This window comes from Bombina bombina, chromosome 1, assembly GCF_027579735.1.
Source record: "Bombina bombina isolate aBomBom1 chromosome 1, aBomBom1.pri, whole genome shotgun sequence".
Classification (NCBI taxonomy): domain Eukaryota; kingdom Metazoa; phylum Chordata; class Amphibia; order Anura; family Bombinatoridae; genus Bombina; species Bombina bombina.
In genome coordinates, this window is record NC_069499.1 from 1,022,652,105 (window position 1) to 1,022,940,462 (window position 288,358).

General features: G+C 39.6%; 1 protein-coding gene across 3 annotated transcripts; it reads left to right on the plus strand.

Moving 5' to 3' along the window:
- Nucleotides 1-82,703: 82,703 nt before the first annotated feature.
- SRC (SRC proto-oncogene, non-receptor tyrosine kinase) lies at nucleotides 82,704-221,601 on the plus strand. 3 transcript variants are annotated; one of them, XM_053717439.1, is made up of 13 exons: nucleotides 82,704-83,073; nucleotides 168,864-169,098; nucleotides 169,258-169,357; nucleotides 170,643-170,657; nucleotides 170,757-170,855; nucleotides 172,118-172,221; nucleotides 192,444-192,593; nucleotides 193,135-193,290; nucleotides 193,424-193,603; nucleotides 193,687-193,763; nucleotides 193,844-193,997; nucleotides 200,557-200,688; nucleotides 219,279-221,601. In XM_053717439.1, exons 2-13 carry the CDS (start codon nucleotides 168,864-168,866, stop codon nucleotides 219,485-219,487), a joined length of 1,611 nt encoding a protein of 536 aa, XP_053573414.1. In that variant the 5' UTR covers nucleotides 82,704-83,073; the 3' UTR covers nucleotides 219,488-221,601. The 3 variants fall into 3 exon arrangements, with proteins under 3 accessions (XP_053573414.1, XP_053573562.1, XP_053573484.1); XM_053717509.1 differs by lacking the exon at nucleotides 82,704-83,073 and adding an exon at nucleotides 167,791-168,101; XM_053717587.1 differs by lacking the exon at nucleotides 170,643-170,657 and having other exon boundaries at nucleotides 82,706-83,073.
- Nucleotides 221,602-288,358: the final 66,757 nt, after the last annotated feature.

The following is a 288,358-nucleotide window of genomic DNA, read 5'->3' on the forward strand; positions in this document are numbered from 1 at the left end:
CTTGGGCATATTGAAATGGACCATAAAAAGGTTCAAGCTATTACTGATTGGCCAGTTCCTACTAATGTGAAATCTGTGCAAAGATTTATTGGGTTTGCTCATTTTTATTGTGGGGATTTTCAGCCATTTGTGCCCCTATAACTAAATTAACTAGATCTAATTCAAAATGTATTTCGTCAGTTGAAGTCCAGGAACTTTTTGATAAGTTAAGGCAACTTTTTGCTTCGGCCGCTATTTAGCCAAGCCAGATTTGTCTAAACCATTATTTTTGGAGGTGGATGCTTCTAAGGTGACTACTGAAGAAGTGTTGTCTCAGAGGACAGGTGAGAAAGAGGTGCTTTATCCAGGACCTTTTTATCTAGAAAACTGTCTCCTGCTGAACAAAACTATAATGTAGGGGACAGGGAGCTGTTGGCAATAAAAGATGCTCTAGAGGGGGGGGGGGGGTTTATTCGGGTAAAGATGGCGCTCAGTCACATGTTTAGAAGCTCCAGATCAAATTCTACTAATCGGACGTTTATCTTCAGACTCTGAACACTCATCTCAGAACAACTACATGAAGTACACATAAGATCTTGAGCTCTGCACCGTACCATCTAGGCCTTAGGCAGTATTCCTCTTGAGGGACCTTGGCACCCACCCCCCCGATAACTAGGGTTTTCTGTCTCTTAAGGACTGTTATATTCACCCATCATTATAATTATTGTGGAGTTCCACACTATTTTAAGAGCCCAATTGGAGATCTTTGAGCATCATATGGACTGCAAATTTGCTGACCTGATAGATCTATGTGCGTCATTGAATAAACTGATGGACCCATCACGTGTGCAAATAAGAACACACAGGCTGCGATTGATACCTCATGGACACTGCAGTCTACAGATCAGAGTTCTACAAAGATTTTACCTGCTACACTGCATAGATCCTACAGAATGCCAAAGTGTAAAACAGTTTGGAGCATAGAGCGGCCTATTTTGGTCTTATCAGAGGTATGTGGAGTGGTTTCGCCCTCTGCTTCCTTGTGGTGGGATGCAGCCGATCCCCCTGGAGGTGTTGAGGGTTCTGTGGCCATGCACGGAGCGTGGCCCACAGAGATTGCAAGATGCATAGACACTGCACTAGCTTTGACCCATAGCATATGACAGCACACCATCACCGTGGAGCGGTCATTCTTACCATTCAACCTTCTATTCATCAATTATATGGGAATACAATCATCCCCAAACATGTTGGACTTATGGTGGCAGACATGGTTCCACTTAGGGGTAGGATAAGTCTAAGAACTTAATCATCGCAAGAACTGTGACCACACAAACATGAAGGAACTTTCCCTGTCACAGTCAGTAAAGAGTTAAAGGATTGTAGTTGCTGCACTTTTCTATGGTTGTGAACTTTTCTGCTTTCACATAGGATTATATGTTACATCTCTGAGTGGTTTTTCTGTGTTGTAGATAGTCCTATAATTACTTGAACTACCTTAGAAGTTCTATCTATGTAATATGTCTTAGTGCTTGCTTCACACATCTCTCTAGAATTGCTAACTATACAAGTTGCTCAGTTTTTTCACAAGAGTATACAGCCTTCTAAACTTATAGTAGAATATATTTTACATATGTTTTTAGTAGTATTGCCTATACACGGTTTACTGTTCAATTATTACATAGAAGTGTTAAATCTTTCCTAAAGGGACAGTATACACCAATTTTCATATAACTGCATGTAATAGACACTAATATAAATAATAATCACCTAGATTCCGAGTTGTGCGTTCGTGTTTTAACTCTGAAAAAAATGGTAATTTCAGCATTAAAACAGCACCGCAGCCATTAGTTTTGTCGGTATAGCTGTACTGCAAGCCTTTTAGCCTGTAACGCAACGTCAGTCCCGCACTCGTAAAAATGAAGTTTTTTTCATGGGACTTCCATAGCACAAACAGCAGTGAGCTACGGCACAAGCAGTGAAAGTTCATTTACCACTGTTAGCCTCCTTAGAAGCAAAAATCTCAGCTCAGCGTTTAAATCACAGGTAAGGAAAACCTCCATACATCACAATGGGATCTTAAACACAACCTGGAGACAATTACCTTCTTTTCAGGTAACCTGCACACTTGCGCTTCCCAGTTCGTTGTGATCTCTCCTCCGTGTGAACATTCACCTGAATGCTATTGCTGACGTCGGGGCCAATCTATGTGTGGGGTGAGGAACTCGACTGGTGTGTTATGAGAGCCCAGTTTAACAGTCCATAACATGAAGAGCAAAAAAGATGAATTCAGAGCGGCTCACTCAAAAAACACACTTTATTTAGTAAAAAATATACCAGCGTCTATTCTGAACTCACCTCCAACAGACCACCTTCCTTCTTACACACAAAAATGGCAAAAAGACCTTGCGGGGCAAGTATCAGTAGAGGAATGGAATAAAATTTTCCACAACATAGCCAAATCTTCTCACTCGGCCTCCCTGCTGGAAGTCAATTATAAACTCTTAATGAGACGGTATTTGACCCCGCAACGCCTACAATACATCTTTCCCCTGACATCTAACAGATGCTGGAGGAAGTGCAACCAAGAGGGTTCCATGTACCATATTTGGTGGTCATGTCCTAGAATTCAGCCGTTTTGGTGCTCCATATCTAAGAAAATTAGCAAACTCCTAGGACGCGACATTCCTCTAGATCCAGTAGTTTTACTCTTCCATGATATTCCCAAAATGCAATCTAAGGCCCACACTAGGCTTCTACACATTGCATTGAATAGTGCTAAGCAAGTCATTCCTCGGAAATGGAAACAGGAGATTACTCCTACGACTGACGAGTGGCTTGCTCAGCTTTCGCTAAATATACGACTAGAAAGGTTTCATTACTTCTCCATTAACCAATTGGATTTATATTGCGAGATTCTCTTCCTATGGGAATCCAGACCCGCAGCTAATTACCAGGAGGACACAAGATAACTTAACACCCTTAATAGGGGTAAGCCCATACTGTAATTTTAATATCCCTCAGCAAACTTTATTTCACTTCACTCAGGAACACGTGTATTTGACCTCTTCTCTTCTTTTTCTTTCCTCTTCCTTTCCTTCGTTTGTCTATGCTTCTTTTTCTTTATGTCCTGCTAAACACGCAAAATTCATATTGACAATTCTCTATGTAACCAATATTGATAATTGTTGTTTGATGGCCTTTCTAGTCCATTTCTTATTGTATTATTTTGTTTAACCCACAACAAATGTAAGAACTGAAACACAGGGATTTCGATGATTGCCAACAGACTTATGTTGTGAGTGTTTTATTCTCTGCTTGTAAATGTTTGAAGTTATTTCAATAAAGCTTTTTCAAAACTCAAAAAAAAAATAAAAAAATATATATACCAGCGTGGCTATTCAATGTACAATGCTGTAAGGTTAAAATCACAATGCAAAACGAGCAGCACACATCCCGGCTGGGACGCGTTTCGGGTTTCCCCGTACTCACAGTTACCTGGGTCTGTGCTGATTGGTTGTATTTCAGTGCACTAGTAAATAGAAAGCACCTGTATTGGAGACTCAGTTACAAAGCGTTAGCTATTGTTAACTCTATTTCGGTCTCTCTTAGGAACTGGATTTACCGAGAAAATACAGTGCTATAAATTCTAAAGCATTGTTTTAGCAATAAATAATTAAACAATTAAATTTGGTTACAAGCTTAGCATTACATTAGAGTTAAACACTCGAATTAATAATAAGATAATATAATAATTATTATTGTATTCTAGGCTATGGATACTGTCAGCAAACAATATAAAGAAGTAAATAAATAAATAAATAAATATAAGACCTATAGAATAGAAGACAGCATGTATATGCGTAAAGCAACAAGTTAAGTCAAAAACAATCATAACATGGTTTAAACAGATATAGGAGAAACAGTATATATACACAAATCTGTAACCTTAATCATGGACATATAGGATAAGATGAATTTGTTCTATATCAAATATAGTATTCTATATAGTAGTTATTAAGATAACAACTGATGGTTATTTTCAGAAAATATAAATCTAAGCTAAATCTGTTGAAGTATATACATATATATATATATTTATTTATGTGCTGTATATGTCAGAAGTGATAACTAGACTGCAACAATGTGTACAGCTTCAAATCACACCTAGCTAACAGATATAGACTCAGATATACAAAGTGATACCTATTTTAGAATGAACCATATAGAAATCCCCTTCACCTACAACTTATTGTGATGAAAGTATGAGTAACAGATATTATACGCTATGTAATAGTTATATAAATAATAATTATTGATGATGATTATCAACTATTAAATAGTGACAAAATGTATTAAGATGTATACATATATGTTTCTGTGTTGCTTATGTCAAATACATGGTGTAGATAACCACATAACATGCTGCCTCTGATCATACCCTGCTCACAAATCTAAACTTCAATGTACAAAATAATACCTATCTTAAACTAACCTATATAGAGGTGACTAACATAGATAGAGTTAACACTAGCTAACGCTTTGTAACTGAGTTTCCAATACAGGTGCTTTCTATTTACTAGTGCACTGAAATACAACCAATCAGCACAGTCCCAGGTAACTGTGAGTATGGGGAAACCCGAAAAGCGTCCCAGCCGGGATGTGTGCTGCTTGTTTTGCATTGTGATTTTAACCTTACAGCATTGTACGTTGAATAGCTCACGCTGGTATATTTTTTACTAAATAAAGTGTGTTTTTTGAATGAGCCGCTCTGGATTAATCTTTTTTGCACTTCCATAGTGCAGCCATTATGATTTTTGCGGTGAGGCTAAAAAGCTTGCGCTCCAGCCTATAACGACAAGATTCGTACCGCCATCTGAGAGCAGTAATTATGAGTTTTACGCTACAAAACTGTTACATAAAACTCATAACTAAAGTGTTAAATAGTACACTAAACACCCATAAACTACCTATTAACCTCTAAACCGAGGCCCTCCCGCATCGCAAACACTATATTAAATTTATTAACCGCTAAGCTGCCGCTCCCGACATCGCCGCCACTAATAAAATGTATTAACCCCTATTCAGTCGCTCCCCGACATCGTCACCACTATAATAAAGTTATTAACCCCTAAACCACCGCCTTCCCGCATTGCAAACACTACTTAAATATTATTAACCCCTAATCTGCCATCCCCCACATCGCCCACACTATACTAAAGTTATTAAGCCCTACACCGCCGCCACTATAATAAACCTATTAACCCCTAAACCACAAGCCCCCCACAATGAAATATAATAAATTAAACTATTAACCCCTAAACTGAAAGCCCCCCACATCGCAATATACTAATTTAAACTAGTAACCCCTAAACCTAACTCCCCCCTTTATATTAAAATTACAATTTCCCTATCTTAAAATTAAAACTTACCTGTCAAATTAAAAAAACTAAGTTTAAACTAACAATTAAACTAATATAACTATAAAACTAAAATTAAACTAATCAAATAAACTATATTACACATTAAAAAAAACTAACACTACTATAAAAAATTATCTAATTACAAAAAATAAAAAAGACTAAATTACAAAAAATAACAAACACTAAATTACGAAAAATAACAAACGAAATTATCAAAAATAAAAAAGAATTACACTTAATCTAAAAGCCCTATAAAAATAAAAAAAAAACCCTAGCCTACAATAAACTACCAATAGCCCTTAAAAGGGCATTTTGTAGGGCATTGCCCTAAGTTAAACATCTCTTTTACCTGGAAAAAAACACAAAGACCCCCCCAACAGTAAAACCCACCACCCAACCAACCCCCCAAAATAAAAAAACCTAACTCTAACAAAAACCTAAGCTACCCATTGCCCTGAAAAACATTTAGCTCTTTTACGAAAAAATCCAAACACTAAACTAAAAAAAACACACCCAAAAAAGTTTAAAAATCCTATCACTAACCCCCAAAGATCCATTTACAGTTGTTGAAGTCCCGCTTGAAGGATCTTCATCCCGGCGGCTCCATCTTCATCCAGGCTGGTCCATCTTCATCCAGGCGGCTCCATCTTCATCCATCGCGAGACCGGCATCTTTTCATCCCTGCAGAGGCTGAGCGGTTGATGCGCGGAGGTGGAGGTCCAGGCGAAGGACAAGGCGGAGGTCCAGTCAGAGGTCCAAAGTGGAGGTCAAGGCGTAGATCCATCGATCCGACGTGGAGGTCCTCTTCATGCGATCGTCCGCCGCACACTGAGGATTGAAATGCAAGGTACCTCTTTTATACTGGGTATTCAAATCAGCCAATAGAATTTCAGTAGCTCTCATCCTATTGGCTGATTTGAACAGCCAATAGGATTTTAGCAGCCCTAATTCCTATTGGCTGATTCAAATTTTTCAGCCAATAGGAATGCAATGGTACCCCCAGTATAAAAGGGGTACCTTGCATTTCAATCCTCAGTGTGCGGCGGATGATTGCATGAAGAGAACCTCCACGTCGGATAGATGGACCTCTGCCTTGTTCCTCCACCAGGACCACCGCCTTGGACCTTCGCCTGGATCTCCGCCTCCGCGCATCGACCGCTCCGCCTCCACAGGGATGAAGAAGATGCCGGTCCCGCAATGGATGAAGATGGAGCCGCCTGGATGAAGATGCTGCCTGGATGAAGATGGAGCCGCCGGGATGAATATCGTTCAAGCAAGTCTTCAACAACTGTTAGTGGATCTTCGGGGGTTAGTACTAGGATTTGTTAAAACATTTTTGGGTGTTTTTTTTTTTTTTTAATTTAGGTTTTGGTCTTTTCGTAAAAGAGCTAAATTCCCTTTTAAGGGCAAGGCAAAAGAGCTAAATGCCCTTTTAAGGGCAATGCTCATAAAAATGCCCTTTTCAGGGCAATAGGTAGCTTTTTAGATATTTTTTTTATTTTGTGAGTTTGTGGGGGTGGGGGTTTGTAATGTTAGTGGGTCTTTGTAATTGTTTTTTCAGGTAAAAGAGCTGTTTAACTTAGGGCAATGCCCTACAAAAGGCCCTTTTAAGGGCTATTGGTAGTTTATTCTAGATTAGGTTTTTTTATTTTAGGGTGTTTTTTTAAAATGGGTATTAGAATAGGAATAATTGTTATTATTTTTGATAATTTGATTAGGGCTTGGCATTTCATAAAAGAGCTGAATGCCCTTTTAAGGGCAGGAAAAAGAACTAAATGTCCGTTTAAGGGCAATGCCCATACAAATGCCCTTTTCAGGGCAAGGGGTAGATTAGGTTTTACTTTTATTTTTATTTTGTAAGTTTGGGGGGCTGGGGGGGTTGGGGTTTGTATACTGTTTGGGGGGTTTTTGTTTTGTTTTGTAGCAAAAACAGAATTTATGCTTACCTTATAAATTACTTTCTCTTGCGGTGTATCCAGTCCACGGATTCATCCTTACTTGTGGGATATTCTCCTTTCCTACAGGAAGTGGCAAAGAGAGCACACAGCAGAGCTGTCCATATAGCTCCCCCCCTAGCTCCACCCCCCAGTCATTCGACCAAAGGTTAAGAAGCCAAAGGAGAAACCATAGGGTGCAGTGGTGACTGTAGTTTAAACAACATTTTTTTTATTTTTTTATTTACCTGACTTAATTGCCAGGGCGGGCCGTGGACTGGATACACCGCAAGAGAAAGTAATTTATCAGGTAAGCATAAATTCTGTTTTCTCTTGCAAGGTGTATCCAGTCAACGGATTAATCCTTACTTGTGGGATACCAATACCAAAGCTTTAGGACACGGATGAAGGGAGGGAACAAGACAGGTACCTTAAACGGAAGGCACCACTGCTTGCAAAACCTTTCTCCCAAAAATAGCCTCCGAAGAAGCAAAAGTATTGAATTTATAAAATTTGGCAAAAGAATGCAGTGAAGACCAAGTCGCTGCCTTACAAATCTGTTCAAAAGAAGCCTCATTTTTGAAAACCCATGTGGAAGCCACTGCTCTGGTAGAATGAGCAGTAATTCCTTCAGGAAGCTGCTGGCCAGCAGTCTCATAGGCCAAACGGATGATGCTTTTCAGCCAAAAGGAAAGAGAGGTAGCAGTCGCTTTCTGACCTCTCCTCTTACCAGAATAGATAACAAACAAAGAAGATGTTTGTCTGAAATCCTTAGTTGCTTGTAAATAGAACTTTAAAGCACGAACTACATCAAGATTATGCAAAAGACGGTCCTTCTTTGAAGATGGGTTAGGACACAGAGAAGGAACAACTATTTCCTAGTTAATATTCTTGTTAGAAACAACTTTAGGAAGAAAACCAGGTTTGGTACGCAAAACTACCTTATCTGCGTGGAACACCAGATAAGGTGAATCACACTGTAAGGCAGATAATTCTGAGACTCTTCGAGCAGAAGAGATATCTACCAAAAACAAAACTTTCCAAGATAACAACTTAATATCTGTGGAATGTAAAGGTTCAAACGGAACCCCTTGAAGAACTGAAAGAACTAGATTTAGACTCCATGGCGGAGCCACAGGTTTATAGACAGGCTTGATTCTGACTAAAGCCTGTGCAAACGCTTGAACGTCCGGTACCTCTGCCAGACGCTTGTGCAAAAGGATAGACAGAGCAGATATCTGTCCCTTTAAAGAACTAGCCGACAATCCTTTCTCCAAACCGTCTTGGAGAAAAGACAATATCCTTGGAATCCTAATCTTACTCCATGAGTGACCCTTGGATTCACACCAACAAAGATATTTCCACCATATCTTATGGTAGACTTTCCTGGTGACATGCTTTCTAGCCTGGATCAGAGTATCTATAACTGACTCAGAAAAACCATGCTTTGAAAGAATTAAGCGTTCAATCTCCAAGCAGTCAGACGTAGAGAAACTAGATTTGGATGCTTGAACGGACCCTGTATTAGAAGGTCCTGCCTCATTGGCAGTGTCCATGGTGGGACAGATGACATGTCTACTAGGTCTGCATACCAAGTCCTGCGTGGCCACGCAGGCGCTATCAAAATCACAGACGCCTTCTCCTGCTTGATTCTGGTGATCAGACGAGGGAGAAGAGGAAACGGTGGGAAAACATAAGCCAGATTGAAGGACCAAGGCGCTACTAGAGCATCTATGAATGCCGCCTTGGGGTCCCGGGACCTGGATCTGTAGAGAGGAAGCTTGGTGTTCTGACGGGACGCCATCAGGTCCAACTCTGGAATGCCCCATAGCTGAGACAGCTGGGCAAATACCTCCGGGTGGAGTTCCCACTCCATCGGGTGAAAAGTCTGACGACTTAGAAAATCCGTCTCCCAGTTGTCTACACCTGGGATGTGAATTGCTGAGAGATGATTATTTTGGTTACTTCCCTCATCGCTAGAGAACTCTTTGTTCCCCCCTGATGATTGATGTAAGCTACAGTCGTAATGTTGTCCGACTGAAATCTTATGAATTTGGCCGCAGCTAGGTGAGGCCATGCCTGAAGCGCGTTGAATATCGCCCTCAGTTTGAGCTACAGATGGCCGAGGAATGGAATGAAGAACTCAGCAAGTAGTTAAAAGTTTCAATTTTCTGACCTCCGTCAGAAATATTTTCATTTCTACCGAATCCATTGGTGTTCTTAGGAAGGGAACCCTAGTGAGTGGGGACAGGGAACTCTTTTTGATGTTCACCTTCCACCCGTGAGACCTTAGAAAGGCCAATACAATATCTGTGTGAGCCTTGGCTCTGTGAAAAGACGGCGCCTGAATTAAGATGTCGTCCAAATAAGGCGCCACTGCTATGCCCCATGGTCTTAAAACCGCCAGAAGGGACCCTAGCACCTTTGTGAAAATTCTGGGAGCAGTGGCTAAACCGAATGGAAGAGCCACGAACTGATAATGCTTGTCTAGAAAAGCGAACCGGAGGAACTGATGATGATCTTTGTGGATTGGGATATGCAGGTACGCATCCTTTAGATCCACGGTAGTCATATATTGACCTTCCTGGATCATAGGTAAGATTGTCCGAATGGTCTCCATCTTGAATGATGAGACTCTGAGGAATTAGTTTAGAAATTTGAGATCCAGGATTGGTCTGAAAGTTCCTTCTTTTTTGGGAACCACAAACAGATTTGAGTAAAACCCCAGCCCTTGTTCCGCAATTGGAACTGGGTGGAACACTCCCATTGTATGTAGGTCTTCTACACAGCGTAAGAACGCCTCTTTCTTTGTCGTGTCTGTAGACAGACGAGAAATATGGAACCTTCCCCTTGGAGGGGAGTCCTTGAATTCTAGAAGATATCCCTGGGTAACAATCACTAAAGCCCAGGGATCGAGAACATCTCTTGCCCAGGCCTGAGCGAAGAGAGAAAGTCTGCCCCCTACTAGATCCGGTTCCGGATCGGGGGATACCCCGTCATGCTGTCTTGGTAGTAGCTGCAGGCTTTTTGGCCTGTTTACCCTTGTTCCAGCCCTGATAAGGCTTCCAGGTTGCCTTGGGCTGTGAAGCGTTACCCTCTTGCTTTGCAGCTGTAGAGGCTGAAGCAGGACCGCTCCTGAAATTACGAAAGGGACGAAAATTAGCTTTGTTTTTAGCCTAAAAAGGCTTGTCCTGGGGGAGAGCATGGCCCTTTCCCCGGTGATTTCTGAAATAATCTCTTTCAATTCTGGCCCGAAAAGGGTCTTTCCCTTGAAAGGGATATTTAACAATTTGGATTTTGACGACACATCGGCCGACCATGACTTGAGCCAAAGCGCTCTGCGTGCCATAATGGCGAAGCCTGAATTTTTTGCCACCAACTTAGCTAAGTGCAAAGCGACATCTGTGATAAATGAATTAGCCAGCTTTAGAGCCTTAAATCTATCCATAATTTCGTCATATGAGGACTCCGTCTGGAGCGACTCCTCCAGCGCCTCAAACCAGAAAGCTGCTGCAGTAGTTACAGGAACAATGCAGGCAATAGGTTGGAGAAGAAAGCCTTGTTGAACAAAGATTTTCTTAAGTAAACCTTCTAACTTTTTATCCATAGGATCTTTAAAAACACAACTGTCTTCAATTGGTATGGTTGTGCGCTTAGCAAGTGTCGAAACAGCCCCCTCTACCTTAGGGACCGTCTGCCACGAGTCCCGCCTAGGGTCAGTTATGGGGAACATTTTCTTAAAAATAGGTGGGGGGACAAAAGGGACACCTGGTCTATCCCACTCCCTAGTAACAATATCCGCAACCCTCTCAGGGATCGGAAATGCATCAGTGTATACAGGAACCTCTAGGTACTTGTCCATTTTACACAACTTCTCTGGGACCACCATAGGGTCACAATCATCCAGAGTAGCTAATACCTCCCTGAGCAAAACGCGGAGGTGTTCCAATTTAAATTTAAATACTAATGAATCTGACTCTGCCCGATGACAAACCTTTCCTGAATCGGAAATTTCTCCCTCAGACATCAAATCCCTCACCTCCATTTCAGAGAGTTGTGAGGGTACATCAGATAAGGCTACCAAAGCTTCAGACGGCTCATAATCTGTTCTTAAAACAGAGCTATCACGCTTTGTAGGAAAAACTGGCAGTTTGGATAGAAAGGCTGCAATGGAATTATCCATAACTGTCGCTAGTTGTTGCAATGCAATAGGGGCAGACGCACTAGAGGCACTAAGCGTCGCTTGCGCGGGCATAACTGGTTGTGACACATGGGGAGAGGTAGACGGACTATCCTCATTACCTTCAGTCTGAGAATCATCTTGGGCCACATTTTTAAGTGCAACAATATGATCTTTAAAGTGTATAGACATATTAGTGCAATTGGGACACATTCTGAGAGAGGGTTCCACCATGGCTTCTAAACACATTGAACAAGGATTTTCCTTAGTGTCAGACATGTTTAACAGACTAGTAGCATACACCAGCAAGCTTGGAAAACACTTTAATCAAATAAAAAACACAATTTGAAAAAAAAGTTTCTGTGCCTTTAAGAAATAAAAAGGGCACACAATTTTACAAAACAGTGAAAAATGCACCAATCCTTTTGAAATTTTCACAGTATGTACCTAAGGCTAATAAGATTGCACAGCAAGTTTCAGAACGATTAACCCCTTAATGCCCAAACCTGAGCAGCCTAAAGCCAACAAGAGCACACAATTTTACAAAACAGTGAAAAATGCACCAATCCTTTTGAAATTTTCACAGTATGTACCTAAGGCCTTAATATGATTGCACAGCAAGTTTCAGAATGATTAACCCCTTAATGCCCAAACCGGAGCAGCCTAAAGCCAACAACAGGTTAACAAACTACAGCACCTTGCCACAGCTTACTACTGTGGCCCTACCTGCCCTTAGGGATCAGTTTTGGGGAAATAAAGCTTCTTCTAGGCCCTCAATCAGGAGCTGGACCCTCCATGTGAAGCAGCATGAAACAGTCTCTCAATTCTAAGTGCGCATCTGAGGCGCGAAATTAGGCCTCTCCCACTCCACTCCGGAGTTGTGAGGCCTACAAAAATCACTTCTAAGTGACTACATTTATGCCATGTGGATAATAACCCCAGAAAACACTCCAAAGTGCCTAAAAAGGTGTCTCCAATGAGTATTTTTTAATAAATAATCGATTACCCTGCATTAGTGTCAACCAGCCTATTTAGCCCTGTCATGTAAGCATTCAATTCTATACTAAGTCTCAGACCATAGCTTACCCTCCCCACATGAGGATCTTGTCAGTCTTCTAGCATTATCTCAGTCTTGTCTAGAAATAAATGACTGAACATACCTCATTGCAGTCAAGCCTGCAAACTGTTCCCCCCAACTGAAGTTTTCTGGTACTCCTCAGTCCTGTGTGGGAACAGCAGTGGATTTTAGTTACAACATGCTAAAATCATTTTCCTCTCAGCAGAATTCTTCATCACTTTTCTGCTAGAGAGTAAATAGTACAAACCAGTACCATTTAAAAATAACAAACTCTTGATTGAAGATATAAAACTACAATTCTAACACCACATTCACTTTACCCTCCCTGAGAGAGAACCAAGTGCGTTAACGCGGCAAAGAGAATGACTGGGGGGTTGAGCTAGGGGGGGAGCTATATGGACAGCTCTGCTGTGTGCTCTCTTTGACACTTCCTGTAGGGAAGGAGAATATCCCACAAGTAATGATGAATCCGTGGACTGGATACACCTTGCAAGAGAAATAGCTGTTAACTTTAGGGCAATGCCCTACAAAAGGCCCTTCTAAGGGCCCACAAAAGGCCCTTTTAAGGGCCCTTGGTAGTGTATTCTAGATTAGGCTTTTTTATTTTGGGGTGGTATTATTTGTAATGGTAGGTTATTTTTTGCAATGGTAGGTTTTTTGTTTTTTTTTGTAATGTTAGGTTTTAGTGTAAGGCAGCTTAGGTTTTATTTCACAGGTAAGTTTATATTTATTTTAACTAGGTAGTAAATAGTTAATAACTATTTACTAACTATTCTACCTAGTTAAAATAAATACAAACTTACCTGTGAAATAAAAATAAAACCTAAGCTAGCTACAATATAACCCTTAGTTATATTGTAACTAGCTTAGGTTTTATTTCACAGGTAAGTATGTATTTAGTTTTAAATAGGAATTATTTAGTTAATAATTGTAAGTTTAATTTAGCTCTATTTTAATTATGTTAAAGTTAGGGGGTGTTAGGGTTGTTGCGATGTGGGGGGCTGGCGGTTTAGGGGTTCATAGGGTTATTTAGTGGTAGTGATGTGGGAGGCCAGAGGTTTAGGGGTTAATTTTATTTAGCTGCTGGGATGTCGGGGAGCGGCGGAATAGGGGTTAATAGATTTATTATAGTGTGGGCGATGTTGGGGTGCAGGGGAATAGGGGTTAATAACTTTAGTATAGTGGCGGCGATATTGGGAGCGGCAGATTGGGGTTAATAGATTTATTTCAGTGGCAGCGATATCGGGAGTGGCAGATTAGAGGTTAATAACATTATGTAGGTGTCGGCAAAGATTAGGGGTGTTTAGACGTGGGGTTTATGTTAGGGTGTTTAAACGTTATTTTTTTTCCCCCATAGACATCAATGGGGCTGCATTACAGAGTTTTTCTTTCGCACTTCAGGTGTTAGGCATTTTTCTGACCCGCTCTCCCCATTGATGTCTATGGGGAAAGCGTGCACGAGCACGTCAAAACAGCGCTTGGATTGTGTGCGGTATGGAGCTTAACGCAGCCATATCGCACGCACAAGCCAGCTGTTTCAAAACTTGTAATGGCAGCGCTATGGAGAGTTAAATAACGCAACTTTTGTTGCGTTCGTTAATGTCCCTATAGCGTGCATAACTCGTAATCTAGGTGAATATGCACAGATACTGATATAAAAATCCAGTATAAAACCTTTTAAAAACTTACTTAGAATAAGCTTCCAGTTTAGCTCTGTTTAAAACGTTACTGGAACACTCACCGCAAGTGGGAAATAGCAGACACCCCCCCTGCCCCTTCCTTTGCATATGAAAAAACTCTTTACACAAACAGGAGCAAGCTGGAGTAGGTATATAGGTATATATGTCGGTATTCTCTTAAAATTTTGGGGCTTGGTTAGGAGTCTGAAAATCAGAGCAATGTTATTTAAAAATAAGCAAAACTATTCATTTAAATAAAAAAAATAAAAACTGTATGGGCTATGTAAATGGATCATCTACAAAACATTTATGCAAAGAAAAATCTAGTGTATAATGTCCCTTTAAACTTATTGTCTGACTTAACTAGAATGGGAGATATTGTCTACCAAAAAAATATAGATATTCTTAAATTACTTAATTCCTATGCTATGAATAATCTCAGTCACTTGAGCTGCTTCAGTGGTCAGACTTGTGAAAGGAGCAGATATCTCCTCTTACACCACTAGCTGGATATTAGTAGACTAGTATTGAAGGCTCCCACCTAAGAGAATGTTAGAACTTGCCTCATTCCTACGCCATCCAAGATGATTTATTCCCACATTTGAGACCTGTTATTTTTTTCTGGTTTATTCACAGTTGCAGATTTGTGTAATTTAATCCTGTATTCATACTAGAGCTGAACCTCTTGAGCACCCATTACCTTATTACTCTATGCAATATTTGGGAACCACAAGTAGCATAATACTTGTCGTCACGTATGTAATTCAGAGTATAAATCATATTTATGAGAGTCCTTTGAATAGTAATTCTCTCCCCATAGCCACAACGACTCCTTGTATATCTCTATTATACGATTTATCTATCATAGATGTACTTATTTTATTAGGAGGAGTCACTAATGCTCTCCATTATTGATCATCTTTGCTATGTTCTACCATAGACTACTCCGATTATACTCAAAACTTGCGGTCACGTTATAGTTATGTGTACACTTTCCATATCTCCTCCTCCTAATTAATGCTGTTCATATTACAAGTATGTACTAAGGTCCATAAACATCTTAGTTGATGCTAATTACATATTATGGATATCGCCACATGGTGAACTGTTAGCCTAAGGCAGGAATATGCTATTTAGCATGAGACTGGTAGAGTCGTTACTCTGCATATGTGCTTTTGAAATTACAGGGAGTGCAGAATTATTAGGCAAATGAGTATTTTGACCACATCATCCTCTTTATGCATGTTGTCTTACTCCAAGCTGTATAGGCTCGAAAGCCTACTACCAATTAAGCATATTAGGTGATGTGCATCTCCGTAATGAGAAGGGGTGTGGTCTAATGACATCAACACCCTATATCAGGTGTGCATAATTATTAGGCAACTTCCTTTCCTTTGGCAAAATGGGTCAAAAGAAGGACTTGACAGGCTCAGAAAAGTGAAAAATAGTGAGATATCTTGCAGAGGGATGCAGCACTCTTAAAATTGCAAAGCTTCTGAAGCGTGATCATCGAACAGTCAAGCGTTTCATTCAAAATAGTCAACAGGGTCGCAAGAAGCATGTGGAAAAACCAAGGTGCAAAATAACTGCCCATGAACTGAGAAAAGTCAAGCGTGCAGCTGCCAAGATGCCACTTGCCACCAGTTTGGCCATATTTCAGAGCTGCAACATCACTGGAGTGCCCAAAAGCACAAGGTGTGCAATACTCAGAGACATGGCCAAGGTAAGAAAGGCTGAAAGACGACCACCACTGAACAAGACACACAAGCTGAAACGTCAAGACTGGGCCAAGAAATATCTCAAGACTGATTTTTCTAAGGTTTTATGGACTGATGAAATGAGAGTGAGTCTTGATGGGCCAGATGGATGGGCCCGTGGCTGGATTGATAAAGGGCAGAGAGCTCCAGTCCGACTCAGACGCCAGCAAGGTGGAGGTGGAGTACTGGTTTGGGCTGGTATCATCAAAGATGAGCTTGTGGGGCCTTTTCGGGTTGAGGATGGAGTCAAGCTCAACTCCCAGTCCTACTGCCAGTTTCTGGAAGACACCACCTTCAGTGGTACAGGAAGAAGTCTGCATCCTTCAAGAAAAACATGATTTTCATGCAGGACAATGCTCCATCACACGCGTCCAAGTACTCCACAGCGTGGCTGGCAAGAAAGGGTATAAAAGAAGAAAATCTAATGACATGGCCTCCTTGTTCACCTGATCTGAACCCCATTGAGAACCTGTGGTCCATCATCAAATGTGAGATTTACAAGGAGGGAAAACAGTACACCTCTCTGAACAGTGTCTGGGAGGCTGTGGTTGCTGCTGCACGCAATGTTGATGGTGAACAGATCAAAACACTGACAGAATCCATGGATGGCAGGCTTTTGAGTGTCCTTGCAAAGAAAGGTGGCTATATTGGTCACTGATTTGTTTTTGTTTTGTTTTTGAATGTCAGAAATGTATATTTGTGAATGTTGAGATGTTATATTGGTTTCACTGGTAAAAATAAATAATTGAAATGGGTATATATTTGTTTTTTGTTAAGTTGCCTAATAATTATGCACAGTAATAGTCACCTGCACACACAGAAATCCCCCTAAAATAGCTATAACTAAAAACAAACTAAAAACTACTTCCAAAACTATTCAGCTTTGATATTAATGAGTTTTTTGGGTTCATTGAGAACATGGTTGTTGTTCAATAATAAAATTAATCCTCAAAAATACAACTTGCCTAATAACTCTGCACTCCCTGTATAGCCACATATCCTTTGAACTTCCTTCGATACAGGCACTGCCTGTTGTCTGCTTTTCTGTGTGCTATTAAAGGGACATTCCAGCCAAACATGGAATCTCCATGGATGCATTTCAGTTTTGAACAAAAGCATTTTTGTAATATACATGTATTAGCAAAAATGCTTCTAATAAAAACTATACGCCTAGATTTAGAGTTCTGCGTTAGCCTTAAAAAGCAGCGTTAAGGGGTCCTAACGCTGGTTTTTAACGCCCGCTGGTATTTAGAGTCAGGCAGGAAAGGGTCTACTGCTCACTTTCCCGCGACTCGAGGCTACCGCAAATCCCCTTACTTCAATTGCGTATCATATCTTTTCTATGGGATTTGCCTAACGTCGGTATTACGAGTCTTGGAAGAAGTGAATGGTACAGCCTCTACCGCCAAGACTCCAACCGCAAGAAAAGTCAGTAGTTAAGAGTTTTATGGGCTAACGCCGGAACATAGAGCTCTTAACTACAGTGCTATAAAGTACACTAACACCCATAAACTACCTATGAACCCCTAAACCGAGGCCCCCCCACATCGCAAACCCTATAATAAAAATCTGCCGACCGGACATCACTGCCACTATAATAAATGTATTAACCCCTAAACCGCCGCACTCCCGCCTCTCAAACACTATAATAAATTGTATTAACCCCTAATCTGCCCTCCCAAACATCGCCGCCACCTACCTACAATTATTAACCCCTAATCTCTCGCCCCCAACGTCGCCGCTGCTATAATAAAGTTATTAACCCCTAAACCAAGTCTAACCCTAACACCCCCCTAAGTTAAATATAATTTAAATAAAACGAACTAAAATTACTATCATTAAAGGGACAGTCAAGTCCAAAAAAAACTTTCATTTTTAAAATAGGGCATGTAATTTTAAACAACTTTCCAATTTACTTTTAACAACAATTTTGCTTTGTTCTCTTGGTATTCTAGTTGAAAGCAAACCTAGGAAGGCACATATGATAATTGAAGCCCTTGAAGGCCGCCTCTATTTTATTTACTTTTCACAGCAGGGGAGAGCAAGCTCATGTAGGCCATATAGATAGCATTGTGATCACGCCCGTGGCTAGTGGCAGACACTGCACTAATTGGCTAAAATGCAACTATATGCAAAATAACTAAAAGTCATGTGATTTGGGGCGGTCAGAAGATGCTTAGATACAAGTTAGTCACAGAAATAAAAAGTATATTAATATAACAGTGTTGGTTTTGCAAAACTGGGGAATGGGTAATAAAGGGATTATCTATCTTTTTAAACAACAAAAATTCTGGTGATGACTGTCCCTTTAAATAAATTAAACCTATTTAAAACTAAATACTTACCTATAAAAGAAACCCTAATATAGCTACAATATAACTAATAGTTACATTGTAGCTATTTTAGGATTTATATTTATTTTACAGGCAACTTTGTATTTAGTTAATAACTAAATACAAAGTTTAGTTAATAACTATTTAATAGCTACCTAGTTAAAATAATTACAAAATTACCTGTAAAATAAATCCTAACCTAAGTTACAAATACACCTAACACTACACTATCAATAAATTAATTAAATAAATTACCTACAATTATCTAAACTAAAATACAATTCAATAAACTAAACTATAATACAAAAAAAACAAAAAACTAAATTACAAAAAATAAAAAAATCTTACAAGAATTTTAATCTAATTACACCTAATCTAAACCCCCTAATAAAATAAAAAAGCCCCCCAAAATAATAAAATGCCCTACCCTATACTAAATTACAAAGTAATCAGCTCTTTTACCAGCCCTTAAAAGGGCTTTTTGCAGGGCCTTGCCCCAAAGTAATCAGCTCTTTTACCTTTAAAAAATATACAATCCCCCCAACATTACAACCCACCACCCACACACCCCTACTCTAAAACCCACCCGATCCCCCCTTAAAAAAACCTAACTCTACCCCCCTGAAGATCACCCTACCTTGAGTTGTCTTCATCCAGCCGGCCACCGATGGGACAGAAGAGGACATCCGGAGCGGCAGAAGTCTTGATCCGATCGGGGCAGAAGAGGTCCCCCAAGCGGCAGATGTCTTCATCCAAGCAGCATCTTCTATCTTCAATCAACCGGAGCGGAGCCATCTTGAATCCATCTGGCGCGGAGCCATCCTCTTCTTCCGATGTCCTAAGGCCGAATGAAGGTTCCTTTAAATGACGTCATCCAAGATGGCGTCCCTCGAATTCCGATTCTATCAGCCAATCGGAATTAAGGTAGGAAAAATCCGATTGGTTGATTTAATCATCCAATCGGATTGAAGTTCAATCCGATTGGCTGATTGGATGAGCCAATAGAATTGACCTCACATTCTATTGGCTCATCCAATCAGCCAATCGGATTGAACAACTCGTAATACCAGCGTTGTCTTAAGGTTGCGCTGGAAAAAAAGGCTCGTTAGCACCGCAGGTCTTTACCGACAAAACTCTAAATCTAGCGGATAGTTTTTTCAAATATTTATTTAAGTATGCAACATGCACGAAAGCCTAAGGTGCTTGTACCATCTGTTAATGACTCAATTTGTTAATTGCTGACATGATACAAGCCCCACTGGTGCTCTGAACAGCTACAATATTCAAAATCCCTGTGCACTGAGACTATGTAGCTATGTTTCACATGCACGTGCAGAGCAAAATGCTAACACTAAAACAGTGATAACTCTTACTAGAAACATTTTTGCCAAAACATGTGTATTGCAAATATGTTTCTGTTCAAAGATGTAATTCATCTATGTGCAATTAAATTTTGACTGAAATGTTTCTTTACATTTAAAGCAGCTTTGTTACGCTACACTGTATCTACAATTTGAGAGTCAATTAACCTTATGCCAATCAGATGTATGTATCCAGTCTTGGAGATTACAAGTTTGTGGACTCTTTTGTTTCAACTTTTGGCATTTGTTGTTACTTATGGTGTATGCTGTTTTCATTGCCAGCCAGCATAATGTTCTATGATTTTATGTGATATGCAAGTATGTGTATGTAAGTTTCACACATGATGCATCTTTTTTGAATAAATTTGATTTATAAAAGAGTGCTGTATCCCCTCGCTTTGTATAGGACTTTCCTAAGTTCTATCAGCTTTCTTTATTTTGGGCTGATTGATACCCCCTGCTAGCGCGAATCTGCAGGGGCGGTATAATGCACCACTAGTTCACAAGCGTATGCTGTCGGCATTTATCGATGTGCGGCGGACATGATCCGCTATATCGGATCATGTCCATCCGCACCTTAATAAATGGACCCCCTAGTCTTGTTCATCTCTCTCCAACTTTTCATTAACATATTTTCTTTCATGTAAGTGGCAAGAGTCCATGAGCTAGTGACGTATGGGATATACATTCCAACCTGGAGGGGGCAAAGTTTCCCAAACCTCAAAATGCCTATAAATACACCTCCCACCTCACTCATATTTCAGTTTTACAAACTTTGCCTTTGTTGGAGGATGGTGAAGTAAGTCGTGCTTGATTTCTTCTGTGAAAGCCGCTTCTAAGCATTTTGAAGCCCAGTTCCTCTCAAAGTACAGTGTTTGTCTGAGGGATGTGAAGGGAGTATTTGCCTAATGATGCCATGTTTTCACCTATGGGAAATTTATTCTAAGGCTCTCTGTAAATTCAGTCGTGGGGAGTCATCTGCCACCTCCCTTTACAGATCGACATTATACTTCTCTACCATTACTACTGCTGATATGTTTCAGTACTGGTTTGGCTGTCTGCTATATGTGGATGGGTGTCTTCAGGTAAGTATATATCTTGTTTTTAAGACAATCTCAGCTATGTTTGGCACTTTATATTTTTAAAGTTTTAAATATATATTGCATATATTTGCCATGAGTCAGGTCTATGTTTATTTCCCTTTGCAATATAACAGTTTCAGCATGGAAAATTATGTTTGGGAGAAATTTAGTATATTTTTTACTTACCTGAGGTTTCAGCTAGTTGTAACTTTGGTCTTGTTTTTTCAAATTTTTGCGGGCAAATTAGGCTCATGATGGCACAAAATACTTCTATTTATTGCGTCATTTTTGGTGCAAATTTATTTGGCGTGAAGGTTGCATTTGTTGTGACGCAAATTGTGTAATTTCCTGTTAACGTTGGCACCAAAAGTTTTTTTCTTAGCATTTGCGTCATCTTTGTTAGCGTCATTTTTGGCGCCAAAAATGTTGATATATTAAGTCTCTCCCTCTTTTGCTCTCTGCTTTCATTTGTTACAGAGGGCTATGATATTTGCTTTTGTTTTTCATATAAGCATTTTTCCCATTCCTGAAACTGCTATTTTGTGGAAATTTGATATTTTGTTTAAATGTTATTTTTTCTTTTTTGTTACATTTTTCAAGCTGTCTCAAACTGATCCTGCCTCTGATGTTACTGTAGGAACCAAGTTGTCTGAAAACAAATCTACCAAAGCTAAGTGTATATGTTGTAAATTGGCTGATCTTCCTTCTTCAGCTCAAGTATGTGACACTTGTTATGAGAAATTGTTTTATGCTGATAAAGTTTCTATAAGTACAAATACATCTACTGTTGAAACTTCACAGTCTAATGTACATAATATTCCTGTAGATATAAAAGATTACATTGCTGCAGCCATAGAGAAGGCTATGACTGCTATTCCGCCTTCAAATAAACGTAAAAGGTCTCTTCCTACTTCTCATAATTCTGATGAAGTTTGTATTGACCAACAGCATACTGAAGTATTCTCTGCTGATGAGGACTTCTCTGGCTCAGAGGATCCTACTTCAGACTCTGAAATTGATAAATCTTCCTTTCTTTTTAAGATGTTGCTGCTATTCGGCTTTTTCCCAGCTTTATTGGTATACTGTCACTAAACACCGCCACTATACTATACTGTTTTACCCCTAAACTGCCGCTCACAGAGCCCACCACAACTCGAATAAAGTTATTAACCCCTAAACCACCACTCCCGGAGCCCATCACAACTCGAATAAAGTTATTAACCCCTAAACCGCTGCTCCCGGACCCCGCCGCAACAAAATAAACTTATTAACCCCTAAACCGCCACTCCCGGAGCCCACCGCCACCTACATTATGTTATTAACCCCTAATCTGCCGCCCCCTACACCGCCGCCACCTACATTACATTTATTAACCCCTAATCTGCCGCCCCCAACTTCGCCGCCACTATTCTAAATGTATTAACCCCTAAACCTAAGTCTAACCCTAACATCTAACCCTAACCCTAACCCTTAAACCTAAGTCTAACGCTAACCCTAACACCCCCTAACTTAAATAAATCTAAATAAAATTCCTATCATTAACTAAATTATTCCTATTTAAAACTAAATACTTACCTATAAAATAAACCCTAAGCTAGCTACAATATAACTAATAGTTACATTGTATCTAGCTTAGGGTTTATTTTTATTTTACAGGCAAGTTTGTATTTATTTTAACTAGGTAGAATAGTTACTAAATAGTTATTAACTATTTACTAACTACCTAGCTAAAATAAATACAAAAGTACCTGTAAACTAAAACCTAACCTAAGTTACAATAACACCTAACTCTACACTATAATTAAATAAATTAACTAAATTAACAACAATTAAAAAGTACAAAAACAAACACTAAATTACAGAAAATAAAAAACAAATTACAGATATTTTAACTAATTACACCTAATCTAATAGCCCTATCAAAATAACTACTAATAGCCCTTAAAAGAGCCTTTTGCGCGGTATTGCCCCAAAGTAATCAGCTCTTTTACCTGGAAAAAAAATACAAACAACCCCCTCAACAGTAAAACCCACCCCCCACACAACCAACCCCCCAAATAAATTACTAACTAAAAAAACCTAAGCTCCCCATTGCCCTGAAAAGGGCATTTGGATGGGCATTGCCCTTAAAAGGGCAGTTAGCTCTTTTGCAGGCCCAAAGCCCTAACCTAAAAAATAAACCCACCCAATACACCCTTAAAAAATCCTAACACTAACCCCATGAAGATTCACTTACAGGGAGACGTATTCATCCAAGCGGCAAGATGTCCTCAACGAATCCGGCAGAAGTGGTCCTCCAGACGGGCAGAAGTGGTCCTCCAGACGGGCAGAAGGATTTTTTTAAGGGTGTATTGGTGTGGGTTTATTTTTTAGGTTAGGGCTTTGGGCCTGCAAAAGAGCTATCTGCCCTTTTAAGGGCAATGCCCACCCGAATGCCCTTTTCAGGGCAATGGGGAGCTTGTTTTTTTTTTTGTACTTTAGCTAATTTAATTTAATTTATTTAATTGTTGTTAAGTTAGTTAATTTATTTAATTATAGTGCAGTGTTAGATGTTATTGTAACTTAAGTTAGGTTTTATTTTACTGGTACTTTTGTATTTATTTTAGCTAGGTAGTTAGTAAATAGTTAAAGGGACACTCAATCAAAATTAAACTTTCATTATTCAGATACAGCATGCAATTTTAAACAATTTTCCAATTTACTTCCATTTACAAAATGTGCACAGTCTTTTTATATTTAAACTTTTTATGTCACCAGCTCCTACTGAGCATGTGCAAGAATAAGTGTGTATGCATTTGTGAATGGCTGATGGCTGTCACATGATACGTGTATGCATTTGTGATTGGCTGATGGCTGTCACATGGCACAGGGGGAGTGGAAAAAAACATAACTTTTAAAATTGTCAGAAAAAAAATCTACTACTCATTTGAAGTTGTAACATATCTCAGCCTAATGTCACTATCCCTTTAAGACTTCCTTCTCTGACTGCTGCATTTGGGCAGTATTCACATTCAGCTTGCTTGCCTGCCTGATTAATCATTCATGCACCTGATTACCTCAGCCTCTTTTTAAGCCTGCTTTGCATTAACTTTGAAGTGTGATCCTGAACAACAGAGGCTTGTGTCAGTTTCCTGCTTGAACTTACCAACTATTCCAAGATACAGCATTTTCTATTACCTATGCTAAATATCATCAAACCGCAAGTATCAAAAATATCTCCATTCTGTTTCCTCGACACAGCTACTTAATAATCTCTGAACTTTATTATAAATCAACTATGCTTTTGCTTACCATCACTCTATAATTACAATAACAACATCTTACTCAGAACTTTATAACTATTTCTGTGCTTCTAGTTGTCATTGCTGAAATAACCTGCAATAAACCTAGTTTGATCAAACAGTAATTAATGCCTGAGACTTGTAACTTGTCTATCACTTGTGCTCCTCTGATTATACTGATATACAGCTTTACATAATATAATGAACTGTGAACCTGCAACAAACCTTGGTTTGCATATATATGCACAAAACAGTAATTAATGCCTAAGACTTACAACTTGTCTCATTTGTGTTACTCTGCTTATACTGATATACAGCTCTACATAATATTATGAACTGTGAACCTGCAACAAACCTTGCGGCTAGATTTGGAGTTTGGCGGTAGATGGACTGCTAACGCTACGCGTGGTTTATGTCTAACGCACGGCATTGTTTGACTCCGGTATTTAGAGTTCTAACAAAACTTTCTAAAGATACTCCTAACGCGTTTATTTCACACGCGGAATCCTGCCCGCGTTAGACAGTCTCCCATAGAGATCAATGGAAAAACAAACAAACACGCTTTTTTCACCTAACACTCGATCTCGCGAGAAATACGCACAGCTCGGTCATATGACGCATAACACATCATGCACAACAATAACACGCCGCAAATGTCACAACAACAACCACTCAACAAAGCACAGAAGCATTACACATTAACAAGCGGGGGGATTTTTAATAAAATTTAATACAGGGAATACGCATATACTTTAAGATGCGGAAATACGCAAAATAACAACAAGGAAATAAAAATATATACATACACTAGCAAAATAATCGCATTCAATATCACTATATATTAGGACAAACATACATATACAACACTTCACTAATACCACACCATCGCAAATTCACATTTAAACATAATACTATTGGACAATGTTATAGAAAACGACCACTATGACATCATCGCATTCTACACATTCCACAAATAATAACTCCAAATGAGCATGCGCAAATTCACACAACTAATACACATTGCACTAATATTAATTGCTAATAAAGCACACATGAACACAATTTACAACGGAAATTGGTACATGATTAAACATTTACACAGGGTATATAAGCACCACACAAGCATGGCTTCTTTGACTGTGTTGCTGGTGGGTCTTTGGAGATTGGAGGTTTAAGATTAGAGAGTTTGTGCATTATTGTCAGTGAGTTAGTGTTAGTGTGAGAGAGTCAGTTGTTAGTGTTATCGTGAGTGAGTTAGTGGGAGTGGGAGTTAGTGGTAGTGGGAGAGAGTCAGTTAGTGGGAGCGTGAGTGAGTTAGTGGTAGTGGGAGTTGTTAGTGAGAGTTAGTGGTAGTGTGAGTCAGTTAGTGGGAGCGTGAGTTAGTGGTAGTGTGAGTTATTGAGTTAGTGGGAGTTATTGAGAGTTAGTGGGAGTGTGAGTTATTGAGAATTAGTAGTAGTGTGAGTTAGTGAGAATTAGTAGTAGTGTGAGTTAGCGAGCGAGTGATTTTTCTGTACACTTAACACATTTACACGCAAACACATTCAATACATACATACACTTATCAATAACACTACATACACTCCATACCCCATACCCCCTCATACTACACTCCATACCCCATTCCCTGTAGTCCCATTCCCTTTCATCCCATTTACTCTTATCCCATACCCCATCCCCATCCCATACCCATCCCCTAGTTACATTTAGTTTACATATCCTCCTTTTAGTCTTCTTCTTCTTTTGGTTTATTTAAAAACTCCTTACCCTCTTTGTTTTTTTAGATCCCTCTCACACTTTCAGCACTTATTTTGTCTTTTTAGTTCTTTATTTTGACCCCCTTTCATTTCATCACACTCACTTTTTGTTTGATTATTTGGAGTTTAGTTTAGGGAACAGTTGGAGGGCAGGCAGGGGAGAGGTAGAGGGGGGAGGAGAGGGAGGGGGAGAGGAACAGGGCAGGAAGGGGGGCAGGAAGGGGGGCAGGAAGCGGGGGTGGAAGCGGTGGGTGGACCCAGCCACTTTGTTCAAGATGAACAAGTGGCTGGGCCCAGTGGAGGACAGAGTAGGGCTTCACAGTCCGGGAAACAGAGGGCATCGTCACAGGGGAAGGCCAAGGCGACTATGGAGGCGAGGTTTTTGATGGAGGAGAAGGAGGCCCTCGTAGAGGCCTATATGGCCAGGTATAGGAGGCTGCAGAACCAGAAGACCACCCCTACTGAGAAGAGGAAGCTCTGGCATGAGATAAGGAATGCAGTCAATGCAGTGGGTGGACGGAATAGAGACATGGACTCTATAAAACATAGATACCGGGACTGCAAGATGGATCTCAAGAAAAAGTTAAGCCTGGAGGCCCGACATGCCGCAGGAACTGGTGGCGGCCCTGCACTGGAAATCGAGTACTGCCGATGGGAGGAAATGTTGCGTCCCAGCATCTCCGAGGTGGATGTAGTCGGTATCGGAGGAATTGATACCGGGAACCTGCCACTCTCATCTGACGGTAAGCTCATTTAAGAATAAATTCACATACGAATGTATTTCAAGGGACACTATACGCAAACCTTTACTTTCATGATTGAGGTAGAGAATACAATTTGACAAAACATTCAAATGTACTTATATTACCTAATTTGATTCATTCTTTAGATATACTTTAATGAAGAAATAGCCATGCACACGGTGAACCAATCACAGGAGGCAGCTATATTCAGCTAACAATCAGCATCTTCTAAGCATATTTAGATATGCTTTTCAGCAAAGAATATCCAGAGAATGAAGCTAATTAGATAAGAAAAGTACATTAGAAAGTTGATTATAATTGTATGCTTCTAAATCATGAAAGATAAAACATTGGGTTTCATGTCCCTTTAAGGATCAGATTAATGCTATTACGCTGTTTACACGCATTCACAATTACTTTGCGGTTACATCAGTATCTAGGCTATAGGTTAGGTGTGCATTTAAACAGACTGCAAACAAACGCTAAAACATTCAGATTGAACAGACATATCACAAACACGGTTTAGAAAATGCGGAAATCGTATTGATTGTTAGATTTCAAAGTGGATTAATGATTCTGCATTTGTAATTGTATCGTAAGCTAAGTCATTTAAAGCTTGATTTGGAAATATGCTAATATATACATATTTTTATTTTTCAAATATACAGAGTCTGGGGAGGAGGCAGCACAACAAATACAGCCTCCTCCTTCTCCCCGGGATGAGAGTGGTGGGGAGGAATTTCCACCTCGGAGGGAAGAGGCCCACCGTGACGAAGAGGGCACGGAAGCAGATGAAGAGGCCCCGGAAGCAGAGGAGGAGGCCGCGGAACCAGAGGCCCCTCAAGGACCCCCACCCCGCCGTGCACGGGTACCCCGCCAAGCACAACAAGAGGAAATAGCGGAGGTGCGGGTTCTACTAGACTACATAGACCAGATGCGTAACTCCCGGATACAAAATATAGAAGGCCGAACTAGAATTCTTGAAGGACAAAACAAAATAATTGAAGGCCAAAACCAAATAATAAACATACTTACTAGAATAGAAGAAGGGCAAAACAGAACCTTTAATCTACACCAAGAGATGTTTAATTTTTTCCGGGAGGCGCATGCTGGTCTGCCTCCTGGTCCGCCTCCTGCTGCTGGGCCTCCTGCTGCTGGGCCTCCTGCTGCTGGGCCATCTTCTCCTGCCGGGCCATCTTCTCCTGCCGGGCCATCTTCTCCTGCCGGGCCATCTTCTCCTGCCGGGCCATCTCCTCCTGCCGGGCCATCTCCTCCTGCCGAGCCATCTCCTCCTCCTCACCTTGGTCGTCCCAGTACTTTTCCTTCCACTCTTCCCACAACATCTCCAAGGAGAACTCGTCGGAGTCAGCAGTTGCCCCTCCCAGAGCCTCAGCCCCGTGGGAAGAGGGGAAGGAAGAGGAAGTAAGTATTTGTTTTCATGTTTAATGTTTTTTTTATTTAATGTGTAATGGATAGGTATGTGATGATGTGGTTTTCATATATGTATATAATCTACTTCTACAGGACCGGGTCCATGGAGGCAGATTGTTTGCAGAGTGTGGGTTATAGGTGTGTGAAAACCACATCATCACATACCTATCCTTGTTCATGATATTGATTGGTTTCTGTGATGTGATGTCCAAACTGTTTCCCGAATCGCAAACAAAATTACCATTACAATTATCCATGATGGCATATTACTGTTTGAATGCCAATAATACAGCTTAAAGGGACAGTCAGAAAATTATTGATTACAAAGAAAACACTGTATTACGCATTATCAAGTTGGAAACAACAAAACATGGAGAAATACGTGTGACTTATGTGCTTACCCTTGTATCTATGACTATGAAAAATGACAACTTATTTGTTGTTCTGACATAACAACATTTTAGATATCAATGATCAATACATGGTAAATAATATGCTGTATGAGCACAAGGTTTTACATATACAAATGCTATCCAAATGCCCTCTAGTGGTCAAATTGCATAATGATTACAGGCACTCTTCAAGCTCTAAGAAATGAGCACACGAACCTCATGGGTTTAGCTAGCAAATTAAAATAAACACAGACAAATGATTAATTGGTGAGAAACCTTTGATATCATTGATATTACAAAATTTACTTTTATAATAATGCAAAACATGATTTGTTTTCTAAACTGTCCCTTTAACAAAAATACATATGCTAACATATATTTGCAGATTGTTGGTATATCTACATGTACTTGTTCAAACAATAAATATTGAAAACAGATTTATATTGACGTGTTAAATAAAGTCTATTTTCTTAAAGAGACATTATTGTGTTAATTTATTTTTAGAAAGACATTTGTTTTAACAATGAATATGGTTTAAAGTCCTTTTAGGAGTGGGGGGTGAAAATATGCTAACAATAATATATATGGAGATTAACCAATGTGGAACTCATACATGATACAAAAATAAACATTTGCATTAAAGGGACAGTATACTATATTTTTAACAGAACTGTATGTAATAGACACTACTAGAAACAACAAGATTAACATATACTGATATCAATATTACAAAGCTTTAAACACTTTGAAAGAAAATCGGGTTATCTCTATTGAAAATATAGATGAACCCCCATTACAACCGTAAAACAAGACAATACCCCATCATTAACATATGAAAAGACCCTTTACACAAACAGGAGAAAGCTGGAGATGGTACTCACATGAAACTTAGAGGCTTGGCGAGGAGTCTGAAAATTACTTACATTTTATTTGAACAGAAGCAAAATGAAACGTGTATTTGGTAAACAATGGACTATCTAACTAGAGACCAAATAAAATATTTTGATTTATAATGTGAGTGTCTAATGAACCTTTAATAAAATATACAACGAAATTACATTTAGAAGAAGTCGGCATCATATATTTAGCATATGATAAAGATAAATGCATATTGATTACTTTATTCTAACACAATAGCGCATATTTATGAATTAGATATCTTTAACATTAAACACAACAGTCATTTTTAAGAAAAAGGAACATATTGTTGACAAACATATTAAACAACATGGACTATAGAGATTTGCACTTGCCTCGAAATATCATATGCATGAAAACATTTTGCTTTCGTTCGTTTATTCAACCAGACATCCATCAAAAGAGAATGTGGTGGTCTTTATCAGCTATGGATCAACAATGTAACATGATGCAAACAATCCATATTCGCAATGTTTTTAAACTTGGCTTCATTCACAAACGTGTTTAACGTGCACAAACAAATATTGCGGGACTACGTAATACAATCAGACGTTTTTTTACCTTTGCATGTGACGTCTTAATTAACATGGCGCTTCCTTGATCACGTAAGAACGCAATCCAATAAAAGGCACATTCTTGATCACGTAAGAACGCAAACAAAAAAAAGGCGCATCCTTGATCGCGTAAAAACGCCATCCAATAAAAGGTGCATCCTTGATCGCGTAAAAACGTCAGTCAATACAAGGAATCATTGGACAGCCTGGCAGGTGACGTCTTAAGCAACATGGCGCATCCGCAATCGCAGAAAAACCGCAGCCAATACATGGACTCAGTTGACAGCTTGGCATATCACTAAGAAACATATTTATATTTTTGTAACTAGTATGTGTCTAGATTGCTATCTAGGAATGTCACGAAATCATGAATCATCTTTTCGGACTTGACTGTCCCTTTAATTATAGCTATGGTGTATATCTTTAACATTTAAAAGATACACATGAGAAATACATATGCCATTGATGTTTTAAGATATGTTTAGATTGTTTTGGAATAACAATAATGACACATGTATTGATCAAACGTGTCATTTATTCAATTTGAAATATGGTCAGACTACCTATAGCCATATATGGGATGAAAAGTATTTTTAACAATATTTAGAAAAACATATTCCTCATCTAAAATATGCGCATTACACACAGAGATTGATTTGGTTACACTTTTACAATAAGATAGAATAGAAAATGAAATACATGTGCTGTCAACATTACAATAAGATTGTTTATTATTAAGATTATATGTCCTTGTTCATGTAAAAAGGACAAAAACGCTTTAGAAATGGAAATACATTCATTAACAATTGTGCTCACCATCACTTAAAGGGACATGATTTTTATTTATAAAAAGAGGATACACAGAGACAATACTATTTCAATTAAATGAACACTTTACAGGGATTATATCATTGTATCAATCCTCAGATCATTTGTTAAAGGTGCATCAATTCATGCAGAGTTTATAAATACACACATGGATGTGAAATTTGAAATATACATATATAACAATCTATATATACATATATAAAACAATTACTATGCTAATCATAATCATGCAATGATAAAGCTTTTAGAAAAAAATATAAAGACAAAAATAAAAATTACATTGGAGATGTTAATCTTAAAGTCATTTACAATTGTATTACATATATGATTCAGGAAACAACATTATTTTGGGTAGGTCCCTTTAAGGATCAACCAGATAAAATAGAGATTTCAATCAATGACATGAATAAGGAGGACAAAGAATCGTGCAATGACATGTCTTTTCTTAGTATGTCAGAAAACAACAACGTTTATAAATAATATGGTAAAGATCATGAAAATTGGAGCCATATGACAAGGTAACAGAGTGCATCACAGTCCATGAAGAGAGTTGCCAAGGGCCAGCATAGCCCCATTGTAGATATATGACAAGGTAACAGAGTGCATCACAGTCCATGAAGAGAGTTGCCAAGGGCCACCATAGCCACATTGGAGCCATATGACAAGGTAACAGAGTGCATCACAGTCCATGAAGAGAGTTGCCAAGGGCCACCATAGCCCCATTGTAGATATATGACAAGGTAACAGAGTGCATCACAGTCCATGAAGAGAGTTGCCAAGGGCCAGCATAGCCCCATTGTAGATATATGACAAGGTAACAGAGTGCATCACAGTCCATGAAGAGAGTTGCCAAGGGCCACCATAGCCGCATTGTAGATATATGACAAGGTAACAGAGTGCATCACAGTCCATGAAGAGAGTTGCCAAGGGCCAGCATAGCCCCATTGTAGATATATGACAAGGTAACAGAGTGCATCACAGTCCATGAAGAGAGTTGCCAAGGGCCACCATAGCCCCATTGTAGATATATGACAAGGTAACAGGGTGCATCACAGTCTATGAAGAGAGTTGCCAAGGGCCACCATAGCCCCATTGTAGATATATGACAAGGTAACAGAGTGCATCACAGTCCATGAAGAGAGTTGCCAAGGGCCACCATAGCCCCATTGGAGCCATATGACAAGGTAAAAGAGTGCAACAGGCACAACAATAAAATGAAAAAAAGGCCAAATGGCAACAATAACAAAAACATCAACATGTGGACGGAGGATTCTTATCTGCGCCCTTGGAGCATCTCCAGATCCTCCACTTACTGGTCATCCTCTTCATCGTGCTGTGCATGTCCAGCTCCAGATTCAGGCCTTGAATTTAATAGCATGATTTGACGCAGAGTCAAATCCTGAACCCGGAGCTGGGCCTGCATGGTGTCGTTCATCCCTCTCAGGACAGCTGCGTTCCTCAACACGGCCTGCTCTACTCGTGCTATACCTTCTAGCATGAGCCATGCTGAGTCACAGCCTAAAATAAAGAATAAATCAAATATTAAGGATAATTACACAACAGAAGAAAAAATAAGCAAAGATACATTGTCATCATAAAGACAAATCATTCTTTACATCAATTTGTTGAAATTGATTCTTTACACATTAAATATGTTATTCAGACAGACCGAAATCATTAAAGGGACAGTTTCCTCAAACATGTTGTCCCCTTTAATTGGTTTTCGATGATCCACTTATACAGCTTGAGTGTATAAAATCTTGTTAAAGGATTTACGTTGTACTTACATTAGCTATTTAAATATTTTTATTATACTGTTGTAGGCACACCTATCCTTAAACATTTTGGCGTTGAGGACAAGCAGTGTAAACATAGCAACCTGAAGAAATTACATTCCCACTGGGTTAGACAAGAGATAATGTATCAACATTTGTACATAAATTGTTGGATCCAAGTAGTGGTGATTGGTATATGTAGTGATATCAAATTAAAGGGACACTGAACCTAAATATTTAATTGACTGATTCAGATAGAGCATGACATTACAAATATTAAAAAATTACACATATTCTTTAAATGTTAGAATTCTCTAGCTAGATTTTCAATGCAAGAATGTAGGTTTATAGGGCAGGCCATATTTGTTTATCAACTTTGGTTGTCCCTGTTGGTTGATGGATACATTCATCCAACAATAAAGAAATGATGTCCACAATTATTTTCTATTTAAAATTAATTCTAGGCATTTCTTTGTTTCAATAAAGATAGCAAGAGAATGAAGAATAATTCATAAGAGTAGTAAATTATAAATGTGATTAACATTGCATGCTCTATTTGAATCACAATAGAAAAAAATTGCCTTCAGTGTACCTTTAAGTATCTTATAATGTGGATTTTGAATGATACTTACAGCTGTGCCTGGGAAGGACAATCCGACACCCAGGACAATGAAAGTTGAGACAGGGGGGAGGGATGGGATTGGGTTGGGGAGGGATGAGCTGCTGCTCCGGGGTAGGCCGTACAGCTGGGGAGTGGTGAGTTGGGGTCTGGGCAGCTGGGGTAGCAGTTCGGCCCATAATACGGGGAGAGCGGCGAAGGGGGACGAAGGGCCATTTTTTGGGAGGGACAGGAAAGGAAAAATGGGAAGGGCCGGCAGGGGTCTGGGCCTGGGCAGGGGTCTGGGCCTGGGCAGGAGTCTGGGCCTGGGCAGGAGTCTGGGCCTGGGCAGGGTTCTGGGCCTGGGCAGGGGTCTGGGCCTGGGCAGGGGTCTGGGCCTGGGCAGGGGTCTGTGACTGGCCAGGGGACTGGGCAGGGGCGGAAAACAGATGACCAGAGGTGGAGGATCCATCTGAAAAAAATAATACAAATATATTAACATCTCATACATCATGAAATCAAATCAACGCATTTAAAATTGATTATGTTTTCAATATACTTAGAAGTGTGTTTGAATTTCTAAACAATTATGAAATGAGGATATGGTATGCATATAGGCACTCAGATGAATATCAATGACTGTCTGTACAATTATAACATTATTATTGTGGTTTGGCCTGGAATATGCATGTGACATAATGATGGCATGAATTATAAATAAAATAAAATAAAAAAACATCCAAGCATATTTTCATGCTGCCTGATATAGAAAGGGGGCAGTAGTGTATTTGAACAGACAAATAATATTCCTTTTTTTTTTTTTAAATAATTTTTATTGAGGTATTCAGAACATACAAAAACAAAATTGGACAGTAATCATGGCAACACACCTATAGAAATACAACCAGACTCATACATATAATACATAGGCATGTCTTAGGAACCTTGAACAACAGTAGATTCTCTTCAGGAGAATATGCATAAGGCCATGTATGATACCTCTTTTTATGTATAGACATGTTAGCTTGGACCAGTCAAAAATAACTTAATAAATATGGATTCTGAGACCTGGTTTTTGTAAAAAGGTGTTGAACCAGAGCATGTAGGTCCTTGAGAGTCCACAATTTTGACTAAAGTTACTATAGGCTTGTGTAAAGCCTCAAATTGCGAGAGAGAAAAAAAAATAGTTAAGTAAATTACTAAAACCTGCTAGCAAGTGCAAAGAAATATAACATCACTGGTTTCAGCAAACATATTCCGGCAGTTATACAAAAAATATAGCATCATTGGTCTCAGCAAGCTAATACATCTGTCACAGTACAGCAATAAACTGCGCAGCTGGATTAGTTGGGGAACAACCCTATACATATATGCAGAAACAATGGCACATCAATATATATAGACACCATTGGTGTCAGAAAACATGCTAATCTGTCAAGGAACAGTAGTAAAAATAAAAAAAATAAAAAACACCCCTCAAATCAATTATATAGAAAATGAGAGAATATTAACATATGATCTGTACAGCACCCCAGAGAACTTATAGTGAAATATACTCACAACTTGTTATCAGTGGCTATATTGTGGGCTGATGATTCACCCAACCAAATGTGGACTAGTGCATAAACATACATCAACTGAGAAGAACATAACATCAATAGTAAAGCATGGTACCTTTTTATAACCTTATTGAGTGCTTGGTATCCCACATATCTAACCCTTCCCATGCCGGTATGATAAATGAAAATACAGAATACACCTCAAACCTATCATGTACATAATGAGAGAATATTAGCATATAAGTTGTACAGTTATGAGCTAATGTATTACCCTTCTATCTATTGTACTATCTCAGCAATATACATATAAATAGTTACATAAAAGGCATTGAAAGAAGCTGGATATATAGGTTAGCAGCGTATAGCTGCTGAGAAAAAGCAGGCTATAAGCATTTATAAATGGTGAAGCAACAGTTCAATATGCGATACAGTATTTATTACACGTATATGCCACTCCTGAACCCCTGTAGGTAGTCTCAGTGTAAACACATATACAAATAGCATCTCAGCATCAGACATAACTGCTCGCTGAGCAGTGTATATATACCCAGTCCAAGAGAGAAAAAGTTCTGAGGTAGAGTTAAATCGGCCCCAGCAGTCCAAAGTGGCCTTTACTTTACCCTATCCCGGCTTTTATGTTGTCACTCAGGTCTTGAAGGCCTCCGGGTATCCTCTGCAGCACTTCAGAAACCAGGTCAGACAGAAACTTCAGCTCGCGCCATAGCTCCGGGACACAGCCCACACTGAGAGCTAGAGCAGGGCAGTTATGATGAGCCACCAGCGTACAGCCTTTCGCAGGGGAGCCGGCCGGTCTCCCCCATATGTCCAGGTAAGCGGCAGTGAGCTGGATATTTCTAGTGGGATAGGCCTCTCGAGCCACTACCTTATCTCGTGCGGTGCTGACAGACGCTGCCGTTCCATCCCTTTCCCTTTCAGGCGGTTCTTTTATTGTAGGCACTCCTAGAGTATTGACAGCTCCCCACCTCTTATCTCCAGGACTAGAATCTCGCTGTCCCTTCTCCATGACGGTGGATTCGGTGAGTGTGTGTTCTTTCTGCGGCTGTGTATCGCCGCTCTCGATGCGTGAAGCCACCTCTCTTTCCACAGCAGGCCTGCCAGATTGCGCCACAGGGGTTTCAAGTAGTTTCATGAGGCGGTCAAATTTGTAGAGCATCAGCCGCTCAGATTCATCAAATAGGGCTTGTACCTTAGCGCAAAAATCCTCCTCTATGGTGTGAGTGCTATGTAGAGAATCTCTGTATTCTCTGATTACCCGGTTTCCCGGGGGGGGAGGCTGAGATCCCTCTCCTTAAGAGCCACCAGGGACCTTCAGCAGTCCAGATTGGGAAGTCCTGCGTTATTTGAAAAAATTCTTATATCAGTCTATTCAGCCAAATGTCCCCTACAGCTTGAGATATAAATTTTAGCTGGATGGCTATGTAGTTAGCAGCTTACAGGCGGGATGTAAAACTGTAGCCCAGAGCTCCCATTTTAGCGGCCATCATGGCCCATAGCCTGGACACGCCCCCATAATATTCCTTTTTAAAGTGCAAAAGCTGTAGACTTTGAATGTCTTCAATAAAATGATTTCCAATAAAGCAACATGTTGTAAACATGATAGATATATTTCACATACCATCAGACTTCAAGGCAGCCTCTTCCTCCTCCGTCACACATGTTAAATCAATCTCTGTAAAACATAACATGTTGTGTACACGTTAAGATCAGATATTATAACATATGTTACTGTTGCTCAAAGACACACATCAATGTTGCATTAAAGATATACACACCCAAAGTTATGATTTACATCATTTTGATGGAGCATACAAATGACATTAGATTTGTTATTCTCAATGATTCAGATTTTCAATGTATTGTTTGTATTAATTTTAAAATCATAAAAGCATAGTACATAGAACATTTAAGATTTCTCATGTGTGTATCACTTGATGACTGTTGTCAAAAATTAACATGGAAACAAACATATGCTATACATCTTCTGAATAACAAAGGTGTAGACTAAGAAAGTTTTAATTATTAATCTTTCAATATTCCAAGAAAATTAATATATAATCAGAGGAGTAAATTATATGTTTGTTTCAAATGTTATGCTTCATGGGAATCATGCTCATAATATTGATTACCAATACACCTTCAATGACATATAAATGAGTCAATGGACTTACCAGAAGACCGCAAATGCGGCTCTGTGTCAGTGCTGGATTCCTCGGGGCTCCCCACACCAACTCTCTCTATGAATGATATAGATATATATTAGTGAACACATTTGGGATAGCACTAAATCACATCTGTAGCAATTTTTAAGAATAATCAACTTGAAAATGTGAAGAATAGAGCAGTCATTATCCTAAAAAATGCTTGATTGAATCAAGGGGATTCTGTTAAAAATGATGTATTGAACATATGTTTAATTTCTGACTATATTAGACATCAAACTCATCTCATACGATGCTATTGCATATCTAAATATACCCATTGATCAATGTTCTTAAAAGAATACACACAAACCACATTTTGAATAACAGCTGTTGACAAATATAAACAAAGACATGTGGCACATCGAGCCATTTGTGCAATGTACAGTAATCTTGTTTAGGACACAACACATATTTATCACAATACAAAACCAAATTGATTAGTACAAATATGTAATCATGGTGCTGTTAGAGTATGCTGATATCTATAAAGTAACTCCAACAGTGAATATGTGAATTATATATCAATATTGTCTAATCCAAAGAATGTAAAGATGAATGAATCTATTGTTTATTAAAGGGACACTGACATGATTTATTTCAATCATTGATTTCACTGTTCAAACTGTTCCAAATGATTTTACATTGACTCCTATTATAATTGGAATGTTGCTACATTTTAATCTTAAAGGCAGATAAGCAATATTGGATTCAATAAATATTGTTTGTTGAAGGTATCCACCAATCATCAATCAAAACCCAGGTTGGTCAACCAAAATTGAGCTGCAGATAAACGTACATTCTTGATTTTAAAATACATTTAGCAATAGAATATTTCACATATGATTATAGTATTATATTTAAATGTTGATTAATATTGCATGCTCTATCTGAATGACAACATTAATAATTTTAGCTCAGTGTCCCTTTAATATAAAAATATATTGATTTGACAATGTTGGTGTTAATGAATTCTCTACTCCATATGTTGATGTAATGAATGGGATTGAGCATGCAATTCCAATCTAATATGTTATTTAAGGATATCCTAAGAATTATTTAATTTTCATCTATTAAAGGGACATGAAGCTCTAAATGTGTAATTGTATACTTTTTGAAACTATGTACTACTGTTATCTCAACACATGATTTTAACTTTTGTAAAAATGCCAATTTATGCATAAAAAAACAGCCGGATAATACCAGTAATGCATTGTTTAACCTAAACCAAAATCCATCTTTTTTTTTAAGAACTAAAACAATAGAATGAACCAATGTAGCTCATAAAATGTTTAAACAAAACAATAAAATCACGTTTAAAAATCATTCTATGTAAAATTTAGTTGGCATGTCCCTTAAATGACGTGATCAATTTCAAAAATGGAATATATATTTTTAAAATCTAAACATATGCAAAAGTGTGTGTATTTTTTAAAAATGTATACAAATAAGATTAAGCAATACACAAGGGAAGAATATAAATTGGACATTCAAACAATCTTACATTAAAATTAAGACATCCAGAATAGATGGGATATCTTAAATTCCAAACAAAATCAGAGTAGTCTTACAATGTAATCCTATTTTTTGGTTTTATTTATTCTTATTTGCAAAAAGTTTTAAAATCCATTTTGCAGATACATATAAATATTGAACAATGTGGATTTAGTATGTAATGTTCTGTCCATGTTTCTAAGACAAATGTCAATTAAAATGAGACATACCATACTGTGACAAGCCCTGCCTTGAGGATCCAGCACCAACATCCAGATCTGTAATATATTAAATGAGGATTGGATATCATTAATACAAATCATGCCATGTTTAAAATCTTTACATTATTAGCAAATCAATTAAAAACTATTAATCCTTTGGTAGTCCCATGAGTTAATTGTTTCCTCAATTAAATTCATGATAAATATATCCTGTACTCTTATTTTCAATCAGTTGTGTTATTTACTGTAGCTTAAATTATTTTTTTGTGTTATTTCATTCTCATCAATTGATGGGCATATGTTATAATTTTTTTGGATTCTGCTTTTTTCTTTTTTTATTATGTATAATATTGAAAATAAGAATACTGTATTCTTCACATATATAATAATTCACATTTCATTTTGACCAACATGTGTAAAGCAATGCCACTTACAGCAAACCCATGTTAACGTGTATGCGCAATTCCATTTTCGCGATCATTGCGCAATGATTCCAAGCGGAATTACGCATCCGTCATTTGACCAACATGTATAAAGCAATGCCACTTACAGCAAACCCATGTTAACGTGTATGCGCAATTCCATTTTCGCTCTGTGACGCATATTCTGAAGAGCGCAAGAAACATCATTCCTATTTCATGTGTCACTAATCTAAAATCAGATATCTAAACATCATATGTAGTGTATGTTGTGAGATCTGTATAGGTTTAGTATCTGACTATATACACATTTTTTTTAAAAAAATTCAAATATTAAGATATTATATGAAGTTGGATAGTTACCTGGTTCAGATTCTCCATCATCTCCTCCCAGGCCACCGGACGGAGAAGCAGCTGCCCTGGCCCCCGCGTCAGGACTTTCAGATCCCGCAGCTGGGAGGGAAGAAGAGGAGGCCGAGGATGGCGAGGATCTAAATCTTTTGGGGACCCGGAGATTGAGGAGCTCGCATAAAGTCACCTCATAAGGGAGTAGGTATAGTTTCCACGGGGCCTTTCTTTGGCCCCCTCTTTTACGGGCTTGTACCCAGTCCCTTATGAGGTTGACTTTTTTTGTTAAGCGCAACCTCATATCTCCGAATCTCCTCATGATTTGATCCTGGCTCCTCTGGACGTCACACACCAATTTAACCACATTGGTGATAGACTCCCAGAGGGTCTTCTTAACAGGCGCATCTGTCGACCTCCTCTTGTTCCCAAACAGCTGGGGATAAAAGTCCTTGACAGCGTGGACCAGTGCAGCGCTCTCCTGCTTGGTGAACCTGGGAGGTTTCATGCCTGCTGGGTTGTATAATAATAATTATAATAATAATAATAATATATATTGCCTGCAGGCATTAGAGAACTGACAAAGATGGCAACGTGTAATGGACTTTTATATGGTGAAGTAAACATGAGATGCACCATGGGACAAGTTATCTGTACATCTGATTGGATAAAAGTTTGAAATATTGTTAAAATGTCTGTGAGACCATCCTGACTCAAGTTGTGTTTGTGTGATGAACTCTGATTTGCCGTTCCTTAATGTTTCATATCTTAGTAACTTCCTTACACATACCTCCTGGTGGTGCTGTTACTTCATTTTTCATGTAGACTTATTTGTAACTCATGGGCCTGTCATGCGGATATGTGTGACGCAGATTTAATATCCGTGATCCGTTAAATATTAATGATAAAATTCTATTTAAAATCTAATACTGTCACATTATTAAATGTTGTATACATTTTTCGGTTTAATAACGGTCTGTTTCTTTAATACAAATACACATTTAATATTGTATGTCTTTATTGTTCATAAAATCCATTAATTTACTTATTGTGAAGTATTGATATTGCTCTATTAAATGTATTTCATAATGCACATTGATTGTGTGCTATTGCGTGACATTAGACTCTAATGTTTAAAGATGCTAATCTGGTGTTTCAAGATCCGTTTCTCACGCAATCTTTCTGAATGATCAAATTCAGGTTATAATGTCCGTAACTTGTATAATCTGTTTATAAATGTTAAACTACAGGTTTGTTTGTTATTAGTAAATAAACCTTGAGCTTGTATTTGTCTGAAGTGCTCATATATGTTATTGTGCAATGGCGTCTTTATTTTTAAATAGACATTACAAACAAACAATTGTATCAAATGATCTGTAGAGATAGAAAATTGTTTAGACTTTAAAATGTAAATCAATTTATCTTTGTATTTAGATATCCTCAACAGAAGAAATTTAAATGCACATGGTTGAGCCAATCACATAAGGCATCTCTGTGCATCCACCAATCTTCATCTACTGAGTCTATCTCGATATGCTTTTCAAGCAAAGTATGTCAAGATAAGAAGAGAAGTAAATACACTCTTTAAATCTCTTAAAGGGACACTGTCCAAACAAATTTAGCGTTCGTGATTCAGATTGAGCATGAAATGTTAAGCAACTTTATAATTTAATCCGATTCTCAAATGTTAAGAATTATCTTGTTATCTTTCTTTGCAAATCAATAATGATATTTTAGATTACGGACAATTGCTGCAAAAAACCTGGGTTGTCCTTGATGATTGTTGGATAAATTAATCCACCCAAAAAAACCAAGTTCTGTCCAGAGTACCTTATTTTTAAAGTAATGATAGCAACATCACAAGGAACATTCATAATATGAGACAATTTTTAAAGTTGCTTAAAATAGAATACTCATTCAGAATGTATAAAACATTAATTTTTTAACTGTCTCCCTTTAAGTATATTTTGAGTTCATGTCCCTTTTAAGAGACATTTCACAATAATGCTTGAAATATCAGAAACCTAGGCACCTTCCTTTTGCTAAATTAGTATAACATATGAGTAAAGCATATTTAGATTAACTTCTGGATTGTTTTACACACTGACTGAAATATATATTGTAAAGGATGTATTTCGGAGTCTTCAGCTTAGAGGGACATTAAGCTATATGTTATTTATGCATTTTGGATAAGATTCTAATATTTGAACAACTTAATATGTTTTGGTATTCAATCATTAGATTGTAATTATATATATTCTTGGATTAAATACATATCTACATAGGCTATTTTGATGCTGATTGTTGGTTGCACATAGATGCCTTATGTAATTGACTAAGATATGTGCATTGATGTATCTTTTTCGAAGTATATTTAAAGACTGAATGTAATTCTATAGTACTTTCTAAATATGTTTAAATTCTTTTATGAATTTTTAAAAAATCAATACACAATATACTTTGTGAATGTCCCTTTAAGGACCAAAACATTTGGAATGTTGATTTAACATTGTCAAAATAAACTAAAGGGGAATGAAAATTATATATAGATATGTGATGTCTAACCCAAGAGGTAAGATTTTAAAAACTACATAATATTAATAACTATAGTTAAATGACTCCACTAGAAAATTAGATCTATTTACCTGGCATCCAATAACTAGCTTGTGAAAAATATCAAGTTAAATGACCTAACATTTATAAATGTAAAAATTTAAAAAGTTTAGAAAATAATGTTTTGAGATACCTAAGGAAGATACAAGATCTTATAAAATTAATTTTACATTCAACAACACTGTCACTTTAATGTAATTGAACCCCTTCCCCTTCTTAAAAGTGAAACAAAATAATTTATGTCAAATTTTGACTACATATCCGAAATTATTTTAACATCTAAGAATTTCAAAAGAAAAGCATCGATGGATCTCACTCCCCAATTAATTTAAAAAAGATAGTTTAATTTAATATTCTCTGAATCAGTGGATTTTCTAAAATTAATGCATTATTTGATCTTATGCATGTGCTTGTCAAATAGCCAACTACCAGTCATGGGAGTCAAATTGTTTTTTATTGACAGATTATATGGATATTTATTATAATCTGTTCAAAAGAGTGTATTTAATAATAAAATGATTATTATTACCATTTAAAAATCTGTTGATCTTCAATAGGTGTCTGATTCATCAGTTCATAAAATAGAGGACTGAAATACCATCTAAAAAAGTAAAATCATCTAAGTGTCTGATTGTGATCCCTAAATATCCAATTATGAACTAAATATGACTAATGTATGTAAGCTACTAATATTCAACATTCTTCCTGTGATTCTTAACTAGCATGCATTGGTACACCAACCTGGATAATGCATGGTCTTTGAAAGTCAATTCAGGGGTAAACAGTTGATCTTCAATAGGTGTCTGATTCATCAGTTCATAAAATAGAGGACTGAAATACCATCTAAAAAAGTAAAATCATCTAAGTGTCTGATTGTGATCCCTAAATATCTAATTATGAACTAAATATGACTAATGTATGTAAGCTACTAATATTCAACATTCTTCCTGTGATTCTTAACTAGCATGCATTGGTACACCAACCTGGATAATGCATGGTCTTTGAAAGTCAATTCAGGGGTAAACAGTTGATCTTCAATAGGTGTCTGATTCATCATTTCAAAAATAGAGGACTGTGAAATACCATCTAAAAATTAGAAAATAATCTAAGTGTCTCCAATAGGATGCCTGCACAGCCTTATTCTATCAAATAGTTGGCACTTACCATGTGAACATGTCTTTGTATGGTTTTCAAGGTCAGCAGATTGGAAAGATAATGCCAGACATGATCCCATTGGTATACTTCAATTTCAATCTTGGCTTTTTCCACTGTCAGTCTGGGCAATCTTCACTGTCAGGCTTCTAATTCTTCCCTTTCAGTCTTTAGATTAAGTCAGCTCCCTAATGGCAGAAAAAGTTTAATAAAAATTACTACAAGTGTGTGAATCAGTTCTGTACCCCTCTACCACCCCCCATTTCAGAATAAATTTCTGTCACTAGCTTACTAAGCGTGTGTAGCATCTTGTGTTATGTTCTATCAAGTGTGAAGATGAGTCATATTGAGCAGAACGAACCTCTAATGTGTGACATTGAACCATAGTCATGTTAGAGGATAGTAATGCTAGAGGATCCCTTTCTGAGTATGTACATTTTAAGTAATGTGTAAACTAAATACTAGTTTTGAAAATGTATGCCATATGATGTATTTGTGTACAATTCATGCCAGCAACAGTCCATACATTTATACTTACCAGCTGCTGTCCTCTTTAAAAACCAGGTGGCAAAGACTCGCTACAGGACCCAATGCCCAGAGCATCACCTATATTAATAAATGAAACAAATTTTTAGCATTTGATGAACAATCCTAACCTGTTTGCACAATTCTCTACTTGTCATTTCCCTAGAGTTCACATCTATTGACAATACTCCAGTCTAACTTCTATTATTTACCGTCTAAAGTGGCGGTTGATGATGTCTGCTCTGACATTGAGCCCCTCGTCCCGGAATGGCCCCTCTAGAACAGGATCATCCTCCTCATCTCTGAGGAGGTTTCGTTGCGCCTGGACGCCCTGCAGCATCCCAGCCCGCTGTGCAATATTATGCAGGACACTACAGGCTACAACGATCTTAGCCACCTTCTTTGGGTTGTACTGGAGGGCTCCTCCCGACCGGTCAAGGCACCTGAACCACATCTTCAGGAGCCTGAACATTCGTTCAACCACCACCCTGGTTCTCTTATGAGCCCTATTGTAGCGCTCCTCAGACACATCAGTCGGGCTACGCAAGGGGGTAATAAGCCAAGGCCGGCTCATGTACCCAGAATCACCTATAAATTATGAACAGAACATAATTCAAACTGAATCCTCAAAATATTATTTTGATTCCAATAAAAGTTTTTGTACACGATAATCCACTAACAAATGTTTATTTTTGAAAAGAATAATCTAGTTCAATCTTATTCTCTATCTTCCCATTTCAGCTAAGACATGCTACATATGCGTATTTCTCCTAAACCAGACCTTGTGTAAAATGCTAACTAAATGGTTACATTGCATTCTCTATCTGAGCATTTAAGGTAAGACATGCTACATATCTGCATTGAACTAAAAGTAGACATTAGCGGAAAGAGACAATGACATGGTTAAATTGCATTAGCTAATATCTTGCCATTTCAGCTAAGACATGCTACATATGCGTATTTCTCCTAAAACAAACCTTGTGTAAAATGCAAACTAAATGGTTACATTGCATTCTCTATCTGAGCATTTAAGGTAAGACATGCTACATATCTGCATTGAACTAAAAGTAGACATTAGCGGAAAGAGACAATGACATGGTTAAATTGCATTAGCTAATATCTTGCCATTTCAGCTAAGACATGCTACATATGCGTATTTCTCCTAAAACAAACCTTGTGTAAAATGCAAACTAAATGGTTACATTGCATTCTCTATCTGAGCATTTAAGGTAAGACATGCTACATATCTGCATTGAACTAAAAGTAGACATTAGCGGGAAAATAAAATTAATGGTTACATTGCATCCTATAGCTGAACATTACGCTAACATTTTAAAAATACAGTGGCAATTGTCAAACTAATTAACCATGTTGTGCACAAATACTCACCAACGAGATAACCAGGGGGCATTTGTCTTTCCTCAAACGGTCTCCACAGGGACGACAGAGAGAGGATGCGGGCATCATGACTAGCCCCTCCAAAATTCGCACACACATGCATAATCCTCATCTGTGCGTCACAAACATACTGCATGTTGAGGCTATGAAAATGTTTGCGATTTCTGAAGGGCAAGTCATCAATTGGAGCATGCAGCGCAATGTGGGTACAATCTATGGCTCCCAAGACATTGGGCAATTGAGCAATATCAAAGAATTCCCACTTCAGGTGCCTCCAATCACCATCATTCTGTGGGAATCCTATGTATTGCTTACTGATACGTACCATGGCGTCCAGAAAGTTATCAAACACCACAGAGAATGTACCTTGAGCCAGGCCATGCATGTACAGTTCTCCGGATTGAAAACTCCCGGAGGCCAGGACGTATAGACAGCTTAGCATCTTACTCATGGCGGGAACAGCAGTCCTTATTCTTATACGTGGCTCCAAATGAGGTTTAAGAAGATTGTAAAGGCCAATGAGCTGTTCGCGATTGAGCCGATACTTATCATAAAACTCAAAGTCGCTTATGTTTTCCAAGGTGGGTCTCACCCTGTAGACAGGAGGACCTCGAACCAGATGACCCCTTCATCTCAGTCTGAGCCGCCGAGGCTGCCTGATTCGATCAACAGCTAGTTCGTCAATAGCAGCACCAGCAGTGTCTACCATGTCATCGTCATCCATCTTTCAAAACAGCGTAACAAGGTATGCACTTGATCTGATGTGGATCACAAGTGATGCTTTGGCCATGTTGTTTGGTGGATTTATAGTACAATTAGTCCAATGGTATTGAGTTTGTAATGATTGCTGATTGTATTCACTTGTTTGTATGTGAGCGGCGCGAATGCTTTCACAGTGGGCGTTTTTTTGTTGTTTGCTGAAATGTTGTTTTCCCCCAATGAATCTCAATGTGAAAGTGTCAAATATCACACATACAGTGCATGTTTGTAATGTTTGATCATATGCGTAATCAATATTTCTTAAACGCGATATTATAGTAACAAGCACACGTCCAGGCTAACATGAATGAAAGTGCATAGTTGTGTATAATGTGCATCGAATGTGATCGATCAATGTTGCTGCAACATTGTTTGTAAACGATAAAGTAACATCTGCCATCTGTAGTATTGTATATATAAGTGATTGCCGAGCTGTCAATATTGTATGCGTCCCTTTCAAATCGCAATAATAATTCCGAACTTCCCGTCTGCCATCTGTAGTATTGTATATATAAGTGATTGCCGAGCTGTCAATATTGTATGTGTCCCTTTCAAATCGCAATAATAATTCCGAACTTCCCGTCTGCCATCTGTAGTATTGTATATATAAGTGATTGCCGAGATGTCAATATTGTATGCGTCCCATTAAAATCGCACTAATACTGAAGAACTTCCGGCTGTCATCTGTAGTATTATATATATAAGTGATTGCCGAGCTGTCAATATTGTACTTGTCCATTTAAAATGGCACTAATACTGAATAACTTCCGGCTGTCATCTGTAGTATTGTATATATAAGTGATTGCCGAGCTGTCAATATTGTATGCGTCCCTTTCAAATAGCAATAATAATTCCGAACTTCCCGTCTGCCATCTGTAGTATTGTATATATAAGTGATTGACGAGCTGTCAATATTGTATGCGTCCATTTCAAATCGCACTAATGCTGAATAACTTCCGGCTGTCATCTGTAGTATTATATATATAAGTGATTGCCGAGCTGTCAATATTGTATGCGTCCCATTCAAATGGCACTAATACTGAATAACTTCCGGCTGTCATCTGTAGTATTATATATATAAGTGATTGCCGAGCTGTCAATATTGTATGCGTCCCATTCAAATGGCACTAATACTGAAGAACTTCCGGCTGTCATCTGTAGTATTGTATATATAAGTGATTTGCGATCTGACAATATTTATTAATTGTCCCATTCAAATCTCCCTAATAATGCTGTTCCAAACTGTTATTTACGTATATGTTGTATTGTAGTATTGAGTGTTAAAGTTCCGAAAGGGGCGGTACAGTTGTGAATCTGTGATGTGTATGGTTGAATCTTCTAATGACGTCATGATATTATTAACCTGCCTATGTAGTTCAGAAATCCTCATTGTGTTGTTGTATTGTGCTACATTGTTATTGTGTGCTGAATAAAATCTAAATGTGTGCTTTGTGGTTGCGTGATGGGTGATGCGTGTTATGTACATGTACGTATATATTGTGATTGTGTCCCACATATGCTGACTTCTATATAGCGGTCTGGCATTGTTGTTCCTTCCCATAAAGTGACATCTGTAATCTTGTGTAATGATGTTCTTGTTGTACGTAATTCCTAATGGTTTATTGTGATGGAATCATGATGTTAAAAGTACATTAAAATCCATAAGTTCGGTTTTGTGATTCCTATAGAGAATGTAATGTGTTTTTCCCCCATCATTTGAATGCACATGTATGAGTGAATGGTAAAAGTAATGTATGTGCATCCATGACTGATCATGTGTTAAGCCTATGTAGATATGCTGTTGCTGCAAGCATATGAGTTGAATAAATGAAATGCAATAATAAAGGTAAATGAGAAGTGTTTCCCATTGTGTACTGTTTGTGAATCCTGAAAAGTTTAATTTATTTTTGTGTCCGTTTAAATGTAATATTTTGAACAAAAATGTTTGTTACTAGTGATGTTGATTTGTAGTTGATGTAATATAAAAGTCTGAAACAATTTAATGGTGTTGTGAATATTCAATAAGTACAATCCATAAGTCCACCATAGGGAAATAGTCATTTCTTGATCTATTTATCATAGCTGGGTCTAACGCATAAAAGCATGTATTTTCTAGCGCTGGTATTTGGAGTTTTTCGGTCTACGCTATTTGCGTGCGTTAGGGAAATGTGTGTTTCGCGTGCACGAGCACGTCTTCCCCATAGAAGTCAATGGAGGCTTTAAAATTTGGTAAATTTTTTTTTCAATGACTGGTTTTCCTCGTAAAGTGAGTGACGTCATGAGCTTGTGTGAAAAAGTAACTAAATCATGTTGTTTTTGTAATAAATAACTTTTTTTTGTATGTCATGTGGTGTATATTGTTTGTATGCATCGATGAGTGTATATTTGTGATAAGCTTATTAGTTAGATGTAGGTATATGAGGGTCTTTTCCCGTGTGTTAATGTAAGTCAATGGGAAAATGGATTTGTGTTGTTTTTTTTCAAACACCCGAGATCTCGAAACTTTGATCCTTTGTATTTTGCTGAAAAATTATTAAATCTGAAAAATAAATATAGTGTAGTGTTTGTATGAGTGTAAGTGTACTTTGTGTAATATTTGTTTTGTGATTCGTGAATGTTTATTTTGTCGGTATATGTTAACTACTGGGTCTGAGCTGTTGGTAGAAATTTGAGCGTTGGGTGATTTTTGAGTGTCGGTAAATGAACTCTAAATACCGGAGTCCGTAAGAAACCAGCGTTAGGGGCCTCTAACGCTGGTTTTCATGGCTAACGCCAAACTCCAAATCTAGGCCTTGGTTTGCATATACAGGGAGTGCAGAATTATTAGGCAAGTTGTATTTTTGAGGATTAATTTTATTATTGAACAACAACCATGTTCTCAATGAACCCAAAAAACTAATTAATATCAAAGCTGAATAGTTTTGGAAGTAGTTTTTAGTTTGTTTTTAGTTATAGCTATTTTAGGGGGATATCTGTGTGTGCAGGTGACTATTACTGTGCATAATTATTAGGCAACTTAACAAAAAACAAATATATACCCATTTCAATTATTTATTTTTACCAGTGAAACCAATATGACATCTCAACATTCACAAATATACATTTCTGACATTCAAAAACAAAACAAAAACAAATCAGTGACCAATATAGCCACCTTTCTTTGCAAGGACACTCAAAAGCCTGCCATCCATGGATTCTATCAGTGTTTTGATCTGTTCACCATCAACATTGCGTGCAGCAGCAACCACAGCCTCCCAGACACTGTTCAGAGAGGTGTACTGTTTTCCCTCCTTGTAAATCTCACATTTGATGATGGACCACAGGTTCTCAATGGGGTTCAGATCAGGTGAACAAGGAGGCCATGTCATTAGATTTTCTTCTTTTATACCCTTTCTTGCCAGCCACGCTGTGGAGTACTTGGACGCGTGTGATGGAGCATTGTCCTGCATGAAAATCATGTTTTTCCAAGAAGGATGCAGACTTCTTCCTGTACCACTGCTTGAAGAAGGTGTCTTCCAGAAACTGGCAGTAGGACTGGGAGTTGAGCTTGACTCCATCCTCAACCCGAAAAGGCCCCACAAGCTCATCTTTGACGATACCAGCCCAAACCAGTACTCCACCTCCACCTTGCTGGCGTCTGAGTCGGACTGGAGCTCTCTGCCCTTTACCAATCCAGCCACGGGCCCATCCATCTGGCCCATCAAGACTCACTCTCATTTCATCAGTCCATAAAACCTTAGAAAAATCAGTCTTGAGATATTTCTTGGCCCAGTCTTGACGTTTCAGCTTGTGTGTCTTGTTCAGTGGTGGTCGTCTTTCAGCCTTTCTTACCTTGGCCATGTCTCTGAGTATTGCACACCTTGTGCTTTTGGGCACTCCAGTGATGTTGCAGCTTTGAAATATGGCCAAACTGGTGGCAAGTGGCATCTTGGCAGCTGCACGCTTGACTTTTCTCAGTTCATGGGCAGTTATTTTGCGCCTTGGTTTTTCCACACGCTTCTTGCGACCCTGTTGACTATTTTGAATGAAACGCTTGATTGTTCGATGATCACGCTTCAGAAGCTTTGCAATTTTAAGAGTGCTGCATCCCTCTGCAAGATATCTCACTATTTTTGACTTTTCTGAGCCTGTCAAGTCCTTCTTTTGACCCATTTTGCCAATGGAAAGGAAGTTGCCTAATAATTATGCACACCTGATATAGGGTGTTGATGTCATTAGACCACACCCCTTCTCATTACAGAGATGCACATCACCTAATATGCTTAATTGGTAGTAGGCTTTCGAGCCTATACAGCTTGGAGTAAGACAACATGCATAAAGAGGATGATGTGGTCAAAATACTCATTTGCCTAATAATTCTGCACTCCCTGTATATGCACAAAACAGTAATTAATGCCTAAGACTTGCAACCTGTTTATCACTTGTGCTGCTGTGTTTAACCCTGACATACAACCTTATAAAACATTATGTACTCTGAACCTACAACAAACCTTAGTTTGCATCTAAGTATCAAACTTCTACCTGTTTACTCTGGAGCCTGAACATTGCTATATATTTCTCTCATTGAATCCTGCAGCTACTCCTGTTAACAAATTATAACTCACAGTGAAGCCAGAATATATTGTAAACAAATATTGCACCCTCCATTAATTCTTCAATAACTTCTAGCAACTATGAATCACAGAATATCATCTATCCACGTCCAGGATACTCTTCCCCGGGTCAGGGGTCGGTGTCTTCAAATCCCTACCACTGCCCCGAGGGTCTGTTTCCTGAGCGCATGTACACCGGATCATGACAGAATGTTAATGCCTAAAAAAGGGATTTGCAGTGGATGCACCGACCCTCAAAGGAAAATAAAAAATTACAACATAACTCAGACCCAAGCAATCCCTAAAGGAAAAACAGAAGATTTTCAAGACACAGTACTCCCATTCTAGACAATCCTCTACTCATGTTCGTGGTTACCATTTTGGTGAAACTGATCCTGAATCTGACTATGAAAATGAAGAGGATTTAACCATAGCTTCAGCAGAAAAAAATCAGATTTTCAAAGATTTAAAGAGACAGAACCACTATTCTAGAATTTCATCTGTTCCTCAGGTTCGTGATTTCCATTTTGGTGAAACTGATTCTGAGTCTGACTATGTAACTGAAGAGGATGCATTCATAGATTCAGCAGAAAAAAATCAGACCTTTAAAGATTTAAAGAGACAGGACTACTGTTCCAGAAAACCATCTACTCCTCCTGTTTGTGATTCCTATCCTGGTGATACTGATTCTGAGTCTAAATATGTCAACAAGGAGGATGACTTCACAGATCCAGCTGAACTGGCATTAGACTGGTATGAGCGCAACTTTAATTCACCACAAACTCAGACACAACCTCAACCTATTGGCTATAATCACATCCTTGGTTGTTATATTTACAATATGGATGATACAGACAGCTCCCATCATGAAACCTCTCATGGAAATACTGATCTTCCTATTTCTGATATTACCATGGATTCGTCAGATTGAACAGATTCAGAGCTGGAAGAAAAGACATCTGGTTTACAGACTGCTGTTTGGAGAAAAGGTCCCCTCAAATACTATACTGATTTATCACATCAGAATTATGCATCCAGTGATGAAGAGGATTTCTGTTCTCAACCTTACTACAAGCCACAATGGCAGCAACCTAAGAAGCCTCATACTGGGAAGAAATATCAGTTATCTAAGCTCTCTAAGAAAAAGAAGAAGAAGAAGAAGAAAGTCTTTCTGCCCACAGAAAATCAGAAGTGCAAAGAGGAAACTCAGCCTGATTCCCCTGTTTTAGTTTCTGTTGTACCAGACCCTCTCTTGCCTCATGACACTGTCAACACCGAGCTGGATGATGTCTATAGTCACTATCAGTCTGTTCTTAAAGCATCTAATGGTATCTCTTCTCAGACTCTACAAAAAATACAAACACTGTTTCCAACTATTGATTTCTCATACCCCTCTCATGATGCCTCATTGCCTGTAAACCCTGTGCTAGAAGCAAAAGATAATTTTGTTCAAGATATACAACCTTTCAGTTTACCAGAGATAATCTCTGGAGAATTTAGCTCTGATATTCAAACTCAAATAAGCATGCCTGCTGAACTCCAGATAACTTCTCAGTCAGAATCTTGTGTCACAATTCCTCCGCATCTACCTGAGTGTGGCATATTTCAGTATACTTCACCTCCTCAAAATTCTTCTGTTACTGCATCTAAGAAATTGTTTCCCTTGGGAGATACTTTGCATCAACCTACATTTTCTACTACATCAGTTTCCTGTACAGGAATTCCTGATACTGAATCCTGTGAGGACAACTTTGAACCAAGTTCGCAAGTGGACATTCTTGACCCTGAAACTTGTACAAAAGTTCTTCAAGAAGATTCCCCAGTGCCCATTCCTGTTCCTGTTTTCCATGATTATACTACTAAACCTGACATCAAGGTGGACTCTCCTGTTTTTGACCCTGGTATGGGTATTCCTTTGTTTAACCCAGAAATGGGTGTAATAATACTTGATCCTGAAGATAGCCATGCCCTCTACTCAGAAGCGAGTATGGTTCTTGGCTCTAAAGTGGGTCTTGTTAATTCTTCGTTTATGAACCCTGAAGAAAGCCTTGCCCTCTGCTCAGAAGAGAGTATGGTTCCTGGCTCTAAAGTGGGTTCTTTTTCTTTCTCTATAGTTGAACCTTGCCCTGGCATGGGCATTCCTTCACCCGATCCTACTGAGGATATTCCTGAACCTTGCCGTGGTGAGGGCATTCCTATACTTGATCCTATTGAGGATATTCCTGAACCTTGCCCAGATGTGGGTACTTCTGAACCTTGCCCTTGCATGGGCATTCCTTCACCTGATCCTACTGAGGATATTACTGAACCTTGCCCAGATGTGGGTATTCCTGAACCTTGCCCTGGTGTGGGCATTCATATACCTGTTCTTAGTGAGGACACTTTTGATTCTGAATCCAGTAAGGAGACATTTCATATTGAATTAGAAGATGGCAAGAACTGGACAAATCTAGCCCTCTGCACTCCTATCTCCTACTTTGAAGAAAGCCCTGCTATTGCGTTAGAAGTGGCTATAGCTTTTTCTTTTGGAGTATATCTAATCCTCAGCCAAGAGGTTAATTCTGAGGATACTCAAATCTCTGACCCAAAGGTGGTTAATCTGGTTATCAATTCAGAATGCTGCATCTCTATTTCTGAAGCTGAGGAAAGCCTATTCATATCTCTAGGACTGGCTGCCTTTTCATTGGCTATGTACATGGTCATCTATCATGAAGAACATCCGCCTATCTACCCTCAGGATGATTCTGTGGTAGGAAGCTCATTGTATGTTAGGTTCATGCATTCTCACAATAACTACAAAAAAGTTGACTTCAAGTTTTGTTCTCATCATTGTCAAGATCTTTTGATACCTGAATTACATGGCCTTTACTTCGTCATTCAACTTTTTCAAGAGATCTCCAACCCTCCTTTCTTGATTTCCGATTGGACTCACTACCTCCATACACCTAATACCGGTTCTCCATATCATTTTTGTTCTCTCTCCTTTTGGATTCTGTTGGGCGCCCGGAGGTCGCCTTTGAGGAGGGCGATCTGTAACATATCTCAGCCTAATGTCACTATCCCTTTAAGACTTCCTTCTCTGACTGCTGCATTTGGGCAGTATTCACATTCAGCTTGCTTGCCTGCCTGATTAATCATTCATGCACCTGATTACCTCAGCCTCTTTTTAAGCCTTCTCAGGTCTAATGTGCTTTGCATTAACATTGAAGTGTGATCCTGAACAACAGAGGCTTGTGTCAGTTTCCTGCTTGAACTTACCAACTATTCCAAGATACAGCATTTTCTATTACCTATGCTAAATATCATCAAACCGCAAGTATAAAAAATATCTCCATTCTGTTTCCTCGACACAGCTACTTAACAATCTCTGAACTTTATTATAAATCAACTATGCTTTTGCTTACCATCACTCTCTAATTACAATAACAACATCTTACTCAGAACTTTATAACTATTTTTGTGCTTCTAGTTGTCATTGCTGAAATAACCTGCAACAAACCTAGTTTGATCAAACAGTAATTAATGCCTGAGACTTGTAACTTGTCTATCACTTGTGCTCCTCTGATTATACTGATATACAGCTTTACATAATATAATGAACTGTGAACCTGCAACAAACCTTGGTTTGCATATATATGCACAAAACAGTAATTAATGCCTAAGACTTACAACTTGTCTCATTTGTGTTACTCTGCTTATACTGATATACAGCTCTACATAATATTATGAATTGTGAACCTGCAACAAACCTTGGTTTGCATATATATGCACAAAACAGTAATTAATGCCTAAGACTTGCAACCTGTTTATCACTTGTGCTGCTGTGTTTAACCCTGACATACAACCTTATAAAACATTATGTACTCTGAACCTACAACAAACCTTAGTTTGCATCTAAGTATCAAACTTCTACCTGTTTACTCTGGAGCCTGAACATTGCTATATATTTCTCTCATTGAATCCTGCAGCTACTCCTGTTAACTAATTATAACTCACAGTGAAGCCAGAATATATTGTAAACAAATATTGCACCCTCCATTAATTCTTCAATAACTTCTAGCAACTATGAATCACAGAATATCATCTATCCACGTCCAGGATACTCTTCCCCGGGTCAGGGGTCGATGTCTTCAAATCCCTACCACTGCCCCGAGGGTCTGTTTCCTGAGCGCATGTACACTGGATCATGACAGAAGTTCAGACTAAGTGCTATTGTACTGTCTTGTTATCTTGCATTTGTTGATTATGCAAATCTACTGTGTTGACTTGTCCTTTAATAACTATTTAGTAACTATTCTACCTAGTTAAAATAAATACAAACTTGCCTGTAAAATAAAAATAAACCCTAAGCTAGATACAATGTAACTATTAGTTATATTGTAGCTAGCTTAGGGTTTATTTTATAGGTAAGTATTTAGTTTTAAATAGGAATAATTTAGTTAATGATAGGAATTTTATTTAGATTTATTTAAATAATATTTAAATTAGGGGGTGTTAGGTTTAGGGTTAGACTTAGGTTTAGGAGTTAATAACTTTAATATAGTGGCGGCGATGTTGGGGGCGACAGATTAGGGGTTAATAAATGTAGGTAGGTGACGGCGATTTTAGGGGCGGCAGATTAGGGGTTAATAAGTATAAAGTAGGTGGCGGCAGTGTTGGGGTGGCAGATTAGGGGTTAATAAGTATAATGTAGGTGGGGGCGATGTCGGGGAGGCAAATTAGGGGTTAATAACATTATGTAGGTGGCAGTGGTGTAGGGGGTGGTAGATTAGGGGTGTTTAGACTCAGGGGTTATGTTAGGGTGTTAAGTGTAAACATAACTTTTATTCTCCCATATCAATCAATGGGATATCGGGCAGCAGCGAACATAAGCTTTGCTGCTTTCAGACTCCCATTGATTCCTATGGCATCCGCCGCCCTGATTGAAAACCAGGTACGCTGGGCCGGAATACTGCCGAGCGTACCTTGTAGAAATTTGATAATTTGCAAAAGTAGTCAGATAGTGCCAAACTTGCATTCGGAACATCTGTAGTGACGTAAGCATCGATCTGTGTCGGACTGAGACCGGCGGATCGTATGTTACGTCACAAAATTCAAATTTTGCCGGTCTGTAGCCTTTGATAAATACGCCGAATCAAGCTCTCCACAATTACGCAGCGGAATTCCAGCGTATTTGCGGTTGACAGCTTGATAAATAGGCCCCATTGTTTCTCAGTGGTATCGAATAGGTTTCAGAATAAGACCTCCCATGGGAAGATTCTTTCTTTCCCATGTTCCAACAAACCCTTTGAAGGCTCAGGCTTTTTTGAAGTGTGTTTCAGACCTAGAGCTTTCAGGGCTGATTGTTCCAGTTCCTCTACAGGAACAGGATTTGGGTTTTTATTGAAATCTATTCATTGTCCCAAAGAAGGAGGATTCATTCAGACCAATTCTGGATCTGAAAACTTTTGTTTAGCAAGGTCATTTCGTGTCCACAATAGACTTAAAGGACGTTTATCTTCATATTCCAATTCACCCAGACCACTATCGGTTTCTGAGATTCTCTTTTCTAGACAAGCATTACCAATTTGTCGCTCTTCCGTTTGGTCTCGGTGACCTTCTATCTGTAATCAGAGAGCAGGGTATTGCGGTGTTACCTTATTTGGACAATATCTTGGTACTAGCTCAATCTTTTCATTTAGCAGAATCTCGCACGGAACAACTTGTGTCGTATCTTCAAAGACATGGTTGGAGGATCAATTTACAAAAGAGTGTCTTGATTCCTCAGACAAAGGTCACCTTTTTAGGTTTCCGGATAGATTCAGTGTCCATGACTCTTTCTTTGACAGAAAAGAAATGAATGAAGTTAGAGTTACCTTGTCTAAACCTTCAGTCTCTATCATTCCCTTCAGTGACTATGTGCATGGAAGTTTTGGGTCTCATGATTGCAACATCAGACCTGATCCCCTTTGCTCGTTTTCATATGAGACCTCTTCAGCTTTGCATGTTGCACCAATGGTGCAGGGATTATACTTAGATATCACAGTTGATATACTTAAGTCCCAACATTCGACAATCTCTGTCTTGGTGGTTAAACCATCACCTTATTATTCAATGGGCCTCCTTTGTTTGTCCTTCCTGGACTGTGATCACAACAGATGCAAGTCTTACAGGTTGAGGAGCTGTCTGGGTGTCTCTGACAGCACAAGGGGTTTGGGAACCTCAGGAGGTGAGGTTACCAATCAATATTTTAGAACTCTGCTCTATTTACAGATATCTTCAGGCTTGGCCTCTTTTGAAGAGAGAACTTTATATTCAGTTACAGATAGACAATATTACCAAAGTGGCATATGTCAATCATCAAGGGGGGACTTGCAGTCCTTCAGCAATGAACAAAGTATCTCTGATACTTTCTTTAGCGGAATCCAACTCTTGTCAAATTTCTGCGATTCATATCCCAGGAGTAGACAATTGGGAAGCGGATTATCTCAGTCGTCAGACTTTACATCCAGGAGAGAGGTCTCTCCATCCAGATGTGTTTTTTCAATTGGTACAGATGTGGGGTCCCCCAGCAATAGATCTGATGGCCTCGCGTCTGAACAAGAAGCTTCCAAGATATCTTTTCAGGTCCAAGGATCCTCAGGCGGAGATGGTAGATGCTCTAACCGTTCCTTAGTTTTACCAACCTGCTTACATTTTTCTGCCTCTGGTTCTTCTTCCAAAGGTGATCTCCAAGATCATAATGGAACAATCTTATGTGTTTATGATATCTCCAGATTGGCCTATCAGGTTTTGGTATGCGGACCTTGTCAAGATGTCCAGTTGCCAATATTGGCCAGTTCCTTTAAGGCCAGACCTTCTGTCTCAAGGGCCGTTTTTCTATCAGGATCTCAAATCTCTAAATTTGATGGCATGGAAATTGAACACTTAGTCATAGAGGTTTTTCTGACTCAGTGATTAGCATTATGATACAGTCTCGTATGTCTGTTTCCAGGAAAATGTATCATCGGGTTTGGAAAACCTATATTTCTTGGTGTTCCACTCATAATTATTCTTGGCATTTGTCACGGATACTGGGCTGCAAGGGTTAAATCCCCACCCCCCTACAACCTCACCCCTGTTGTTTCTCAGTGGTTTTGGGCTCCTCAGAGCAAACACCATCTCTGGAAGCTGTTTGTTTCCTTTGTTTTGGCTTCCTTTTGTGTTCAGAGAAGAGTTGGTTTATGACCAGGAAAACCCTCCTAGGCTAGCCGGGCTCCTGGAACTCCCGGTCGGCCACCTCACAACGGACACCCGCCCAACCCCTCTCAGGCTGGCCAGGCTCCTGGAACTCCCGGCCGGCCCCAGGACAGCAGAACACCCGCTAACTTTAACCCAGGTCGCTCCAGCAACCATGTGCCCCAGAGCTCCGCTCTTTTTGGGATTAGTAGCCCCTGGGGAGTACAAGAGGTGGTGGAATTGCCGGAGGGGAGCTCCTTTGGGAACTGGGGGTTTTGGACACCCCTAGCCCCATACCTTCAACGGACTGTAACTCCGGTCCCCAGTTACAAATCAAGCTGATTTGGACTGTGAAATCTGGGGACTGAGAGCTTTAAAATGACCCCCTGGAAGTGCCGCCTCTCCACCGGGATCACCCCAAAACCGCCACCCATATGTATTGGGATTATGTGGGACTGTGACTCCTATGGAGGTGCCAGGCTGTCTGGAGGAGCGGGAATGGCGGGAAAATAGTGGGATTGTCCAGGGTCTTATCAAGATGAGCTGTCTGTATAAAAGGAGTGCATGTTTTCAATAAAATCAGTTCCTGTCTAACCTGAATTCTAGTGTGTCTAGTTATTTGGGTTGGTTCCAGCTAAAATCACTTTCCTGGGCTACATAGCAGCCTGTCACAGTCCAAGTGGTACAGCACAAAGATAAGTAGGTGGTGCAGGCTGTAGGGGTACCACACAAAACCCCTAAACTTGTAATATAGTCCAAAGAAGACAGCAGCACTCACCAATTTATGCAAAAGATTCCATCTTTATTGGGATGTTCAAAGAATAGAAGACAATGTTTCGGAACTCTAGTCCTTAGTCATGTCAATTGACATGACTAAGGACTAGAGGTCCGAAACGTTGTCTTGTATTCTTTGAACATCCCAATAAAGATGGAATCTTTTGCATAAATTGGTGAGTGCTGCTGTCTTCTTTGGACTATACTACATAGCAGCCTGTTCCAGGCAGAGAAAGGATCCTCAGGCAGAGCTATCCAGCCTGGGTAGCTGGAGTCTGCCACAGGGTGGGACCCTAAGTACTGGTGCTGTCAGGCATCAGGGGTGGCTATAGTCTGCGGTCACTTGCCAGCTACATAGCTGCAGTCAGCAGGAAGGAAGCAGGACCTGTTTGGCGGAGCTACCCAGTCAGGGTAGCCGTGGGTATCCGTCACATTGGCTGGCAGCGGTGGGATGCTTCCAACTTCCTGGGACATTCAAACCACCAGCTAGAAGTAATATTGAATGGAGACTCGAGGAAAGACTGCGGGTACCAGGAACAGAACTACCCCCACCAGAGAAATGCTGGGAGAGGACCAGGTGGCCAGCGGTTCGGATGACGACCGGGGCAATGAGCTATCCGTTACAACGCCAAGTTGAGCCGCAAGTACAGTATCTACTCCGGGGACATCCAAGTCTGATGTACAGCGTGAAGTGCAGTGGCGGCTGGCGTTATATGACACCCGGCCACCAGAGGAGGTCATCACCAAGATTGTTTCGGATGTTACCCAGCTCAAGTTAGCAGAAATCCACCAGTCCATAGAAGGGGCTCCATTAGCCCATGGAGTGCCGGCTCTTCGACTGCACAAGCTACCCCATGGGGCCTTTCGAGCCTACAAGGAAGAGGAATAAACTTCTGTCAAATACTAAACAAGTTGTGGACAGCATGCCACGTGAGTCTTTATTACAATACAAAAAGGGAAGAAATAGGTCCCTTAGTAAGCAAAGCACGTTGGATAAAGTTGTCTTTAGTACCCCTTACAGTCTGGAGTATAAAAAGATTTGTGACATTGTGCGAGAAAGCCTTCCAATCTTGCAGACTGACCCTATTTTAGAAAAAGTCATTACTTGTGGGGTTAAATTTGTATCTAGAAAGGCAAAAAGCATTCAAAATTATGTATCTCCCTCTTTCTTGCCTGAAGTAAGAAAAGATACTTGGTTACCATCTAGAGTTGGCTGTTTTAAGTGTAGAGGTACCCGCTGTATAACCTGTGATCATATTACAGAAGGAAATACTTTCCAATCACATAGTACAGGAAAAACAGTATACAATCAGATATAATTTGAACTGTAATTCAACACATATAGTGTACCTCATGACATGTAAAAGCTGCCACATTCAATATTTAGGTAAAACAAAAAGAAGGTTGAGAGATAGGGTATTAGAGCATATTAGTGTAATAGTTTGTATTTGTAGCAATTTGAACAAGCATTTAATTTTGTTTTATAAATAAGAACCAACAATTTCCTCAAAAGTAGGTTTGTAACATAAAAGAAGCTTGATGAATTCGTTGTCAGTGCTTCATATAATGTATTACTATTTGCCCAATAAGTGACAGTTTATTAACTTCATAAACTGTATTACTTTCAGGGCATTTGATAATGCAAACAGTTCAAATTAAGCAGTAACGTAAAATATAGTATTCCTTAATTAGGCAGGTAAAGTTCATCAAATTAAGTAAGGATAACGATTAATAATAAAATAATTAGGTCTGACCTGAGAACACAGGAATTGTTACTTGTCCGTTTGTTATGAACAGCAGCGTGGTATTCAGAGGGAGAGCGGTTGCGGCTGCAGCTGATGACGTCACCGCTACTTGCTGTGCTGTGTATGAAGCTGCTTGAATCCTGTTACCTTGTAAATGCTTCAGGGTTTGATGTCGAGTTTGTTTGATTTCCTTATAGTATGAAATATCTTCCAGTGTTGAATTGAGTAGAAGAGCTGCTAGATGTAGGAATGAAAAATAAGAGATGTTATCAGTAACTCTTCAAATAAGAATTTATGAGGCTGTTGGAGAGTGAGGAAAACTCTCAGTGTAACGCTTGTGCTGTGAATCCTTTCTCATTAACCAGCAATGAATGCTGGGGGGAAGTGCTTGATATAGGAGGCTCTTAAAGGGACAGATCATTAGCAAGCAGTAACCCTGACAGAGCCCCCCACAAAAAGAACCACAGCGAGGTTCAAGGCCTAGGACGATCAGGGTTACGTCTATGGAAGAGGGAAATCAGACGTGGAGCAGATATGTTCGAGGCAGGCTCCCAGGAATCATCCTCATGGCCAAAACCTTTCCAATGAACCAAATAGAAAAGATTCCCACGACGTAGTCTAGAATCCAGAATGCTATGAACCTCATACTGGCAATCAAGATTAGCAGAAGGTATTGGGTCTTCTGATGTAATATTTGTTATGGGTAGGTTGCAAGGTTTGATAAGAGACACATGGAAAGTTGGATGTATCTTAAAAGTTGATGGTAGTTGGAGTGTAACTGTTGTTGGACCATTTACCCTGATGATAGGGTAAGGACCCAAAAAGAGTTTTCCTAGTTTCCTACAAGGATAAGGTATCTTGAGGTTCTTAGTGGAGAGCCATACTTGTTGTCCTACGGAATATTGAGGACTAGGTCTGTGGCGAAGATCGTAGTACCTGCGTTGTGATGCCTGTGCCTGAAGAATATGTTCACGAATTGAAGAAAAGTTAGCAGAAATGTCATTAACCAGATCATTCACCTGAGGACATGGGGTGTCAATCTTCGGAAGTAGTGTGAAATTTGGATGTAAACCATAATTTATAAAAAATGGTGATGTGCCAGTTGTAGAACTCTTATTATTATTATAGGCAAATTCTGCTAGGGGCAAGTAGGTGGCCCAAGAATCTTGTTGGTGAGAGCAGAAACAACGTAGGTATTGCTCTAGCCACTGGTTCACCCTCTCCGTCTGCCCATTCGTCTGAGGATGGTAAGCAGTGGTGAGTTTTTGTTCTATATGCAGAGCAGCACACAAATTCCTCCAGAATTTAGATGTGAATTGGGTTCCACGGTCACTAAGGATGGTTTTAGGTATTCCATGTAGTCTTACAATGTTTTGAATGAACAATTCACTGGTGAACTTGGAAGTGGGTAGGGAGGTAACCGGTATGAAATGTGCCATCTTTGAGAATAGATCGGTGACAACCATTATAGTGGTATATTTGTTAGAGACAGGTAAGTCCACGATAAAGTCCAGGGATACCGCCTCCCAGGGTACTTGAGGTACAGGTAAAGGCTGTAAAAGACCCACAGGGAGTTGTTTAGAAGGTTTGGAGGTTGCACATATAACACATTTAGAAATATATTCTTTGAGATCGAGGTTAAGAGTAGGCCACCAAAAAGATCTCTTAAGTAAATCCAAAGTTTTATCCCTTCCCATGTGTCCAGCAAGGGGGGACTCATGAACTGTTTTCAAGATTGAAGATCTAAGATTTGGAGGTATGTATAGCTTCCCGTCCTTATAGAGTAAGCCATCAGAATTGTAAGTAAGATCTGTATGAGGTACTGATGGATCAATAGCAGTAGCATCTTTTATCACTGTAGTTAGACTTGTTATAACTCCAATGATAGAGTCCTTAGGAACAATAGTAGTAGGAATGCATGGTATTATAGGTTTAGGACCTTGTCTAGAGAGGGCGTCAGCCTTGCCATTTTTTGTACCAGGCCTGTAGGTAATGATGTAATGGAAACGAGAGAAGTAAAGACTCCAGCGTAATTGTCTGGAGGATAGAGTTCGATTAGACTGAAGATATTGCAGATTTTTGTGGTCAGTATATATGACAGTTGGTTGTGTTGCACCCTCAAGCAAGTGCCTCCAGTGATCGAAGGAACACTTTATTGCAAGTAATTCTTTCTCGCCAACTGGATAATTTAACTCTGCTGGTTGCATCAATCTAGAGAAGAATGCGACCGGATGTAAGGGTTCTTTGAATGATTTCCTTTGAGAGAGGATTGCCCCTATTGCGAACTCAGAAGCGTCAACTTCCAGGATGAATTGCTTTTCTAAATCCGGGTATTGGAGAATGGGTGCTGTAGTGAATTTATTTTTTAAAAGGTCAAATACCTGTTGAGTATGGCTTGTCCACCTGAAAGGATGATTCAATTTGGTGAGTTCAGTAAGAGGTTTGGTAATAGCAGCAAATCCAGGAATGAATTTCCTATAATAATTTGAGAAGCCAAGGAAACGTTGAACATCTTTCTTACATTGAGGAGTCGGCCAATTATGAATGGCCTGAACCTTGTCATCTTGCATCTTGATTCCTTCAGGAGAGATGTTATACCCCAGAAAAGAGATATTATTTGATTCAAATATACATTTTTCTAGTTTAGCGTATAGGTTATTTTTTCGTAACCTAGTGAGAACCTCTCTAACATGCATTCTATGTTGATCTAAATTTTGTGAGTAAACTAGAATATCGTCCAAATAGACAACAACATATACATCCAAAATATCTCTGAAAAGATCATTGATTAAGCATTGGAATGTTGCTGGGGCATTGCACAGACCGAATGGCATCACTGTATATTCGAATAGCCCATATCTAGTCCGAAAAGCAGTGAGCCATTCGTCACCAGCTCTCATTCGTATAAGATTATAGGCACCTCGAAGATCCAATTTAGTGAAAATTGAGGCCCCCCTTAATCTTTCAATTAATTCAGGGATTAAAGGTAGAGGGTACCTGTTTTTTCTGGTACGCCTGTTCAATTCCCTGTAATCAATGATTGGTCTTAACGTGCCATCTTTATTGGTAACAAAAAATATGCCTGCACCTGCAGGAGAGGTACTAGGTCTTATAAAACCTTTTCGGAGGTTCTCATCGATATAATTTTTAAGGTGTTCTAGTTCTGGTTTAGAAAGGGGGTAGATATGTCCATAGGGAATTGAAACTCCTGGGAGTAAATCAATAGGACAATCGTAATCCCTATGAGGGGGCAAACATTCAGCTTCTTTTTTATTAAAAACATCTGAGAAGTCTGCATATTGTTTGGGTAAAATATTATCCTCAACCTGTAGCATAATTAAATCTGATGATGTCTCACTATTTTGAGTGAGATGAGGAAAAGATAAACTGAGGTCATTCCAGTTTATAGTTGGTTTGTGTTTACAAAACCAATTTATACCAAGGATTACATTAAACATTGGTGAAGATATGACATCGAAAGTGAGTGTTTCTGTGATGTGTGTGCAAGATATTACCTGTAATGGTGTAGTTTGGTGTGTGACAGGACCTGATTTTAAAAAAGAGCCATCAATGACCTTCACAGAGACTGGAGTTTTCTTAGAGACCAGAGGTATTTTATTCTGTTTCACAAAAGAAAAATCAACAAAATTTCTACATGAGCCGGTGTCCAGGATAGCTTCAGTTGTTATCCTGATTTGATCCCACTGTAAAATAATAGGGATAGTTAAATATGATGGTTTAATGGTTTTCATCAACAGGGATTCAGAGATGTTAGGCAACCTACCCTTCTTATTCCTAGCCAGAACTGGGCAGTCCTTTACTTCATGTGTAGGGCAGGCACAATACATGCACAAACTATGCAACTTCCTCCTAGTCTTTTCCTGAGAGGAGAGGGGACCCTTTATGAAGCCTATGTCCATAGGTTGTGGTGATTCCTTAGTTTGATAAACAGGTGTGGAGAGAAAGCTTTTTGTACCGCTAGCCTTTTCAGAGCGGCGTTCCCTAAGCCGTCTATCTATGTTAATAGTGAGAGAAAAGAAATCTTCCAATGAATCTGGAATACCTGTGCGTGAAAGTTCATCCTTTATATCCTCAGACAATCCTAAACGATATTGAGTTTTAAGGGAGACCTCATTCCATCCCGAATCACGGGCAGAAATTTTAAATTGTGTGATGTAAGACTCCACAGGGTTCTTTCTTTGTTTTAAAGATCTAAGTAAGTTTTCAGCTGTGACCTGTTTGAAAGGGTCATCATATAATGCTGACATTTGATCAAAGAATTCATCTAGAGATCCCAGTATTGCATCATCATTTTCAAAAAAAGAGTCAGCCCAAGCCCTAGGTTCCCCCCTCAAATATGATATCACAGTGAGCACTCTTGATCTTTCTGTGGGATAAGTACGTGGCTTTAATTGAAAAAGCAACAAGCAGGAGTTTTTAAACTCTCTGAATCTTGAACGGTCACCAGAGAATTTTTCTGGGGGGGAGACCATAGGTTCAAGGATAGAATCTGCACTTGCAGGTTTAGGTGCCAGAGTCTCTCTTAAGCAGGCCTTCAAAGCCTGATTTTCCACTTGTAATTCATGGAAAGAACCTGATAGAGCTTCTAATCTGTCTGACAGGACTTGAACTTTATCACTTAAAAGATCTTGTTCCATAATTGCTGTTGAAAGTATATGTTTAGTATAGGATAATTCTGTGTACACAAACACTAAATCCTTGCTTCCTTATGGCTGGTTAATTCTGTAATAGTAGCAATTTGAACAAGCATTTAATTTTGTTTTATAAATAAGAACCAACAATTTCCTCAAAAGTAGGTTTGTAACATAAAAGAAGCTTGATGAATTCGTTGTCAGTGCTTCATATAATGTATTACTATTTGCCCAATAAGTGACAGTTTATTAACTTCATAAACTGTATTACTTTCAGGGCATTTGATAATGCAAACAGTTCAAATTAAGCAGTAACGTAAAATATAGTATTCCTTAATTAGGCAGGTAAAGTTCATCAAATTAAGTAAGGATAACGATTAATAATAAAATAATTAGGTCTGACCTGAGAACACAGGAATTGTTACTTGTCCGTTTGTTATGAACAGCAGCGTGGTACTCAGAGGGAGAGCGGTTGCGGCTGCAGCTGATGACGTCACCGCTACTTGCTGTGCTGTGTATGAAGCTGCTTGAATCCTGTTACCTTGTAAATGCTTCAGGGTTTGATGTCGAGTTTGTTTGATTTCCTTATAGTATGAAATATCTTCCAGTGTTGAATTGAGTAGAAGAGCTGCTAGATGTAGGAATGAAAAATAAGAGATGTTATCAGTAACTCTTCAAATAAGAATTTATGAGGCTGTTGGAGAGTGAGGAAAACTCTCAGTGTAACGCTTGTGCTGTGAATCCTTTCTCATTAACCAGCAATGAATGCTGGGGGGAAGTGCTTGATATAGGAGGCTCTTAAAGGGACAGATCATTAGCAAGCAGTAACCCTGACAATTAGGGACATAAATGACCCTGATATATTTACTTCAGTGGCCTCACACTTTAAATTTGAGCATCAGGGAGATTCCTCCCTAGCTTTTTTTCAAGCTGTTGACCATGTCCCTTTTTCTAAAAGAGGGGGTGACCGGGAATATCAGCTGAGTAAAAAGGAGGTCAGATGGATTTTTAATATGAATTCCAGGACCCCATTTGGTTTAAATATTGAGGCAGACGTTAACTTGTTGTATAATACATTTCATTCTGTTACTTTAAATAATGAGACTGTGTATTATACATTATTTCATCATTATAGAGATTTAAGTATATGTGTATAAATTAGAGGTATTTTCCTTTTTTATATACAATATTTTTGATGGTAAAGAATATTTTTATGATATTTATACTATAGACTGTTTAAATGTATTTACATTGTAATATACTTTAAATATATTATATTCCTGTATTATCTCTGTTATTAGCAGCCTTTACTTGAGGGGTTAAAATTTGTTAATTATTTAATGATGCACAGGTGCTCAATGTATAACGATTCCCCTCTTTATAGACTTACAGGCTAGTAGTTAGTTTGAGCAGTGAACAAGTGAGGAAGTCCCTCACGAAACGCGTATGTTTGTTACTGTACTGTAACCACTCGGACTTGCTCCGTTTGGTGCTTTTTCTCTGTATGCCCACTTGATTTTTAGCACTGAGTGTACCTTTTGAAATAAATCCCTTTTGCATTTATACTTATCTTCCAAGTTGGATTTATTACCGGATGGTTAGCTGGATTCTCTTCAGTCCATTGTAGGGGCTCCATTAGCCCATGGAGTGCCGGCTCTTCGACTGCACAAGCTACCCCATGGGGCCTTTCGAGCCTACAAGGAAGAGGAGGAGGATATTGACTGTTACCTTCAGGTCTTTGAGACCCAATGCGAACTGCAGGGGGTAGCCTATGCCGATAGACTGTCTGTCCTGATCGGTAAATTGTCAGGGCGGGCTTTGGCAGCTTTCCACGCTACCCCTTCTGAGGATCAAAAGGATTATAACAAGGTGAAAGACCGTATCCTTGCCCGATATGGGCTCACACTGGAGGCCCACCGGCAGAAGTTCCGGGCTCTAAGGAAGAAGGATGAACAGCCTTTCACAGAATGGACCCACCAATTCACCAGGTCGATGACGTCCTGGCTAGCCGGATGTAAGGCCACTACTGGGGCAGAAGTAGCACAGCTTTTTCTACTGGAACATTTTTATAATCATATTCCAGTCAAGATTAAAGAATGGGTCCAGGACCGGCGGCCCACCACAGCAGACCAGACGGCTGTCCTAGAAGATCAGGCGAGAATGCCCAAGTCGGGTCCGACAACAGCCAGCCACTCAGCCAAGACACCTCCAGCCCACAGCTTGGGTGAGAGCTCCAGCCCCAACCTACCCAGCCGCTGCCCACTATGCTTATGCACCGGCTGACTATCCTGAATGGGCTGAAGAGGAGGTTGGCACCCTACAAGAAGCCTACCTGGCATCCACAGACAACCATCAGCACCACTGCCAGACCGTTTGGGTCAATGGAAAGGCGGCTCAGGGGTTACGGGACACTGGATCCACCATTACCCTGATCCAGCCTCATCTGGCCTCTGCTTCTACCGCTACTGGGAGAACTCTTGCTGTTTGAGTGGCCGGAGGTGCCACGATACGAGTCCCTATGGCCTGTGTCCATCTGGCTTAGGGCGCCGGAGCCCGCACTGTGGACGTGGCCATTATGCCAGATCTTCCCGCAGATGTTGTACTAGGAAACGAACTTGGTCTACTTGTTTCCTCCTTTTTGGGGGATACTCCCCTGGACACCTGCCCAGTAACCACCCGCAGGCAAGCTCAGTGGCAAGCCAACACACCACAGCTGGGGACACAGGCAAGACCCCCCACCCCGACTCCTCTCTTTCCCCGACGGCCTACCCTCACGCCACAATGCCCAACCCCGCTCCCTGCCCTCCTGACCAACTATCCTGGGCCTCCTCTTCTGAATTTGCCCAAGAGACTCTGAGCGACCTGACCCTTACCCCCTTCCGAGACCGAATAGGGACTGATCCCCAGGGCCCCGGGGAAGAATGGTTCCAATGGGAAAACGGCCTGTTGTATCGGGTCTCCCAGCAGAAGAAAGGGCCAGTGCCCAAACGTCAGCTGGTGGTATCAAAAAAATATCGGTCCAATCTGCTACGAATAGGGCATGATATCCCCTTGGCCGGGCATTTAGGCAACTCCCGAACACACCATCGACTTACTCATATCTTTTTCTGGCCCAGAATCACGCGAGAAATTAAGGAATATTGTAGGACCTGCATAGTGTGTCAAAAGGTAGGGAAGACCGGGGACCATACGAAAGTCCCCCTTAACCCTCTCCCCGTTATTGATGAACCCTTTAGCAGAATCGCTGTGGATATAGTAGGGATCCTACCTAGACCTAGTCCCTCTGGGAAAAAATACATACTCACAGTAGTAGACTATGCCACTAGGTATCCAGAGGCCATACCTCTGGCGAATATCCAGGCGGAGACAGTGGCCAGTGCGTTGCTCCGGGAATTCACCCGGGTAGGCTTCCCCCGAGAAATGGTCTCTGACCAGGGGACCCAGTTTACAGCGGAGGTCACCCAAAAGTTATGGGAACTATGTGGGATAAAACCCCTGTACAGTGCCCCTATCACCCCCAGACCGATGGGCTTTGTGAACGGTTTAACGGGACACTGAAACAATTGCTTCAGAAGTTCTCAGCTACTCACAAAGACTGGGAAAAATTCCTGCCGCACCTCCTATTTGCCTACAGAGAGGTGCCCCAGGAATCCACCGGGTTTTCACCCTTTGAACTGCTGTATGGCCGGAAAATAAGGGGGCCCCTAGACTTGTTGCGAGCCCACTGGGAGGGATCAGCAGGGGAGGAAGGAGCCACCATTGTGGAGTACGTCCTGAAGTTCAGGGATCGGCTGAAGGACCTCACTGCCATGGTGCGGGAGAACCTGCAGAGCGCCCAAAGGAGACAGAAATGGTGGTACGACCGTAATGCTCGTAGCCGAATTCTCACTAGGGCAGAGGGTTCTTGCCTTGAAACCTGTCAAAACGAACAAGTTACAGGCTTCCTGGCAAGGGCCCTACCGGGTGGTGGAACAATTGAATAACACCACCTACCTTGTAGCAAAATGCTCCGATGATCGGGTCCAACGGACCTTTCATGTGAACATGCTCAAGGAGTATATAGAAAGACCCCAAGATGTAGCCACTATCTGTGCCCGGCTATGGAAGACTCAGAGAGCCTTCCCATGCCAGAGCTCCCTGGGCCAGATGAGACCCCTCAAGGAGTAGCCAACATAATCTTGGATAAGAGGTTAACAGCTGGACAGAGACAGCAGATCCGGCATTTACTAGAGGACTGCCAGGAGATGTTCTCCAATGTCCCTGGATACACCACAGTGGCTGTACACCAAGTGGAAACCCCGGGACAAGCTCCCCTGAGAAAGGCAGCTTACAGAGTACCTGAAGCTGTCAGAGACAGTATGCACCGGGAGCTCCGAGGAATGTTGGACCTCGGTGTTGTTGAACCATCCAACAGTCCCTGGGCCTCCCCGGTGGTGCTGGTCCCCAAGAAAGATGGTACTACCCGGTTCTGCATTAACTACCGTAAGCTCAATGACAGAACCACAACCAACGCCTATCCCATGCACCGCGTCGATGACCTCTTAGATAGAATTGCCAGGGGTCACTTCCTAACTACCCTTGACCTCTGCAAGGGGTATTGGCAGATCCCACTAGACCCTGACTCCGTTCCCAAATCCGCCTTCATCACCCCTTTCGGCCTCTACCAGTTTAAGGTCATGCCGTTTGGGATGAAGAACGCTCCAGCCACCTTTCAGAGGATGGTGGATGCCTGTGCCTATTTGGGTGACATCGCCATCTTTAGCAACACCTGGGAGGATCATTTGATCCACCTGGGCATCGTTCTAGATCGCCTCAGAACCGCCGGGCTGACCCTGAAACCCGACAAATGCACCATAGGCCGCTCGGAAGTCCAGTACCTGGGCCACTGAGAAGGCTGTGGGCAGCAGCAGCCGGAGCCCGCTAAGGTTGAGGCAGTGGCAAACTGGCCCACTCCTCGAACTAAGACCCAGGTCTTAGCCTTCCTAGGAACCGCCGGCTATTACCGAAGGTTCGTCCCCAATTATAGCACCCTAGCCAAACACCCGACTGACCTGACTCGTAAAAGACTGCCCCGACAGGTACTGTGGTCCTCAGAATGTGAAAACGCCTTTCAAAGCCTCAAGTCTGCCTTGATCTCTGCCCCAGTCCTGGCCATGCCTAACCCCACCAAACGTTTTTATGTCCACACAGATGCCTCCATGTTTGGATTGGGAGCAGTACTAAGCCAGCTAGATGAAGAAGGACAAGACCACCCCATAGCCTACATCAGTAGGAAACTGCTGCCCAGGGAGGTAGGCTATGCGGCGATGGAGAAGGAATGCCTGGCACTGGTATGGGCCCTCAAGAAATTACAACCGTACCTCTATGGAAGACCCTTCACTGTCCTCACCGATCACAACCCCCTGGTGTGGCTTAATCGAGTGTCGGGAGATAATGGACGTCTACTAAGATGGAGTTTAGCCCTGCAGCCCTTTAACTTTAACGCTCAGTATAGGCCGGGAAAGAGCAATGGGAATGCCGATGGACTTTCCCGGCAGACTGAAATAGAATGCTCCTCGGACATCCCCCAGTAGACCCGTGGGGATCTAGCTGGGTCTGCCGAACTGGAAGGGGGGGTTGTCACGGATACTGGGCTGCAAGGATTAAATCCCCACCCCCCTACAACCTCACCCCTGTTGTTTCTCAGTGGTTTTGGGCTCCTCAGAGCAACCACCATCTCTGGAAGCTGTTTGTTTGCTTTGTTTTGGCTTCCTTTTGTGTTCAGAGAAGAGTTGGTTTATGACCAGGAAAACCCTCCTAGGCTGGCCAGGCTCCTGGAACTCCCGGTCGGCCACCTCACAACGGACACCCGCCCAACCCCTCTCAGGCTGGCCAGGCTCCTGGAACTCCCGGTCAGCCCCAGGACAGCAGAACACCTGCTAACTTTAACCCAGGTCACTCCAGCAACCATGTGCCCCAGAGCTCCGCTCTTTTTGGGATTAGTAGCCCCTAGGGAATACAAGGGGTGGTGGAATTGCCGGAGGGGACTCCCTTTGGGAACCTGGGGTTTTGGACACCCCTAACTCCATAACTTCAACGGACTGTAACTCCGGTCCCCAGTAACAAATCATGCTGATTTTTGGACTGTGAAATCTGGGGACCAAGAGCTTTAAAATGACCCTCTGGAAGTGCAACCACCCAACCGGGATCACCCCGAAACCGCCACCCATATGTATTGGGATTATGTGGGACTATGGCTCCTATGGAGGTGCCAGGCTGTCTGGAGGGGCGGGAATGGAGGGAAAATAGTGGGATTGTCCAGGGTCTTATCAAGATGAGCTGTCTGTATAAAAGGAGTGCATGTTTTCAATAAAATCAGTTCCTGACTAACCTGAATGCTAGTGTGTCTAGTTATTTGGGTTGGTTCCAGCTAAAATCACTTTCCTGGGCTACATAGCAGCCTGTTCCAGGCAGAGAAAGGATCCTCAGGCAGAGCTATCCAGCCTGGGTAGCTGGAGTCTGCCACAGGGTGGGACCCTGAGTAATGGTGCTGTCGGGCATCAGGGGTGGCTACAGGCTGTGGTCACTTGCCAGCTACATAGCTGCAGTCGGCAGGAAGGAAGCAGGACCCGTTTGGCGGAGCTACCCAGTTGGGGTAGCCGGGGGTATCCGTCACAGCACTCTTTCAGAATCCCTAGGATTTTATAGTTTCTTCAGGATGGTTTGGATAAGGGTTTGTCTGCAAATACTTTGAAAGGACACATTTCTGCTCTTTCTGTCTTATTTCATAGAAAGATTGCTAAACTTCTTGATATTCTCTGTTTTGTTCAGAGCTAGCTTTACGTGGTGCTCAGGAGCAGAAGCATTATGCAGACAAGTTGAGATCTGCTGCTCCAGGTTATTCAGTTGGTGATAAGGTTTGGTGGGCTACAACTAACAAAATTGTAGTTTCCTTCTAAAAAATGAGGTCCCCAATATTGGGTCCTTTTACAATTGTGAGTTTGTGAGCCCAGTGGCAGTTAGTCTTGAGCTTCCACCTTCTTTCAAAATTCACCCAGTATTTCATGTGTCCCTTTTGAATCTTTTCAGGGAATCCTCACTTGGTCAGCGCAGAACTTCCCCACCTCCTGCTCCGGTGTTATTTAATGGTCTGGATGAATATGAGGTTCAAAAGATTTTGGATTCTCATATTTGCAGGGGTCATTTGGAATATCTAGTCCAGTGGAAGGGCTATGGTCTGGAAGAGGATTCATGGGAGCCTGAAAATAACATGCATGCTCCAAACTTGGTGCCATCTTTTCATAGAGCTCATCCATCCAGGCTGTGTAGGCACATCCTGAGGTTGCATTTGAGGGGGAAGGCTCTGTCATAACAAGCACTTGACTAAAAGATTGATTTTGGTTCCTGCTGCAGTTAAAGGGACAGTCTACCATAGAATTGTTATTGTTTTAAAAGATAGATAATCCCTTTATTACCCATTCCCCAGTTTTGCATAACCAACACAGTTATATTTATATACTTTTTACCTCTGTGATTACCTTGTATCTAAGAACCTTCTTCCAGCCCCCTGATCACATGACTGTGACTGTTTATTATCTATTGTCTTAAATTTAGCATTGTATTGTGCTAGATCTTAAATAATCCGCCGTACCTGAACACAGTGTTATCTATATGGCCCACGTGTACTTTCTGTCTCTTTGTGTTGAAAAGAGATTTAAAAAGCATGTGATAAGAGGCAGCCCTCAAAGGCTTAGAAATTAGCATATGAGCCTACCTATGTTTAGTTTAAACTAAGAATACCAAGAGAAAAAAGCAAATTTGATGATAAAAGTAAATTGGAAAGTTGATTAAAATGAAAAGTCCTATCTGAATAGTGAAAGTTTAATTTATACTAGGCTGTCCCTTTAAGCATATTGTACCTTCAAGGAGGCCTAGAAGATCAATCAGGCCTTAATTACAGTAGTCTATATTAGCTCTGTGTTTGTAGCATTTGGTTGCTTAGGTATTGAGTTTACCTCTGCTCTGGCAATTACAACTTGGGTATTCTGTTTTCCCACGCTTCTGTATTAACCCTTTCTTTGAACTGACTTGGTATATGACTTTAGCTTGTTTGTGGACTCTTCATTTGTTTAATGATTTTTACTTATGTTCCCTGTGAGGCCTTGACCTAGACTGTCTGACTTAGATCACCTTTACCCTGTATAGTTCTATTAGAAGATCTGCATTAAATAAATTATGTAAGTTTTGATACATCTGGATAGCGAGACTAAACTTAGACAAAGGTATGTCTTTCTTTGATATTCAAATTCATAAACTTACAGTTACTTTCTAGTAGACATGTGCAATGCTAAAAAATTAGTTTTTTTTTCTTTTTCATTAGTTGAATAAATAAATTTGTTTCGGCAAATTAGTTATGTTAAGTTAAATCGTTTTTCGGATCCATTCGTTATTTCAGATCCATTCTTTTCTCATATTCATTATTCTATTCTAAAGTTTACAATAGAATAATGAATATGAATAAAGAATGGATCGTAAATAATGAATTAACTTAACACATAACTAATTTGCTGAAACAAAATTATCTAAACTGCTGTTCCTCAACTCTAAATAAAGCTATTAACCCCTAAACCGCCGCCCCCACATTGTCAACACTGACTAAACCTATTAACCTCTAAACCGCCCTTCCCCGACATCGCCGACACTAAATAAAGCTATTAACCCCTAAACCGCCACCCTCCTACATCGCCAACACTAACTAAACCTATTAACCCCAAACCGCTGACCCCCACATCGCCAACACTAACTAAACCTATTAACCTCTAAACTGCCGTTCCCGTCACTAAATAAAGCTATTAACCCCTAAACTGCCACCCCTACATCGCCAACACTAACGAAATCTATAAACCTCTAAACCGCCGTTCCCCAACATCACCAACACTAACTAAACCTATTAACCCCTAAACCACCGTCCCCCGACATCGCCAACACTAACTAAACCTATAAACCCCTAAACCACCGCCCGACATCGCCGACACTAATTAAACATATTAACCACTAAACCGCCACCCCCACATTGCCAAAACTAAATAAACCTATTAACCCCTAAACCGCTGTCCCCCACATCAAAACTAGCTAAAGTAAACTATTAACCCCTAAACCTAACACCCCCTAACTTTAACATAATTAAAATACACCTAAAGTAAAGTTACAATTGTTAACTACCCATTTAAAAATAAATACAAACTTACCTGTGAAATAAAAATAAAACCTAGGCTAGTTACTATATTACTATTTACTAACTACCTAGTTAAAATAAATACAAACTTACCTGTGAAATAAAAATAAACCCTAAGCTTAAACTAAAAAAAAAAACTAACATTACTTGTTTGATAAAAATCTAATAATACCTAACATTACTAAAAATAATAAATCCAAGCATTTCTAAAAATAATAAACACTAAAATTACAAAAAATAAAAAAAAACTACCATTACAAAAAATAATAAACAAAATTATCCAAAATAATAAAAATTATTCCTATTCTAATACACCCATTTAAAAACACTCCAAAAATAAAAAAACTACCATTACAAAAAATAAAAGAAATGATCCAAAATAATAAAAATGAAAACTACAATTACAAAAAATAATAAACAATAAAATTACAAAAATAAAAAACTACCATTACAAAACCTTTTGTAGGGCATTGCACCTAAGGTTAACAGCTCTTTGCCAAAAAATTAAAACAAATACCCCCTAACATTACAAACCTCTCACCCCCCAAATCACCAAAACAAAAAAAAATAACTAAAAAAAAAAATAATCTACCCATTGCCCTGAAACGGGCATTTGTATGGGCATTGCCCTTAAAAGGGCATTCAGCTCTTTTAAAGCCCATTAAAAATAAAAAAAGCCCTAATCTAAAAAAAAAACGCATCCCGAAAACACCCCCAAAAAGTAACACTAACCCCAAAATCGGTACTCACTGTTCCTGAAGTCTGGCGAAAGATCTTCATCGCGGGACCGGCATCTTCTATTTTCATCTCAGCAGAGGCGGAAGGGTCGGTGGATGCGCGGGAGGTCTGACGTGGAGGTCCTCTTCATGCGATCGTCAGCGGCACACTGAGGATTCAATGCAAGGTACCCCTTTTATATTGGGGTACCGTTGCATTCCTATTGGCTGAAAAATTTAAAGCAGCCAATAGGAATGAGAGCTGCTTAAATCCTATTGGCTGTTCAAATCCAAGTACCGATTTTGGGGTTAATGTTTTATTTAGGTGGGTTTATTTTTAGATTAGGGCTTTTTCTATTTTTAATAGGCTGTAAAAGAGCTGAATGCCCTTTTAAGGTAGATTAGGTTTTTATTAGTTAGGTTTTATTTACTTTGGGGGTTTGGAGGGTGGGGGTTTGTAATGTTAGGGGTCATTTTTTGGGGCAAAAGAGCTTTTAACTTTAGGGCAATGCCCTACAAAAGGCCCTTTTAAGGGTATTGGTAGTTTATAATAAATTAGGTTTGTTTTTTTATTTTATTTTTGTTTTAATACTTTTATTGAGGAAATACACATAACAGAAGCTGAATTCCCATCAAGACATACATTCATCAAAGAAAACATATTTTGAAGTAGCAATAGGAGTGTACATCTTGTCTAAATGTCCTCATTTTAGTCCCTTTTTCTGAAGCTAAGGAACACTCTTGGATCCTTACAATTATTGTGTATAAGAGATAAAGGGTATTTTATTAAAATAAAACAAAGAAACAACCAACTAAAGCCCAAACTAAACCATCTGTTAGCGATCTAAGAGGGGAAAAAAATGCTTAAACTCTGCTTTTAAAACTATACATAGTAATTATATATCTCATACAGTAATAATAATACAAAATAAAGAGAACATATTTCAATGGTGCTGACAAAAAGAGTGGAATTTTTCAATGCAGTTATTATTGTGTTTGGCATAAATTATTCCTGAGCAATATATACTAAGGTCTATGTCCCTATATTGATACATGGTATATCCTCTTCATGTCTCTCCCCTGACGTCGGCTGCAGGCCACATGGGAATACAAAGTGTTACGCTAGCTTACAAGCTAGAATGATGGTGGAATATCCCTTAAGGTTCTAGCTTTATCTATAGTGTCCCTTCAGGGGCCCCCCTTACCCCCAACGTGAACACCCATGTAAAAGGGACAGCATTAGTACGATGGCTATAGCTATGTCAACTATAAGATAATATTGCTTACTGCATATTCTATATATAATCATACTATAAAGCTTGCGTCATGAAACTTGCAATTGCGACACGGCTTCTAAAAGTTATAATAAATCCTTATACTTATTGACATTCTCAAACTAGCTAACAATGTTTTGTTAAAAAGAAAAAACATTAACAGAATAGAATACCATCAGATGACTCATAAACGCTCCTTTCAAAGATCTCTCAGCGTCTTTGATTAGGAGATAGAAAAAGCCTGTATAAAAACCTTATTGTCATCACATAGACGATATTTGTCCTGCTTTATTATCTGGGTATGTCTAGTATTGTCATTTTTTGGCTTTCTACCAGGTATGTCCCAATATTTTGTAATGTCCTGCTTTTGATGTGAGCCTTTAGTACCAACTGTGTCACCTACTTCAGTCAAAATGTTGATCCTAGATGGTGTCTGTGTATGTTGATGAGACGGGCTATTGGCTCTACCGATGTCTCTCTTGGTTATTTTGAGTGTGGTGTTATGCTTATCGGTATCTCTGCAGTGACCCTTTGGGAGCCCCCCACTAACTCCCTCGTGGCCTCCGTCTGTGACTTTAATTCTTCCATTCGTGTAAGCTTGCTTGTAACCTTCCGAGGTGCATTAGATAGTGACACTGTGCCTAGCAGTGTCAAGTCCCCTGTTGTAATTGGTAAGGGTTCTTCCGGAGCTGTGAAAACTTGTACGGTATTCAGGGAGCCATGTGGTGGGTTAGAGACTGCTTTTACATGTTGCGGGCCTGCCGGCAAGGATCTCACTGCGCAGCGCTTATTTTCCAACGTGTCCGCTACTTTTGTGGGTAATCTTCGGCTGGCATTTATTTTGCTCATCAGAAAGTCCCACGGAGCATTATCAATGAGCTTCTGGCAAATTGCCTCAAATCTGTGCCATCGGGTATCAGCAACCTGAAGCATATTATTTTCTGTGTCAGCCATCTTAGATATGGTATTTTGATTTCTATTCATGATGCTCGCTCTTGTTAGCTTTTCCCCCATACAATCGGGTGTGTTGGAGACGTCTTTGCAGGTTCACTAAGATGGCTAGTTGCGGCTGAGAACCTCGAATTAACGAGAGGGAAGCGCTGCCTTCACTGGGCCGCTGCCCTAGGCCTCTATTGTCTGCGTCGGAGCTCCAGCATCAGAAATACAGCTAAATGCAAGATTAATTTTGAGCCCCAGTGTAGTGGGTAGCTTTAATGAGTTGTTTCGCTGTAGCATTACTCCTTAAAATGGAGGTTTAGAAGGGATTCAGCAGGAGCTCAGAGATATCCGACCGGTTAAGACCGCTATGCAGACACGCCCCCCACAGGTTTTATTTTTTTTATACGGGGTATTAGAATAGGAATACTTTTTATTATTTTGGATAATTTCGTTTGATATTTTTTGTAATGGTAGTTTTTTTATTTTTGTGTAATTTTAGTGTTTATTATTTTTTGTAATTGTAGCTTTAATTTTTTGTAATGTTAGTTTTTTTTTTTTAGTTTAAGCTTAGGTTTTATTTTTATTTCACAGGTAAGTTTGTATTTATTTTTAAATAGGTAGTTAATAATTGTAACTTTACTTTAGATGTATTTTAATTATGTTAAAGTTAGGGGGTGTTAGGTTTAGGGGTTAATAGGTTTATTTTGTTTTGGCGATATGGGGGGCGGTGGTTTAGAGGTTAATAGGATTATTTCATTTTGGCGATGTGGGGGGACGGCGGTTTAGGCATTTATAGGTTTATTTAGTTTTGTCAATGTGGGGGGTGGCATTTTAGAGGTCAATAGGTTTAGTTCATGTTGGAGATGTGGGGGGGGGGCTGCATTTTAGAGGTTAATAGGTTTAGTTAGTGTTGGCGATGTGGGGGGGGCAGCGGTTTAGGGGTTAATATGTTTAGTTAGTGACGGCGATGTCGGGGAACGACTGTTTTGAGGTTAATAGGTTTAGTTAGTGTTGGCTTGTGGGGGGCGGCGGTTTAGGTGTTAATAGGTTTAGCTAGTGTCGGCAATGTCGCGGAACGGCGGTTTAGAGGTTAATAGGTTTAGTTAGTATCAGCGATGTTGGGGAACAGTGGTTTAGAGATTAATAGGTTTAGTTAGTGTTGGCAATGTCGGGGAACGGCGGTTTAGAGGTTAATAGGTTTAGTTAGTGTCGGCGATGTTAGGGAACAGCGGTTTAGGGTTAATAGCTTTATTTAGTGTTTTAGTTTGTGTTGGCGATGTTGGGTAACAGTGGTTTAGAGGTTAATAGGTTTAGTTAGTGTTGGCGATGTGGGGGGGAGGCGGTTTAAGGGTTAATAGCTTTACTTAATGTTTTAGTTAGTGTTGGCGATGTTTGGGAACTGCGGTTTAGATTAGAACAATGAAAATTCTGAATTTGTATAAAGAATGGATCCGAAAATTCGGAAACTGATTTATTGTTTTTCGTAATTTTCGTAATGGTGCCGATTCGTAAATTCAGATTCATCCAAATTTTTTAATCGGACTAAATTCGGCCAAAAATAAAATACATGTTCAAAAATAATTGAACATGTCTATTTTCTAGTACTTAACGTGAAGGTTAATTTCTTAATTTCAATGAATTATTGCCCGGCACTTTAATTCATCAAGATTGACATTTCGCTCCTTTTCTTCAAAAACTTACCTTTTAATCCTGACAGCTGCTGCAGCGCTTCCTCCTCCCGTCACAAGCCCTCTTCGCGGGTCCAAAATGACGAATCCGGCTTTCTCCAATCATGGCGTTGCGTCAGGCCATGATCCCCCCGGGGGGGGAAAGCCGTGATTGGAGGAAGCCGGATTTGTCATTTCTGATGAAAGAAGAGGCTTCCAACGGCCGGGGGAATCGCTGGAGAGGCTTTCAGGATTAAAAGGTAAGTTTTTGAAGAAAAGGAGTGAAATGTCAATTTTGATTAATTAAAGTGCCCTTGTTATTAATAGGTTTATTAAAAAACGGGCACTAATTCATTGAAATTGACCTTCACTTTAACTGTTGTTTGCTTTGTAGGAGCTGATTAAAGTACTAGACAGAGTTCATCTACCCCTGGCCTCTGTTAAACTCTGTGTAAACGTTCAGTGCATAATTAAAGGGACAGTTCGCCAAAAAAATTTCTCCCCTTTAAATTATTCCCAATGATCCTTTTAACCTGCTAGAGTGTATTAAATTGGTTACAAGTAGCTCCTTTACTCCTATTTCAGCATTTGAAATAGCTGATTTAGCCTGTGGTATCGCCACCTATACTGAACAAATTAATACTGGAGTATAGGCTATTGAATAGCCTAAGTATACACAGCCAGCAGAAGAGATTACACTCTCAGTGGGATGCAGGATAGTTAAGTAATAAAATGATAATTTTCCATTGTTCTCTTGATGTATTGAGCTTTGGTGTTCCAGCCAAATAAAAGATAAGGAAGCAAATCTGTTTACACAAACTTAGAACATAATGAGATCTGATATCACCTTTAAGTTCAACCCATTGTAATAGGCTGTGGTTTCAAAGCACAAAATCAGCTACTTCATATACACAAATCAGCATGAAAATGGAATTTCTCAAATATTTTATACTCTGCAGTTGGTATAACAAGTCATTTAAAATACATTAATGGAAAAACAATTTTACAGTGTACTGTCCCTTTAAAGACTCAAGGTGAGCTGAGCCTCTCAGCCATTGATTCCAGCTTTAGATTTAGAAACAACAGCACTCCAGCTGACACTGAGAAGACATGTGCTCGAACAGGAAAACCGTTTGCCTCTATCTGTCTGCCTGTCTGTCTAGCTAGTAACATGTTTCCTGTTTGTAGAACCATACAGGTATTGGTATATATTAGTTTACACTTTTTAAATATATGTTTTACTATTAGCTATCATTATGGTTATGATGCTCTAAACCTTGCCAGATCAGGTGCGTTTTTTCATGTTAACCCTTGCACGGACTGCCCTAATGGAATTATCGTAAAAAAGGGGCAGTCCTTGTGAGTGGTTAGATGTCACCTATTGAAAGTAATGGTGCGCGCTAGAAAGTGACACTTTGCTCTCTTTCTGTGTATAGCATCTTACAATTGCCTATATTTTCATATGCATCTATTAGGGTTATAAGTATTTTGAGTGTTTTGAGAAAAGCTTGTCACGTTTTAGTTTGCTAGAAAAACTTTACAGTATTACGCTGGGATTAGAGAGACAATTTCATAGACGCCCCCATGGAACACCCATGTTGAGCCTATTTTACGAAAAAACATCAATAATGCCTTGTATTTTGTTCTTATAAGTATGAATTTCTGTGGGGTTTTATTGTGCATCCAGTGTACTTAACGTATGATTTATGCTGTGCATATATAATACGATTTATTCCTGTATAATTTACATACAAATTTTACGTTTTTGATAAAATAGGATTTTTGGTGAAGAATTTTGTTACGATTTTTGATGCACCTTAAAGGGACACTAGACCCTAATTTTCAAAAGCAAGAATGTAAAGCTTAAAGGGCCATGATACCCAAATGTTGAAACACTTGAAAGTGATGCAGCATAGCAGTAAAAAGCTGACTAGAAAATATCACCTGAACATCTCTATGTAAAAAAGAAAGATATTTTACCTCAAAAGTTCCTCAGTAGCCACATCCCATTGTAAAGGACTTCTAAGCAGTAAAGCAGTATGTCTGTCCCGGGACAGCTAAGGGAGTGAGCTTACGTGCACACTCATCTTATTTCCCTATTCAGTTTAAGGAAGTTTACTATGAAATATCATGAGAGTTAGGTGAAATCTCATGAGATCACAGTAAAAGAGTTCATGACCTCAGCACTGCTGATGCTGATTGGCTGCTGTTCATTTCTTCATTTTTTTTTTACCTGTAGCTGGGTGCAGCTGAGTATAACTTTTTACACAGAACTTACTCTGCTGAGCTGAGGACATTGTGAGGTAAAATATCTTTTTTTTCTTCATAGAGATGCTCAGGTGATATTTTCCTGTCAGCTTTTTACAGTTATACTGCATCAGTTTCAAGTGATTTAGCATATGAGTATTATGTCCCTTTAAGAGCCGGCCCATTTCTGGTTCAGAACCTGGGTTATGCTTGCTTATTGGCTTGCTAAATGTAGCCATCAATAAGAAAACACTATCCATGGGGCTGAACCTAAAATGGGCTGGCTCCTAAGCTTTAATTTCCTGCTTTTTAAATAAAGATAGCAAGAGAACTTAGAAAAATGTATAGTAGGAGTAAATTAGAAAGTTGTTTAAAATTGCATGCTCTATCTGAATCATGAAAGAAAAAATGTGGGTTTAGTATCCCTTTAACAATACATTTTTTTCCCTGCGTATTTGTGTGTGAATGGTTCAATTATTTGTTCTGTAAGATATTTAAAATACAAATTTTATTATGCACTTTTGTAATGTATGCACTTTCTCCCCATATGAAAATGCAGTATACGCCTTTAGTGGCTATAGATTATTCCACCAGGGAAATAGAAGTACTGTTATTAAAGGGATATTGTACACTAGATTTTTCTTTGCATAAATGTTTTGTAGATTGTTCATTTATATAGTCCATCTGGTAGTGTTTTTTGTAAATATGTATAGTTTTGCTTATATTTTAATAACATTGTGCTGATTTTAAGACTGCTAACCAAGCTCCACAGTGTCAGATGTATACATGTGTTTAGACTCCTGTTTATCTTATCTGTCTTTTCATATGCAGAGATGGGGGGGGGGGTCTGCTATTCTTTTTTACCTGCTCCTTTCACTGGGTGTCCCATCTTAACCTCATCAGCAGTGCACTGTGCTAAACTGGGAGCTTCTAAGTTTTTAAAAGGTTTTATACTGGATTTTTAGATCAGCATATGTACATAGTCTTCTTTATAGTATTGTCTATTACATGCAGTTATATGAAAATTGCAATACACTTTTGAAACACACTAAATGGTAATACAGCATTTGTTAACTGTGACAAAAGAACAGATACCAGTGGCAAGAATATTACTTTCAATAATGTGTAAATCACAATATAACTGTGATGTACATGAACTACAAACGAAAAATATATTAATTTGACAAATTACTACCATAGAAGTAGTGATATTATATTCAAGTGCTGAATATTTTGTTCTTTGCTAATTTCAAACTGATTTAAACTACTTTGAACTGAATTTTGCTAATTTTAGGACTGGTAATATCAGTCATAAACTCTTTTCAGCAAGAATCATAACAGTTATATAGATTTTGGCTGATTCACTACCAAAGGAAGATGAGGTCAGATGCATCAATGGGCCCAAAGAACATCAGAAAATTGTACACAATTATACTATTAGCTCTTTTCTCCCCGGATTACCCTAAATAGTATAGGTTTGTAATATATCATGTAATGCACCCTGGTAGATGTATCCTGAAAATTATATGAATAATCACATTCCCACACATTGTATGCATGCCAGCTCTTATTAGCTTTTGCATACATTACTAAACATATTTTTCAAGCTTTCTCTAATTTACCTAATACACCTTTTTATCAGTCATTTTTGTTGTGAGTCAGCTTAGAAATGTGTATCAGTATGTACATAGGCGTTATGTGTCACTCCTATTCACCAGAAAAGAATGAAGGAAACAGAAAAAAAGGAAGACAGACCCAGTTAGGGAATAATGGGAGGAGGAGAGGGAGTGTAGGAATACAGGGAGGGGAGAGAGGTGCAAAGGAGGGGCAGAGAGAAGAACCAGAGGAGGGGGAGTTGCACTGGGGCAGGCTGGGTGACACAAGGGGAGGGGGCACTTAAATGGCAAGGGGCAGATTTATTGATTCAGGACAAGGGACAGTGTAAGAGAAAAGGGATCACGTAGAGTTGGTTATCCATGTAGAGCAGCAGGCTGGGGAGGCGAGGCAGACAGAGTGGCACACAGTAGGGTGGTACAGACATACGTCCGCCTCCCAGGAGGAGGTTCTCTTACTGTCGGGGGGAGGAGGGAGCTGCAGCCGGCCGGGCGTGAACCTCAATCCTAGGAAAGGCACAAACTTCCCGGTCTGGGAGATTATTTCGTGGAAGGGGGATTTATTGAACAAGAAAATAAGACCCACACCCCCCTCTGATTGAGGGGGGTTCCCAGACATCAGGAGATCCCGAAAATCCCCCACTGAGGAGAACAAGGTGAGCGCCTGGGCATTAGGAGGGGGCAGGGCACGTTACCGTACTAGGGGCAAATGAGGGTGGGTTATAAAAAGAGGAGTCTGGTGTTACTGCTCCACGCGTATCTAGGGTGAGAAGGGGGCTTGCGTTCTGTTTACAGGGCCTCGCTTCCCATATTTAGGTTTTAGACTGGGAATCACATTGGCTCAGGGCATTTTTCCACTGTTTCCAACTTAAGATTGAACGGTTTTCAGCTTTGGTGCATCTTCCTACCGAAACTTTAGCTCGAAGGCATACTCCTCCCAAATATCCTCTTATATTGCTATAGTACCCACCTCTTATATTGCTATAGTACCCGTATCACCTAATTCGTTATCACTTTATTTTAGTCACATATTACTGATCCCCATGTCTCACTTGTCATTACTTCAGGCTATAATTCTACCTCATCAGTAGCAAATATGCCTGCCTAAGTGAACCTTACAGTGCCATCATTTCAATATAAGGGATTCCCATCACCTTCGCCCATGGGCAGATGCACATTTCTTTGTTGCATTACTGCCTGATAATAGCAGACAATGGAGTAGATTGCTACTTTGTTTTGCTTCACTGTCTTTTTAAGAAGCAGCCTTTCAGATAATCTTTTTGGGTGTTAAAGGGCAAATTTTCACCCCTGGTTGTATCCTTCACACGTTTGAGGTAGGTTTGTGCTTACACTTGGCCATCTATATTTTCTAGACTATTACTATTTCTTTAGTAAAGTATTTTGTCACTTAGCCCAGGTGCCTTATTGCTTTCTACACTACAGTAATTTGAGTTGTGTGGGAGGAGGTTATGCAACTAAATCTTATAGTGCATTGACAGATATGTATTTCACTGTAAGATTATTGATGTAATATAGTAAGTATACCCAGTGTTTATTATGAGTGACACAACTAGGTGATACTGTTCATTTGAAGCAGCATTTAGTTGGGTTTGTGTAATTTTGAGTGACATTTATGCATGGTGACTTTTTAAATAAAGTGTATAGGTAAATATTCTCACAGAACAACTCACTAAAATATGTAGATTTTAAAATTTTAGCTACTTTTCTCCCTTTCTAGGCATAAACTGTGTGGGCAGAATACATTTAGTGATCTATATAGATAGGAGCTATTAATTTATATGTTCAAATATAAGAAAAGTGTAAGCTTAAAGGGACATTCCGGTCAAAAATGAAATGCACATAGATTAATTACATCTTTGTATAGAAACATATTTGCAATATACATGTATTGTGAAAAATGCTTCAAATAAAAGTTAATCACTGTTTTAGTGTTAACATTTTTTTTTCTTCACGTGCATGTGAAGCATAGCTAGATATTCTCAGTGCACCATAATTTTAAATACTGCAGCTGCTCAGAGCACCAGTGGGGATTGCATAATCCCAGAAATTAACAAATTGAATCATTACCAGATTGTACAAGCACCTTAGACTCTCTGAGCAAGTCCTGTGTTTAATGTGCTGGTGTACAGTGCATACTTAAAGGGACATTTAAGTCAAAATTACACTTTAATGATTCAGCTAGAGCAGCAATTCCATTTTACTTCTATAAACAAAATGTGCACTGTCTTTTTTATATTTACATTTTTAGTCACCGGCTCCTACTGAGCATGTGCAAGAATATACAGAATATGTGGATATGCATTTGTGATTGGCTGATGGCTGTAACATGATACAGGAGGAGTTGAGAAAGACTCTACTCACTTGGAGTTCAAACAAAGAGGGCGATTTATCAAGCTAAGACGGACAGGGGCACACATACGTGCCCTTGTCTGCCGCCGCTCGCCTTTGTCGGGCTGAATTCCCCAGGCGGAAGTCAGCTTTGTACACAAGCGCTATTTTGCACTCCCGTGCAATACCGCCCCCTGCGCGGGCAGGAGCTATCAATCTCCCTGGTCGGACTAGACCGCAGAGATTGAATTTTGCCACTTTAGAGGTGGCGAAAGATTAGGGAAGCAGCTGTCGGATGACCGCTGCTTGTTAAATACGGCGTGCAGGTTCTCTTGTAAGAACCTGCAGCCGTAGTGTGTCGAAAGGCTTGCAAAGCCTTTGATAAATCGATACCTAAGTCCTATTGCATTGTATTTTTATTGTGCATTTGTTGTTTATGCAAATCTGCTGTATTTACTGGTCATTTGAAACAGCTATAGCTTTTATTAGAAGCATTTTTACTAATGCAATTACAAACATGCTTCTATTCAAAACTGAAATGCATCCATGCTGATTCCATGGTAAATCAGGTTGTAATATATAAAGGAGATGTGTAGTAAATGTAAAATATCAAATGAAATTAGCAGGAAGTGCAGCTGATACTGTGCTATAAAGTACTTTCTGGTTAATAGTTCCCACAATTGTATTTGGGTGATAAAGACAAGGCCACAGAAAAAAGTTCTGAGTGCATGAGCATATAATACATTTTAAAATACTCCCTTTTTAGATGGGGTTAAAATAAATGAGAGTAATGGCCATTGAAATACTCTGTGCACAAGAGCGAGATTGGATTAAAAGTAATAGGGTAGCAGCCAATAATGGTCATTTATTTTTGAGGATGTGAGCAGAGCTTGATATATTTTAGCGATACACATTCTATATTATTCTCTACATATGCTATTTAATTCTCAGTATTTTTTTATTTAATTGTATTACATGAAACAGAACAGGACCCAACTCCTGTATTCATTTAGTTTTGTCTGTTTATGGATCTGTATTTTTACAACCAGTGTCACTTTGTACCCCTAGAGCTACGGAAGTGTGTGGTGCTTTACAAATTCATGACGAGTATCGCTGCTAAGTAAAGTTAAAGGGACATGAAACCCATTTTTTAATTTATAACTTTCCAATTTACTTCTGGTATCAGTTTTGCTTTATTCTCATGGTATGCGTTATTGAAACTGGGAGCTAGCTGAATACGTGTAAGTCAATGTGCAGCCACCAATCAGCAGCTAGCTCTCAGCTCCTGAGCCTTACCTAGGTATTATCTTAAACAAAGGATACCAAGAGAGCAAAATAAACTAGATTACAGAAGTAAATTGGAAAATTGTTTAAAATTATATGCTCTATCTGAATCATGAAAGAAAAGCTTTTCATGTCACTTGTTAATAATTGTCACAACTCCCAACATTTTATTCCTGGCCCATAACATTTTGGATCAGTGGCTCTTCAAAATTGTGTCTGGTTGCTAAGATTCATATGTTTGTTACCCCTAATAAGATTTTTTTTAAAGTTTATGTACAGAAATACATATGCACACATACATTTATTCATTCCTTTGTGCATGCAGGAGTTGACAAATGTTATCATTTTCAAATGTGCTTTTTTGTGCACAAGAATCAAGAAAATATGTTTCGGGGATCTCACACTTTGTCTGATGAAGGGGTGAGATCCCCAAAACGTCACATTTTCTTGATGTTTGTGCACATTAAAGTACATTTATAATAATAATTTGCGATTTATATAGCGATTTTCTCCCTGTGAGACTCAAAGCACTTTACAAATATACCAACATAAGACATAAAAGTTAGGAGTTTCTGAAGGTCAGATAAGCGGACTGAATTCCTGATGGAAGAGGTGGGTCTTTAGCTTTTTTTTTTTTTTTAAAGTATGTAAGGACGGTGCCTCTCTGATTGCGCACGGTAAAGAGTTCAAAAATTCAAATATATTTGGACGTGTATGTATCTTACAGCAGACCGTTTATATTTTTAGGAGCCTGGCAAGAAATGGGTTATATATAATTTTTATTTTATATAAATATTTAAACTCTACAGAGAAGTGCAATTTTATTTACACTGTTGGAGAACTAGACAGTCTTGTCAGTATAACACCTTTAAATTACTGCTGTTTGATGTAATGAGTTCTGAGCTCCATTTGTTAACTAATGACTTCCTTTATTGCTCTAGTAGGGAAATGGTATAAACTCCCTGAATTGTCAGCCCCTATGTAACTCTTGTTATTCATATATCTGATAGTGTTTATGGCTGAAATGTGTATTTACAAGCTCTCCACCTCATCCCCCATATCACTTTTGCTTTGTTAGTACATCTCTGGCGTGTTGTAACCTGCTTACCTTATCATCTATCCCTTCCTCCTGTCCCAGCTGATTTAAATACAGCTTCCAGACCATTTTTTATTTTAAAAAGACATTAAACTGCAAAAAGAAAATGCTATGCAAACAGTTTAAACATGTGTCTGCTCCAAAGCAACAATGCATTACTGGGAGCTAGCTGAACACATCTAATTACAAGATACAAATGTGTGTAGTTACCAATCACCAGTTAGCTCTCAGAAGTGCATTGCTGCTTCTGAGAAAATGTACATATGCTTTTCAATAAAGGATACCAAGAGAACAAAATACATTTGGTACCAGGAGGGGATTTAAATGTGCTTTAAAATGATATGCTCAGTCTTTATCATGGACGTCTAAATTTGACTTTGAATACCCCTTTAAGTTAATTTCTTAACTCTTGCACCTATGGGTGTTCCCCCAACAATAACAAAAAAAAAAGCATTTACCGTGCCACAATCATTTTCTTATGTTTAAATTATTATTTGACTGTGTGTGAATAGTTAATGAGAAAAGGAACAGAAATATAGACTCTGATAATGAAACGGGAACTTCCAGATTGATCACTTTATAGACACACGTACATATTCCTAAAAACATTTTCTTTTCTATAGGTTTTGGCTTGCATGTGTGTGTGTGGTGGTTTTTTTTTTTTTTTGTTTTTTTTTAATTTTAGGATATTGAAGAAAAGTTTACATTTGTCATTTTATTTTTTGCATTCTATTACTAAAAGATTGGCAGACAGTGATGACTATTGTCTTGCCTGGTTTTGAGTGAGGAGCCACATATGTAGAGGGTATCCACCCTATCTCCTAGCCAGATGCGTTTGACAAAGACCTAGAGAGGTAACTCCAGGGATTTCTGCAATATGTGACTGGACTGAATAAGTGGGGTGTGCAATATTACAGGTAATATCCATTTATGTTTTATGTAAGTGGAATTTAGAAAGAGAGAGAGAATGTAATTTTAAACAACTTTCCAATTTGCTTTGTTCTCTTGGTATTCTTTGCTGAAAGCTAAACCTAGGTAGGCTCAAACTAATTTCTAAACTTTTAAAAATCACCTTATCTCAGTGCGTTTTGAGTTAGACAGTGATAGTTTGTGTACCATATAGATAACAATGTGCTCACTCCCGTGGAGTTATTTAAAAGTCAGCACTGATTGGCTAAAAGGCATGTCTGTAAAAAGCACTGAGATAAGGGGGTTGCCTACAATAGCATTTACTCTGAATTTCAAATGAGTAGTAGATTCTTTTCTAACACATTTTAAAGTTATGTATATTTCCACTCCCCCTGTACCGTGTGATAGCAATCAGCCAATCACAAATGCATATACGTATAGTCTGAGTTCTTGCACATGCTCAGTAGGAGCTGGTGACTCAAAAAAGTGTAAATATAAAAGACTGTGCACATTTTTTTTTAATGGAAGTTAATTGGAAAGTTGTTTAAAATTACATGCTGTATCTGAATCGTGAAAATGTAATAAAGCCTGAGTGTCCCTTTTAATAGAACATGTTGTTGGTTATGCAAAACTGGGGAATTGGTAATAAAGGGATTATCTATCTTTTTAAACAATAGAAATTCTTGAGTAGACTGTCCCTTTAAGCCGAATGCATGCTGCTTCATTGCTTTGCTTCTTCAACTTTCTGCTCGTGGTATTAGTACGTTCTCTAGATTGTATGCTGTTATGAAAGCTGTAGTATACAAGATGGCTTGACAACATTTGGGAGCACTGTTCCCTTTTTAAGGTGTGAACGCACACACAGCTGACACAATTTTTAATTTTAAGTAACATTGTTTTTTATTATATGTTTTCCTCTCCAGTACCCACAATAAATACAGAGATGAATAGCATTGAGTTATGTGCAGGGCAGAGAGTGGTCTAATGTTTTTTTTATTTAAATATTTAAAGTTGAGTCATTTCTGCGCGCAGGCTGTCGAGTTCCCTTTACTGTACGCCGGCTTTTGTAGAGAGGAGCTGATGTGGAAGGAGTAGCTTTGCAGGTTAAAGGGACATTATACACTCATTTTTTCTTTGCATAAATGTTTTGTAGATGATCTATTTATATAGCCCATAAAGTTTTTTTTTTTAAAAATGTATAGTTTTGCTTATTTTTGAATAACATTGCTCTGATTTTCAGACTCCTAACCAAGCCCCAAAGTTTTATGTGAATACCGTCAGCTACCTTCTCCAGCTTGCTCCTGTTTGTGTAAAGGGTCTTTTCATATGCAAAAGAAGGGGGGGGGGTAGTGTCTTATTTCCCAATTGCAGTGGGCTTTCCAGCTACCTTTGCTGCTGTCCTGCAGAAATAATGCAAAATGAAACAGAAGACCCCCCCCCCCCCCAACTGGTAGAATGATTGTATCTGTCTTTCAAATGAGACACTTTGTCAGTTTTAAATATCATGGAAAGTCTTATTAAAAAGTAAAATAATTGGGGTCATGTTGCTTTACTCATCTCTGAATAAACATTTTTGTGTGACTTTCAAAGTATTAAACTGTGTATTTTTGTGAGTGCGTGTGAGAATGTAAGAGAGGGTGTGTTTGTAAGAGACTGTTAGCGTGTGAAAGTGTATGTGTGTGAATATCGATGGCGAGGTTTTGTGTGTTTCTTACCTATACATTTTCATGTTTGATGGCACTCGAGAATTAAGTACGTGCACATTTTAGTCATTTGGCCAAACATTGCTCAAAAAAATTAGAGGGAATATTGTTTGGGAAACTGTGTCCCTAAACGTTAAGCCTTTAAATTAAACTTTTATAATCTATATCAGCAGTTGAAAACACTGAGTTTGCAAAATATCTTAGTACAGTTGATGTGTTTTAAAATAATTTAACACTCATTTTACAAGGTTCTGCAAAAGCAGTTCATGGATACACCCTTAAAAAGTATGTGGGAATTAAACTAACTTTGTACACAACAATTTTCTGTCATGCATATGAAAGAGAAACAGTTATGCATATTAAATCTATATTTTGGCATGAAAACTGTTAAATTACATTGTACCCAGGCAAGGATTATATTCAATTATTTACAAACATTTATCATTTGAAATAGTTGCTTTTTGCCTGTTGAAACCACAACTTACACAGAAAAATATGAATACTGCAGTGTTGGCTATAGAAAAGCTATGAAAATAAGAAACAGCATCAGAAATTAACCTTCAAGTGTGGGGTGGGAGAAAGAGCCCAGCCCATTTCAAAGGGTGTTACTGTAGATGCTTGTAATACAATGCACTTGTATCAATTAATTCATGAGTACATTGTCTCTTTAATCCCTTTCATGCTAAAATATAATTTTAATATGCATAATTGTTGCTCTTTCATGTGCACAGCATGATTTTTCAAGTGTGTATCCATTAACTGCTTCTGGTTTGTAACCCTGTTAAACCAATACCTATAATGACAATATCAATACTTCAGACTTGGATATTAAAAAGCACTGCAAACAAGAGGCAACAGCAGCAACCAACCTCTCAGTAGGAGAGAGAGAGAAACCAACCCAATTGAAATGGTGTTCCTGCCGCTGTCTCTAATACAAATAAATCTTATCAGCCGGCCTTATTGCTTTCCTGAGTACATAGACATTAAACACCTTGTAATTATGAGGCATGTGTTGTCTTGCTATTAAATAATATATCAGCCAATTGGTTTTCAATAGCTAAACTACATCCTACCACTTGCCGTTGTCATTATGTTAATAGAAACTGTATTCTTTTACAGTTGTTATCTGGTGAAGCCAATTAGGGAAAGGTATGTAATATTATTAGCCTTGAAGTCTGCAGTGTGCATTTCCAGTACTGAGAATTAAAAAATCCACAATTTTCAGAGCTATATCACATAAAATGGGAATAAAATAAATAATGAAAGTACATTGTAAGCGTTATTTTACTATATAATAATCTCAAGGTGTTTACTGTCCCTTTTTAATTGCAGGTGTTAAATTAGTTTTTAGAGATATTTTAGTAAAGCAAGCTAAATAAAGAATAAATGTAGATTGCAATGCTATTTTCCCTCCCCCTTGTTAAGCATTTCATGTGGATTAAACTTTCATTTATTTTGCCTTTTTTTTTTTTTTTGTGTTTGTACATTTTAAAGGGGCATGAAACCTATTTTTTTTTTTCCTTTGATTCAGAGCATGCAATTTAAAAAAATATAATAATCTTTCCAATTTATTTCTATTGGTTTTGTTCTTTGTATGCTTTGTTGAAATGTTTATCTAGGAAGCTGTTGATTGACGGCTGCACATATGTCTATTGTCATTGGCTTTCAGCTAGCTCCCAAATTTGAAAGCTGTTTAAAATTGTATGTTCTATCTAGGGATGCACCGAAATTTTGGCCGCAGAAAGTTTCGGCCGAAAATAGCATTTTTTGTTATTTCGGTTTTTGTTTTTTTTGCCTTTTATTTTCGGCACAATTATTGTGTAGCATATTTTAAATTTGATGCCAGCCTAGAGCTGCTGTTTGAGTTCATTACTTGACTTACTGTTTTGCATATAATAATAGTTTTCTAGGACTATACTTTATTTTGATAATTGGTAACAAAACAAAAACTATTAAATCTGATTCTGTTACACAGAACTAAATAAAGAATAATACTAGCGATGCACCAAAATTTGGGCCGCCGAAAATGTGCAATTCCAATTTCGGCCCAAAGAGAACCAAAATGGCTAAAAATGTACAGCCCTCCCCTGTTCTATTGAGTTAAATGTCTATCCTTAGCATAAGGTGAGCAGCACAGCACTGGCATGGTACACAGAGCACACACATAAGTACCATGACATGATGATATTTGAAATCAGCAGAGAAGGAAGCCTAAGTTCTGAATAGTGAATACAAATATCAAAGGAGGATAAGTAACATGTTTATAAACACTTGATATTATCAGACACAGCCCTAAGCACACACAGTGAATATCTTTAAGCCTTATATACAGTGCTCATACATCAGCCTCTTGTGCGTAGACATTCTATTCGCCTGAGGCAAATATGCGTGCACACTTTATAAGCATAAGCCCCAAGCTCGCACACAGTTGGTACAAATTAGCACCCACCAGACAGTGTATACAAAAAAGCACAGTAACTTTCTATAACCACCTTGCACGTAAGGTTGTAGCCAAGTCCAGTGGTCCTGGTGATAGGTGACAGGCAGACTCCATTTGGGGCTCCGGACATATAATCTGACGGGTCAGTGTGAGACCCGAACCAGGAACTAGGCGGAGATAGGATGAGAAACGATCAGGTGCAGCCACGCTCATCGCACGGATAACTACACCCAAAAACAAAACACATGTCTACCTCGTATTGTTGTCTGGCTATAACCATGCTCTCCCTTATAGAGCTCCAGTTTCACTGCAGATCACGCCCTACTGTACAAGTGACCATGTCCATTTGTTGGAGCTTTCCCGCCTACAAGCTCTCTCAGCTACACACACACTGTAGTTAAAAAAAGAAAAAAACTATTTCGGTTTCGTTTCGGTTTTCGGCCAGGATCATCCTGAATTGTCGGTATTGGTTTCGGTCCAGAATTTTCATTTCGGTGCATCCCTAGTTCTATCCGAATCATGAATGCAATTATTGGGGTTTCCTGTCCCTTTCAGAGGAAGAAATGTAATATTTTTGCAAATAATTTATAGAACAATCAACAATATTTGTTGTAGCCAGAAGTAAAATGTCATCAGTTGTGCACACTTTGTCCTGCACTTTCATTATTTATTTTGTCTGTTTTTCCTGTAACCAAATGCTGAAACAATTTTTTTCCTGCTGTTGCCAGAGAGTCTGAAGTTCACCCAGCAGGATTCAAAACACTGACCCTGCAAAATAATGCAACAGCTAACGCAAAATTGTGTTTTAACAAGTCCTGTGCATTGTGTGATGCAATGCTCGTTATATCATGGAGAGAACCAGGTGTGACTTTACGCATACTTCAGACAGATGCACATGCACTACTAAGCTTACTTCCCTATCAGGAAAACATTGTATGTGCTGCTGTCCGGGTACTGAAAATGTGCTCGATTTTTTTAATTTTGTTACACTAGCATTTTTTTTTTTTTTGTTTGCATTCAAAACATTGACAACTAAAGCATTTGTAAAATGTGTGTATGTAATAGTTTTCCAGAAGACTGCACTCACTGGATTTGATAAAACTTTGTTTATTTCACATAGTTAAAATTAAAGTTCCATGACGTTTCGGTTCAGACTTGTACCTTTTATCAAATGGATACAAAATTATATGGATTATTCCATCATGTTCCCAGTTGAACTGGGAAATGTAATTATAACTATGTGAAATAAACGCTATGTTTTATAAAAAATCCAGTGAGTGCAGCCTTCTGGAAAACTATGTTGCTGTGACTTGTGCACACTGGTATTTGACTGATAAGGAAGGAGTTGTGCATATCTGTTCTGCTGAACTAATAAAAAAAATGAGATATATATATATATATATATATATATATATAATGCTCAACTACCAGAGTATTGCAGTATGCAGTGATACCTTTTTTTATTGGACTAACATAATATTTCAAAGACAAGCTTTTGAGAGTTTTCCTCCCTTCCTTAGGTCTGAAGCAATACTAAAGAAATTGCTTCAGACCTGAGGGAGGGAGGAAAGCTCTCGAAAGCTTGTGTTTGAAATATTATGTTAGTCCAATAAAAAAAGGTATCACTGCAATACTCTGGTATTTGAGCATTGTATCTACTAGATTAATATGGCTAATCTCTCTATCTCTCTATATCTCTCTCTATCTCTCTATATCTCTCTATATCTCTCTATATCTCTATCTATCTCTATCTATCTCTATCTATCTCTATCTATCTCTATCTATATCTATCTCTATCTATCTCTATCTATCTCTATATATCTCTATATATCTCTATCTCTATATATCTCTATCTCTATATATCTCTATCTCTATATATCTCTATCTCTATATATCTCTATCTCTATATATCTCTATATATCTCTATATATCTCTATCTCTATATATCTCTATATATCTCTATATATCTCTATCTCTATATATCTCTATATATCTCTATCTCTATATATCTCTATATATCTCTATATATCTCTATATATCTCTATATATCTCTATATATCTCTATATATCTCTATATATCTCTATATATCTCTATATATCTCTATATATCTCTCTATCTCTCTCTATCTCTATATATCTCTATATATCTCTATATATCTCTCTATCTCTATATATCTCTATATATCTCTATATATCTCTATATATCTCTATATATCTCTATATATCTCTATATATCTCTATATATCTCTATATATCTCTATATATCTCTATATATCTCTATCTCTATATATCTCTATCTCTATCTCTATCTCTATATATCTCTATCTCTATCTCTATATATCTCTATATATCTCTATATATCTCTATATATCTCTATATATCTCTATATATCTCTATATATCTCTATATATCTCTATATATCTCTATATATCTCTATCTCTATATATCTCTATATATCTCTATATATCTCTATCTCTATATATCTCTATATATCTCTATATATCTCTATCTCTATCTATCTCTATCTATCTCTATCTATCTCTATCTCTATCTATCTCTATCTATCTCTATCTCTATCTATCTCTATCTATCTCTATCTATCTCTATCTATCTCTATCTATCTCTATCTATCTCTATCTATCTCTATCTATCTCTATCTATCTCTATCTATCTCTATCTATCTCTATCTATCTCTATCTATCTCTATATATCTCTATATATCTCTATATATCTCTATCTATCTCTATCTCTATCTATCTCTATCTATCTCTATCTATCTCTATCTCTATCTATCTCTATCTATCTCTATCTCTATCTATCTCTATCTATCTCTATCTATCTCTATCTATCTCTATCTATCTCTATCTATCTCTATCTATCTCTATCTATCTCTATCTATCTCTATATATCTCTATATATCTCTATATATCTCTATCTATCTCTATATATCTCTATATATCTCTATCTATCTCTATCTCTATCTATCTCTATCTCTATCTATCTCTATCTCTATATATCTCTATCTCTATATATCTCTATCTCTATATATCTCTATATATCTCTATCTCTATATATCTCTATCTCTATATATCTCTATATATCTCTATATATCTCTATCTCTATCTATCTCTATATATCTCTATATATCTCTATATATCTCTATCTCTATATATCTCTATATATCTCTATATATCTCTATCTCTATATATCTCTATCTCTATATATCTCTATATATCTCTATATATCTCTATCTCTATATATCTCTATATATCTCTATATATCTCTATATATCTCTATATATCTCTATATATCTCTATATATCTCTATATATCTCTATATATCTCTATATATCTCTATATATCTCTATATATCTCTATCTCTATATATCTCTATATATCTCTATCTCTATATATCTCTATATATCTCTATCTCTATCTATCTCTATCTATCTCTATCTATCTCTATCTATCTCTATCTATCTCTATCTCTATCTATCTCTATCTATCTCTATCTATCTCTATCTATCTCTATCTATCTCTATCTATCTCTATCTATCTCTATCTATATCTATCTCTATCTATCTCTATCTATCTCTATATATCTCTATATATCTCTATCTCTATATATCTCTATCTCTATATATCTCTATCTCTATATATCTCTATCTCTATATATCTCTATCTCTATATATCTCTATATATCTCTATATATCTCTATATATCTCTATATATCTCTATCTCTATATATCTCTATATATCTCTATATATCTCTATCTCTATATATCTCTATATATCTCTATCTCTATATATCTCTATATATCTCTATATATCTCTATCTCTATATATCTCTATATATCTCTATATATCTCTATATATCTCTATATATCTCTATATATCTCTATATATCTCTCTATCTCTCTCTATCTCTATATATCTCTATATATCTCTATATATCTCTCTATCTCTATATATCTCTATATATCTCTATATATCTCTATATATCTCTATATATCTCTATATATCTCTATATATCTCTATATATCTCTATATATCTCTATATATCTCTATATATCTCTATATATCTCTATATATCTCTATCTCTATATATCTCTATCTCTATCTCTATCTCTATATATCTCTATCTCTATCTCTATATATCTCTATATATCTCTATATATCTCTATATATCTCTATATATCTCTATATATCTCTATATATCTCTATATATCTCTATATATCTCTATATATCTCTATCTCTATATATCTCTATATATCTCTATATATCTCTATCTCTATATATCTCTATATATCTCTATCTCTATCTATCTCTATCTATCTCTATCTATCTCTATCTATCTCTATCTATCTCTATCTATCTCTATCTCTATCTATCTCTATCTATCTCTATCTATCTCTATCTATCTCTATCTATCTCTATCTATCTCTATCTATCTCTATCTATCTCTATATATCTCTATATATCTCTATCTATCTCTATATATCTCTATATATCTCTATCTATCTCTATCTCTATCTCTATATATCTCTATCTATCTCTATCTCTATCTATCTCTATCTCTATATATCTCTATCTCTATATATCTCTATCTCTATATATCTCTATATATCTCTATCTCTATATATCTCTATCTCTATATATCTCTATATATCTCTATATATCTCTATCTCTATCTATCTCTATATATCTCTATATATCTCTATATATCTCTATCTCTATATATCTCTATATATCTCTATATATCTCTATCTCTATATATCTCTATATATCTCTATATATCTCTATCTCTATATATCTCTATCTCTATATATCTCTATATATCTCTATATATCTCTATATATCTCTATATATCTCTATATATCTCTATATATCTCTATATATCTCTATATATCTCTATATATCTCTATCTCTATATATCTCTATATATCTCTATCTCTATATATCTCTATATATCTCTATCTCTATCTATCTCTATCTATCTCTATCTATCTCTATCTATCTCTATCTATCTCTATCTATCTCTATCTATCTCTATCTATCTCTATCTATCTCTATCTATCTCTATCTATCTCTATCTCTATCTATCTCTATCTATCTCTATCTATCTCTATATATCTCTATATATCTCTATCTCTATATATCTCTATATATCTCTATATATCTCTATCTCTATATATCTCTATATATCTCTATATATCTCTATCTCTATATATCTCTATATATCTCTATATATCTCTATCTCTATATATCTCTATATATCTCTATATATCTCTATCTCTATATATCTCTATATATCTCTATATATCTCTATATATCTCTATATATCTCTATATATCTCTATATATCTCTATATATCTCTATATATCTCTATATATCTCTATATATCTCTATCTCTATATATCTCTATATATCTCTATATATCTCTATCTCTATATATCTCTATCTCTATCTCTATATATCTCTATCTCTATATATCTCTATCTCTATATATCTCTATCTATCTCTATATATCTCTATATATCTCTATATATCTCTATCTCTATATATCTCTATATATCTCTATATATCTCTATCTCTATATATCTCTATATATCTCTATATATCTCTATCTCTATATATCTCTATATATCTCTATATATCTCTATCTCTATATATCTCTATATATCTCTATATATCTCTATATATCTCTATATATCTCTATATATCTCTATATATCTCTATATATCTCTATATATCTCTATCTCTATATATCTCTATATATCTCTATATATCTCTATCTCTATATATCTCTATATATCTCTATATATCTCTATCTCTATATATCTCTATCTCTATATATCTCTATATATCTCTATATATCTCTATCTCTATCTATCTCTATATATCTCTATATATCTCTATCTCTATCTATCTCTATATATCTCTATATATCTCTATATATCTCTATCTCTATATATCTCTATATATCTCTATATATCTCTATCTCTATATATCTCTATATATCTCTATATATCTCTATCTCTATATATCTCTATATATCTCTATATATCTCTATATATCTCTATATATCTCTATATATCTCTATATATCTCTATATATCTCTATATATCTCTATCTCTATATATCTCTATCTATCTCTATCTCTATCTCTATCTCTATATATCTCTATCTCTATATATCTCTATATATCTCTATATATCTCTATCTCTATATATCTCTATCTCTATATATCTCTATATATCTCTATCTCTATCTATCTCTATATATCTCTATATATCTCTATCTCTATCTATCTCTATATATCTCTATATATCTCTATATATCTCTATCTCTATATATCTCTATATATCTCTATATATCTCTATCTCTATATATCTCTATATATCTCTATCTCTATATATCTCTATATATCTCTATATATCTCTATATATCTCTATATATCTCTATATATCTCTATATATCTCTATATATCTCTATATATCTCTATATATCTCTATATATCTCTATATATCTCTATATATCTCTATATATCTCTATATATCTCTATATATCTCTATATATCTCTATATATCTCTATATATCTCTATATATCTCTATATATCTCTATATATCTCTATATATCTCTATATATCTCTATATATCTCTATATATCTCTATATATCTCTATATATCTCTATATATCTCTATATATCTCTATATATCTCTATCTCTATCTCTATATATCTCTATATATCTCTATATATCTCTATATATCTCTATATATCTCTATATATCTCTATATATCTCTATCTATCTCTATATATCTCTATATATCTCTATATATCTCTATATATCTCTATATATCTCTATATATCTCTATATATCTCTATATATCTCTATATATCTCTATCTATCTCTATATATCTCTATCTATCTCTATCTATCTCTATCTATCTCTATCTATCTCTATCTCTATATATCTCTATCTATCTCTATCTCTATCTATCTCTATCTCTATATATCTCTATCTCTATATATCTCTATCTCTATATATATCTATCTCTATCTCTATCTCTATATATCTCTATCTATCTCTATCTCTATCTCTATATATCTCTATCTATCTCTATCTCTATCTCTATCTATCTCTATCTATCTCTATCTCTATCTCTATCTATCTCTATCTCTATATATCTCTATCTCTATATATCTCTATCTCTATCTATCTCTATATATCTCTATCTATCTCTATATATCTCTATCTATCTCTATCTCTATCTCTATATATCTCTATATATCTCTATCTATCTCTATCTCTATCTCTATCTATCTCTATCTATCTCTATCTCTATCTCTATCTATCTCTATCTCTATCTATCTCTATCTCTATATATCTCTATCTCTATATATCTCTATCTCTATCTATCTCTATATATCTCTATCTATCTCTATATATCTCTATCTATCTCTATCTCTATCTCTATATATCTCTATCTATCTCTATCTCTATCTCTATATATCTCTATCTATCTCTATCTCTATCTATCTCTATCTCTATATATCTCTATCTCTATATATCTCTATCTATCTCTATCTCTATATATCTCTATCTCTATATATCTCTATCTATCTCTATCTCTATCTCTATATATCTCTATCTATCTCTATCTCTATCTCTATATATCTCTATCTATCTCTATCTCTATCTCTATCTATCTCTATCTCTATATATCTCTATCTCTATATATCTCTATCTCTATATATCTCTATATATCTCTCTATATCTCTCTATATCTCTCTATATCTCTCTATATCTCTCTATATCTCTCTATATCTCTCTATATCTCTCTATATCTCTCTATATCTCTCTATATCTCTCTATATCTCTCTATATCTCTCTATATCTCTCACACACCCCTGTTAAAATGCCAGGTTTCTGTGATGTAATAAAATGAGACATCATTTCAGAACTTTTTTCCACCTTTTAATGTGACCAATAAACTGTACAACTCAATTGAAAAACAAACTGAAATCTTTTAGGTAAAGGGAAATAAAAAAACAAAAATAATATGGTTGCATAAGTGTGCACTGGGGATGTAGCTGTGTTCAGAATTAAGCAATCACATTCAAAATCATGTTAAATAGGAGTTGGTACACACCTGTCATCATTTTAAAGTGCCTCTGATTAACCCCAAATAAAGTTCAGCTGTTCTAGTAGGTCTGTCCTGACATTTTGTTAGTCGCATCCTACAGCAAAATCCATGGTCCGCAGAGAGCTTCTAAAGCATCAGAGGGATCTCATTGTTAAAAGGTACCCGTCAGGAGAAGGGTACAAAATAATTTTCAAGGCATTAGATATACCATGGAACACATTGAAGAGAGCAATCATCAAGTGAAGAAAATATGGTGCAACAGTGACATTACCAAAAACTGGATGTCCCTCCAAAATTGATGAAAAGACGAGAAGAAAACTGGTCTGGGAGGCTGACGAGGCCTACAGCAACATTAAAGGAGCTGCAGGAATATCTGGCAAGTACTGGCTGTGTGGTACATGTGACAACAATCGCCCGTATTGTTCATAGGTCTGGGCTATCGGGTAGAATGGCAAGACGGAAGCCTTTTCTTACAAAAAAAACACCCAAGCCAAGCTAAATTTTGCAAAAACACATCTGAAGTTTGCCAAAAGCATGTTGCAAAAGGTGTTCTGGTCTGATGAAACCAAAGTTGAACTTTTTGGCCATAATTCCAAAAGATATGTTTGGCGCCAAAAGAACACCATACCCACAGTGAAACATGGTGGTGTCGGCATCATGCTTTGGGGCTGATTTTCTTCAGCTGGAACTGGGGCCTTAGTCAAGGTAGAGGGAATAATGAACAGTTCCAAATACCAGACAATATTGGCACAAAACCTTCAGACTTCTGCTAGAAAGCTGAACATGAAGAGGAACTTCATCTTTCAGCATGACAACGACCCAAAGCATACATCCAAATCAACAAAGGTATGGCTTCACCAGAAGAAGATTAAAGTTTTGGGATGGCCTGAATCCGATTGAAAATCTGTGGGGTGATCTGAAGAGGGCTGTGCACAGGAGATGCCCTCGCATTCTGACAGATTTAGAGTGTTTTTGCAAAGAAGAGTGGGCAAATCTTGCCAAGTCAAGATGTGCCATGCTGGTAGACTCATACCCAAAAAGACTGAGTGCTGTAATAAAATCAAAGGGTGCTTCAATAAAGTATTAGTTAAAGGGTGTTATGCAACTTATGCAACCATATTATTTTATTTTTATTTCCCTTTACCTAAAAGATTTCAGTTTGTTTTTCAATTAAGTTGTACAGTTTATAGGTCACATTAAAGGTGGAAAAAGTTCTGAAATTATTTACCTTTGTCTCTTTTTACATCACAGAAACCTGACGTGTGTGTGTGTGTGTGTGTATGTGTGTATATATATATATATGTGTGTATATATATATATATATATATATATATATATATATATATATATATATATATATATATATATATATGTATATATATGTATGTTGCACCGATACCATTTTTTTTAAGACTGAGTACAAGTACCGATACTTTTTTTTTATGTCATGACAGTTAACCTAGCACATTACAGAGTAATGATTTAAGATCACTTCTTTATAATATGAACTGTATCTCAAAAGACATTTTGAAATAATAAAACAGTTTTATGTGCTTGTTGTCACAAAGTTTACAGAACATGTTTATAAATAAAAATATTACAATAACATATTAATAATAACAACAATAAATAACAGCTGCAGCAGCTAGGGCTGGAAAGCTACAATTTAAAGGGGGGATTACTGGATGCAATTGGGTTTTAGGGTGCCTATATCACTCATCAATCTGACATTTGTACTTAATACAAAGTAATATAATTTAATTCTGAAAATAATATTGAGGAAGGCGTATCCCAGTAATCCCCTTTGAGAAAAATGGGGCATTTGCATTCTACTGACTCAACAGAAAATAGGGCTGGTCTTCATATTTTTCCAGGGCTGCTTTTTATTCCCAGTCCAGCCCTGGCTAAGGTTGTTCCTCAGAGTACAGTATGTTTTGAGCATAATTGTGCAAGAGGAGAACTAGTAGTATAACAGGCAATCTAGCAATTAGAATATTTTTTCAAAAGTTAGTGGAAAGTTCTTATTAAGGAACAGAAGCATCTCTGCATGTTCAGCTATAAGTCTGTTTCTGCTAACAGCAAGGACATTTGACGTTAAGCTGAACAGTCTTTCACTTTTCACACTACTGCATGGGTTAGAAAGATATATTTTTGGGCCATTAAATCTCAGTTTATTAACTGCCCAGTACTTCAGGGTTTTCTCTGAATGACTGCTCTGATGTACAATAATGCAAATAACAGCAATTTGTATTGGCAGAACAATTTTTAGTTAAGTCTCCACTCCAGCTTAAAATGAAATGGGAACATGCAGTTTGAAAAATGCCACAAGATGGTGTATGGGTAGGAATTGGAGGTATACTAGTATCGGTGCAACCCTAATATATATGTGTATATGTGTATGTGTATATGTATGTGTGTGTATATATGTGTATATATATAATCTATCTCAAGGGGACAGAGCACACACTGACTTGTTAGCTCCCAGCAACAACCTGACTGGTCATGGTGGAGAATTGATGTAAGGGTATTTCCCAAACTATCACTTAGGCTGCCCAGAACAAAGCAGACATTTTTGCCATTTCCTCTGCCCCATGCCAGTCACACGTTCCTGATTCCCTATAACACTCCCTGTACTGTTTTGTTCCACATGCTGTGTGTGCACTGCGCAGTAATATAACTGGCCACATAAAGGTGTATGATAACGCAAATGGTGTACACGGTTGTGTGCATGTGAATGCAGTGGGTGATCTACATGCTGTTTCATAGATTGTGCCATCATTTTGGGGGAAAATGTAAACTATGAGCATTCTACCGGACATAAGCAATTATTGAACTTCACTGGGTGATTTATACACGCAGTTTACAAGACAAGATGTAAAGGGACATAGAATATGGTGTCTTATACATAGGTATGGAAACCGAAGCAAATCTGTAAGTTTGAGGGGCAATTTGTAAGATGTGAGGATGATATTAATATAGATTGACAGATCTCTGTTACCATGGGAAGCAACAGAGTGTGATGTTTAGCAGTGGGAGAGATTCAGAGGATGTGAACTTGCATTATGTCATTGATTACATTTTCTTTAGTGGTCTGTAAAACCACGGGCCCAGCTGCTAGTAAAGAGTGGAGATTTAGAACTTAAGAAATCTTAGGAGCTGCTGGCCCCAAATTTGCATTCAACTCTTACTTAAAGGGATACTGAATCCAAAATGTTTTCTTTTATGATTCAGATACATCATGTAATTTTATGCAACTTTCTAACTTACTCCTATTATCAATTTTTCTTCTATTGGTATCTTTATTTGAAAAAGCAGGTATGTAAGCATAGGAGCTGACCCATTTTTGGTTCAGTACCCTGGATAGCGCTTACTGGATGGTGGCTACATTTAGCCACCAATCAGCAAGCGCTACCCAGGTGCGGAACCGATCATGGGCCGGCTCCTAATCTTACATTCCTGCTTTTTCAAATTAAGGTACCAAGAGAACGAAGAAAATTTGATAATAGGAGTAAATTAGAAAGTTGCTTAAAATTGCATGCTGTATTTGAATCGTGAGAGAAAAAAATTGGTTTCAGTGTCCCTTTAAAAGCTTGTTTAAGCCAAGAGTGAAGAGTAAGAATTAAGGCATTGGCTACAAGGAAAATTGAGTCCAGAAGGCAAATTATTATGGTTTCTCGAATGAGAGAGATACTGGAATTATATACATGTAAATCACTTTGTTGTGTAATGTTAGTGTGAAGCATATAGCCATGTTATCACAGTACTCTTCTACCGCTACTATTTCGCAATACACATAGGGCCAGATTACAAGTGGAGCGCTAACGTTTTTGCGTTAGTGATAAGGGTTTATCGCTGGTATTAAGAGATTAAAGTAAACACGATCGCTTGAGCTAATCGCGATTTACACAAGAATGATTACCGTGTCCTCAGAGCACAAAACACATAAAAATTACATTACAAGTACAGTTACACTGATAACGCAATCTAATAAAAATTATGTGTGTGGGTGTGCACGCGTGCCTTGGAGCCCTTTGCAGTTAAGTAGATGAAAACATGTAAAAACATATTTATGCAATATTCATATTTAATAAAGTGTTATACTGTGTATTTACTGTAAATATTTCACATTCCTATGTTCTGCACATAGCAATATGTTCTATACATTTCTAAATAGATAGATAGATATATATTATCTATCTATCATATAATGCAGGTTGAGGGCACTCACAGTTAGACAAGGAGATACAAAGTTTGATTTAAGAAAGCCACATAATATCAAATTAAAGGGACACTGAACCCAAAAAAATTCTTTCGTGATTCATATAGAGCATTCAATTTTAAGCAACTTTCTAATTTACTCCTATTAATTTTTTTTGTTCTCTTGCTATCTTTATTTGAGCATCTAAGCTAAGAAGCCAGCCAATTTTTGCTTCATTTCCCTGGACAGCACTTGTTTATTGGTGGGTGAAATTATCCACCAATCGGCAAAAACAACCCAGGTTGTTCACCAAAAATGGGCCGGCATCTAAACTTCTTGCTTTCTAAATAAAGATACCAAGAGAATGAAGAAAATTTGATAATAGGAGTAAATTAGAAAGTTGCTTAAAATTGCTTGAAATTTGGGTTCAGTGTCCCTTTAATAATTTGAATTAAGATTTCTTGAAAAAAGCTTGCATGTAAGCCAAAACGTCAACTGTTTCGTGACTGTGTATGTATCAAAAAAACAATCTGAGAAATGTTTATGAATAAATAGGACATGTATGTAAAGAACATTGTGAGATTATTCATATTTTCATTTCGGGTTAGCGATTGGGTTTGTGCACGAGTAGGGTGTTTTTTTTCCACTTTTTTTTGTTCCATTGACTTCTATGGGGGAATATGTGAACCTACACACGATATTCTAAGTTGTTTTTTTTTGCGTTTATGGGGTTAGTGCGATGAGTGCTAAAAGACAAACTTGTAGTGCAGTTTATGCTCAAGCGGGAGCATTAATTAGCGCTCCACTTGTAATCTGGTAGATAGTGTGCACACTCAAGTAGTCTTCTGTACAGCTTATAGCTAAAGTTGGTTAAAGGACCAGTAAATACAGTAGATTTGCATGATAAAACATGGCACTAAGGGGTTGATTTATGAAGCTGCGGTGGACAGGGGCGCACATATGCGCCCCTGTCCGTTGCAGCTCAACTCTGGCAAGCCGAATTCCGCTGCCAGAATTCAGCATTGCACACAAGTGCTATTTTGCGATCGTGTGCAATCACAACTGGGCCGCAGCTGTCAATCTCCTCGGTCGGACGAGACCGGGGAGATTGAAATTCGCCACCTAAAGATGACCGCTGCTTCATAAATAAGGACTGTAGGTTCTCTTGTGAGAACCTGCAGTTTTAGGCAGGCGAAGGGGATGATAAATCAACCCCTTTAGTTTGAACTTTAAATGAATAGTAGATTTATTTTTTTTTCTGACAAATTTTGCTTATGTCTATTTCCATTCCCCTGTACCATGTGACAGCCATTAGCCAATCACAAATGAGTATACGTATATTCTGTGAATTTTTGCACGTTAGTAGGAGCTGGTGACTCAAAAAAGTGTAAATATTAAGACTGTGTGCACATTGTGTTAAAGGAAGTATATTGGAAAGTTGATTAAAATTGCATGCTCTATCTAAATCATGAAAGTTTAATTTGACTTGAGTTTCCCTTTTAAAGGGACAGTAAACCTAAAAAATGTTATATAATTCTGCACATAGTGCAGAATTATATAACATTATTTTACTGCTATAGTTATTAAAACCTTTTTTCCCTTTTTAATATTTTAAAAACATGCCGCTTTTACAGACCTGCTCTCTGCTGAGCGGGTCTGTTTTTTTTTAGTCAGCGCATCGGGCCAACTGTATAGTCACAGCCCGGCCCGACCGCGCCATAAGACTAAGTGCAGCTCGCTCCTGCTCTGTCTGACAGCAGGAGCGAGCTTCACTTAATGTTATGGCGCGGTCGGGCCGGGCTGTGACTATACAGCTGGCCCGATGCGCTGACTAAAAAAAAACAGACCCGCTCAGCAGAGAGCAGAGAGCAGGTCTGTAAAAGCGGCATGTTTTTAAAATATTAAAAGGGAAAAAAGGGTTTAATAACTATAGCAGTAAAATAATGTTATATAATTCTGCACTATGTGCAGAATTATATAACATTATTTTTAGGTTTACTGACACTTTAAGAGCGTGGTCCCATTCTCAGAACTTTGTTCATATAAATTTTATGAAAAACAAGAACAAAAACTTAATAATTTATGCACTTTTTTTTTATGTTCTGGGCCTTTTTTTTGTTTTGTTTTTTGTGGTGCTGTTTTTTCTAGAAATCTCTTAAATTATAGATAATGCCTTTACTACCAATTCCGTCTGCCTATTTCTAAGCCACTACAGACAGCTACAAATGTTTTTTAATTAGCTTTTCACAACAGGGGACTGCTAGTTCATGTGGGCCTTATAGCTAACATTGTGCTCTCTCCCGGGAGTTGTAGCTGATAGTGCGCTAAAATGCAAGTCAATAGAAAATAAATAATATGTGAAAGATTGTGGGAAAATAGTGCGCTGGTATATAGAGTATCAGACCGCTTACAGTGTTTTAGATCCTTCAATCTAAAAATAGTGTATAGTGAAAGAAAGGGGAGGTCTTGTAAGGGCGCTAATAGCTGAAGATACTTATGTGAAATTATTAATATTATCTGTGATAAATATTTGTAAAAAAATGAAATCAAAATAGGAACAGTATCTAAAAAAACAAGTGATTTATTTGGTTACAATATGATTTGAAAAAATATAGAGACGTCTCTAGTACAATTCAATTAAAAACAATAATGAAATATAGCATAAAAAATGATAAAAATTGGTACTGATTAGTACTTCATGAGAAATTTAGATTACTGTTTAATAGTGTAGTCACAAAGAAAATTCTGTTGGGGTGTGACTAAACAGTTAGCCAAGATTTCTCGTGAGTTATTAAGTTTGTATACAGTTATACATAAAAATATATTTAAAATACCAATATCGGCTTGATAAAACTTCTGCAAAGGCTATATATTGCACAAAAAATTATAATGGAGCTTAAAGAGGAGCTGTGCATAGGAGGAAAATTATATAGGGTTATGCTCTAGCTCGGATTAGGTCAATCCTTATATCTGTATTCTCAGCGAACTAATTGACATGTCCATACGTATGAACCAAGAGAAATGTCCAGTAATATTATACTGCTAGTAGTTTAGGATTACAGTTCGCAATCTTTAATGCAGATGGTACCTTTATAGTAAGCTTGAATAGCAGCAGGGAATCCTGTGCGTCCTGCGGCTCAGTTCTTCTGACAGTGTCCTCGTGTTGTTGGCGTCTGACGTCACACCCGATGTGCGGGGGCTTGTCTTGCGTCTGCCAATCACTGCTTAGACAGTTGTGAGTATCCGAAATGCCTTTTTACGTCCGATATTGTGTATTCACAATTCTTCTTGTATCTGATACCTGTACTTATTTAGGCACCGATCAGCAAAAAAGTATCCGTTGTGAGTAAGTTCACCTGCACTTAGTGCTGTTAGCACGCAGGTTCCGATGAAATTTCTCCTTAGTGTCCTTTGTTGACAGTCAACCCGGGTTGGTTCAAACAGCTGATAGGATAGTGGAGTCAAGAAAACAGTCTTTAGCTTCTACGCGTTTCACTCCCTCCAGGAGCTTTATCAAGAATGATTTGGACTGTTAGACTCCTCTCTTTAATAGGTGTATCCTGAATCCCATTGGTTCATGGTAATCCCATAGTTAAGGTGGTATAATTTCTTTGCACTTGCTCCTAATACATTGCTCCATTCTATTGTTGATCATGGATCAGCTAATCATATATACCAAACATATTTAAGATCCTGAAAGAGCCATAAACCATTTTTCTATAAGACCGATAAAAGAAATATAGTTAAAATAGACCAAATGTCTTTAAATTGAATCTGAATGCCTAAAGGGTACAGGTTATGGGGAAATTAGATTAATTATGTTTGTCATGCATAAAAATATATATATATATTCCCTAATCGAGAAGAAATGGTGAGATGTCCAGTTCTGAATTTAGACCTTTGGGGAATAGCGTGTCAAATTTAAAGATATACTCTGCCTCTTTTAGAAGCAGTTTTTTCTGTATGTCCCCACCTCTCCAGTGTTTTTCTACTTTGTATATACCCCAATAAGATAGATCTTTTGTATTGCCCTTATGCATGGTTTTGAAATGTTTATACAGATGTGTGTCCTCTATTCCATTCTCTATATTATTGAGATGTTCCCTGATTCTATCTCTCAGAGTTCTCTTAGTTTCTCCGAAATAAAAAAGGTTGCAGGTGCATTTTAAGACATTAAATAATTCCTTTATGTGAGCATCTTATGAGTTCTTTAATTAGTATGGTGCTATTTGGACCTATCTGAATCATATTGGATTTATTGCTGTGCTTACATGACTTACATGTGTGACATGGAAAGAAACCTGTTAGCTTCTGTCCATGAAGATCTTTTTGTACTAATTTATTATTTTTGTTTTTTTTTAGTTCACTGGGTGCAAGGGCTGATTTTAAATTACTTGCTTTTTTGAAAACAAAACTGGGGTTGTCTGTTACTTTTTCTCCCAAAATGTTATCTTCCTTAATGAGATGCCAGTGTTTTTTTTATAATTTTTTTCACCACATTATGATCAACGTGGTAATCAGTTATGAAAGGAATTTTTATTATATTTTTTATGCATGACAAACATAATTAATCTAATTTCCCCATAACCTGTACCCTTTAGGTATTCAGATTCAATTTAAAGACATTTGGTCTATTTTAACTATATTTCTTTTATCGGTCTTATAGAAAAATGGTTTATGGCTCTTTCAGGATCTTAAATATGTTTGGTATATATGATTAGCTGATCCATGATCAACAATAGAATGGAGCAATGTATTAGGAGCAAGTGCAAAGAAATTATACCACCTTAACTATGGGATTACCATGAACCAATGGGATTCAGGATACACCTATTAAAGAGAGGAGTCTAACAGTCCAAATCATTCTTGATAAAGCTCCTGGAGGGAGTGAAACGCGTAGAAGCTAAAGACTGTTTTCTTGACTCCACTATCCTATCAGCTGTTTGAACCAACCCGGGTTGACTGTCAACAAAGGACACTAAGGAGAAATTTCATCGGAACCTGCGTGCTAACAGCACTAAGTGCAGGTGAACTTACTCACAACGGATACTTTTTTGCTGATCGGTGCCTAAATAAGTACAGGTATCAGATACAAGAAGAATTGTGAATACACAATATCGGACGTAAAAAGGCATTTCGGATACTCACAACTGTCTAAGCAGTGATTGGCAGACGCAAGACAAGCCCCCGCACATCGGGTGTGACGTCAGACGCCAACAACACGAGGACACTGTCAGAAGAACTGAGCCGCAGGACGCACAGGATTCCCTGCTGCTATTCAAGCTTACTATAAGGTACCATCTGCATTAAAGATTGCGAACTGTAATCCTAAACTACTAGCAGTATAATATTACTGGACATTTCTCTTGGTTCATACGTATGGACATGTCAATTAGTTCGCTGAGAATACAGATATAAGGATTGACCTTATCCGAGCTAGAGCATAACCCTATATAATTTTCCTCCTATGCACAGCTCCTCTTTAAGCTCCATTATAATTTTTTGTGCAATATATAGCCTTTGCAGAAGTTTTATCAAGCCGATATTGGTATTTTAAATATATTTTTATGTATAACTGTATACAAACTTAATAACTCACGAGAAATCTTGGCTAACTGTTTAGTCACACCCCAACAGAATTTTCTTTGTGACTACACTATTAAACAGTAATCTAAATTTCTCATGAAGTACTAATCAGTACCAATTTTTATCATTTTTTATGCTATATTTCATTATTGTTTTTAATTGAATTGTACTAGAGACGTCTCTATATTTTTTCAAATCATATTGTAACCAAATAAATCACTTGTTTTTTTAGATACTGTTCCTATTTTGATTTCATTTTTTTACAAATATTTATCACAGATAATATTAATAATTTCACATAAGTATCTTCAGCTATTAGCGCCCTTACAAGACCTCCCCTTTCTTTCACTAGAAAATAAATAATAGCTGTGTGATCAGGGGGCTGTCAAAGGAGGTAATAACAGAGTTTAAAAGTATATTTATATAACTATGTTGGCTGTGCAAAACTGGGGAATAGGTAATAAAAGGAATACATATCTTTATAAATAATAAAGATTTTGGAGTTGACTGTCCCTTTTTAAATCTTTATGGTATTTAAGGAAAGCTGCAAATTAACCAATACAAGTTATACATATCATGTCCACTATAGGGATAGATGCCTTGTTGCCGGAAGTGCAGACTAGCTTAAATCTTTCCTTCAGTATCGCTGCTTTGTGATTTAAGATCATTGTGAAGGCTAAGAGTACACTAATATCCTTCTAAGAGTAAAGAACATAAGTGATAAATTATTCTCATTAAAGGGATATTAAAAACAAAATACATTTTTTAAACATAGTAGTGAGGTTATTCCCCGCCTCCCTCTCGACATGGGTGCCACCATATGGCTTTCACTGTATTCTATTGAAGAGGTTTCGCACGTGCAGCAACTCTCCTTCAGATACCTGTAGTGTAACCTAGGTTACAAAATGGTGGCACCCATAATTAGTGGTGCATGCTGGAGTTTAAGCAGTTACACATTTACATAGAATTACATAGTTGATGCCAATAAAATATTGTAAAAAACAAACTAAAAAAAAAAACATGCTCTATTTGGTCATAAATTTAAGTACTTCTAGGCAAGGTTGGAAACAGAGTTATTCAACAGATTCTTTGTTCTTAGGGTATGTGTTGTTTCCAACACCTTTTAGATGCTTGCACTGAATGCCTGGTTGCCAGTTCCATGATTATTATCAACGAAGGTGGTCTCCACTTGGTTGAAAGCCCTTAAAGCCCTATTATTGTGGGATCTGAGTGACTTTTGGTTAGTGGCTTTTTAAGGCCTTAATATCTGTTTGGCAAATTTTAAAGTTTCTCCAAAAGGGTGCAGATATGCATATGTCTTAACCTTTTACTAAATGACACTTTTTTTTTTTTATGGATGATTGCTCTTCTTTGATGTACTGATATTTTTTTTATATGATCTAAAATTTGTCTTCAACCATCTCGGGTCACCGTGAGACGGTTATTCAAATCTTGCCATTTTTAGAGCTAGGTGCTCTGTTTCCTTTCTTTTTTGATTTTTACTAAGGCTTTGTGGTGTGTGTGTTTGTTTTTTTGGTCTTAAATTCTTAAGTTTTTTTCTTCTGAATGTGATTTCCTCTTCCTCTCATCATATCAGATTCCTTTATTCTGTCTGAATCCAAGGAAAGATCGAGAGTCCATAGTTGGTTATCAGGACTGTAAAAAGGATATTATTATTCATTGGAAGATTTTTGTAGACTAAGATTATCCGCAAATGTGTCTGGTAGAAGCCATTATATTGGTAGCTTTTACTGTGCATGCAAACTGTAGCGTATTCCCAGATGTGTGGCTGCACTTATGTTCTGCAATTGCACCTGCTAAATGTGCCAACAGTAAGTCCCCTTTAACTATAATGTGGATGTCATTAAGGCAAACCGAAATCCTGTTTGTTCTTGTGTACATGTATGAGAAATAGCTCATTGGACGAGTATCTTTAATACTACTTCATTCGTATATGAATAAGATTCTAAGAGAATATGAAAGCGAATAGCATTCAGGCTGATTAAATGTATCATTTCATACTCCAGTAGGCCTTTCCCTTTTATAAACTATTTCTCTTCTTTGTATGGCACTACCCAGGTCCGGTTGTGAGAGTCATGTTAATCCTCCTCACACTCTCTCTAAATAGCTCAAGCTGATATAGTAAGGGCACTAGAAGCCTATTCAGTCTGTATTACCTACTTTTTTTTTTAATGGAGTGTCTCCTGTGCTATGGACATTTACTTACTATCATGTCTTTTTAATGTATTTCTCAATGGTACATTTTAATAGCACTCAACTTTATTTGGATTCACACTATAAGCCCGTAACCTCAGTAGGATGCAACTTCCATTAGTAAGAAATGGATTTATTAGTACATAAAAATACAAAGAAGATTTGTATAATATATATATTTTTTATTAATAGACCTTTTATAACGTGGGTTCACTATCTTTGCAAAAGAAATAAGAATCCAATGCATCCACTCATTTGAAAATGATTGTTCACCCATGGTCTTGACTACTTTTTCTAAACACTTGTCCTCTTGGATATTGGTGCTTTCGTTTTAAATAACTAGTAGAATTGCATAATCAACAAATGCATAATAAAAAATGCAGAAGCACTCATTCTCAATTTTAAAGGTAGTTGGGGGTTTTCTGATGTTTCAAAGTTAGTTCAATTTTTTTTCCCCCTGCATCATGTGAAAGCCATCAACTAATCACAAAATACATATATGTATATATTGTGAATTCTGGGAGATGGAACTAGCGCCTACTCTAGGCCCCTTGCTCGGGGGAGGGGTGTACCTAGTGACCACCAATAAAGTCAAGTGAGAAAGGGGACCCCCCAAGCGCCTACCAAACCGGAGGCAAAAGGGGAAAGCAAAATGGGAAAGCACTGTAAGTTTACTACAGTTGAAATTTAATAACAGTTTAAAAACATACAATATATATCATGGATCCATGAGATAAAATAACAGAAAAAAACAGTTCAAATTATACAAACAATGTGTAAAATGTCGACAACAAATAATCAGCAACAGATATTCAACGGTCCTAGACTGAGATTGCACGGGACTGGGTAATGGGTGTTAAACCATATAAAATCAAATAACTAGTGTCCAAAAGTGTTCAATAGTGCGAAAAATCCAAAATTCAAAATCCAGAATGTTAAAAATAAAAATATATAAATATAAAAATCCAGAGTCAATGTGATGAAAACAAGTGTGTCTTTAAAAATAGTGAGTTGTAATTCTGTGGCGAACAAGACAAAAAAATGAAAAGAAAAAATATGCAGTGTAGGCAAAGTGAAAAAATATTGTATTTTAGGTGGATATCGTTTTTTGGGCCAAACTGGTTCAGTCTTTTAGTACGTTTTTTCACTCCTGTGGACACTACTTCTCCTCCTCTCCCACCCTCAAGGATTATCTACACTGTGGGATCACTACAAGGAATATCCATTTAGGTTTGGGTGACTATTTTTACTATTTGATATTTTTTCACTTTGCCTACACTGCATATTTTTTCTTTTCATTTTCTTGTCTTGTTCGCCACAGAATTACAACTCACTATTTTTAAAGACACACTTGTTTTCATCACATTGACTCTGGATTTTTATATTTATATATTTTTATTTTTAACATTCTGGATTTTGGATTTTTCGCACTATTGAACACTTTTGGACACTAGTTATTTGATTTTATATGGTTTAACACCCATTACCCAGTCCCGTGCAATCTCAGTCTAGGACCGTTGAATATCTGTTGCTGATTATTTGTTGTCGACATTTTACACATTGTTTGTATAATTTGAACTGTTTTTTTCTGTTATTTTATCTCATGGATCCATGATATATATTGTATGTTTTTAAACTGTTATTAAATTTCAACTGTAGTAAACTTACAGTGCTTTCCCATTTTGCTTTCCCCTTTTGCCTCCGGTTTGGTAGGCGCTTGGGGGGTCCCCTTTCTCACTCTATATTGTGAATTCTTGCACATGCTCAGTAGTAGCTGGTGCCTCAGAAAGTATGCATATAAAAAGATTGTGCACCACTTTGGTGATGGAAGTAAAGTAGGAAGTTGTTTACACTTGCATGCTCTATATGAATCATTAAAGGGACATAATACTCATATGCTAAATCACTTGAAACTGATGCAGTATAACTGTAAAAAGCTGACGGGGAAAATATCACCTGAACATCTCTATGTAAAAAAAGGAAGATATTTTACCTCACAATCTCCTCAGCTCAGCAGAGTAAGTTCTGTGTAAAAAGTTATACTCCGCTGCTCCCAGCTGCAGGTAAAAAAAATAAAAAAAAGAAGAAATGAACTGCAGCCAATCAGCATCAGCAGTGCTGAGGTCATGAACTCTTTTACTGTGATCTCATGAGATTTGACTTAACTCTCATGAGATTTCATAGTAAGCTTCCTTTACCTGACTGGTGGAATAATATGAGAGTTCACGAAGCTCATCCCCTAAGCTGTCCCAGGACAGACATACTAATATGCTGCTTAGAAATCCTTTACAATGGGAGGTGGCTACTGAGGAACTTTTGAGGTAAAATATCTTTCTTTTTTACATAGAGATGTTCAGGTGATATTTTCTAGTCAGCTTTTTACAGCTTTCAAGTGTTTAAACATTTGGGTATTATGGCCCTTTAAAGTTTAATTCTGACTTTAGCGTTCCTTTTAACAATATGAAACCGTTTAGATGTGTTATTTGGTTAATGAGCTAACCTTTATATCACAGCTTGTTGTAGTCTCCATATATAAAACAAATCTGGCATGTTGGTGGTCCCTGCAGCCTAGGATTTAAAAAAGTAGGTAAGATTACTATTAGAGATGTAATACAGGTACAAATTCCCAAATCCGGAATTCCAAAATCCAAACTTTTTAAATAATATTTTTTTTTTAAAAAAGTTCCCCACCACCCCCAGTCCACAATCTTCTCTGCCTATGTCTTTGACTTGATTTTGTGTTTTTTTTTTTTTGTTCTAAAATGCAAATAGTCATGGCTCCTAAATATTCTTACTGGCTCCTAATTTTTAAACACATTTGTCAAGCACTGAAATAGTGTATATTTAAAACAACTTTTACCTTTCTGGTTACAGTACTGTACTATTCTTCTCATTGTATTATGTATACAAAGGTATTCTAAATCAGGGGTTGCCAACCTTTCGAATCTCAGGGACCACTAAACTCAAAATTTTGAATCCCGTGGACCACCATCATGATTGTTTTTTAGAAAGGTACAAACCTCTATAATGTGTGTGTGTGTGTGTACAGTATGTGTGTATATGTGTGTGTGTGTGTATGTATGTATATGTATATATATATATATATATATATATATATATATATATATATATATATATATATATATATATATATATATATATATATATATATATACATACACACATACACACATACACACATACACACACACACACACACATACACATACACACACACACATACACATACATACACAGTACATAACTAGTATAACCATAGCTAAGTTTACATTATGTATATATTTTTGCATTTTTAAGAATTATTTCTCCAACATAGGTGTGTCCGGTCCACGGCGTCATCCTTACTTGTGGGATATTCTCTTCCCCAACAGGAAATGGCAAAGAGCCCAGCAAAGCTGGTCACATGATCCCTCCTAGGCTCCGCCTACCCCAGTCATTCTCTTTGCCGTTGTACAGGCAACATCTCCACGGAGATGGCTTAGAGTTTTTTAGTGTTTAACTGTAGTTTTTATTATTCAATCAAGAGTTTGTTATTTTGAAATAGTGCTGGTATGTACTATTTACTCAGAAACAGAAAAGAGATGAAGATTTCTGTTTGTATGAGGAAAATGATTTTAGCAACCGTCACTAAAATCCATGGCTGTTCCACACAGGACTGTTGAGAGCAATTAACTTCAGTTGGGGGAACAGTGAGCAGTCTCTTGCTGCTTGAGGTATGACACATTCTAACAAGACGATGTAATGCTGGAAGCTGTCATTTTCCCTCTGGGATCCGGTAAGCCATGTTTATTACGATTGTAAATAAGGGCTTCAAAAAGGGCTTATTAAGACTGTAGACTTTTTTTGGGCTAAATCGATTGATTATTAACACATATTTAGCCTTGAGGAATCATTTTATCTGGGTATTTTGATATAATAATATCGGCAGGCACTGTTTTAGACACCTTATTCTTTAGGGGCTTTCCCAAAGCATAGGCAGAGCCTCATTTTCGCGCCGGTGTTGCGCACTTGTTTTTGAGAGGCATGGCATGCAGTCGCATGTGAGAGGAGCTCTGATACTTAGAAAAGACTTTCTGAAGGCGTCATTTGGTATCGTATTCCCCTTGGGGCTTGGTTGGGTCTCAGCAAAGCAGATACCAGGGACTGTAAAGGGGTTAAAGTTCAAAACGGCTCCGGTTCCGTTATTTTAAGGGTTAAAGCTTCCAAATTTGGTGTGCAATACTTTTAAGGCTTTAAGACACTGTGGTGAAAATTTGGTAAATTTTGAACAATTCCTTCATGTTTTTTCGCATTTGCAGTAATAAAGTGTGTTCAGTTTAAAATTTAAAGTGACAGTAACGGTTTTATTTTAAAACGTTTTTTGTACTTGTTATCAAGTTTATGCCTGTTTAACATGTCTGAACTACCAGATAGACTGTGTTCTGAATGTGGGGAAGCCAGAATTCCTATTCATTTAAATAAATGTGATTTATGTGACAATGACAATGATGCCCAAGATGATTCCTCAAGTGAGGGGAGTAAGCATGGTACTGCATCATTCCCTCCTTCGTCTACACGAGTCTTGCCCACTCAGGAGGCCCCTAGTACATCTAGCGCGCCAATACTCCTTACTATGCAACAATTAACGGCGGTAATGGATAATTCTGTCAAAAACATTTTAGCCAAAATGAACACTTATCAGCGTAAGCGCGACTGCTCTGTTTTAGATACTGAAGAGCATGACGACGCTGATATTAATATTTCTGAAGAGCCCCTAACTCAGTCTGATGGGGCCAGGGAGGTTTTGTCTGAGGGAGAAATTACTGATTCAGGGAACATTTCTCAACAAGCTGAACCTGATGTGATTGCATTTAAATTTAAGTTGGAACATCTCCGCATTCTGCTTAAGGAGGTATTATCCACTCTGGATGATTGTGACAAGTTGGTCATCCCAGAGAAACTATGTAAAATGGACAAGTTCCTAGAGGTGCCGGGGCTCCCAGAAGCTTTTCCTATACCCAAGCGGGTGGCGGACATTGTTAATAAAGAATGGGAAAGGCCCGGTATTCCTTTCGTCCCTCCCCCCATATTTAAAAAATTGTTTCCTATGGTCGACCCCAGAAAGGACTTATGGCAGACAGTCCCCAAGGTCGAGGGAGCGGTTTCCACTTTAAACAAACGCACCACTATACCCATAGAGGATAGTTGTGCTTTCAAAGATCCTATGGATAAAAAATTAGAAGGTTTGCTTAAAAAGATGTTTGTTCAGCAGGGTTACCTTCTACAACCAATTTCATGCATTGTCCCTGTCGCTACAGCCGCATGTTTCTGGTTCGATGAGCTGATAAAGGCGGTCGACAGTGATTCTCCTCCTTATGAGGAGATTATGGACAGAATCAATGCTCTCAAATTGGCTAATTCTTTCACCCTAGACGCCACTTTGCAATTGGCTAGGTTAGCGGCTAAGAATTCTGGGTTTGCTATTGTGGCGCGCAGAGCGCTTTGGTTGAAATCTTGGTCGGCTGATGCGTCTTCCAAGAACAAGCTACTTAACATTCCTTTCAAGGGGAAAACGCTGTTTGGCCCTGACTTGAAAGAGATTATCTCGGATATCACTGGGGGTAAGGGCCACGCCCTTCCTCAGGATCGGCCTTTCAAGGCAAAAAAATAAACCTAATTTTCGTCCCTTTCGTAGAAACGGACCAGCCCAAAGTGCTACGTCCTCTAAGCAAGAGGGTAATACTTCTCAAGCCAAGCCAGCTTGGAGACCAATGCAAGGCTGGAACAAGGGAAAGCAGGCCAAGAAACCTGCCACTGCTACCAAGACAGCATGAAATGTTGGCCCCCGATCCGGGACCGGATCTGGTGGGGGGCAGACTCTCTCTCTTCGCTCAGGCTTGGGCAAGAGATGTTCTGGATCCTTGGGCGCTAGAAATAGTCTCCCAAGGTTATCTTCTGGAATTCAAGGGACTTCCCCCAAGGGGGAGGTTCCACAGGTCTCAGTTGTCTTCAGACCACATAAAAAGACAGGCATTCTTACATTGTGTAGAAGACCTGTTAAAAATGGGAGTGATTCATCCCGTTCCATTAAGAGAACAAGGGATGGGGTTCTACTCCAATCTGTTTATAGTTCCCAAAAAAGAGGGAACGTTCAGACCAATCTTAGATCTCAAGATCTTAAACAAGTTTCTCAAGGTTCCATCGTTCAAGATGGAAACCATTCGAACTATTCTTCCTTCCATCCAGGAAGGTCAATTCATGACCACGGTGGATTTAAAGGATGCGTATCTACATATTCCTATCCACAAGGAACATCATCGGTTCCTGAGGTTCGCATTCCTGGACAAACATTACCAGTTCGTGGCGCTTCCTTTCGGATTAGCCACTGCTCCAAGGATTTTCACAAAGGTACTAGGGTCCCTTCTAGCTGTGCTAAGACCAAGGGGCATTGCTGTAGTACCTTACTTGGACGACATTCTGATTCAAGCGTCGTCCCTTCCTCAAGCAAAGGCTCACACGGACATTGTCCTGGCCTTTCTCAGATCTCACGGATGGAAAGTGAACGTGGAAAAGAGTTCTCTATCTCCGTCAACAAGGGTTCCCTTCTTGGGAACAATAATAGACTCCTTAGAAATGAGGATTTTTCTGACAGAGGCCAGAAAAACAAAACTTCTAGACTCTTGTCGGATACTCCATTCCGTTCCTCTTCCTTCCATAGCTCAGTGCATGGAAGTGATCGGGTTGATGGTAGCGGCAATGGACATAGTTCCTTTTGCACGCATTCATCTAAGACCATTACAACTGTGCATGCTCAGTCAGTGGAATGGGGACTATACAGACTTGTCTCCGAAGATACAAGTAAATCAGAGGACCAGAGACTCACTCCGTTGGTGGCTGTCCCTGGACAACCTGTCACGAGGGATGACATTCCGCAGACCAGAGTGGGTCATTGTCACGACCGACGCCAGTCTGATGGGCTGGGGCGCGGTCTGGGGATCCCTGAAAGCTCAGGGTCTTTGGTCTCGGGAAGAATCTCTTCTACCGATAAATATTCTGGAACTGAGAGCGATATTCAATGCTCTCAAGGCTTGGCCTCAGCTTGCGAGGGCCAAGTTCATACGGTTTCAATCAGACAACATGACAACTGTTGCGTACATCAACCATCAGGGGGGAACAAGGAGTTCCCTGGCGATGGAAGAAGTGACCAAAATCATTCTATGGGCGGAGTCTCACTCCTGCCACCTGTCTGCTATCCACATCCCAGGAGTGGAAAATTGGGAAGCGGATTTTCTGAGTCGTCAGACATTGCATCCGGGGGAGTGGGAACTCCATCCGGAAATCTTTGCCCAAGTCACTCAGCTGTGGGGCATTCCAGACATGGATCTGATGGCCTCTCGTCAGAACTTCAAAGTTCCTTGCTACGGGTCCAGATCCAGGGATCCCAAGGCGGCTCTAGTGGATGCACTAGTAGCACCTTGGACCTTCAAACTAGCTTATGTGTTCCCGCCGTTTCCTCTCATCCCCAGGCTGGTAGCCAGGATCAATCAGGAGAGGGCGTCGGTGATCTTGATAGCTCCTGCGTGGCCACGCAGGACTTGGTACGCAGATCTGGTGAATATGTCATCGGCTCCTCCTTGGAAGCTACCTTTGAGACGAGACCTTCTTGTTCAGGGTCCGTTCGAACATCCGAATCTGGTTTCACTCCAGCTGACTGCTTGGAGATTGAACGCTTGATCTTATCGAAGCGAGGATTCTCAGATTCTGTTATCGATACTCTTGTTCAGGCCAGAAAGCCTGTAACTAGAAAGATTTACCACAAAATTTGGAAAAAATATATCTGTTGGTGTGAATCTAAAGGATTCCCTTGGGACAAGGTTAAGATTCCTAGGATTCTATCCTTCCTTCAAGAAGGATTGGAAAAAGGATTATCTGCAAGTTCCCTGAAGGGACAGATTTCTGCCTTGTCTGTGTTACTTCACAAAAAGCTGGCCGCTGTGCCAGATGTTCAAGCCTTTGTTCAGGCTCTGGTTAGAATTAAGCCTGTTTACAAACCTTTGACTCCTCCTTGGAGTCTCAATTTAGTTCTTTCAGTTCTTCAGGGGGTTCCGTTTGAACCCTTGCATTCCGTTGATATTAAGTTATTATCTTGGAAAGTTTTGTTTTTAGTTGCAATTTCTTCTGCTAGAAGAGTTTCAGAATTATCTGCTCTGCAGTGTTCTCCTCCTTATCTGGTGTTCCATGCAGATAAGGTGGTTTTACGTACTAAACCTGGTTTTCTTCCAAAAGTTGTTTCTAACAAAAACATTAACCAGGAGATTATCGTACCTTCTCTGTGTCCGAAACCAGTTTCAAAGAAGGAACGTTTGTTGCACAATTTGGATGTTGTTCGCGCTCTAAAATTCTATTTAGATGCTACAAAGGATTTTAGACAAACATCTTCCTTGTTTGTTGTTTATTCTGGTAAAAGGAGAGGTCAAAAAGCAACTTCTACCTCTCTCTCTTTTTGGATTAAAAGCATCATCAGATTGGCTTACGAGACTGCCGGACGGCAGCCTCCCGAAAGAATCACAGCTCATTCCACTAGGGCTGTGGCTTCCACATGGGCCTTCAAGAACGAGGCTTCTGTTGATCAGATATGTAGGGCAGCGACTTGGTCTTCACTGCACACTTTTACCAAATTTTACAAGTTTGATACTTTTGCTTCTTCTGAGGCTATTTTTGGGAGAAAGGTTTTGCAAGCCGTGGTGCCTTCCATTTAGGTGACCTGATTTGCTCCCTCCCTTCATCCGTGTCCTAAAGCTTTGGTATTGGTTCCCACAAGTAAGGATGACGCCGTGGACCGGACACACCTATGTTGGAGAAAACAGAATTTATGTTTACCTGATAAATTACTTTCTCCAACGGTGTGTCCGGTCCACGGCCCGCCCTGGTTTTTTTAATCAGGTCTGATAATTTATTTTCTTTAACTACAGTCACCACGGTACCATATGGTTTCTCCTATGCAAATATTCCTCCTTAACGTCGGTCGAATGACTGGGGTAGGCGGAGCCTAGGAGGGATCATGTGACCAGCTTTGCTGGGCTCTTTGCCATTTCCTGTTGGGGAAGAGAATATCCCACAAGTAAGGATGACGCCGTGGACCGGACACACCGTTGGAGAAAGTAATTTATCAGGTAAACATAAATTCTGTTTTTTTGGAATTAACTAATTAAATGACCGAACTGAGAGAATACTTCCAAATGACAATGAAGGGTGAGTGCCAAATTTTGAGCTGGAAACAGAGAGGCAGAAAGTGGGGGGAAAATAATTATGTTTAAAAGGACCACAAGACTTCCAAGTTACCTCCCCAGTTAGGAAATATTCAAAACTACTTATGATAATGGACAGACATTGGAGTCAGAAATTAATATAAGAAAGCTCTCAATATGGATGTGAGTTAACCACGACTGATGTTACTGGCAATTACTATAATACTGGTGGTATATGGCTGATCTGCTGGATAGCAATTACTGGAATTCAGGTGGAATAAATTTATTAGAATGAAAAATAATTAATATTTCATAAAAAAAAAGAAGATGGAGGGGAGGAAGACAAACAGTAATGTAACTCCATCTGAAGGAATTAGGAAAACTACTACAAAGAGACAGGTAAAGGGAAGAAACTAAATGAAATATGAGAGAATTTTTCTTCTGTTAAGTGTGATCAGTCCACGGGTCATCATTACTTCTGGGATATTACTCCTCCCCAACAGGAAGTGCAAGAGGATTCACCCAGCAGAGCTGCATATAGCTCCTCCCCTCTACGTCACTCCCAGTCATTCTCTTGCACCCAACGACTAGATAGGATGTGTGAGAGGACTATGGTGATTATACTTAGTTTTATATCTTCAATCAAAAGTTTGTTATTTTAAAATAGCACCGGAGTGTGTTATTATCTCTCTGGCAGAGTTTGAAGAAGAATCTACCAGAGTTTTTGTTATGATTTTAGCCGGAGTAGTTAAGATCATATTGCTGTTTCTCGGCCATCTGAGGAGAGGTAAACTTCAGATCAGGGGACAGCGGGCAGATGAATCTGCATAGAGGTATGTAGCAGTTTTTATTTTCTGACAATGGAATTGTTGAGAAAATCCTGCCATACCGATATAATGTCATGTATGTATACTTTACACTTCAGTATTCTGGGGAATGGTACTTCACTAGAATTACACTGTAAGAAATACATAAAGCTGTTTAATAACTAGAGATTATGTTTAACGTTTTTGCTGGAATGTAAAATCGTTTTCATTTGCTGAGGTACTGAGTGAATAAATGTTTGGGCACTATTTTTCCACTTGGCAGTTGCTTAATCTGTTTTCTGACAGTTTCTGTTCTCCCTCACTGCTGTGTGTGAGGGGGAGGGGCCGTTTTTTGGCGCTTTTACTATGCATCAAATATTTCAGTCAGCAACTCATTGTATTTCCTGCATGATCCGGTTAATCTCTACAGAGCTCAGGGGTCTTCAAAACTTATTTTGAGGGAGGTAATTTCTCTCAGCAGAGCTGTGAGAATTATAGTTTGACTGAGATAAAAAACGTTTATTCTGTAATTTGTTTCCTGCTTTCAGAATTTGTTATCTTTGCTAATGGGATTAAACCTTTGCTAAAGTTGTGTTGTTTACAAGGATTGAGGCTATAACTGTTTCAATTTATTAATTTTCAACTGTCATAGATCTTCTGTGCTTCTTAAAGGCACAGTACGTTTTAATATTATTCTAATTGAATTGTATTTCCAAGTTGCAAGTTTATTTGCTAGTGTGTTAAACATGTCTGATTCAGAGGATGAGACCTGTGTCATTTGTTGCAATGCCAAAGTGGAGCCCAATAGAAATTTATGTACTAACTGTATTGATGCTACTTTAAATAAAAATCAATCTGTACAAATTGAACAAATTTCACCAAACAACGAGGGGAGAGTTATGCCGACTAACTCGCCTCACGTGTCAGTACCTACATCTCCCGCTCAGAGGGAGGTGCGTGATATTGTAGCGCCGAGTACATCTGGGCGGCCATTACAAATCACATTACAGGATATGGCTACTGTTATGACTGAGGTTTTGGCTAAATTACCAGAACTAAGAGGTAAGCGTGATCACTCTGGGGTGAGAACAGAGTGCGCTGATAATATTAGGGCCATGTCAGACACTGCGTCACAGGTGGCAGAACATGAGGACGGAGAACTTCATTCTGTGGGTGACGGTTCTGATCCAAACAGACTGGATTCAGATATTTCAAATTTTAAATTTAAACTGGAAAACCTCCGTGTATTACTAGGGGAGGTGTTAGCGGCTCTGAATGATTGTAACACAGTTGCAATACCAGAGAAAATGTGTAGGTTGGATAAATATTTTGCGGTACCGACGAGTACTGAGGTTTTTCCTATACCTAAGAGACTTACTGAAATTGTTACTAAGGAGTGGGATAGACCCGGTGTGCCGTTCTCACCCCCTCCGATATTTAGAAAAATGTTTCCAATAGACGCCACCACAAGGGACTTATGGCAAACGGTCCCTAAGGTGGAGGGAGCAGTTTCTACCTTAGCTAAGCGTACCACTATCCCGGTGGAGGATAGCTGTGCTTTTTCAGATCCAATGGATAAAAAGTTAGAGGGTTACCTTAAGAAAATGTTTGTTCAACAAGGTTTCATATTGCAACCCCTTGCATGCATTGCGCCGATCACGGCTGCAGCGGCATTCTGGATTGAGTCTCTGGAAGAGAACATTGGTTCAGCTACTCTGGACGACATTACGGACAGGCTTAGAGTCCTTAAACTAGCTAATTCATTCATTTCGGAGGCCGTAGTACATCTTACTAAACTTACGGCGAAGAATTCAGGATTCGCCATTCAGGCACGCAGGGCGCTGTGGCTAAAATCCTGGTCAGCTGATGTTACTTCTAAGTCTAAATTGCTTAATATACCTTTCAAAGGGCAGACCTTATTCGGGCCCGGGTTGAAAGAGATTATCGCTGACATTACAGGAGGTAAAGGCCATGCCCTGCCTCAGGACAAAGCCAAAGCCAAGACTAGACAGTCTAATTTTCGTTCCTTTCGTAATTTCAAAGCAGGAGCAGCATCAACTTCCTCTGCACCAAAACAGGAAGGAGCTGTTGCTCGCTACAGACAAGGCTGGAAACCTAACCAGTCCTGGAACAAGGGCAAGCAGACTAGGAAACCTGCTGCTGCCCCTAAAACAGCATGAAGTGAGGGCCCCCGATCCGGGATCGGATCTAGTGGGGGGCAGACTTTCTCTCTTCGCCCAGGCTTGGGCAAGAGATGTTCAGGATCCCTGGGCGCTAGAGATAATATCTCAGGGATACCTTCTGGACTTCAAATACTCTCCTCCAAGAGAGAGATTTCATCTGTCAAGATTGTCAACAATCCAGACAAAGAAAGAGGCGTTTCTACGCTGCGTACAAGAGCTCTTGTTAATGGGAGTAATCCATCCAGTTCCACGATCAGAACAGGGACAGGGGTTTTACTCAAATCTGTTTGTGGTTCCCAAAAAAGAGGGAACTTTCAGACCAATCCTGGACTTAAAGATCCTAAACAAATTCCTAAGAGTTCCATCGTTCAAGATGGAGACTATTCGGACAATTTTACCTATGATCCAAGAAGGTCAGTACATGACCACTGTAGATTTAAAAGATGCTTACCTTCACATACCGATTCACAAAGATCATTATCGGTACCTAAGGTTTGCCTTCCTAGACAGGCATTACCAGTTTGTGGCTCTTCCATTCGGATTGGCTACAGCTCCAAGAATCTTCACAAAGGTTCTGGGTGCTCTTCTGGCGGTACTAAGACCGCGGGGAATCTCGGTAGCTCCATACCTAGACGACATTCTGATACAAGCTTCAAGCTTTCAAACTGCCAAGTCTCATACAGAGTTAGTGCTGGCATTTCTAAGGTCACATGGATGGAAGGTGAACGAAAAGAAAAGTTCACTCGTTCCACTCACAAGAGTTCCCTTCCTGGGGACTCTTATAGATTCTGTAGAAATGAAGATTTACCTGACAGAGGACAGGCTAACAAGACTTCAAAGTGCTTGCCGCACCCTTCATTCCATTCAACACCCGTCAGTGGCTCAATGCATGGAGGTAATCGGCTTAATGGTAGCGGCAATGGACATAGTACCCTTTGCACGCTTACACCTCATACCACTGCAACTGTGCATGCTAAGTCAGTGGAATGGGGATTACTCAGACTTATCCCCTTCTCTGAATCTGGATCAAGAGACCAGAAATTCTCTTCTATGGTGGCTTTCTCGGCCACATCTGTCCAGGGGGATGCCATTCAGCAGACCAGACTGGACAATTGTAACAACAGACGCCAGCCTTCTAGGTTGGGGTGCCGTCTGGAATTCTCTGAAGGCTCAGGGACAATGGAGTCAGGAGGAGAGTCTCCTGCCAATAAACATTCTGGAATTGAGAGCAGTTCTCAATGCCCTCCTGGCTTGGCCCCAGTTGACATCTCGGGGGTTCATCAGGTTTCAGTCGGACAACATCACGACTGTAGCTTACATCAACCATCAGGGAGGGACAAGAAGCTCCCTAGCTATGATGGAAGTATCAAAGATAATTCGCTGGGCAGAGTCTCACTCTTGCCACCTGTCAGCAATCCACATCCCGGGAGTGGAGAACTGGGAGGCGGATTTCTTAAGTCGTCAGACTTTTCATCCGGGGGAGTGGGAACTTCATCCGGAGGTCTTTGCCCAAATACTTCGACGTTGGGGCAAACCAGAGATAGATCTCATGGCGTCTCGACAGAACGCCAAGCTTCCTCGTTACGGGTCCAGATCCAGGGATCCAGGAGCAGTCCTGATAGATGCTCTGACAGCACCTTGGGACTTCAGGATGGCTTACGTGTTTCCACCATTCCCGTTGCTTCCTCGATTGATTGCCAGAATCAAACAAGAGAGAGCATCAGTGATTCTAATAGCACCTGCGTGGCCACGCAGGACTTGGTATGCAGACCTGGTGGACATGTCATCCTGTCCACCTTGGTCTCTACCTCTGAAACAGGACCTTCTGATACAGGGTCCCTTCAAACATCAAAATCTAACTTCTCTGAAGCTGACTGCTTGGAAATTGAACGCTTGATTTTATCAAGACGTGGGTTTTCTGAGTCAGTTATTGATACCTTAATACAGGCTAGGAAACCTGTTACCAGAAAGATTTACCATAAGATAGAAGTTCCTGACGTCCAGGCTTTTTGTCAGGCTTTGGCCAGGATTAAGCCTGTGTTTAAAACTGTTGCTCCACCATGGAGTTTAAACCTTGTTCTTAATGTTTTACAGGGCGTTCCGTTTGAACCCCTTCATTCCATTGATATAAAGTTGTTATCTTGGAAAGTTCTATTTTTAATGGCTATTTCCTCGGCTCGAAGAGTCTCTGAATTATCAGCCTTACATTGTGATTCTCCTTATTTGATTTTTCATTCGGATAAGGTAGTCCTGCGTACTAAACCTGGGTTCTTACCTAAGGTAGTTACTAACAGGAATATCAATCAAGAGATTGTTGTTCAAAGAAGGAACGTCTACTGCACAACCTGGATGTAGTCCGTGCTCTAAAATTTTACTTACAGGCAACTAAGGAATTTCGACAAACGTCTTCTCTGTTTGTCATTTACTCTGGGCAGAGGAGAGGTCAAAAAGCTTCCGCTACCTCTCTTTCTTTTTGGCTTCGTAGCATAATTCGTTTAGCTTATGAGACTGCTGGACAGCAGCCTCCTGAAAGAATTACAGCTCATTCTACTAGAGCTGTGGCTTCCACTTGGGCCTTCAAGAATGAGGCCTCTGTTGAACAGATTTGCAAGGCTGCAACTTGGTCTTCGCTTCATACTTTTTCCAAATTTTACAAATTTGACACTTTTGCTTCATCGGAGGCTATTTTTGGGAGAAAGGTTCTTCAGGCAGTGGTTCCTTCTGTATAAAGAGCCTGCCTATCCCTCCCGTCATCCGTGTACTTTTGCTTTGGTATTGGTATCCCAGAAGTAATGATGACCCGTGGACTGATCACACTTAACAGAAGAAAACATAATTTATGCTTACCTGATAAATTCCTTTCTTCTGTAGTGTGATCAGTCCACGGCCCGCCCTGTTTTTAAGGCAGGTAAATATTTTTTAATTTATACTCCAGTCACCACTTCACCCTTGGCTTTTCCTTTCTCGTTGGTCCTTGGTCGAATGACTGGGAGTGACGTAGAGGGGAGGAGCTATATGCAGCTCTGCTGGGTGAATCCTCTTGCACTTCCTGTTGGGGAGGAGTAATATCCCAGAAGTAATGATGACCCGTGGACTGATCACACTACAGAAGAAAGGAATTTATCAGGTAAGCATAAATTATGTTTTTTTAAGATTTTTCTTTTTTTTTTTTTATATACTTTAATTCCACTATTTCAAGCCAAGACTATACCAACCTCTGCTGGCTTTAGAATGGAAGCATCTTCCTCTGAGCAACGCGCCGGGCGGGAGGAGTTAAAAATACAATCTAGCTACGCAAGTTGCGCAGTACTACGCAACATGCGTAGGGAGATTTTAATTTAACTCCTCTGTTTTCACTGATGTCCGGCAAGGCACTGTAGGGAGTTGCGGCGTGACTGGGTGACACCATCAGAGGAGATTAATTCCTACTTGATGGTGTCAAGGACCACCAACATCTTCTCGTGGACCACCAGTGGTCCATGGACCACTGGTTGGCGACCGCTGTTCTAAATTATATAAAACTACCTTTAGGTTACATGTATAAGCTGTATTATGACATGTAAATAATGCCTAAATGACATAAGAAATTGTTGTTTACATTTGTTACCCTCCCCTCTCCAAACTGTCCCATTTTACAGACATAAATATTCCAAAATCTAAACCTTTCCAGTCCCAATCAGTTTGGATAAAGGGTTTGCTACCTGCAGAATGGTAACTGAAAACGTTTGTGATTGCATTTTTTTTTAAGCTTACCTCAGCTCACGATAATTATATAACGGACTCAGACTCTTGCAAAAACACGTTAGCATTAGGTAACAATATGTTGGGAAAAAGCAGAATGCACTCTGCATAGAGTGCTGTGTACAGATTGTAAAAAAAAAAAAAAAAAAAAAAAAAAAAAAAACACTCTTTGAAGCCCAGCTGCCAGGGCCTAAAATTTAATTTTTATATATATTTGGGGTTGTTCACAATGTTTGAGGGATCAAGGCAAGCTAGCAGATAGTGTTAATAGGCACTTGTCTGTAATGGATTATTGCTATGACAAACCATGGGAAATGACACACAGTAATGGAGGGGGTACAGTTGTATTAATCACATGCACACTGAGTCATGTGACTGTGAATAAGCAATCCTTTATGTATAGTGATCAGCATCAATACAATAACAACAAATGCTTAATTTTATCATTTTAGCTGTGGGAAAGGCAGTTTATATAACACTGTTCTTTTCTGTAGAAGGGTTGTCCAACATTAATCCTCAAAGGCCAGAGTGAGACCAGGTTTATGCCATGTTACCTGTGTGAGAAAATCTAGATGGGAAAGGGACAATGTACTATGCTTATAAGAATTAATTTATAAAAAGCTGTTACAGGAACACCCTTTCAGGTTGATTTCTTCAGCTGCTTCTTGTTTACATAGCTTTTCTATGATCAATTTTCAGTATAGCTTGTAGGTGTATCAAGCAATAAAGGTAAATGAGGTATTTTGTATATGTGTGTGGTGTATGAACCGCTGTCATATTTTTTTTGGGGGGGGTAGCACATCTTCTTGATAAAAGTAAATTGGAAAGTTATTTAAAATTACATGCCCTATTTGAAAAATGAAAGTTTTTTTGTTGTGTTTTTTTTGGACTTGACTGTCCCTTTAAATCCACGGTAGTCATATATTGACCCTCCTGGATCAGAGGAAGAATAGTCCGAATAGTCTCCATCTTGAAAGATGGTACTCTGAGGAATTTGTTTAGAATTTTGAGATCCAACATCGGTCTGAAAGTTCCCTCTTTTTTGGGAACCACAAACAGGTTGGAGTAAAAACCTAGCCCTTGTTCCACTCTTGGAACTGGGCGGATCACTCCCATGGTATGTAGGTCTTCTACACAGCGTAAGCACGCCTCTCTCTTTGTCTGGTTTGCAGACAATTGAGAAATGTGAAATCTACCCCTGGGGGGGGGGGGGGGAGTCTGAAGTCCAGAAGATATCCTTGGGACACAATTTCTAAAGCCCAGGAATCGTGAACATCTCTTGCCCAAGCCTGAGCAAAGAGAGAGAGTCTGCCCCCTACTAGATCTGGTCCCGGATCGGGGGCTACCCCTTCATCACCACACTCCCTTTGCCCTTCCTAGCAGTTAAGCAGGCAGAGAGAATGACTGGGGGGTGGAGCTAAGGGAGGAGCTATATGGACAGCTCTGCTGTGGGTGCTCTCTCTGCCATTTCCTGTTGGGAAGGAGAATTTCCTATAAGTATGGATGAATCCGTGGACTCGATGCATCTTACAAGAGAAAACAGAATTGATGCTTACCTGATAAATTTCTTTCTCTTGTGATTTATCGAGTCCACGGCCCGCCCTGTCTATTTAAGACAGGTAGTATATTTTTATTTAAAAAACTTCAGTCACCACTGCACCCTATAGCTTCTCCTTTTTCTTCGTAGCCTTCGGTCGAATGACTGGGGGGTGGAGCTAAGGGAGGAGCTATATGGACAGCTCTGCTGTGGGTGCTCTCTCTGCCACTTCCTGTTGGGAAGGAGAATATCCCATAAGTATGGATGAATCTGTGGACCTGATACATCACAAGAGAGAAATTTATCAGGTAAGCATAAATTCTGTTTTTTTTTTTTAAATATAGGATCTAACTATAATACTGAGGAAAACTGCAACAGTGCCCCTTTCTCCTACATTGGTGTGTCCGGTCCACGGCTTCATCCTTACTTGTGGGATATTCTCATTCCCTACAGGAAATGGCAAAGAGAGCACACAGCAAAGCTGTCCATATAGCCCCCCCCTTCATTCTCTTTGCCGCTCTGAACAAGTAGCATCTCCACGGGAAAGGAGTGGGAGAAGCCAGGTGTACCTTTTTTGTTCCCCCTCCTATATTTAAGAAATTGTTCCCCATTGTCGACCCCAGAAGGGATGCATGGCAAACGGTCCCTAAGGTAGAGGGGGCAGTTTCAACGTTGGCTAAGCGCACAACTATTCCTATAGAGGACATTTGCGCTTTCAAAGATCCTATGGATAAAAAATTGGAAGGATTGCTTAAGAAGATTTTTGTTCAGCAAGGTTTCCTTCTTCAACCAATTTCGTGCATTATTCCTGTCACCACGGCAGCGTCTTTTTGGTTCGATGAACTAGAAAATTCGCTCCAAAAGGAGACTCCATATGATGAGGTCATGGACAGAATTCACGCACTAAAGTTGGCTAATTCCTTTATTTTGGATGCCTCTTTTCAATTAGCTAAATTAGCGGCGAAAAATTCAGGTTTTGCAATAGTGGCGCGCAGGGCGCTTTGGCTAAAATCTTGGTCGGCGGATGTGTCGTCCAAAACAAAATTGCTTAATATTCCTTTCAAAGGTAAGACCCTTTTCGGGCCAGAATTGAAGGAGATTATTTCAGACATCACTGGGGGAAAGGGCCATGCCCTCCCACAGGATAAGCCTTTCAAGGCTAAGAATAAGTCTAATTTTCGTTCCTTTCGCAATTTCAGGAACGGACTGGCTTCTAACTCTGCGGCCTCTAGACAAGAGGGTAACACTTCCCAGCCTAAACCAGCATGGAAACCATTGCAAGGCTGGAACAAGGGAAAACAGGCCAAGAAGCCTGCTGCTGCTACCAAGACAGCATGAAGGGGTAGCCCCCGATCCGGGACCGGATCTAGTAGGGGGCAGACTTTCTCTCTTTGCTCAGGCTTTGGCAAGAGATGTTCCGGACCCCTGGGCACTAGAAATTATCTCTCAGGGGTATCTTCTAGAGTTCAAGGAACTTCCTCCAAGGGGAAGGTTCCACATGTCTCGCTTATCTTTAGACCAGATAAAGAGACAGGCATTCTTACGTTGCGTAGGAGACCTATTAAAGATGGGAGTGATACACCCAGTTCCAACAGCGGAACAAGGTCTGGGTTTTTACTCAAACCTGTTTGTAGTTCCCAAAAAAGAAGGAACTTTCAGGCCAATTCTGGACTTAAAAATTCTAAACAAATTCCTCAGAGTTCCATCATTCAAAATGGAAACCATTCGGACGATTTTACCAACGATCCAGGAGGGTCAATATATGACTACCGTGGACCTAAAGGATGCGTACCTGCATATTCCTATCCACAAAGATCATCATCGGTTCCTGAGGTTTGCCTTTCTGGACAAACATTACCAGTTCGTGGCTCTTCCGTTTGGTTTAGCCACTGCTCCCAGAATTTTCACAAAGATGCTAGGGTCCCTTCTAGCGGTCCTAAGGCTGAGGGGCATTGCAGTAGCACCTTACCTAGACGACATTCTAATTCAAGCGTCGTCCCTTCCCATAGCAAGGGCTCATACAGACATTGTTTTAGCCTTTCTCAGATCTCACGGGTGGAAGGTGAACATAGAAAAGAGTTCCCTGTCCCCGTCCACAAGGGTTCCCTTTCTGGGAACAATAATAGACTCTGTGGAAATGAAGATTTTTCTGACAGAGGTCAGAAAGTTAAAGCTTCTAAACGCTTGTCGAGTTCTTCAATCTATTCCTCAGCCCTCCATAGCTCAGTGCATGGAGGTAATAGGACTAATGGTTGCGGCAATGGACGTGGTTCCTTTTGCTCGAATTCATTTAAGACCATTGCAACTGTGCATGCTCAAACAGTGGAATGGGGATTATGCAGACTTGTCTCCCCAGATTCAAGTGGACCAGATAACCAGAGACTCACTCCTCTGGTGGTTGGCTCAGGATCACCTGTCTCAGGGAATGAGTTTCCGCAGACCAGAGTGGATCATTGTCACAACCGACGCCAGTCTCTTAGGCTGGGGCGCGGTCTGGGGCTCCCTTAAAGCTCAGGGTCTATGGTCTCGGGAAGAGTCTCTTCTCCCGATAAACATTTTGGAACTGAGAGCGATATTCAATGCGCTCCTGGCTTGGCCTCAACTAGCGAAGGCCAGGTTCATAAGATTTTAGTCGGACAACATGACGACTGTAGCGTACATCAACCATCAGGGAGGAACAAAGAGTTCCCTGGCGATAAGAGGTATCCAAGATCATCAATTGGGCGGAGGATCACTCCTGCCATCTATCTGCAATTCATATCCCAGGAGTGGACAACTGGGAGTCGTCAGACTTTCCATCCGGGGGAGTGGGAACTTCACCCGGAGGTATTTGCCCAGTTAACTATGGGGCATTCCAGATATGGATCTGATGGCGTCTCGTAAGAACTCCAAGGTTCCTCGCTACGGGTCCAGATCCAGGGATCCCAAGGCGACACTAGTAGATGCATTGGTGGCGCCTTGGTCGTTCAATCTAGCTTATGTGTTTCCACCGTTCTCTCTCCTTCCCAGGCTTGTAGCCAGGATCAAACAGGAGAAGGCCTCGGTGATTCTAATAGCTCCTGCATGGCCACGCAGGACCTGGTGAATATGTCATCGGCTCCACCATGGAAGCTACCTTTGAGGCAGGACCTTCTAATACAAGGTCCATTCGAACATCCAAATCTAGTTTCTCTGCAACTGACTGCTTGGAAATTGAACGCTTGATTCTATCTAAGCGTGGGTTTTCGGATTCGGTTATAGATACTCTGGTTCAGGCCAGAAAACCTGTGACTAGGAAAATTTACCATAAGATATGGCAAAAATATATCTATCTGGTGCGAATCCAAGGGTTACTCTTGGAGTAAAATTAGAATTCCTAGGATACTTTCCTTTCTCCAAGAGGGTTTGGATAAAGGTTTGTCAGCTAGTTCTCTAAAAGGACAGATATCTGCTCTGTCTGTCTTGTTGCACAAACGTCTGGCAGCCGTGCCAGATGTACAGGTGTTTGTACAGGCATTAGTTAGAATCAAGCCTGTCTACAGACCTATGACTCCTCCATGGAGTCTAAATTTAGTTCTTTCAGTTCTTCAAGGGGTTCCGTTTGAACCTTTGCATTCCATAGATATTAAATTACTATCTTGGAAAGTTCTGTTTTTGGTTGCTATTTCTTCTGCTAGAAGAGTTTCCGAATTGTCTGCTTTGCAGTGTTCTTCACCCTATCTGGTATTCCATACAGATAAGGTAGTTTTACGTACTAAGCCTGGTTTTCTTCCAAAGGTGGTTTCCAATAGGAATATTAACCAGGAAATAGTTGTTCTCTGTGTCCGAATCCAGTTTCGAAAAAGGAACGTTTGTTACATAACTTAGATGTAGTTCGTGCTTTAAAATTCTATTTAGAAGCAACAAAGGATTTCAGACAGACATCTTCTTTGTTTGTCGTCTATTCTGGTAAGAGAAGAGGTCAGAAAGCTACTGCTACCTCTCTTTCCTTTTGGCTAAAAAGCATCATCCGTTTGGCTTATGAGACTGCCGGCCGGCAGCCTCCTGAACGAATTACAGCTCACTCTACTAGAGCTGTGGCTTCCACATGGGCCTTCAAGAATGAGGCTTTTGTTGAACAGATCTGTAAGGCAGCGACTTGGTCTTCTCTGCATACTTTTTCCAAATTTTACAAATTCGATACTTATGCTTCTTCGGAGGCTGTTTTTGGGAGAAAGGTTTTGCAAGCTGTGGTGCCTTCCGTTTAGGTTACCTGACTTGTTCCCTCCCTTCATCCGTGTCCTAAAGCTTTGGTATTGGTTCCCACAAGTAAGGATGAAGCCGTGGACCGGACACACCAATGTAGGAGAAAACAGAATTTATGTTTACCTGATAAATTTCTTTCTCCTACGGTGTGTCCGGTCCACGGCCCGCCCTGGCTTTTAGTCAGGTTTAAAATTTTTATTTTTCTGTACACTACAGTCACCACGGCACCTTATGGTTTCTCCTAACCGTCGGTCGAATGACTGGGGGGCGGAGCCAGAGGGGGGGCTATATGGACAGCTTTGCTGTGTGCTCTCTTTGCCATTTCCTGTAGGGAATGAGAATATCCCACAAGTAAGGATGAAGCCGTGGACCGGACACACCGTAGGAGAAAGAAATTTATCAGGTAAACATAAATTCTGTTTTTTTTTTTTATTTTTTTAACCTTTTCATTGGCCAGAAAACATTTGTAAAATGAGTTATCTGTTATACAGGATTTTGGTTTTCTATTAGAAGTATACTGTAAAGAATAAGAATTAAAACCAAACTAAGGCTTTTGATAGCTTAAGAATGAGTTTGCAGTTAAACTCTGGCAATATTGTGAGGATTGCATCCCTGTATACTGCTGCTGCGCTACTTCCGCTACATTGGACACATTATCTGTCCTTCTCTTCCTTGCTGTGCTAATCTTACATTACACCCTTCCTTCCCCCACTAAATAGTTGTGGCATTAATGAGGTCCTTCCACAATGTATCTGTAGCATGTTTAGAGTTATTGTATATTGATGTGAGCTTGTTAGAATGAGTTGTGTGTCCTTGTAAAATGGAAGTGTTGTTAGAACTGCATGACATTAAATAGCCAGCCAAACTTTTTTTTTTTTTTTTATAATATCAAGATACACAACAGATCATTGTATATCCCATCTGCACTTTTCTCTACAGACAACCTCTTATTAACAGCATTTCCACTGCAGCAAGGGATTCTGGGTAATGACATGCAAATATGCTGCACTGTTCGTCAACTTTATTCTTTGATTATCTGTTGTAAACACGGATTCCCCCATTCTAGTGCAATGCTCCTCTAGGCAGCATTTAAATCATTTCAGGGATAGGCAAAGAACTACAGGAGAAATCTTGTTATAACATCACAAGAAGGGCTCCAACTAACTATTTTCATAATCGATTAATCGGCCAATTATTTTTTTTTATTAAAAAAAATCATTATTTTCCTGTATTTAAAATAAAATCCACATACTGAGTGTTGTAAATATAAAACTTTAGACTAAAACATTATCACAACTGTTTTTAAGCAGCAGAACGCTTTTATAATTAAGCAAAACAAAACCGCAAACTGTTTGAAAAGAGGTAGAACTAGGAAGGGGTAGATTACCCCTGTTTATAATATTCTGTTATTCACTCTTTTAGAAACTTTGCATTGAAATGCAAAAATGTCAACATGACCACATGCTCCTGGCTGAGCTGGCTCTCTTTTTGCAAGATATTTTGCCTGCAGCAGAGAAGAGGCGCTCAGATAGTGTTGAGGTGCCTGAGATGTATAAGTAGGGTTTTGCCAGTTTCAACAAGGTGGGATATATATCTTTGTTTGCTCCACCAATGCAAAGCGTTTTACTTCTTGGCAAGAGGCCTCTCAATAAAGTAAGCCTGGACTTTATTCTAACATTAAAATATCTTTAAATTTTTTTTAAATATGTATGTATGCAATGGTTGTAAATAACCAGCTATAAGATTAGGGAAAATATTTAGTCCGCTCTTAAAAATAACTAACAAATATATACTTCTAGATGTTGAATCTGGTACTTAAAGAGACATGAAAGCCAATTTTTTTCTTTTGTGATTTAGAAAGAGCATGCCATTTTAAACAACTTTCTAATTTGCTTCATTCTCTTGATATCACTTGCTGAAAAGCATATCTATATATGCTCAGTAGCTGCTGATTGGTTGCTGCACCTAGAGGCCTTGTGTGATTGGCTCACACATGTGCATTGCTATTTCTTCAACAAAGGATATCTATAGAATTGAGCAAATTAGATAATAGAAGTAAATTGAAAAGTTGTTTAAAATTGCATGCCCTATCTGATTCATGAAAGTTTAATTTTGACTAGAAAGTCCCTTTAATCATATCAGAAATTATTAAAAAATAAATAAAAAAAATTAAGTCAAAAGCGCTAAGGACTATTTATCAATAACAGGACAAAGCCTTACACATTTATTTATACAGTACATATAATCAGCAATAGTAAGCAATCCGCTAATAATTGTGCAAACAGATAATAGTGCACATCAATTCAAATAACAAATCCCAATCTAGTGCTAGGTGTAAATAACAAGCTCGGCACTATATTGTGCAAAGCATAGTCCCAAATCACCTGATTTAATATAAACAAATCAAATGATGACTATTATTTCTGGGTTGCACATAATCCAGGAGTAGTTGTAAACTTATACTGTCCTGAAAAAGTGAAAAGTAGATGTCCTTTAGGCTAAGGATATAACCATAAAACACAATACCATGTGCAGGAGTTCATTGGAGTGAAGCAGCTGGTGCCGTGTGCAAACCAACTAATTGATAATGAGATTAGTTGATAACTATTTTCTTAATCGATTATTGATTATAGCGCCAAGTTGTTGCAGCTCTTATCACATGAAAGATCTCTGCTTAGTGCATAGAGGAGCTACAATAGGGCATCCATACCATCAACCATGTGTGTATATATTTGTGTATATGTGGACTGTGTATGTATGTGTGTATCTATCTATCTATATACATATGTGTGTGTGTATTTGTCAGTGGCATATTTAGGTTTTGTATTGCCCTAGGCACTCAAAATTTTGCTGCCCTCTCTCACCCATCACCCCACCAGCCATGGTTTAAGGCCTTTTTCTCTTGTTAAGTGTGTTCAGTCCACGGGTCATCTATTACTTATGGGATATATTCTCCTTCCCAACAGGAAGTTGCAAGAGGATCACCCAAGCAGAGCTGCTATATAGCTCCACCCCTCACATGTCATATCCAGTCATTCTCTTGCAAGTCTCAACAAAGGAGGTTGTGAGAGGAGACAGGAGTAACATTCTTCAATCAAAAGTTTATTATTTTAAAATAGCACCGGAGTGTGCTGTTTGTTCTCTCAGGCAGTATTTAGAAGAAGAATCTGCCTGCGTTTTTTCTATGATCTTAGCAGACGTAACTAAGATCCACTGGCTGTTCTCGCACATTCTGAGGAGTGGGGTACTTTCAGAGAAGGGAATAGCATGCGGGGTCCCCCGCAAATGAGGTATGTGCAGTAAAATATTTTCTTGGAATGGAATTGACTATGAAAACACTGCTGTTACCCATATGACGTAAGTACAGCCTTTAATGCAGTAGTAGCGACTGGTATCAGGCTGATAAATGTATGCGCAGTTGAGTTATTTTCTAGGGACTAGAATTTAACTTTAAATACTGTTAGTACTGAAATAAATGTATGAGCCTTAACTGCAGTAGAAGCGACTGGTAGCAGGCTTAGTGATAACTTTGCATAACAATGGAAAGTTTTTTTTTAAAACGTTTACTGGCATGTTATTCGTTTTGTGAGGTACTTTGGTGATAAATCTTTTTGGGCATGATTTTTTTCCACATGGCTAATGTATTGAATAGACACCGTTATATCTCCCACTGTTGTGATATGAGTGGGAGGGACCTTTTTTTAGCGCCTTGTTGCGCAGTTAAAATTCTAGCACAGTCTTCCTGCTTCTTCCTCTTTGATCCAGGACGTCTCCAGAGAGCTCAGGGGTCTTCAAAATTCATTTTTGAGGGAGGTAATCAGTCACAGCAGAACTGTGACAGTGTGTTTGACTGTGAGAAAAGCATTAAATCTTAAATTGATTATCCGTTTTGGGTATTGAGGGGTTAATCATCCTTTTGCTAATGGGTGCAATCCTCTGCTAATTTCATACATTTACTGTTTAAAATTGGTTGCTATAACCGTATTAGTTCGTTGTTATTTCAACTGTGACAGTTTTTTTTGTGTTTTTAAAAGCGCTGCAGCGTTTTTTTATATTGCTTGTAAACTTATTGAAAGAAAATTCCAAGCTTGATAGCTTCATTGCTAGTCTGTTTAAACATGTCTGACACAGATGAATCTGCTTGCTCATTATGTTTTAAAGGCCAATGTGGAGCCCAATAGAAATATGTGTACCAATTGTATTGATGTTACCTTAAATAAAAGTCTGTCTTTACCGGTAAAGAGATTATCACCAGACAACGAGGGGGAAGTTATGCCGCCTAACTCTCCTCACGTGTCAGTACCTTTGCCTCCCGCTCAGGAGGTGCGTGAGATTGTGGCGCCAAGCACATCAAGGCACTTACAAATCACTTTACAAGATATGGCTAATGTTATGAAAGAAGTATTATCTAATTTGCCTGAGTTAAGAGGCAAGTGCGATAGCTCTGGGTTAAGGACAGAGCGCGCTGATGATATGAGGGCCATGTCTGACACTGCGTCACAATTTGCAGAACATGAGGACGGAGAGCTTCATTCTGTGGGTGACGGATCTGATCCAGGGAGACCGGATTCAGACATTTCAAATTTTAAATTTAAGCTTGAGAACCTCCGTGTATTACTAGGGGAGGTATTAGCGGCTCTGAATGATTGCGACACGGTTGCAATCCCAGAGAAATTATGTAGGCTGGATAAATACTATGCGGTACCGGTGTGTACTGACGTTTTTCCTATACCTAAAAGGCTTACAGAGATTATTAACAAGGAGTGGGATAAACCCTGTGTGCCTTTTTCCCCTCCTCCGATATTTAGAAAAATGTTCCCAATAGACGCCACCACACGAGACTTATGGCAGACGGTCCCTAAGGTGGAGGGAGCAGTTTCTACTTTAGCCAAGCGTACCACTATTCCGGTGGAGGATAGTTGTGCTTTCTCAGATCCAATGGATAAAAAATTAGAAGGTTACCTTAAGAAAATGTTTGTTCAACAAGGTTTTATATTACAGCCCCTTGCATGCATTGCGCCCGTCACTGCTGCAGCGGCTTTCTGGTTTGAGTCTCTGGAAGAGGCTATTCGCACAGCACCATTGGATGAGACTTTGAACAAGCTTAAAGCCCTTAAGCTAGCTAATGCATTTGTTTCGGATGCCGTTGTGCATTTAACCAAACTAACGGCTAAGAACTCCGGATTCGCCATTCAGGCACGCAGAGCGCTATGGCTTAAATCCTGGTCAGCAGATGTAACCTCTAAATCTAAATTGCTTAATATTCCTTTCAAAGGGCAAACCTTATTTGGGCCCGGCTTGAAGGAGATTATTGCTGACATTACTGGAGGTAAGGGTCACACCCTTCCTCAGGACAGGGCCAAATCAAAGGCCAAACAGTCTAGTTTTCGTGCCTTTCGTAATTTCAAGGCAGGAGCAGCATCAACTTCCTCCGCTCCAAAACAGGAAGGAACTGCTGCTCTTTACAGACAGGGTTGGAAAAGCAACCAGTCCTGGAACAAGGGCAAGCAGGCCAGAAAGCCTACTTCTGCCCCTAAGACAGCATGAAGAGAGGGCCCCCTATCCGGAAACGGATCTAGTGGGGGGCAGACTTTCTCTCTTCGCCCAGGCTTGGGCAAGAGATGTCCAGGATCCCTGGGCGTTGGAGATTATATCTCAGGGATACCTTCTGGACTTCAAAGCTTCTCCTCCACAAGGGAGATTTCATCTTTCAAGGTTATCAGCAAACCAAATAAAGAAAGAGGCTTTTCTTCACTGTGTACAAGACCTCCTAGTAATGGGGGTGATCCACCCAGTTCCGCGGACGGAACAAGGGCAAGGATTTTACTCAAATCTGTTTGTGGTTCCCAAGAAAGAGGGAACCTTCAGACCAATCTTGGACCTAAAGATCTTAAACAAATTCCTAAGAGTTCCATCATTCAAAATGGAGACTATTCGAACCATCCTACCCATGATCCAAGAGGGTCAGTATATGACCACAGTGGACTTAAAGGATGCCTACCTTCACATACCGATTCACAAAGATCATTATCGGTACCTAAGGTTTGCCTTTCTAGACAGGCATTACCAGTTTGTAGCTCTTCCCTTCGGGTTAGCTACGGCCCCGATAATTTTTACAAAGGTTCTGGGCTCGCTTCTGGCGGTACTAAGACCGCGAGGTATAGCGGTGGCTCCGTACTTAGACGACATTCTGATACAAGCGTCAAGTTTTCAAAATGCAAAGTCTCATACAGAGATAGTTCTAGCATTTCTGAGGTCGCATGGGTGGAAAGTGAACGTGGAAAAGAGTTCTCTGTTACTACTCACAAGGGTTCCCTTTCTAGGGACTCTTATAGATTCTGTAGAGATGAAGATTTACCTGACGGAGTCCAGGTTATCAAAAATCCTAAATGCTTGCCGTGTCCTTCATTCCATTCCAAGCCCATCAGTAGCTCAGTGCATGGAAGTAATCGGCTTAATGGTCGCGGCAATGGACATAGTGCCATTTGCGCGCCTGCATCTCATACCGCTGCAATTATGCATGCTGAGTCAGTGGAATGGGGATTATTCAGATCTGTCCCCTTTACTAAATCTGGACCAGGAGACCAGAGATTCTCTTCTCTGGTGGTTGTCTCGGATTCATCTGTCCAAGGGAATGACTTTTCGCAGACCAGATTGGACGATTGTAACAACAGATGCCAGCCTGCTAGGCTGAGGCGCAGTCTGGAATTCCCTGAAGGCTCAGGGATCATGGACTCAGGAGGAGAAACTCCTTCCAATAAATATTCTGGAATTAAGAGCAATATTCAATGCTCTTCTAGCTTGGCCTCAGTTAGCAACACTGAGGTTCATCAGATTTCAGTCGGACAACATCACGACTGTGGCTTACATCAATCATCAAGGGGGAACCAGGAGTTCCCTAGCGATGTTAGAAGTCTCAAAGATAATTCGCTGGGCAGAGTCTCACTCTTGCCATCTGTCAGCGATCTACATCCCAGGCGTGGAGAACTGGGAGGCGGACTTTCTAAGCCGCCAGACCTTTCACCCAGGGGAGTGGGAACTTCACCCGGAGGTATTTGCTCAACTGATTCTTCGTTGGGGCGAACCGGAACTGGATCTCATGGCTTCTTGCCAGAACGCCAAGCTTCCTTGTTACGGATCCAGGTCCAGGGACCCGGGAGCGGTGCTGGTAGATGCACTAGCAGCCCCTTGGATTTTCAACATGGCTTATGTGTTCCCACCGTTTCTGTTGCTGCCTCGTCTGATTGCCAGGATCAAACAGGAGAGAGCATTGGTGATTCTGATAGCGCCTGCGTGGCGTATGCAGACCTAGTGGACATGTCGTCCTGTCCACCATGGTCTCTGCCTCTGAGGCAGGACCTTCTACTTCAGGGTCCTTTCAACCATCCAAGCCTAATTTCTCTGAGGCTGACTGAGAGAATCAAGCGTTCAATCTCCATGCAAAGCGTGGTTTCTCGGAGTCTGTTATTGATACATTGATACAGGCTCGGAAACCGGTTACCAGAAAAATTTACCATAAGATATGGCGTAAATATTTACATTGGTGTGAATCCAAGAGTTACTCGTGGAGTAAGGTTAGGATTCCTAGGATATTGTCTTTTCTACAAGAGGGTTTAGAAAAGGGTTTATCCGCTAGTTTGTTAAAGGGACAGATTTCTGCTCTGTCTATTCTTTTACACAAACGTCTGGCAGAGAATCCAGACGTTCAGGCTTTGGCTAGGATTAAGCCTGTTTTTAAAACTGTTGCTCCTCCGTGGAGCTTAAACTTGGTTCTTAAAGTTCTTCAGGGTGTTCCGTTTGAACCCCTTCATTCCATTGATATTAAGCTTTTATCTTGGAAAGTTCTGTTTTTGATGGCTATTTCCTTGGCTCGAAGAGTCTCTGAGTTATCTGCCTTACATTGCGATTCTCCTTATCTGATTTTTCATTCAGACAAGGTAGTTTTGCGTACTAAACCTGGATTTTTACCTAAGGTTGTTTCTAATAGGAATATCAATCAGGAGATTGTTGTTCCATCATTATGTCCTAACCCTTCTTCAAAGAAGGAACGTCTTTTGCATAATCTGGACGTAGTCCGTGCCCTGAAGTTCTACTTACAGGCATCTAAGGATTTTCGGCAAACTTCTTCTCTGTTTGTCGTTTATTCTGGACAAAGGAGAGGTCAAAAGGCTTCGGCCGCCTCTCTCTTTTTGGCTTCGTAGCATAATACGTTTAGCCTATGAGACTGCTGGACAGCAGCCCCCTGAAAGAATTACAGCTCATTCCACTAGAGCTGTGGCTTCCACCTGGGCCTTTAAGAATGAGGCCTCTGTTGAACAGATTTGCAAGGCTGCAACTTGGTCTTCACTTCATACTTTTTCCAAATTTTACAAATTTGACACTTTTGCTTCTTCAGAGGCTGTTTTTGGGAGAAAGGTTCTACAGGCAGTGGTTCCTTCTGTTTAATGTTCCTGCCTTGTCCCTCCCATCATCCGTGTACTTTAGCTTTGGTATTGGTATCCCATAAGTAATGGATGACCCGTGGACTGAACACACTACAAGAGAAATAAATTTATCAGGTAAGCATAAATTATGATTTTTTTGGATTTTTTTTTTCTTCTTCTTCATGGCATTTTAAAAGAAGAGAGGAGGGAGAAATTGCAGAGAAGGGAGAGGTGATAAAATTGTTTGGCTGTAATTGGCAGATGTTTTAAAGTGATGGGTAAATCCTAGCGTTTCTGAAACCTAGGATTTACCATTGGAACAAATAAAGGGGACTTTCATTCATAAAGTATAAAAATACTTCATGCTGAAAACTTATTTATTTGTTCCAAGCGATAGCCTTCACTGAGCTGCTAAGGCAGCCCACCGGCGGAACGCTATCTTCGCTATCTGGCACAGAGGTGACGTTTCCACCTCTTAGCCAATAGCCGTGCGGGAAATCCGGCTTGGTGCCACATATTTCTCTTTATTTGTTCCAGAAACGAAAGCTAGAATTTACCATCTCTTTAACTGTCAGCTTAAATCCAGCAGTAATGTTAACAATTAAGCTGCTGATTAAAGCCATCAATATTTTTGTTATAAATCTGCACCAAAACTTTCAACAATATGCTGATAGTGGCTTAAAGGGACAGCTTGAAGGCCGCCTCTTATCTCAGGGCATTTTGACAGTTTTTCACAACTAGACATTGCATGTTCATGTGCCATATAGATAACACTTTGCTCACTCCCGTGGTGTTGTTGACAAGTCAGCACTGATTGGCTAAAACGCATATCTGTCAAAGGAACTGAAATAAGGGGGCAACAATTAGCAGGTAATTGTTGACATACACACTTCAAGCCAGAACTGGCGGAGACCTGCAAGTATATCATTTGCCACTGATTGTGTACTCAGATACTTTAAATCCCTGATGTGTGATGTTTGAAAGAAATAGTATTATTTGGCAATTGTTGCCGCACTGAGATATCGGTAGCAATCGTGTGATATCTGAAGATTATAATTATTGCCATTCCGGGACACCGAATTAATTTGCAGTAATATCTCAAGTGGAACTGTTTTTCATATACCGTATTGGATTACAAATACCACCCTGTGATTGGTTGCTCTGCTCTCTTCTATTAAGGATTTGGCTGCTGGACAATTTATTTAATAATGCTCCATATTTATACTGTTATCTACCCACTGTCTATGCTTTCTGATATCTTAGGGATGTTGCTTTATATTTTAGGTGCTGATATATTTTGATTATTGTATCATTTACTGTTCTATTTATTGATATTTTATATTTAATGAGTAAATGACCTGTTGCTGGATAATAGTGGTCTGTTGTCTCTTTACTTTTATACCTCTTAGTTTACCACTACCCAGCACTATAGACAGTGTACCTATTTGTTAAACATTTTTTGTTCTATATATGGTTGTTTCATAGCTATTTTTGTAGTGCTGATAAATATATAGTCTTTAATAATGTGTGTGTGTATAATTTTTTTTTTTTTTTTTTGCTTTTTTTTTTTTTTTTTTTTTATTTATTTTTTTATTGAAGGGCATACAAAGAAACATAACAGTCTGTTACCAATTATTACAGAGTGTTCTCATCACCAAAAAACAAAGAAAGAAAAATAACAGATTCATACATCAAATATTGCAGAACACATCGGTATACAAAAGTTCCAGCACTTATTTTATGTGATATTATAACAAAGATTAATTTGTATGATATATAACATTTCTATACCTATACAACATCTTTTATGCCCACCGTGTGTGCTGGGGTGACTCCTGTTATATTTTACCAGGTTTAATTAACATTTTATGTAGTTATATGCCCTCCAGTTATCAGTTAACACATGACCTAACTTAATATTATGAGAGTCTTGCTGAGTTAAGAAAGAAGAAAGGAGAGAAACAAAGGAGGAGAAAAGAAAAGAAGAGGGGGAAGAGGGGAAGAAAAAAAAAAAAAAAAAAAAAAAAAAAGGAGGGGGGGGGAAGGGAGATCGCAACTGGTTAATTTTTATATATTATGTCTGTATTTTTGAATAAAAAGTAACCATTTTTTTTCAAAGCTGAGTTGTTGCTGAGGTCCATTGTTAAAATTGTCCGTCTGTTCTATTATATATTGGGAATGGAGTAGATGTGTAAGATTGTTAAGTGTGGGTGGACGCATTGCTTGCCAGTTTTTTAATATAAGATATCTGGCGCCCAATATTACAGTATTGATAAAATTATTATTGCGCATCTCATGAGTGGTGTTTGTTAGAAGGAAGAATATATTGACTTGCGATAATGTAATTTGTGCGTGAAATAGTTGATTCAACCAAAACTGTATCCTTTTCCAAAATTGCAAGATTTTTGGGCATGACCAAAACATGTGGACCAGATCGGCCACCACGGATCTACATCTTGGGCATGATTTTGACGTTTGACCATACCATTTATTTATATCTGCGGGAGTTATGTAAAAGCGATTTAAAATTTTAAATTGTGATTCGCGCCATGACGCCGATAGAGTAGCATGCTCCGCCACTATTGTACTGTGTTTCAGCTGTTCGATATCTATTGTGGGAATATCACTTAGCCATTTAGCCTGGATTCTTACCAGGTTGGCTTCACCTTTCTGTACTAATATCATTCTATACCAGTAACTGATAGAGTGCTTTCCTGCTTTGTATAGGGAAAGGCCCATTCTTATGCCAGGATGAAGCCAGTGACCTGTTTGATTCTGAACTAGTTCATTATACCAGTGTCGCACTTGCAAGTACGCATAAAAATCTCTATTCAGAAGTTGGAACTTGGCTTTAAGAAAGATAAAGGTGTGTATAATCGTGGTCTCAGTATCACGAAGATGAATTAAGTGAGTGAGACCTTGTGTTGCCCATCTTTTAAATACTCTATTACTTAATCCAGGACTAAAGCATGGATTCTTGGTAATAGGTACTAGCTCAGAGATTTGGGGGTTGTCGTTCATGCATAAACGAATGTATTGCCATGCTTTGATGACATTTACTATGGTACATTTAGTCTTGAGCTTAGCTGGGAGTGCTTTAATAGGACAGTGTAATAGCGCAATTAATGAATAAGGGGAGATTAGTTTTTGTTCAACTTCTAGTGAAGCAATATAAGATCTTTCCGTGATCCAGTCCATGGCGACCTTAGCCAAACAGATATTATTATAGAGTTCGAATATGGGGAATGATAGTCCACCATATTGTCTAAGATGAGCCAATTTGTCGAGTGCAACCCTGTTCTTACCCATGCCCCATAAAAAGGTCCTAATTCGTTTGTCCAGAAGCTTGATATCTTTTTTTGCTAATATAAGGGGTGTATTCTGCATGGTATATAGTAGTTTGGGTAATATGGTCATCTTGATTAGGTTAATTTTAGCCGTTAGTGAGAGGGGAATTTTCGACCAGTTCAACAGATCTGCTTCAATTTTGTTTAGAAGTGGTGCGAAGTTTTGTTCGTACCATTCTAATGGATTTCTACTAATTTTAATACCAAGATATGTAATGTAGTGTTCTGCAACATTAAATGGAGGCGTATAATTTATTTGCGGGTTTGGATTTAGCCAAAGTAGGTCAGACTTATTAATATTAATTTTGTAGCCTGAGAACGAACCAAATATTTCGATAGTCTTTAATATATGGGGAATCTCGGCTTGGGGATCTTTGAGAAAAATTAATACGTCGTCTGCGTAAAGCAGGATTTTGAAAGCTTTATCGCCTATGTTAAGCCCTTCTAGTTGAGTTTTTAGCATTAATGCTAAAGGTTCTAGTGCCAAATTGAACAATAGTGGTGAAATTGGACACCCTTGACGGGTACCTGTCTTGATATCAAAAGAATCTGTGAGTGAGCCGTTTACCAATAACATTGATGAAGCATTTGAATATAATGCCCTAATACAAGTGGGGAAGTTCCCTATAAATCCAAACTGTTTCATGGCATGGAATAAGTGGTCCCAGGTAATCGAATCAAATGCTTTTCGGGCATCGAGAGAGAGGATAGCTGGGTCGGCCTGTTGGTGGGTTTTATTTGCGTGTAGGAAGTCAATTAGCAAAAAAATTTTCCTAATACTGGCCATTGAATTCCGTTGTGCCATGAAGCCGACCTGGTCCACATGTATTAGGGCTCCAAGAATGGGTTTTAATCTATGTGCCAGAATTGCAGTGAAAATTTTGTAATCGACATTTAGGAGTGATATGGGGCGGTATGAATCAGCTATTTCTGGGTCTTTTCCCTTTTTTGGGATTAGTATGATTTTTGATGCAGTAAAATATTTAGAAGGTGTCTTGCCCTTGCCTAAATAATCATTGAACAGATTCGTTAGTGCTGTTGCGACCTCATCTTTCAGTATTTTATACATTTCGGCCGGGAGTAAGTCAGGGCCGGCAGCTTTCCCCAGTCTAAGTCTGTCTATAGCTTGTGTTACTTCGGTGTTGGTTATGATTTGATTAAGTTTTTCTGCAACTTGTCGGGGTAGAACTGGGACCTGGATATTTCCCCAGAACTTCTCTTTGTTCTGAATATCTATATATGGGTCAGCGTATAATCTCTTAAAAAATTCATAGAATCCGGTCTTAATATCCTCTGACTCAGTTAATCTTTTCTCCCCAATCTTAATGGCTTTTATAGGTGTATGTGCTTGGTGTATCTTGACACAATTTGCCAGTAGTTTCCCAACTTTACTACCGAATCTGTAAAACTTGGCCCTTTGTTGATTTTCTTGTGTCATAGCTTTCTTAAGTGATGTTGTATCCCATTCTAATTTGGCTTTACAATATTTCTGCCAATGTGATTGGTTAGGGTCGGTAATGTACAAATTGTAGGTGTTTCTAAGATGATTTGATAGCTCTCTCTCTCTTAAGCGTGTTTTGGCCCTGATCCTGCATGTATATTTTTTAATCTCACCCCTGATTACTGCTTTAGCTGTTTCCCAGTAAGTTTCCGATTTGTGGTTATATGTACTGTTCTGTAATTTATATTCTCGCCACACCGCTTGAATGTGTTTTTGAAACTCCTTATTGCTGGATAGATAGCGGGGAAAGGTATATCCACCTGCGGGTTCAAAGGAGGTGTTGCTGTGCTTAATTTCTAAAAATATGGGGGCGTGGTCAGAAATGATAATGTCGCCTATCTGCGCGTTCATGCAGTTCCCGAGCACCCTGACTGAACCCAGAAAAAAATCAATTCGTGAGAATGTTTTATGATGTTTAGCTTCACATGTGTAAGCTCTTATATTAGGGTTCTTGTGACGCCAGATATCTTGTAATTGGAGTGTATTGCAAAAAGTTCGTAATATTCTAGATATTTTCTGAGGAGTTCTAATTGGTTTTGTGTTGTTAGTGTTCAGACGGTCTATGTTGGTTGCTGCAAGGTTGAAGTCCCCTGCAACTATCATGATAGTGTCCATGTAATAGAACAATTTAGCCTTCAATTTTACCCAGAACAACTCATCATAGTTATTGGGGCCGTATACATTACATATCGTATAAACGATTGAAGCGATTTTTATTCTCATAATAATATATCGCTTCCCAGGGTCTAACTCCTGAGAAATAATTTCATACTCCAGATTTTTCCGGATGAGTATAGCTACTCCACGTTTTCGTGATGCACATGGAGTAGATATGATCTCCTGGACCCAGTTGACTTTTAATTTTTTGTGTTCTTGTTCGGATAAATGTGTTTCTTGTAGTAAATTAATATCAGCTCTGTGTTTATTTATGTGTGTTAAAATTCTTTTACGTTTGATTGGGTTTGTGATACCACCCACGTTCCATGACATGACCTTTAAGGTCATTTTAGTCTATTTATGTCATTGTCTATAGGCCTCGTGAAAGAAGGGGAGAGAAAAGGGGAGAAAAAAAAAAAAAAAAAAAAAAAAAAAAGGGGGGGGGGGGGAAAAGGAAGGGGAGAAAGAAAAAAAAACCCTCCCTTCCTCCTAGTCTCGCTCCCTCATCATATCTAGCTAAGTGAGCTTGCTTATGAGGAGAAAACATGTGTGGGAATCTTGATTTCTTGTTCCCCTTTATCATACGATGATCCATATATGTGAGCCTGTTTGTGATTTGCATGATTCACTCCTGCCTCTATTCCCCAGCCTTTTAACTGATATCCGGCCTATGCTGGTCTAAGTAGGCCTTGGCCTCTGTCGGAGTGTTTAACATAATTGTTTCATTGTTATTAAAAAGCTTAATTTTAGCGGGGTAAATTAGCCTGGCCGAGAGGCCTTGGTTTATTAATGTAGTACAGTATGGGGCCATTGCCCTCCGTTTGTTAGATGTCTGCAGTGAGTAATCCTGAAATAGTAAAATTCTATTCTGGTCTATTTCTATGTTTTGCATTTTTCTGTAGGCCCTTAATATGTTGGTTTTATCATAGAAGTTTAGATATTTCACCATGATGGGGCGCTTCTGTATGCTACCTGGTTCAAGTTGTCTAAGACTTCCCATCCGATGGGCTCTTTCTACCTGTATTGGCTGTGTTTGTTGGTTAAGTCCCAGGAGTTGTGGTAATTTTATTGCTGCAAAATGAATAAGATCCTGATACATGGGGCTTTCTGGCAAACCAATTATTTTTAAATTATTCCTGCGTGATCTATCCTCAAGGTCTTCCAGTTTCTCACTTAGCTCCTTAATTTGAGTGTTGTGCTGTTGACTGATTTGTTCTAGTTTATATGTGGAATCCTCCACATCTGATATTCTGGTTTCTGCGTCTGCTAATCTTGTAGTGAAATTTTTCATTTCAAAAGACAGCGTGGAAATCTCCAGTTTAATAGATTCAAACTGTGGGAGTAGCAAATGGGCTACCTGTTTGGATATTTCATCGATGTCTGTTTTGTTTATGTTTAAGCTACTTGTGTCTGGTCTTGGTTCAAAATTGGGTTCTAGGCTACTCCTAGGTTTCCGACTGTCTTTTGTCTTGGCTGGCATTGCGTGCACGCTATGTGATAAAAACTTATCCATATATTACTTTATCGACATGTGCCAAAAGTAGTGCGGGAGGGAGGTGAAAAAAAAAAAAAAAAAAAAAAAAAAAAAAAAAGGGGGTGCGAGTGATAGTGAGAAGGGAGTGGGTGAGGGGGAGAGTGCGTGGAGTGAGTGTACTGGGAAGTGTGAGAAAGTGAGGTACTGGTTAAATCTAGTAATGGGGATAACCCCCTGGTGATAGTGGTTAATGCAATTGCCAGAAAAGAGAGAAGGACAGAGGGAAAAAATATGTAATGGGCAGTCTCTGTTGGTGTTCCTAACTAAAAAATCCTAGAACTGCCTATACCACCGTTTGGCCCAGAAAGTGTTATCCTAAATTGCTTGTCTGCTAGATTCGCACTCCAAACAGAAATATCTTCCCATATGTTTCTAAGATGATACTTGTATCAACAGGTATTATTCAGGGGTCCTGTCAATAGTTTCGCCATTAACAATAAAACTCTAATTGAACATTAATAAGCTGCTTTCCAATAGTGCCAAATATTTACAGTGAAATCTGTCCAGTTGTTCCACTAATATAAATAATATTAACAATGCGATTATTCTCTATTTAATACTCAGATGTACGTTTTTTTTTTCCTTTTTCTGTTCTCTGTCTCCCTTCTTTCTTTCTTTTTTTTTTTTTTTTTTTTTCAGGGGCAACGTTCACTTAATAATTAAGTATAGTTATGCAGGCTCAGATTACAATTGCTACTATAAGCTAAACTCCATATACATTAAATCACGAATAGCTTATGCACTTTAGTCATACAGTTATCGCCCCACAACAGTTATATAATGCGATATTTGTGATAACAGTTAGTAAGGTTAGTTACTGTTGTTGGGGAGAAATGTGCAATGGATGAAGGGGAGAAAAAAAAAAAGAAAAACAAAAGCAAAAAAGAAAAAAGTTTTCCTCCTTTCGATTATTACCCATATATAACCATATAACATATATACATCATCTGATGTAGTAGGTACCTAAAACAAATTCTTAAAGGACCTTATCTATATGCCTGAATATTGCAATCTTAAGTCAAACAATGGGCTACGAGACAATAATATTCATCACATATTAAGTACAGATTTCTGACAGACATGTTATATAGGGTGACCTTGCTTAAAGGGGCGTTTTTCTGCGATGAAATAGTCAATATGTAGTCTGTTTAAATGGCTAATATCGCCCCTAAACAAAAAAATTAACAAACATCATGACTCCAACAGATAAGTATGGTAACCGGCCGTGATATAGGACTCTCACTAGGGAAAGTCAGCTGCCTTATCCTTTTCCAAGCTTCCGCTGGGAGCCACACAACTTATAATGATCCTAGGTATTTCCCACATGTGTCTGAACTGCGGTTATCCGGGGAGTCCAGCCGGTTGTTATGGCGTGATCCACCTACTAATATCAAATATTTCAGGTGGTATGTGTAACACCTTAAATGAGCAGTGGTGCTACAAACATGCAATTACAGTTATTATGCTCTTGTAACTGATATAATCCACCTTGAACGTTTTATCGATAACCCAGCTATGTGTAAACTGTAGTGATTTGTTTTATGGTAGCTGTGGGTTTATGAAACTTGCTAAAAGTTATAGTCTGTGCAAAACAACCTCCTCTTCTTATCTTTCTCTTCTTACCTTCGCCCAGACGAGCTCTGGGACTTTTCGTTGTGGGATTCACTTTAGTCAGACCATGTGTAGCTGGTCCGAGCAGGCAGGCGAGTTAGAGCGTCTCCGTCGCTCTCCCCCAACCAGGCGGGGGGGGTCTGGAGTTGCTCAGCTTGTCGGCGTCGGCGTTGCTTCGGCTCTGACCGTGAGGGTTTTCCAAATGTTTCCCCACCTCGACTCTGGGGTTCCGTCTCACTCTGCAGCAGCCATGCTGAGGTCGGGTCTCGAGCAGCAGGGATATGGTCTCCGCCTCCTCCTGTGCTGATCTACCAGCGTGACCGTAGCCAGGCGGTCAAAAGGCTTTAAAGGCACTTCCCGAGCAGTAACGGCAGCCAAGCTCCACCGTTCAGGCCTCTGGGTTGCGGTGTTCATCCGCATCCAACGGGCGGCAAATGCTCTGCACGTTTGCCAGTGCAGTATCGGCGGGGGTGTCGCACAGCGAGCCTCCTCACTCCTCACAGCTTCTCGCCATGCGCCTCCTACCGGAAGTGCCTCTCAAACTTTTTTTTTTTTTTTTTTTTTTTTTTTTTGCTTTTTAATAATTTCTGTAGTGTAGGGAACCCACCTCCCTGATCTCTACCCTCCCAATACTCCCCACCATCTTGGTTATTGGCAGCTAGTCTGCCAGTAACAAATTGTACGTATTTTTTTTTTTAAAGTTTCTATTCATTTTAAGTTCTGTAGTGGGGTGGACCCCTCTGCAAGATGGCTTCTTTTTTTCTGCAGTGAAGGATCCCTGTCCCTTCTCCAGGCCATCTTAGCTGTATTGTAGGGCCCCTTCCCTCCCTCTTCCTTCAAAATAATATTCTGTAGAGCAGGAAACCCCCACCCCTCCCTCCTCCGATGGGCCACCTTCCTCAGCTCCCACAATGCACTAACGATCATGGTTACATAGAGTATAATTTCAGCGATATATATATATATATATATATATATATATATATATATATATATATATATATATATATATATAATAATATATTATACATATACACAGGTTTTTTTTTGTGGGGGTACTCACCGGTACTGAGTACCCCTACCTCTGCCAACTCATAACAGGTAAAATGTAAAAACTAGAGTATTTACATGAGGATTACACAAGAGGGCCTACAAAGTACATCAGACATTCTAAATAATGTTGTCCCTTTGCTTTTCTGAAAGTTACTGAGCAGAATATATCAATCAATAATCAATGAGTACCGGCACCTTTTTTCTAAGTACCGGCACCTTTTCTTGTACAAAAAAGCAATATAGATCGATCTATCCCTTCATTTCATATTTGAATAACATCCTTTTATAGGATCAGTGAATTTGTGTAAGTTCTAAATTAAACATACTAACAAATCACTGTTCTACCCAGAAGCTACAGATTCTGTTCTTTACTGTGAAGTGTGTTCCGTGCCCTTTTGGCTAGTTCTTTCTCTTCTCGTTCTTTCTCTTCTCTGCTGGCAGCTGGTATCTCACATTCCTTATTCTGTGAATGCTCTCTACTACCTATATGTCTTCTGTCACTTTCATTCCTTAAAGGGATAGAAAGGTAAAAAATGAAATGTGCATGGGGTGCACTTCAATATTAAAAAACATTTTTGTAATATACTTCCATTACTAAAAATGCTTTTAGTAAAAGTTATTACTATTTCTTTCTAATGACACTGTGAGTCCACGGATCATCATAATTACTGTTGGGAACACCACCCCTGACCAGCAGGAGGAGGCAAAGAGCACCACCACAAAGCTGACAAGTATCACTCCCCCACCCACAAACCCCAGTCATTCTCTTTGCCTGTGTTGCAAGGAGCTGGTAAAATGTAGGCGTCTGAAAGACATTTCTTCAATCAAGAGTTTATTATTTTAAAACGGAGCAGGTTTGCTCTGATCTTTTCTGGGGTCTAGCCGTAGTCCATGTCAGTCTCTTCAGTAGAGCAGTGGTGGTTTTTAAGCATTTGGGAACTTGTGGGGTATAATACCCACCGTGCCTCTCAAACAGTTTGTTGCTGCCCTAATTTGGAAGCCTGAGTAGGTTTATTCAGTCTTTCCTTTTTTTCCACAGGTCCATGTGAGGTAGGATGCCTCTCAAACTTTGTGAGCTGCCCTGCTGCCAGGCAGATTTATTTTGAGGTAAGTACTAAGTTTTATTTTCTATAAGGGAAAATAATTTTGGCACTTTAACAGTTAATTCTGTTGGGGACGTTTTTATACATTACCCCTGTTAGGTGAACAGGATATTGTAAGGCAGTTTGTGCGGGCACTGGGACGAGAGGATTTATTTAAAGTTTATTTTTTAAAATTAAAGGCTCAGTTATGGTGTGTTCCAGTCTGGGTTGCATGCTCGGTTTGTGTGTTTTTACTGGGACTACTCTCTGCGACTTTTCTTGCGTAGTAAAATTGTTAGATATGCCCATGATGGGCGGGGCTTGTCTGCAGCGGCAAAAGAGTTGCGCACTTTTTCCTCATTCACTACCTTAGTGCCGGAAGGGTGACATTTGTTTGTGTGGCTCTACGTTTTCAGCTGTCTGTGAGAGCGGTCGTCTGCTAACCGGTGGGAGTTGAGTCCGGATCTTTTCTCTGCAATTGTCTCCGGTATCCAGCAGGACAGGTAGGCTTGCTGATGTGTAGAGGCTGCCTGAGTTTTTTTTCTTTAGAGCCCTTGCTTTGCGGTTAATATATGGGGCGCAATTAAATATACGGCGCAGGCTTCGGCGCAAGCGTGGAAACCAGCGCCGCCCCTTAATTTCACCTCGCACATCGGGGTATTACATATACGTTGGATGCTAAACTGGCGTAAGTAGGGCAAACTAGCGATCTTCTGAAATATGCGCAAATACACATTTCAGTCGTCATAAGTAACTTACGCCAGTATTTTGTCCACGAAAAATGTCAATAAAGAGTATATTTATGCAAATTAGGCTAAACTGGTAAAAATTAACCGCGATTTCATATAAAAATGCGATACGTAATTACGCTTTTCAAAATTCATATTTAAACCCATGCACAGCCGCCATTTTCTTCAGTGTTTTGGATTGTTCGTTGAGCTACAGCACACTACACTGAAGTGGAGTATTAGTCAGAGTAGAGAGAGAGGCACAAACAGAGGAGTTAGTTAGGTTGCATTGTTGTTTGAATAAGCTTGTACACTTACACACATTTTTACATATTGCACACATTTTGCATACATACATAAACACCACACTTTTTTTTTTCTTCTAATTATTGGGTACAGATGGACCAAGAGCCCCTGCAAGATGTTACTTGTGCTTTGTGTTTTGATGCTAATGTGGAACCACCAATCCCTTTTTGTTCTTCATGTATTGAGAGAACATTGCATTACAGGGATAGACTTTTTTGAACCCGAGCCATCATTGTCTAAGGCGGATGCTGTTCAGGGGTCTCCTGTTCAAGCTATGTCGCAGCTTTCTCCTCAAGCGTCCCAAACCTTATCGTCTACAGTGCCCTGCATTTCCTCTCACACTCCGGTTGGAGTTACCTTGCAAGACATGGCTACCCACATATCCTCAGCGGTTTCTGATGCTCTGTATGCTTTTCCTATGCTGCAGTGGAAGCGTAAAATTAAATATAAGGATTCAGTGAGTAAGGTTTCTGACTCAGTTGCGGCTATGTTGAATGTTTGTTCCCATAAGTCTAAAGAGGAAGATAATTCTGTAGCGTCTGAGTGTGAAGTCTCCGACTCTGACAGTGTAATTCCTTCTTCTGATGCTGAATTTGTATCCTTCAGGTTTAAGCTAGAACACCTCCATTTGTTGCTTAAGGAGGTTTTGGCTACTTTGGACAACTCTGACATGACTATTGTAGTGACTCCTAAGCCTGGGATTCCTTTTTCCCCTTCTCCAATTTTCAAGAAGATGTTTCCAATTGCTGATTCTATCAAGGAGTCTTGGCAGACTGTTCTCAAGGTGGAAGGAGGAATTTCCACCTTGGCTAAGAGAACCACTATTCCCATTGAGGATAGCTGTTCCTTTAAGGATCCTATGGATAAGAAGTTGGAAGCATTACTTAAAAGGATGTATGTTCACCAGGGTTTGCAATGGCAGCCTGCGGTGTGTATTGCTACCGTCACTAGCGCAGCAGCATATTGGTTTGATGCGTTGTCTGATTATATTCCGACAGATACTCCTCTTGAGGAAATCCAGGATAGGATCAAGGCTCTTAAGTAGGCCAATTCCTTTATTACGGATGTCTCCTTACAGGTTATCAAGTTGGGAGCAAATATTTCTGGCTTTGCTGTACTGGCGCGCAGAGCTTTATGGTTGAAGATCCTGGTCTGCGGATGTGTCCTCTAAATCTAAGTTTTTGTCCATTCCTTACAAGGGTAAGACCTTGTTTGGGCCGAGTTTGGCTGAGATTATTTCTGATATTACTGGAGGAAAGGGGCATACTCTTCCCCAGGATAAGAGAAATAAGCAGAAGGGTAATTTTCGTTCCTTTAGCAACTTTTCAGGTAAGCCTTCCCCCTCCTCTTCCAAGCAGGAGCAGTCTAAAGTCCTCCTGGAAGTCCAATCAGCCTAGGATCAAGGGGAAGCAATCTAAGACTCTTAGTTGGCATGAAGGGTCTGCCCCCGATCCAGGAGTGGATCTTGTGGGGGGCAGACTTTCTTTTCTCTTGTTAAGTGTATCCAGTCCACGGATCATCCATTACTTGTGGGATATTCTCCTTCCCAACAGGAAGTTGCAAGAGGATCACCCACAGCAGAGCTGCTATATAGCTCCTCCCCTCACTGCCATATCCAGTCATTCTCTTGCAACTCTCAACTAAGATGGAGGTCGTAAGAGGACTGTGGTGTTTTATACTTGGTTTATTTCTTCAATCAAAAGTTTGTTATTTTTAAATGGTACCGGAGTGTACTGTTTATCTCAGGCAGTATTAAGAGGAAGAATCTGCCTGCGTTTTCTATGATCTTAGCAGAAGTAACTAAGATCCTTTACTGTTCTCACATATTCTGAGGAGTGAGGTAACTTCAGAGGGGGAATAGCGTGCAGGTTTTCCTGCAATAAGGTATGTGCAGTTAAAATATTTTTCTAGGGATGGAATTTGCTAGAAAATGCTGCTGATACTGAAGTAATGTAAGTAAAGCCTTAAATGCAGTGATAGCGACTGGTATCAGGCTTATTAATAGAGATACATACTCTTATAAAAGTGTATTTTAAAACGTTTGCTTGCATGTTTAATCATTTTTTTACATATGTTTGGTGATAAAACTTATTGGGGCCTAGTTTTTTCCACATGGCTGGCTTGAATTTTGCCTAGAAACAGTTCCCTGAGGCTTCCCACTGTTGTAATATGAGTGGGAGGGGCCTATTTTGGCGTTTTTTTTGCACAGCAAAAATTACAGACACAGACATCCAGCTTCTTCCTGCATGATCCAGGACTTCTCTGGAGGGCTCAAAAGGCTTCAAAAGTCGTATTGAGGGAGGTAAAAAGCCACAGTAGAGCTGTGGCAGTTGTTGTGACTGTTTAAAAAACGTTTTTGTCATTTGTTATTCCGTTTTTGGTATTAAGGGGTTAATCATCCATTTGCAAGTGGGTGCAATGCTCTGCTAACTTATTACATACACTGTAAAAATTTCGTTAGTGTAACTGCATTTTTTCACTGTTATTTAAAAATTTGGGAAAATTTGTGTTTCTTAAAGGCGCAGTAACGTTTTTTATATTGCTTGTAAACTTGTTTTAAAGTGTTTTCCAAGCTTGCTAGTCTCATTGCTAGTCTGTTTAAACATGTCTGACACAGAGGAACCTACTTGTTCATTATGTTTGAAAGCCATGGTGGAGCCCCATAGGAGAATGTGTACTAAATGTATTGATTTCACCTTAAACAGTAAAGATCAGTCTTTATCTATAAAAGAATTATCACCAGAGGGTTCTGTCGAGGGGGAAGTTATGCCGACTAACTCTCCCCACGTGTCAGACCCTTCGCCTCCCGCTCAGGGGGGACGCACGCTAATATGGCGCCAATTACATCATGGACGCCCATAGCGATTACCTTGCAGGACATGGCTGCAATCATGAATAATACCCTGTCAGAGGTATTATCTAGATTGCCTGAATTAAGAGGCAAGCGCGATAGCTCTGGGGTTAGGAGAGATACAGAGCGCGCAAATGCTGTTAGAGCCATGTCTGATACTGCGTCACAGTATGCAGAACATGAGGACGGAGAGCTTCAGTCTGTGGGTGACATCTCTGACTCGGGGAAACCTGATTCAGAGATTTCTAATTTTAAATTTAAGCTTGAGAACCTCCGTGTATTGCTTGGGGAGGTATTAGCTGCTCTGAATGACTGTAACACAGTTGCAATTCCAGAGAAATTGTGTAGGCTGGATAGATACTATACGGTGCCGGTGTGTACTGACGTTTTTCCTATACCTAAAAGGCTTACAGAAATTATTAGCAAGGCAAAGTGTGCCCTTTTCCCCACCTCCTATATTTAGAAAAATGTTTCCAATAGACGCCACTACACGGGACTTATGGCAGACGGTCCCTAAGGTGGAGGGAGCAGTTTCTACTTTAGCAAAGTGTACCACTATCCCGGTTGAGGACAGTTGTGCTTTTTCAGATCCAATGGATAAAAAATTGGAGGGTTACCTTAAGAAAATGTTTATTCAACAAGGTTTTATTTTACAGCCCCTTGCATGCATTGCGCCTGTCACTGCTGCGGCGGCATTCTGGTTTGAGGCCCTGGAAGAAGCCATCCAGACAGCTCCATTGAATGAAATTATTGACAAGCTTAGAACGCTTAAGCTAGCTAACTCATTTGTTTCTGATGCCATTGTTCATTTGACTAAACTAACGGCTAAGAATTCCGGATTCGCCATCCAGGCGCGTAGGGCGCTATGGCTTAAATCCTGGTCAGCTGACGTGACTTCAAAGTCTAAATTACTCAACATTCCTTTCAAGGGGCAGACCTTATTCGGGCCTGGCTTGAAGGAAATTATTGCTGACATTACTGGAGGCAAGGGTCATACCCTTCCTCAGGACAGGGCCAAATCAAAGGCCAAACAGTCTAATTTTCGTGCCTTTCGAAATTTCAAGGCAGGAGCAGCATCGACTTCCTCCGCTTCAAAACAAGAGGGAACTGTTGCTCATTCCAGACAGGCCTGGAAACCTAACCAGTCCTGGAACAAGGGCAAGCAGGCCAGGAAGCCTGCTGCTGCCCCCAAGACAGCATGAAGGAACGGCCCCCTATCCGGAAACGGATCTAGTGGGGGGCATACTTTCTCTCTTCGCCCAGGCATGGGCAAGAGATGTTCAGGATCCCTGGGCGTTGGAGATCATATCTCAGGGATATCTTCTGGACTTCAAAGCTTCTCCTCCACAAGGGAGATTTCATCTTTCAAGGTTATCATCAAACCAGATAAAGAAAGAGGCATTCCTAAGCTGTGTGCAAGACCTCCTAGTAACGGAAGTGATCCATCCAGTTCCGCGGACGGAACAAGGACAGGGATTTTATTCAAATCTGTTTGTGGTTCCCAAGAAAGAGGGAACCTTCAGACCAATCTTGGATCTAAAGATCTTAAACAAATTCCTCAGAGTTCCATCATTCAAAATGGAAACTATTCGGACCATCCTACCCATGATCCAAGAGGGTCAGTTCATGACCACAGTGGACTTAAAGGATGCCTACTTTCACATACCGATTCACAAAGATCATCATTGGTTCCTAAGGTTTGCCTTTCTAGACAGGCATTACCAATTTGTAGCTCTTCCCTTCGGGTTGGCCACTGCCCCGAGAATTTTTACAAAGGTTCTGGGCTCACTTCTGGCGGTTCTAAGACCGCGAGGCATAGCGGTGGCTCCGTATCTAGACGACATCCTGATACAGGCGTCAAGCTTTCAAATTGCCAAGTCTCATACAGAGATAGTTCTGGCATTTCTGAGGTCGCATGGGTGGAAAGTGAACGTGGAAAAGAGATCTCTATCACCACTCACAAGAGTCTCCTTCCTAGGGACTCTGTAGAGATGAAAATTTACCTGACGGAGTCCAGGTTATCAAAACTTCTAAATGCTTGCCGTGTCCTTCATTCCATTCCACGCCCGTCAGTGGCTCAGTGCATGGAAGTAATCGGCTTAATGGTAGCGGCAATGGACATAGTGCCATTTGTGCGCCTGCATCTCAGACCGCTGCAATTATGCATGCTAAGTGGGGATTACTCAGATTTGTCCCCTCTACTAAATCTGGATCAAGAGACCAGAGATTCTCTTCTCTGGTGGCTTTCTCGGGTCCATCTGTCCAAGGGTATGACCTTTCGCAGGCCAGATTGGACGATTGTAACAACAGATGCCAGCCTTCTAGGTTGGGGCGCAGTCTGGAACTCCCTGAAGGCTCAGGGATCGTGGACTCAGGAGGAGAAACTCCTCCCAATAAATATTCTGGAGTTAAGAGCAATATTCAATGCTCTTCTAGCTTGGCCTCAGTTAGCAACACTGAGGTTCATCAGATTTCAGTCGGACAACATCACGACTGTGGCTTACATCAACCATCAAGGGGGAACCAGGAGTTCCCTAGCGATGTTAGAAGTCTCAAAGATAATTCGCTGGTCAGAGTCTCACTCTTGCCACCTGTCAGCGATCCACATCCCAGGTGTAGAGAACTGGGAGGCGGATTTTCTAAGTCGTCAGACTTTTCATCCGGGGGAGTGGGAACTCCATCCGGAGGTGTTTGCTCAACTGGTCCATCGTTGGGGCAAACCAGAACTGGATCTCATGGCGTCTCGCCAGAACGCCAAGCTTCCTTGTTACGGATCCAGGTCCAGGGACCTGGGAGCAACGCTGATAGATGCTCTAGCAGCTCCTTGGTTCTTCAACCTGGCCTATGTGTTTCCACCGTTTCCTCTGCTCCCTCGACTGATTGCCAAAATCAAACAGGAAAGAGCGCCTGCGTGGCCACGCAGGACCTGGTATTCAGACCTAGTGGACATGTCATCTCTTCCACCATGGACTCTGCCTCTGAGGCAGGACCTTCTAATACAAGGTCCTTTCAATCATCCAAATCTACTTTCTCTGAGACTGACTGCATGGAGATTGAACGCTTGATTCTATCAAGGCGTGGCTTCTCAGAGTCAGTCATTGATACCTTAATACAGGCTCGGAAGCCTGTCACCAGGAAAATCTACCATAAGATATGGCGTAAATATCTTTATTGGTGTGAATCCAAGAGTTACTCATGGAGTAAGGTTAGGATTCCTAGGATATTGTCCTTTCTCCAAGAGGGTTTGGACAAAGGCTTATCAGCTAGTTCTTTAAAAGGACAGATCTCTGCTCTGTCTATTCTTTTGCACAAGCGTCTGGCAGAAGTTCCAGACGTCCAGGCATTTTGTCAGGCTTTGGTTGGGATTAAGCCTGTGTTTAAAACTGTTGCTCCCCCGTGGAGCTTAAACTTGGTTCTTAAAGTTCTTCAGGGAGTTCCGTTTGAACCCCTTCATTCCATTGATATTAAACTTTTATCTTGGAAAGTTCTGTTTTTGATGGCTATTACCTCGGCTCGAAGAGTCTCTGAGTTATCTGCCTTACATTGTGATTCTCCTTATCTGATTTTTCATTCAGACAAAGTAGTTCTGCGTACCAAACCTGGGTTTTTACCTAAGGTGGTTTCTAACAGGAATATCAATCAAGAGATTGTTGTTCCATCATTGTGTCCTAATACTTCTTCAAAGAAGGAACGTCTTTTGCATAATCTGGACGTAGTCTGTGCCTTGAAGTTTTACTTACAGGCTACTAAAGATTTTCGTCCAACATCTGCCCTGTTTGTCGTTTACTCTGGACAGAGGAGAGGTCAAAAAGCTTCGGCAACCTCTCTCTCCTTTTGGCTTCGGAGCATAATACGCTTAGCCTATGAGACTGCTGGACAGCAGCCCCCTGAAAGGATTACAGCTCATTCTACTAGAGCTGTGGCTTCCACCTGGGCCTTTAAAAATGAGGCCTCTGTTGAACAGATTTGCAAGGCTGTGACTTGGTCTTCGCTTCATACCTTTTCCAAATTTTCCAAATTTGATACTTTTGCTTCTTCGGAGGCTGTTTTTGGGAGACAGGTTCTACAGGCAGTGGTTCCTTCCGTTTAAGTTCCTGCCTTGTCCCTCCCATCATCCGTGTACTTTAGCTTTGGTATTGGTATCTCACAAGTAATGGATGATCCGTGGACTGGATACACTTAACAAGAGAAAACATAATTTATGCTTACCTGATAAATTTATTTCTCTTGTAGTGTATCCAGTCCACGGCCCGCCCTGTCCTTTTTAAGGCAGGTCTAAATTTTAATTAAACTACAGTCACCACTGCACCCTATGGTTTCTCCTTTCTCGTCTTGTTTCGGTCGAATGACTGGATATGGCAGTGAGGGGAGGAGCTATATAGCAGCTCTGCTGTGGGTGATCCTCTTGCAACTTCCTGTTGGGAAGGAGAATATCCCACAAGTAATGGATGATCCGTGGACTGGATACACTACAAGAGAAATAAATTTATCAGGTAAGCATAAATTATGTTTTTTCACTCAGGCTTGGGTTCGGGATGTCCCGGATCCCTGGGCGGTGGACATCGTGTCCCAGGGATACAAGTTAGAGTTCAAGACCTTTCCTCCCAGGGGCAGGTTCCTTCTCTCCAGGTTATCTGTAGACCAGATAAAGAGAGAGGCGTTCTTACGTTGTGTTCAGGATCTTTCCGACATGGGAGTGATAGTTCCTGTTCCACTACAGGAGCAGGGTCTGGGATTCTATTCCAGTCTGTTCATGGTTCCCAAAAAGGAGGGAACCTTCAGACCAATTTTAGACCTCAAGAGCGTAAACAAGTTCCTCAGAGTTTCATCTTTCAAAATGGACACTATTCGTTCCATTCTTCCCTTGGTTCAAGAGGGCCAATTCATGACAACGGTAGATCTGAAGGATGCGTATCTGCATATTCCCATTCACAGGGACCATCACGAGTTTCTGAGATTTGCTTTCCTAGACAGGCACTTTAAGTTTGTGGCTCTTCCGTTCGGTCTTGCAACAGCTCCCAGGATTTTCTCAAAGGTCCTGGGAGCATTGCCGGCGGTGCTTTGATTGCAAGGTGTTGCGGTGGCTCTGTATTTGGACGACATTCTGGTTCAGGCGCCATCTTTTCAACCAGCAAACTCCCACACAGAGATGTTGTTGTCTTTTCTGCGTTCTCACGGATGGAAGGTGAATTTGGGAAAAAGTTCCTTGATTCCAGCTACAAGGGTGGTATTCTAGGGAACAATCTCTATCAAAGAAAATTTTTTCTCTTCTTTTCTTGTTTTGCCCTTCAGTCCTCTCTTTGGCCATCAGTGGCTCAGTGTATGGAGGTAATTGGTCCGATGGTGTCAGCTATGGCCATCATACCGTTTGCTCGGTTCCATCTCAAGCCTCTGCAGTTATGCATGCTTGGTCAATGGAACGGGGATTATGTGGACCTGTCTCCACGAATAGATCTGGATCAGGCGTCAAGGGACTCTCTTCTGTGGTGGTTGTCTCAGGATCACCTCTTCCAGGGAACTTGCTTTCGCAGACCTTCCTGGGTGATCGTGACTTAGGATGCCAGCCTGCTGGAATGGGGAGCAGTCTGGGGCTCATTCAAGGCTCAGGGTCTATGGACTCGGGAGGAATCTTTAATGCTCTTCTGGTCTGGCCTCAGTTAGCTTCAGTCCAGTTTATCAGGTTTGTCGGACAACATAACTTCAGTGGCTTACATCAATCATCAGGGAGGAACTCTGAGTTCCTTGGCCATGACAGAGGTAACCAAGATTATTCAGTGGGCAGAGACCCACAACTGCTGTTTGTCTGCAATCCACATCCCAGGGGTGGACAATTGGGAAGCGGATTTTCTGAGCAGACAGACTTTTCTGAGCAGACAGACCTTTCATCCGGGGGAGTGGGTACTTCATCCGGAGGCGTTTTTCAGCTTGATTTCTAAAGTGGGGTCAGCCGGAGCTGTATCTCATGGCATCTCGTCAGAATGCCAAGCTTCCGAGGTACGGGTCGAGGTCAAGGGATCCTCAGGCTGTACTGATAGATGCTCTGGCAGTTCCTTGGAATTTCAGTCTAGCGTATGTTTTTCCTCCGTTCGCTCTCCTTCCACGGGTCATTGCTCGAATCAGACAGGAGAGGGCGTCTGTGATTCTCATTGCACCAGCGTGGCCTCGCAAGATCTGGTATGCAGACCTGGTGGAGATGTCATCTCTTCCACCTTGGAGACTTCCATTGAGGAAGGACCTTCTTCAGGGGCCCTTCCTTCATTCAAATCTTGTTTCTCTGCAGCTGACTGCTTGGAGATTGAACGCTTGATACTTTCTAAGCGGGGGTTTTCTGAGTCAGTCATTGATACCATGATTCAGGCTCGTAAGCCTGTGACTAGAAAGATTTACTATAAGATATGGCTTAAATATCTGTATTAGTGTGAATCCAGGGGGTTCTCTTGGAGTAGAGTTCGGATTCCTAGGATTTTGTCTTTTCTCTAGGAGTGTCTGGAAAGGGTTTATCTGCAAGTACCTTGAAGGGTCAAATTTCTGCTTTATCCATTTTGTTACACAAGCGTCTGGCGGACGTGCCAGATGTTCATTCTTTTTGTCAGGCCCTGGTTAGATTCTGGCCTATGTTTAAGGTGGTTACTCCTCCTTGGAGTCTTAATTTGGTTCTTAGAGTTCTTCAACCGGCTCCGTTTGAGCCTATGCATTCTTTGAATATTAAGATGTTGTTGTTATCCTGGCAGGTTTTATTTTTGGTTGCAATTTCTTCATCTCAAAGAGTTTCTGAGCTTTCAACGTTGCAGTGTGAATCTCCTTACCTTATTTTTCATTCCGATAAGGTGGTCATGCGTACTGCCTTAGGTTTACTTCCCAAGGTGGTTTCGGATAGGAATATTAATCAGGAAATCATTGTTCCTTCTTTGTGTCCTAACCCTTCTTCTCATAAAGAGTGTTTGTTGCACAACTTGGATGTGGTTTGTGCGTTATATTATTTGCAGGTGACTAAGGATTTTCGCCAGTCTTCCTCTTTGTTTGTTTTTTCTGGGAAGCGTAAGGGTCAGAAAGCTACGGCTACTTCTCTTTTTGGCTGAGGTGTGTTATTCGCTTGGCATATGAGACTGCTGGACAATCACGGCTCATTCCACAAGGGCTGTTTCTTCTTCTTGGGCCTTCAAAAATAAAGCTTGTGTTGAACAGATTTGCAAAGCTGCCACTTGGTCATCTTTACACACTTTTTCAAAATTTTATAAGTTTGATACTTTTGCTTCACCTGAGGCTTCTTTTGGGAGACAGGTTCTTCAAGCAGTGGTGCCTTCTGTTTAGGTTGACTGTCTTGTCCCTCCCTTATCACCTGTGTCCTCTGGCTTGGGTATTGGTTCCCAACAGTAATTATGATGATCCATGGACTCGCCGTGTCATTCGAAAGAAAAGAAAATTTATGCTTACCTGATAAATTTCTTTATTTCTTGACACGGTGAGTCCACTGTCCGCCCTGTATTTTGCAGACCGTTTAATTTTCTATAAACCTCAGGCACCTCTGCACCTTGTGTTACTTCCTTTCTCTCCTTTCCCTTTGGTTGAGTGACTGGGGAGTGGGTGGGAGAGTGATACTTGTCAGCTTTGATGTGGTGCTCTTTGACGCCTCCTGCTAGTCAGGGGTGGTGTTCCGAACAGTAATTATGATGGTCCGTGTCAAGAAAGAAATACATTTATTAGGTAAGCATAAATTTTCTTTTTTCAGTGGCATACGCACATATCCTGTGAAGGTCGGTTTACAAGTATTCAAACACTGCACCTTCTCAGGGGGTCAGCAGTAGCTTCCTTGACACAAATTACATCTTCAGACACAACACACACCGCAGCCAGAGAAGGTGCGATGTTTGAATACCGGTGCACGGGCCTTCACAGGATATGTTTGTATGTGGCTGAAAAAAAGTAATAACATTTAGTATAAGCAATTTGGCGGATGAAACATATTGCAAATACACTTCTACTTCACCCATGCACATGCCATGTATGATCTTTCCATCCCTTTAAACATGTATGTTGCATTCATTCCTCTTTTGTGGCATTAGTACCTCTTGTTACTTCCCTGAACGTGCCCTCTTCTCGGTTCATGGCTTTTGAATGTTCCCTACTTCTCAGTTTAAAACACTTCCTAATTGCTTTGAAGCAAAAAGGAAAGAAAAAAAAAATGTTCCTTGCATTTGGCCACTACATGGCCTTTGTAAAGGGACATTCTTGTCACAATTTAGATGCACATAGCTAAATTACATCTTTTTGAATAGAATTTTTTTTTGCAATAAACATGTATTAGAAGCAATGCTTCTAGTAAAAGTTATCACTGTTTTAGTGTTAAAGGGACAGTCTAGTCAAAATTAAACGTTCATGATTCAGATAGGGCATGCAGTTTTAAACCACTTTCAAATTTACTTTTATCATCAAATTTGCTTTGTTTTCTTGATATTCTTTGTTGAAAGCTAAACCTAGCTAGGCTCATATGTTAATTTCTAAGCCTTTGAAGGCTGCCTCTTATCTCAGTGCATTTTGACAGTTTTTCACAACTAGATGCTGCTAGTTAATGTGTGACATAGATTTAAAAAAATTGTGCTCACTCACGTGGAGTTATTTATGAGTCAGCACTGATTGGCTAAAGATGCAATTCTGTTAAAAAGAATTAAAATAAGGAGGCTTAGATACAAGGTAATCACAGAGGTAAAAAGTATATTAATATAACTGTTGGTTATGCAAAACTGGGGAATGGGTAATAAGGGGATTTATCTATCTTTTTAACCATTAAACATTTTCAAGTAGACTGACCCTTTTAACATTTTTCTCTACACATGCATGTGAAGCATAGCTATTCTCAGTGCACCAGCATTTTAAATACTGCAGCTGCTCAGAGAGACAGTAGAACTTGTATCAAATCAGATGCTTCTAGCACCTTTAGGCTCTCTGAGCAAGTGCTGTGTTTAAATTGCTGTTGCACGGTACATGCTTAAAGGTACACTAAACCGAAATATTTTTCTTTAACGATTCAGACAGTGCAGGCAATTTTAAGCAACTTTCTAATTTACTCCTATTATCATTTTCTCTTTGTTCTCTTGCTATCTTTATTTAAAAAGCAGCAATGTAAAGCTTAAGAGCCGGCCCATTTTTGGTTGAGAACCAGGGGTATGCTTGCTTATTGGTTTGCTTGCTTATTGGTTTGCTAAATGTAGCTACCAATAAGCAAGTGCTCTCCAGAGTACTGAACCTAAAATGGGCTGGCTCCTAAGCTTTAAATTCCTGATTTTTAAAGGGACAGTCAAGTCCAAAAAAAAAACCCTTTATAATTTAAATACGGCATTTAATATTAAACAACTTTTCAATTTACTTTTATCACCAATTTTACTTTGTTTTGGTATTCTTAGTTGAAAGCTAAATTTAGGTAGGCTTATATGCTAATTGTTTTAGACCTTAAATGCCGCCTCTTATGTGAATGCATTTTGACAATTTTTCACCACTAGAGGGCGTTAGTTTACGTGTGTCATATAGGTAACATTGAGCTCACACACGTGAAGTTATCTAGGAGTCAGCACTGATTGGCTAAAATGCAAGTCTGTCAAAAGAACTGAAATAAGGGGGCAGTCTGCAGAGGCTTAGATACAAGGTAATCACAGAGGTAAAAAGTGTGTTCTTATAACTCTGTTTGATATTCAAAACTGGGGAATGGGTAATAAAGAGATTATTTATCTTATTAAACAACAATTCTGGTGTTGACTGTCCTTTTAAATAAAGATAACAAGAGAACAAAGAACAATTGACAGTAGGAGTAAATTAGAAAGTTGCACACAATTGCATGCTGTATCTGAATCATTAAAGAAAAGGTTTGGGTTTAGTATCCCTTTTAAACACACTTTTAAAACTATAGCTTTTATTAGAAGGTAATACATGTAAAAATGCTTCTCTATAAAATGGAAATGCATCAATGAGGATTCAAATTTTAGTTGGAATATCGCTTTAAAGGGACAGTGAAGTCAAAATGAAAATTTCAGGATTCAGATAGGGCATGCGATTTTAAGCAACTTCCCAATTTACTGTTATCGAATTTGCTTTGTTCTTTTGGTATTCTTTGTTGAAAGCTAAACCTAGCGAGGCTTATATGCTAATGTCTAAGTCCTTGGAGGTCGCCTCTTATCAGTGCAGTTTTCACAGCTAGATAATGCTGATTCATGTGTTCCATATAGATAAACATTGTGCTCACTTCCGTGGAGTTATTTGAGTCAGCACTGATTGGTTAAAATGCATGTCTGTCAAAAGAACTGAAATGAGGGGGCAGTCTGCAGAGGCTTAGAGTCAAGGTAAAAAGTGTATTAATATAACCGTGTTGGTTGTGCAAAACTGGGGAATGGAAAACAAAAGGATTATACCATTATTATTTTTTAAGAATAAAAAATCTAGAGCAGACTGTCCCAAATAATAGCAAAGGAAAATGCCAACACAGCTCTGATATCTCTGGCATAAAGTGGCAGCATTACTGGTGTGCTTGTATATGCACACAGCTTTACCAGCAAGACTCAGCCTGTATGTCAGGAATGTCTTCCCCACCCCCTTTATGTTGCAAAGATCTTTCTACAGTGTAGGGAATTTACTATACTCACTGTATCTTACAAGTCATTGGTCTTTTCTCTTTCTGTATTGCTCTCTCATAATCATTTACACTTGCATAGTTTCTCTTTTGTTCTTACTTTCCTTCTGTCTCTCTTCTTCTCTTATTGTTCTCTCAGTTGTCTTGTTTTTGTATTTTATTCTTCTTTCACCCTCTCTCTGCAACAATGCTATTTAATCTCAATGCTTCATTTTGGCCTTACCTGGCCAGTTTTAATAGCTAATGACATTTAACTGGGACTGTCTGCTTCCCTTGTCCACTTCCTCATTTCTGTGGCTTTTGTGGTAATCGATGAACCATCTCTCACATTGTAAATGAGTTTGTCTGTGCAGGGTGACACTGGGGTGGCTGATGGGGGCGAGGGGGGTGGCATGTTTGCAGAATCCGAAAGATGGTCATTGTGAGAAGGAAATTCTTGCTGTATCTCAGCAGTTAATGAGACTGGGTCAGACTCGGACATGATGGGTTAACCCCTTACCAGCCAGCTTCTTTTAAATGCCAAACTCCTTTCATTATTCCCTGAACTCCCTTCACATTCCTTTCTCCTGTGTCTGCACTCCTCCTCCGGTGCCCAGAATTTTTCTTACTGTCCACTATGTTTTGGTATAACTAGCCACTGCCCTTTTTGACCCCCTCCCCTTTTGCCATTACAGCACATTCCAAGGCATTCAATTAACTCACTCCAACCCCCACTCATCTCTCCTTGGGGGGGATGTCACATTTTACATTCCTTAGCTAGAAGGTCATAATCTCAGTTGGGATCCCCCTTAATTGAGGTGAAAATTTAAAGGGCAGTATTAACCCTTTGAATGTCAGCAAAATGTGTATCAAATGGTTATTTCCATTTGTTTTTACTGTGAGAAGTTTATACTTTCAGACATCTATATGAGGAAATCCTGGCACTGGTGCAAGCACCTGTGGGGTGGGATTGGATCCTGACACTAGCACAGCCACCACTTGGCTTGGATCCCAGTATTAGTGCAGCCATCTCTGGGATGTAGAATTCAGCAGCTGTGTCATTAGGATGCTCTATGTTGTGTTTACAGATGGGCAGCACTAAGAGTAAGCCCCGGGAGGGGGGACCCCGGAGCCGCAGTTTGGACATCGCAGAAGGATCCCATCCCCCTTTCACATCACTATCTGCCTCTCAAACTCCCAGCAAGAGCCTGGAACATCATCGCCCTGCTCCACCCTTTGGGGGTAACTTTGACCTCACTCCGTTTGGGGGGGTGAACTTCCCAGACAACATTACCTCTCCTCAGCGAATGGGACCACTGTCAGGTAGGTACTTCCCCCATGGAGTGTGAAAAGTGTTTTTTTTTTTTCTTCTGTAATTACTAATGTACTGTTGTCATCTCTTCTGTCCCTCTTAAAAAAATTAAATAAAAATAATTTTCTAATCACATCTGTTACTTCTCTTTACGTGTCTGATTTGCATAGGTGGGGTCACCACTTTTGTGGCTTTGTACGATTATGAGTCTCGCACAGAGACAGATCTGTCCTTTAAGAAGGGAGACAGACTGCAGATCGTCAATAATACGTAAGTGGCTGGCTAATGTATTCTTCTGTGTAACTCCTACATACTCACACATACTGAGTAATGACACAATTCAAGCTAAATAATTGTCACTGTATTGGGTATATTAAATCATTTTATTATTGCAATATTGCTTGCCTATACCTATGTGTTTTAACTCCTACAAAGAGGTTAAAAACACAATGTTTGCTTTTGCAGCAATGCATTACTGGGACCCAGCTCCCAATAGTGATCCAGAGCCTGTCTAGGTATTCTCTTCAGTAATGGACACCAAGAGAACAAACTATGTTGTTTTTGGTCCAGGAATATGGACTCTTGGAAATGTTTTACATTCTTTGCTGGTAACAATTAAGGAAATCTATAAATCATCTCCTGCACTGTGTAACATGTTGCAGGGTCAATGTCCTGATGTATGCAGAAAGCACTGCAGTGTGTCTGGGGCAGAAGAAATAAAAACACAATTTAAGAGTTAAATGTTAGGAAATTAGGGAAAATAAACAGCGAACATGCTGCAATATGTCAGTAATTTTATAAGTTTAAACTTAAATTTCTCTCCTTGGGTTAATGATATGACACTGCTGAAGCGTGTGATGATTTGTTTAAACCGCTAGTATAAAAACTGAATTCACAAAGGTTGCTTTACAAATACATTTAAAGAGCGCAAAATACTATTATTCATAAACTGATTTTGTACAGCGCATCTTTAAAGGGATATTAAGCCCAAATGTTTTCTTTTATGATTCAGATAGAGCATGAAACTTTCAAATTGACTTACTATTTATTAATTTTTTCTTCTTCATTCTTTTGGTATCTTTATTTGAAAAAGCAGGAATGTAAGCTATGGGGTAAATTACAAAGTTGCCGAAAATGTCATGCTCTATCTAAATCTTGAAAGAAAAAAATGTGGGTTTCATATCCCTTTAAGGACAGACTCTTGATGGACAAGCTATGCAACCATTTAAATTACCCTTTAAAAACCAAACACACTCCTATATACACCCCCCCCCCCCCAATACATGTAAGCTCATGCACACACTGACCTCAAGGTGTAATAAAGAACAAAAATGACAACAGTCCATTTTAAGCTGAAAGAATCTTAGCATTTTCTCTCTGTCACATTCTTGATTATTCTTTTATACAGGCTTAATTTCTTGCTCTTTCTTGGTTTTACACTCCCATATTCCTTATTCCAGTCTGATATTTCATGTTGCGTCTTTGTCTTTTGCTGCCTATCTCCTGTTCGCCGTCTCACGCTCTTTGTATCTCTCTCTCACATGCTGACCAATAGACGACCAGATATCAGGTATGTGTTCCTCTTGATGTGCTTTGTGTAAAGCCTGAGCTGTCCAGTTGTAGTTGATATTGTGAAGTTTCTCTGCCTTATGCCATTGTATGCCTACAGGGAGGGAGACTGGTGGCTGGCTCGTTCTCTCAGCTCTGGACAAACTGGGTATATCCCCAGCAACTATGTGGCACCTTCAGATTCCATCCAGGCAGAGGAGTGAGTGTCACTTTATTTGTTCTGCTTTTCAGTCCTCCTTGCAGGTGTTGATATTCACTGTATCAAAACCTCCATAACTATTTTGCTGAGAGACTACCACCAAGTCTATTGTGCACCTTCACGTCTGTTTCTTTACTCATTCACTATTATTTTCACTTCTTAAAGGGATATTGTACACTACATTTTTCTTTGCATAAATGTCTTGTAGATGATCCATTTATATAGCCCATCTTGGAGTGATTATTTTTTTTTACAATGTATAGTTAGTTTTGCTTATTTTTTATTCATGTTTTAATTTTCGGATTTCTAACCAAGCCCCAAAGTTTCAGATGTAGACTTAAGTCTACAGATTCCTGCTGCTCTTGTTTGTGTAATCTGTCTTTTCATATGCAGGGGAGGGGGTTGGTGTCTGCTCTTCCTGCTTTCCCAGCATCTTTCACTGGGTGTCCCAGCCTAACCTCATCAACAGTGCTATACTGGGAGCTTCTAAGTAAGTTTTTAAAAAAGGTTTTATACTGAATTTTTTTATCGGTATCTATGCATATTCTTCTTTATAGTAGTGTCTATTACATGCAGTTATATGAAAATTGGTGTACACTGTCCCTTTAAGCTGATAAATCAAATACTCTTATTCTCACTGACACATTACTTTTTCTCTCTAATTACTTGTTTACATCCTCATCTTTTCCCTAAATGTATTTTCTTATTTTTTTTTTACAATTCTCTTAAAGGGACACTGAACCCACATTGTTTTTCTTTTGTGATTGAGATAGAGTATGCAATTTTAAGCAACTTTCTAATTTACTCCTATTATCAATTTTTCTTCGTTCTCTTGCAATCTTTATTTGAAAAATAAGACATTAAGCTATTTTTGTTTCAGGACTTGTTTATTGGTGGTTGAATTTATCCACCAATCAGCAAGAACAACCCAGGTTGTTCACCAAAAATGGGCCGGCATCTAAACTTCCATTCTTGCATTTCAAATAAAGATACCAAGAGAATGAAGACAATTTGATAAAAGGAGTAAATTAGAAAGTTGCTTAAAATTGCATGCTCTATCTGAATCACGAAAGAGAAAAAATTTGGGTTCAGTGTCTCTTTAATTCCAGGCCTAGTACCCTCCATTAGTGTAATTCATTTGCTGTTCCTCTGTCTACCTACTAGTAAGTGTACTTTGCACCTTTGTCTCAATTACCTTGCCACTTTTTTCCCAGCATGCTTTTCTTGTCTTTCTCTGAAGTCTGATTTTGTCCCTTTCACAGATGGTATTTGGGGAAGATCACTCGCAGAGAGTCAGAACGGTTATTGCTAAACCAAGAAAACCCTCGGGGGACTTTTCTGGTACGAGAAAGTGAGACTACGAAAGGTAAGGGGAGTGAGGGTTAGAAAGAGAAAAATACACTATACTAGCATATTGGGGATGTCCATGAAAGGATGGAACACAAAGGGGAATAAATATGAGAAGAGTTATAGTTTGTATGGTTGGTATTAGTGACCAGACTAATAAAGGTAACCAGGATTAAAAGACCTATTAATAGGAGAAACTAAGAGTCCAGAGTGGAACATTTCTGGGTATTAACTACAATTATTTGTGTTGCTGTTGTGACCAAATTGAGGTAATTTTGAAGCTGTTGGGATACATAAAAAAATACTGTGAGATGAGTAGAAATATTTAAGCTCATGATGATGGAAGACTGAGATGGACCAAGTGCAAAGGAATCTGGGGGTGGGGAGGCTTTGTCAGAGATCTGAAGCTGAAGGATAAAAGTAATGGAGAGATCTACAATAGCTGTTCTGGAAATATATAGGGATAGAGGAAATAGGTGAAGACTCACTAACATGTTGCACCATAGGAAGTAATGACCAGCAGTAAGAAGATTTCTGAGAGGGACCAGTCTTTTAGTCCTGCTTTGCTATCTTCATTTGTCTGCTGCCTTCTCTGACTGGCCGGCCTGTGGCAGTGTGGGGAGGGGGTCTGTTGATATGGGGGGAGCAGCAGTAAGTGGGTCAGTGAGAGGAATATCCATGTTACCCATAGCAACGGGAAGCAATGTTTCTGTTTGCTGCCTTAGGGCTTCTCTCCCATGTATTCATCTCTTTTCTTCCCTTTATCCCCCTAAGTATTTAAGCAAGGGGTTATGTTAGATGCAGTCCTAATATAAAGCTTTGTGCTGTTGTGTTTCAGTTGGGGGGGGCAGCATATAGAAATCATTTGCTTCAGCCTTTGCTTGTTTTCCAAAGGCCCTGTATGTGTGTGTGTCAATCTTGTGGACATTTTACACAATATGTTTATCTCTGGCTTGTATTGTACATAGTCACTTTCTATGTGTATGTTTGTTTGTATGTGTGTGTGTGTGTGTGTGTATGTATATATATATATATATATATATATATATATATATATATATATATATATATATATATATATATATATATATATATATATATATATATATATATATATATACATACACACACACACACACACACACACACACACACACACACATATATATATATGTGTATGTTTGTGTGTATGTATACATACATACACACACATACACACACACACACACACACACATATATATATATATATATATATATATATACACACACACACACATATACACACACACACACATATATATATATACACACACACACATATATATATATGGACACACACACACACATATATATATATATACACACACACACACACATATATATATATATGGACACACACACAAACGTGTGTAGATCTATATATCTATATCTCAAATAGTGTAATGCATCAACAGGTTCTGCACCACTGTCCAGTGCCGAATCTGACAGTTTAAGCTCGAATTAATTTATGTAGATTTTGTTTTCAGATTTCTTTGAAACACTGGGTGCAAGTGCCTAGAATTGATGCTATTTTGAAGGCAAAAGGTGGTCACACCAAATATTTATTTGATTTAGATTTTTATTCCGTTCACTTACTTTGCATTTTGTTAATTGATCAAAATAAAGTATTACCATTTCTATGTTTGAACGCATTTTTGCACACCTGCCTAACACTTGTACAGTGTAGTGCATGTAGTAAACTTAAGTTTCTTGAAGTGAAAAGTAGACTAGCTTTTCACCTTCTTACTTGATTTATTTGACCAATTTCTGCCTATTTTAATATATATATCTGTATCTCTGTACATTAACCTGCTCATTTTAATATAGTCACAGGTCAAAAGAAAAGAGCAAACATAGCATGGTACTGTATAACCAAACATTTGCAACAGTGATATTGGTGAATACACATTCTCAGGCGCGATCAACAAGTTCCTGTGTATACGCCGACCAGATATCAGGCAAAGCCAAAACTTCCCAGTAACGCTTCACTTAGAATTAGCAATATTTATTAAAAAATATTTTAAAAACCTTAAAATATTGAAATACAGGTCAGGACATATAGCCACTAAGGGTCTTAATTGATAAAAAAAAAAAATCAACTAGTTTGAAACGGTTACTCCACAAGGACATCATTCCTCCCAAGAGTCCGCCCCTTACTGTGACGTCACTTACTCCAATGTTCCAAACAATGCTGCCATAGACTGCTAGACACATGCACACTCATAAGCTCCTCCTCAGTCTTCATAGATTTACTATTTAACAAAGGATACCAAGAGAACAAACAAATTTGATAATAGAATTACATTTGAGTTATTTAAAATTGCATAATCTCTCTTGCTCAGTTTAATTTTTATTTTTACTGTTGCTATAATTCAATGTCCTTTCCATATTAAATTAAATTTCCAGCGTTACCAACTATTTTTTTTCGCTATGATGTCATATTGCGGTAAGTTTTTAACTATTTTAAGCTCAGTTAACATCTATATAAACTGTATATTCAGTCTTTGGAAAACCCATTTCATAATACCACGTCTTCCTTTCAAACCCTGTGTAGAAATCTTTTATACTCATGGGCAGAGAACCTTTATTTATATTTTTTTTGCATTTCCTTTTCATTGTCTCATCCATTTCAATGTGATTTCTCACCAATATAATGACCCAGAGTAAAAATGCAGGAAAAGGAAAACACTTTCTCAATAAGGAATACTGCAGCAAACTTGTTACAAACATTAAAATATCTCATAATCCATTTAAATATGTAGTAATAAGTCATTATGGCTTTATGTACTCGCTGTACCAACCACCGTTGTATTAGGTAGGTGTATAACCCCAAGGACAGAGAGGGAACTTCCAGCAAGTGCAGATATTTCAACCTGTAATTCTGCTGCAGCCTAGGTTTAGCATCAGCAAAGGAGTGTTAGGGCTAGCTGGTAGGTATCCTCTGTTAGGGCTAGCTGGTGGGGATCCTCTGTTAGGGCTAGCTGGTGGGGATCCTCTGTTAGGGCTAGCTGGTAGGTATCCTCTGTTAGGGCTAGCTGGTGGGGATCCTCTGTTAGGGCTAGCTGGTAGGGATCCTCTGTTAGGGCTAGCTGGTAGGGATCCTCTGTTAGGGCTAGCTGGTAGGGATCCTCTGTTAGGGCTAGCTGGTAGGGATCCTCTGTTAGGGCTAGCTGGTAGGGATCCTCTGTTAGGGCTAGCTGGTAGGTATCCTCTGTTAGGGCTAGCTGGTAGGTATCCTCTGTTAGGGATCCTCTGTTAGGGCTAGCTGGTAGGGATCCTCTGTTAGGGCTAGCTGGTAGGGATCCTCTGTTAGGGCTAGCTGGTAGGGATCCTCTGTTAGGGCTAGCTGGTAGGGATCCTCTGTTAGGGCTAGCTGGTAGGTATCCTCTGTTAGGGCTAGCTGGTAGGTATCCTCTGTTAGGGCTAGCTGGTAGGTATCCTCTGTTAGGGCTAGCTGGTAGGTATCTTCTGTTAGGGCTAGCTGGTAGGTATCCTCTGTTAGGGCTAGCTGGTAGGTATCCTCTGTTAGGGCTAGCTGGTAGGGATCCTCTGTTAGGGCTAGCTGGTGGGGATCCTCTGTTAGGGCTAGCTGGTAGGTATCCTCTGTTAGGGCTAGCTGGTGAGGATCCTCTGTTAGGGCTAGCTGGTGGGGATCCTCTGTTAGGGCTAGCTGGTAGGTATCCTCTGTTAGGGCTAGCTGGTGAGGATCCTCTGTTAGGGCTAGCTGGTGGGGATCCTCTGTTAGGGCTAGCTGGTGGGGATCCTCTGTTAGGGCTAGCTGGTGTGGATCCTCTGTTAGGGCTAGCTGGTGGGGATCCTCTGTTAGGGCTAGCTGGTGGGGATCCTCTGTTAGGGCTAGCTGGTGGGGATCCTCTGTTAGGGCTAGCTGGTGGGGATCCTCTGTTAGGGCTAGCTGGTGGGGATCCTCTGTTAGGGCTAGCTGGTGGGGATCCTCTGTTAGGGCTAGCTGGTGGGGATCCTCTGTTAGGGCTAGCTGGTGGGGATCCTCTGTTAGGGCTAGCTGGTGGGGATCCTCTGTATTTTTCACGGTGCTCAGGAAAGATGAACAGACAGGAGAAGTACTAATATATAGTGTAGTGACAATACTCTAGTACTCTAATAGACCCCACTCATACGTATAACCTCAGTCCATATAAAGTATTTGTAAGTAGCAAAGCTAAATTAAAATTGAATGTTGGCTGAATCAGACATTGAAGGGTTAAAAGCCAACTCGGAGAAAACTCCCGGGTCTGCAAGTTAAATCGGCACTTATGTAAAGATGAGGTTGTCGATCCTTAAAGGGACATGAAACCCAATTTTTTTCTTTCATGATTTAGAAAGAGAATACAGGTGGCCCTCGTTTTACAACGGTTCAATTTACACCGTTTCAGAATAACAACCTTTTTTTCCAGTCATGTGACTGCTATTGAAAAGCATTGAGAAGCAGTGCATTTATTAAAATAGCTAGTAGGTGGAGCTGTCCGCTTGTGTTGCAGCAAAGACAAGCAAGCTGAAATTAATTAGTTTAACCAGACCTGAGCTATCGAGCAGATTTCAAAGGAACAAGATCTTCCTGTCTATAAATCAGTCCAGATTGGAATGCATAGAAAGAACTGTTTGAAGAAAAATTTAAGTGAAGTCTGTGTTGTGTGATTATTTTATTAGGTTTATAATGCTGTTTAGCAAATATTTTTGTTCATTTAACTTAGTTTAATTATTTATTCTGTGTTGTGTGATTATTTTACTAGGTTTATAATGCTGTTTAACATTTAAAGTCTTAATTTTAAAGCTTTAAAAATAATGTATTAGGTGTTACTTATGACAATTTTGAGAGGGGCCTGGAACCTATCTCCCTCACTTCCCATTGACTTATTTACAACGGTTTCGATTTACAACCATTCCTTCTGGAACCTAACCCCGGCGTAAACTGAGGGCTACCTGTACAATTATAAACGACTTTCTAATTTACTTCTATTATCTAATTTGCTTAATTCTCTTGATATACTTTGCTGAAAAGCATATCTAGATAGGCTCAGTGGCTGCTGATTGGTTGCTTCATATGGATGCCTCGTGTGATTGGCTCACACATGTGAATTGCTATTTCTTCAGCAAAGTATATCTAAGGAATGAAGCAAATTAGATAATACAAGTAAATTGGAATGTTGTTTAAAACTGTATTCTCTACTTGAATCTTGAGAGATTTTTTTTGGGTTTAGTGTCCCTTTAAACATTTCAAAGTTAGAATGAATTTCTTCATCAGAGATCCAGTGACCCTTTTCCATTGTAAACATATTTGGTCTGTTTAATCTTTCAGTTGCCACCTTATAGCCGTCTTGTTTCCCAAGGGCTATCTCTTGAGTGAGGTAATGACTATCATTTATTCTTAGGTTACCTTTTATTCTTGAAGAAAACTCTTGCTTCAGCCTTGGGTGACTATCCATCATGATATCTATAGATATCTATCTATCTCAATTTATAAATTCTTTGAGAAGAGCCCTCATTATTCTCAATGGAAACAAACTCTGTTACTGGATATGCAATTAAACCAGTACTCAGCCCATATCCCGTTGTTGCTTTATAAATGAAATAATTATACTTTATAGTACTTTTTATTTTCTTTATAGAAATTGAGAGTAATCGTCCTTTATTAAAGTTTGGTGAGTTTAGAATGATATAAGCTTTGTGTGCTCACTTAGGCTCTTATTCTTCTCTAAAGCTGGTCTGGTGAGATAATCTAAGACCTCTCCTCGGGACTGCAAGTTCGTTCAATATACTGTTTTATGTTTTATTTTTTTACATAGGAAAAATGTACAATGTCATATATGGCTTTAAATAATCTCTGGTTATGTCTAAAGGGACATAAAGTACCATAAAATGACTCTAGTCTGTAGATTGGAAGCTCTTTGGAGCAGAGCTCTCTTCCTTATGTATTCATTTGTTTAGTCTGATTCATTGAAAAACAAAACGCTGATAGATAAAACGTGTGTTCATTATGTACCCTGGCAGCGCTATACAAATAAATTATGATTTTAATAGACATAGCCTTGCAATAATTTTGACATAACAGAGTGTGAAAACTGTCGGAAAAGCTTAGCATCTTGTTTGCTGTAATTGTTTTTCAGTAGTCAAACTCTATACAGAAGTCAATGTGTACTTGTTACTAGAGTGACAAAACTAGCTGCTGCCATTTTACAATCTCTTCTCACCTATGCAGAGGCGCGTTAGGGATAGGTGTGGCAAGGTTAGACTTGTGAAGTCTGCATTGTGACTTTTTTATTTTAACCCTTTACAAATGTCAGTTCATTAAGCTCCGTGTTTTCATACTAGGCACCACATTTTGATGTAGCCTGTAATATCAGTGATGCTGCTGATGTTTTCGCAACGTCACCGATCTGTGGATGTGCTCCTCTTCTGTCATTGAAAATATCTAACGTGGTGTATGAAAATGTGGAGCATCCTTAAGGGGGTTAAAAAAAAAATTAGCAGCTCTGTAAAGGGTTGCCAGGAACTGGAGGGAAAAAATAGTATAGGTAGTATAGGTAGTATAGGTAGTATGTATTCTATAGCTTAACCTCTTAAGGACATATCACGGAATTTTTCCGTCATAAAACAATTGAGCAAACTGAAAGCTGTGTCCTTAAAGGGTTAATGCCCCATTTAAACCTTGCTGCCCTCTAGAAGAATGAACTACATTAGAGGTTTAGCAAATTGTTCTTCGTTTTGTGGTGAGATTTTTACACCCTATGCAATTTGATGACCCAATAATTTACCTTTTTTAATTTCTACCTATCCTGAGATCTGAATCTAAGGGCTCAGCAGCTGTCTGTGTTACCTTCCGCAGAATGTATCCTTTAGTGTCTTATGGCTTCTAGATTATTGTTCTGATTTTACACATTCATCTGGGAGTTTCCTCCTTTCTCGTTCTGTTCTTGTTTACAAGTCAATAGCAACATATTCTGTTTTTTTTATTTTATTTTCATATTCTATTGTCTGTCATGAACACTTAGGACTTGAATTTCTATACCTGATGATTGTGGTTATTTTGCTTACTAATTATATAATGTGCATGAAATATACTGTATGTGTTTTGAACAGTATTTTCCAACCATAAGCCTTCACACAAAGGGCAATAACATTTTGGATGAATACATTACCAATAAATGATTACGGACTATAATAAATTGTGTGCTAAATGATGTCAAACTTCATATTTTCAATGTAATCTCTCTAACAGTCTTTTTTTTTTTTTTATATGCATTGTCCTTTTAAATGTACTTGGTTAATTGTGACTGTCTTCGTAAAAGAATAAACCTTCGTAACTTCTAGACAGGAAAGAGGATCTTCAGTCAGCTATGATTAATTCAACAAGTTCCTGAAACATTAACACCTAGATTACGAGTTTTGCGTTAGAGGCTATGCGGTGCTAACGAGCAGTTTATGCTCACCGCTCACTTACAGACAGCGCTGGTATGACTGGTTTTTACAAACCCGGCGTTAACAGACAAAAAGTGAGGGTAGAGCAAAATTTTGCTCCACATCTCACTCCAATACCAGCTCTGCTTACGTTAGAGGTGAGCTGGTGTAACGTGCTCGTGTGCGATTTTCCCATAGGAATCAACGGGGAGAGCCGGGTGAAAAAAAGTCTAAGTCCTAATGCAGCCCCATTGATTCCTATGGGGAAATAAAAGATATGTCTACACCTAACACCCTAACATGAACCCCGAGTCCAAACACCCCTAATCTTACAATTATTAACCACTAATCTGCCGCCCCCGACATCGCCGACACCTACATTATAACTATTAACCCCTAATCTGCCGCTCCCGACATCGCTGCCACCTACATTATACTTATTTACCCCTAATTTGCTGCCCCAACATCGAAGACACCTACATTATATTTATTAACCCCTAATCTGCCTCCCTCGTCGCCGCAGCCACGATTCTAAATTTATTAACCCCTAAACCTAAGCATAACCCTAACCCCCCCAACTTAAATATAATTTAAAGTACAGTACACCTAATCTAATCCCCCTAACAAAATAAAAAATAAAAGAATCCCTACCCTACACTAAATTACAAATAGCCCTTAAAAGGGCCTTTTGCTGCCCTTTTAAGGGCTATTTGTTTTTGAAAATCGGCTCTTTTACCTGTAAAAAGTAAATAAATTACAAATTCCCCCCCCCCCCCCAACATTAAAACCCACACAACCAACTCTACTCTAAAACCCACCCAATACCCCCTTTAAAAAAACCTAACACTAACCCCTTGAAGATCACCTTACCGGAAGAAGTCTTCATCCAACCGGGTCGAAGTCCTCAACGAAGCCGGGAGAAGTCTTCATCCAAGCTGGGTGAAGTGGTCCCCCAGACGGGAAGAAGTCTTCATCCAGACGGCATCTTCTATCTTCATCCATCCGGAGCGGGTCCATCTTCAAGACATCCAACGCGGAGCATCCTCTTCATCGACGGCTAACACTGAATGAAGGTTCCCTTAAATGACGTCATCCAAGATGGCGTCCCTTCATATCCGATTGGCTGATAGAATTCTATCAGCCAATCAGAATTAAGGTAGAAAAAATCCTATTGACTGCAATCAGCCAATAGGATTGAAGTTCAATCCTGTTGGCTGATCCAATCAGCCAATAGGATTGAGCTGGCATTCTATTGGCTGATTGGAAGTAGGGTAGGGCTTTTTTATTTTTTTGGGGGGGTGGGTTATTTTGTTAGGAGGATTAGATTAGTTGTAATTAGTTTAAAAATCTTGTAATTTGTTTTATTTTCTGTAATTTAGTGGGGTTTTTTTTTTGTACTTTAGCTAATTTTATTTAATTTAGGGAAATAATTTAATTATAGTGTAGTGTTAGTGTAACTTAGGTTAGGTTTTATTTTACAGGTAAATTTGTATTTATTTTAGCTAGGTAGTTGGTAAATAGTTAATAACTATTGTACCTAGTTAAAATAAATACAAACTTGCCTGTAAAATAAAAATAAACCCTAAGCTAGATACAATGTAACTATTAGTTATATTGTAGCTAGCTTAGGGTTTATTTTACAGGTAAGTATTTAGTTTTAAATAGGAATAATTTAGTTAATGATAGTAATTTTTATTTAGATTTCTTTTAATTATATTTAAGTTAGGGGGGGTTAGGGTTAGACTTAGATTTAGGGGTTAATAACTTTAGTATAGTGGCGGCGACGTTGGGGGTGGCAGATTAGGGGTTAATAAATGTAGGTAGGTGTCGGCAATGTTCGGGACGGCAGATTAGGGGTTAATAATATTTAACTAATGTTTGCGAGGCGGGAGTGCGGCAGTTTAGTGGTTAATATATTATATTGGCGGCGATGTCCGGTTCGGCAGATTAGGGGTTAAAAAAATTATTTTAGTGTTTGCGATGCGGGAGGGCCTCGGTTTAGGGGTTAATAGGTAGTTTATGGGTGTTAGTGTACTTTTTAGCACTTTAGTTAATAGTTTTATGCTACGGCGGGCGTTGTAGTGTAAAACTCTTAACTACTGACTTTAAAATGCGGCACCAGTCTTGACAGGAGAGGGTCTACCGCTCACTTTTTGGCAGACTCGTAATACCGGCGCTATGCAAGTCCCATTGAAAAAAAAAGAGGATACGCAATTTACGTAAGTGGATTTGCGGTATTTCCAAGTCTGGCCAAAAAAGTAAGCGGTACACCTGTACCTGCAAGACTCGTAATACCAGCGGGCTTTAAAAAGCACGTTAGGACCTGCTAACGCTGCTTTTTAAGCCTAACGCACAACTCATAATCTAGCCATAAAGTGTTTATTTTTTTTTTATTTATTATTTTTTTTTTTTAACATTAACGGAGTTCAGACAAGACCACATCATAGACTGCATATAAAGCAAGTTTTAAAATAGACGCCCATTCATTAATCAGTGTGTGACATTTTGTTTAGCTGTGCTAGATGAGGGGGAAGAAGTTGTAAAGTGTACTTTTGGTTGCATTTTATTCAGGGGACGATAAATCTGTTAAGTTAAAGGGACATTCTGGTCAAAATTTAAATGCACATAGATGAATAACATCCTCTCTGCCCCAACATCGAAGACACCTACATTATATTTATTAACCCCTAATCTGCCTCCCTCGTCGCCGCCACGATTCTAAATTTATTAACCCCTAAACCTAAGTATAACCCTAACCCCCCCAACTTAAATATAATTTAAATCTAAATAAAATTACTATCATTAACTAAATTATTCCTATTTAAAACTAAATACTTAACTGTAAAATAAACCCTAAGCTAGCTACAATATAACTAATAGTTACATTGTATCTAGCTTAGGGTTTATTTTTATTTTACAGGCAAGTTTGTATTTATTTTAACTAGGTAGAATAGTTACTAAATAGTTATTAACTATTTAATAAATACCTAGCTAAAATAAAACCTAACCTAAGTTACACTAACACTTAACGCTACACTATAATTAAATTATCTCCCTAAATTAAATACAATTAAAATTAGCTAAAGTACAAAAAACAAACTCTAAATTACAGAAAATAATAAACAAATTACAACATGTTTAAACTAATTACAGTACACCTAATCTAATCACCTTAACAAAATAAAAAATAAAAGAATCCCTACCCTACACTAAATTACAAATAGCCCTTAAAAGGGCCTTTTTGCGGCCCTTTTAAGGGCTATTTGTTTTTTGAAAATCGGCTCTTTTACCTGTAAAAAGTAAATAAATTTCAAATTCCCCCCCCCCAACATTAAAACCCCCCCACCCACACAACCAACTCTACTCTAAAACCCACCCAATACCCCCTTTAAAAAAACCTAACACTAACCCTTTGAAGATCACCTTACCGAAAGAAGTCTTCATCCAACCGGGTCGAAGTCCTCAACGAAGCCGGGAGAAGTCTTCATCCAAGCTGGGCGAAGTGGTCCCCCAGACGGGAAGAAGTCTTCATCCAGACGGCATCTTCTATCTTCATCCATCCGGAACGGGTCCATCTTCAAGACATCCAACGCGGAGCATCCTCTTCATCAACGGCTAACACTGAATGAAGGTTCCCTTAAATGACGTCACCCAAGATGGCGTCCCTTCAAATCCGATTGGCTGATAGAATTCTATCAGCCAATCAGAATTAAGGTAGAAAAAATCCTATTGACTGCAATCAGCCAATAGGATTGAAGTTCAATCCTGTTGGCTGATCCAATCAGCCAATAGGATTGAGCTGGCATTCTATTGGCTGATTGGAAGTAGGGTAGGGCTTTTTTATTTTTGGGGGGGGTGGGTTATTTTGTTAGGAGGATTAGATTAGTTGTAATTAGTTTAAAATTCTTTGTTTTATTTTCTGTAATTTAGTGGGGGGGTTTTTTTGTACTTTAGCTAATTTTATTTAATTTAGGGAAATAATTTAATTATAGTGTAGTGTTAGTGTAACTTAGGTTAGGTTTTATTTTACAGGTAAATTTGTATTTATTTTAGCTAGGTAGTTGGTAAATAGTTAATAACTATTGTACCTAGTTAAAATAAATACAAACTTGCCTGTAAAATAAACCCTAAGCTAGATACAATGTAACTATTAGTTATATTGTAGCTAGCTTAGGGTTTATTTTACAGGTAAGTATTTAGTTTTAAATAGGAATAATTTAGTTAATGATAGTAATTTTTATTTAGATTTCTTTTAATTATATTTAAGTTAGGGGGGGTTAGGGTTAGACTTAGATTTAGGGGTTAATAACTTTAGTATAGTGGCAGCGACGTTGGGGCGGCAGATTAGGGGTTGATAAATGTAGGTAGGTGTCGGCAATGTTCGGGATGGCAGATTAGGGGTTAATAATATTTAACTAATGTTTGCGAGGCGGGAGTGCGGCAGTTTAGGGGTTAATATATTATATTGGCGGCGATGTCCGGTTCGGCAGATTAGGGGTTAAAAAAATTATTTTAGTGTTTGCGATGCGGGAGGGCCTCGGTTTAGGGGTTAATAGGTAGTTTATGGGTGTTAGTGTACTTTTTAGCACTTTAGTTAATAGTTTTATGCTACGGCGGGCGTTGTAGTGTAAAACTCTTAACTACTGACTTTAAAATGCGGCACCAGTCTTGACAGGAGAGGGTCTACCGCTCACTTTTTGGCAGACTCGTAATACCGGCGCTATGCAAGTCCCATTGAAAAAAAAGAGGATACGCAATTTACGTAAGTGGATTTGCGGTATTTCCAAGTCTGGCCAAAAAAGTGAGCGGTACACCTGTACCTGCAAGACTCGTAATACCAGCGGGCTTTAAAAAGCACGTTAGGACCGGCTAACACTGCTTTTTAAGCCTAACGCACAACTCATAATCTAGCCATAAAGTGTTTATTTTTTTTTTATTTTTTTTTATTTTTTTTTTAACATTAACGGAGTTCAGACAAGACCACATCATAGACTGCATATAAAGCAAGTTTTAAAATAGACGCCCATTCATTAATCAGTGTGTGACATTTTGTTTAGCTGTGCTAGATGAGGGGGAAGAAGTTGTAAAGTGTACTTTTGGTTGCATTTTATTCAGGGGACGATAAATCTGTTAAGTTAAAGGGACATTCCGGTCAAAATTTAAATGCACATAGATGAATAACATCTTTGAATAGAAACATCTTTGCAATATAAATGTATTGGAAAAAATGTTTCTAGTAAAAGTTATCACTATTTTAATGTTAACATTTTTCTCTGCACCTGCATGTGAAGAATAGCAAGATTTTCTCAGTGTGCCAGCATTTTAAATATTGCAGCTGCTCAGAGCACCAGTGGGGATTGTATCTTGTCATCAATTATCAAATTGAGTCTTTAACAGATGGTACAAGCACCTTAGGCTCTCTGAGCAAGTGCTGTGTTTAAAATGCTGGTGCACGGTGCATACTTAAATACACTTTTGAAACATCTATAGCTTTTATTAAAAGCATTTTTGCTAATTCATGTATATTACAAAAATGCTTCTTTTAAAAAGTAAAATGCATCCATGTGGAATACATTTTTTGCTGAAATGTCCCTTTAAAGAGCCAGACAGAGGTATTTGTATATAGATATATGGAAAATTAACACCAAAAAATTAGGAGCCAGGGGTAAATTTCTAGTGGCTCCTGGTTTGTTGGGCCCTGATTTAAAGTGAATGTAAATTTTGATGCTAAAGTGCCCGGTTTTTAAAAATTTGATTAAAAACAGGGGCACTTTAAAGGGACAGTTCACCCAAAAACTTTCTCCCCTTTAAATTATTCCCAATTATCTTTTTTACCTGCTAGAGTGTATTAAATTGGTTGCAAGTAGCTCCTTTACTCATATTTCAGCATTTGAAATAGCTGATTTAGCTTGTGGTTTCCCAACCTATACTGAAAGTTTTGATACTGGCGTATACACTATTGACAAGCCTAAGTATACACAGCCAGCAGAAGAGATTACTCTCTCAGTTGGATGCAGGATAGTTAAGTAATAATAATTTTCCATTGTTCTCTCTATGTATTGAGCTTTGGTGTTCCAGACAACTATAAGATAAGGAAGCAAGTCTGTGTACATGAAAGTGATAACATAATGAGATCTGATATTACCTGAAGCTCAACCCATTGTAATAGGCTGTGGTTTCAAAGCACAAAACCAGCTACTTCAGATACACAATTTACTCTTCTCCATCTATACTTCTTCGCTAGGTAAACTTATCAATAGTTATGGTTTCAAATATCACCTCTATGCTGATGACACCCAGATCTACCTTTCCACCCCTGCTCTCTCTCCCTCTGTCCTCTCTCATGTCAGCAACTGCTTATCTGGTATTTCTTCCTGGATGGCCTCTCACCACCTAAAGATTAACATGTCCAAGACTGAGCTCCTTCTTATCCCCCCCTCAAGCTCTACGCCGACTTCTGACTTCTCTATCCCTGTTGACGGCATCACCATTTCCCCATCGCCCCAAGTCCGCTGCCTCGGAGTCACACTTGACTCAAACATATCCTTCATCCCCCATATCCAATTGCTTTCTACATCCTGCCGCAATCATCTATGCAATATTTCAAAAATTCGCCCTTTTCTGAGCGCTGACACAACAAAGCAAATAATCCACTCCCTTGTTATCTCCCGACTTGACTACTGCAACAACCTACTCGCTGGCCTTCCTCTTTCCCGCCTCTCCCCCCTTCAATCCATCCTAAATGCCTCTGCCAGGCTGATCCACCTTTCCCATAGATCTGTATCTGCTGCACCTCTCTGAGTCCCTTCATTGGCTCCCCATTTACAGCAGAATTAAATTCAAAATTCTCACCCTAACATACAAAGCGCTCACCAACACCGCCCCCCTCTACCTATCCTCTCTAATAGACAAGTATACTCCAGCCCATCCACTAAGATCCAACAATGACCTGCTCCTTGCATCCGCAACTATCACCTCCTCTCGTGCTAGACTGCAGGACTTCTGTCGTACCTACCCTCTGGAACACTCTCCCTCGTGCTGTCAGGCTTTGCCCTAATCTTTCTTCCTTTAAATGCTCCCTGAAGACTTTTCTGTTCAGGGAAGCCTACCACCCAACTCAATAATAAATTAATTTCACTTACCTAAACATTTCCCTCATCTAACTCTGTATTAACATCCTTCTCAATCTTGCAGTCCTCACCTCCTGTTTCTCAACCTCCGTCCCTTCTAGATTGTAAGTTCCCACGGGAATAGGGCCCTCAATCCCTCCTGTATGTGTTTGTAAATTGTGTCCTGTATCTTACAAGTCTTGTATTGTTTTATTTAAATGAATTGTATCCATGGACAGCGTTACTGAATATGTTGGCGCTTAATAAATAAAATATAATAATAATAATACACAAATAAACCCGAAAATTCAATTTCTCAAATATTTTATACTCTGCAGTTGGTATAACAAGTCATTTAAAATACATTTATGGAAAAACAATTTTACAGTGTACTGTCCCTTTAATTCATCAATTTACATTTCACTCCTGTTGTGAAAAAAAAACTTACCTTTTAATTTTGACAGCCGCTCCAGCTTCCTCTACCCATCGCAAAGCCTCTCCCTGGGTCTAAAATGAGGAATCCGGCTTCCTCCAATCACGGCTTTGAATCAGACACTGATTCCCCGGGGGGGGGGGGGGGGGGGGGGAGCCGTGATTGGAGGATGACCGATCCATCATTTCTTACGTCAGAAATGGCTTTGCGACGACCGGGGGAAGCTGGAGCGACTGTCAAGTTTAAAAGGTAAGTATTTTTTCACGAGTGAAATGTAAATTTTGATGAATTAAAGTGCTCCTGGTTTTAATCAAATTTTTAAAAACCGGGCACTTTAGCATCAAAATTTACATTCACTTTAATCATACTGCCATTCCCTGACTCTTCAGTGTTGTAGCTCCTGTCATGTGATGTTCTGCCTGCACCAGAGGAGCTGCTGTTGTCCCTGTAGCTTAGGAGTGGTCTTGAGGTCAAACACAAGGTCACACTGGCAAAAAAGGTGTAAATGTTTTACCTTTATAAAGGACACTAAACCTCAACTTTTATTTCCCCATAAAATATTTAGTTATGCACAGTAAAATAGCAATGAACTTTTCATTAATTTAATTTAAAAGTTGTAGTTTTTCTACTGCTGGGAGTGATTTTCCATGGTATTCAGAACCAGGCTTGCATGATGCACAGTGCTTGTTTGCTATGTGCATTTATATCTGTATCTAATTGACCATCAAAATAAAACGAAGATAAATAACACAAGGCTTTACAGCTAACGGTACACATTTTGCTTGACTTTATTTTTTTATTTTTTTAACCATTTAAGAGCCTTTTGTATGCAGTTTTTTTTAGGGACATTTTTAGGAACATTTTTCTGCTTCCCATGGTCAGTTTTACCATCTGGAGTGTATTAAAATAGTTTACATATAGCTCCTTTACCTTTTAAAAACAGCTTATTTTGCCACCTATACTGCTGTAGATAAGTGCTAAAATGTTAATTTTCAATTGGTTTCTGTAACAATTGAGAACTGTTCTCCCTGCAAGCTCAGACAATTTCAATTGGCTGTGATTTCAATTAATAAAAATGCATATATTTACAAATATATAAACCTAAAGGAGCAATTTCTCATACAGGTTATGATAACTGGTATCACAAGTCATTGGAACACATTAAAGTTATAGGTCAAAATTGAAATGTGCATGAATGCATATTATATTTTTAAATTTAAGCATATTTGCAATATATTTCCAATAACAAAAATGCATCTAGTGAATGTTAGAACTGTTTTCAGCAGCATATGCACATATGGTGTGAGGCCCGGTGCACCAGTATTCAAACACTACACGTCAGCAGTGGCTTAGTAGACTGACCATATTGCCGCTTTAAAAAGGGACACACATGAAAAATACATATGTCAGGGCTGTTTCCAGGGCTGTTTAAAGAAATGTCTTGTATAAGAACCCTGACATGTATTTTTCATGTGTTTCCCTTCTTAAAGCGGCAATATGGTCAGCCTACTTATATGACACATATTAAGTCTTCAGACACAATACAGACCACCAGCAGCTCTCTGAGCTTGAATAATGGCGCACGGGCCCTCACAGCATATGTGCATATGCTGCCAAAAAACAATAACTTTTATTAGAAGCATTTTTTGCTAAGACATGTATTGCAAAAATGCGTCTATAAAATTTTTTAAATGCATTTATACACATTTAAATTTTGACCTTTCTATCAGTTTTAAGAGGAAAGCCATTTTACAGTACAATGTTTCTTTAATGTCTCTCTGTCATAGTATAATATAACCTCCTTATAAATATTAACTTGCTTATAATTAAGGTTAAAGGGACAGTGTACACCAATCTTCATATAACTGCATGTAATAGACACTACTATAAATAATAATTTGCACAGATACTGATATAAAAATCCTATATTAAACAGTTTAAAAGCTTACTTAGAAGCTCACAGTTAAGCTCCGTTGAAAAGGTTAGCTGGAACACCCACTGAAAGTGGTTCTATAGCAAAAAAGCAGAACCCCCCCCCCCCCCCTCTTCCTCTGCATATGAAAAGACTCTTTACACAAACAGGAGCAAGCTGGAGTAGGTATATGATTATTATTATTATTATTATTATTATTATTAGTTATTTGTAGAGCGCCAACAGATTCTGCAGCGCTATAAACAAATGTGGAGCACAACAAAATAATTATAGGGATCAAATGGGTAGAGGGCCCTGCCAAGAGTTGCACTGTTGTAGTCAGCTCTTAAGAAGGTGAACTACAAACAGCTGGACTCTTAGGCTTACATGCTAAGGGGGTTCAGGGTTATAGTAATGGAGGAGAGGAACTGGTATAAAGAAAGGTTAGTGTAGGTTGTATTCATCCTGAACAGTAGAGTCTTTAGGGAGCGCTTGAAGCTTTCAAAACTAGGGAAGAGTCTTGTAGAGTGAGGCAGAGTTCCACAAGATGGGAGCCAGTCTGGAGAAGTCCTGTAAACGGGAGTGCGATGAGGTAACCAGAGAGGAGGAGAGTAGGAGGTCATGAGCAGAGCCAAGGGGACGGGAGGGAGAGTATCTGGAGACAAGGTCTGAGATATAGGGGGGAGCAGTGCAGTTGAGGGCTTTGTATGTCAGAGTGAGAATTTTGTGTTTAATCCTAGAGGCAAGAGGAAGCCAGTGAAGGGATTGGCAGAGAGGTGCAGCAGATGAAGAGCGACGTGTAAAGAAGATGAGTCTGGCAGAGGCATTCATTATGGATTGTAATGGAGCTAGGCAGCAGGTGGGGAGACAAGAGGACAGAGTTGCAGTAATTGAGGAGGGAAAGGATGAGAGAGTGGATTAAAATCTTAGTTGTGTCTTGTGTAAGGAAATGTCTAATTTTAGGGGTGTTTTTGAGGTGGAAGCGGCAGACTTTAGCCAAGGACTGAATGTGTGGAGTGAAAGAAAGATTTGAGTCAAATGTGACCCCGAGACATCGGGCATGCGGGGTAGGGGTAATGACGGAGTTGTCGACGGTTATAGAGAGATTGGGGGTGGAGATTTTGGAAGAAGGGGGTAAAATAAGGAGCTCATATACTAGTTTTTCGAGAAGCTTTGAGGGAGGAGGGAAATAGGGCGGTAGTTGGCTGGGGAGGTTGGATCAAGGGAAGGTTTTTTGGGGATAGGTGTGACCAGTGCATGTTTCAGAGATGAGGGAAGTATACATCCGTATTTTCCTAAAACTTTGGGGCTTGGTTAGGAGTCTGAAAATCAGTGCAATGTTATTTAAAGAAAAGCAAAACTATCCATTTAAAAAAATAATATAAAAAAATGTATAGGCTATATAAATGAATCCTCTACAAATCATTTATGCAAAGGAAAAGCTAGTGTATAATGTCCCTTTAATCATAACAATGTGGTCACTGGCACAATAATTATGTATAATCTATAAAACCATTATTCAGTTATGTTCAATTAAAGGGTTAAAGAATCCACATTTATGCGGCTCTTATTTTCAGTGGGAGTATTAATACATAAACCAGTATGATGCAGACATTTCTCAGAGGGGCATATGGCACTGACCTAAGCCTAAATGAATCAGACTTGTTTGCTGAGCGTGTTAGGTGTTTCCTTTTAATTCATTTAATTTTTTTAAGTCAATTCAGTGTATGATGTGAAAGACCTCAAAAAGTGCCCATGACCTGCTTTTACACTGATGCACATTAGACAACTCCTTTTAGTGTGTGTGTGTAAACACTGACCTATAATTCTATGGAATGAATTAAACACACAAGGCAATATTGAAAGTGAAAGAGAGTCAGGATACTGTAAATACTTTGTGCAAGTGTTACAAATGCTGAGCGACAAGGGAGTATGGGAGGGGAAGCTAAGAAACTGGGAGAGGGTTTAGACAGAGTAAATGAAACTGTGACGGGTAAAATATCAAAGTGACACATGAGGTCCAAAGAGCAAAAGAAAAAAGGGCGAAAGTGAGAGCTAGGCATAAAGACTTACACTAATGAGCAGACTTACATAGAGGTTAGAAGGGGAAAGACCAAAACAGGACATAAAGTCTAGAAGCAGCTATCAGTAGTGTGTACAGACATGCAGTGTATTTCCTTGTTTAGGAGGGTGCTGTTAACTGGTTAAATTATTAACTTGCATTTGGTTTGCTTCACTGTAGCTTCAGTAACACTAAGAAGCTATGCTGGGGAATGTGTAAGCTCTTTTTAAGTAGCTATATGTTCATGGACTAGGAATAGTGCGTGCACATGTTAGTGATTTATAACTGGACACAAGTGAGTTGCAAAACATGGGAGCCTCAGATTATTCGTTTGTTAGGGAGTGCTAAGTTTTTATACCTAGCTCTAGTTATATCATTGTGTAAATGTCGCAATTTATACAAGTTATGTTATGTCCATTACATTTCTTTCCTGAGATACGGTGAATCCACAGAATCATCAATTACTGTTGGGAATATCACTCCTGGCCTGCAGGAGGAGGCAAAGAGCACCACAGCAAAGCTGTTATGTCACTTCCCACAATCCTCAGTCATTCTCTTTGCCTTCGGTGCAAGGCGGAGGTGATGTTTTGGGTTTTCAAAAATGAAGCTTCTGTGGAATGGATTTGCAAGGCTGCAACTTGGTCTTTTCTGCATTCCCTGTCCAAATTTTACAAATTGGATTCTTTTGCCTCAGGTAAGGTTCTTTTGGGAGAAAGGTTCTTCAAGCAGTGGTGCCTTCTGTTTAGGTTAACTGTCTTGTCCCTCCCTAATCATCTGTGTCCTCTAGCTTGGGTATTGGTTCCCAACAGTAATTGATGATTCTGTGGACTCACCGTATCTTAGGAAAGAAAACTAATTTATGCTTACCTGATAAATTTATTTATTTCTGGATACGATGAGTCAGCTGCCCGTCCTTTATTTTAAGACAGTTATTTTTAACTTTAACCTCAGGCACCTCTACACCTTGTGTTATTTCCATTTTCCTTCGGTTGAATAACTGGGGATTGTGGGAAGGGAAGTGACATATAACAGCTTTGCTGTGGAGCTCTTTGCCTCCTCCTGCTGGCCAGGAGTGATATTCCCAACAGTAATTGATGATTCCGTGGACTCGCTGTATCCGTAAAAATTTTTTTTATCAGGTAAGCATAATTTTTTTTTTGTTTTGTAGTGATGTGGTGATTAAACAAAGATGCCTCAGTTTATCAAGATTAGATGAAAGTTTATTAAATACACTACTTTATTTGACATGGTCACTCTTTCTCTATTTCTAGGTGCGTACTGTCTGTCTGTCTCTGATTACGACCCATCTCGTGGTCTGAATGTCAAACATTACAAAATCAGGAAGTTGGACAGCGGCGGCTTCTACATTACATCTCGGACTCAGTTCAGCAACTTGCAGCAACTGGTGGCCTACTATAGCAGTAAGTGTCTCTACAATAGAGAGGCTTGGGATGCACAGAGAAAATGAACAGAAAAAAGGAGAGAGGAAAAGAACAAGGTGTTAGGAACACACAAGATGAAATACTTAGAATAGTGGGTGAATGTAAATGAAAGAAGAAACATATAGTAGATCTTGGGAATGTGATGGTTAATCTGGAGAACATTAGGTAATGGTGAAGCAGAACTGTATGAGTAGTTGAACAGGAAACCTGTTTGGGCTGGTGTGGGAGAAGGATATCAGCTTCATAATTGTTTGGAGAGTGAATTTTTTAGGACATTGAACAATGGCATTGACATGATCATGTGCAGAATACTTTTTACAGAAGGGATAATGGTGTAGGAGAAAATCCTATGGTTTGGTACATGAAGAACAGACCTTTTGAGGAAAGGGGGTGTTGTGTGAATAATCTGATAGACAAGGGATGCTAAGAACTAATGAGTTGGTTGTTGGTAAGGAGCTTATTGTTCTACCTCTGTTGTTGACCGACTTTTTCTTGTCCTTGTGCTTTCATTTTCCAACAGAGAACGCAGATGGACTGTGTCACCGACTCACTACTGTATGTCCCACCTCAAAGCCTCAGACCCAAGGGCTGTCCAGGGATGCCTGGGAGATTCCACGAGACTCGCTGCGATTAGAGTTAAAACTTGGACAGGGTTGCTTTGGGGAGGTGTGGATGGGTGAGTGCTCTTTGCAAAAACATAAAATTAGAATACTAATTCCTCCACAGCAGCTATTTACACATCTGGTAGAGGAGTAAAACAACAATACTCTGAATAGCGGTACATCTGAACTTGTATGTTCTGTTTTTAGGCACGTGGAATGGAACAACAAGGGTGGCTATTAAGACGCTAAAGCCTGGTACTATGTCACCTGAGGCTTTTCTACAGGAAGCCCAGGTCATGAAGAAGCTTCGCCATGAAAAGCTTGTCCAGTTGTATGCTGTTGTGTCTGAGGAACCAATCTATATTGTGACAGAATATATGAGCAAAGGTTAGAGAACGGAGATGGCAGCCATTGAACTTATACATCTGGTGCTCAGTAATGCTTACACCTGTTTTGTCTCTTCCATACAGGTAGTCTGCTAGATTTCCTAAAGGGTGAGATGGGGCGCTATTTGAGGCTCCCTCAGCTTGTGGATATGTCTGCACAGGTGTGTGATAGTCTTCTGAGTTTTGAGATGTATAGATTGTATAGTAAGCTACCCTGCTTCACTACTTGTTTTCCTTGCAGATTTCCTCTGGCATGGCCTATGTGGAGCGTATGAATTATGTGCATCGTGATCTCCGGGCGGCAAACATCCTGGTGGGAGAGAATCTAGTGTGTAAAGTGGCTGACTTTGGGCTGGCGCGACTAATTGAGGATAATGAGTACACAGCACGGCAAGGTAACTACATGTACTCCATAATTTTAATTAAAGCAGCACCATTTTTGTGGTTATTTACACAGTAACTCTATATTGCCGCATGTTGGTTAAGTATATAAATACTCAGCATAACAGTGCAATCTAGTGTGTTGTAAAACCATGTATAGGTACTCGCGTCTCATTGCTATATAGTTCAGAAGATGTCACACAATTAAATACCCAGCAAAATGTTTGTGTATAGACATCAAGAATCAAACGGAAAAGTGAGTACATATCAGCCAAAAGTTATACAGCTTATCATATTCTGCAGAGCTAGTTTTTATTCAATGCATTATGTTCTTTATCAGTTTAGTTAATTGATGTCCATATACATTGCAAAATTTAATTAAGAGAACTTGAAGTGCTTTAGACCATTCCAGATGCATTCAACCCAATCTAAAAAAATATATGCCTTTATAAAGGTAGGTACATTCAAAATGGAATGCTTTTTTTTTTTTTTTTTTTGAGTAGCAGTTGTTGAACAGTTGGTGCTAGTCAGGTTTGTTGATTTAGGTACCTATCAGTCTATGGCAATACATGTTGCTATCCTAGCCCTGAGAGACTCAAAATATTGAGTGTCGGCTCATCAGTTAAAAGAAAATATTTTTTAACCATTGTGCATGTATGAGCTTTTTACAGAATGTTTTACATGTGCTCTTTTCTCTGAGTGCTTAATATTTGTATAGTTTATCTGTATGTTGAGCTGAATCCCTTAAGTGATATTGGGGAGGAGGGGGAAGAGGCCAGTTTCGGCAATCTAACACTCTAAATAGGCACAAATTCAAACGGATCGTGTGTTTGTGGGCACTCAGCAACCATAAGATATTTTTTTTTACATATTGAAGATTTTTAGGGTGGAAAAAATACAAAAAAACATTTTTGAATGGGTTAAATACATACAGGACCTGCATGACTATAAATTTCTGCAGCCAAATAATTTCCCTAAGTTTGTGAAAAAGCCAGATGCCAATATGAATTGCTATGAATCATTGTCTAAGCCATGTGACAAATGGAATATTCTAGTCTGCACTTGGGACTATTTGTAATCTGCTGAATCATTAATCAACGTATTTGCATCACAATTCCCACTTCTTTTGTTTCTGTTTTATTTATTTTATTTTATTGGAAAGTGCAGCACCTCTATGTACATAACATTTTGTGATGTGTTTGAGCCAAATATTTACCCACTGATTAAAAGACCTGAAATGAGCACAGCAGGAGTGGGCCATATAGGGTAAATCAGACTGTTGTTTGCATAAATTAGCAACTAACATTAGGGTTTTTTATGGGAGGTTTTGATTTGACTTTTATCAGGTAAAACATGTAACATTTTTTTTTTTAATAAATTACAAAAACATTTTCTTTCCTAAGATATGGTGAGTTTACAGAATCATCAATTACTAGTGGGAATTTCACTCCTGGTCAGCAGGCGGAGGCAAAGAGCACCACAGCAGAGCTGCTATATATGTCAGTTCCCTTACCCATAACCCCCAGTCATTCTCTTTGCCTGTGGTGCAAGGAGGAGGTAAAACTGGTGTCTGGAGATTGGATTTATTTCTCTTCAATCAAGATTTTATTAGTTTAAAACCAGAGTAGGTTTGCTCTGATCTTTTACTTAAAGACTGGGTCTAGCCGTACTCCACGTTAGTCTCTTCAGTAGGGCAGTTGTGACTTTCAAGCAGTTAGGAACAAAAATATTTGTTCAACAAGGTTTCCTTCTCCAACCTATTGCCTGCATTATTCCTGTAACTACTGCAGCGGCTTTTTGGTTTGAGGCGCTGGAGGAGTCGCTCCAGAGGGAGACTTCATATGACGAAGTCATGGATATAATTAATGCTCTAAAACTGGCTAATTCTTTTATCACAGATGCCGCTTTGCAATTAGCTAAGTTAGCGGCGAAAAATTCTGGTTTTGCCATCATGGTGCGCAGAGCGCTTTGGCTTAAATCATGGTCGGCCGACGTGTCGTCCAAAACAAAATGACTGAATATTCCTTTCAAGGGAAAGAACCTTTTCGGGCCCAAGTTGAAAGAGATTATTTCGGATATCACTGGGGGAAAGGGCCATGCCCTCCCGCAATATAGGCCTTTTAAGGCTAAAAACAAGGCTAATTTTCGTTCCTTTCGCAACTTCAGGAGCGGTCCTGCTTCAACCTCTGCAACCGCAAAGCAAGAGGGTAACTCTTCACAGCCCAAGGCAAGGGTAAACAGGCCAAAAAGCCTGCGGCTGCTACTAAGTCAGCATGAAGGGGTAGCCCCCGATCCGGGACCGGATCTGGTAGGGGGCAGTCTCTCTCTCTTTGCTCAGGCTTGGGCAAGAGATGTTCCCAATCCCTGGGCATTAGAGATCGTTGCTCAGGGATATCTTCTAGAATTCATGGACTCTCCTCCAAGGGGAAGGTTCCACATTTCTCATCTGTCTACAGACCAGACAAAGAAAGAGGCGTTCTTACGCTGTGTAGAAGATCTACTCAAGATGGGAGTGATATATCCAGTTCCAATTACAGAACACGGACTGGGTTTTTACTCAAACCTGTTTGTGGTTCCCAAAAAGGAAGGAACTTTCAGGCCAATCCTGGATCTAAAAATTCTAAACAAATTCCTCAGAGTTCCATCATTCAAGATGGAGACCATTCGGACAATCTTACCGATGATCCAGGAAGGTCAATAGGTCAATATATGACTACCCAAGGATCTAAAGGATGTGTACCTTCATATTCCTATCCACAAAGATCACCATCAGTTCCTAAGGTTCGCTTTTCTGGACAAGCATTACCAGTTCGTGGCCCTTCCCTTCGGGTTGGCCACCGCTCCCAGAATTTTCGCAAAGGTGCTAGGGTCCCTTCTAGCGGTACTAAGACCGCGGGGCATTGCAGTAGCACCTTATCTGGATGACATCTTAATACAGGCGTCGTCTTTTCCCAGAGCCGAGGCTCATACGGATATTGTTCTAGCCTTTCTAAGGTCTCACGGGTGGAAGGTGAACACCGAAATAAGTTCTCTGTCCCCGCTCACAAGGGTTCCCATCCTGGGAACGTTAATAGACTCGGTAGAAATGAAAATATATCTGACGGAGGTCAGAAGGTTAAAGATTTTAAGTTCTTGCCGAGCTCTTCATTCCATTCCTTGGCCATCTGTAGCTCAGTGCATGGAGGTAATCGGATTAATGGTAGCAGCAATGGACGTAGTCCCTTTTGCTCGAATTCATCTCAGGCCTCTGCAATTGTGCATGCTCAAACAGTGGAAAGGAGATTATGCAGATTTGTCTCCTCAAATCCAACTGGACCAGAAAACCAGAGATTCTCTTCTCTGATGGTTGTCTCAGGATAACCTGTCTCAGGGAATGTGCTTCCGCAGACCGGAGTGGATCATTGTAACGACCGACGCCAGTCTGTTAGGCTGGGGCGTGGTCTGGGGCTCCCTGAAAGCTCAGGGCCTATGGTCTCGGGAAGAGTCTCTTCTCCCGATAAACATTTTGGAACTGAGAGCGATATTCAACACGCTCCAGGCATGGCCTCAGCTAGCGGCAGCCAAATTCATCAGATTTCAGTCGGACAACATCACGACTGTAGCATACATCAATCATCAGGGAGGAACAAAGAGTTCCTTAGCGATGAAGGAAGTAACCAAGATAATCAGGTGGGCGGAGGATCACTCTTGCCGTCTATCTGCAATTTACATCCCAGGAGTAGACGACTGGGAAGCGGATTTCATAAGTCGTCAGACTTTTCACCCGGGGGAGTGGGAACTCCACCCGGAGGTTTTTGCTCAGCTGACCCAGCTATGGGGCATTCCAGAGTTGGATCTGATGGCGTCCCGTCAGAACACCAAACTTCCTCTTTACGGATCCAGGTCCAGGGACCCCAAGGCAATGCGTGGCCCCTGCGTGGCCACTCAGGACTTGGTATGCAGACCTAGTGGACATGTCATCTGTCCCACCAGGGACACTGCCAATGAGACAGGATCTTCTAATACAGGGTCCATTCAAGCATCCAAATCTAGTTTCTCTGCAGCTGACTGCTTGGAGATTGAACGCTTAATTCTATCCAAGCGTGGGTTCTCTGAATCAGTCATAGATACTCTGTTCCAAGCTAGAAAGCCTGTCACCAGGAAAATTTACCATAAGATATGGCGGAAATATCTTTGTTGGTGTGAATCCAAGGGTTACTTGTGGAGTAAGATTAGGATTCCAAGGTTATTGTCTTTTCTCCAAGAAGGATTGGAGAAAGGTTTGTCAGCTAGTTCCTTAAAGGGACAGATATCCGCTCTGTCTATCCTTTTACACAAGCGTCTGGCAGAAGTACCAGATGTTCAAGCGTTTGCACAGGCTTTAGTCAGAATCAAGCCTGTCTATAAACCTTTGGCTCCTTCATGGAGTCTAAATTTAGTTCTTTCAGTTCTTCAAGGGGTTCCGTTTGAACCTTTACATTCCATAGATATTAAGTTATTATCTTGGAAAGTTTTGTTTTTGGTAGCTATATCTTCTGAAGAGTTTCAGAATTGTCTGCTTTGCAGTGTAATTCACCCTATCTGGTGTTCCATGCAGATAAGGTAGTTTTGCGTACCAAACCTGGTTTTCTTCCTAAAGTTGTTTCTAATAAGAACATTAACCAGGAAATTATTGTTCCTTCTCTGTGTCCTAATCCAGCTTTTAAGAAGGGAACGGCTTTTACGCAATCTTGATGTGGTTCGTGCTTTGAAATTCTATTTACAAGCAACTAAGGATTTCAGACAAACATCATCTTTGTTTGTTGTCTATTCTGGTAAGAGTAGAGGTCAGAAAGTGACTGCTACCTCTTTCCTTCTGGTTGAAAAGCATCATCCGATTGGCTTATGAGACTGCTGGGCAGCAGCCTCCTGAACGAATTACAGCTCATTCCACCAGAGCTGTGGCTTCCACTTGGGCTTTCAAAAATGAGGCTTCTGTTGAACAGATTTGAAAGGCAGCGACTTGGTCTTCACTGCATACTTTTGCTAAATTTTACAAATTCAATACTTTTGCTTCTTCGGAGGCTATTTTTGGGAGAGAGGTTTTGCAAGCAGTGGTGCCTTCCATTTAGGTTACCTGTCTTGTTCCCTCCCTTCATCCTTGTCCTAAAGCTTTGGTATTGGTATCCCACAAGTAAGGATGAATCCGTGGACTGGATACACCTTGCAAGAGAAAACAGAATTTATGCTTACCTGATAAATTACTTTCTCTTGCGGTGTATCCAGTCCACGGCCCGCCCTGGCAATTAAGTCAGGTTAAAATTTCTTGTTTAAACTACAGTCACCACTGCACCCTATGGTTTCTCCTTTTTCTCCTAACCGTCGGTCGAATAACTGGGGGGCGGAGCCAGAGGGGGAGCTATATGGACAGCTCTGCTGTGTGCTCTCTTTGCCACTTCCTGTAGGGAATGAGAATATCCCACAAGTAAGGATGAATCAGTGGACTGGATACACCGCAAGAGAAAGTAATTTATCAGGTAAGCATAAATTCTGTTTTTTTATCCTAAGTGGAAATATTGTTTGGGAATTTAGTTTTGTTCCCTCTCTGTGTCCTCATTCTTTTTTTTTTGAGGTACGTGTGTGCAGAATTTGGATGTTGTGCAGGCTTCTGTTTTTGTTTGTTTTCTCTGTATTAGAAAACTACTGCTACTCCTTTTTTTCTGGTTGAGAAGTTTACTTTGTTTGCTTTTCAGATTGCGGGGCTGCAGTTTCCCGAGAGAGTTATGGCTCATTATTCGAGGGCTGTCTCTTCTTTTTGGGCTTTCAAAATGAAGCTTCTGTGGAACAGATTTGCTAGTTTGCCACTTAGTTTTTCTTTGCATATTTTTTTCCCAAAATTTTACAAATTTTGATTCTTTGTTTCGGTTGAGGCTTCTTTTGGGGGTATAAAGGTTCTTCAAGCAGTGGTATCTTCTGTTTAGGTTACCTGTCTTGTCCCTCCCTAATCATCTGTGTCCTCTAGCTTGGGTATTGGTTCCCACTAGTAACTGATGATTCCGTGGACTCACCATATCTTAGGAAAGAAAACATAATTTATGCTTACCTGATAAATTTATTTATTTCGGGATATGGCGAATCCACGGGCCACATTTTATTTTAAGACAGTTATTTTTACTAAAACCTCAGGCACCTCTACACCTTTGTGTTATCTCTTTACATTTCCCTTTGGCTGAATGACTGGGGGTTATGGGTAAGGGAAGCGACATATATAGCAGCTTTGCTGTGGTGCTCTTTGCCTCCTCCTGCTGGCCAGGAGGTATATTCCCACTAGTAATTGATGATTCTGTGGACTCGCCATATCCGGAAATACATTTGATCAGGTAAGCATAAATGTATGTTTTTATTTTATTTTTTTAATTTTGTTATTTTAATGAGTGTAATGTTTTGGATCTGTGTAGTTATGACTGATAATAACAATGTAACAAACTTGTTCTGTTGATCTGTGTCTAGAATATCTATAAAGAATATTAGACTGTGTATGCTGCCAAGTATATTTGTTTGATTTGTATAAAGATTCTCAGTCCTGTTATGCACTCGGTCCTTTCCTTTCTTTAGGTGCCAAATTTCCTATTAAGTGGACAGCCCCAGAGGCAGCGCTTTATGGAAGATTTACCATTAAGTCAGATGTCTGGTCTTTTGGAATCCTCCTTACAGAGCTAACCACAAAGGGTAGAGTGCCATACCCTGGTGAGTATCTTCTGCATGTCCAACTTGTTAAACTTCCAATGTCATTCTTTGTTACTCTTACATTTATATAAATAGCACATCACAGCAAAATCACTATTGATATGGTATTTGTTTCATGAAACAAAAGTTCAAAAAAGGATATATTAGTCTCAGATGTACATGGAGTATTCCAATAATAGGAAATATTCCTAGATGAGTGTGTTGTTCTTTCAAGAAAAAAAAAGAAGTAAAAACAGACAATAGTGAAGATGGTTAAAGGGACAATTTACTCAAAAAATGTCTCCTTTAATTTGTTCCCAATGATCCACTTTACCTGCTAGAGTGTATTAAATTGTTTACAAGTATTTCCATTACCCTTATATTGGCATATGAAATAGCTTATTTAGCCTGTGGTATCCCCACCTATGTTGAAAATTTTGGGCCTCAAGGCCAAGCTGTGTTAAAACAGCCAGTAGAAGAAATTACACTCCCAGTGGGTTTTAGAGGAGATAAGGTAATTAAATGTTGTTTTTCCATTGTTCTCTCTAAGTATTGGTGATTGGTTTATGGACAGGTATAAGATGAAGAAGCATGTATATGTACACAATGTGATAAAGTAATGAGATCTGATTATACCTACAAGCTCAACCCATTTTATTAGGTTATGGCTTCAAAACACAATCGGCTACTTCATATACACAAATAAACCTTAACAAGCAAATTCTCATACATTTTATACTCTGCAGCTGCTTAAAAAGTAATTGAAAACACATTAAGGGAAAAACAATTTTACAGTATACTGTTCCTTTAACACTTTTTTCTAAATATTTGTGTGAAAAAATACTCACACTATCAGGAGCTATGACTAAGCTCCTAGTTTGACATCAGATAGGTATTTAGCCCCCTCTGCTCTCCCAGGATAACTTAATAGATCTACCACATAAGGAGAAAAAAGTGAAACAAATAATGGTATAGTTTGTTCAGAAAAAACCCAACTCAAGGTTTGAAAAAGTACTCACACTTAACAGAGCGATCACTAAGCTTTTAGTTGGATAGCAGGTAAGTATCAAGCCCATCGGCTTCACCAGGTAAAGACAGGTACCAGCTCTTTAAGAAATAGAACATTTATTTTCAAATGTAAAAACAATTAAAATAAAGGACATACAAACAAACTATGTCTCCAAAAACTTTTGCTAAGCCTCTGAACTTGTAGTCATAAAGTAAAGAAGGCTATCTTGGCAAACCTAATTAGGAGATTAACAATGGCAATTTAAAAGTCCCAGAAGTCTATAATAGTCCATAAAAACTTCCTTTCTCCAACATAGGTGTGTCCGGTCCACGGCGTCATCCTTACTTGTGGGATATTCTCTTCCCCAACAGGAAATGGCAAAGAGCCCAGCAAAGCTGGTCACATGATCCCTCCTAGGCTCCGCCTACCCCAGTCATTCTCTTTGCCGTTGTACAGGCAACATCTCCACGGAGATGGCTTAGAGTTTTTTTTTCGCAATTGCAGTAATAAAGTGTGTTCAGTTTAAAATTTAAAGTGACAGTAACGGTTTTATTTTAAAACGTTTTTTGTACTTTCTGATCAAGTTTATGCCTGTTTAACATGTCTGAGCTACCAGATAGACTGTGTTCTGAATGTGGGGAAGCCAGAATTCCTATTCATTTAAATAAATGTGATTTATGTGATAATGACAATGATGCCCAAGATGATTCCTCAAGTGAGGGGAGTAAGCATGGTACTGCATCATTCCCTCCTTCGTCTACACGAGTCTTGCCCACTCAGGAGGCCCCTAGTACATCTAGCGCGCCAATACTCCTTACTATGCAACAATTAACGGCTGTAATGGATAATTCTGTCAAAAACATTTTAGCCAAAATGAACCCTTGTCAGCGTAAGCGTGGCTGCTCTGTTTTAGTTACTGAAGAGCATGACGACGCTGATATTAATATCTCTGAAGGGCCCCTAACCCAATCTGAGGGGGCCAGGGAGGTTTTGTCTGAGGGAGAAATTACTGATTTAGGGAACATTTCTCAGCAGGCTGAATCTGATGTGATTACATTTAAATTTAAATTGGAACATCTCCGCATTTTGCTTAAGGAGGTATTATCCACTCTGGATGATTGTGAAAATTTAGTCATCCCAGAGAAACTATGTAAAATGGACAAGTTCTTAGAGGTGCCGGGGCTCCCAGAAGCTTTTCCTATACCCAAGCGGGTGGCGGACATTGTTAATAAAGAATGGGAAAGGCCCGGTATTCCTTTCGTCCCTCCCCCCATATTTAAAAAATTGTTTCCTATGGTCGACCCTAGAAAGGACTTATGGCAGTCAGTCCCCAAGGTCGAGGGAGCGGTTTCTACTTTAAACAAACGCACCACTATTCCCATAGAGGATAGTTGTGCTTTCAAAGATCCTATGGATAAAAAATTAGAAGGTTTGCTTAAAAAGATGTTTGTTCAGCAGGGTTACCTTCTACAACCCATTTCATGCATTGTCCCTGTCACTACTGCCGCATATTTCTGGTTTGATGAACTGCTTAAGGTGCTCGATAGTGACTCTCCTCCTTATGAGGAGATTATGGACAGAATCAATGCTCTCAAATTGGCTAATTCTTTCACTCTAGACGCCTCTTTGCAATTGGCTAAGTTAGCGGCTAAGAACTCTGGGTTTGCTATTGTGGCGCGCAGAGCGCTTTGGTTGAAATCTTGGTCGGCTGATGCGTCTTCCAAGAACAAGCTACTAAACATTCCTTTCAAGGGGAAAACGTTGTTTGGTCCTGACTTGAAAGAGATTATCTCTGATATCACTGGGGGTAAGGGCCACGCCCTTCCTCAGGATCGGCCTTTCAAGGCAAAAAATAGACCTAATTTTCGTCCCTTTCGTAAAAACGGACCAGCCCAAGGTGCTACGTCCTCTAAGCAAGAGGGTAATACTTCTCAGGCCAAGCCAGCTTGGAGACCAATGCAAGGCTGGAACAAGGGAAAGCAGGCCAAGAAACCTGCCACTGCTACCAAGACAGCATGAAATATTGGCCCCCGATCCGGGACCGGATCTGGTGGGGGGCAGACTCTCTCTCTTCGCTCAGGCTTGGGCAAGAGATGTTCTGGATCCTTGGGCGCTAGAAATAGTCTCCCAGGGTTATCTTCTGGAATTCAAGGGACTTCCCCCAAGGGGGAGGTTCCACAGGTCGCAGTTGTCTTCAGACCACATAAAAAGACAGGCGTTCTTACATTGTGTAGAAGACCTGTTAAAAATGGGAGTGATTCATCCTGTTCCATTAAGAGAACAAGGGATGGGGTTCTACTCCAATCTGTTCATAGTTCCCAAAAAAGAGGGAACGTTCAGACCAATCCTAGATCTCAAGATCTTAAACAAATTTCTCAAGGTCCCATCGTTCAAGATGGAAACCATTCGAACTATCCTTCCTTCCATCCAGGAAGGTCAATTCATGACCACGGTGGATTTAAAGGATGCGTATCTACATATTCCTATCCACAAGGAACATCATCGGTTCCTAAGGTTTGCATTCCTGGACAAACATTACCAGTTCGTGGCGCTTCCTTTCGGATTAGCCACTGCTCCAAGGATTTTCACAAAGGTACTAGGGTCCCTTCTAGCGGTGCTAAGACCAAGGGGCATTGCAGTAGTACCTTACCTGGACGACATTCTGATTCAAGCGTCGTCCCTTCCTCAAGCAAAGGCTCACACGGACATTGTCCTGGCCTTTCTCAGATCTCACGGCTGGAAAGTGAACGTGGAAAAGAGTTCTCTATCCCCGTCAACAAGGGTTCCCTTCTTGGGAACAATTATAGACTCCTTAGAAATGAGGATCTTTCTAACAGAGGCCAGAAAAACAAAGCTTCTGGACTCTTGTCGGATACTTCATTCCGTTCCTCTTCCTTCCATAGCTCAGTGCATGGAAGTGATCGGGTTGATGGTGGCGGCGATGGACATAGTTCCTTTTGCGCGCATTCATCTAAGACCATTACAACTGTGCATGCTCAGTCAGTGGAATGGGGACTATACAGACTTGTCTCCGAAGATACAAGTAAATCAGAGGACCAGAGACTCACTCCGTTGGTGGCTGTCCCTGGACAATCTGTCTCAAGGGATGATGTTCCACAGACCAGAGTGGGTCATTGTCACGACCGACGCCAGTCTGATAGGCTGGGGCGCGGTCTGGGGATCCCTGAAAGCTCAGGGTCTTTGGTCTCGGGAAGAATCTCTTCTACCGATAAATATTCTGGAACTGAGAGCGATATTCAATGCGCTCCAGGCCTGGCCCCAGCTTGCGAGGACCAGGTTCATTCGGTTTCAATCAGACAACATGACGACTGTTGCGTACATCAACCATCAGGGGGGAACAAGGAGTTCCCTAGCGATGGAAGAAGTAACCAAAATTATTCTTTGGGCGGAGTCTCACTCCTGCCACCTGTCTGCTATCCACATCCCAGGAGTGGAAAATTGGGAAGCGGATTTTCTGAGTCGTCAGACATTGCATCCGGGGGAGTGGGAACTCCATCCGGAAATCTTTGCCCAAGTCACTCACCTGTGGGGCATTCCAGACATGGATCTGATGGCCTCTCGTCAGAACTTCAAAGTTCCTTGCTACGGGGCCAGATCCAGGGATCCCAAGGCGGCTCTAGTGGATGCACTAGTAGCACCTTGGACCTTCAAACTAGCTTATGTGTTCCCGCCATTTCCTCTCATCCCCAGGCTGATAGCCAGGATCAAGCAGGAGAGGGCGTCGGTGATCTTGATAGCTCCTGCGTGGCCACGCAGGACTTGGTATGCAGATCTGGTGAATATGTCATCGGCTCCACCTTGGAAGCTACCTTTGAGACGAGACCTTCTTGTTCAGGGTCCGTTCGAACATCCGAATCTGGTTTCACTCCAGCTGACTGCGTGGAGATTGAACGCTTGATTTTATCGAAGCGAGGATTCTCAGATTCTGTGATCGATACTCTTGTTCAGGCCAGAAAGCCTGTGACTAGAAAGATTTACCACAAAATTTGGAAAAAATATATCTGTTGGTGTGAATCTAAAGGATTCCCTTGGGACAAGGTTAAGATTCCTAGGATTCTATCCTTCCTTCAAGAAGGATTGGAAAAAGGATTATCGGCAAGTTCCCTGAAGGGACAGATTTCTGCCTTGTCGGTATTACTTCACAAAAAGCTGGCAGCTGTGCCAGATGTTCAAGCCTTTGTTCAGGCTCTGGTTAGAATCAAGCCTGTTTACAAACCTTTGACTCCTCCTTGGAGTCTCAATTTAGTTCTTTCAGTTCTTCAGGGGGTTCCGTTTGAACCCTTACATTCCGTTGATATTAAGTTATTATCTTGGAAAGTTTTGTTTTTAGTTGCGATTTCTTCTGCTAGAAGAGTCTCAGAATTATCTGCTCTGCAGTGTTCTCCTCCTTATCTGGTGTTCCATGCAGATAAGGTGGTTTTACGTACTAAACCTGGTTTTCTTCCAAAAGTTGTTTCTAACAAAAACATTAACCAGGAGATTATCGTACCTTCTCTGTGTCCAAAACCAGTTTCAAAGAAGGAACGTTTGTTGCACAATTTGGATGTTGTTCGCGCTCTAAAATTCTATTTAGATGCTACAAAGGATTTTAGACAAACATCTTCCTTGTTTGTTGTTTATTCAGGTAAAAGGAGAGGTCAAAAAGCAACTTCTACCTCTCTCTCTTTTTGGATTAAAAGCATCATCAGATTGGCTTACGAGACTGCCGGACGGCAGCCTCCCGAAAGAATCACAGCTCATTCCACTAGGGCTGTGGCTTCCACATGGGCCTTCAAGAACGAGGCTTCTGTTGATCAGATATGTAGGGCAGCGACTTGGTCTTCACTGCACACTTTTACCAAATTTTACAAGTTTGATACTTTTGCTTCTTCTGAGGCTATTTTTGGGAGAAAGGTTTTGCAAGCCGTGGTGCCTTCCATTTAGGTGACCTGATTTGCTCCCTCCCTTCATCCGTGTCCTAAAGCTTTGGTATTGGTTCCCACAAGTAAGGATGACGCCGTGGACCGGACACACCTATGTTGGAGAAAACAGAATTTATGTTTACCTGATAAATTTCTTTCTCCAACGGTGTGTCCGGTCCACGGCCCGCCCTGGTTTTTTTAATCAGGTCTGATATTTTATTTTCTTTATCTACAGTCACCACGGTACCATATGGTTTCTCCTATGCAAATATTCCTCCTTAACGTCGGTCGAATGACTGGGGTAGGCGGAGCCTAGGAGGGATCATGTGACCAGCTTTGCTGGGCTCTTTGCCATTTCCTGTTGGGGAAGAGAATATCCCACAAGTAAGGATGACGCCGTGGACCGGACACACCGTTGGAGAAAGAAATTTATCAGGTAAACATAAATTCTGTTTTTATTGTGACTTAAAGGGACAGTCTACTCAAAAATAAACTTTCATGATTCAGATATGGCACTTTCCAATTTACTTTTATTTTCAGTTTTGCTTTGTTCTCTTATTTGAAAGCTAAATCTAGGTAAACTCCTATTCTAATTTCTTAGCCCTTGAAGGCTTACATTTGACATTTTTTTCACATCTAGAAGGTGTTGGTTCATGTGTGCCATATAGATAACATTGTGCACATGTCCGTGGAGTTACTTAGGAGTCAACAGTGATTGGCTAAAATGCAAGTCTGTCAAAAGAACTGAAATAAGGGGGGCAGTCTGCAGAGATTTAGATACAAGATAATCACAGAGGTAAATAGTATATTAATATAACTGTGTTGGTTATGCAAAATTGGGGAATGGGTAATAAAGGGATTATCTATCTTTTTAAACAATAACAATTCTGGTGTAGACTGTCCATTTCTTTCATATAGGTAGCGAGAGTCCACAAGCTAGTTATTAATGGGATATACATTACTACCAGGAGGGGGCAAAGATTCCCAAACTTCAAATGCCTATAAATACACCTCCCACTTTACTCATATCTCAGTTTGATTCTAGTGTGTGATTTTTAAGTTGTGTTTTTTTTTTTTTTTTTTATGTTTAAGAAAACGTACTAATTTTTTTGGATTTAATTTCTCAGCGGAAATAGCTGTTTTTATTTTATCCCTCCCTCTATATAGTTACTCGTGGACTTCCACATCTTGGATATTATATCCCATCAGTAACTAGCTTGTGGACTCTATCCACCTATATGAAAGAAAACATAATTTATGTAAGAACTTACCTGATGATAAATTAATTTATTTCATGGTGGCGAGAGTCCATGAGACCCACCCATTTTTTGGGTGGTTATGCTCTTTTTTGTATAAAGCACATTATTTATCCTGTTCCTCTTTTTTATGCTTTTCCTTATACACCTCACTAACTTGGCTATACATTAAACTGAAGTATGAGTGGGGTGGGAGCTGTATTTATAGGCATTTGAGGTTTGGAAAACTTTGCCCCCTCCTGGCAGGAATGTATATACCATCAGTAACTAGCTTGTGGATTCTTGCCACCATGAAAGAAATTAATTTATCAGGTAAGTTATTTTATATAAATTATGTTTTTAAAATTTGTCATTTTAAAATAACTTTCCAATCTACTTCAAGTATCTTATTTGTTTCCTTCCCTTGGTACCCTTTGTTAAAAAGCATAACTAGGTAGGTTTGGGAGTAGCAATGCACTACTGGGAGTAAGCTGGTGATTGGTGGTTGCACATATATGCTTCTTGCCATTGGCTCACTCAATGTTTTTAGATAGCTCCTGTAGTGCTTTGTTACTCCTTCAACAAAGGAAAACAAGGGAATGAAGCAGGTTTGATATTAAAACTAAATATAGAAAGCTGTTTTAAATTGTATGTTCTATGTAAATCATAAAAGAAAAAAAATTATGGGTATCATGTCCCGTTTAATAACGTTCAGTTTATATAAAGACAAAATCCACAAAATTTAAAACTTTTGCTTTTAAAATTATCCCTGCCCCACCACTTTATAAACCTAAAATGAACAGCTTAGGAAGGATCTTCAGAATAAAATAAAAAATAAATATGCATTTAAAATTGATTTATAGGTAAATTACCTTAGAAGCTTTGCGGATAGAGCAAACATTAAAAAAAAAAGTTTCCCATTTTTCTTCTATTATCAATTTTTTGTTTGAGATACCTAGGTAGGTAGTGTGCACGTGTCTCTGGAGCTCTGTATGGTGGTAAATACTGCGGCCATTTAGTGCTCTTGCAAATGTATACGATCACTGAAAGCTTGCAAAACTGTTGACATATAGTGATCCAGACATGCGCATACTTCTAAAGCTATCTACCTGCTTTCAAAAAAGGATACCTAGAGCAGTGTTTTTCAACCAGTGTGCCGTGGCACACTAGTGTGCCATAAGAGATCCTCAGGTGTGCCATGGCAGACTGACAACAGTGTGACATATTTTTTAAACTTTGCTTGTTTTTTACTCCCAGTGCAGGGGTAGTTTGTAGGAGGCATGGCATAACAGCACAATACATACAGTATGTGTGTGTTTGTGTGTATGTGTATATATATATATATATGCTGTATTAGGCTACAATATGTGATTTTTTTTAAATTTGGGGATGGTGGTGTGCCACAGGATTTTTTAATGTAAAAAAGTGTGCCACGGCAAAAAAAAGGTTAAAAATCACTGACCTAGAGAACAGTCAATTTGAGAATAGAAATAAATTAAAATTGACACACTATCTGAAGGAAAATCTATGGCTTCATATCGCTTTAAAAGGAGTATGCATTTAACTCCACATCCTGGACATAAGCAATAATGTGGTATTTAAAATAGGTCTTTTTTTTCTTATTTTATATTGACAGAAAAATAATAATCCTATTAAGAACCTCAAAGTTAAAATAACAGTATTGAAAATAAAAGGTCTGTTCAATCACTTTAAACCTTTTGGTAAAAGTTACTAAGGCATTTCTCCATATTCTTCAGCTTCATCAATTTAAATTCTATACAACTCACTGATTTCTACCTTTTTTTATTTTTTTAAATCAGCTGCAGAAAGTAATGTAAGAATTAGTGAAGCTGGAGAGTAATGAGACATCTTAGTGAAATTTCCCCCAATCATTTACTTGGTATTTTATTTCTAGTTTATTTTTCCCCATTTACGTCTTTACTTCTGCACTGTCAGTGTTCCCTGAATTCTTATCTGCATTCATGGCTCATGTCAGAACAGGCGCAGCTATAACAACATACCTTCCAGGTGGCTGACTTGTCAGTAGGTTCATGTTTTAACAGCCATCAGTGTTGTCTAGAGAGGTTTGTTATGGTGAAGTGTAGTGCCCCAACTAGTATAGCACCATACAGTCCAACCTACGTAACCTTGCTCATAAGTGAGCTGTGTGCCTTTAGCATTAGAATTCCTCGTTGAACATTCCTCTAAGTGATTCAACAGATGTTTATTTTTCCTTCAGACAAATAACTTGTCATTATCGTCCTTTTTTTAAGGTTTTTTTTTTTTTTTTTTTTTTTAAATGTGATTATTTTCTCCATATTTTCAGTCATTGAAACACAATGACAATTACCAATGCAAATAGGTTTTAAAACTATGCACAGTGTTCTCCACATACATACAGGGAGTGCAGAATTATTAGGCAAATGAGTATTTTGACCACATCATCCTCTTTATGCATGTTGTCTTACTCCAAGCTGTATAGGCTCGAAAGCCTACTACCAATTAAGCATATTAGGTGATGTGCATCTCTGTAATGAGAAGGGGTGTGGTCTAATGACATCAACACCCTATATCAGGTGTGCATAATTATTAGGCAACTTCCTTTCCTTTGGCAAAATGGGTCAAAAGAAGGACTTAACCGGCTCAGAAAAGGTGTGCAATACTCAGAGACATGGCCAAGGTAAGAGAGGCTGAAAGACGACCACCACTGAACAAGACACACAAGCTGAAACGTCAAGACTGGGCCAAGAAATATCTCAAGACTGATTTTTCTAAGGTTTTATGGACTGAGGAAATGAGAGTGAGTCTTGATGGGCCAGATGGATGGGCCCGTGGATGGATTGGTAAAGGGCAGAGAGCTCCAGTCCGACTCAGACGCCCGCAAGGTGGAGGTGGAGTACTGGTTTGGGCTGGTATCATCAAAGATGAGCTTGTGGGGCCTTTTCGGGTTGAGGATGGAGTCAAGCTCAACTCCCAGTCCTACTGCCAGTTTCTGGAAGACACCTTCTTCAAGCAGTGGTACAGGAAGAAGTCTGCATCCTTCAAGAAAAACATGATTTTCATGCAGGACAATGCTCCATCACACGCGTCCAAGTACTCCACAGCGTGGCTGGCAAGAAAGGGTATAAAAGAAGAAAATCTAATGACATGGCCTCCTTGTTCACCTGATCTGAACCCCATTGAGACCTGTGGTCCATCATCAAATGTGAGATTTACAAGGAGGGAAAACAGTACACCTCTCTGAACAGTGTCTGGGAGGCTGTGGTTGCTGCTGCACGCAATGTTGATGGTGAACAGATCAAAACACTGACAGAATCCATGGATGGCAGGCTTTTGAGTGTCCTTGCAAAGAAAGGTGGCTATATTTGTCACTGATTTGTTTTTGTTTTGTTTTTGAATGTCAGAAATGTATATTTGTGAACGTTGAGATGTTATATTGGTTTCACTGGTAAAAATAAATAATTGAAATGGGTATATATTTGTTTTTTGTTAAGTTGCCTAATAATTATGCACAGTAATAGTCACCTGCACACACAGATATCCCCCTAAAATAGCTATAGCTAAAAACAAACTAAAAACTACTTCCAAAAATATTCAGCTTTGATATTAATGAGTTTTTTGGGTTCATTGAGAACATGGTGGTTGTTCAATAATAAAATTAATCCTCAAAAATACAACTTGCCTAATAATTCTGCACTCCCTGTATTTGCTAACCAGGTGGAATTATGAGAAGTGTAGTATTGTAACATTTTATATTATTTTAAAATGCTACTTAAGCTTTTGAAAGCACACATTAATTGCGCAATTGAACATAAATTGACTTTAGTGATAATTTGTGCAACAAACACTGGAGATATTTAATATTAGCTTAAAAGGACAGTATACAACAATTTTCATTTAACTGCATGTAATACACTACTATAAAGAATAATATGCACAGATACTGATATAAAAATCCAGTATGAAACCTTTTAAAAACTTACTTAGAAGCTCCCAATTTAGCACTGTTTATAAGATTAGGCTGGGTCAACCACAGAAAGGGGCTGAGAGCAGACCCTAACCCCCTCACCTGCATATGAATAGACCTATTATAAAAACAGAAGCAATCTGAAGTCTGTATACAGCTAAAACTTTGGGGCTTGGTTAAAGGGATAGTTCACCCAAATATTTTCTCCCCTTTAAATTGTTCCCAATCATCCATTTTACCTGCTGGAGTGTATTAAATTGTTTACAACTAACTCCTTTACAACTATTTTGACATTTTAAAATAGCTGATTTAGCATGTGGTATCCAAACCTATACTGAAAGTTTTTATACTGGATTATATTCTATTGAATAGCCTAAGTAAACAGCCAGCAGGATAGATTACACTCTCAGTGGGGTGCAGGATAGTTAAGTAATAAAATTATAATAATTTTCAATTGTTCTCTCTAAGTATTGAACTTTAGTTTTCCAGACAAATATAAGATAAGGAAGCAAGTGTGTGTGTGTGTACATAAAGTGATAATATAATGAGATCTGATATTACCTGAAACTCAACCCATTGTAATAGGCTGTGGTTTAAAGGCACAAAATTAGCTACTTCATATACACAAATAAGCCTAAAAATGCAATTATTTATAAATGTTATACTCTGCAGCTGTTATAACCAGTCATTGAAAATATATCACTATAAAAACAATTTTACAGTGTACTGTCACTTTATGAGTCTGAAAATTTAGCAAAATTGTATTTAAAAATAAGCAAAACCTATACATGTTTACAAAATTACCCACAGATGGGCGATCTAAATGGATCATCTACAAAACATTTAATATTGGCTTAACATTTAGCCAGGTGGTCAGTAAAATCAGATGGGTGTTGTGTCCATTAAATAGGCCATTGAGAGAACACAGTATGAATATTATCCAGTTACAGGGTTTCCAGTTGATCTCCTCATGATACTTTGTACCACTTGAGAGTACTCCTATATTTTATATACTAGTCCTAAAGCCCATGTACACTGGCCATTTTTTGCAGTACAGCGGTCCCACCCCTTGCGCTCTCTCTCTTCCCCTCTTTTGCGCTCTCAAACCCCTCTCTCTTGCGATCTCTGTCCCCCCCCTCTATTTTTCTCTCTCTCTCCCCCCTCTCTTTTGCTATCTCTCTCTCTCTCTCTCTCTCTCCCCCCCTCTCTTTTACTCTCTCCCCCCCTCTCTTTTGCTATCTCTCTCTCTCTCTCTCTCTCTCTCTCTCTCTCCCCCCCCTCTCTTTTACTCTCTCTCCCCCTCTCTTTTACTCTCTCTCTCCCCTTCTCTTTTACTCTTTCTCCCCCTTCTCTTTTACTCTTTCTCTCCCCCCTCTTTTACTCTTTCTCCCCCCTCTCTTTTACTCTCTCTCCCCCCTCTCTTTTGCTATCTCTCTCTCTCTCCCCCCCCCCCTCTCTTTTACTCTCTCCCCCCCCTCTCTTTTACTCTTTCCCCCCCTCTCTTTTATTCTCTCTCCCCCTCTCTTTTACTCTCTCTCCCCCTCTCTTTTACTCTCTCTCCCCCTCTCTTTTACTCTCTCTCCCCCTCTCTTTTACTCTCTCTCCCCCTTCTCTTTTACTCTTTCTCCCCCCTCTCTTTTACTCTTTCTCCCCCCTCTTTTACTCTTTCTCCCCCCTCTTTTACTCTTTCTCCCCCCTCTCTTTTACTCTCTCTCCCCCTCTCTTTTACTCTCTCTCCCCCTCTCTTTTGCTCTCTCCCCCTCTCTTTTGCTCTCTCCCCCTCTCTTTTGCTCTCTCCCCCTTTCTTTTGCTCTCTCCCCCCCTCTTTTTTGCTCTCTCTCCCCCCTTTCTTTTACTCTCCCCCCTTTCTTTTGCTCTCTCCCCCCTCTTTTGCTCTCTCCCCTCTCTTTTGTTTTCTCTCTCTCCTCCCCCTCTCTTTTGTGCTTTCTCTCCCCTTATCTTTTGTGCTCTCTCCCCCCTCTCTTTTGTGCGCTCTCTCCCCCCTCTCTTTTGTGCGCTCTCTCCCCCCTCTCTTTTGTGCGCTCTCTCCCCCCCTCTCTTTTGTGCGCTCTCTCCCCCCTCTCTTTTGTGCGCTCTCTCCCCCCTCTCTTTTGTGCGTTCTCTCCCCCCTCTCTTTTGTGCGCTCTCTCTCCCCTCTCTTTTGTACGCTCTCTCTCCCCTCTCTTTTGTGCCCTCTCTCTCCCCTCTCTTTTGTACCCTCTCTCCCCCCCTCTCTTTTGTGCCCTCTCTCCCCCCTCTCTTTTGTGCCCTCTCTCCCCCCTCTCTTTTGTGCCCTCTCTCCCCCCTCTCTTTTGTGCCCTCTCTCCCCCCTCTCTTTTGTGCCCTCTCTCTCCCCCCTCTCTTTTGTGCCCTCTCTCTCCCCCCTCTCTTTTGTGCCCTCTCTCTCCCCCCTCTCTTTTGTGCCCTCTCTCTCCTCCCTCTCTTTTGTGCGCTCTCTCCCCCCCCCTCTTTTGCTCTCTCTCCCCCCCCCCTCTTTTGCTCTCTCTCCCCCCCCCCTCTTTTGCTCTCTCTCCCCCCCCCTCTTTTGCGCTCTCTCTCTCTCTCCCCCTCTCTTTTGTGCTCTCTCTCTCTCCCCCCTCTCTTTTGTGCTCTCTCTCTCTCCCCCTCTCTCTTTGGTTCTCTCTCCCTCCTTTCATTGTCTCTCTCCCCCCTCTCTGGCTCTCTCTCCCTCCTTTCATTGTCTCTCTCCCCCCTCTCTGGCTCTCTCTCAAACCTTTTAGCGCTCTATCTCCTGGCCACGCCCCCATCGCGGAACCCCACACCCTTCGCCATGCCCGACCGCACCCCTCGCCATGTCCCTGACACGCCGCTTTCGTCTCCCTCTCTGCTGACAGGATACAAACAACCAGGTATGTTTTTCCTTGCACAGTCTCTACTGCGCATGACTGCATCTAACAAACATACCTGGCAGTTTATTATATAGGATAGTGGAATTTTATCCTAGCCCTTAACTACATGCAAGACAGATGGGCCAATTTTCATTAGAAAAATGTTGACTAATTCTAGACTTCTTTTTTCAGTGAATACTCTCCTTGGTTGGGGGTACTCAATTTAGCTTGCTTCCCAGGGGGAATGGGTTCTTCGCCCTACTGCGTTGTTGACCTGCTCGTGCCATGCTATGATAATCAACAACATGATGGCCCTTACCTCCAGGCTGTGGTGCAATTGGGGAAACTGTAGAGCAGAGTTGTGGTTTCCCTTTGTCTCCTTTAGTTGCCTCTGGTGACTTTGGGTTGCTTGCTATTGGGGGCATGCACGTACATGCCTCACATCTTCTCGCCTTTTACCATATGAATTAAGGGTAACTTCCATTGCAGCCAATGGCAGGTGCCATCGTAGTTAAGGTTGTGACAATGAGGGTACTGACAATTCCTGGTCCTGGATATTGGAAATGGTAGAAAAATCCACAGCACCTCAATGAATTTTCAATGCTTTATTTGAACATCTTTATCCCATACAGGTACAAAGCAGGTAGGCAGCAACGTTTCGGGATATTATCCCTTAATCATGCTAATGAGCCTCATCTGTTGAGGTGCATTTATAGGCCTACATATTAACCCCATGTATAATGTTACAAAGTGAATTCTATCTCTTAACACCACCACCTAGTGGTTACAAATATTATTACAATTTAAACACATAAACAAAGTTAAAAACAATATACCTATTCATATGTTAAAATACATATACATTTTAACCAATACTTGATTTTTACAAAGCAATACTTTTTCTAAGGACCATTGCAATATTTTTTAATACATAAGTATATATTACAGAAACACTTTGAAGTCCAGCTCTCTGTTAATACCTTTAGGAATTAAAGCATCCAATTTATGTATCCAATATGACTCCTTTTGTTTTAATATGGTTTCCCTATTGCCCCCTCTTCTTAAATTATCCACTCCATCAATTATTTGCCACCGTAACTGACTTATATTGTGGCCTGCACTCAAAAAGTGACATGATACAGGGGCTTCCTGATCCCCACATCTGATATTGGATCTATGTTGACTCATCCTATCTCGTACCCTTCTGGTGGTCTCACCGATATAGATTTTGGAACACGGGCGTGTATGTATTTTAACATATGAATAGGTATATTGTGTATTGTTTTTAACTTTGTTTATTTGTTTAAATTGTAATAATATTTGTAACCACTAGGTGGTGGTGTTAAGAGATAGAATTCACTTTGTAACATTATACATGGGGTTAATATGTAGGCCTATAAATGCACCTCAACAGATGAGGCTCATTAGCATGATTAAGCGATAATATCCCGAAACGTTGCTGCCTACCTGCTTTGTACCTGTATGGGATAAAGATGTTCAAATAAAACATTGAAAATTCATTGCGGTGCTGTGGATTTTTTTACTTTTCTACATAATATAGAGGTTAACAGTCCCTCTTACCACCTGCACCTGTGATACTGTGGAGCTGTACACTGTTTGTGTGTATTCTGTGATATTGGAAATGGTGGGAGGTCTGCCTTGGTATCAGCTATGTGGTGTAGAGGTACCTCAGAGACTGGCACATTGAGCGACATGAGGGGAGTATCATCCACACTAATGATCCAGGAGATTTAATTTGAAAGAAATATGTTCCCTGTGCATTAATAAAGTCCTAATGTGATAACCTCCTGAACTTTATTAACATTTTAATCTGCACCTGGTGATAGTAATACACGATGTACAGGAAACAGGGACTATTGTCATTTTTACATCCACAAGAGCTATGAGAAAACGCTACTAGCAGCCTTTTTTTTTCCCTACTAATCATATGCAAACTTTAAGCACATGCTATATAATAAAATTGATCTGTGTGGCAATTTTTTATAATTGGTGCAGCAATTATGCCATAGGTTAGGGTAATCATTCCCATTATTTCTTAACACTGAAAGTAAAGAACCTTCACATTTTACTGAAATTGTCAACATTTGTTCCTGCAAATGAAAAAAACCCTGAAAAATAGGTTTACACATTGACCTTGTTTGGAGAACTTCAATTTATATATGTATATACAAATTTAACAACCCAGGGATACACTCCTTGAAAACCTGGTGGAATGTTTATAAATGGCCTTCGAACCAAGGACAGAACAAATGAGTTTGTGCAATGCTTTAAGATGAAATTAAAGACACTAACATTGCTGTATACACCGATAACCTCTGGCAAACTCTAGCAAGCATTCCAGATCTCCAGCAATATTTAGGGAGTGGGGAAAGCACAATTTTCCGATGTACATTTATAGGAAATATATATGCATTGCATTTTTATTTTTATTTTTTTTACAAAAACAAAAACAAAACTATGCTAGAATATTGACTTGGAATTTACAAGCATGCTTTAATGTCTAAGTGTTTGTACAGAAAATAAGTGCTCTCTTAGGAACGAATAGCAGCTCAGTAGCTTGTTCTATGGCAATTTACCACCTGGGAGCAGCCCATTTGTGCTTTTCACAGAGAAGAACTTTCCTGAAGAATATCAGTCCGATCCTGCCTAACAACGTCAGTCTAGCCTTGAAATACCAGGCAATCCCTTTCTGAACAAGAAACATGGCAACCCCAGATGATCTTTTTGGCCTTCGTTGGGGCTTATCAGTGAGGTGCAGCCATATTCCTCTAAGTACATTGGGTCACAGAATCCACGTCTGGTTTCCCCCATCTCCTTTATGGAGACTGAAGAGAAGTGCTCTCTCAGAAACAAACAGCTCATTAGCTTGTTCTATGTAGATTTACCACCTAGGAGCATCCTTTTTAAGCCCAGTTGTGCTTTTCACAGAGAAGAACTTTCCTGAAGTATATCAGTCTGATTAATGTCTATGTTTTACCACTGTTAGTTAACTGGTGACAATGTTGCGTAGCAATAAGGGCTAATTTATTAAGCTACATTTGCAGCTTCAGAGCCCTTGAGGTTGCAGACTTGCTCATGCAAGCCTGCAATATTAATTTATGAAGCAGTGGGCTCTCTTGCAATTAAAGAGCAGGGGTTTGAAAAGTACAAGGCCTTGTGCAATCTTACATGTTTACCAGCTGATGCTGTATTACCGGTGGTGTTTGTGGAAGGACTGGTGTTCTTGTTTGGGAACATAGTTGCCAATACCTTCTTAAATACACCCTATAGTCTTGGTTTTCTCCTTCATTTAGAGTTATAAACAGACAACATTCATAGTAGTAGTTTTGTTATGCCTTTAAATTAAATTTTCTCAGTCAAAATAATCAAACCTTCCATTGTTACAAATATACAGCCAAAAAATAAGTCTCTATATAAATTTTACCACTGGTCTGTGGAAGGAGCATCCTTCAGCATCTGATCAAAACATTCACAACCACAATTCCCAGTGCGCATAGTTTGAAAGTGATCTGGAGGATATTTGTCAAAATTGGAAGCTACACACAAAGTAGAGCATTGGTTTTATTTGGAGTTAAATTATTAATATCTATTCACTTAAACTATGTCATAGTTCAGTATTGAGCATGAAGTGTGACCGTTCTTCCTATTGCACTAGTTTACAGCAAACCGTTACGGACGAAGGGCTACATTCACAGTGATGTATGTGCAAAAAGTTATTTTAGGAAGACACGAACAATAAAAGAATCTGGATACTAATTGTATAGAATAGGGTTGTGAACTTTCTCATCACCATCCTCAATGTAGAATAGGCTTCCAAATTATCTTGTAGAATATCCTAAAAGTGGATCTAATGACTTCTTGACATAGTTTCAAACTGTTATGAATGATTTAGAGAAACAAATGCAAGTTTTATGATTTTGTGGACAGCCACTGTTTGCAATTTTTCATGACAATCCCATTGAATCATAATTTTGGAAAACATTAATATATATATATATATAGTACACACACACCTAAAAAAGGGGGGTTAGGAATTAGTGGTAAAAGATAAAATACCTCACCCTTGTTATTTATCTTTATGGTTTACTTTTTGCACCTCCAAATGTTATGTTAACCATGCCACCACTTTTTTTTTTTTACTCATACTTTGTATATTTCACCTAGGAATTGTATCCAGAATATAGTAATTAATAACTGTTGCTAAATAAACTATATAAGTAGAAAGAGAGCCGATTTATTTTCCCGCTCAAAAAACTTGAAGCCATATCATCCTTGGAAAAAGATCTGAGATAAGGTCGGCAGAAATGAGCAGTCACAAGTAGATGAGGGAAGGAAAGGAATAAATAATTCCTATGCCAGAATAACATTAATTGGGGCACTGCTATTTTATAACATTTAAGAAGCTACATGGATGCCTTACCTTGTTGTTTTAATAAAAATACAGTTTATTGCTTATATTTTGTAACCTTCATTAGATTGCAAAAGCGTCCTCAAAACCACAAAATAGATCTAGGAAAGTAGTATTCTCTGTTTATCTATTTTAGTAATTGTATATCCCGCTCTATAATCCAAGAATTTCCTTAAGTTTTTGTTTTTATTATTTTGCAGGCATGGTAAACCGTGAGGTGTTAGACCAGGTTGAGCGTGGGTACCGTATGCCTTGTCCACCAGACTGCCCAGAGTCTCTACACGATCTAATGTGCCAGTGCTGGAGAAAAGATCCTGAAGAGCGTCCAACGTTTGAGTACCTGCAAGCATTCCTAGAGGACTATTTTACTGCAACTGAACCCCAATATCAGCCTGGAGACAACCTCTAGAAAGCCAAACTGAATTGTAGGTCAATCTCTAGGCCCAGATGCAAGATGTCTGGCAGGACTCATCCCTGACCACTGAATTATGCATAGCAGTTGTTGACTGATCATCTTCCATAGTCAGGTGGTACGTTCTGTTACTACTGAGGGTAGACAAAGAAGTCTCCCTTCTCTACTCCCTATCTGCTATGCTAACATTTTAATTCCATCACCTATTTATGTCACAGGGATTTCTGTGTGTCCCCTTGAATTTTGGGACTGAATTGTGGATGCAGCTGTTGCCACTCACTGTGGTATTTTCCCAGGGAAGAGTTCATCTTTCTTCCCTCTTCATATAGCGAGAGGTCGGAGCTTTTTAAACAACCATGTTTTGCAACTCTTACAATGGAATTGACTTTGTAAATAATGTACTTGGGTGATAAAACCGCACCTCCCTGCTCGCCCATCACTGTAAAACAAACTGGCAGACTGAGAATAGACTGATATGTTGCCCTTCCACTCTGGATTTTTACTCTCCTTTTCTATATTTGTGGGTTTTGGATTGGGGTGGGGGAGGGGGGTTAGGTGCATTTAAACATCCTTATGAGGGCTGTGCCCCTGTTTTGTCTTCCAGGTCTCCCTTTCTATACTTTCTTATGTGGTGAGAAGACTGAGCTATCTCAGTTCATGTACGATGAGAGAATGACAGCCTTTCATCTAGCTATCGATAAGCTATAAAATGCATTGGGATTCATGTTTTCCTTTTAACCCTCTTGGAACTTCTGTTTTAAAGTCTCTCTGCTGTAAAGTGCCAAAGCACCTGTGAATCCTGGCATGAATTTCCTACAAATCTGGCCTAATGTAGGGTTTGAAATATGTAAATTTGAAATAATTTGTCTTCAGAATTTACAGGAGGATTATTTGGGGGGTGGGGGGTCCTTTGCATTACATCCACATCCAGTGTTGAATGGATTGTCTAAAGTGCCACTATCATGACAGGTAAAGAAGCACTTAATTATGAGACCTAGTTCTTTGTTAAAATGGGTTTTGTTTTTAAAAGTACTTTCTTTGTACATGCTTTTTTTGTTTTGTTTTTTAATGGTTTTCTAAAGCTGCATATGGTTATGCTTTAGTTTAAACCTCCGCTGCAGCCAGGAGAGAGAGGTTTTTTATGTTAGAAACATCTGTTTAGAAAATCACCCCTGATGTCTTCCGTATACTTTTTATTTGAATGCAGATGTTTACAAGTTAGAATACAGTAAAGCCAACCAGTTGCAGTGAGTGGCAGCGCAGAGATGAGCATAACGTTTGATTTTTAATTTCATCACTATAAAGACTTTATTATATTAAAAAGAAAATGGCTATATGGTTCCTTAAGTAAAAGTATTTCTCTATAGCCCAGGATAGTGTCTTCTAAAACTGACTGTATAATATAATTTCTGCTAGAGAGCTGCCAGGCTACTCTGGCAGCAAAGGGGGTTACATTTTACAATTTTCTTGAAACTGTATTATAGGTAAATAGTTTTTTAATTTACTGTAGTCTTTTGGAACCTGACTTATCGATAAAGGTTTTTTTTTTTTTTTTTTTGGCCGAAGGTCTGGGATTACTGTTTTAACCCTATCTGGTACCACATTCTAGCTTGGGCTAGTAGTAGGTTAATCCTAATTTTCTCAGGGATGGGGAGGTGTGGAGTTTTAAACTGCCAATTAGAGGAGAGGATAGGGGAGGGGCTTGGCAGACAGTGTTCTTCAAACATGCTCTGGTACTCACAATTTTATTTTAACTCATCTAGTGTTTGTAGCTGCTATTTACATCTTTGTTTTTGTGTGAATACTGCTCTGTTGCTAATGCCTCTCCCTTATGGTGCCAATCTAATTTATATGCTGGGGTACGTGTTTTTTGTTTATATGCCACTTGGGTGCAGAGCTAGAAATATATCTTCTGCCTGCTAACCCAGATACACTGTATGTATAAGATTTTTTTATGGACACGTGTAGAATGCCAATGTTTAAATGTCAGAATAAGCAAATAGATGGGAAAGGGAAGAAAAAGGGTGCATTAATAGTAACACAAACATTGGCACTACTGCTTTTTATTTTTAGCAATAATATTGTACATGGAATAAAGAGTTAGATATTTGGGTCTGTCTTATTAATTCTTTAACTTTTCTTGCTGCTAATAATATTTGGACACGTTTTGATCCCTTGTTGCAGATTTTAAAATTCTGCAAATGGCGTAATGTTATGTCAGTTGCTTTGACTTGTGATTCTCTATCCCCACCTGATGGCCAGTTTTAAAACTGCAACTGCTAATAACCTGTTGTAAAACTGTTTTTATTCGCACATTTTCAACAAGAGGTACATTTGACAATAGACATAAATTGGAAAGTGTTTAAATATTTTACACTCTATCTGAACCATAAACATTTAAAGGGACAGTATAATTTAACATTGGGTTTCCTTAAAGAGTATTAAATGCATTACATTGCTCTTTGATATTTATTTATGTATATGAAATAGCTGTTTTGCTCACTGTTTAATTTGTTATCCTCCAGCAGCCCACACAGAGTGGAGATTTATTAAATGTTTGTAATATGCAGGTTAGGTATGTAAGCCCTCAGAGCCAGTAACAAATTGTAGAAATTAACCCCATTATTGCCAGGTAGTGATTAAATAATTTGTTCCTATAATACACACTGCTGAGTTTTATCTTCTCACCTGTGCAATCATATGGGCAGTTTTGGGGTATCTTGACAAATATTGATGTGAACATTTACACTGATTCTAAAGTTTTAGAAGTCACATAGTGGGATATATAAAATGTTGACACCAAAATGGCATTCAGCATTTTAGGCATAATCCCCTTGCTTTTCTGTAAAATAAAAAAAGTGCCTGTCCTGCACTTACCCTAGACCTAGAGAAGGGGTCAGCAACCTTGGGTCTCCAGATGTTTTAGAACTACATTTCCCATGATGCTTAGGCAGCTTAAGGACACTTATGCATCATGGGAAATGTAGTTCTAAAACATCTGGAGAACCAAGGTTGCTGACCCCTGGAGAGGGTCTAAGAAGCAAATTCAGTAACCTGGGTTTTATTTAAAATGACGCAAATCAGATTGCTGGTTTAGGTCAGTGTTTCTCAACCGTGGTGCTCAAGTACTCCCAACAGACTAGAGGTTAATGCTAACCATAACTAGGTACTGTTTCAGTAGTAATCCTTACTTTGTGTTATGAAACCACCAGGATAAGAATCCTGTAACATCCTGTTATGAGAGAACCAGATTTATATCTATTATATCTAGCATACGAAGACCTAACCCGCCTCATCTTTTACTGGTGTTCCCTAACATATAGCTGGTTTTCTTTCATGTAATTAGCAAGAGTCCATGAGCTAGTGACGTATGGGATATACATTCCTACCAGGAGGGGCAAAGTTTCCCAAACCTCAAAATGCCTATAAATACACCCCTCACCACACCCACAAATCAGTTTTACAAACTTTGCCTCCTATGGAGGTGGTGAAGTAAGTTTGTGCTAGATTCTACGTTGATATGCGCTCCGCAGCAGGTTGGAGCCCGGTTTTCCTCTCAGCTTGCAGTGAATGTCAGAGGGATGTGAGGAGAGTATTGCCTGTTTGAATTCAATGATCTCCTTCTACGGGGTCTATTTCATAGGTTCTCTGTTATCGGTCGTAGAGATTCATCTCTTACCTCCCTTTTCAGATCGACGATATACTCTTATATACCATTTACCTCTGCTGATTTTCGTTTCAGTACTGGTTTGGCTTTCTACAAAAATGTAGATGAGTGTCCTGGGGTAAGTAAGTCTTATTTTCTGTGACACTCTAAGCTATGGTTGGGCACTTTTTTAATAAAGTTCTAAATATATGTATTCAAACATTTATTTGCCTTGACTCAGGATGTTCAACATTCCTTATTTTCAGACAATCAGTTTCATATTTGGGATAATGCACTTGAATCAATTATTTTTTTTACCTTAAAAATTTGACTTTTTTCCCTGTGGGCTGTTAGGCTCGCGGGGGCTGAAAATGCTTCATTTTATTGCGTCATTCTTGGCGGACTTTTTTGGCGCAAAAAATCTTTTCTGTTTCCGGCGTCATACGTGTCGCCGGAAGTTGCGTCATTTTTTGACGTTCTTTTGCGCCAAAAGTGTCGGCGTTCCGGACGTGGCGTCATTTTTGGCGCCAAAAGCATTTAGGCGCCAAATAATGTGGGCGTCTTATTTGGCGCTAAAAAAATATGGGCGTCGCCTTTGTCTCCACATTATTTAAGTCTCATTTTTCTTTGCTTCTGGTTGCTAGAAGCTTGTTCCTTGGCATTTTTTCCCATTCCTGAAACTGTCATTTAAGGAATTTGATCAATTTTGCTTTATATGTTGTTTTTTCTCTTACATATTGCAAGATGTCTCACGTTGCATCTGAGTCAGAAGATACTTCAGGAAAATCGCTGTCTGGTGCTGGAACTACCAAAGCTAAGTGTATCTGCTGTAAACTTTTGGTAGCTGTTCCTCCAGCTGTTGTTTGTATTAATTGTCATGACAAACTTGTTAATGCAGATATTTCCTTTAGTAATGTACCATTACCTGTTGCAGTTCCATCAACATCTAATGTTCAGAATGTTCCTGATAACATAAGAGATTTTGTTTCTGAATCCATCAAGAAGGCTATGTCTGTTATTCCTCCTTCTAGTAAACATAAAAAATCTTTTAAAACTTCTCTTTATACAGATGAATTTTTAAATGAACATCATCATTCTGATTCTAATGACTCTTCTGGTTCAGAGGATTCTGTTTCAGAGGTTGATGCTGATAAATCTTCATATTTATTTAAAATGGAATTTATTCGTTCTTTACTTAAAGAAGTACTAATTGCTTTAGAAATTGAGGATTCTGGTCCTCTTGATACTAAATCTAAACGTTTAGATAAGGTCTTTAAATCTCCTGTGGTTATTCCAGAAGTTTTTCCTGTTCCTGGTGCTATTTCTGAAGTAATTTCCAGAGAATGGAATAATTTGGGTAATTCATTTACTCCTTCTAAACGTTTTAAGCAATTATATCCTGTGCCGTCTGACAGATTAGAATTTTGGGACAAAATCCCTAAAGTTGATGGGGCTATTTCTACCCTTGCTAAACGTACTACTATTCCTACGTCAGATGGTACTTCGTTTAAGGATCCTTTAGATAGGAACATTGAATCCTTTCTAAGAAAAGCTTATCTGTGTTCAGGTAATCTTCTTAGACCTGCTATATCATTGGCTGATGTTGCTGCAGCTTCAACTTTTTGGTTGGAAACTTTAGCGCAACAAGTAACAGATCATGATTCTCATAATATTATTATTCTTCTTCAACATGCTAATAATTTTATCTGTGATGCCATTTTTGATATTATCAGAGTTGATGTCAGGTTTATGTCTCTAGCTATTTTAGCTAGAAGAGCTTTATGGCTTAAAACTTTGAATGCTGATATGTCTTCTAAATCGACTCTACTTTCCATTTCTTTCCAGGGTAACAAATTATTTGGTTCTCAGTTGGATTCTATTATCTCAACTGTTACTGGTGGGAAAGGAACTTTTTTACCACAGGATAAAAAAATCTAAGGGTAAAAACAGGGCTAATAATCGTTTTCGTTCCTTTCGTTTCAACAAAGAACAAAAACCTGATCCTTCATCCTCAGGAGCAGTTTCAGTTTGGAAACCATCTCCAGTCTGGAATAAATCCAAGCCTTCTAGAAAAGCAAAGCCAGCTTCTAAGTCCACATGAAGGTTCGGCCCTCATTCCAGCTCAGCTGGTAGGGGGCAGGTTACGTTTTTTCAAAGAAATTTGGATCAATTCTGTTCACAATCTTTGGATTCAGAACATTGTTTCAGAAGGGTACAGAATTGGTTTCAAGATAAGACCTCCTGCAAAGAGATTTTTTCTTTCCCGTGTCCCAGTAAATCCAGTGAAAGCTCAAGCATTTCTGAAATGTGTTTCAGATCTAGAGTTGGCTGGAGTAATTATGCCAGTTCCAGTTCTGGAACAGGGGCTGGGGTTTTATTCGAATCTCTTCATTGTACCAAAGAAGGAGAATTCCTTCAGACCAGTTCTGGATCTAAAAATATTGAATCGTTATGTAAGGATACCAACGTTCAAAATGGTAACTGTAAGGACTATCTTGCCTTTTGTTCAGCAAGGGCATTATATGTCCACAATAGATTTACAGGATGCATATCTGCATATTCCGATTCATCCAGATCATTAACAGTTCCTGAGATTCTCTTTTCTGGACAAGCATTACCAGTTTGTGGCTCTGCCGTTTGGCCTAGCTACAGCTCCAAGAATTTTTACAAAGGTTCTCGGTGCCCTTCTGTCTGTAATCAGAGAACAGGGTATTGTGGTATTTCCTTATTTGGACGATATCTTGGTACTTGCTCAGTCTTTACATTTAGCAGAATCTCATATGAATCGACTTGTGTTGTTTCTTCAAGATCATGGTTGGAGGATCAATTCACTAAAAAGTTCATTGATTCCTCAGACAAGGGTAACCTTTCTGGGTTTCCAGATAGATTCAGTGTCCATGACTCTGTCTTTGACAGACAAGAGACGTCTAAAATTGATTTAAGCTTGTCGAAACCTTCAGTCACAATCATTCCCTTCGGTAGCCTTATGCATGGAAATTCTAGGTCTTATGACTGCTGCATCGGACGCGATCCCCTTTGCTCGTTTTCACATGCAACCTCTTCAGCTCTGTATGCTGAACCAATGGTGCAGGGATTACACAAAGATATCTCAATTAATATCTTTAAAACCGATTGTACGACACTCTCTGACGTGGTGGACAGATCACCATCGTTTAGTTCAGGGGGCTTCTTTTGTTCTTCCGACCTGGACTGTAATTTCAACAGATGCAAGTCTTACAGGTTGGGGAGCTGTGTGGGGGTCTCTGCACGGAGTTCCAAAATATTGATCGGTAATCTCACCTCCTGAGATTCCCAAACCCCTTGTGCTGTCAATTTTCAGAGCTCTTCAGTCTTGGCCTCTTCTGAAGAGAGAATCGTTCATTTGTTTTCAGACAGACAATGTCACAACTGTGGCATACATCAATCATCAAGGAGGGACTCACAGTCCTCTGGCTATGAAAGAAGTATCTCGAATTCTGGTTTGGGCGGAATCCAGCTCCTGTCTAATCTCTGCGGTTCATATTCCAGGAATAGACAATTGGGAAGCGGATTATCTCAGTCGCCAAACGTTGCATCCGGGCGAATGGTCTCTTCACCCAGAGGTATTTCTTCAGATTGTTCAAATGTGGGAACTTCCAGAAATAGATCTGATGGCTTCTCATCTAAACAAGAAACTTCCCAGGTATCTGTCCAGATCCCGGGATCCTCAGGCAGAGGCAGTGGATGCATTATCACTTCCTTGGAAGTATCATCCTGCCTATATCTTTCCGCCTCTAGTTCTTCTTCCAAGAGTAATCTCCAAGATTCTGAAGGAATGCTCGTTTGTTCTGCTGGTAGCTCCAGCATGGCCTCACAGGTTTTGGTATGCGGATCTTGTCCGGATGGCCTCTTGCCAACCGTGGACTCTTCCGTTAAGACCAGACCTTCTGTCGCAAGGTCCTTTTTTCCATCAGGATCTCAAATCCTTAAATTTAAAGGTATGGAGATTGAACGCTTGATTCTTGGTCAAAGAGGTTTCTCTGACTCTGTGATTAATACTATGTTACAGGCTCGTAAATCTGTATCTAGAGAGATATATTATAGAGTCTGGAAGACTTATATTTCTTGGTGTCTTTCTCATCTTTTTTCCTGGCATTCTTTTAGAATTCCGAGAATTTTACAGTTTCTTCAGGATGGTTTAGATAAAGGTTTGTCCGCAAGTTCCTTGAAAGGTCAAATCTCTGCTCTTTCTGTTCCTTTTCACAGACAGATTGCTAATCTTCCTGATATTCATTGTTTTGTACAAGCCTTGGTTCGTATAAAACCTGTCATTAAGTCAATTTCTCCTCCTTGGAGTTTGAATTTGGTTCTGGGGGCTCTTCAAGCTCCTCCGTTTGAACCTATGCATTCATTGGACATTAAATTACTTTCTTGGAAAGTTTTGTTCCTTTTGGCCATCTCTTCTGCCAGAAGAGTTTCTGAATTGTCTGCTCTTTCTTGTGAGTCTCCTTTTCTGATTTTTCATCAGGATAAGGCAGTGTTGCGAACTTCTTATGAATTTTTACCTAAGGTTGTGAATTCCATCAACATTAGTAGAGAAATTGTAGTTCCTTCATTATGCCCTAATCCTAAGAATTCTAAGGAGAAATCATTGCATTCTTTGGATGTTGTTAGAGCTTTGAAATATTATGTTGAAGCTACTAAGACTTTCCGAAAGACTTCTAGTCTATTTGTCATCTTTTCCGGTTCTAGAAAAGGCCAGAAAGCTTCTGCCATTTCTTTGGCATCTTGGTTGAAATCTTTAATTCATCATGTCTATGTTGAGTCGGGTAAAACTCCGCCTCAGAGGATTACAGCTCATTCTACTAGGTCAGTTTCTACTTCCTGGGCGTTTAGGAATGAAGCTTCAGTTGATCAGATTTGCAAAGCAGCAACTTGGTCTTCTTTGCATACTTTTACTAAATTCTACCATTTTGATGTGTTTTCTTCTTCTGAAGAAGTTTTTGGTAGAAAAGTACTTCAGGCAGCTGTTTCAGTTTGAATCTTCTACTTATGTTTTCATTTAAACTTTATTTTGGGTGTGGATTATTTTCAGCAGGAATTGGCTGTCTTTCTTTTATCCCTCCCTCTCTAGTGACTCTTGCGTGGAAAGATCCACATCTTGGGTAGTCATTATCCCATACGTCACTAGCTCATGGACTCTTGCTAATTACATGAAAGAAAACATAATTTATGTAAGAACTTACCTGATAAATTCATTTCTTTCATATTAGCAAGAGTCCATGAGGCCCACCCTTTTTTGTGGTGGTTATGATTTTTTTGTATAAAGCACAATTATTCCAATTCCTTATTTTTTATGCTTTCGCACTTTTGTCTTATCACCCCACTTCTTGGCTATTCGTTAAACTGATTTGTGGGTGTGGTGAGGGGTGTATTTATAGGCATTTTGAGGTTTGGGAAACTTTGCCCCTCCTGGTAGGAATGTATATCCCATACGTCACTAGCTCATGGACTCTTGCTAATATGAAAGAAATGAATTTATCAGGTAAGTTCTTACATAAATTATGTTATACATTTAACTAATTGCAGCAAAAAAGATGTCAGATTCAGCGGTCTCAATACCTCCTCTCCTTGCCACACCTATTATTTCCTGATTGGTTGGCCCTTCCTTAAATAAGCTGTTCACCTTTCATTCCCTGCTCAGTATTGAAGTTCTCTGCCACAGTGAGGATTGCTTGCCAAAATCTCTCCTAATTCTCCTTGAAGAAAGGATTCTCTGAGCCTCCGGTTCTACTACAGATTTACACTGGATTCCTTACTCAGGACACTCTCTCACTTTCATGGGGTAAAGTACTTGTCTAACTTTGCATAATTCTCCTCCTTGCCTCTTGCCGCAGCTACAACCTTCTCTGCTACGCTTGTGCTTGTCAGCAAGATTCAGCGCTGCTCCCAAAAAACAACGGACGTCACTTCCGGTTTCTCCGGTCTCAAACTTACTACACTCAGACGCCACCGAAGGGATTGCTGCTAGCTCTCCACACTTCACTTTGCTCCAAGGTACTTTCTACTTGTTTATGCAAATACCATATCAACCTCAGGCACTATATTACTACATGTTCGCTAAGCACATACCATAACCTTTGTTCTGGCTCTTTCCTACTATCTGCATATTTTCTCTGGGAATCTGCCTGTTTGAAATCTCTATCTGTCTCCACATATGCTGTTGTTATCTGAGTGTGATATTAACAGTTGTAGTCCACAATATCCAGTTCCATTCTGAATGAACTTACCATACTTGATATAGTATATCTAATCACTACACTGAAGGAAGCCTTTCCAGCGTTAAGGGTTTCAGACAGTTTTGTGATACATACATACATTTATTCAGTATTCTGCAGTTGTGTTCCAGTCCTACTTTTATAGACTGAGTCTGATACATATTGTTTCTTACATAATACTGAGCCATTAAAAATTATGGAACCAGCAGACTTACGTCAGATAGTGTATAATCTTTCTCAAAAGGTTGAGCAGCTTGCACAAGGCCTGCATGACTTACAAATTGAGAATGCTGCACTAAGGAAAGTAATTACTGAATCTATTGCCATAAAGGGTAACCAGTCTGAAAATGTAATTGAGCCTCAAGTGTCCCTCCCTGATCTTTTTTGTGGTAATAGAAAAGCCTACAGGCAGTTTAAAAATGCCTTTCTGTTACTCTTCTCTTTGAAACCTAGGACTTACCCCACTGAGAGAGTGAAAGTCCTCACTACTATCTCCTTTCTCAGGGGGGATCCGAGGAGCTGGGCTGATAAATTTATAGAGAATCAGGATCCCATTCTAACATCTCTTGTGGATTTCTTTACCAGTATGGATCAGATGTTTCAGGACACAGACCTTCAGCTTACTGCTGAGATGAGTCTGAGGAGTCTCAAACAAGGAAAGAGACCTGTGGAAGATTATATCACAGACTTCAAACAGTTCTCCACAGATGCTCTCTGGACCCCTGTTGCCCTTCGTAACCAATTCCGGTTAGGGCTTTCAGAGTCATTAAAAGACGAATTCGCCAGAATCGAACTACCTACAACCCTTGAAGCTTTCATGAAGACAGCTATTCAGATAGACCGCCGACTACGTGAAAGAAAGGCTGAAAAATATGCCTCTGATATTAAACCTAAACCCGTTTATTCTTCCACGGCCTCCGCCTCTGTTTCTCCTACAAAACCCTGTGTAGAACCCATGGAAATTGGTTTCCTCAGAGGTCCCCTCTCTCAGGAAGAGAAGCAACGCAGACGCATAAGGAATTTATGCATGTATTGCGCTAGTTCAAATCACGGCGTTCAGGAATGTTCACTACTCTTAAAGAATAAAAAATGTAAGTCCACTTATTTGTATACCTCACTACATTCACCTGAACAACCGCCTTACTGTACTATGTCTGTCTCTCTACAGCTGGAGCAAAGTCATCTGAGGATCAGTGACGCCATTATTGACTCTGGTGCTTCAGGGAACTACATAGACCATGATTTTTGTATCAAAAAGAACATACCTCTTATCAAGAAAACCATCCCCATACCTATCAGAGTCATAGACGGTTCACTTATGTTCTCTGGTCCAGTAACTCATCAGACTACACCTATAATGCTCAATATAGCTGGACATTTTGAACTTCTTTCTTTTGATGTTCTTCCTTCTCCTCATTTTTGTTTAGTTTTGGGTTTGAAGTGGCTTCAACTTCATAATCCCACTATTGTTTGGCACCCTTTTCAAATAAAGTTTTGTTCCACTTATTGCAGAGAAACATGTTTTCCTAGTCCCATTTTGTTACACACTACCATTTACTCTGAGGGCTTACCCTCTCAGTATATTGAATTCAAGGATGTTTTCAGTAAAACGGAAGCAGAGAACCTGCCACCCCATAGGACATATGATTGTCCTATCGATCTCCAACCAGGTGCCCGTATACCTTTTGGACACCTTTACCCTCTAAGCACTCCTGAGTTAGAACAACTTAAAGTATATCTCGACGAAAATCTAAAGAAAGGGTTTATTAGGCCATCCACCTCACCAGCTGGCGCTGGGTTTTTCTTTGTTCGTAACAAAGATTCCAGCCTCAGACCAATCATTGATTATCGTGAACTCAACAAATGTACGGTTAAAAACCGCTATCCCTTGCCCCTGATCCCTGAGATGCTTGAGAGGCTTTCTGAAGCAACTGTGTTTACTAAACTTGATCTCAGAGGGGCATACAACCTCATCAGGATTAAGGAAGGTCACGAGTGGCTGACGGCTTTCAGGACCAGATACGGTTTGTTCGAATATCTTGTAATGCCGTTTGGTCTTTGCAATGCCCCAGCCACCTTTCAATACTTCATTAATGATGTATTCCGAGATCTTCTAGATATATGTCTTGTCATCTATCTCGACGATATACTCATCTATTCCAGATCCCTGGTAGAACATGTCATGTCCGTCAGGTCCTTGCACGTCTCAGAGCGCATAAACTCTATGCTAAATTGGAGAAGTGCAATTTCCACACATCTGAAGTATCCTTTCTCGGATATGATATTTCTCCATCCGGTATTCAAATGCAGAAAGAGAAAGTTGAAGCAGTTCTGGATTGGCCTGAACCAAAGAATAAAAAAGACTTGCAACGTTTCCTTGGTTTTTCAAACTACTACAGGAAATTTATTAAAGGGTTCTCTAAAATCGTAAAGCCACTCACACTCTTAACAGGCTCAACAACACCCTTCACATGGGGAACAGATGCTGTACAAGCTTTTCATTATTTGAAATCCAGATTTACCTCTGCACCCATTCTCCAATTTCCTAATCCTTCCTACCAATACACCTTAGAAGTTGACTCTTCCGACTTCGCCATTGGTGCTGTACTCTCACAACAAAAATCTCCTACTGATCCTCTCCATCCAATCTCTTACTTTTCCAAATTAATGACACCTGCTGAACAGAATTACGCCATTGGAGACAAGGAGTTACTGGCCATAAGACGCTCTCTTGAACATTGGAGACATCTCCTTGAAGGCACTTCTCAACCTATTAATATTTACACTGACCACAAGAATCTACAATATTTGCAATCTAACAAGACGTTATCTGCTAGACAGGTACGTTGGAGCCTGTACTTTGACCGCTTCAATTTTGTTATTATCTACAGACCAGCTAATAAAAACATCAAAGCTGATGCCTTATCCCGCATACCTGAAAGACCATGCCATAATCCTACTAGAAAGGACATTGTATCTCCACAATGTTTCATTGGGCTGACCACCCCAATCTTAAGCGACCTCCGCAACTATTGTAAGCAGCACCCAATTCCTCCTGACCTAGTTTTGAGTAAAGTGCATGGTATCTATTTCCATGGTGACAAATTGTTTATACCTCCTTCCTTAAGGACACAAATTATACGGACCTGTCATGACATTCCTTTAGCAGGTCACCCAGGTCTTCAACGTACTCTGGACCTCGTCTCCCGAACGTATTGGTGGCCACACATGAAATCTACCATTTCAGATCATATTGCCACTTGCGCTGTCTGTGTCACCTGCAAACCGGAAAGAAAACCACCATTTGGACTGCTTATGCCTCTACCAGTCCCCAAGAAGCCGTGGCAACATATTTCCATGGACTTCATTGTTGATTTACCTCCGTCCAAAAATCAAACCACTATCCTTGTGGTCATTGATTTATTTACCAAAATGGCCCATTTCATTCCTTACCATAAACTCCCCACATCCTCTGAAACAGCGACTCTCTTCTTAGACCACATCGTCAAGTTGCATGGGTTTCCCTCTATTTTGACAACGGATAGGGGCACACAATTCACCTCAAGATTCTGGAGCAAGCTATGTCAACTGTTCAATATGGAACATCGTTTTACCACAGCTTTTCATCCCCAAACTAATGGGCAATCGGAAAGGTTAAACCAATGGCTTGAACACTTTCTCAGATGTTATTGTTCTTATCAACAGAACGATTGGATGAAATATCTCTCTATGGCAGAGTTTGCCTACAACAATTTAACCAATGCCTCCACTAAATTATCACCATTTTTCGCAAACTACTCCTATCACCCCACTTTGGCCTTCTCTACACCTGCTTCGTCAGATTCACCTGCGCTGGATGAACTCCACTCCTCTCTCCAGGAGAATTTCAATGTTATTCAGGAGAACATTCGGAAGGCTCAGGAGACTCAAAAACATTACTACGACCTCAGGAGACGTAAACCTCCTGATTACATCGTTGGAGATTTAGTCTGGCTCTCCACCAGAAACTTGAAATTGCAAGTTCCTTCAAAGAAATTGGCCAGTCTTTTCATTGGTCCCTTCACTGTCCAAAAGGTTATCAATGCCAATGCTGTCAGACTAAACCTTCCCAGTTCTCTTAAAATACATCCAACCTTTCACGTTTCCCTGTTGAAACCCTATGTTCCCACAAGGGATGGACAAGTTCTTCTACCTCCAACAACTTTTCCTTTAGCACCAGATGAATACGAAGTTGACTCCATATTGGATTCTAGGATCTCCAAGGGTGTTCTTCAGTACTTGGTCAGGTGGAAAAACTATTCAAGCGATGAGGATTCCTGGGAACCTCTTTCCAATCTAAACTCACCTAGGCTTTTGTCCCTATACCACCGCCGTCATCCTGATCGCCCACGTCCTGCCGCTGTGGAACAGCGTCCTTGAGGAGGGGGTTCTGTCAGATTCAGCGGTCTCAATACCTCCTCTCCTTGCCACACCTATTATTTCCTGATTGGTTGGCCCTTCCTTAAATAAGCTGTTCACCTTTCATTCCCTGCTCAGTATTGAAGTTCTCTGCCACAGTGAGGATTGCTTGCCAAAATCTCTCCTAATTCTCCTTGAAGAAAGGATTCTCTGAGCCTCCGGTTCTACTACAGATTTACACTGGATTCCTTACTCAGGACACTCTCTCACTTTCATGGGGTAAAGTACTTGTCTAACTTTGCATAATTCTCCTCCTTGCCTCTTGCCGCAGCTACAACCTTCTCTGCTACGCTTGTGCTTGTCAGCAAGATTCAGCGCTGCTCCCAAAAAACAACGGACGTCACTTCCGGTTTCTCCGGTCTCAAACTTACTACACTCAGACGCCACCGAAGGGATTGCTGCTAGCTCTCCACACTTCACTTTGCTCCAAGGTACTTTCTACTTGTTTATGCAAATACCATATCAACCTCAGGCACTATATTACTACATGTTCGCTAAGCACATACCATAACCTTTGTTCTGGCTCTTTCCTACTATCTGCATATTTTCTCTGGGAATCTGCCTGTTTGAAATCTCTATCTGTCTCCACATATGCTGTTGTTATCTGAGTGTGATATTAACAGTTGTAGTCCACAATATCCAGTTCCATTCTGTATGAACTTACCATACTTGATATAGTATATCTAATCACTACACTGAAGGAAGCCTTTCCAGCGTTAAGGGTTTCAGACAGTTTTGTGATACATACATACATTTATTCAGTATTCTGCAGTTGTGTTCCAGTCCTACTTTTATAGACTGAGTCTGATACATATTGTTTCTTACAAAAGATGACGTGCAGACTTCTGACTGCAAGTAACATAAAGCTACAACCCACCAGTGTACGTATCCTATATTGTTTTTGTTTCTCTAAATATTAAGTTTAAACATTTGTTTTGTTTTTAAAAGGGACATATTTGTTTGTTTTGTTGCATCTAGAGGAGGGCATTTAAAAGGGTTTTCATAGTTTTTGTTTATATATATAAAATGCTTGCTTAGTTGTTTTTTTTTTTTTTTTTTTAAAGTTTACTGTCCTTTTAAGGTAAGCCAATGATTTGTGGGACACAAAACTAAAATGGTATCGCATAGAAAACATAATTTATGTAAGAATTTACCTGATAAATTCATTTTTTTCATATTGGCAAGAGTCCATGAGCTAGTGACGTATGGGATATACAATCCTACCAAGAGGGGCAAAGTTTCCCAAACCTAAAAATGCCTATAAATACACCCCCACCACACCCACAATTCAGTTTAACGAATAGCCAAGAAGTGGGGTGATAAAGAAAGGAGCAAAAGCATAAACAAAGGAATTGGAATAATTGTGCTTTATACAAAAAAAATCATAACCACCAAAAAAAGGGTGGGCCTCATGGACTCTTGCCAATATAAAAGAAATGAATTTATCAGGTAAATTCTTACATAAATTATGTTTTCTTTCATGTAATTGGCAAGAGTCCATGAGCTAGTGACGTATGGGATAGCAATACCCAAGATGTGGAACTCCACGCAAGAGTCACTAGAGAGGGAGGGATAAAAAATAGACAGCCAATTCCGCTGAAAAAATTAATCCACAACCCAAATCATAAGTTTTAATCTTATAATGGAAAAGAAAAAAACTGAAATTATAAGCAGAAGAATCAAACTGAAACAGCTGCCTGAAGAACTTTTCTACCAAAAACTGCTTTTGAAGAAGAAAAAACATCAAAATGGTAGAACTTAGTAAATGTATGCAAAGAAGACCAAGTTGCTGCTTTGCAAATCTGATCAACTGAAGCTTCATTCTTAAAAGCCCAGGAAGTGGAAACTGACCTAGTAGAATGAGCTGTAATTCTCTGAGGCGGGGATTTGCCCGACTCCAAATAAGCGTGATGAATCAAAAGCTTTAACCAAGATGCCAAAGAAATGGCAGAAGCCTTCTGACCTTTCCTAGAACCAGAAAAGATAACAAATAGACTAGAAGTCTTCCTGAAAACTTTAGTAGCTTCAACATAATATTTCAAAGCTCTCACCACATCCAAAGAATGTAAAAATCTTTCCAAAGAATTCTTAGGATGGGGACACAAATAAGGGACAACAATTTCCCTACTAATGTTGTTGGAATTCACAACTTTAGGTAAGAATTTAAATGAAGTCCGCAAAACTGCCTTATCCTGATGAAAAATCAGAAAAGGAGACTCACAAGAAAGAGCAGATAATTCAGAAACTCTTCTAGCAGAAGAGATGGCCAAAAGAAACAACACTTTCCAAGAAAGCAATTTAATGTCCAAAGAATGCATAGGCTCAAACGGAGGAGCCTGTAAAGCCTTCAAAACCAAATTAAGACTCCAAGGAGGAGAGATTGATTTAATGACAGGCTTGATAAGAACCAAAGCCTGTACAAAACAATGAATATCAGGGAGTTTAGCAGTTTTTCTGTGGAATAAAACATAAAGAGCAGAGATTTGTCCTTTCAAGGATCTCGCAGACAAACCCTTATCCAAACCATCCTGAAGAAACTGTAAAATTCTAGGAATTCTAAAAGAATGCCAAGAGAATTTATGAGAAGAACACCATGAAATGTAAGTCTTCCAAACTCGATAATAAATCTTTCTAGAAACAGATTTACGAGTCTGCAACATAGTATTAATCACTGAGTCAGAGAAACCTCCTATGACTAAGCGTTCAATTTCCATACCTTCAAATTTAACGATTTGTGATCCTGATGGAAAAACGGACCTTGAGATAAAAGGTCTGGCCTTAGTGGAAGTGGGCATGGTTGGCAACTGGCCATCCGAACAAGATCTGCATACCAAAACCTGTGAGCCCATGCTGGAGCCACCAGCAGTACAAATGATTGCTCCATGATGATCTTGGAAATCATTCTTGGAAGAACTTCTAGAGGCGGAAAAATATAGGCAGGTTGACAACTCCAAGGAACATCCACTGCTTCCTCCTGAGGATCCCTGGACCTGAACAGGTACCTAGGAAGTTTCTTGTTTAGATGAGATGCCATCTGATCTATTTCTGGAAGCCCCCACATCTGAACAATTTGAAAAAACACATCTGGGTGAAGAGACCACTCTCCCGGATGTAAAGTTTGACGACTGAGATAATCCGCTTCCCAATTGTGTATACCTGGGATATGGACCGCAGAAATTAGACAGGAGCTGGATTCTGCCCAAACAAGTATCCGGGATACTTGTTTCATAGCTTGAGGACTGTGAGTCCCACCCTGATGATTGACATACACAACAGTTGTTACATTGTCTGTCTGAAAACAAATAAACGTCTCTCTTCAATAGAGGCCAAAACTGAAGAGCACTGAGAATCACACGGAGTTCCAAAATATTTATTGTAATCTCGCCTCTTGAGATTTCCAAACCCCTTGTGCTGTCAGAGATCCCCAGACAGCTCTCCAACCTGAAAGACTCGCATCTGTTGTGATCACAGTCCAGGTTGGACGAACAAAAGAGGCCCCTTGAACTATACGATGATGATCTAACCACCAAGTCAGAGATAGTCGAACATTGTGATCTAAGGATATTAATTGTGATATCCTTGTATAATCCCTGCACCATTGGTTCAGCATACAAAGCTGAAGAGTTCTCATGTGAACACGAGCAAAAGGGATCGTGTCCGATGCTGCAGTCATGAGACCTAAAACCTCCATGCACATAGCTGCTGAAGGGAATGATTGAGACTGAAGTTTCCGACAGGCTGCAACCAATTTCAGACGTCTCTTGTCTGTTAGAGACAAAGTCATGGATACTGAATCTATTTGGAAACCTAAAAAGGTTACCCTTGTCTGAGGAATCAAAGAACTTTTTGGTAAATTAATCCTCCAACCATGTCTTTGAAGAAACAACACTAGTTGGTTCGTGTGAGATTCTGCAGAACGTAAAGACTGAGCAAGTACCAAGATATCGTCCAAATAAGGAAACACCGCAATACCCCGCTCTCTTATTACAGAGAGTAGGGCACCGAAAACCTTTGAAAAGATCCTTGGAGCTGTCGCTAGGCCAAAAGGAAGAGCAACAAATTGGTAATGCTTGTCTAGAAAAGAGAATCTCAGGAACTGATAGTGATCTGGATTAATCGGAATATGAAGATATGTATCCTGTAAGTCTATTGTGGACATATAATGACCTTGCTGAACAAAAGGCAGAATAGTCCTTATAGTCACCATTTTGAATGTTGGTACTCTTACATAACGATTCAAGACTTTTCGATTCAGAACTGGTCTGAATGAATTTTCTTTCTTTGGGACAATGAACAGAGTTGAATAAATCCCCAGACCCTGTACCTGAAAAGGAACTGGCACGATTACCCCAGATAACTCCAGGTCTGAAACACACTTCAGGAAAACCTGCGCTTTCTCTGGGTTCACTGGAATGCGTGAGAGAAAGAAACTTCTCACAGGCGGTCTTACTCTGAAACCTATTCTGTACCCCTGAGAGACAATGTTCTGAATCCAATGATTTTGGACTGAATTTATCCAAACATCCTTGAAAATTTTTAATCTGCCCCCTACCAGCTGAGCTAGAATGAGGGCCACACCTTCATGCAGACTTGGGGGCTGGTTTAGATCTCTTAAATGGCTTGGATTTATTCCAGATTGAGGAAGGCTTCAAATTGGAGACAGATTCCTTAGGGGAAGGATTAGGTTTCTGTTCCTTATTTTGACGAAAGGAACGAAAACGGTTAGAAGCTTTAAATTTACCCTTAGATTTTTTTATCCTGAGGCAAAAAAGCTCCCTTCCCCCCCAGTGACAGTTGAAATTATAGAATCCAACTGAGAACCAAATAATTTATTACCTTGGAAAGAAAGAGATAGCAATGTCGATTTTAGAAGTCATATCAGCATTCCAAGATTTAAGCCATAAAGCTCTTCTAGCTAAAATAGCTAAAGACATATATCTAACATCAATGCTGATATAAAAAATGGCATCACTAATGAAATTATTAGCATGTTGAATTAATTTAACAATGCTATACACATTATGATCTGATACTTGTTGCGCTAAAGTTTCCAACCAAAAAGTTGGAGCAGCTGCAACATCAGCCAAAGAAATAGCAGGCCTAAAAAGATGGCCTGAACATAAATAAGCTCTCCTTAGATAAGATCAAAGCTTCCTATCTAAAGGATCCTTAAAAGAAGTACTATCTTCCGTAGGAATAGTTGTACGTTTAGCAAGAGTAGAGATGGCCCCATCAACTTTGGGGATCTTTTCCCAAAACTCCAATCTATCATTAGGCAAAGGGTACATTTTTTTAAACCTTGAAGAAGGAGAAAAAGAAGTACCCAGTCTATTCCATTCCTTAGAAAACATATCTGAAATAGCACCAGGAACTGGAAAAACCTCTGGAATAACTACATGAGGTTTATAAACCAAATTTAAACATTTACTAGTAGTTTTAGTATCAAGAGGACTAGTCTCCTCCATATCTAATGCAATCAACACTTCTTTTAATAAAGAACGAATATACTCCATTTTAAATAAATAAGAGGATTTGTCAGTGTCAATATCTGAGGCAGGATCCTCTGAATGAGACAGATCCTCATCAGAGATAGATAAATCAGTATGTTGTCGGTCATTAGAAAATTCATCAACTCTATGAGAAGTTTTAAAAGAACTTTTACGTTTATTAGAAGGCGGAATGGCAGACAAAGCCTTGTGAATGGAATCGGAAATAAATTCTCTTAAATTTACAGGAATATCCTGAGCATTAGATGTTAATGGACCAGCAACATGTAATGAACTACTACTGATGGAAACATTCTCTGCATGTAAAAGTTTATCATGACAACTATTACAAACCACAGCTGGAGGAACAGTTACCACAAGTTTACAACAAATGCACTTAGCTTTGGTAGAACCGATATCAGGCAGCAGGATTCCAGTAGTATATTCTGAGACAGGATCAGATTGAGACATCTTACAGTATGTAAAAGAAAAAACAACATAAAGTAAAATTATCAATTTCCTTATATGATAGTTTCAGGAATGGGAAAAAATGCAAACAGAATAGGCATCTGACATAGAAAAAAAGACCAGAGGCAAAAGGAATGAGGTCTTAAATAATTAAAAAATGTTTGGCGCCAAGTATGACGCACCACAAACTGAAAAACATTTTTTGGCACCAAAAATGTCCGGAACGAAACTCGAGCGTCATAGATGACGCAACCTTGTGAAAAGACTCGGTGCCAACTAAGACGCCGTAAATGACGAATTTGCTTCAACAAACGTAATTTTCGCGCCAAAAAAGTATTGCGCCAAGCATGACGCAATAAATTATAGCATTTTGCTAATACAGCCTGCAATTTAGAAAGTCAATTTGAAAACCTCAGGTAAGAAATTTTTATTTTTTTATAAAGCATTTCCCAGATATGAAACTGACAGTCTGCAAAAAGGAAATATACTGATAAACTTGAATCATGGCAAATATAAGTACAAACATATATTTAGAACTTTATATATAAAGTGCCAAACCATAGCTGAGAGTGGCTTAAAGGATTACTTTCTGTTATAATTTTTAAGCTAAACAACTAACATATTAAAGTTAATAAACATGAATTAAAACCTACTGACCTATATTTTCTCCAAAACAGTTTCATAACGTTCTAAAAGTTATATCTTTTATTCGCCGATGATGTCACGTTATCCTGCCCACTATTTTCAGCACTGTGTGTTCAAAATACTTAAACCAATAACTTTGTGCTTAATGCGCCATTTTGAAACCTAGGTATTGTAAACGGATTGGTACAGAGCAAAGGCTACCCACGGAGTGGGTTTGGAAAACAATTAAATTTGCAGACAAGATTTCTGATATACGGTAGAGATAGGTTAATGAAATGCTATTGATAAAAAGCGTATTTGGGGTAGTTAGTAACAGGCATAGAAAATATTTACTTACAGTGGCCCTTTAAGTAAATGAGACATACTTACCAAAAGACACCCATCCACATATAGCAGATAGCCAAACCAGTACTGAAACGAGAATCAGTAGAGGTAATGGTATATAAGAGTATATCGTCAATCTGAAAAGGGAGGTAGGAGATGAATCTCTACGACCGATAACAGAGAACCTATGAAATAGATCCCCGTTAGGAAGACCATTGTATTCAATAGGTGATACTCCCTTCACATCCCTCTGACATTCACTGTACTTTGAGAGGAACCGGGCTTCAACATGCTGAGAAGCGCATATCAACGTAGAAATCTAGCACAAACTTACTTCACCACCTCCAAAGGAGGCAAAGTTTGTAAAACTGAATTGTGGGTGTGGTGAGGGGTGTATTTATAGACATTTTGAGGTTTGGGAAACTTTGCCCTTCCTGGTAGGATTGTATATCCCATACGTCACTAGCTCATGGACTCTTGCCAATTACATGAAAGAAAGGGGCCGTAAAAAGAAGGGGAAAAAAAGGGAGACATTGGGAAAAAAATATTGCTTACATTGTCTTTATTTGAACATAATTATTTTAAGAGAAATGTTACAACCCTTGTCCTGGTACCTTGCTGTGCATGGAGTGATTGCCAGTTGCAATTGTGTAAATGAAGACACGGCACCCGGGCTTCTCTCTCCTTGCAAGGCCCTGCATGTGGAAACTGACAAGGTGCTGCTGCTATCGTGCAAGGGGCTGCAGAACCAGAGGTCTGATCTGAGTACAGATGAGGGCAGCATGGGGCTGACACGGTGTGCACGGATCATGAGTCTACGATAAAGTCTGATCTTGGTCATGTGGCTGTCAAATGGTTGCAGAGCTTGCTTTCAGGTGGGTATGTGGCTTCTGGAACAGCTGCAGGAGTTGGGTTTTGATTTTTGGTATTTGCTTGAGAGAGGGGCTCAAGGGCCAGACTAAGATGTCACTTCTGGTTTGGGTATAGGGCTAATGGGGGGACAGGGTTATATGGCTAGGAGTCTGATCAGAGATGCGTTTTCCAGGCATTAAAAATAAATCGTAAGACAAAAAAAAAGTAATAGTTTGGAGCCACTGGGCAATTTAAAGGGACACTAAACCCAAATTGTTTCTTTCATGATTCAGATTCTTCGGTAGCATCTGAGGGTGAGATCTCAAATTCTGACAGTGTAATTCCTTCTTCTGATGCTGAAGTTGTATCCTTCAGGTTTAAAGGGACACTGAACCCAATTTTTTTCTTTCGTGATTCAGATAGGAGTAAATTAGAAAGTTGCTTAAAATTGCAAGCTCTATTATCAATTTTTCTTCGTTCTCTTGCTATCTTTATTTAAAAAGCAGGAATGTAAATCTTTGCAGCCAGCCTGTTTTAGGTTCAGCACCATGAATAGCGCTTGCTTATTGGTGGCTGACATTTAGCCACCAATAAGCAAGCATTACCCAGGAGGTTCTCAACCAAAAATGGGCTGGCTCCAATGCATTAAATTCCTGCTTTTTAAATAAAGATAGCAAGAGAACGAAGAAAAATTGATCGGAGTAAATTAGAAAGTTGCTTTAAAGGACATGCTCTATCTAAATCTTTAACATTATAAGTAACCAGGCTGTTACTTTTTTTATTCTTTCATGTGTTTTGAACTTAATGGAATGTCAGGTGACCTCATATTAAAATCAGGGCAGTCACAAAGCAGAATACTTAAAAAAAAATTACCCAATCATATCAAATTTTGTGCTTCACGCCATATATTTTATATGTATTAGTTAAAGTAACCTATATTAATATATATTTAAGAGACATTTAAGTAAAAATGTAAGTTAATTGGATAGAACATGACATTTTGGACAACTTTCCAATTTACTATTTCTAATGACACGGTGAGTCCACGGATCATCTAATTACTAGAGGCGGCAAAGAGCACCCAGCAAAGCTGTTAAATTTCACCTCCCTTCCCTCCAAACCCAGTCATTATCTTTGCCTATGTTAGAGTAAGGAAGTGGTAAAGTTGGGTGTCTGAAAAGATTCTTGAATCAAGATTTTTTTTAATTTTATTTGCAGTACTAGTATGTGCTGTTTTTACTCCAGGGTGTAGCTGTAGTCCATTTCAGTCTCTTCAGTAGAGCATTGGTGGCTTTTAAGCAAAGGGAACTTGTGGGACATAATTCTCACTGCGCCTCCCTCATATTTTAAATAAAAGTGCTGCCCTTATTATTATTTATCCATGGGTCTATGTGAGGGAAAGGACCTCTCAAACCTAGTGAGCTGCCTTGCTGCCAGGCAGATTTTATTGAGGTAAGTGCTAATTTTAAGGAAATAATTCTAGCAGTTTATTATTTCCCAGCAGGAGGATGTTTTATTACATTTCACCTAGTGTTAAGGGGATTATGTAAGGCAGTGTTTGTGGGGACTGGAGGAGAATTTGGCTCAATGTTTGTGATATTTCTTTTATTTTATAACGAAGATTCAATTTAAATGCTGGACAGACGTTGACACGCCCACGATGGGCAGGGCTTGTGTGGCGGTAATTTTAGCTGTTGCTTACTTATTATTCTCTCACTTCCTGTATAGGAGGAGAGATTCATTGCAGCTTGCCATTTTTTGTTCATAACGGACAAACGATCATTTGTAGCAGCTCCGATTGTTTACTCACACGGAGGCCGTTTTTACATACACATATTTCCTGTATAAGCAAGGTAGGCACCTCAGCAGAGCTAAAGCTGAGGTTTAGAGGCTGTTTTAGTTTTTTGTTTTTTGTATTGTATTACATGATAAATAAATCAATTTTGTTTTTGCATTGCTTCAAAAATAAAGTAGTTTAGTTTTAAAATGTAAACAGTAACGGTTTTGTCTAAATAAAATTTTATTAAAGTTTGAATAATTTTAAAGATGGATCATAACTCTGTTATAGATTACAGATGTCTTTTATGTTTGAATGCTAACATTGAACCACCAATCCTTTCTGTTCCTCATGTGTTGAGAGAACATTACATTTTAAGGATTGACTTTTTGAGCCAATATTGTCTAAGACGGATGCTGTCCAAGAGTCTTCGGACAATGTTCAAAATATGCCGCATATTTCTCTTCAGGTGTCCCAAATGTTATTACCCATTAATACAGTGCCCTGCGCTTCCTCTCAAGCTCTGTCTGGGGTCTCTTGCAAGACATTGCTTCCCTCATGTCTTATGCGGTTTCTGATGCGTTGTTTGCCTTTCCCATGCTACAGGGAAAGCACAAGAGGAAGTCTAAAGAATCAGTGCGTAAGGTGTCTGACTCATTTGTTGCTATTCCGAATATTCCCTCTCATAGATCTGATGAGGAGGATTCTTCGGTAGCATCTGAGGGTGAGATCTCAGATTTTGACAGTGTAATTTCTTCTTCTGATGCTGAAGTTGTATCCTTCAGGTTTAAGCTAGAGCACCTCAGTTTACTACTCAATGAGGTTTTGGCTACTCTGGACGACTCTGACACTACTTTCGTTGTCAACCCTAAAAGGGTTTAGTAAACTTAGCAAGTATTATGATGTACCTTCCATGCTGGAATGTTTTCCTGTACCGGATTGGGCTACAGAATTTATTGTTAGGAATGGGAGAAGCCGGGTATTCATTTTTCTCCTTCTTCTCCTATTTTTAAGAAGATATTTCCCATTGATGACTCCATTAAGGAGTCTTGGCAAATGGTCCCCAAGGTGGAAGGGGCAATTTCCACTTTAGCTAAGAGAACTATAATTCCCATAGAGGATAGCTGTTCTTTTAAGGATCCTATGGATAAGAAACTGGATTGCCATTCTGGCTCGCAGAGCCTTTTGGTTGAAATCTTGGTCGACAAATGTGTCATCTAAGTCTAAGCTTTTGGCTATTCCTTACAGGGGTAAGATCTTGTTTGGCCCAGCTTTGGCTGAAATTATTTCTGATAGTATAGGAGGAAAAGGACGTTTCCTCCCTCAGAATAAGAGAAATAAGCAGAAGGGATGTCAGAGTAATTTTCGTTCTTTTCGAAACTTCAAAGGTAAACCTTCCTCTCCCTTTACAAAACCGGGACAGTTCAAGCCTTCCTAAAGACCCATGCAATCTTGGAATAAGGGAAAGCAATCCAAGAAGCCAGCTAATGATCCAAAGTTAGTATGAAGGGTCTGCCCTCGATCCGGGACTGGATCTTGTGGGGGGCAGACTTTCCTTTTTCGCTCAGGGTTTGAGATTTTCAGGGTCTTAGGCGATAGACATTGTGTCCCAGGGATAAAAACTAGAATTCAAGACCTTTCCCCCAGGGGCAGATTTCTTCTCTCAAGATTATCTGTCGACCAGATAAAAAGAGAGGCGTTCTTACGTTGTGTTCGGGATCTATCCAAAATGGGGGTGATAGTTCCAGTTCCAGTTCAGGAGCAGGGTCTGGAATTTTACTCCAATCTGTTTGTGGTTCCCAAGAGAGAGGGAACCTTCAGACCAATCTTGGATCTCAAGAGTCTAAACAAATTTCTTAGAGTACCGTCCTTCAAAATGGAAACTATTCGTTCCATTCTTCCTTTAGTTCAAGAGGGTCAATTTATGACAACAGTAGATTTAAAGGATGCTTACCTTCATGTTCCCATCCACAGGGATCATCACAAGTTTCTGAGATTTACTTTTCTCCACAAACACTTCCAATTTGTGGGTCTTGCTACAGCTCCCAGAATTTTTCAAAGGTTCTGGAATCTCTGTTGGCAGTGCTCCGGTTACAGGGTATTGCAGTGGCACCGTATCTTGACGACATTCTGGTTCAGACCCAGTCTTTCATCTAGAAAACTCCCACATGGAGATGCTCTTATCCTTCCTGCGCTCTCATGGTTGGAAGGTGATTCTGGAAGAGAGTTCCTTAATTCCATCTACAAGGGTAGTCTTCTGGGGAACCATAATAGATTCCATATTGATGAAGATATTTCTGACAGAGGTCAGAAAATTGAAAATTTTCAATGCTTGCACTGGCACTTCAATCCTCTCCTTAACTTCAATCCTCTCCTCAGCCATCAGTGGCTCAATGTATGGAAGTAATCGGTCTGATGGTAGCCGCTATGGACATCATCCCATTTGCTTGTTTCCACCTCAGGCCTCTGCAGTTATGCATGCTCAGGCAGTGGAACGGGGATTATTCGGATCTATCTCCGCAAATTCATCTGGGTCAGATGACAAGAGTTTCTCTTCCTTGGTGGTTGTCTCAGGATCATCTCTCCCAGGGAACCTGTTTTCGCTGACCCTCCTGGGTGATTGTGACAACGGACGCCAGCCTACTAGTTTGGGGAGCAGTCTGGGGCCTTCTAAGGGCTAAGGGGACATGGACTCAGGAGTAGTCTGTTCTTCCCATAAACATTGTAGAGCTGAGATCAATCTTCAATGCTCTTCTGGCCTGGCCTGGACTTAGTTAGCTTCAGCCCGGTTTATCAGATTTTAATCGGACAACATATCCTCAGTGGCTTACATCAATCATTAGGGAGGAACTCTGAGCTCCTTGTCAGAGGTGTCCAAGATTATTCAGTGGGTGGAGACTGCTGTCTATCTGTGATCCACATTCCAGGAGTGGACAATTGGGAAGCAGATTTTCTGAGCAGACAGACCTTTCTCCCGGGGGAATGGGAACTTCATCCGGAAGTGTTTTCCAACTTGATTATCAAATGGGGACAACCGGATCTAGATCTCATGGCATCTCGTCAGAATGCCAAGCTCCTGAGGTACGGGTCAAGGTCCAGGGATCCTCAGGCGGTACTGATAGATGCTCTGGTGGTTCCTTGGAATTTCAGTCAAGCATACTTATTTCCTCCGTTCGCTCTCCTTCCTCGGGTCATTGCTCGAATCAAACAAGAGAGGGCGTCATGATTCTCATTGCTCCGGCGTGGCCTCGCAGGATTTGGTATGCAGACCTGGTGGAGATGTCATCTCGTCCACCTTGGAGTCTTCAATTGAGAAAGGACCTTCTACTTCAGGGGCCCTTCCTTCATCTAAATCTAGTTTCTCTGAATCTGACTGCTTGGAGATTGAATGCCTAATTTTATCTAAGCGTGGATTTTCAGAGTCGGTCATTGAGACCATGATTCAGGCTTGTAAGCCTGTGACTAGAAAGATTTACCATAAGATATGGCGTAAATGTCTATATTGGTGTGAATCCAGAGGCTACTCTTGGAGTAGAGTTTGGATTCCTAGAATTTTGTCCTTTCTCCAAGAGGACTTGGAGAAGGGTTTATCGGCAAGCTCCCTAAAGGGTCAAATATCTACCTTGTCTATTTTGTTACATAAACGTCTGGCGGATGTACCAGACGTGCAATCGTTCTGTCAGGCCTTGGCCAGAATCAGGCCTATGTTTAAACTGGTTACTCCTCCCTGGAGTCTTAATCTAGTTCTTAAAGTTCTTCAACAGGCTCCGTTTGAGCCTATGCATTCCTTAGATATTAAATTATTATCTTGAAAGGTTTTGTTTCTAGTTGCTGTTTCAGAGCTCTCGGCATATACCTTATTTTTCATTCGGATAAGGTAGTTTTGCATACTAAGTTAGGGTTTCTCCCTAAAGTGGTTTCAGATCGGAACATTAAAGGGACACTAAACCCAAATTTTTTCTTTCATGATTCAGATAGAGCATGCAATTTTAAGCAACATTCTAATTTACACCTATTATCAAATTTTCTTCGTTCTCTTGCTACCTTTATTTAAAAAGCAGGAATATGATGAGATGATGAGAACCTGGGTTATGCTTGCTTATTGGTGGGTAAATGAAAGCATCAAATAAGCAAGCACTATCCATGGTGCTGAACCTAAAATGGGCTGGCTGCTAAGATTTACATTCCTGCTTTTAAAATAAAGATAGCAAGAGAATAAAGAAACATTGATAATAGGAGTAAATTAGAAAGTTGCTTAAAATGTCATTCTCTATCTGAATCATGAAAGAAAAAAAATTGGGTTCAGTGTCCCTTTAATGAGGAGATTGTTATTTCTTCCTTGTGTCCTAACCCTTCTTATCAGAAGGAACATCTGCTGCACAATCTGGACGTGGTGCGTGCATTGAAATTCTATTTACAGGTGACTAAGGATTTTCATCAGTCTTCTGCTCTGTTTGGGGGTTTATCTGGAAAACGTAAGGGGCAGAAAGCTACGGCTACTTCTCTTTCTTTGTGGCTGAAGAATATCATTCGCTTGGCTTATGAAACTGCTGAACAGCAGCCTCTTGAGAGAGTTACGGCTCATTCTATGAGGGCTGTTTCCTCTTCCTGGGCATTCAAAAATGAGCTTCTGTGGAACAGATTTGCAAGGCTGCAACTTGGTCCTCTCTTCACTCTTTTTCTAAGTTCTATAAATTTGAATACGTTTGCCTCGGCTGAGGCTTTTTTTGGGAGAAAGGTCCTTCAAGCAGTGGTGCCTTCCGTTTAGGTTCCCTGTCTTGTCCCTCCCTTATCATCTGTGTCCTCTAGCTTGGGTATTGATTCCCAATAATAATTAGATGATCCGTGGACTCACCGTGTCATTAGAAAGAAAACAAAATTTATGCTTACCTGATAAATGTATTTCTTTTTTGACACGGTGAGTCCACTGCCCGCCCTGTGTTCTTATGGACAGGGTTTTTTTTTTGTTTTGTTAGAAACCTCTGCACCTTGTTGCTTCCTTTCTCTCCTTTGCTTCGGTTGAATGACTGGGGTTGGAGGGAAGGGAGGTGATATTTAACAGCTTTGCTGGGTGCTCTTTGCCACCTCCTGCTGGGCAGTAGTGATATTCCCAATAGTAATTAGATGATCCGTGGACTCACTGTGTCAAGAAAGAGAAATACATTTATCAGGTAAGCATACATTTTGTTTTTATTAATTTTTTCAAGTTCTCCCAATATCCTTTGTTAAAGAGTAATCCTAGGTGAGCTCAGGAGTGTGCATGTGACTTTAACCATTCGGCAGTAGTGTTTGCAACAATTTTTTTCTTAGCAATGTAATACATACTCGCAAACACCGCTCCCGTAAAATACATATGCACAATCCTGGGGTCCTTTTGGCCTTACCAAGGTTTACTCTTCTAAAATGGATACCAAGAGAACAAAGTAAATTATTAGAATAGAAGTTGTAAAAAATGCACACTTTATCTGAATTTACGAACACTTCATTTTGAGTTTACTGTTGCTTTCCTTTATAGGCACTAGCTCTTCTCTTGTGATCCAATTATATCTAAGTATACCCTCCCCCCTTTTTTTTCCTCAGTCTGTACTTTACCACATTTTCCACCAAAACCTCTCTTTCCCATTCATTACTTCTGTATTTTTTCTCTCATCCAGTTTCTTGTCAATTTAATTTATCCTTTACTACTTGATTTTTCTCTTTATCTACCACCCTCCTCTACCTATGCTTTTCTCCAATAACAATGCTCTATGTATCTCCTCATCTCTAGTACATTGCCTACTACAAAGAGACTGATGCGAAGTGATAAACCACAGGAGACTGTTCATGGCCTGTGTCACATGACATGAGTTGGCGGGGTCACCGGGGGCAGCATTATCTATGTGATTATGTAAGATAAAGGTCTGTTACCTCTACGAAAACATCAATCATTAAACTACATGTGCAGATAACAGTAGAAAGGTGCCTGGAAAGAAATTACTGAATATTCTCTATTTTAAAAAGTAAAATAAGTTTATAGTTCCTCACAATTAGTGGAGCACATTTTTCTAAGCGAGCATTAGAGAAAGGCCCAGACCTGGTAACTTCATGTAATACAAGGTGTTACATTTTAATAATTTGTTTCTATTTTTACTTTATTTGGATACTTTATTTTTAATGTACGTTGTTAGGAATTATAGTAATTTAAAGGGACAGTAAAGTCAAATTAAACTTTCATTATTCAGATAGGGCATGTCATTTTAAACAACTTTCCAATTTACTTTTATTATCAAATTTGCTTTTTTTCCCCTCATGGTATTCGTTGTTGAAAGCTAAATCTAGGTAGGCTCAAACTGATTTCTAAGCCCTTGTAGGCCGCCTCATATCTCAGTACATTTTATTTGCTTTTCACAGCTAGACAGTGCTAGTTCATGTGTGGAGTTATTTATGAGTCAGCACGTTTGCAAAAAGCATGGAGATAAGGGGGCAGTCTGCAGAGGCTTATATATAAGGTAATCACAGAGGTAAAAGTGTATTAATATAACCGTGTAAGATTTGGATACAAAGGAAATGAAACAAATGTGATAACTGTAGTAAATGGGTAAGTTGTTAAAAATTGTATGCTCTGTCTGAACCACGAAAGCAAGCAAAAATTTGTGTTTCATGTTTATTTATGGTATACTGCAGTAATAGTGCTGTTTTAAATGGCTAGGGTCACAACAAGAAGTTTAGAATGTTGCTTATACTAGTGTTACTCAACCTTTTTGTAGCAAGTACCCCCGTAAGCATACATTTTATTTCTATGTACCCCAACTGTAGCACAAATATTATTGATCTTTTACACAAGCAAAAATGGAAGTCCTGTCTATCACGTGATTTCACAAGCATGCATCAGATATGTTGATGAAGTAACAAGGAATCAGATATTTGTTTTAGGTTTTCCGACATGTAACCTCTTCGTGTCGGTACAATAGTGTTAACATTGGAACAAAATTCAGCCGATTCTCGACTTTAAGGGGGAAGCTGCAGGAACGCTGTATGAGGTAGGACGTTTCATGCCGTCTTCACAGCGTTAAAGCCCAGCGCTGTTAGAACGGCATGGAATGTCTTAACTGTCTGAAGTAAATATTTGGCAATATTACCACAGAGAAAAAAAAAAAAAAAAAAAAAATAAACACATAAAACATGGATATTTAGTCCATTGATATTAATAATTATATGCAATTAATGTGCTTCTTTCATTAGAAAGAGGAATATAAACTATTTTCTGCATGATGAGGAAAGTAGTAATTATGGTACCATCTTTCTATTTTTAATAACCATTTCATGCACAGTTTATCCATCTCATTTTACGGTGGCACATGTCAGTAGGATGCACTATACCAGTGATGGCAAACCTTTTTGAGTCTGAGCGCCCAAACTGCAACACGAAAGCAACTTATATACCTCAAAGTGCCAACACTGCAATTAAACCAGAATATCAAGTTTTTTTTTTAGTATATATAAAAAAAAAAAACACTGTCTGAGCTAATTAACTGCTTATGTTTTAAAATTAAAAAAAAAAAAAAACAGTAAGAGGTTTCAAAGAGAGAGAGAGAGTGTGAGAGAGAGTGAGAGAGTAAGAGTAAGAGTAAGAAAGAGAATGTAAAAGAGAGAGAGGTGTTTCAAGGGTAGTTTAAAGGGACAGTTCACCCTAAAATGTTCTCTCCTTTAAATTGTTCCCAATGATTCATTTTACCTGCTGGAGTGTTTTAAATTGTTTATAAGTAGCTCCTTTACCCCTATTTTGGCATTTGAAATAGCTGATTTAGCCTGTGGTATCCCAACCTATACTGAAAGGTTCTATACTGGAGTATATTCTATTGAATAGCCCAAGTAAACACAGCCAGCAGAAGAGATTACGCTCTCAGTGGCGGGCATGATAGTTAAGTAATAAAATGATAATTTTCCATTGTTCTCTCTAAATATTGAGCATTGGTTTTCTAGACAAATATAAGATAAGGAAGCAAGTCTGTGTACATAAAAGTGATAACATAATGAGATCTGATATTACCTGAAGCTCAACCCATTGTAATAGGCTGTGGTTTAAAAGCACAAAACCAGCTACTTCATATACACAAATACCCCTGAAAATGCAATTTCTCATAAATGTTATACTCTGCAGCTGGTATAACAAGTAATTGAAAATACATTCATATAAAAACAATTTTACACTGTACTGTCACTTTAACCGGAGCACAAGTACTTGTGTGATTTCTGCATAATCTCTATCTTCCCAGCTGCCAATCATGTGCAAACACTTAAGCAGCCACCTTAAATGGTAAACAATTATTTTAATCCTAAAAACATCCTCATTTTATCTTCAAAGATGACCTTTGAGGACTTTGTGTTTGTGTAATGAGCAACCACCGGCAGCTAGCGAGGGAAAAGTAATTAAACATAGTTTTTCACAAAAAGCAATGAGATAATGGCTGGCTTTTTTTTTTTTTTAAAGATAGAGTAGTGATATCCACACCAGGACATGTACAAGAAAAACATATAGTAGCATACTATTAAAAATACAAGCCGCCCCTCAGAGGTGTACATTGTGATTTAATTCAATAGTAGCAAATAATAGTGCCTTAGTCTGGATATGCATGTCAAATGGTCAAAACCACAAGGCCCATCACATACTACAGTCATAAACGGTCCTAAATGAGACTGCTGGCATAGCAGGAGTCTACACGCTGGAAAATTGCTTCACGGTGCAGTGGGGCTACATTAGCAAGAAGTTATGGCTCGCGTGCCAACAGACTGGCCTCTGAGTGCCAACTGTGGCACGCTTGCCATAGGTTCGCCATCGCTGCACTATACCTTTTTCATAGTGGCACATTTACTTTCCACTTGTTTCTGTGACACTTGGTCACAGTAATACACTTTTTCTGTTCATATCAGTGAAGCTGAACTCCAGCCCTCATATTTCACTAAAAAGTCAGAATCTAAGGTTTTATCAATTTGAGATGAATCAGTGATTGAGCAGTGGTCCAACCTAGGCAGGGAAATACTCACACTCTGCCATGTTAGGGGTCCTCGAGGGTAGAAATGAGAAACACAGCTTTCTTTGATATGTCATATTTACAATAGCTTTATTAGGAGAAAATAAATTAATAAAGGCCAATCCCTGGAGTACCCCTTTTCAATGCTCCAAGTACCCTCAGGGGTACACGTACCACAGGTTGAGAAACTAGGGCTTATACCATTTTAGGGTCATTAAAACAAGTTGAGAACATTGCCTTTACCATTCTAATGAAGTTGTAATCTTGTGAGCAGCTTTAGTGATTGCAGCAGCAAATAGGGTTAATGATGGGGTAGAGTTAAGGGTTAGTTACCTCTAGGGATAGGATTAACTCTTTCACTGCCAGAAAACATAATTTATGTAAGAACTTACCTGATAAATTCATTAATTTTATATTGGCAAGAGTCCATGAGTTAGTGATGTATGGAATATACAATTGTACCAGGAGGGGCAAAGTTTCCCAAACCTCAAAATGCCTATAAATACACCCTTCAACAAACCCACAATTCAGTTTAACGAATAGCCAAGTAGTGGGGTGATAAAATAAGGAGTAAAAAAGCATATAAAAATTGTGCTTTTATACAAAAATCATAACCACCAAAAAAGGGTGGGCCTCATGTACTCTTGCCAATATGAAATAAATTAATTTATCAGGTAAGTTCTTACATAAATTATGTTTTCTTTCATTTAATTGGCAAGAGTCCATGAGCTAGTGATGTATGGGATAGAAATACCCAAGATGTGGAAGACCACAGAAGAGTCACTAGAAAGGGAGGGATAAAATAAAAACAGTTATTTCTGCTGAAAAAAATTAAATCCACAAAAAAAATAAGTCTCTCATAAATTTCACATAAATTTCAAGAAAAAAACTTAAATCATAAGCAGAAGAATCAAAGAGACAGCTGCCTGAAGAACTTTTCTACCAAAGACTGCTTCAGAAGAACCAAATACATCAAAATGGTCAAATTTAGTAAATGTATGCAAAGAAGACCAAGTTGCTGCTTTGCAAATCTGATCAACTGAAGTTTCATTCTTAAAAGCCCAAGAAGTGGCGACTGATCTAGTAGAATGAGCTGTAATTCTCTGAGGCGGAGACTGCCCCGCCTCCAAATAAGCCTTGTGAATCAAAAGTTTTAACCAAGATGCCAAAGAAATGGCAGAGGCTTTCTGACTTTTCCTAGGACCAGAAAAAAAACAACAGACTAGAAGTCTTCCTGAAATCTTTAGTAGCTTCGACATAATATTTCAAAACTCTTACAACATCCAAAGAATGTAAAGATCTTTCAAGAGTATTCTTAGGATTAGGACACAAGGAAGGAACAACAATTTCCCTACTAATGTTGTTAGAATTCACAACCTTAGGAACAAATATAAACAAAGTCTGCAAAACAGCCTTATCGTGAGGAAAAATCAGAAAAGGAGACTCACATGAGAGAGCAGACAATCCAGAAACTCTTCTAGCTGAAGAGATAGCCAAAAGAAACAACACTTTCCAAGAAAGTAATTTAATATCCAAAGAATGAATAGGCTCAAAAGGAGGAGCCTGCAAAGCTTTCAAAACCAAATTAAGACTCCAAGGAGGAGAGATTGATTTGACAACAGGCTTGATACGCCTGAACAAAACAGTGAATATCAGGAAGTTTACCAATCTTTCTATGAAATAAAACAGAAAGTACTTGCAGACAAACCTTTATCCAAACCATCCTGAAGAAACTGTAAAATTCTAGGAATTCTAAAAGAATGCCAAGAGAGTTTATGGTAAAAAAAAACATGAAATAAAGATTTTTCAAACCTGATAGTAAATCTTCCTTGAAACAGACTTACGAGCCTGTAGCATAGTATTAATCACTGAGTCAGAGAAACCTCTATGACTAAGCACTAAGCGTTCAATTTCATACCTTCAAATTTAGCTATTTGAGATCCTGATGGAAAAACGGCCCTTGAGGCAGAAGGTCTGGCCTTAAAGGAAGTAGCCAAGGTTGGCAACTGGACATCCAGACAAGATCTGCATACCAAAATCTGTGAGGCCATGCTGGTGCTATCAGAACACATGCGATTGTTCCATTATAATCTTGGAGATCATCCTTGGAAGAAGAACTAGGCGGAAAAATGTAAGCAGGTTGGTAAAACCAAGGAACTGCTAACGCATCCACCATCTCCGCCTGAGGATCCCTGGACCTGGAAAGGTACCTGGGAAGCTTTTTGTTTAGATGGGAAGCCATCAGATCTATTTCGGGAAGACCCCACATCTGTACAATCTGACAAAATACATCTGGAGGGAGAGACCACTCCCCTGGATGTAAAGACTGACGACTAAGATAATCCGCTTCCCAATTGTCTTCACCTGGGATATGTATCGCAGAAATTAGACAGGAGTTGGATTTCGTCCAAGAAAGTATCCAAGATACTTCTTTCATCGCCAAAGGACTGCGAGTCCCACCCTGATGATTGACATATGCAACAGTTGTGATATTGTCTGTCTGAAAACGAATGAATGATTCTCTCTTTAATAGAGACCAAGCCTGAAGAGCCCTGAAAATAGCACAGAGTTCTAAAATATTGATTGGTAAACTTGCCTCTTGAGGATTCCAAACTCCTTGTGCTGTCAGAGACCCCCAGACAGCTCCCCAACCTGTGAGACTTGCATCTGTTGAAATCACAGTCCAGGAAGGATGAACAAAAGAGGCCCCTTGAATAATCCGATGATGGTCCAACCACCAGGACAGAGAGTTGAATGTTGGGATTTAAGTATATCAATTGTGATATCCGAGTATAATCCCTGCACCATTGATTCAGCATGCAAAGCTGCAGAGGTCTCATATGAAAACGAGCAAAGGGGATCTATCTGGAAACATAAAAAGGTGACCCTTGTCTGAGGAATCAAGAAACTCTTTGGTAAATTGATCCTCCAACCATGTTTTTGAAGAAACAACACAAGTTGATTCATGTGAGATTCTGCTAAATGAAAAGATTGAGCCAGTACCAAGATATCGTCCAAATAAGGAAACACCGCAAAACCCTACTCTCTGAATACAGATAGAAGGGCACAGAGAACCTTCGAAAAGATTCTTGGAGCTGTTGCTAGGCCAAATGGAAGAGCAACAAATTGGTAATGCTTGTCTAGAAAAGAGAATCTCAGAAACCGATAATGGTCTGGATGAATCGGAATGTGAAGATACGCATCCTGTAAGTCTATTGAGGACATGTAATGACCTTGCTGAACAAAAGGCAGAACAGTCCTTATAGTCACCAAATTTAAGGTTGGGACACTTACAAATTGATTCAAAACTTCAGATCCAGAACTGGTCTGAAAGATTTTTCCTTCTTCGGGACAATGAATAGATTTGAATAACAAACCCAGACCCTGTTCCAGAAGTGGAACTGGTACAATTACCCCTGAAAGCTCTAGATCTGAAACACACTTCAGAAAGGCCTGAGCTTTCACAGGATTTTTTGGAACGAGAAAAAAATCTTCTCACAGGAGGTCTTATTCTGACACCTATTTGATACCCCTGAGAGTCAATATTCTGAATCCAATGATTCTGAACGGAACCTGCCCAAACGTCTTGAAATAATTTCAATCTGCCCACCACCAGCAGAACTGGATTGAGAGCCGCACCTTCATGCAGTCTTAGGGGCTGGCTTTGGTTTCTTATAAGGCTTGGATTTATTCCAACTCGAAGATGGCTTCCAATTGGAGCCAGAGTCCTTAGGGGAAGGAGTCGTTTTCTGTTCTCTATTCTGACAAAAGGAACTAAACTGATTAGAAGTTTTAGATTTAACCTTAGACTTTTTATCTTGGGGCAAAAAAACTCCCTTCCCCCAGTAATAGTGGAAATAATAGAATCCAACTGTGAACCAAACAAATTATTACCCTGGAATGATAGAGATAGTAACCTAGATTTAGATACCATGTCAGCATTCCATGATTTGAGCCATAAAGCTCTTCTATCTAAAATAGCCAAAGACATAGATTTAACATCAATTTTGATATCAAAAATAGCATCACAGATAAAATGATTAGCATGTTGAAGCAAACGAACAACAAATGCTATGCAAAGCAGAATCTTTTTCCCGATGTGCTAAGCTATCCAATCAAAAAGTTGATGCAGCCGCAACATCAGCCATAGAAATGGCAGGTCTGAGAATATAGCCAGAATGTAAATAAGCTTTCCTTAGATAAGATTCAATTTTCCTATCTAAAGGATCCTTAAAAGAGGTACTATCTTCCATAGGAATAGTAGTACGCTTAGCAAGAGTAGAAATAGCCCCATCAACCTTAGGGACTTTTTCCAAAAACTCTAACTTAGCTACTGGCAAAGGATACAGCTTTTTAAACCTTCAAGAAGGAACAAAAGAAGTACCAGGCTTAGACCATTCCTTAACAATCACATCAGAAATAGCATCAGGAACAGGAAAAACCTCAGGAGTAATCACAGGAGGTTTATAGACAGAATTTAAACGTTTACTGGATTTATTATCAAGAGGTCCAGACTCCTCAATATCCAAAGTTATCAACACTTTTTTTTTAACAAAGAACGAATATACTCAATCTTAAAAAGATAAGTTGATTTATCAGTGTCAATGTCTGAAGGAGGATCTTCTGAATCAGAGAGATCCTCATCAGAGGTGGATATATCAGTATGTTGTTGGTCATTACAAATTTCATCAGTATTATGAGAAGTTTTAAAAGACCTTTTACGTTTATTTGAAGGAGGTATAGCAGCCATAGCCTTCTGTATCGCATCAGCAATATAATTTTTCATGTCAACATGAATATCATGTACTTTAGATGTTGAAGGAACAACAGATACTGTACTAGCACTAATAGAAACCTTTCTGCATGCAAAAGCTTATCATGACAACTGTTACATACTACAGTTGGAGATATAATCTCCACTAGCTTACAACAGATACACTTAGCTTTAGTAGAACTGTGTTCAGGCAGCATGGTTCCTACAGCAGCTTCTGATACAGGATCAGATTGAGACATCTTGTAAAATGTAAAAGAAAAAATAAAATTTAAACAGAAATGCAAAGAAGAGAAAAAGGGCGCCTCCTAGTGTAGCCAATGCATCACAAGCAATATATTGAAGGTGAAAATATACTCACAATATATGAAGGCAAAGATAATGCCTAGGAAAACGGTCTGGGAACTCCACAGTGTCCCAGCAAACTGTGCACACGTGCTAAGGCTGCTCCTCCTGAAGTGAGAATGAAATTCTGCAATCTGGAAAAATGAAGGGAAAAAGAGGGCGACCCCTAGTGCAGATCAAACCAAGTGATAGTGGATTTCAGCTCTTCACGACAAATGGATACTCACAAAATTGATTGCATACTGTAGTGCAAATGAAGCATACTAGGCATATTATAGTGACCTAGTGCACATAAAAACCCCGGTGGTATGCTGCTGCAAATGTAGATTCACTCCAGGTGAGGCAATATAAAACGATAAACGAAAGGAGACTCCAGTATATAAAAAACACTGTATTTAATAAGAGAGTTAAAAACAATACACAGATATACAATGAACCTGTGATTTAATAAAAGTGTTAAAAACAATACACAGATATACAATGAACCTGTGATCACAGGTTTTTTTATATACTGGAGTCTCCTTTCGTTTATCGTTTTATATTGCCTCACCTGGAGTGAATCTACAGTTGCAGCAGCATACCACCTGGGTTTTTATGTGCACTAGGTCACTATAATATACCTAGTATGCTTCATTTGCACTACAGTGTGCAATCAATTTTGTGAGTATCCATTTGTCGTGAAGAGCTGAAATCCACTATCACTTGGTTTGATCTGTACTAGGGGTCGCCCTCTTTTTCCCTTCATTTAAACAGAAATATCTCATTTCCACATATAGCAGTTTCAGGAATGGGGAAAAATGCAAATGCTAAAATTGATAAAAAAAAAAAAAGCAAATAGCATAGCCCTCTGAGCATAAAGAAGGCAAGGAGCATAGAGGAAGTGGGGTAAAATAAAATTACATTTTTCGGCGCCAAGTATGACGCACGACGCAAAAGGAAGTTGAAACATTTTTTGGCGCCAACAAACATCCGGAAATTACGCAACTCGCGTCATAACAAACACAGTTTCGCGCTAAACAACCTGGCGTCAACTAAGACGCAGGAAATGACGAACCTGCGTCATTACAGACGCACATTTGCACCAAAAAATTCTTGTGCCAATAATGACGCAATAAATAACAGCATTTTGCGCCCTTGCGAGCCTAATTTGCCCGCAAGTTTTTCAAAAGTAAAAACAAGTCAAATTGAAAAAAATATTATACCCCAGGTAAGACAAACTTCCTAAAACATTATTCCCATAACGAAACTGCCAAACTGCAAAGGGAAATACACATAGACCTGACTCATGGCAAATATAAGTAAAATACATATATTTAAAACTTTATATTAATACATAAAGCGCCAAACCATAGCTGAGAGTGTCTTAAGTAATGAAAACATACTTACCAAAAGACACCCATCCACATATAGCAGATAGCAGATAGCCAAACCAGTACTGAAATTTATAAGCAGAGGTAATGGTATATAAGAGTATATCATCGATCTGAAAAGGGAAGTAGGAGATGAATCCCTATGACCAAAACCCAAGAACCCTTGAAAAGATTTCCCGCAAGGAAAACCATAAAATCAAACAGGCATTACTCTCTTCACATCCCTCTGACAAACACTGTACTCAGAGGAATTGGGCTTCAGAATGCTTAGAAGCGCTTATCACAGAAGAATCAAAAAAATCAAGCACAAACTTACTTCACCACCTCCATAGGAGGCAAAGTTTGTAAAACTGAATTGTGGGTGTGGTGAGGGGTGTATTTATAGGCATTTTGAGGTTTGGGAAACTTTGCCCCTCCTGGTAGGAATGTATATCCCATACGTCACTAGCTCATGGACTCTTGCTAATTACATGAAAGAAAGGGAGCTGTCAAGCATTGACTTACACTAGTTACACACACATTTATCAAATACAATATACAGTGAGTTTTCTAATACATTTGAAGCTCTTTTGTAAATAAACCCAACTGAACCTTTAAAGAATAGTGAATGCTGCCTTTGTGTCTCCAGCAGCTGCTCTGCTACAGCACCAAAGATAGCTGCCATAGAGCTGTTCAAATGCAGCCGCATAAGGAGCTGTATGCACAGCTAAACAAGAAAGCCTGTATGCTCCTCACATGCTCTCATAAACTGTGTGTGGGCTCTTTTAAAGGAATACGGAAGTCAAAACTGAACCATCATTATTTCCATACAGCGTGCAATGGTAAAAAGAAATATCCCAATATACCTTTTTATCAAGATTTTTCTTTGTACAAAATTTCTAGCTGGCATTAATATTTGCAAAAAATGTTTGTTACAATGTTCTATGTAATGAGAAAATGCTTACAAGGCCTATACACTGCTAATGCTTTGACCTCTACTAAAGTACTGAACTCCATATGTTAAAATGTGTTAATTAATATGCCATAGAGCTCCAGTTTTATACTCCTCCTTTCTATTTGTGGGTATGTTTAGGGAAAGAAGGGTCTGAATGTGTGCTTCCATATGCTCCTGTACCAGTGTACATTGTTTATATTACTCTAAGCGTCCCCTAATATGTATTGTAGCTGAACCATTTATGCCTGGTATAGACTGTTGCTATGTTTCGTATTGCATGTGTAAACTGCTATGGTTGCCAGGACCAGTTTAGTAGGAAGCTGGAAACAAGACAACTACACTGGTGACATAATCACATTCTGGCTTATATAATTGTTATTTTGGCAGATTTTTGGCATTCCCAGTGTTCCTCTGTGTATAAGTTATTACATTATCTTCTGTAACAGTTACTATCTTACTTTTCGCTCTTCTGATGAAGGCACATTAGCTTGTTAAAGTTGCCAAAATTGGTTTGGAAAAAGGAACAATTCTTTTCTTGCCTTTATGCTTCCAGAAGCTGAGGGTCCCTGATTGACAGCTACACATGTAGATGTTAATTTTAACAAATCCTCAATGAGGGACAGATGCTGTGTAGTCTAAAGACTAGATTTACAAGCACATTTTTTCATAAATGCAATACATTTTTTTGTTATAACACAGACTTTTCAAATAGATAAATTGTTTCTAGTTCTGATGGCTGGGCCTAACATTTATAGACTGAAAGGGCCTCAGATCGCATCTACATTTTCCTGTACACATAATCTAGAAATAATGTGTTTATTGAATCCCCCTATGTTGATAATTCACTCTGCCACCAGGTCTCTTAGTAAATTAGGAACCTTATAGGGAGCACTCAGTGTAGTTAAAGGGACATTCCAGCCAAAATTGGAATCCACATTGATGCATTAAAGGGACACTGAACCCACATTTTTTCTTTTGTGATTCAGATAGAGCATGCAATTTCAAGCATCTTTCTATTTCACTCCTAATATCAAATTTTCTTCGTTCTCTTGCTATCTTTATTTGAAAAAGAAGGCACCTAAGCTTTTTTGGTTCCGAACTCTGGGCAGCACTTTTTTATTGGTGGATGTTCCCCAAAAATGGGCCGGCATCTAGACTTACATTCTTGCATTTCAAATAAAGATACCAAGAGAATGAAGAAAATGTGATAATAGGAGTAAAATAGAAAGTTGCTTAAAATTTCATGCTCTATCTGAATCACGAAAGAAAAAATATGGGTTCAGTGTCCCTTTAAAGTTTTGAATAGAAGCATTTTTGTAATATACATGTATCAGCTAAAATGCTTCTTATAAAAGCTATCTATTTCAAACGTGTATTTAAAGGGACAGTCAAGTAAAAAAAAACTTTCATGATTCAAATAGGGCATGTAATTTTAAACAACTTTAAAATTTACTTTTAGCACCAATTTTGCTTTGTTCTCTTGGTATTCTTAATTGAAAGCTAAACATAGGAGTTTTATATGCTAATTTCTTAGACCTTGAAGGCCGCCACTAATCTAAATGCATTTTGACAGTTTTTCACCACTAGAGGGCTTTAGTTCATGTGTTTCATATAGATAAAATTGAGCTCATGCACATGAATTTACTGAGGAGTGAGCACTGATTAGCTAAAATGCAAGTCTGTCAAAAGAACTGAAATAAGGCGGCAGTCTGCAGAGGCTGCAATACAAGGTAATTCCAGAGGTAAAACACTGTGTTGGTTATGCAAAACTGGGGAATGGGTAATTAAGGGATTATCTCTCTTTTAAAACAACAAAAATTCTGGTGTTGACCGTCCCTTTAAGTATGCACCGTGCACCAGCATTTTAATCACAGCATTTGCCCAGAGAACCTAAGGTGCTTGTACCATCTGGTAATGACTCAATTTGTTAATTGCTGACATGATACAAGCCCCACTGGTGCTCTGGGCAACTGCAGTATTTAAAAAGATGGTTTACTGAGAGTATCTAGCTATGCTTCACATGCACGTGCAGAGAAAAATGTTAACACTAAAACAATTATATCTTTCACTAGAAACATTTTTGCTAATACATGTATATTATTATTATTATTATTATCTGTTATTTGTAGAGCGCCAACAGATTCCGCAGCGCTATAAACAAAGGGGGAGTACAACAAAACAATTATAGGGATCAACTGGGTAGAGGGCCCTTCCAAGAGTTGCACTGTTGTAGTCAGCTCTTAAGAAGGTGATCTACAAACAGCTGGACTCTTAGGCTTACATGCTAAGGTGGTTCAGGGGATAGGAATAGAGGAGTGGAACTGGTATAAAGTAAGGTTAGCATAGGTTGTATGCATCCCGGAACAGTAGAGTCTTTAGGAAGTGCTTGAAGCTTTCAAAACTAGGGGAGAGAGTTGTGGGGTGAGGCAGAGAGTTCCACAAGATGGGAGCCAGTCTGGAGAAGTCCTGTAAACGGGAGTGCGATGAGGTAACCAGAGAGGAGGAGAGTAGGAGGTCATGAGCAGAGCGAAGGGGACGGGAGGTAGAGTATCTGGAGACAAGGTCTGAGATATAGGGGGGAGCAGTGCAGTTGAGGGCTTTGTATGTCAGAGTGAGAATTTTGTGTTTGATCCTAGAGGCAAGAGGAAGCCAGTGAAGGGATTGGCAGAGAGGTGCAGCAGATGAAGAGCGACGTGTAAAGAAGATGAGTCTGGCAGAGGCATTCATTATGGATTGTAAAGGAGCTAGGCGGCAGGTGGGGAGACAAGAGAGGACAGAGTTGCAGTAGTCGAGGCGGGAAAGAATGAGAGAGGGGATTAAAATCTTAGTTGTGTCTTGTGTAAGGAAGTGTCTAATTTTAGAGATATTTTTAAGGTGGAAGCTGCAGGCTTTAGCCAAGGACTGAATGTGAGGAGTGAAAGAAAGATCTGAGTCAAATGTGACCCCGAGACATCGGGCATGTGGGGTAGGGGTAATGATGGAGTTGTCGACAGTTATAGAGAGATTGGGGGTGGAGATTTTGGAAGAAGGGGGAAAAATGAAGAGCTCAGTTTTGGAGAGATTTAGCTTGAGGTAGTGAGAGGACATCCAGGAAGAGATGTGAGAAAGACAGTTAGTGACACGGGTTAGCAAGGAAGGAGATGGGTCTGGTGCAGACAAGTAGATTTGGGTGTCGTCGGCATACAAATGATATTGGAAACCGTGGGACTTTATTAGGGCACCTAGTGATGACGTGTAGATTGAGAAGAGAAGGGGACCGAGGACAGAGCCTTGTGGTACTCTGACAGAAAGTGGTGATGGGGAGAGGAGGCCCCAGAGAAGACTACACTAAATGTACGGTTTGACAGGTAGGAAGAGAGCCACGAAACGGCTGTGTCACAGATGCCGAAGGATTGGAGGGTTTGGAGCAAAAGAGGGTGGTCAACAGTGTCAAAGGCTGAGGACAGATCAAGGAGGATAAGCAAAGAGAAGTGGCCTTTTGATTTTGCTGTAAGTAGGTAATTGGTAACCTTAACAATACATTAATAAGAATAACCTTAACAATAGCTGTCTCTGGGGAGTGATGGGGACGAAATCCAGCTTGCAGTGGGTTTCTATACAATTAAGTAATTCATCTATGTGCATTTAAAAAGAGGTGCTAATAGAAGTCCATTCATCTATAAATACCAGGTCCTAAACGGTGAGGAAAACAGAGCTGAGAGAAAATCAAATGTCCACTATATTGCAACTGGCTCGTCTCCTTAACCTGATACCAGGTAATCATCCTGCAAAAGAACCGTATAAGGGAACAAAAGAGAGGCGCCACATTGTGTGAAAAGCATAAGGAACAGAAGGTTCCAGCAGATACTCACAAGAGCATGCGCACACCCATGTGCTGGTAACTGTTTTATCTTAGTTTATATAAGGAGATCAAGCACAGGTCTTAATAACTGTAAACTTTATTCCGAATGCTATACACACACACTATGCAAGAGGCACTTCCTGACTCTACCATTGTTCACATAACAACAGGTTGATATGGTTCATACCAACTGATAATCTCAATATCACACATTTCCCTTTTTCTTTTCTTTTCTTTTTAAACAACAGAAAACTTAAAGTACATTTTTTTTAACTGTAGTCTATGTGAAAAAACTTCAGTCCCTTTTAACATTGTTCAATTAGACGATTAGGTTTTTTGATATATCGACCTGACCTTGTTTGCATTGCATCACTGGCAGGCAAGTCAGTCGAGCTTTGCAAAGTTTCTATGGCATCTTCATTCTCCAGCTGCAATGGAGTGTTCAATGTATCCTCACAGGTTTCCTTCACTGCCGAATTGTTGTGAACTGATGGAATAGCCATCAAATGTCTACGATTCCTACGTAAACATTGCCCATCATTGGTTTGAACTACATACGATCTTGGAGAATATTGCTGGATAACTGTCCCTTCAGTATTCCAGCTGTTTGAACCTTGTACTCGCACAGGAGTTTGTACCTGAAGATTCTCCAAAGGCTTTGCAGCTCGGTCATAGTATTCATTCCTTTTTTCTCTGAGTTTCAATTTGGTTTCTATTACATGTTTTTGTGGGAACCTTTTCCAAGGTTTCACAACTGGTACTCGTGTGACCAGCTGTCTGCCAAACAATAATTCTGCCGGTGACTTCCCACATTTTAAAGGAGTAGCTCTATAGCTAAGAAGAGCCAGACATGGATCCTCGTCTGCATCTGTTGCTTTGCGAAGTATGTTTTTCACTATTTTTACTCCAGCTTCTGCTAATCCATTTGCTTGTGGATATCCCAGGCTGGATGTTCGATGTTCAAATTCATAGGTACTGGCAAAACCCCTAAACTCTCTACAATTGAATTGAGGACCATTGTCTGATATTATTACTCTTGGAATGCCATGTCTCGCCAAAATAATGCTATCTCTGGGTAATTAGAGAAGTAATCCATTACTAAGATATAATGCTGATTTTTGAAAACAAACAAGTCCATTCCTAACTTTTCCCAGGGTGCCAACGGGAAGTCCGTATCCAGTATAGGCTCTTTAGGTAACTGAGGTCTGAATTTTTGGCAAGTCCGGCATTGAGTGATCATTGTCTCAATGTTTTCATTCATATTTGGCCAGTACAAAATGTCTCTAGCTCTTCTTTTTGTCTTTTCTATACCTGAATGACCTTCATGTAGTCTTTTCAGTATTTGACTTTGCAAACTCGCTGGTACAATTATCTTTTGTCCTTTCAAAAGTACCCCTTTTATCAAAGAAATTTCAGAAATGTATGGTCTATACAGTGATGGCATTAGTGTCTTAGATTTGCCACTAGAAACTGCTTTCTTCACTTGACTTAAAAGAGCATCTGTTTCTGTAGCCTGTTCTATTGCTGCCCACATTGCATGACTAAACGGGGCTGTCTTCAAGATCAGATTGACGTGAACAGTCACCTCTTTCTGCAACTGTCCTCATTGTTAAATGGTAAGTAAGCTCGTGACAGAGCATCCGCTACCACCAACTCCTTGCCAGGTATAAAATCCAAGGTGAAGTCATACCTTTGAAGTCTCAACAACAAACGTTGAATTCTTGGAGGTGCATCTATCAAGCCCTTTTGGTAGATGTGAATCAAAGGTTTGTGATCAGTTTCTGCTGAAAATACTCTTCCATACAAATAAACATGAAATTTTTCACATCCGTAAACTAGTCCCAGCGTTTCCCTTTCAATTTGAGCATATGATTTTTCAGTATCTGTCAATGCCCTAGATGCATAAGCCACAGGCATCCATCCCGAGCCTTGATTTTGAAATAGAACTGCTCCCAATCCATTTTGTGAAGCATCAGTTGACAACTTTGTTTTTGCTGTTGGATCAAAGAATTGCAGAGTTGGTGCAGTAGTAAGCATGTCCTTCAAAAACTTCCATTCTTTCTGGTGATTCTCTGACCATTCCCAGGCATAGTTTTTTCTGAGTAGTTGTCGCATTAGTACAGTTTTGTCTGGTAAATTAGGTATGAACTTGCCAAGGTAATTCACCATTCCTAGTAAGCGTTGTATATCTTGCTTATTTTCTGGCTGTGGCATTTCTGTAATTGCCTTAATCTTTTTCATGTCTGGTAAAACACCACCTCCCGTGAGTTGTTCTCCCAAATATTGAATTGAAGTTTTTCTGAATTGACACTTTATCTTATTGAACTTCAAATTATTCTCCTTAGCAACATCTAAGACCATCTTTAGCCTTTCATCATGTTGTTGCTTGGTTTTACCCCAGATCAGAATATCATCAATGAATACAGTTGTGCCTGGTATTCGTTCAAGAAGTTGCTGCATGGTACTATGAAACACTTCTGGTGCTGAACACAAACCGAAGGGCAATCGTTTGTAACAGTACCTCCCATAAGGAGTATTAAAAGTGCAGAGTTTCATGCTTTCCTCCTCCAGTGGAATTTGCCAAAATCCTGAGGATGCATCCAGTTTACTGAATACAGTTGCTCCACTTAGCTCCCCAAGCAATTCTGGTTTTGTTGGTAAATGGAAGTGTTCTCTTAAGATGCTTTTATTCAGTTCCTTGGGATCAATACAGATTCTGAGACCCCCATCCGGTTTTTCCACCAACACCATAGAATGAACCCATTCAGTAGATGTCTTGATTTTCTTTATAATACCTTTATCCTCCATCCTGGAAAGTTCCCGTTTAAGACGATCCCTTAGAGCAACTGGAACATTTCTCATGGCATGCACTACTGGACGAGAACCTTCTTTTAGTTGTATTTTATGTTGCATTGGAAGACATCCTAGTCCTTCAAATACTGCAGCATAGTCTGTTAATAAATGTTCTATGTCCTCTTCTTTATTAGTTCCATCAATGGCATTTACCCTTTTAATCAGTCCTAAAGTTTCACACATTTGAAGACCCAGTAGAGCTGGTTTGTTTCCTGGAACTACCAGAATGTTCATTTTATGCATTTGATTTCCATATTCCAGGAACACACTGCACTTGCCAAGCACTGGGATAAAATCCCCATTATATGTCTTTAGTTTAACTGAGCTTTTCAGAAGTTCTGGTTTGTTCTTCAATTGGTGATACTTGCTCTCAGGCATCAAATTAGCTTGTGCACCTGTATCTACTTTGTAAGCAATATTAGTGCCATTTGTAATAGCTTCAATGACCCACTCCTTATCTGTAGCTTTGGTTAAGTCAAGTATTCCAATAAAGAATTCTTCTGATTCCTCACTTTCTAACTGGTCAACAATGTGAACCGTTTTTTTTAGCTTTACACATCTTTTGAAAGTGATTCCTTTTTGCACATTTTCTGCAGATTTGCCCATAAGCCTGACATTGTCTTATGCCATGCTGCTTTCCACATCTGGTACATAGCCAGTCTGATTCAGGCTGAGAATTTGCTGTTTGTGTGATAAAACTTTTTCCTTTAATTTTATTTTCATAATGTGGATGCACTTTGTTTTTCCCCACTGTAACTGACATTACTGGTGTTGCTGCTGTACTGTGGCAGAGTGTGCGCACTTGTTCCTGTGCTGCCTCTGAACTTTGACAAATTTCTACTGCCTTTTCAAGTGTTAAATCTTTCTCTCTGAGCAAGCGTTCTTTAACCCTTATATTTCTGCTGCCCATGACTAACTGGTCTCTGATTAATGAGTTACACATTGCTCCATAATTACATGATCTACTCTTCAGTTTTAAGTCTGTTACATACTCCTCAATAGTCTCTGTTTCATTCTGCATTCTACATCTGAAAAACATAATTTATGCTTACCTAATAAATTTATTTCTCTTGTAGTGTATCCAGTCCACGGATCATACATTACTTATGGGATATTAACTCCTCCCCAACAGGAAGTGCAAGAGGATTCACCCAGCAGAGCTGCTATATAGCTCCTCCCCTAACTGCCATTACCAGTCATTCGACCGAAAACATGCAGAGAAAGGAAAACCATAGGGTGCAGTGGTGACTGTAGTTTAATGGAAAAATTACCTGCCTTAAAGTGACAGGGCGGGCCGTGGACTGGATACACTACAAGAGAAATAAATTTATCAGGTAAGCATAAATTATGTTTTCTCTTGTTAAGTGTATCCAGTCCACGGATCATCCATTACTTCTGGGATACCAATACCAAAGCTAAAGTACACGGATGACGGGAGGGACAGGCAGGCTCTTTATACGGAAGGAACCACTGCCTGAAGAACCTTTCTCCCAAAAACAGCCTCCGAAGAAGCAAAAGTGTCAAATTTGTAAAATTTGGAAAAAGTATGAAGAGAAGACCAAGTTGCAGCCTTGCAAATCTGTTCAACAGAAGCCTCATTCTTAAAGGCCCAAGTGGAAGCCACAGCTCTAGTAGAATGTGCTGTAATTCTTTCAGGAGGCTGCTGTCCAGCAGTCTCATAGGCTAACCGTATTATGCTACGAAGCCAAAAGGAGAGAGAGGTAGCCGAAGCTTTTTGACCTCTCCTCTGACCAGAATAAACGACAAACAGGGAAGACGTTTGTCGAAAATCCTTAGTTGCCTGTAGATAAAATTTCAAGGCACGGACTACATCTAGATTGTGTAGCAGACGTTCCTTTTTCGAAGAAGGATTAGGACACAAAGATGGAACCACAATCTTTTGATTGATATTCCTGTTAGTGACCACCTTAGGTAGGAACCCAGGTTTAGTACGCAGAACTACCTTGTCTGAATGAAAAATCAGATAAGGAGAATCACAATGTAAGGCAGATAACTCAGAGACTCTTCGAGCCGAGGAAATCGCCATTAAAAACAGAACTTTCCAAGATAACTTGATATCAATGGAATGAAGGGGTTCAAACGGAACCCCCTGTAAAACATTAAGAACTAAGTTCAAACTCCATGGTGGAGCAACAGTTTTAAACACAGGCTTGATCCTAGCTAAAGCCTGACAAAAAGCTTGAACATCCGGAACTTCTGACAGACGTTTGTGTAAAAGAATGGACAGAGCTGAAATCTGTCCCTTTAAGGAACTAGCGGATAAACCCTTTTCTAAACCTTCTTGTAGAAAAGACAATATCCTCGGAATCCTAACCTTACTCCATGAGTAACTCTTGGATTCGCACCAATATAAGTATTTGCGCCATATCTTATGGTAAATCTTTCTGGTAACAGGCTTCCTAGCCTGTATTAAGGTATCAATAACTGACTCAGAAAAACCACGTTTTGATAAAATCAAGCGTTCAATTTCCAAGCAGTCAGCTTCAGAGAAATTAGATTTTGATGTTTGAAGGGACCCTGGATCAGAAGGTCCTGTTTCAGAGGTAGCGACCAAGGTGGACAGGATGACATGTCCACTAGATCTGCATACCAAGTCCTGCGTGGCCATGCAGGCGCTATTAGAATCACTGATGCTCTCTCCTGTTTGATTCTGGCAATCAATCGAGGAAGCATCGGGAAGGGTGGAAACACATAAGCCATCCCGAAGGTCCAAGGTGCTGTCAAAGCATCTATCAGAACCGCTCCCGGATCCCTGGATCTGGACCCGTAACGAGGAAGCTTGGCGTTCTGTCGAGACGCCATGAGATCTATCTCTGGTTTGCCCCAACGTCGAAGTATTTGGGCAAAGACCTCCGGATGAAGTTCCCACTCCCCCGGATGAAAAGTCTGACGACTTAAGAAATCCGCCTCCCAGTTCTCCACTCCCGGGATGTGGATTGCTGACAGGTGGCAAGAGTGAGACTCTGCCCAGCGAATTATCTTTGATACTTCCATCATTGCTAGGGAGCTTCTTGTCCCTCCCTGATGGTTGATGTAAGCTACAGTCGTGATGTTGTCCGACTGAAACCTGATGAACCCCCGAGTTGTTAACTGGGGCCAAGCCAGAAGGGCATTGAGAACTGCTCTCAATTCCAGAATGTTTATTGGTAGGAGACTCTCCTCCTGATTCCATTGTCCCTGAGCCTTCAGAGAATTCCAGACAGCGCCCCAACCTAGTAGGCTGGCGTCTGTTGTTACAATTGTCCAGTCCGGCCTGCTGAATGGCATCCCCCTGGACAGATGTGGCCGAGAAAGCCACCATAGAAGAGAATTTCTGGTCTCTTGATCCAGATTCAGAGTAGGGGACAAGTCTGAGTAATCCCCATTCCACTGACTTAGCATGCACAATTGCAGCGGTCTGAGATGTAGGCGTGCAAAGGGTACTATGTCCATTGCTGCTACCATTAAGCCGATCACCTCCATGCATTGAGCTACTGACGGGTGTTGAATGGAATGAAGGACACGGCATGCATTTTGAAGCTTTGTTAACCTGTCTTCTGTCAGGTAAATCTTCATTTCTACAGAATCTATAAGAGTCCCCAAGAAGGGAACTCTTGTGAGTGGAAAGAGAGATCTCTTCTTTTCGTTCACCTTCCATCCATGCGACCTTAGAAATGCCAGTACTAACTCTGTATGAGACTTGGCAGTTTGAAAGCTTGAAGCTTGTATCAGAATGTCGTCTAGGTACGGAGCTACCGCAATTCCTCGCGGTCTTAGTACCGCCAGAAGAGCACCCAGAACCTTTGTGAAGATTCTCGGAGCCGTAGCCAATCCGAATGGAAGAGCTACAAACTGGTAATGCCTGTCTAGAAAGGCAAACCTTAGATACCGGTAATGATCTTTGTGAATCGGTATGTGAAGGTAAGCATCCTTTAAATCCACTGTGGTCATGTACTGACCCTTTTGGATCATGGGTAAAATTGTCCGAATAGTTTCCATTTTGAACGATGTAACTCTTAGGAATTTGTTTAGGATCTTTAAATCCAAGATTGGCCTGAAAGTTCCCTCTTTTTTGGGAACCACAAACAGATTTGAGTAAAACCCTTGTCCTTGTTCCGACCGCGGAACCGGATGGATCACTCCCATTAATAAAAGATCTTGTACGCAGCGTAGAAACGCCTCTTTCTTTATTTGGTTTGTTGACAACCTTGACAGATGAAATCTCCCTCTTGGGGGAGAGAATTTGAAGTCTAGAAGGTATCCCTGAGATATGATCTCTAACGCCCAGGGATCCTGGACATCTCTTGCCCAAGCCTGGGCGAAGAGAGAAAGTCTGCCCCCCACTAGATCCGTTCCCGGATCGGGGGCCCTCGATTCATGCTGTCTTAGGGGCAGCAGCAGGTTTCCTGGCCTGCTTGCCCTTGTTCCAGGACTGGTTAGGTCTCCAGCCTTGTCTGTAGCGAGCAACAGCTCCTTCCTGTTTTGGTGCAGAGGAAGTTGATGCTGCTCCTGCTTTGAAATTACGAAAGGAACGAAAATTAGACTGTCTAGCCTTAGGTTTGGCTCTGTCTTGAGGCAGGGCATGGCCTTTACCTCCTGTAATGTCAGCGATAATTTCTTTCAACCCGGGCCCGAATAAGGTCTGCCCTTTGAAAGGTATATTAAGCAATTTAGATTTAGAAGTAACGTCAGCTGACCAGGATTTTAGCCACAGTGCTCTGCGTGCCTGAATGGCGAATCCGGAATTCTTAGCCGTAAGTTTAGTTAAATGTACTACGGCATCTGAAATAAATGAGTTAGCTAACTTAAGAGCTTTAAGCTTGTGTGTAATCTCATCTAATGGAGCTGATTCAAGTGTCTCTTCCAGAGACTCAAACCAAAATGCTGCTGCAGCCGTGACAGGCGCAATGCATGCAAGAGGTTGCAATATAAAACCTTGTTGAACAAACATTTTCTTAAGGTAACCCTCTAACTTTTTATCCATTGGATCTGAAAAGGCACAGCTATCCTCCACCGGGATAGTGGTACGCTTAGCTAAAGTAGAAACTGCTCCCTCCACCTTAGGGACCGTTTGCCATAAGTCCCGTGTGGTGGTGTCTATTGGAAACATCTTTCTAAATATCGGAGGGGGTGAGAACGGCACACCGGGTCTATCCCACTCCTTAGTAACAATTTCAGTAAGTCTCTTAGGTATAGGAAAAACGTCAGTACTCGCCGGTACCGCAAAATATTTATCCAACCTACACATTTTCACTGGTTTTGCAACTGTGTTACAATCATTCAGAGCCGCTAACACCTCCCCTAGTAATACACGGAGGTTTTCCAGCTTAAATTTAAAATTTGAAATATCTGAATCCAGTTTGTTTGGATCAGAACCGTCACCCGCAGAATGAAGCTCTCCGTCCTCATGTTCTGCAAATTGTGACGCAGTGTCTGACATGGCCCTAATATTATCAGCGCACTCTGTTCTCACCCCAGAGTGATCACGCTTACCTCTTAGTTCTGGTAATTTAGCCAAAACTTCAGTCATAACAGTAGCCATATCCTGTAATGTGATTTGTAATGGCCGCCCAGATGTACTCGGCGCTACAATATCACGCACCTCCCGAGCGGGAGATGCAGGTACTGACACGTGAGGCGAGTTAGTCGGCATAACTCTCCCCTCGTTGTTTGGTGAAATATGTTCAATTTGTACAGATTGACTTATATTTAAAGTAGCATCAATACAGTTAGTACATAAATTTCTATTGGGCTCCACTTTGGCTTTAGCACATATAGCACAGATATCTTCCTCTGAATCAGACATGTTTAACACACTAGCAAATAAACTAGCAACTTGGAAATACTTTTCAAGTAATTTACTATAATATGAAAACGTACTGTGCCTATAAGAAGCACAGAAAAAGTTATGACAGTTGAAAATTAATAAACTGAAAAGTTATAGCATCAAATCTTTGTAAAAAACACAATTTTAGCAAAGGATTGCTCCCATTAGCAAAGGATAACTAACCCTGATAGCAGAAAAAAAATACAGAAATAAACGTTTTTTTATCACAGTCAACTACAATCTCACAGCTCTGCTGTGAGTGATTACCTCCCTCAAAACAAGTTTTGAAGACCCCTGAGTTCTGTAGAGATGAACCGGATCATGCAGGGAAGACAATAAACTTCTGACTGAATTTTTTGATGCGTAGCAAAAGCGCCAAAAAGGCCCCTCCCCCTCACACATAACAGTGAGAGAGATCAGTAAACTGTCATAAATTAAATAAAACGACTGCCAAGTGGAAAAAAATAGTGCCCAAAACATTTTTTCACCCAGTACCTCAGAAAATTAAACGATTTTACATGCCAGCAAAAAACGTTTAACATTAATAAATTGAGTGTTATTAAAAAGCCTGTTGCTAGTCCCTGCAAATTAGGCTAAAGTTTTATGCATACAGTATAATTCCAGTGAAGTGCCATTCCCCAGAATACTGAAGTGTAAAATATACATACATGACAGCCTGATACCAGTTGCTGCTACTGCATTTAAGGCTGAGTTTACATTATATCGGTATGGCAGAATTTTCTCATCAATTCCATTGTCAGAAAATAATAAGCTGCTACATACCTCTTTGCAGATTAATCTGCCCGCTGTCCCCTGATCTGAAGTTTACCTCTCCTCAGATGGCCGAGAAACAGCAATATGATCTTAACTACTCCGGCTAAAATCATAGAAAAACTCAGGTAGATTCTTCTTCAAATTCTACCAGAGAAGGAATAACACACTCCGGTGCTATTATAAAATAACAAACTTTTGATTGAAGGTATGAAACTAAGTATAATCACCACAGTCCTCTCACACATCCTATCTAGTCGTTGGGTGCAAGAGAATGACTGGTAATGGCAGTTAGGGGAGGAGCTATATAGCAGCTCTGCTGGGTGAATCCTCTTGCACTTCCTGTTGGGGAGGAGTTAATATCCCATAAGTAATGGATGATCCGTGGACTGGATACACTTAACAAGAGAAAGATACCTTTCATAGGTTTCATTGCGTCTAGGTACACAGTACTGTTCAAATTTGTCTAGAACAACCTGATAAACATCCCTTTCTTCATCTGTAAATGTGAAGGTGTTGTATACATCTATTGCTGCTGATCCTGCTACAGTCAGAAAAAGTGCAATCTTTTGTTCATCATCTTGCTCCTGAGCTCCTATAGCTCTAACATATAGCTGGAATCTTTGCTTAAACCTCTGCCATGCATCTTCCATATTACCAGTCATTTTCAATTCTGGTGGAGGATTTAACTTTTCCATCTTAATGTTCTGAATTATGCAGTATTAATATAAAAGTCTGTAGTGCTGTTAGAATCAGTCAGTTGTACAAGTTATGATGATGCACTTACTCAGTTCATGAGAAGAAGCTGTAGTCACTCTGCCAGAGCCTTGACTCTCACACTTTCAATTTGCTGCAAAGATTTCTAATGGATTCCTCAGAGTCCTTGCTTGTCAGTTCAGATGGAAGCAGGGAACTCCTTATTCTGACACCATGTTTTATCTTAGTTTATATAAGGAGATCAAGCACAGGTCTTCATAACTGTAAACTTTATTAAGACTGCTATACACACACACACACTATGCAAGAGGCACTTCCTGACTCTACCATTGTGCACATAACAACAGGTTGATATGGTTCATACCAACTGATAATCTCAATATCACACAGTAACAGCAGGCTGAAACTATTGGTAGCAGTTCAGCACGCTGGCTCTCGGGCTAAAGAAGGCTTCCTAATAGGAGATTCAACTTCCCAGCTTTGCAGTCAGCAATCCACACAATCTGATAAAGTGTTAAAACTTATTATTAAAAGGCATAAAACCAAGAACACTTAGTTCTCATAATATAGAGGACAGAAAAATTGCTCCATGTTTCTCAGCATGCGTGCCGTTTCATCAGGTATAGACATTTGTTTCATGGGAAGGTCATGTTTGGTCCTGATATTTTGGATTTAGTTTTACAGGGCAACACTTGAATCTAAGGCACTTAATAATAAAACATTTGAAATTAGGTATTTTATGAACTGCAATAACACCCATGTTGTATACTTGCTTTCTTGCATGGGGTGTAATGAACAATACACAGTTAGAACCAAAAGAACTCTCAGAGATAGGTTTTTGCCAAGCATTTTCATACCCAGCATAACTCTGATAGTTCATTACTTACAGTGCAGGATTTATTTTATCCTATTGAGTGTGCAGGGTGGCAATAGGTAGAAAAAATTAGATGAAGGGCAAGTATACTGGATTTTTTTTATTTGAAAACAAATGGATGTCAATCTTTTTGTAAAACACTAGTAAATTTCTTTCATGTTAGTTACATTTTTCTGTACTTATTTGTTGAGTATAATTATATATTTAGATTTGGCACTTTTTCCAGGTATTCAGGGTGTGTATCTTTAAGATTTCTTACAGATATGATAGGGGTTAACTTTCTAATTAAGTACTATACTTCTGATGTGTATATGTATATGTATATATATATGTATATAATATATATATGCACTTTTAATTTGTGTGACAGTATTAAATTTCAACAGCACATGCGTGGCGGCAGCAAGATCCGACACAACTTCCTTGTCAGAATCTGCTCCCTCTGAGTGCACATGTTGCTGATTGACATAATCGCATTCCACACATTCCTATTTAACATATGTGGAGTGCGATTACGTCATAGAGAGCATGCGCAGTCAGAGGGAGCAGATTCTGACAGAGGAGCAGAATCTGATAGAACACTGACACAGAACAACACTGTGGTCCGTTAATCAGCTTAAGCATCCTTCCCTTTGTGCTATGCTGCTGTTATTTTTTAGGAAATGCTTCAGAAAAAGTCTAAGGTGGCTTGATGACCTCCTTTCCCTACAGCTTCTTCCCTGAATGCAAATTGAACTTGGCTTTTAAGTCTTTCGGATCAACAATATTGTTTCCTATGGGTATAAGTTATATTTTATCAGTCCTCCTTTCTCCAGTTCCTTGGATTCATGGAAGAGTTTTCGTGGGATTCTTCCAGTTCTCATGGATAATTATGTAATATGTATTGTTTCTTTTTCGACAAACATGGCAAAGGATTTATTGAAACATCTTCGTTTCTCGTTTGCAAACTGGATTAGTCAGTCTGTTAAAACCGTAACAGGTCTTTGAAGGCTTAATATTTTGTATTTTATTCTAGAAGTTAAAGGGATATGTTTAAAAAAGGTAAGTTAAATCAACGTAAACATAAAAAAAAATTACCTGTTTTCTTCTCAGTGTAGTCACTGCCTACAGCTAGATAAGGATGCAGTCTGCTTAGGTTCTATGGTCACATGATTTTTGCAGCAAAAGCCGTCTTTTTCTTGCATGAGCAAGAAACTGACTGAAGCTATTATAGGTGTCTCCTAGCAACACTTCAAAGGAAAAGCTACTCCTTTGCCTTCCTGAAGAGAGCACTGCCTTTTTTTGGAGACTGTGACAGCAAGTAATGGACCTTTCAAAAATAAAGGGGAAAAAAAAGAAATAAAAGGGGACAAAATTAAAATGATGATTAAAACATATTGCAATAACCCACTGTATAATTTGTTTTTTAATACAACAATGAAACAGACTGTTTGATATCCCTTTAAGAAAAGCAAATTGAGGGACTGACAGATACAACACAGGACAAGCGGTGTGCAGAGGAATTCTTGACAGATTGCAGTGGGGGTAGGCAGGAGTATGAGAGACCAGCAAGTATGGAATTACAGTAGTCATGGAAAGATGTGATACGTGTTTTTGCTAGGGGCTTAGTTGTCTCTTATGTGAGGAAGTGGCTTAGTTCAGAGACAGTTTAAGGTAGAAATCACAGAATTAGCCATGTACTAATTTAAAGGGGAAAATTTCTGAATCAATGACCCAAAGGTAGTTGGTATGAAAGGATGACAGTGATTGAGATTTGAAGGTCGAAAATAGTTAACACCAAAAATGTTATTGTTTAAAAAGATGCATAATCCCTTTATTACCCATTCCCCAGTTTTCCATTACTAACACTATAATATTATTACACCTTGATTACCTTGTATCTAAGCATCTGCAGACTGACCCCCTTATTCAGTTCTTTTGGCAGACATGCATTTTAGCCAATCAGTGCTCACTCATAAATAACACTACGGGAGTGAGAACATTGTTATCTATAAGGCATACATGAACTAACATTCTCTAGTTGTGAAAAACTGTAAAAATGCACTGAGATAAGAGGCGGCCTTCAAGGGCTAAGAAATTAGCATATGAACCTACCTAGGTTTAGCTTTCAACAAAGAATATGAAGAAACAAAGCAAATTTGATGATAAAAGTAAATTGGAAAGTTGTTTAAAATGACATGCCCTCTCTGAATCATCAAGTTTAATTTGGACTTTACTGTCCCTTTAATGAATATGGAATATGAGGATCTCAGCTTTTGGCATGGTGAGCTTCAGATAATTAGAGGACACTGTAGACAAGATGCTGGATAAATAGTTGGTGACAACAATAATAGGACTTGATTTAGGAACCAAGGGATAAAGGGAACATTAAAAAACAGAAGGGGAACTATGACTATGTGTTGGAACACCCCTACAGAAAAGGGTAAAGCGGCAGATGTGCCAGAGAATGCTACACTTAAGGTTAGATAGAAAAAAACACAAGAAGCTTGTGTCAAAAATGCCAAAAGGTTGGATGGTTTATCTAGAAGAGAGGGCAACCGTGTGAAAGGCTGCAATTAGATCATGAAGAATTAACAGGGAGAAATGACTTTTAGACTTATCTCTATGCTGGTAATGTTATCTTGACTACTGACTTCTGTGAAGTGTTGAGATGAAAGCCATTGCCTAGGGTCAATAAGGGAAATTGATGTAAAATCCTTGCTAGATGTTTTTAGGCTAGTTACAGTAGAGACGTAGGGCAGTAGCTGGGTGGGGAAATCATGTCAGGTGAAGTTTACTCAAGGATAAATATAACTAGTGCATTACTAAGGAATGAAATAAATCTGTTTAAGAGAGACATTGAATAAAGAGTGTAACAAGTGGTGTAATAGTAGATGAAATGAAGGGCAATGTAGTGGGATGGGGATGTAGAATTGATGAGGAAGTATCAGCAGGTGCAAGGGGGCAGAGGTTGTGCTTGTGGATGGTTCGAGCTTGGTCATTTGTGAGCAACAACATTGATGTGGAGAGATGTTAGTTTCTGCCTTATAGGCTTCATTTTGTTGAAGTGATTGGTAAAGTCTTGTTCTGAGTTGCAGGTGGTAATGGGAGGTCTGTATGTGTGTGTGAGGGGGGAGGGTTAAAATGAAGAACAGAGATTTAGAACAGTTAATTTGAAAGTTAAAATACAGTTCTGCTTAGAGAGATTGAGGGTAGAGGGATTGCATCTTAGTATAAACCAGTAGTGTAGAAAGTAAAAAGTGAGCTTTTCTTTAGTCTTAGGGCATTCATACAATAGCACATGTGTAGGATATGGTGGGAAGACCCCCTTTGTCAAGGGCTTAGTGTCATGAGTTGTTTTAATTAGGGATCTATGTAATAGAGGGAGCTTAAAGGGATATGAAACCCCCAAAAAATATTTTGTGATTCAGACAGCATACAATTTTTTAAAGAGTTCCCTATTTACTTGTATTATCAAATGTGCTTTGTTCCCATGATATTCTTTGTTGAAGAGATGCTTAGGTAGGTGTCTAAAGCACTAAATCTCAGGAAATAGTGCTGCAATCTAGTGCTCCTACAAATGGATAACATTTTTGCAAAACTGCTGCCATATAGTGCTCCAGACGCGCACGCTCCTGAGTTTACATCCCTGCTTTTCAACAAAAGATACCAAGAGAACAAAGAAAATGTGATCATAGAAGTAAAGTAGAAAGTTGTTTAAAATGGCAGTCTCCGAATTATGAAAGAAAATGTTTGTGTTTCATGTCCCTTTAAACGTCATAACCTTATAATGTTCAGAGGGACATAAAGGAGCAATAGTAAATTGCACTACTACTTGAACAGTATAATGTGTTTAGCCTCTGCAAAGAGGTTAGTTAGACAGTTCAAAATCAGCTCTTGTGGAGCAGCATTGTGCTGCCAATCCTGAGCCGAACGCTGCTAGTCATTGTGGGTCATATGCCACCTCTGTTCACCTATTTGCTGGGGGAAATACATAGTTCTGTTCTACCAATAATAAAATGCTTTAGCACGTAGGAGTGTTTTGTTATTCCTCCTTTGTGTTCACTTCATTTATAAATTACAGAACATTTTAAACAAATGAGATCATTTTACAATGTCATCAGTCAGAGTCCCCTTTAAATGGACATTAAAGTGCTTCCTTACCATATGACGCAGATGCCTTATGCCCCCTGGTTGGGGCTCCTGCTGTCTAAGCTGACAGCAGGGACCGCAACATGCGCCTCTGTGCTGAACGTAGGTACTATGTCAACACAGTACGCTGGGCAAAAGTACTGTGTGATGTAGTCCATTTGGCACAAGGGGTTAAACACTTTATACTATAAAATGTGTATTAAAAGTAGTTAATAAAAACTCTGCAATATACTTTAATTATTTCATTTGTCCCCTTTTCCTGTCATTTAATGATATATTGCATGGCTATAGCAAGAGCAGCATTAATCTGGTCTCTGAGGGCCAGTCACTCATTATTGCTTGTTCAGTACAAGTAGGTCATTTGTTAAGGCATTTTAAATACCCTTCTGGTTAAGATGCCAGCTATTGTTTTTAAAGGACTTCCTTTTGCCTCCACTCACCAGTACTCAAGAGTAGGTCTCTTCTATGCTTGTTTAACAGTGTGCACACTTAGGTTTTATCTGAATGTGTCACTCACTCTGCATTGCTCGTAAACTTTCATTTAATATCACATCTAATGTAATTTACTATATTACTTCCCTGAAGAACACATCACATTTTCATATCAAATATTTTTCTTATACTTTGTTTGTAATGTGACACATTACAAAAAAAGGATAAGAAAAATATTTTATATGAAAATATGGTGTGTTCTTCAGGGAAGTAATATAGTAAATCATGTTAGATACTAAGTGGTATCATTGCCAAATTGCAGGAGCTTATGGTTTATTTGTGTGCACCATTATTCTGGTTACAAAGCAGCCTTCAATTTTGCACCAATAAACTGGAGATTTGATGCACCATAATGCAAATAATCTGAAACATAACAGGAGTAATTTACCCTTTCATGACACAGTCCATTTCCAATGTAGACAAATTGAAGTCCCGCGATCGTGCACGCGATCGTGAGATTTCAGTTATCGGATTGGGTCAGGGGGGCATCCCTATGATGCTAGGCACGCCCTCCAGACCGTGATCGCATCCAGGAAGCGCCATTGGCTTCAGGACAGCCAAACGACTAGGACGTTCTATTCCGTCCTAACGGCGCTAAAGCCCAGCACTGTTAGGACAGAATAGAACGCCTTAACGGCATTAAAAGGTTAAATTACATTGGATACTGTCACGGATACCGGGCTGTAAGGGTTTAACCCCTACCCCCTCTCATTTCTCAGCGGATTTGGGCTCCTGAGAGCAACCGCAATCTCCCAGACCTGTTGTTTTGTAATGTGAACTTTGTCAGAGAAGAGCTGATCTCTGACCGGGAAAACCCTTCTAGGCTGTCCAGGCTCCTGGAACTGCCAGCCGGCCGCACCGCAATGGATACCCGTCTAACCCCTCTCAGGCTAGCCGGGCTCCTGGAACTCCCAGTCGGCCGCTTCACACTGGAAATCCGCTAACTTTACCCCTGGTCACTCCAACGGCCCTTTGCCTCAGAGCTCCGCTCTTTTGGGGATTGGTAGCCCCTAGGTAGGACAAGAGGTGGGGTGATTGCCGGAGGGGAGCTTCTTTGGGAACCGGGGGTTTTGGACACCCCTACCCCTCTATCTTCAGTAACAAATCCTGCCGCTTTTTGGACTGTAGCATCTGGGGACCGAGTGCTTTCCAATGACACCCTGGAAGTGCCACCGCTCCCCTGGGATCACCTCGAAACCGCAACCTAAGTACTGTGGGGACTCTATGGGACTGTGGCTCCTATGGAGGTTCCTGACTGTCTGGAGGGGTGGGAATGGCTGGAGATCTTGGGATCAGATAAGGCTCTGAATGTGTATATAAGCAGTGTGTGTTTCACAATAAAATCAGTTCTTGTTTCACCTGAATGCTAGTCTGTCTAGTTATTTGGGTGGGCTCCTGCTATAATCACTTACTCCGCTACATAGTGGCTTGTTCCAGGTTCCGGGTAGAGACCCCCTCTGAGGAAGTGTTTGTGAAACGCGCGTCAGGGGTCCGGTAGGAGTAGCTTGGTCTCTCCTGCTTGTTTCTTTTAATATGCTGACTCTTGTGGTTTAAAAATATACTTAACTTTATACTTACCTATATAGCCTTTGGTCTCTTATGTGCAATAGATTAAAAGTTAATACAGCCCTCGGATTGTAAGGGCTTAGCTTACTATATATTTACTAGACCAAGGCTGTTAGATATTATTCATTATTGCTTCTATATTTGGTTGCTCTAAGCAATCCACAGAGCTCAAGTGTTTTTAATTTTAGCTTAAGCTACAGTATGCGTGTATGTTCCTAGTTGATTTCATTAAAGAGTAATTGTGTGAATGATATGGAACATTTTTACATTTTCTTATAATCTCTGTATTTTCAGAGTTAACCCATATGTGAATTGTGGAACTGCTTTTTCTTTAACCTTCATTGTATCTCTTTTACAATTAGTTTAACTAGTTGTCAGCTCCTATGAAAGTGCCTGACTGTCTGGAGGGGTAGGAATGGCTGGTGATCTTGGGATCAGATAAGGCTCTGAATGTGTATATAAGCAGTTTGTGTTTCACAATAAAATCAGTTCTTGTTTCACCTGAATGCTAGTCTGTCTAGTTATTTGGGTGGGCTCCTGCTATAATCACTTACTCCGCTACATACTGGCTTGTTCCAGGTTCCGGGTAGAGAAAGGACCCCCTTGGCGGAGCTTCCCAGTCAGGGTCGCCGGGGTATTTGTCACAGATACTAATTGGTATAATTTCCAAAGTGCACTTCAGGTCTGTGTGCAACATTATTGTGGTTACAAACTATCCTTCAGTTTTACACTAATTAGTAGGAACTTCCATGCATTATAATGTAAATATTTAAAAGCAAAGCAAGAAAAACAAAACAATACAAAAACAAGATATCTCATCATGTAGCCACATGCTCAACCCATTCCATAGTATTGCTGCTTTAAAAATCAAGTCACATGATTTATACTCTCTTCAAATGAAACACAGTGGTAGTCCCGCTCTGCTACCACTCCTGCTCGACCCCCAACAGTCCCCCGGCAGCCCCAAGACCAGCCGGCTCCTGTTTCCCCAGCCAGGGCCAGCAATACAGGTGTGGACAACTCAGCCACTTCCAAAGGTTCTGTCCAACAAAGCTAAGAAACCCCTCAGTCCAGCAGCCGAGGAACTCCTCCCTGGTCCAGTGGGGGACCCCTCCAGCCAGAACTTACCTGGCCACTGCCCACTGCGCCTATGCGGTGGGTCCTAATAGCTTTGCAGAATGGCCAGATGAGGAAGTTGGTGTTCTGCATGAAGTCAGCTTGGTGACCCAAGATAACCGCTAGCACCATCGGCAGGATGTCTGGGTCAATGGGCAGACAGCCCAGGGATTAAGGGACACTGGCGCCACCGTCTCCCTGATTCAACCCCACGTAGCCCCCACATCCAGTTGAACCGGGAGGACCCTTGCCATTCAGGGGGCTGGAGGAGCCGTGTTACATACCCCACAGCTTGGGTACATCTGAACTGGGGAGCCAGCTCCCATGATGTAGAGGTGGGTGTCATGCAACAGCTACCAGCCGAGGTCCTGTTGGGAAATTACCTGGGCCACCTGGCCTAAGCCTTTGTGGGGAATAACTCCCCGGATGCCTACCCAGTAACCACTCGCCAGCAAGCCAGACGCCAAGTTACTGCACCAGCTCCGGGGACCCAGGTGAGACATTCCGCCCCGACTTACCCTTGTTCCCAACTTTCCACCCCAACCCCCCAGGGTGCCCCCCTCCGACTTTGCCCAAGAGACCCTGAACGACCTGACCTTAGCACCTTATCGGGACCAAGTAGAAACTGACCCCCAGGGCCCTGGGTAGGAACGGTTCCAGTGGGAAAGAGGGCTCCTGTACCGGGTCTCCGAGAGGAGAAAAGGGCCAGTGCCCAAAAGTTAGTTGGTTGTACCGAAGAGGTTTTGGCCCGACCTACTGTGGAAAGGACATGATATCCCTTGAGCTGGACATTTAGGCCAGTCTAGAACTCCCCAACGCCTGACCCAAACCTATTTCTGGCCAGGAATTACAGCAGACATTAGGGACTACTGTAAGTCTTGGAAAGTATGCCAGAAAGTAAGATCGGAGACCATACTAAGGCCCCCCTGCAACCCCTCCTCATTATCGATGAACCCTTTAACAGGATTGAAGTCGATATAGTGGGTCCGTTAGCTCGACCCAGCCCCTCGGGGAAAAGGTACATCAGTAGTAGACTATGCCACTAGATACCTGGAGGCAATCCCCTTGGCCAATATCCAGGCGGAGACCATAGCAGATGCAATGCTCCGGATATTCACCAGGGTAGGCTTCCCCCGGGAGGTGATTTCTGATCAGGGAATGCAGTTCACTGTGGAAATCATCCAGCAGTTGTGAAAGTTGTGCAGGATCAAACCCCTGCATAGTGCCCCCTACCATCCCCAGACGAATGGGCTATCTAAGTGGTTCAACGGGACCCATAAGCAGCTGCTTAGGATGTTCTTGGGCCACTCACAAGGAACAATTCCTGCTGCACCCCCTATTTGCATATAGAGAGGTGCCCCAGGAATCCACAGGCTTCTCCCCATTTAAATAAGTATATGGCCGGAAGATAAGGGGACCCCTTGACTTATTAAGAGTCCATTGGAAAGGGACTACGGGGGGGGGGGGGAAACACTCCATTGTGGGGTACGTTCTTCAGCTCAGGGACCGACTGTAGGATCTCGCCGACCAGGTGAGAATCTTCGGGTCGCCCAATGTAAACAAAAGAGGTGGTATGACCAAAATGCTCGTACCCGAACGCTGACAGTAGGTCCTCGCCCTGAAGCCTGTCAAAAAAAGACAAGCTACAGGCATCCTGGCAAGGACCCTACCGGGTAGTGGAACAACTGAATGACACCACCTACCTGGTCTCCAAATGCTCAGATGACCGGTTCTCCGGATTTTCCATGTAAACATGTTGAAGGCCTATGTAGAAAGGTCCAAGGATGTAGCCGCTATCTGTGCTCCAGTGGTGGAGGACTTTAAGAGTCTTCCAGTGCTGAAGCTCCCCGGACCAGGTGAGACCCCCGAAGTCGTGGCCAACATACCCCTAGACTAGAGGCTAGGGACTGCACAGAGAGAGCAAGTCCGACACCTCCTGGAAAAGAAATAAGATATGTTGTACACTGTCCATACACCGAATGGAGACCCCGGGACAGGCTCCCCTGCGACAGGCAGCCTACAGGGTTCCAGAGGCAGTCAGGGACAGCATGCACCATGAGCTCCAGGGAATGCTGGACCTTGGTGTTGTTGAACCGTCCAACAGCCCCTGGGCCTCCCTGGTGGTGTTAGTATCCAAAAAGGATGAGACTACCCAGTTCTGCATTGACTACCGTAAGCTCAATGACAGAAGCACGACTGACGCCTACCCTATGCCCCGAGTCGATGACCTATTAGATAGAATTGCCTGCAGCATCTTCCTGACCACCCTCGACCTCTGCAAGGGATACTGGCAGATCCCTTTAGACCCTAAGGGGCATATGTATCAAGCTCCGTATGGAGCTTGATGCCCTGTGTTTCTGGCGAGCCTGCAGGCTCGCCAGAAACAGCAGTTATGAAGCAGCGGTCACAAAGACCGCTGCTCCATAACCTGTCCACCTGCTCTGAGCAGGCGGACAGACATCGCCGCAATACAACCTGATCGAGTACGATCGGGTTGATTGACACCCCCCTGCTGGCGGCCGATTGGCCGCGAGTCTGCAGGGGGCGGCGTTGCACCAGCAGCTCTTGTGAGCTGCTGGTGCAATGCTGAATACGGCGAGCATATTGCTCGCCGTATTCAGCGATGTCTGTCGGACCTGATCCGCACTGTAGGATCAGGTCCGACAGACATTGATAACTAGAGGCATAAGTCCGTCCCTAAGTTTGCCTTCATCACCTCATTCAGCCACTACCTGTTCAAAGTAATGCCGTTTGGGATGAACAACGCCCCAGCCACCTTCCAAAGGATGGTGGATCATTTTCTGGATGGCCTCCAGGACTATGCCTGCGCATACCTGGATGACATCACCATCTATAGCGACACCTGGGAGGACCATTTGGTCCATTTATGGGTCATTTTAGATCGCCTCAGAGCCGCCGGGCTGACTCTGAAGCCCGACAAATGTACCATCGGTCGCTCGGAGGTCCAGTACCTAGGCCCAGTGGCATAGCATGGGTTGTTATCGCCCAGGGCAAGGCAAGTATTGCGCCCCCTAACCCATTAGCACTGACTGAGTCTCCTTATACAGGTCAAAAAGTGGATTTTCAAGGAGGGCTTTGTTAGCTAATTGGAAGATTTACAACTATAAGGTTGTTTATTTGGGGCAAAATGAGCAGCTAAAGGGGCAATTGGAGGTGTTATATGGAGGATTATATAAGGCATGTTATATGGACCTACATAAGTATGTGTGAGTGTGTGCTGTGTAGGGCACACACATACAGTGTCACAGACTGTGTATCACACACACATACAGTGTCACAGACTGTGTATCACACACACACATACAGTGTCACAGACTGTGTATCACACACACATACAGTGTAAGACTGTATTACACACACACACATACAGTGCCACTGACTGTGTATCACACACACACGCATACACAGTGTCACAGATTGTGTAGCACACACACATACAGTGTCACACACACACATGCAATGTCACAGACTGTGTAGCACACACAGTGTCACACACACATGCAATGTCACAGACTGTGTAGCACACACACACACAGTGTCACACACACACAGTGTCTCACACACACACACACACACACACATACAGTGTCACAGACTGTGTAGCACAGACACATGCAGTGTCACACATTTTGTAGCACACATATGTATTGTCAGAATGTCACACTACTATAGCATACAAAGGGTTACACCATATGGCACTGTGTAAAATTGTGGGATTGCTCCGGTTGTGTGTAATAAGCTATTCAGTTTCATAACAAATGAAATTGATTTGCAATACCTGCAGATATCTGTAATCAAACCTCCATGACTGGAGTAAAATCAATCAGATCCCACTGACAATAAGCAGAACCAGCAGTGACATGTGCCGTGCTTAACAAGCCCCAGTAACATGCTAGTTTGTCTCAATAACATAGGGACATTGTGTAAGCTTTTAAATGGACAGTAACACTGTGTAATTACACAGCTTGCTCACGCTGAATCTGCAGGAGGAACAAGGATGGTTGTTGGAGAGAGGTGGGACCCATCCAAACTAACCTCTGGCTCAGCTGACTGTCGTACACTGACTCTGCAGAGTAGGATGTCTCTGCCACGTGTGAGAAGGCTGGTGCTGTGCTGTTGCTCCAGTATGATCAGTAATGCTGACGTCACTGCCTGATCGCGAGATCTCAGAGAAGGAAACACAAATCGCGCTAGCTAAGAAGCGGCCTGCAACTCACATATTTGCCAGGACCTCATGAATTATAACCTCTGCATAATTCTTAGGGGCGCAAAATTAAAGAGCCATCTCCTTATCACGAGTCATGATAAGGAGAAGGCTCTTTAATTTTGCGCCCCTAAGAATTATGCGCCCGGGGTAATCGCCCGTGGCCCCCCCACGCTATGCCACTGCCTAGGCCACCGAGTGGGCTGCGGAAAGCAGCGGCCAGAGCCGGCTAAGGTTGAGGCAGTGGACAACTGGCCCACTCCCCGAACCAAAACCCAAGTGCTAGCGTTCCTGGGAACCACCGATTACTACCGAAGATTTGTCCCCAACTACAGTGCCCTAGCTAAACCCCTGACAGACCTGACCTGTAAATGACTGCCCCAATAGGTTCTGTGGTCCCCCGAGTGTGACCGTGTTGTAACGTTTCGGGGACAGTGTATCCCCTTCCTCTATTGGATTGAGATCTGGTGACTGTGGAGGCCTTTGGAGTACAGTGAACACATTGTCATGTTCATGAAACCAGTTTGAGATGATTTGAGCTTTGTGACATGGTGCATCATCCTGCTGGAAGTAGCCATCAGAAGATGGGTACACTGTAGTCATAAAGGGATGGACATGGTCAGTAACAATACTCAGGTAGGCCGTGGCATTTAAACAATGCTCAATTGGTACTAAGGGGCCCAAAGTGTGCCTGAAAATATCCCCTACACAATTACACCACCAGCCTGAACCATTGATACAAGGTAGGGTGGATCCTTGCTTCATGTTGTTTACGCCAAATTCTGACCCTACTATCTGAATGTCACAGCTGAAATCGAGACTCATCAGACCAGGCAATGTTTTTCCAATTTTCTATTGTCCAATTTTGGTGAGTCTGTGTGAATTGTAGCCTCCGTTTCCTGTTCTTAGCTGACAGGAGTGGCACCCGTTGTGGTCTTCTGCTGCTGTAGTCCACCTGCTTCAAGGTCCGACGTGTTGTGCGTTTAGAGATGGTATTCTGCATACCTTGGTTGTAATGAGTGGTTATTTGAGTTACTGTTGCCTTTCTATCACCTCGAGCCATTCTCCTCTGACTTTAACAAGGCATTTTCGTCCACACAACGGTCGCTCACTGGATATTTTCTCTTTTTCAGACCATTCTCTGTAAACCCTAGAGATGGTTGTGCGTGAAAATCCCAGTAGATCAGCAGTTTTTTTAAATACTCAGACCAGCCCGTCTGGCACCAACAACCATGCCACGTTCAAAATAATACATTTAAAAACATTGAGCAAACATGTTCAGAAGAACACCCTCCATGCCTTTAATAGACTAGCATTAATATTATTTCATAAATATCACAATGATTTTAGGAAAGAAGACATTCATTTTAAATAGATATGTGCATGATCGAAAAATTAGTTTCGGTTCAGATTGATTCGGATTTTTTTGAATTTCGGTTCGAATCGATTCGAATTCGGCAAAATTTGAATGAATTTGTTTCGGATTTATTCGGATTCGAATAAATTCGGCTGAATTCTGTTCGGTTCCGAAATTCGGAATTTCGGTATGTGTTAGGTGGGATATGCTGTGTATTAGACTAGTATTATGTACTGTATATTAGGTGTAACCCATAGAAGAGTGATATAACCTAATATACTGTACAATACTAGTGTAATACACGGCCATCCGAATCTACCGAATAAAGTCAGTAGTTAAGAGCTTTATGGGCTAACGCCGGAATATAAAGCTCTTAACTACAGTGCTACAAAGTACACTAACACCCATAAACTACCTATGAACCCCTAAACCGAGGCCCCCCCCACATCGCAAACACTATCATAAAATTATTTAACCCCTAATCTGCCGACGGGACACCGCCGCCACCTACATTATAGCTATGAACCCCTAATCTGCTGTCCCTAACATCGCCGACACCTATATTATATTTATTAACCCCTAATCTGCCCCCCCACACGTCACCGCAACCTAATTACAAGTATTAACCCCTAATCTGCCGACCGGACATCGCCGCCACTATAATAAATGCATTAACCCCTAAACCGCCGCACTCCAGCCTCGCAAACACTATAATACATTTTATTAACCCTTAATCTGCCCTCCCTAACATCGC

Bases quoted from the DNA above. Each gene is read 5' to 3' on its own strand.
- SRC (XM_053717439.1), top strand. From the start codon at position 168,864: ATGGGCAGCACTAAGAGTAAGCCCCGGGAGGGGGGACCCCGGAGCCGC. The intron at 193,291-193,423 runs GTGAGTGCTCTT...TTCTGTTTTTAG, and splicing joins CTTTGGGGAGGTGTGGATGG to GCACGTGGAATGGAACAACA. The intron at 200,689-219,278 runs GTGAGTATCTTC...ATTATTTTGCAG, and splicing joins GGGTAGAGTGCCATACCCTG to GCATGGTAAACCGTGAGGTG.